This window comes from Tamandua tetradactyla, chromosome 12 (assembly GCF_023851605.1).
Source record: "Tamandua tetradactyla isolate mTamTet1 chromosome 12, mTamTet1.pri, whole genome shotgun sequence".
NCBI lineage: Eukaryota > Metazoa > Chordata > Mammalia > Pilosa > Myrmecophagidae > Tamandua > Tamandua tetradactyla.
In genome coordinates, this window is record NC_135338.1 from 33,411,739 (window position 1) to 33,664,172 (window position 252,434).

The 252,434-nt window shown below is 46.1% G+C and overlaps 4 protein-coding genes and 1 non-coding gene across 7 annotated transcripts; 3 read left to right on the top strand and 2 right to left on the bottom strand.

Annotated features, from left to right (window-relative positions):
• Positions 1–42,289: 42,289 nt before the first annotated feature.
• NPC2 (NPC intracellular cholesterol transporter 2) lies at positions 42,290–58,378 on the bottom strand. The gene is made up of 4 exons (XM_077123050.1): positions 58,143–58,378; positions 50,682–50,789; positions 45,380–45,552; positions 42,290–43,070 (listed from the first exon to the last, which is right to left on the bottom strand). Exons 1-4 carry the CDS (start codon positions 58,222–58,224, stop codon positions 42,984–42,986), a joined length of 450 nt encoding a protein of 149 aa, XP_076979165.1. The 5' UTR covers positions 58,225–58,378; the 3' UTR covers positions 42,290–42,983.
• A 20-nt stretch (positions 58,379–58,398) lies between these two features.
• On the top strand, positions 58,399–72,417 carry ISCA2 (iron-sulfur cluster assembly 2). 2 transcript variants are annotated; one of them, XM_077123049.1, is made up of 5 exons: positions 58,399–58,773; positions 58,937–59,039; positions 59,170–59,285; positions 59,719–59,942; positions 61,027–72,417. In XM_077123049.1, the coding sequence occupies exons 1-4, from the start codon at positions 58,703–58,705 to the stop codon at positions 59,891–59,893; spliced, it is 465 nt and encodes a 154-aa protein (XP_076979164.1). In that variant the 5' UTR covers positions 58,399–58,702; the 3' UTR covers positions 59,894–59,942; positions 61,027–72,417. The 2 variants fall into 2 exon arrangements, with proteins under 2 accessions (XP_076979164.1, XP_076979163.1); XM_077123048.1 differs by having other exon boundaries at positions 59,719–72,417.
• On the bottom strand, positions 63,536–171,737 carry LTBP2 (latent transforming growth factor beta binding protein 2). 2 transcript variants are annotated; one of them, XM_077123047.1, is made up of 36 exons: positions 171,019–171,737; positions 164,518–164,588; positions 148,431–148,695; positions 119,870–120,060; positions 117,620–117,790; positions 116,905–117,102; positions 115,723–116,009; positions 114,619–114,721; positions 100,467–100,541; positions 97,637–97,759; positions 94,564–94,728; positions 94,125–94,340; positions 92,956–92,978; positions 91,694–91,733; positions 90,003–90,116; positions 87,622–87,750; positions 86,788–86,916; positions 82,526–82,645; positions 77,069–77,188; positions 75,906–76,028; positions 75,575–75,700; positions 74,958–75,083; positions 74,002–74,124; positions 73,787–73,912; positions 73,275–73,397; positions 72,451–72,582; positions 71,990–72,115; positions 71,277–71,420; positions 70,226–70,417; positions 70,024–70,107; positions 69,219–69,347; positions 68,762–68,896; positions 68,511–68,678; positions 67,908–68,189; positions 66,815–66,964; positions 63,536–66,384 (listed from the first exon to the last, which is right to left on the bottom strand). In XM_077123047.1, exons 1-36 carry the CDS (start codon positions 171,504–171,506, stop codon positions 66,239–66,241), a joined length of 5,463 nt encoding a protein of 1,820 aa, XP_076979162.1. In that variant the 5' UTR covers positions 171,507–171,737; the 3' UTR covers positions 63,536–66,238. The 2 variants fall into 2 exon arrangements, with proteins under 2 accessions (XP_076979162.1, XP_076979161.1); XM_077123046.1 differs by lacking the exons at positions 148,431–148,695; positions 164,518–164,588; positions 171,019–171,737 and adding an exon at positions 122,268–122,330 and having other exon boundaries at positions 63,538–66,384.
• A 17,661-nt stretch (positions 171,738–189,398) lies between these two features.
• On the top strand, positions 189,399–193,739 carry LOC143651297 (nuclear pore-associated protein 1-like). The gene is made up of 2 exons (XM_077122271.1): positions 189,399–191,975; positions 192,096–193,739. Exon 1 carries the CDS (start codon positions 189,521–189,523, stop codon positions 191,657–191,659), a length of 2,139 nt encoding a protein of 712 aa, XP_076978386.1. The 5' UTR covers positions 189,399–189,520; the 3' UTR covers positions 191,660–191,975; positions 192,096–193,739.
• Positions 193,740–242,175: 48,436 nt separating this feature from the next.
• LOC143652916 (U6 spliceosomal RNA) lies at positions 242,176–242,282 on the top strand. Its single transcript, XR_013160962.1, has one exon. It is a non-coding gene; the product is annotated as a U6 spliceosomal RNA (small nuclear RNA).
• The last annotated feature ends 10,152 nt before the right edge of the window (positions 242,283–252,434 follow it).

A 252,434-nucleotide genomic window follows, 5' to 3' on the forward strand; every position in this document is an offset into this window, starting at 1 on the left:
ATTCTACCACTGAACTATCCTCGCACCCCACCCTGCTGCTTTTTATTATTAGAGTAATTGAGTTTACAAAGTAATCATGCATAAAATACAAGATTCCATGCATCCTCCCCGCCCCCAACATCTTGCATTGGTGTGGAAACTTTGTTACTATTGACGATGACACTTTTTAAATAATTGTATTATTTTTAAACAGTAATTAACTTTGTTACAATTATTGAAAGATTATTAAAATAGTTCTATCATCCGTTATTTACAATAAGTATACCCCAGCTTTCTTGCTTTAATAATATATTGTACTCATCTTTTCATATCAGCACATACAGTATACCTCATTTTTTGTTTTTATTAAACTAGTTTTTTAATGAAAGTGATAAACATACTGGCAAACAGCGGTGAAAGGAATAAATTTCCAATTAATACATTAAGATATGTATATATGGCTTTTTTTTTGATGCAGCATAGCATAATGGTTAATTTTCTAGAGCTAGAGCATTTGGATTTAAGTCCCTACTCTGTCCCCCATAAACTGCAACCTTGAGAAAGTTACTCAATCTTTCTAAGTCTCAGTTTCTTTATCTGTAAAGTGGGCCTTATTATCGTACTTCCCTCTTGGAAGTGCATAAACTAGAACAGATCATTCAGTTAAAGGGTTTAGCACAGTTATGGGGGCAGAGTAAGTTATTTCAGTTCACATGTGAAGCAGCCACACTCTTACTGCTAATGCAGATGTACAGAGGATCTTCCTAAATTTCTTTATAGGATAGTCTTTAATTGATACCATTAAGTTCTTTTATCTTGGAATGTTAGAATAGGTGAGTCCAGGCATCTCGTGTTTCCTGAACCCATCACTAAATGACCATGGTCAAAAAAATTTGGAGGCTACTGCTCTCGGTAGATTGGACCTTGGAATTTGGAAAAAAGCTTCTGCCCTGGGAGAAGAGGCAGGGTGCATATATAGCATTCAGGATTTAAACTGCTGAGTTTGACCTTAGAAGTTCTAAGCCTAAATCTGCTCCACCCCAATGTTGTATGACGTTGGAGAATTTCTAAATCCCATCCAGCTCTAGGAGTCTAAGATTCTAGGATTCAGTTCTGATTTCTAGGGTTCTGCTTTTGATTTCCAAGACTATGCAAATGTGGCTGCAGGGAAGCTGTTGACTTTAGAAGGCTGCTGGTTAGTCTGGTTTTAGTATCTGATCTGCTTGGGAAATAGAGTGCTGGTTAAGTATTGCAGGCTCTGTAGCCAGAAAGGCAGTTTCAGATTTCTTCTCAGCCACTTCTTAGCTGGGTACATGACTTAACTTCTTTGATCCTTGATTTCCTTATTATTTAACATGGGGTAAATAATAGTACCTATCTTAAACATAGTGCCTATTTCTACTGTCTTTACCTATTATACAGATCTTGTTGGAGTCATTCATTCTACAAATATTTACAGAGTGCTCACTATGAGCCAGACATTCTGCTAGGAACTGGGATACAATTATGAGAAAAACCCAAGTGGAATTTTTAATCCAGTGTGGAAAATGGGCAATAATTGAATAATCATGTCAAATAAATGTAAAATCGCAATGGAGACCAGTGCTACTAAGAATGGCAACCTACTTCAGAGAGATCCAGGATGTTAAAGGATTTCAGGGAAGGATTTCCCAGGAAGGTGATGCTTGCTTTAAGCAGAGAAGACTGAATTAACTAGATAAGAGGGGAAACAGGATGTGCAAATGCCCTGTGGTGGCAGATAAGAAAGAAGGTTTAGTGAGGCTGCAGGGAAAAGAATAAAAGGGAACATGGGCAGAGTGAGGGTAGAAAGATAAGCAGAATCTAAGCTACATATTTTTCTTTCTCCTAAAATCAGTGGGAATCCTTTGAGGGTTTAAGCAGGAGGCTGATATGATCAGATTTGCTTTTAGAGAAGATCGCTAGTTGAGAATAGATCTGGGGGGAAGTAGTAAAATGATTGTAGGCATACCAGCCAGGAATTCACAACTGTTGTCTGGGTGAAAATAAGATGGTATCTTAGAATGCGTGGGGCGAGAAGAAGTTAGAAAGAAATGAAAAGATTAAAGAGCTATTTAAGAAGTTAAATTTCATAGGACTTGGTGATAGATTGGATGGGGCCAGCTGGGAGGATAATGAGGGAGAGGAATTTATCATGAAGGAGACGCATGTTTCTGGTTGGAGCAATTGGATGGCTGATGGTGACTTTGCTAGGAGAGGGATTTCAGAAGAGCAGCAGGGACGGGGGAAAGAGCCTGAATGGTCGAGGACCGATCAACTCGCGTTGCCCTTGAGACATTCAAGTTGAGCTTCTCAGCAGGCAGTTTGATATGTGGGTCTGAAGCTCAGAGCAGAACTCTGACCTGGAAGTACAGATTTGGGGAAAATTAGCAGGCACAGCAATTGAAGCTGTACATATGAATGAGATGCCCTAGCTATCAAATAGAGTGTAAGGAGAGAAGAGGGCTTGGATCTCAACCATAAGGAAATGCAATAATTAATGGTTGGGTGAGAATAATGGACTGGAAAAGGAGACAGTGAGGAGGGGGAAACTAAGCCAAGGGTGTTTTGTGAAAGAGGAAATGTTCAGCTATGTGGAAAAGGTCTTGTAAAATGAGGACTGAAAGTTGCTCGTTGCCTTTTCCAATGCAGAGATCATTTGTGACCTTAATGCCAGCCTTGGATATGGAATGATGGAGTGGAAACCAGGGTTGCAGTGAGTGGAAAGTGAGGGCATGATCGCTGTGAAGAGGGTGAGAGACTAGGAAGCTGCCTGAGATTCTTGGGAGTTTTAAGTAATGTGATACATATAAAATGCTTAAAGCAGTGTTTTCCCCCAAGTAAAGTGGGACTGGGAGTATTTGCTATAGAGAAAAATATATGAATTGTTTGAAAGACTCAGGTATATGACTTTAGTGCTTCTACATGACGGTGAAGCATACATCCTAGGGCTACAAAATGTACCAAATCTCTTGAAGGGAGGCCAGAAGATAGCTGGGAAGGGAAGAGGTTGAGGTTATTTTCTTCAGGAATCACATGGTCCTGGGGTAGGAAGGGCAGCAGAGGCAATAACCGTGTTGGGGAGAAGGGTGGGGAAAGGTGATTTTTCTCTGAAGATCCAAACCTCCAGAGACTCTTTGTGCTTATCTCAGTCACTTCATGAAGCTTTGATCAACTACTTCATCTTACTGACTTCTTTCAACTCTCATAGCACTTAAAGCCTTATGTAACTTAGCAATTGATTATATGATAAATTCATTTATTTGCTAAATGAAACAGATAAAGTGGTATTTATTGGAAGGAATTCATAAGTATATTTCTCAATATTTATTTATTATAAGATCAGTAAATGAGAGAAGCGAAGCTGTCCTGATGAAGTAAAACAATGCAAAGCAGTAGTTCTATTGGCCTTAGCATCCAACTTATTTCTTTATTTTGCTTTGATTGTTAAAAAAAAAAAAATCCCCACATCTTGATTCCTTCAGGTCAGTCATTGCAAATAGTAGCAGTTTTATCTTGCACTCTCAGGATGTTCTTTAATCAGAGATAGTAGAAGGACATTTATTCTAAATTCTGCACAGAAATGAGCTAGTCCAAAGCACAAGCTATCATAAACATGCTAAAATGTGACACATATTTAAGTGTGCATATTGTCTCTTTACACAGACCTGTGTGTGTATATATGCATATAAACATATTTGATTTGAACTATTAAATATCGTGTAGCTGCTTTATTTCATTTACCCCTCAAAACAACTCTTGAGGAAGTTGTAATTATACTCCTCATTTAATGTACAAGAAAACTGAGGCTCAGAAAAATTAGGTATACTTACATTTCAGGAATTGTGAAAGTCTAGATACACTAAACAACCCTTGCACTAAAGATGACTAAAAGTGCTGGATAAAATATATATTTTTAATGCATCAGTGATCTGGCAAGAAAATAAGAAATCTACAAAGTGAATATATGAACTTAGAGTATTGAGCAGACCACTAAAGCTGGCTTTCACTCTGAGGATGTCTACTCAACATTGGTCAATTTAAGCTTGAGTATATTACAGACTCCCAGGGCTTCGGAGACAAAGCTTACGCATTCTAAGATCGTGGTAACATTAGGGAAGAGGGTTAAAATATTATTAGTTTTAGATTTAAGTAATTTAAATATGTAATTTAAAATTTTCTCAGATAATCATCAAATGGAAAACCATAGAGAACATATCCTCCAAACCAGAAACAAATTGAGTGAAAAAAAATCAATTAACACAAGAGAAGACAATAAAGGAGAAGAAAAGAAAGCACAGAAATGATAAGACAACTGAAATGTACAAAGTACAATGTAGAAATGATTGTTTATCAAGTTACAATAAACGTAAATGGATTAAATCCTCCAACAAAAGCTTCTTGAACTAAATTGAAAAGCAAAACCCAGATACATGTTGTTTAAAAGAAACACATCTGGGGCGGGCCATGGTGGCTTAGCAGCAAGAATGCTTGCCTGCCATGCCAGAGGACCCAGGTTTGATTCCCGGTGCCTGCCCAGGTAAATAAAAAAAAAAAAGAGACACATCTGGCATCTCTCGCTAAACCAACTCGACAGATGAACTCACTGCCCTCCCCCTTTCCATGGGACATGACTCCCAGGGGGTATAAATCTCCTTGGCTACATGGGACAGGACTCCTGGGATGAGCCTGGGTCCAGTATCATGGAATTGAGAAAGCCTTATTAACCAAGAGGGGGAAGAGAGAAATGAGACAAAACAAAGTTTCAGTGGCTAAGAGATTTCAAACAGAGTCAAGAGGTTATCCTGGAGATTATCTTTATGCATTATATACATATCCCTTTTTAATTTATGGTGCGTTGGAGTGGCTAGAGGGAAGTCCTGAAGCTGTTGATCTGTGGAGCAGTAGCCTTGATTCTTGAAGAAGATCATGTAACTTTATAGCTTTTACTGTGTGATCGTGTGATTGTGAAAACCTTGTGTCTGATGTTCATTTTATTCAGGATGGGCAGATGAGTAAAAAAAGGAAAAATAAATAAATAATAAGGCAGGATAAAGGGTAAAATAAATTGGGTAGATTGAAATACTAGTGGTCATGAGAGGTAAGGGTAAGGGGTATGGGATGTATGAGTTTTTTTCTTTCTTGTTTTTATTTCTTTTTTGGAGTGACGCAAATATTCTAAAAATGATCATGGTGAAGAACACACAACTATGTTACGATTTTGTGAGCCATTGATTGTATTTTGTATGTGTGTGAAGATTTCTCAATAAAAGTATGAAAAAAGAGACACAGCTAAGACATAAAAATACGAAAAAGAATGGGAAATAATATACTCAACAAAAACTAACAAAAAAGCTCCTGTAACTATATTAATAACAGACAAAGTAAACTTTAAGGCAAAAGGGAAAACATAGCATAATCCAAGATAAAAATAGTCACTGAATATTGATAAAAAGTTTAATCCTCTAGTCAAAAAATAAGAGCAACAATTCCTGACTTTTATGTTTCCAATAGCATGGCTTCAAAAAGAAGAAAAACAATGAAAAAATTACAAGGAATAATTAGACAAATCTACTATCATAGTTGGAGATTTTAGCATTGTCTCAAAAATCGATAAATAAATCAGATTAAAAGGTCAGGAGAAGTATAGAGGATTTGAAAAACACAAATAACAAGCTTGGCTTACAGGAAAATGCAGAATAGTACACCCCAAAGTGGAGAATACAAACATGATACACTGTATCCTGTGGTTTATAACATATGAATAAATGAAATGTATGACCAAAATCGCATAAAGGCGAGAGGTGGGGAAATAGAAGTACACTATCATAAGGTTCTTACACTCTATTGAAGACAGTATAATATCACTTAAACATTGACTGGTAAGTTTAATGCTTATGCTATTAACCATAAAACAAGGACTGAAATAATAAAATAAAACTATAACTAATAAGCCAACAAAGAAGACAAAATGAAATCATAAAAAATATTCAATTAATCCAAAAGGAGGCAGAGAAGCAGGAAAATAGAACACTGGGACAAATAGAAAATAAATACTAAGATGATAGGTTAAACTATCATTAAATGTAAATGGTCCGTGCTGGTTTGAATCTGTGGAATACCCCAAAAAAGCCATGTCCTTTAATCCACATTCAATATTGCTGGGTGGGAGCTCTTTGATTATCCATGGGGATGTGACCCACTCAATTGTGGGTGGTAACTTTTGATTAGATGGTTTCCATGGAGATGCGTCTCCACCCATTCAAGGTGGGGTTACTTACTGGAGCCATTTAAGAGGGAACCATTTTGGAAAGAGCCACGAGAGCCTATGCAGCCAGAGAACTTTGGAAATGAAAGAAAATGCTCCTGGGAGAGCTTCGTGAAACAAGAAGCCTGAAGAGAAAGCTAGCAGAGGTCACCATGTTCTCCATGTGCTTTTCCAGTTGAGAGAGAAACCCTGAATGTCATCGGCTTCTTGAACCAAGGTATCCTTCCCTTGATTCCTCAGATTGGACATTTCTATAGGCTTGCTTTAATTTGGACATTTTCACAGCCTTGGAACTGTAAACATGCAACTTAATAAATTCCCCCCCTTTTTTTTTTTTAACTTTTTTTATTAATTAAAAAAATTAACAAACAAAACATTTAGATATCATTCCATTCTACATATACAATCAGTAATTCTTAATATCATCACATAGTTGCATACTCATCATTTCTTAATACATTTGCATCGATTTAGAAAAAGAAATAAAAAGACAACAGAAAAAGAAATAAAATGATAATAGAGAAAAAAAAACTGTACGTACCATACCCCTTATGCCTCGCTTTCATTTACCACTATATCAAACTGAAATAAATTCCCCTTTTTAAAAGCCGTTCCGTTTCTGGTATATCACATTTCGGCAGCTTGCAAACTAGAACATGGTCTAACACTCTAATTAAAAAGCAGAGGTTGTCAGATTGGATAAAAAAGCAAGGCCTGATTATATATTGCTTACAAGAAATGTATTTTTTTTTAATTGAGAGCTATCCACACACATACAGTCCAACCATGTTATACAATCAGTGGCTCACAATATCATCACATAGTTGTGTATTCTTCACCATGATCATTTTAGGACATTTGCCTTAGTCTAGAAAAGGAAATAAAAAGAGAAAAGAAAAAGCTTATACATCCCATATCCTTTACCCCTCCTTCCCATTGACCCACAGTTATTTAAATCTATTAATTTTTTTACCCTTTATCTCCCCCTATTATTTTCTTTCCATATACATATATGGACATACATATATATATATATATATATATAACTCATCTGCCCATACTCTGGATAAAAGGAGCACCAGGCAGAAGGTTTTCGCAATCACGCAGTCATATTGTAAAAGCTATAGGAATAAACAGTTGTCCTCAAGAATCAAGGCCACTGGAACACAATTCAACAGTTTCAGGTACCACCCTCTAGCCACTCCAATACACTATGAATTTAAGAGGGATATCTATATAATGCATAAGAATAACTTTCAGGATAGCCTCTTAACTCTGTTTGAAATCTCTCAGCCACTGAGACTTTATTTTGTCTCGTTCTGTTTTCTCCCTTTTAGTCAATAAAACTTTCTCAATTCCATGATGCGGGGTCCAAGCTCATCCTCAGAAGTCAGGTCCCATGTTACCAGGGAGGTTTACACCCTTGGGAGTCATGTCCCATGTAGAAGGAAGGGCAGTGAGTTCACCTGTCAAATTGGTTTAGAGAGAGAGGCCACATATGAGCAACAAAAGGGACCCTCCAGGGCTGACTCTTAGGCATAATTATCAGTAGGTTTAGCCTCTACTTTGCAGGAATAAACTTTGTAGGGGCAAGCCTGATTGAGGGCTCAGCCTTTTGTATTTGTTGTCCCCACTGCTTGTGAGAATTTCAGGAATTCCCCAGTTAAGGAAGTTGAATATATCCTCCTTTCTCCCCCATCTCCCAAGGGGACTGTGAAAATACCTTTTTATTCTCTGCCCAAATTACTTTGGGATATACTGGGATATACTAGTTAATCCATATGAGTGAGGCATGATAATATTTGTGTTTTTGTTTCTGACATTTAATTCAGCATATGTCCTTAAGGTTCACACATCTAGTTGCATGCCTCAGAACTTCATTTCTTCTTGCAGCCACTCAGTAGTCAGATCTATGTAAACACCACAGTTTTCCCTTCCATTCCTATTCTGTGTACCCTTAGGCCACCTCCATCCATTGTGAATCACAAACACTGACGCCATAAACACCAGTGTGCAAATGTCCATTCGTGTCTTCACTCTCAGTTCCTCCAGGTATATGCCTACCAACGGGTTTCAGGATCATATGGCAGCCCCACCCCTAGCCTCCTGTGGAACCACCACACTGCCCTCCAAGGGGCTGCATCTCCTACCAACAGTGAATAGCTACATCTCTTTCTGCACATTTTCTCTAGCACCTATTGCTCTCTGTTCATTCTTAAACAACTTTATACGCACGTCACATGATCCAACCTAAGTGAATAGACATGCCTTCACCACCGTAATCTATATAAAGACATTTCCTTTCCTTCTGCATAGAATCCACACCCCTCCCCCATGCCCCCCCACTTGCTGACATTTAGTTTTGGCATAAAGCCTTTGTTACCTTCAGTGGAAGCATATTACAATGCTACTGCTGACTATAGACCCTAGCTTGCATTGATTGCACTTTTTCCTCCATACCATCCATTTTCAACCCCTTGCAGTGTTGACATTCATTTGTTCTTCCTTGTGCAAAAACATTTTTATATTTGTACATCCTTGTCTACTCTAGGCATTCCTAAGTTATACCATCTTGGTCTTTATCCTTTATTAAGAAATGCATTTTAAATACAAAGATACACATAGTTTAAAAGCAAAAGTATGGAAAAAGATGTACCATGCTAACATTAATCAATAAAGCTGAAATGGCTATATTAAAGTAGATTTCAGAGCAAAGAATATACCACTAATAATAAAGGTTATTTCATAATGATAAACAGGTCAATTAATCAAGAAGAAATAACAATTCTAAAAATTATATACTAATAGAGCTTCAAAAACCATGAAGCAAAAACTGATAGAACTGCAAGGAGAAATAGACAAATTCACAACTATAGTTGGAAATGTTAATACACCCCCATACACATTCTTTTCAAATACACACAGAACATCCACCAAAATAGACCATATTCTGGGCCATAGAACAGTCTCAATCAATGTAAAAGGATTCAAGTCATACAAAGAATGTTCCCTATCTATAACGGAATTAAATTAGAAATTGACAATAGAGTGCTATCTAGAAAACCACCAAATATTTAAAGACTAAACAACAGACTTCTAAAAAAAATCTCTGGATCAAAGAAGTAAAAAGAGACATTAAAAAGTATTTTGAACTGAATGAAAGTGACAGTGCAACATTTCAAAATTTGTGGAATGTCATTAAAGCAGTATATAGAAGCAAATTTTTAGCACTTAACATATATATTAGAAAACAGAAGAAGAAAAAAACAAATGAAACCAAACGTTGGTTGTTTGAGAACATCAACAATATTGATAAACTTCTAGTCACACTGATCAGAAAAAAGGAGGGAAGACACAAATCACCAATATCAGGAATGGGAGAGGTGACAGCACTACAGATCCTATAGATATTAAAAGGATAAGGGACTAAAAGGAACAACTTGATGCCAACGATTTTGACAATTTAGGTGAACAGACAATTTCCCAAAAGGCAACAATTACCAAAGCTTGTGTGAGAAAAACAATAGATAGCATGAATATCCCTATATCTGCTGAGGAAACTGAATTTGTAGCTTAAAACCTTTTCACAAAGAAAAGCCCAGGCCCAGATATTGTCACTAATGTATTTTATCAAACATATAAAGAAGAAATGGCACTAGAGTTATATAAACTTTTCCTGAAAATGGAAAAGGAAAGAACATGTCCTTATACATTTTATGAGTCAGCATTACCTTAATATCAAATTCAAAGACATTACAAGAAAAGAAAAGTACATACCAATATCCCACACGAATACAGGTGAAAGAATCCTAAATATAATTTTTGCAAATCAAATCCAACAATATATAATACATTACAACAAAGTGGAGTTTATCTTAGGAATGCTAAGTTGATTTAGCTTTTGAAAATAAGTCAATGTAATTGATCATAGTAATAACCTGAAAAAGAAAAGCCATAAGATCAGCTTAATAGAGGAAGAAAAAAAAATTGACAAAAGCCAATACCCATACCAGATTTTTAAAATCTTAGCAAACTAGGAATGGAAAGGAACTTCTTCAATCCAATGAACAGCATCTATGAAAAATCTACAGCAACATACATTTAATAGGGAAAAGACCAAATGTTTTTCTCTAAGATCAGGAATGAGACAAGAATGTCTGCTCTTACCACTTCTATTCAGTGTTGTACTAGTTGGTGCAAGAAGACAAGAAAAAGAAATAAAAGGCATTTAAATTGGAAAGGAAGAAGTGAAACTTTATTTGCAAACAACATAACTGTAAGTGTAAAAATCTACTGGAATCTTTAAAAAGGCATTAGAATAAATTATTTTAGCAAGGTTGCAGGATATAAGATCAATATGCAAAAAAATCAATTGTATTTCTATATATACCAGCAAAAATTCAGAAATTTAAATTATAAAAAATAGCATTTACACAATAGGCCAAGCCCTTGCTCTGGAGGTGTGGCCTTGTAAAGCTTATATACCTAGCAGAGAAGCTTAGCCTACCTCTAGAGAGAGGCTCAGAATTGGCCTCTCTCTAAGACCAGCTCTGCAAGTGAAATCATTGCCCTCCTCCCTATATGGAACATGACACTCAGGGGTGGAAGTCTCCCGGCAGTGTGGGAGATGACTCCCAGGGATGAGTCTGGCTCTGGCGTTGTGGACTCTCAACAATGCCATCCTGACCAAAAGGGGGAAAAGAAGTGTAACAAATAAGGTATCAGTGGCTGAGAGAGTTCAAATAGAGTTGAGAGGCTACTCTGGAGGTCACTCTGATGCAAGCTTCAGTCAGACATTGCCACCTATCAAAGCTTGCCAAACCCCAACCAAAACCATTCCAGCCAATCCTAAAGAACACCTAAGGCAATATATAAGATTCTATGAAGGTCCCATGAACTTGGCTAACTTTAGAGAAAACTACAACCTCCAGATGAGTCTCTGGACCAGATAAGTCCTGAAATGAAAAGGGGCCAGCCTTTCCAGAACATCAACTAGTTCCATCCCTCTATCTCATATTATCGACAGCCCCTTCCAACCTGAAAAAGTTAGAATGGGCACAGCCCAAATATCAATAAAGAGTGGGAGAAAGATCAAAGGTGATGTCGGAGTTATACAGGGAGGTAGGGTTTAATAAATGAGTGTAATCGCTGAATTGTTACATTGATATTTCTTTTAATCTCCAGTGTCTGGGAGCAGCTAGTAGTAAAAACTTAAAAATGTGAAATTATAACCATAGCAAACTCTGAAATCTGTTCTACAACTAATTATTGAGGTGTGCTTTGAAATTTACTGCTTTTTGTACATGTTATTTTTCACAAAAAAGGGGTAAAAGTCGATTGTAATGATAAATGCACAGTTATATCATGAAAAAATAGCATTTACAAAAGCGTAAAAAAATAAATTTCGTATGGGTAAATCCGACAAAAGATGTGCAAGACCTATACACCAAAAACTATAAAATGTTACTGAGAGAAAAGGAAAAGTAAAGTATCCCTTATTTGTGGGCCAGAAGATGTCAATTTTCCCCAAATTTGATTATTGATTTACTGGGATTTCAATAAAAAGCCCAGCAGGCTTTTTTTTGCAAGTAAAAATTGACAAACTGATTTTAAAATTCATATGGAAATACAAAAGGTTTGAAATGGCCTAAATTATTTTGAAAAAGAAGAACAAGATTGGAGGGCTAACATGACCTGAATTCAAGACTGAGAAAGCTATAGTAACCAAGACAGTGTGGTATTAGCATCAAGTTAGAAAAATCGAGAATGGAACAGAATTGAGAGTCCTGAAGGATTTCCACATGTATATGGTCGACTGATTTTTGGCAAAGGCCAAAATAAAAAAAAATACAAAAGTGATTCAGTAAAGAAAGTTGGCACTGGAAAAATCTAACATCCATACATTAAAAATAAATAAATAAATAAATAAAATTTTCAATCCATAGCTTGCCTCATATACAAAAATTAACTCAATGTGGATCATGGATCTAATTATCAAACCTGTAACTATAAAAGTTCTGGAAGAAAATGTCAGAGAAAAAACTTTTTTAGTGATAGTAGGCTAGGCAAAGATTTCTTAGATTCAACTTCAAAAGCACCATCCCTAGGAAAAAAATGATAAATTCACTTACTTAAAATTGAAACTTCAGCTCTTTGAAAGGCATTGTTAGAGATTGAAAAAACAAGCCTCAGACTAGGAGAACAAATTTGCAAGTTATATATATTGGATAAACTACTTGTATATAGAATATAAAGAACTCCTGTAACACAATAAGAAAACAAACAACTCATTTTTAAAAATGGACAAAAGATTTGAATAGACACTTCACCAAAAAAGATACAGAAATAATCTGTTCTACAACTAATTGTTGCAATGTATGTGTGTGTGTGTGTGTGTATTATATATATATATACAGTTGCTTTTATGTATATATGTTATTTAAAAAGAAGGAGGAGTATAACAGAGAAGATAGGATTTAACAGATGAGTATGACTGCTGAATCATTATATTGATATATGTTGGCCTCTGGTGTCTTGGAGCAGCTAGAAGGAAAAAACAAAAAATCATGGAACTGTAACCCATACCAAATTAAAAACCTGTTCTATAACTATAACTACAGGCTAAAATGTACTTGGATATTTATTACTTTTTTGTATATATGTTATATTTCACAATAAAAAAGATACAGAAATAGCAAGCAAGCATTAAAAAGATGTTCTACATGATTAGTCTTTAGGGAAATACAAACTAAAACCACAATGAAATACCACTGTACTCCCACTGGAATGGCTAAAATTAGAAAGACTGAACATACCAATTGCTGCTGAGGATGTCGATGAAGTGGAACTTCCCACACTTGTTGGTGAGATCATAAAATGGCCCAAGCATTTTGGAAAACAGTTTGGCAATTTCTTAAAAATGTTAAATATTTTAGTCTCCAATGTCTTGGAGCAGCTAGAAGGAAAAACCTAAAAGTGCAGAATTGTAACCCATAGCAAACTCTGAAATCTGTTCTATAACTGCTTGTTACAATGTACTTTGAAATTTATTGCTTTTTTAAAAATATATGTTAGATTTCACAATAAAAAATGTTAAAAAAAATAAAGTAACATAATCATCACCAATCTCATTAGAATGGATTTATCTTGATGCTATGGATTGAATCATGCCTGCCCAAAAGCCATCTCCATGTCCTAACTCCCGGCCCTGTGGATGTGAACCTACTGTAAATAAGATCTTTGAAGATCCTACCAAAAGGAGGCTAAAAGGCAGTGCCACGGTGGCTCAGTGGCAGAGTACTCGCCTGCCATGCTGGAGACCGGGGTTCGATTCCCCGAGCCTGCCCATGCCAAGAAAAAAAAAAAGAAAGGAAAAAAAAGGAGGCGAAACTGAATCAGGGGAGACCATAATCCAATGTGACAGGGTCCTCATAAGCAGAGGGAATATGGACACAGGGGTAGGAGTGATTAGGAGGCATGGAGAGACAGATGGCTATGAGGCAGAAGCAGAGATTGAGTTATGGCTTGTTGGCAACCCGCCACCAAGAATGCCCCAGTCTTCAGAGAAAGCATGGTCTCCTGACACCTTAATTTTGGGCTTCTTGCCTCCAAATCTGTAAGACAATAAATTCCTGTTGTTTAAGTAAAAAAAAAAAAAAAAGCTAAATACATCTACCATATGATAAGAGAAAAGAAAGTCTAAGTCTATGCAAATATTTGTACATGAATGTTTAAAGGAGCTTTAGTTGCAGTAGCTCTACAGTGGAAACAATCCAAATGTCTATCAATTGATAAATGGATGAATAAATGTAACCTATCCATATCATGGAAAACTGCCCAGCAATAAAAAAAATGAAATATTGTTACAAACAATACATGGATGAATTTCAAAATAAATATGCTAAGTGAAAGAGCCAGACAAAAACAGTGCATACTGTTTTACTCCATTTATATAAAACTCTAGAGAATGCGAACAAAATCTATAGCAGCTGAAAGTAGATTAGTTGTTGCCTGGTCAGGAGGGTTACAAAGGGGCACTAGGAGACTTGAGAGCGATGGGTATATTTGGCATTTTGATTATAGGGATGGTTTCATGACTGTATATATATATATATTTTAAAACTTATCAAATAGTACAATTTAAAGGTATGCAGTTTATTGTATGCCAGTTATACCTCAATGAAGCTGTCAAAAAAAAAAGAAAGTTTGAAAAAGAACCACTGAATAAAAACACAAAGAAAGAAGGAAATAACAAAGAGCAGAAGTTAATGAAATACATTAAATAACTTGCCAAGGTCACATAGAGAATGGCAGAAGGGTCCAAATTCAGATTTGTCTGTGTCCTGTGTCCCTCACATGAGTTGAAATCATCACTGTCTTCCAGATTTCAGTCATGAGATAACATCTTCATGAGTTTTGTCCTATTGAGTACAACCTGTACTCTTGTTTACTTAATTATTTTTCTTTAAATGGACTCACTCTTAAAACTTAACCTCATCCGAGGCAATAATATTTGTGAAATAAATGGTTTGACAACTTACAATTTTCCTAATACACATTGCAATGAGTACATATCAATTAGATATTTTTTTTGCATGGGCAGGCACGGAAATCGAACCTGGGTCTCTGGCATGGCAGGCAAGAACTCTGCCTGCTGAACCACTGTGGCCCGCCCCTATTTTTTTTTAGATTTTTTTTTTGTACATATCAATTAAAAGAAAAAACATTCACCCATGTATTACCCATTTCTGCCACTTTTCTTCTTAAAGAGTGATAAGAAGGAAGTGAGCGTTGGGAGGGGAGTGAGAGATGGCAGGCTCAGTGGACCAAAGAAGACCCCACCTCTGTGATAGCAGGAATGGAAATGCCCTGCAGTAATGCAGGCAAGCTGCCACCTCCTTAGGACTAAGCTAACCATTGGGAGGGGTGGAGACCAGAAAGTAAAGCAAAGTAGCCCCCAGGAGGTTGATCATTTCTGAAGCCACAGTCCCAAGAACGGCTCCAGGGCTTTTGGCGATCTTCCCCTCTTTACAGATGATTCTAGAAGCAATGAACACACTCGCCCAAGGACCCAGCGCAAGGGAGGGACAGAGCCACTGCATTTCCAGGCTAGCTGTGAATTTTCTTCGCTAGTTGAGGACCCTGGATCTGTCCACAGTGAGTCCCAGCTCAGACTGTGGGCCCTCCGGATGACCACCCCAGGAAACGAGAGGGCACAGAGGACCCAGCTGCCTCGCCCATCTTCCCTGAGCCTGGCAGCATGTTAGAACCTCCTGGAATGCTTTAAAAAATGTCCAATATCTGAGGCTTACCCCAGACTAACTGCATCAGTACCTTTAGGATGCAGTATTTTAAATGTTATTTTATTTAAACATACCCCCAGATGATTCCAACGTGCAGCTGAGAACCACGGTCTAGACAGAGCACGGGATCACCTAACGGTTACATTTCACTTCACACCTTCACTTCATGCAACCCCTTCCCTGGGACTGCCCATGCTCACCACTCTTTGTGCTCTCCCTAGAAGGGGATGAAAGAACGGGGGAGGAGGCCGGCCTGGCTGAGAACCCCCGCCTCCCCTGCACTGCCCTGGAATCTGGCAACCTCCACCATCCCGCTGGAGTGCAGCAGAAAATTCCAGCACCTTCCCTCTTCCCAGTCTGACCTTAAGAGAACAATCACGCGCGAAAACAGAATTCCCACCCCCCACCCCACCGCTAACACCATGCACTGGTATGGAACATTTGCTACAATTGATGACAGTGTATTTTAATCATCGCACTATTAATTAAAGCCCTCGGTTTAACTTCACTGTTTCTCTTCCCGCTTTCTTTCCAGATTCCCCTCTTCTCCCCTCCTGACTCCCGACTCCCCTTCCTTTCTCATCCCCCTTTTCTTCAAGTTCTGAGCCTCCTTCTTAGTGCCCTTTCCTGGCCATGTGCTTTATTCCCCCGGTCAGTGCCCTCTTAGGGTGCCTTTCTTCAGGACTAGGGAGGTGACTTCTTTCAGTCTATTTCCCTGTCCGCTTCCCACCCCATGACCTGTGGGGAATGGCTCCCTATGTGCCCGTCTCCTGCAGTTGCTGCAGGCGTCACGGACTTTAGACTGCAAGCAGGGGGCCAAGGAGACTCAGGTACTCTACAGCCTGTGTCCCCTCTTTCTCCCTCTCTGCTGCACCAGCCTGAGAAAATTCCTACCAAGAAAGCTGTGGCAACAGCCACAGTGACAGAGGATATGCTTTGTGGTGGGTTTCCCCAGCATTTCAGAATGTTCTAGTAAAAATCTGAGTGCTGTGATCACAAAGATGAATAAAGCCCAGCCCTTTCCCTCGAAGAATGTGCAATCCACTTAAAGGTACAATTTCTCATGGAAAAGAAGAGAAAGGAGTGCGAGAGGGCAGAGGGACATGGCTATGATTAGCACCTATTAAGTACCAGGCAAGGGGCCATCTTCTCACATAATGATCACAAAATCCCCGTGGGAGGTACTATTTTCCCCCATTGCATAAAAGGAGAAACTGAGGCAGGGGTCAAATAACTTACCAAAGGTTATATAGCTAGTAAGGTGCAAAATTGGAAATTGGACCCAGGCTTCAGACTCAGTCCCGGACTCTTTCTTGGGATTGAGTAGTTATCCCAGAGCTGACCCAGCCTTCCCCACCAGACAGAGCCACAGACAAATAAAAGACCCTCAGAGGTAGAGTCTTGGCTTCTTCTCCTGAATTGGTGGCCAGCTAGCTGTGTGACACTGGACAGTCACAAGCCCTCTCTGGGCCTTCGTTTTCTTATAGATAAAATGGCGAAGGGGGGGTAGACTAGGCCATTTTAATGATCCTTTCCACTCTATGATTTTTTTCGATTTCATTTCTTTTTCCCAGTCAGTTATAAATTTATTTGGTTTCCATCTTAAAAGAAGGGTCACTGGAGCTCAGAGGGGGTCACTCAGCCAATTTCCTGTGAGCTGGAGCGGCTGGCACCCACAGTCCAACAGCCTGATACGCTGCAGCATCCATCAGTCAGGGCTGAGCGAGTTCAGTAGGACTTTCTGGGGAGGCTGCTGTGAATTCTGGCAGCGGGATTCCAGGAGCCACGGCCATGCCCCTGCCTGAGCCTCAGAGGGAAGCCGCTTAGTCCATGGAGTCAGCCAGACGGGGGCTAGGACAGCCTGCGAGACCCCAGATCCAGTCTCGGGGAAGCCTGCCCAGGCGTTTCACGCTTTCACAAATGGCCCTGAGAGAGATGCTATCAGGAAGCATATTTAATGGGTTTTGGAAATTGGCTAATTTTGTCTCAGCAGTCTGGGTGTCGTTCAATGCATGCCAAGCATCTGGGAACAGCGAGGGCTCGCCAGTGGGACCGCAGTGCCCAAGGCCTTCAGAGAGATGTGAAGGGGTGGGGAGGGCAGGGCAGGGTTGCTAGACGATTCTAGTCACCCGACAGACCCCAGGTGACCCCCGGTCACCAGGCCTGGACCAAGGCCCTTTTCCAACCTGCAAAGTCACCCCCACCCACCTTTCAAATCGGCCCTCCCCTCTGCCTTCGCCGGTCTGCCCAGGCGTCCCTCTGCACCCTTTGCTCACAGTTTGCCCTCCAGTTCCCCTCAGCCAGCCCTGAGCACAGCTCCTGCCGCGGTCACCCTTCTCCCAGATTGGGTCAATAAGCTATTGCTATCCTGCCCTGAGAAAGAACACACAGCTCCTTTCATGCCTGATTCACCAAGAACCACTCTCCCAGCCCCTCCCGGGCCCCCTCGCATGCTCTCTCTGTCCCCTGGGCCCTGCCTTTTCTCCTGCAGAGACACAGCCGTCCATCAGCTCTCTGCCTCGCTAGTTGCATTTGCTTTCTCTGGCTGTCTGCAGCTTGGTTGTTTATTTTCTTCCTTTCCCCTCTTCCTACTCCCTTTCCCCACTTATTCCTGGACTTGGGTTTTCCATAGATTACTTACCAGGCTTGTGCTGCAGAATGGGGCATAAAAGAGGCACATGCCCTATGACCTGGCAATACCAATACTCGGTGTATACCCAGAAGAGCTGAAGGTAGTAACACAAACAGACATCTGCACACTGATGTTCATAGCAGCACTATTCACAATTGCTAAAAGATGGAAACAGTCCAAGTGCCCATCAACAGATGAGTGGATAAACAAAATGTGGTATATACATAAGATGGAATATTATGTAACAATAAGACAAAGTGAGGTCCAGAGGCATAGGACAACATGGATGAAACTTGAGGATGTAATGCTGAGTGAAATGAGCCAGACACAAAAAAGATAGATACTGTATGATTTTGCTATTATGACCTTGGCAAAGGTAAACTCAGAGGGTTATAATGCAGAATATAGGGGACCTAGAGATACATGGAAGCTAGAGATGGATGAATGGTTACGCTAATATGCCAGTTTGAAAGGACTTTGTACCCTAGGAAAGTCATATTTTAATCCTGATCCCATCTTGTGGAGGCAGCCTTTTCTTTTTCTTTTTATTTTGTGTATGTGTGCTGAATGGCAGGGTCATATTTCATTCTTTTTCCATGTGAGTAGCCTGTTATTGCAGCACCTTTTGTTGAATTCTGTTTGTTTTTGTTGGTTTCTTTGTTTTGTTTTTCAGAAGTGCAGGGGCTGGGAATCGAACTCGGGTCTCCTGCATGGCAGGTGAGAATTCTACCACTGAACTACCCTTGCACCCCGCCCCCCCCAGCCTTTTCTTTTAATCTCTATTCAACACTATAAATTGGAAACTTGATTAGATTATCTCCACGGAGGTGTGACTCAGCCAATTGTGGGTACTAACCTTTGATTAGAGGGAGATGTGTTTCTACCCATTCTAGGTGGGTCTTGATTAGTTTACTGGAATCCTTTAAAAGAGGAAAGATTTTGGAAAATGCTAGGGAGCCACGAGAGAGCGGGGAGAACCATGAGAGCCACACAGCCAGAGACCTTTGGAAATGAAGAAGGAAAACGCCCCTGAGGGAGCTTCATAAAACAAGAAGCCTGGAGAGAAAGGGAGCAGATGTTGTCATGTTCACCATGTGCCTTTCCAGTTAAGAGAGTGTGTTAGTTAGATTCAGTTGTCAGCTTGGCCAGGTGAGCATACCTAGTCTTGTTGCTGCGGACATAAGCCAATGGTACGTGAACCTCATCTGTTGCTAATTACATCTGCAGTCAGCTAGGAGGTGTGTCTGCTGCAATGAGTGACGTTTGACTTAATTGGCTGGTGCTTAAATGAGAGAAAGCAATGTAGCACAGCCTAAGCAGTTCGGCATTCCTCATCTCAGCACTTGCAGCTCAGCCCAGGCCTTTGGAGATGCAGAAAGAATTCACCCTGGGGAAAGTTGTTGGAACCCAGGGGCCTGGAGAGAAGACCAGCAGAGACCATCCTGTACCTTCCACGTAAGAAAGAACCTCAGTGGAAAGTTAGCTGCCTTTCCTCTGAAGAACCAACAAAATATATCCCCTTTTATTAAAAGCCAATCCGTCTCTGGTGTGTTGCATTCCGGCAGCTAGCAAACTAGGACAGAGAGGAACCCTGAACTTCATTGGCCTTTCTTGAGTGAAGGTAGTTGGTGTCTTGTTGGTGCCTTAATTTGGGCATTATTATAGACTTGCTTTAATTGGGACATTTTCATGGCTTTAGAACTGTAAACTTGCAACTTATTAAATCCCCCGTTTTAAAAGCTGTTCCATTTCTGGTATATTGCATTCTGGCAGCTAGCAAACTAGAACAGCTAATGAGGTTGAACTTGAATGTAAGGGAATAGATAGAAGTGAAGGCAATTCACTCGTGGGTCTCTAAGTCATATTGCCATATTGAAGGTGAACATGATTAAAAGGGGTTGTATAGAGCCATGTATCCCACTGATTAACACTACAAATATAAATGAGTTCTTGCATGAACTACTGCAAAGGTATGAATCTTGTACAAAGAGTTTATAATATTGGGATATGGGGGGAAACTACTATTATATGCTATGGTCTATATTTAATAGGAAGACATCAAGAGCACCACAGCAATACCAGGGGTAAATAAGTGTGTGTGTGTGTGTGTGTGTGTGACAAGAGTTAAGGGAAGGTTTGGACTTTCTATTTGGTGAGGGTACGTTTATTGGTTATTTTTCTCTTTGGAGCAATGAAAAATGTCTAAAATTGAGAGTGTTGATGATTGTACAACTAAAGTGAGGATAATGCAAGACATGGATTGTTGATTTTGGACATTATGCATGATGCTCAAAGGCTGGAGGTGGCTGAAGGACACACTGACTGAGAAGTAGAATGGCGAGCTGTGGTGGACACGTGATTGAGTACTGTGCTGCTACAGAAAGGAACGAAGTGTGAGGCATGCCACGATGTGAATGAACTTGTGGGATGTTATGGAATGCGAAACGAGCCAGAAACAAGAGAACAATTATTGTATGGTTTCTTTTAGAAAATACCTATAAGAGAATTGGGGCCTAGATTGAAAGCTCTTATAGCAGTCACATTTAGACCAAAGTGGTAAATGTTATTTCTAGACTTTGAGACGCTGTGTTATATATGTATAACCTGGTATTTTCCTGGAACTTTGGCTGCTTGTGTGATACGTAAGACTCAGAGTAGGAGCTCCACAGCTCTAAAAGTCAGCATTGCAACATATAACAACCGTTAAGAAACTGAAAAAGATATCAGTCTTCAATTAGAGATAAATAAAGCTGATCTGGTTGGGACTAAGGTAAATCCGAATACAGGGTAAAGGATGACATTGTCTCTTATAACTTCACCAACTGTATGAGACCAAAAGAAGAGAGGTTTATTCTGTCCACAATCTAAAGTTTCTGTAGCACATAATCTAACTCAACCTGTTTGGATAGCTCAATTAAACAAGCCAAACACATGGAGTTCAGAATGGGAATGAGAGTTTGTAACTCTCTATAGCTTAAGGTAGTACCTGGAGACATCCCAGAGTATGTTGGGCAGTTAATTAAAAAGTACTGGAGAGCAGGCCACAGTGAATCAGCAGGCAGAGTTCTCGCCTGCCATGCCGGAGACCCGGGTTTGATTCCCGGTGCCTGTCCATGCAAAAATAAATAAATAAACAAATAAGGTATTGGCAAAGTTCCTTGAGGGATGGGAGAAAAAAAATATGGAACTATTAAGCTTTACCACCAGAGAACCCCCTGATTTGTCTCAAATATTAGGAACTCCCAAGTCAGTAGGCCAAGCCCTTGATCTTAATGCTTGCTCTTATGAAGCTTATGTATGTAGCAGAGAAGCTTAGCCTACCTATAGTTATGCCTAAGAATTACTTCTAGAAAACCTCCTTTGTTTCCTAGATGTGGCCTCTCTTTCTCTAAGCCCAACTCTGCAAGAAAATCATTACCCTCCCCATTACATGGGACATGACATCCAGGGGTGAAAGTCTCTTTGGCAATGTGGGACATGACTCCCAGAGATGAGTCTGGCCCTGGCATTATGGGATTGACAATGCCTTCCTGACCAAAAACGGGAAAGTAAATGTAACAGAATAAGGTATCACTATGTGCTGGTTTGAAAGGATGTATGTACCCTAGAAAAGCCATGCTTTAATCCTAACCCCATTTTGTAAAGGCAGCCATTTCTTCTAATCCCTATTCGGTACTGTGTGTTTGAAACTGTAATGAGATCATCTCCCTGGAGATGTGACTCAGTCAAGAGTGGTTGTTAAGCTGGATTAGGTGGAGATGTGTCTCCACCCATTCTAGGTGGGTCTTGATTAGTTTACTGGAATCCCATAAAAGAGAACATATTTTGGAGAAAGGAGATTCTGAGAGAACAGAATGACGCAGCCACGAGAAGCAGAGAGGCCACCAGCCAGCAGCCTTTGGAGATGAAGAAGGAAAATGCCTCCTGGGGAGCTTCATGAAACAGGAAGCCAGGAGAGAAAGCTAGCAGATGATGCTGTGTTTGCCATGTGTCCTTCCAGATGAGAGAGAAACCCTGACTGTGTTCGCCATGTGCCCTCTCACTTGAGAGAAAAATCCTTCATCGGCCTTCTTGAACCAAGGTATCTTTCCTCGGATGACTTAGATTGGACATTTCTATAGGCTTGTTTTAAATGGGACATTTTCTCATCCTTAGAACTGTAAACTAGCAACTTATTAAATTCCCGTTTTTAAAAGCCACTTCGTTTCTGATATATTGCATTCCGGCAGCTAGCAAACTAGAACACACCGGCTGATGAAAATGTCACATATCTTGACAGAGGTGCAAGTTAAATGGGCACATAAAATTGTCAAAACTCATCAGTTGTATACTTGAGATCTGTGTACCTCATTGGATGTGAATTTTACCTAAGTAAAGAAAAAATACAAAATTTGTGACAAAAAAGGTATCAGTGGCTAAGAAAGTTCAAATAGAGTCAAGAGCTATTCTGGAGGCTACTTTTATGCAAGCTTCAGCTAGATATTGCTAATTACCATGGTTTGCCAAAATCTAACTAACACCATTCCTGCTAAACCTAAAGAACACCTAGGGTTCTAGCTGACATTCTACAAAAGTTTCACATACTAAGATTACTTTCAGAAACCTACAACCTCCATGTGGGTTCTTAGGTGAGATAAGTTCTGAATCCTAGAGGGGCCAGACTTTTCAGAACATCAACTAGTTCCATCCCCCTACCCCATATTATCAACAGTCCCTTCCAACATAAAAAAGTTAGAATGGGCATAGCCCAAATACCCTTAAAGGTTGGAGAACGATCAAAGATGATGGTGCAGTTACTCAGAAAAGGTTGGCTTTAACAAATGAGTATGACTGCCGAATCATTATATTGATATTTCTTTCAGTCTCCAGTGTCTTGGAGCAGCTTGAAGGAAAACACTAAAATTGTGGAACAGTAATCCATACCAAACTCTGAAATCTGTCCTATAACTACTTGTAACAATGTACTTTGAAATGTATTGCTTTTTTGCACGTGTCATATTTCATAAGAAAAAATGTTGTTGTTTTTTTTTTTTAAAAAGAGGCACAAGCACTCTGTTTTGCCTGCCCAGGTAACTCTTCTCTCTAAAGTTTAGGAACATTGAGGAAAGAGAGGTACAGTTTCCAACAGGAGCACATGATGCAATTTAAAGGGCCAAATGTATGGAATCAGAAGGCTTCAGTTGCAGAATTAATTCTGAGAGAATCTTGGGCAAGACTATTAACTCTCTGAGGCTCAATTTTCTCATTTATAAAATACGGTTGTGAGTACTAAGTGAGAAAATGCAGCTATCATTGATTGAGTCTATTTTGTAAGCCAGGGTCCACACTAGGCATTTTCAAATATGACTTCACTTAAGAATGGCTGTGAAAGCATTCTGTAATTTAGTTAGTGCGTACATTCTGTAATTTAGTTATTGCCCACTGCTGCATCACATGGTCTTCCTTTGTGCCCAGAAAATAATTAAGTGGACACTTTGAATTTTTTTTTGATAAAAAATTTCATGCATGTATCATCTCATTTAATTTTTACTTAGCTGCTCCGAAGTGGGAAAGGCAAATATGATTAGCTCCTTCTATGGATAAGGAGACTGAGACCTAGAAAATTGGGTCTGGGAAACTCTGGAGCACAGGGGCTGTTTCTCCACTTTCCCCTGCACCCTCCTTTCCTGCCGGCCCCCCACCCATCTACAGTGGGCTAGGAAGTGTACCTGCACCATGCACCCAAGCGGGGTGGCCAAAGCAGCCCTGTCTCGGGAGGGAAGGGTACCCGGTGGGGTCAGAGTGTGGGCAAGCTGGCAGCTGGCCAGAGAACAGCAGGAAATGGGGACGTGTAAGGAGAGGCGTAGCGTGTCTCATGACTGAACTTCTGTGTATGGGGCTCTCAGACAAAGATCTTAGCAAAGACTTATTCTTACTTTTCGCTGACCTTAGGCCATATCAATCACCTCTCAAACCATGCTTGGTGCCCATGTCTCCAGGACACAAGGCCAGACCCTAGCCCGGGCCCAGGAGCCTGTGCATGAACGTCCGGGCCTCGTATAACCTTTGTCAGCAGGCCAACCCCACCCCCACTGCCCAGGCCACCAGAGGCCATTGCTAATTCCTGTGCAGGAACTCGTGGCACCAGCCTGTGCACACGGACCAGGACCCCCTAAGAAGTATGAAGAATAACTGCAACTGCTGCTGAGCCCTTGAGAGAAGCTCCATGTGCTGGTTTGAAAAGGTGTATGTCCCCTAGAAAAGCCATGTTTCGATCTAAATCCCATTTCATAAAGGCAGAATAATCCCTATTCAATACTGTATGTTTGAAACTGTAATTAGATAATCTCCCTGGAGATGTGGTTTAATCAAGAGTGGTTGTTAAACTGGATTAGGTGACAACATGTCTCCACCCATTTGGGTGGGTCTTGATAAGTTTCTGGAGTCCTATAAAAGAGGAAACATTTGGGAGAATAAAGAGATTCAGAGAGAGCAGAGCAGAACAACATAGCCACAAGAAGCAGAGTCTGCCAGCCAGCGACGCTGGGAGATGAAGAAGGAAAATGTCTCCCGGGGAGCTTCATGAAACAGGAAGCCAGGAGAAGAAGCTAGCAGATGATGCCGTGTTCACCATGTGCCCTTCCAGATGAGAGAGGAACCCTGAACATGTTCACCATGTGCCTTTCCAGATGAGAGAGAAGTCCTGACTGTGTTCACCATGTGTCTTCTCACTTGAGAGAGAGACCCTGAACTTCATCTGTCTTCTTGAACCAAGATATCTTTCCCTGGATGCCTTAGATTGGACATTTCTATAGACTAGTTTAACTGGGACATTGGAAGATGGAGTGAAATGCCAAGTGGAAAAGTTATCCGGAACGGCCACAGTGGAGCTCTGTCTGAGTCAGGCAGAGTGCCCCCAGCAGGCCGGGGTGGCAAAAGCAGCCCTGTCTCAGGAGGGAACAGTACCTGGTGGGGTCAGAGTGTGGGCAAGCTGGCAGCTGGCCAGAGAACAGCAGGAAATGGGGATGTGTAAGGAGAGGTGTAGTGTGAAACTTAGAACTGTAAACTAGCAAATTATTAAATTCCCCTTTTAAAAGTCATTCCGTTTCTGGTATGTTGCATTCCAGCAGCTAGCAAACTAGAACACTCCAGTTCTTCCTAGCCCCAATATCTCACTGCCCATATGGATTCCTTTAAAGTCTGCAGCCAGCTAAAGCCACTGTGCCCCACGATGCAGCTCCTTCTGCCAGCCAGGCTCTCCAGAGCTATCATTCCCACACTCCTCTGGGCTTCCTCTTTCTCCCCTTCCCTCCCATCCTTCCCTCCCTTTGCGGTCAGTTCTGCCCTCCCCTCACCTCTGTAGCCTGATGGACTGTGGCTCGCCTCTGAGGACACTACTTCCCTTCCAGCCCTTCCGGCCTTCTCAGCTGGTACTGCGCCTTCTCTCGTAACCCTCAGAGTCTTGAGAGGTGGGATGCATCGCACCTTGGACTCAACAAACCATTACACCAGCCCCCGCTATGAAAACTTGGCTTGGTAGGTCTCCTGCCGCCTGCTTCCCATCCTGCTCTTCCTTGGCACTGGCCTGGGTCAGCCTTGTTCATGGAAGACATCGCCTTCCAGTCCCCAGGAAAACCACAGCAGCTGTGAGTGCAGCCGTCATCTGGGGCATTGCATCTAAGCGTACTGCGGACCTGACAGCTCGGTCTCTCAGGCCCTTGACCCCCATATCTTCACTGCAGCCCCCCTCCATGACCAACCCCTAAGTCTAGTCATCTCAGGAACCCGCCCACTTCTGGAATGTTACATCCAAACTTCCCACGGGGAGGCCACATCTCACACCCATTGTGCTCTCCCTCAGCCTTTCCTACAAGGGTCCTGTGACTTCATTGGTCCTCTGCTTCCTTGGCCTTTTTTTTTTGCATGGGCAGGCACCAGGAAATGAACCCGGGTCTCTGGCATGGAGGGCGAGAACTCTGCCTGCTAAGCCACCGTGGCCCTTCCTTGGCCTTTTATTTTCTCCCTTTATCCGCCCCTCCTGTTTTCCCTTGTTATCTTGGACCAGCCTGGGGCTCGTATTCCATTTCTTCCAATTCCTCTTCTACTAATAGCTTCAGTCCCACTGCCCTCTTATCTTTTGGCAACACCTTCTTCGCAAAGCATTAACCCAAAGTTAATTCAATTACCCAGCTCCTCTGCACCTAGCTAAACCGGTGATGCCAGGTGCTGTTGGAGAAAAATCATGCAACTCCCAAAACCGAGGGAGCTACACCCTCAGGGCTCTTTCACCAGCAGGCTTTCAAAGTGGCCTGAGTTTTCTTCTCTCTAGAGCTCACTGTCAGCTCTTTCAGACCTTTTCCACTCCCACAAGTCACCACCTCCCTGACATCTCCCTCCACATTCTCAGTAGATAATTTCAAGAGAAAATGAGAGTCGTTGGGTAGAATTCCTCTGACATCGTTGACAGACCTCTATTTTCCTTTCTAGCCACAATGGAAGGCATAGGGGACCAGGCGAGCCTAAGAATTTAGGCTAATTCCTTCATGTGCTTTGGACCTCTCCCTCTCCTTGGAAATCTCATTCAATCGATTTTCTATCCACTTCTCTCTTATCTTCCACTTCTTCCTCTCTACTGGTTTCTTCTCAGTAGCATTTAAATATATTTGAGATTGACCCTTTAAAAATAAAACAAAATAAAATCTGGTGCCTTCTCCCTGCACCCCTTCTGGTTTCTACTTTATCTCCCTCCTCCTCTATTTATTATCCATTGCTTATGTAACAAGTTACCCCCCAAATCTAGCAGTTTAGAACAACACACATAAAACTACAAACAGTGTTATCTCGTACACTTTCTGAGGATCAGGAATTCAGGAGCAGCTAAGTGAGGTGACTCAGGGTCTCTCCTGAAGTTGCAGCCAAGAGGGCTGCAGTGAGCTGAAGGTCTGAGCAGGGCTGGAGGGTTTGCTTCCACCGCGGCTCACTCATGTAGCTGCTGGTGGGATGCCTCCAATCTTCGCCCTATGGGCTTCACGATGTGGCAGCTGGCTTCTTCCAGGATGATCCAAGAGAGAGCAGCTAAACGGAAGCTGCAATGTCTTCGAATCTGTATTCTGTTGGTCCCACAGATCCACTCTGGGACAGTGTGGGAGGGATTGAGAAGGCCAGGAGGTGGGGATCATCAGGGGCCCCCTTGGAAGCTGGTTATCACATCCCCCTTCACAGCTAGACTTCTTGAAAGAGTTGTGCACACCGACTGGGGATGGGTTGAAAAGTGCTCATCCAAAATTCACATCCACCCAGAACCCCAGAACGTGACCTTATTCTGAAATCGGGTCTTGGCAGATGTAATTAGTTAAATTAAGATGATATCATAATGGATCAGGATACGCCCTGATTCAATCACCTTAAAAGAAAAGACACAGACAGAGGAAACCATCATAGGAAGGCCAAGACAGAGATTGGGGTGATGGGTCTACAAGTCAAGGAAAGCCCAGAGTTGCCAGCAACCACTCGGAAGCAGGAGAGAGGCATGGAGCAGATTCTCCCCTAGAATCTCCAGAGGAGCCAACCCTGCCACCACCTTGATTTGGGACACCTGGCCTTCATAACTGTGAGTGAACAAATTTCTGTTGTTTTAAGCCATCCAGTTTGTGGTAATTTGTTATGACAACCCCAGGAGACAAATATAGGCTGTCTCCACATTTTGCTCTGAACCCTTCATTTTTGCTCTCACTAAGTCCTTAAGACTTCCTCCTTTTTCACTCAGCACTTTCTTCCTTGGCGCCTGTGACATTCCAGGGTACTGGTTTTCTTTTACCTTTTTTCCCCCTCCTCAGTTGTGTTCACAAGCTTCTCTTCACCTGACTGTGCATTCTTTAAGGGTTGGAGCCCCTCAGGGTCTTGTAGCGACTCCCTTCTTTGAACATGGAGGACAAGACCCGGCATCAGCTGGACTTTGCCAACCTTGTCTCCTGACACTCCTCATCCTACATCCTTACACTCTACATCCCAACCCTACAGAATATCCCATGGCTCCTACCCTCACACCACTGTTATCATTTCAGATTAGCACTTTGGGGTTATTCTTTGTCCAGTCTTAGATTCCTAGACCAAAGGGGAAGGAGGAGAAGCCCTAAGAGTAAGTTAGAATAAGGCCCAAAAATACTTGAGAGAAGTAACTGAGCTCTATCAACCTCAGAGGGAAAAAGCCAAGGGGTGATTTGATAAGGTTTTCAATTTTAAGGAGGCCCCTTGCTTTGAGAAATCTTCTGAAGACCAGATAGGGACCAGATAGGGAAAAGTGACATATCTAGGTTAGAGGCTGAGAGAACCATTAAATGGCAGAAATTAGAGCAAAAAGTGGGATCTGATAGCAGATATTCTAAAGTAGGTTAGGGTTTTGTGTGTCAAAGATGATTCCTGGGCAGACTGAACGAAGGATAGGTCGGTGGATTGGGTAATCTGCCACACCCCAAGATCCTTGCTTTCTATTTTGCATGAACATCGAGTTAGAGCAAAGCTGGGCTCAGAACCATCTCTTGTCCATTTTTAACAGTGGAGTCAGGTGGATTGGGTAATCTGCCACACCCCAGGATCCTTGCTTTCCATTTCGCATGAGCTTTGAGTTAGAGGAAAGCTGGGCTCAGAACCATCTCTTGTCCATTTTCAACAGTGGAGTCTGATTTTGGCAAACCCTGGGCTGCAGGATAGGTTCACTCTGGTCCTGCAGGGTCTGAACAGTCTAGCTACTGTGTTTGGTTGTGCCAATCTTGAAAGAGGCCCGTGGCTGGGGTTATGATGAGGGAGGAGTGGAGAGAGGAACGGTATAGGTTGGCCAGTTAGAAGAGGAGGACCATCAGGGAGAAAATAATCTTGGCGGAGAAATTGGCTGATGTGTCACCTCCTTCAGGAAGCCCTCTCTGATGATACCAGGCTAGTTTAGACTTCCTCTCTTGTGCTACTTTGGTCTTTAGATGAATGCTGTGGTATTGAGATGGTCTCTTTAAGAGTGTGTCTTTCTCCCCACCGAACTATGAGCCTGGCGAGGGAAGAATTGTGTTTGTTGTTGACTGTCTTTGGGATCTGGCTCAGGCCCTAGATCGTGGGAAGCACAGGGTAAAGAGGTCTTGACTAATTAATCTAGGGAACAAACACACCACCTTGGGGTGACTTTTGTACTGCATTGTCCTCAGACGTAGCTTCAAAATGGTCCAGCAGACAGCCCTGGCTTTCTGGAACCATATTTCAATAGGACAACTGAAGAGAAGACTGGAAATCTGGGTTCCGGTCTCTGCTCAGCCACTTACCTGCAGTGTGATTTCATTAGCACATGCTAATCCCCTCCCCGTGCCTCGGTTTCTTCATCCATCAAATGGGGATAATGATCCCCCAGATTCACAGGGTTGTCTTGAAAACCAAATGAGATAATGGGTGTGCAGGCGGTGGAAACATTTTGAGAAAGGTCTTTCAGATTTATACAGAGGTAAGAAGTTATTAATAGCCTCATTATTATTCTTACCCAGAATGCCCAGGGAAAAGCAGCATGTGGCAGCCCCAGCCCCCGCACCCCACCCTTCCATACTATTTCTGTACCTGGAAAGCAGGTTCTTGGAGTGGTAGTCCCTGTTTTGCACTGTGGGGAAGAGAGGGGGAAGATGGTGAATGTAAGGCAGACCTGCCTCCCCTGGCCCTCCAGCCGCCCCTTCTTAGGGGTTCTTGCCAAACTCCTTGACTTAGGAACCCGCCAGTGTCTGGAGGGTTGCAAGTGGCATCTTGTCTCTGAGTCACTTCATTGGATGCTGTGGTCGTGCTGGCAGGGTCCTGGTGGTGCTGAGGTGACCTCCCAGGGAGATCAGGATGCGTCTCAGAATTTGGGCTAAATCATGGCAACCTGCCTCCCTGAGAATCTCTGCTCCATCTCCCTCAGATCCACCTGACTCAGAGCTCCTTTAGGCCCAGGTACAAAGGGAAGCTGCTTTGATTCCTCTTCGGCATTTCTGAGCTGGAGCGGCTCGTCCTGTCTTTCTTCCTCCTTTCCTTCCCACGATCCCAGAAGCCACCATGCCTGGACAGTGGGGATAGATCCAGGTCTTCCTCCCCCCTCCCCAACACCTCTCACTTTCCTGGCAGCAATTTATGATGCCTGGGACATCAGCCGGCTCATTACCAGGGCGCAGCAAAGTGAGGCAAGTAGCCCCAAAGTAGGAAAAGGAGATCCAGATAGGTGGGGTCTGGTGGTGATCCGTCCTTTGTGAAGTTCTGAAGGGGGCATCCAGACTCTACCAGCCAGCAGAGTCTCTAAGGGTTGGAAGCACTGTGGGTCCCCAGCCGAGGGCCCAACCTCCCCAACCCTGGACCCCCTCTTTCAGCCTCCCCTACCAAAACCCTAATCTGTGAATGTCAGCATGAGGGCTGAACATATCTGTGCACATGGGGCTCTTACTGGTTTCGGGAATAATCAAAGCCCCAGGAGCATCGAAGCAGTGGGCACAGAAGAGAAAGATCCAGAAGAAACCTTTCTGGGACCTAGGGGAGGCTGGAATCTGGGGTGAGGGGTCAGACTGAGGTGCCACCAGAGCTGTCGTTCCAGGGCTCTGTCTATAGAAAGAGAAAGAACAGTAGGTAGCAGTTATTGCCAGGCTCGCGGGAATGGTCCAGTGTCAGGGCAATGCAGTCCCACTGCTTTGCAGATACCTCGCCACTCGGCCAGCCAGGTCTGCTTGCTGCTGACTTAAAATGCTGCCCTCAATTCTATCTTTAGCTCTGGCTGCTGGGAGCCTGAGTGACAGGTAGGGTGGGGGCTTGTGCCGGGGTGGTAAAAACCTTGTGGTAAAAACCTACCAGGTTTGCATTGACTGTGAGAAACAGAACCCATGTCATGTTCATTGCTGCATTCCGCGGTCAGTGCGGTGGCGGGCACAGAGCTCTGCGGACACGGGTTGAATGTGATTGGGTGGATGGGTGGATGGGTGGATGGGTGGAAGGATGCATGATGCTTGGATGGAGCAGAGGCCCCTAGAGGAGAGGATGAGGGTAGAGTCTTCCTGGTCCAAAGACCAAGTCATGGACTGTGTGTGACCATGAGCAGTGACTGCCCCTCCCGGCCTCAGTGTCTTCATTTGCAAAAGGAGACTAAACAAATAGTTTTCAGGTTACCTCCATGGACTGCTGCCACCTCCTTTTCCCATTCCTCCCCCACAAACCTGCTGCAGTTGAGCTGGAAGGAAGGGGAGTGATGAACTGACAAGGCTCTCCTACCCTTTCCATCAGGGCTGAGTCATTTTTTCTCAATTCTGGATATTAAGCTTCCGGAGAGAATTCTTTGAGACAAAGGGTCCTGTGGCAAAAGAGTCTCACCACCACTAGGCTCGACAATCGTAAAGATTTCCTCCCGCTTCTAGAATCCCTTGGAAGTTGTGGCTCAATCACAGATTAGAAACGTTTTTAACCCTCTTTGAATGACTGTAGCCGGCTCCTAAGGTGACTCCAGAATTAGCACAAGTTCTACTGGAGATGGGGACAGTGACCAACCCTGGGTCATACCTCTCTCTCGTCTGCCCCAGCAATGCCTCACCGTCCACAGGGGAGAGTCCTTTGGGCCACATCACCTGTAGCATAGCTTCAGATTTACTGGCTTTGGGTTTAGTAGTTTGGTGGGAGCTGGGTAAGCACAATCAACGCTTTTCCTCCTTAATGAGTCACCTTCCTGCTATTTCCTTTCAGAAGCTTGAGAGTCTCTCACCCCGTCCTCTCCAGGATAAGAGTCAGTTTCTAAAATGAGGGCTGAGGAGGGCCAGGCTTCCAGTGCACCTCGCTTCCGCCCCCCTCGCTTAGGTCAGTGCCTTTTCAGCCCCAGGTGAGGGGCGGGTGGTTCAGCTTCTGAAGCCAGCAATTCTACCATCTCCTTCTCCCCCAACAGTGCATCTCGGTTCCCTGAGCACTTACAGCCAAATGAAATTGCCTCCTGCAGCTGAGGGGCAGCTGCCGCTCATGAGGACTGATATGAAAATTCCTTATTTGAGCAATAAAACACTGGCCAACTCCCATCCAGCCATTTTTTCCCAATAAGAGAAAGTGAAGGATGAGAAAGGGCAGAGGGGAGGCCCTTGAAGGGGAGCAGGAGGGTGGACTGGAAGGGGCTGCCCTGGGGGTGATCCAAACCCGCAGCCGGATGTGTGGGTCCCCAGGGGCTCTACTGGCCCAGTGTCCCAGGGACCCGGAGGCCCGCTTGGAGGGGCTGACGCACCCTGGGAACGAGGGGCTCCTGTGGGGGAAGGGAAGCCCCCCCCCCGCCCCCCCCCCATCAAACTCCTCCTCCTCCTGCTGAGCCTGCCATGGGGAGGGAATGGGACGCCAAGGGGAGGGGATGGGGCACAGAGGGGAGGGAATGGGACACCGAGGGGAGGGAATGGGATGCTGTGGGACCTCGGCAAGTTACCTTAACCCCTCTGCGGGCCTTGTAATCTGGCGTTAGCACTGCTTCCTGCCTATATCAAAGAGATATTCGGAGCAAATGAGCTTTCACACATGAAGGTTTTTTTGTTTGTTTGTTTTGGTACTTTAAAAAAGTATATTAGAAGAACTAGCAACACAACAGAAAAAGATACAGAATGTTAATATAGAGAAAAAAATAAAAGTAACAATAATAGTAAAAAAAAAAAGTATATTAAAACTGCTTCACAGGAAACAAACAAGCAAACAAAAAACTGTTTCACAGGGTTTTGTTCAATGGCCGGAGGGCCGGGGTCTGGCTGGCAGGTCCCTCCTTCTCGGCTCTTCTTCCTCCTGCCCCTCTAAGCCTGTGCCAGTGAGGCCAGTGAGCCCGGGGCTACCTCCCCCCTCTGAGCTTCCCGTTCCTTCCTTCTCAGAGGCTTCCGCCTCCCGACCACCTTCCTCTCTCCGGCCCTCCCCCGGGTCCAGGCCTGTGGCGCTGGGCTCCCGGTAAGGTGCAGTTCCTGTTGGGAGCCCCAGGTCCGCCCCCCAGCTCCAGCTCTGCCCCTTCACTATGACCCGAGCAGGCTTTCCGGGTGCGCAGCCCTCCCAGACCTGACCGCCCTGGCCACCAACCCCTGACGCACGCGCCCCTCTGCGGACATTCCGCCTTCTGCGTCATCCTGCCCCAAACCATCCCTGGCCCCACTTGAAATGCTCTCCCCCTTCTCTCTGCTAAATCAAAGTAAATGGCCTTCCAATAATCCATTAAACATCTCCTCCCCTCCAGGAGATCCTCCTTGAAGTCCTTCCATCACTCTCACGCTTTCTAGAATATGGCGGGTTTGGCATCTTTGTAGTGTGTGCCTAGGTAAGGTGTGTGTCTATGTGTCTGGGTAAGTCCTTTAAAGAGCCAAAGGGACCAGACCCGGGGGCTCCCCCACGGTGAGATCGGGCCGGGCTGCTGAAGGACTGAGGACTCATTACACAGGGAGATGATCAGGGCAGGTTTTCTGTCTAAGAAGATGGAACCTTAATGACAGTGAGGCTTCCCAGAGCCTTCTCATTAAATCACGGACACATGGTGGCCCAATCTAACCTCACTCTGCAGCCATCATCACTTGCAAAGTGTCAGGGATTGTTCCAAGATGAGGCGCAGGCATGGCCACCATCATCTGAATGACAGCGTGCTGTGTTTTGGGTACCTGCCTACTGCTAAGGGATGAAGGTTTAGGGGCTGCTCTGTGTACACAAATTCAGCTCACCACAAAGTCTTGGCCTACTTTTTTTTTTTTTCCTGCATGGGCAGGCACCAGGAATCAAACCCAGGTCTCCGGCATGGCAGGTGAGAGCTCTGCCACTGAGCCACCATTGCCTGCCCAGTCTTGGCCTACTTCTGTGGTTTAAAATTCAGAGATGCCAAGAACAGCGTGTATCTGCTGCTTGGTCTGGCAACTTAGCTCAGAGTAACCTTTAGGTGCTTTCCAACCGGGCAATTTATTTTTATTGTTCAGGTTGGGAAATGAAAAGCTCCCTGTGCCAGCAATTAATTTACCAAAATAAACAAGAATTCTGCTTTTCGTGACAAAGACAGTCTTTGTCTTTTGTGACAAAGAATGCCAATCTTGGGGCTGCCAGATTGCAGCTTGCAAGTGGGTGCAGCCAGCACAGTGGTTCCACCTTGCAGGTAATTAATTACAAGGGTTATGAAGAAAGGAGAAAAGGCAGTCGAGAGAGAGTGGAGAACCAGTGTCTGTAGGAGTTGTCCTCAGCTTTAACTTCTCTGGGGCTCAGGGGATAAGTCTCTGTGCCTTTTGGCTCTGTACCTTCCCTTTCTTATTGCAGATGATTCTGGTTTTCTGCGCTGCTCTTTTTGGCTTATTTCCATCCCTTTCCTGACATGGGTACAGCTTGGCCCACTGCTTACAAACAGCATTCCTGCCTGCTGGCACCTCCCAAACATTTGGCATCCAGGACACTTGGCTTGCCACATTTTGCCTGTCTGGACTCTGGATAGGGCTCATCCCTCATCTAAGAGCTGCTTCCAAGGTGTTGATTTGATACAATCTAGAAATACTATCCAGACTGCTGGCATGCATCCTCACTTGTCTCCTTAACCTGCATGGATGAATGGAGAGACACACAACGTATTGGAAAGGGAAGGGGCAAGAGTGGATCTGAGATGCAGAGTTGCTGAGAAGCTGGGAAGAATTTGCTCAGGTGGGCAAAGTGAAGGGTCTGGGGGTGGCAGCTCTGACTGGCACCAGCAAGGGACTATTAGATTATGTTGGGGTTGTTAAAAGCAGTGATTAAGTCTGAGAACTTTGCCTCCTTCATTTCAGCACCTGCTGAGAATCAATCCCTGTAATCACCACTCCTATCACCTCTGCTGCTTCCCAAGGCTCAGCTCACCAGGTTCTTAGGTAAATTAGGGAAGAGGAGAAAGGACACACCAGTCTTCCTTAGACACCTGCTCTTCCAATTTCCTGCTTCCTAGGACTGCCTCTTGAGAACGGTTGCTGTTTATGACTTCGCAATTTGGATGGTATCTTTCCCACGATTTTATCTGCTCTGATCCCAGGGATTCCCAGAGTCCATCAGTGAGCAAGTATTTGTTGTAGATGGTTTCAAGGTACCAGGTGTCAAAAAGAGACAAAGCCCTGTCTTCAAGGAGCCCACAGTTTCTCCTGCAGTCAAGGTAAACATGGGTAACAATGGAAAAACATACAAAGAAACTAGAGAGCAGTTTTCTTAGAGGCAGTGGCAGGAAGTTAAATTCTTTTCTTACTTTTGGCCTTCATCTCATTTGTGGGCTCCCCACTGTCTCCCCACAGTTTCCTAGGGCTAGCTCCCCTGTCCTGGAATAGTCTGGACACAATACTCCATGGACCTCCTTCTCCAGATCTCCTCCAGACAGACAATTAAGTGGCTCCAACTGTCTCTGGAGAAGTGGCTAGGCAGAAGAATCTTGATAAAATCCAGTGAACAATTTACAGACCACACTAAGGGTGAGTTGTTTGCCACGGATTCAGTTCTGTATTTAATGGCAGCTGCTGAGCAGTGAGCTGGCTCTCAGCAGGAGTGGGGCGGGGGGGGCGCTGCAAAATGAGCAAGAAAAGTTATGCCTCTAAAGCATTATGTCCTCCATCCGTCTCTAACGTTTGATTTATAGAACTTCAACTAATCAGAATCCTTTGGAGTATAGTACTTTGAGGTATCAATGCTTCTCGGGCTCCTTCACCAAACTGCCTCTGAAGTTATAGCATTAAATATTTTCAAGATTTCGTGAGCTTTATAATCGAATGCAAGTTGTATTCTACTCTGTATCAGTATTAGTTTTAATATAAAAGGGACTCCACTCCCCTAATTCTGCATACACACACACACACACACACACACACACACACCCCAAAGCCTTGTTAAAACACTGAAGCGCCAGGGAAAAGGAGCTGCATTTATCCTGTTGTTTTGTGCCCCTGGAACACTTGATCCTTAGGGACCCAAGTACCTCCCTGAGAATAAGGGTTCTAGATAGAGATTTATTTATTTCAAACTCAGAAAGCTACAGATGACAGGGCTTTGGAATTCTCCCTCCCTCAGACCACCTCCTAGATCTGAGCTCTCTTTTCAGGGGGCTCCAGTCTCTCTGCTCCTCCCCATCCCCCGGATCTTCCATGCCTTTAAGCTGCTGGTTTGGGGCCTCCATGCCCCTCGCTCATCTTCTTTCTGTGCCTTTCTTATGGGGAGGCTCCCTGTTCAGTTCGGGTCCTTGTTTTTGTGTTTGATATTATTTTTGTTTGGGGACACAAAATCCTTAGGCCCGAGGCAAACAGTGGCCAAAAAAAAGGCCTTCATAACTGTACCATAAAGGGAGAGAGTAGGATGCTAAGAGGACATTTAACAATGACCTGGATGTGGTGGTGGGGGGAAGGTGGTCAGGGAAGGCTTCTCAGAGGAAGAGGTATTTCCGTAGAACTCTGGAGGATGAGTAGCAGTTAACGAAATGAAAGGGGTGGAGTGAAGAAAAGCATTCGAGTTAAAGGGAATGGCATGAGTAACAGTCCCATGGCTGGTGGGAGGGAACACAGCCAGTTTGAGGAACTGAGAGGAGACTGATGTGGACACGCAACTGTCAAGGCATCGTCCAACTGCCTTGCAGTGATAGTTTGCTGCTGGCCTCTCCCACCAGATGCTGGGTTCCTCAGAGGCGGGGGCCAAGCTTTACTCAATTTTTTGCATCCGCAGCACCCAGCGCAGTGTTTGGAAATGAAGTTGCTCAATAGGTGTGGGTGAAAGGAATTCACACTGCCCTGTCTGTGTGAATTCAACCAGCCCGTATGATGGTCAGGATGACAGATGTGGCTGGGGTCCTAAGCCTTCCACGTCTCCAGGACTAAAAGCAGACATTTCAGGACAGCCAGCTACATTCGAGGTCTGTTTTGTGGCCAAAGACAGGCATTTATTGCATCAGCCTTAACCTTGCTCTTACGGTGACCAAGTCCAGGACTTTGTATAGTTTTTTTTGTTGCTGTTGTTTTGTGGGGCCTGCAACTCATTGAGTCACTAGGATTTAGGCAGTAAGGGCCAAAGGTTTAATTCCCTGCCCTAGCCTAGGATATTAAATATTCTGGGTATGAATAGCCTTTCTGTTTCCAAGCGACATGCACACACCCCTCTTTTTGTTTTCCATACAACACCCCTAGGAGTTATTTAACTAAAAGGGGATATATGATTCATCCAAGGTCACACAGCAAATCAGTCAGGCCTAGAGGCTCTCTCTCCTACGCTTCAGTGCCTTCCTCCTCACCCCCACTGCTTTCCTGGTACCCACCTCGACAGGAGATGTTTCTCAGCAGCCACAGTCTGGGACATGCTCCATATAGCTCTTTGGGCCTTGTTTCGGCTGAGCCAAGCATCGGCAAGCTCTGGCGGGAAGCCAAGGAGGGTCTGCCGGGGGCTGCAGAGATTCAGCGTACCAGAGAGGGGTGAGGGTTGGCTAGGCCAGATCTGCTTTCTCTCACCCTCTCTCTGAGGCGACCTGGGGCAACAGCACTAGAGCCCTCACCAGGACCCAGGCAGGCACAGCCAGGAACAGTCGGGAAGCTTGCTGAGCCAGACAGGCAGCAAGCCAGGAGGGGAAGGGCAGCCCTCTCCTCTGGAGCCCAGGGCCAGGGCGCCTTCAGGCTGGAAGCAAGCCAGCCTGGTCCCCGAGTCCAAGGTGCAGATGACAGCTGGCCGGTAGAAGATGTGAGCCCATGTCCCGGGGGTAGCCCACCCAGGAGAAGGTGGTACCGTGCCCTTTTCCAGGACGATGAAATCAAGTCAACTGTCACTATTCCCTCCCCTTTGTAAATAAAGTCTGCCAGAGGGTTAAATAGTCAGATGCAAAACCCCAAGAACCGTGGGTTTTTTCCATATTTAAAAAAATCATTAAATAATTGCTGGGCTATAGGCCTTTATTTAAAGATGTTTAAATGTTGACAGACTAGTAGGAAGATAAGGCCTCACACAAAAAGTTACATGTGAAAAAAAAATGTTGGCTGAGCATTGTAAGGAGAGGATTGGTATCTGGCTTAATGAAAGCAAACCGCAGGGAGGGACATCAGAGAGGCTGTCAGCCTGAAAAGGCTCCTGGAATTAAATTTGGAAGATACATTCGTGGCAAATGCTATGATTCTAGGCCCCTGAGTGGTTTCCAGGGGGTGGAAAATCATGGCTGTAACCTTCCTTCCTAGGATAATAATAATGGTCTCACTCACGGGCTTATTATGCGCCAGGCACTGCAGGGTACAATTTACATATTTGTCATCATTACAAACACCCCGAGGTGGGTGCTCTTATCATCCCTATTTTACAGCTGAGGAAATTGAGGCTTTAAGGGATGAAGTAATTTATCCTAATTAATTAGCTGGAAAGAGTTGGAGGTGGGAGATACACCCAGATTTGGTATTTAAAAATTTAAATATTATTGAGCTCTGAACAACTGCTGCGATCCTGAACTGGAAACCTCCCCACAGATCCTGGGGAAATGCTTAGATTTGGAGCATCCAAATTCTGGGTGGCGTCTCTCTCTCTCCCTGAAGCCTGCCTCCTAGACTCTGAAGCCTCCTGGAAGGGACTGAGACCTACAACCCCAGGCAGGGCGATGCAAGGTACGGAGAGAACATCAAAACCACACATCTCTGGATTCTGGACAATCAGGTTGAAAGTCCTCTGGGCCGGACATATCTGATGCTTTCATCTCAGTCCTAAACTCATCTGGATTCCAGGGATTCTCCTCGCCCTCACGGGAAGGAATAAGTGGAAACAAATTAGTTGGTTTCATCCTGCCTGTGGGTGCTCGAATTCCTTTTCAACGTCTCCATGTATCATGAGCTGTTGGTTCTGAAAGGGACATCAGAGATCACCTAGTCCAATTCCTTCAACTAATACATTACGTACACATCAACAGGAATTAATGCAAGAGCCACTAAGAGGGTTTTTCTCTGTTTCAGTAAAAGGCCCTCTTACCACCAAACACCGAGATAGGCGCTTTTACCTTCATTGCAAAACCCAGAAAAGAATCTTACAATCATTGTACGAATACACTGAGAATCTCTGTCAAACCTTTAATATTTTGATCCACTGGCAGCAACCCCCTTCTTTGGCACAGACACTTGGGGTGGGTAGGGGCTGTCGAGAGCAGAGTAATATATTTCTCTTAACACTGAGGACAGAGACCGCTGCTGCTGGCCTGCCCTTCCGCTTTCCGATCTGGAACCCCCAGCACCATTGCCGTGCTGGTAGCCAGCAGCCACCCATTTTGTGTGCTGGCTCCTTATCAGCCTCACCCATTGGCAGGCAGAGCGAGGCGGATCCTTTCACCTGCCGGCTGCTTATCTGGGACACATGATTTGTGGACAACCTGCCGCAGTTGAGCCAAGATGTTCCCTCTCAGAGATCCCTCGGATGAGGGCCCAGCACCGACGTGCTGGATCTATGCCCCCAAGTCTCATGCCCTTGCTCTCCATTTGGGATAGCAAACCCCTGTGCTTCGTGGCTACCACCAGGCAACAAACAGAACAGGCAGGGAATGCCTGGAGAGAGTGGAAAGAGAGGTCCCTGCTCTTTCTGCAAGGAGTAGGCCACCCAGCCTACCCACACTGCCACAGCCCACTGCTCACCCTCTTCTAGGCCCCCCAGGCTACACCTATGCAGCCCATCTCTGGGGCTCCACCCTCCCCTTTACCCTTTTTTTTTAGGAACCAAACCCCTGGTGTGGAAAACATGGTAAGTTCCCATAGCAATGGGCCTTTTAGCCGTTTCCATGGCAACCAACACCCAGACCATTTAGTTGCTAGTCAACTGACAGCTATAAGTGAAAGGGATTTGGTTCAGAATCTAAGGGATAGGCCAGGGGATTCTCTTCTTAGGAAATGATATGACCATCCCAAACAATTTGACTCCTCTAAAGACCTTTAGGGCAACATCTGTGGAAAACACTTGTTTGGGGAATTGTCACTCTAGCAACCCTGGCAAATAATTCTCACACGTAACTCTTTCCTTACGCCAAGGTACTTCCTCTGTACCATGATTCTGTCCTCATCCCAACCCAGTCATTTAAGCATTACTTGCTTCTGTGGATGATCTGACAATGGCTAATCCCAGATCATCTTCCCTTAGCTTGGATCTCACACATTTCAACCCATCCTTCCTACAACTGGGGGATGTCCTCAGGGGATAATGGACTGTTTTACCAACAACGCATAATGACAATCCATCTTCCTTAAGAAACAAAACTAAGAGTTCAAAACCAAATTATAGAAGATATGAAATTACTTCGTGTATATTGCTTTTCACAAGCATGAAGATGATTTGCCTAAATACCAGGCCTCATGCTCAACACTCTCCCAAACTGGGGATACTAGTGCTGGGTTCCCTTTATTGCTTCAACAGTGGTGTCCTTTTTGATAACTGGAGCCTTGAATTTATTTGCCCTGGAATTCATGAGAGTTGTACCCAAACCTCCATGGCTTGCTCAGTGGACTAGAAAAGCATGAGACTGTTGCTGGAAAGAGCATGACCTTTTAAATATAAATAGCCTGAGAAATGGTGCTTTTCAATGTTTTAATGACTTGGGGCGGGAGGGGGGGCTCCTGTGAACTATCTGTACAGAAGACGACCTTTCAAACTAATCCCCCCTCAGGGAGCCCCCAACTACCTCACCGCTGCAGGCTCAAATCGCCTCACAATGGCTGGGAAATAGACACAAGCTGCTGCCTTACTCTTCTGCTCTCTATTGACTACTTTTCTTCTGCTTTCTTTAAACATGTGAGGGTAGAAGAGGATGAAATGCAGGTTAGGTCGCTGTTAGCCTCAAAGGAGTTAAATGCCATGACCCTTCTGGGAATAGGGAGCTAACACAAGAGAGCTGAACTCTCCTTGTTCCTTGCATAAAGGACAGCCTCGTTTTTATCATTTCTTATGTGATGTGTCCTTATCATCAGGCGTCAGACTGAACATTCTGATTTTCCTACTGTTTCTAGAAGAGGACAGTGTGTCCCAGGATAATGCTAACATTTACTGAGTGTGCACATGCTGCAGTCCAAATAGGCGTTTTACATGGATCCTCTCACTTCAACCACCCTCCTGTTGTTATCCCTATTTAATAGATAAGGAAACTGAAGTAGAGAGCTGAGGTGATTTAAAGAGCACATCATTAGTTTTATTCCTCGGTGGAACCATGTGCCAGGGACCTACCATGCTCCTACGGTAGGAATGCACACAATTCTGACATGCATAGGCATAGGGAGTCAGGCATAGGGAGACGGGGTGGGTTCTTCCTCTGGAAGCAATGTGATAAGATACGCAGATCTTAGCTAGTTAGGATGTGATGGAATGGCGCCCGGAATTAACAAGTAAATCTCGGCAGTTAAGTACTGTATTCCTGATGTATTGCTGTCCCCTGGTGGTTTTCCTAGGGAACTCTCAGGACAAAGAAATCTGAGCGTCTGGTGTACTTACAGCATTAAAAGAACTGGATCAAATGAGTTGCCTGACAGGCACTCTGTATGAACTCAACTGAAAAATTAGTTCCTTCTTTTTCTCAACCTAACGACCTTCCAAGGTCCACATTACTCATTTGTGAATTGGGTTCTACTCCCTTTTCCAAATAAAAGCCAGCTGATAGTATATTGGTTCAATTCAGACAAAAAATATTTGTCCCATTATATTTGTAATTCAAAAGAGTAGAAAACTCCAAAGTTTGATTAATTTGGCCAGTACCTGGATACAGTATTTCATTTTTTCATTGGCCTTATGGCATCTAACTTCTTGGCTTTCTTCGTCATGGGAGGGGGTTCCCAAAAGATCCCCAACCCCAAGTTACTCCCAATTCAGTTCCCTTGACCCGTCAGGTGTTTATTATTCAATTAGGTAATATCTGCTTTCACGACTTCTTTCAAGTGTGCTTGGTGGCTCCAGCAACAAAAATATAAGTTACAAGTTCACACAAAATAAAACAAAACAAGAAATCCACTTTATATGAAGTAGACAGTTAAGGTCTAACTGGGTCGATAAGGCAGTTTCTGAGAATCACGTCTCCAGTGCCCTAAGGGACCAAGCACCAGCTCCATTCAGGACTTCCACAGGGAACTGGCTGCTCACCTTCCATGGACCTGGAGAAATGCACTGGCAAACACATGACTGACAAGTTTTTATTTAACGGCACATCTCTAGGAACATAAGGAGGCCACAAGTTAATGTTGTTAAAAAATCGAACATCTGCTAAACAGATGTTGCATTTAATAAAGCCATCTAAGACTGAAAAAGAGACATGAGACTACCACAGAGAACTGGCCATCCAGAGCTGAATTTCGCCTTCAATGAAACACTGGCTACTACAGGAGAGGAAGTCTCTACCGTCAAAGCAAAGGGGCTGGAGGTGCTCAGCGGTCAGGAGACTCGTTGACCAGATGCAGCGAACTCAGTGAGGCACTTGAGAGCTTGTGGTTTGGGAATGCCACCTCTACTGTGAGGATGGGTGAGTTATCCGATAGCTCTACGCAACTTCCCTTAGGTCCTATCTAGTTGGGCCCTCCATATTCCAACTGCAAAAAAAAAAAACACTGAAGATGACAAGTCCATGCCTAGCCCTACAGTCTTGCTCTCTCTTCCTTCCTTCAACCTTTCATAAACAGTACACCAAGGGAAACAGTTCTCAGCTCTCAGGAAACAGGGTCTTAGATGCTTTTGGAGGTTGAGGCACAAAATAGCAATGGAAATTCCTTTCATCTTGTGGCACTGATTTAGCTTCAGTCTTGATTTCTCTTCCACTTCCTCTTCTTCCCCCAATTCATACCACCCCCCCCCACAGATATATTGGCACACAACAGTTCTAGGTGACGATCTCTATTGGGATTTTCCAGCAGAAGAGACTCCGTTTTTTGTCATCCTTAAGTTCCCATTTCACCACCACTTTAACCTGGAGAAAAAGGAAAAATAAAAGTGTGGCCTGATCTTAATCCATCATTGGTAACCAAGTATCCCAGCTACAGATGATAAGAGATCGCCTACTTCCTCATCCTTCTCTTTTTAAGTCATGTCATCATGAAGACTGCTTAGGATTTGAGACTGTGGCCTTCAAACTCAGAAGGGTGAACCAAGTTATGCCCAACATTGGTTTTAGCAGCATCACATACTAACCTAACTGATTGGCCAAATACAATCATGAAGGACTCTTCTCACTCTCAGAGCAGTGGGACATAAGTGAACCTTGCATAAAAAATAATTTACATTTTAACAATTTCTCATGTATTTGGCAATCTGATCCAGCCTTTTCCAACTAGAACCATGAAGATCAGAGAACAGAAAGGTTAGAGTCTTAAGCAGATTCTTGGAGACAGAAAGAGTAGAGGTTACCACAACCAATGGGAAGAAGTTACTGCTTAATGGATAGAGTTTCTATTTGGGGTGATGAAATAAAGTTAGATTCTAAAGTATAAGGAAACTTTGTTAGCTGGAAATAGAAATGGAAATGCCAAAGCACAAAGGATGTTTCAAAGAAACTTACGGCTATATGAATCATTTCAGTGACAACAACCCTAAGTTGTGATACAATTAGAATTAACTTTCTGATAATATATCTTATTACAGAGCAATCTTGCCTTGTTACATTCATACAGTTGGGTGTCCCCTCTAATTCTTAATAATTCACTGACATTTTGCAGGTCGTTTCTTATGTAGCTATCAGCTTGTCATTAGTTATTACTTTCTCTTTTGTACTCAAGTGCTTCTTCATTATGCAACAAGAGTTACAATGATACCCAGCTTCTTGAAACTTTTGTGAGTTTTTCAAGATCGTTACACATCAATTACTGCTTCACATGGTTCTTTAACATAGTTTGAGTTGTTTTTCAAATTAAATGTAATTCACTTAAAAAACTACCCTATATTAGGTACCTATTCTGTACCAGGCCCTGAGTTGACATTCTCATACTTAACTGAGGTTCAGAAATGTCCACAATTATGTGGCTACTCCACAAATTAACCTACAAATCTGTCCCTGATCTGTATAGTCTCTGGCATCCCTTAAGCACAGGGTCCCTATCAGGGTCTCTTTAGAATGTCCTTTAATCACTTGCCTTTTCTAGAAAATAAATGGCCAGACCTGCCTGGGTTCTACTTTACTTCTTCTCAAGAAATGCAGCTATTCTTTTTCATGGGAAAAAAGCAACTCCTTTACTTCTTCCATTCTTATCAAGATTCCTGCCTTTAATACAAGACCCACTCAAACAGGATATAATCTCACAAGTGCTTAGTAGAAAAAGAAGTACGTAGAGCAGGGTGGGTCAGAGGTGGAGGTGGTGTGGGGTAGAGAAAGAAAAGTGGAAAAAGCTATCTCTCTGCTGTGAAGCTAACAAATGATTGCTATTTTGTGACGAGATTAACAGAGAAACCAGATTTTTCCGATTACAATACTAAAACAACTGGATCTTGGGCTATTTGGTATCTAGTTTAAAATCTCTTAACATTGCACTGTCTTGAGAGTCACAAGACCCAGACCTAAATCTAGGCTGTAATGTTTATCAGCAGAGCAGACTCTGTCCATAACTTCTGAGGCTCAAATTTCTTCATCTGTAAACTAGGGTGGACATGAGAATAGGAAATAGTGTATAAAAATACTATATATGGTATATAAAATTGGCATCACTGGGTATAGGCTAACCATTAGGTCACAGTCCAAGAACAAAGGGGTATATTGAAAACCATCTGCCCTACCCCATGATTGCTGGGATGGTTAGGTTCAGGTGTCAACCTGACCAGGTGATGGCGCTCAGTTGTCTGGTCAAGCAAGCACTGGCCTGTTACTGCAAGGACTTGCCTCATTAGTAATTGATCGTACCTTTGGCTGATTATATCTATAATCCACTGAGGAGATTGCCATCAGCAGTCAGAAGAGAGAATTTTCAGCCAGCTTCTCCTGGGGAATTCACTGAAAACCTTCATCGGAGTTCCCAGCTCACAGCCTGCCCTGTGGAGTTAGGATTTGTGCATCCCCAGTTGCATGAGACACTTTTATTAAAATCTCATATTTACAGTGTCTCCTGTTGGTTCTTGTTTCCCTAGAGAACCATGACTAAGACGATTGCTGTCCTCAGGCTTTGGCTTCCTCACCAAACAGATGAGGAATCCTTGGACTTCTTAGCCCCAATCTTTGCTTCCTGCTTCCTCCCCTCAGATTTCTAATCCAGTCACAAGGCCTCCAGAGTCCTCACCCACAATGTCACTTACACAGGGGTATTCACTTTTCACTGGTAGTTTATTCAGGTAGGTATAGGTCTGGTCTTTTACGATGGGACACTTAATTCCACTCTTACAACCATCAGGTTCAGGAATCATAAAGGGAACTTCAACGCCAAACAGAATGCCATGCACCAAGGCTGTGCTGTTTTGAGACTGAATTTCTACAGAGAAAATAAAGAGAATCAGATGGTGAAGAAACAGTCCATTTCAAAACTCTCCATACAAAATTTAGACATATTCTCAAGCACTGGCATTTCTATGACAGCAAATCAGAAGTCTGTACCTTTTAATTCCCAGAGTCTATTTCTTCTTTTATGCCTAGTTTCTAGGATGAAGCAAGCATTCACTATCAAATTTGAAAAAAAAATGACTGAATCATGCAAAATGAAGCAATCAACAGTGTCCTTTTCTCTAACCCTGCTTGGCTCTTCACTGGCTTTCAGTTTCTCAAGATAATCTGAGTTATCTGGATAACCTTCCCCAACGAGGTAGCTGATCTTTGGCAGTAAACTAATCAGAGTGTAATGTATGTCTTAACATTTTAGAAGACTGTTCTCTGAATTCCCATCTGTTCTATACCTGCCCAGAGGATTCCACTATAAATTAAAAATACAAAGGAAGGCAAAATGGAAAGAGGGATAAAGGAGTCTCCAGAGAAATGCCATGGGCTGTAACAATGGTGAAAGAGGTAACCTTTTAGAATCTGTTTAAAATCATAAGATTAGGAGGAGAGACAATCATTTCCTGTCAGCCTCCATCCTTCATGTCACAAGACAGCAGAGACCCTTGGCAGGAGGAATAAAAGCATTACAAAATTAGGGCAGCTAGAGTTATGGGCTATTAGGGTATTCTGGAGAGTCAATATATTGGCTCTATTTCTTTTTCTCATTTGGGACGACTTTTTTTTTTAAAGAAGTTGTGGGTTTACAGAACAACCACACATAAAACACAGGATTTCCATATACCACTCCACCACCGCTGTGCCTTGGTACGGGACATTTGCTTCACTTGATGACAGCACTTTTTAAAAATTGCACCTTTTTACAGAAACAGTAGTTAACCTTTGGTACAACTGATGAAAGATGATTAAAATAGTCCCATTAACTACCATTCATAGTTTCATAAGGTGTATTTTTTCCCATACACTACCCTATTATTAACACTTTGTACTAGTTAGTGTACATTTGTTATAGAACATTGCTTTACTAATATATATCTCAGAGTAGGATTCTGTTTGGAGTGTGTTGTGCTTCATGGACATGTATATTTATGTCTTTTAGTAGAGTTTGAAAATTTTCAGCCATTATTTCCTCAAATATTCTCTCTGCCCCTTTTCTATTCTTTCCGGGACACCCATGACGTGTATGTTTCTGCATTTCATGCTGCACAAAAATCCCTGAGATATGCTCAAGTTTTTCAATTCTTTGCTCTATCTGTTCTTCTGACCGTCTTATTTTGATTGCCCCGTACTCTAGCTCGCTGATTCTTCTACCTGTTCAAATCTGCTGTTGTATTATCTCTAGTGTTGTTTCTTTGATACTTTCAAGTTCTTTTTCATGTTCACACATTGTCTCCTTAGTGCCCTTTCTCTCTTTATGCATATTTTTCTGCATCTCTTTGAACTGATTTAGGAGATTTGTTTGAACATCTATGACTAGTTCTTCCAAATTCCGTGTCTAAATTCTGTGTTTTAAATTTGTTTCCTTGAATGAGCCATATCTTCCAGTTTCTTAGTATGGCTTATAATTTTTTGCTGATGTCTAGGCATTTGATTATCTTGGTAAGTTAACTCTGAAGATCAGCCTCTTCCTCTTGTCTAAGGTTTTATTATTATTATTTTTACTCATTTGTCCATGCCCTGAATAAAGGGAGCATCAGCCACAAGGTTTTCACAATCACATGGTCACACTGTAAAAGTTATATTGTTATATAATTGTCTTCAAGAACGAAGGCTCCTGAAACACAGCTCAAAAGTTTCAGCTATTTCCCTCTAGCAACTCCAATACACCATGAACTAAAAAGGGATATCTATATAACGCATAAGAATAACCTATCAACTCTGAAATCTCTCAGCCGCTCAGACTTTACTTTGCCTCCTTTCTCTCTTCCTGTTTGGTCAAGAAGGCTTTCTCAATCCCATGACGCGGCTCCTGGCTCATCCCTGGGAGTCATGTCTCATGTTACCAATGAGATATACACCCGTGGCAGTCATGTCCCCTGTGGTGGGGAGGGCAGTGAGTCCATCTGCTGAGCTGGCTTAGTGAGGCCACATATGAGCTACAAAAGAGGTTCTCTGGTGGGGGGGGGGGCTCTTAAGCAGAATTAGAAGTAGGGGTAGCGTCTCCTTTGCAGAAATAAGTTTCATAGGGCAAGCCCCAAGACCAAGGGCTCAGCCTATTGAATTGGTTGTCCCCACCGCTTGTGAGAATATCAGGAATTCCCCAGATGGGGAGTTTAATACCTGCTCCTTTCCCCTAGTCTCTCAGGTGGACTTTTGCAAATACTTTTTTATTCTCTGCCCAAATTACTCTGGGATATACTGGGACATTAACCTGTATAAACCAACAAGACCTCACTCTCTCTCTCAAGATTCCATGCAATTACAGTGTTCACATAAACTGACCATACAAATTAGATGATGTGCTACCAAAAATATAAATTTTGCACAAAATAAACATCTCTTCCTTTGGTCTAACACAGAAGTTGAAGTTTTTAATATAGACCATATCATCCTTTACCCTATATTCTGATTTACCTTAGTTCTATCCAGATCAACTTCACTCATATCTCTAGTCAAAGTCTGATCACTTTTTCCACTTTTTAAACAGTTCCTGTATGGAGTACTGCTGACTTTCATAGCTTCAGTGCTCTAACTCTGAGTCTCAGGTGTCACACAAATAGCTCAGTATCTCAGAATTTAGAAAGAGTAGTTACAAGTCCAGAATAGATATGACTGCTATAAGAGTTTATAATCTAGGAACCTTTACAATAGGCCCCAGCCTGATAACCCATGCTCTCAACCTCGATTCTGAGTTTGTATATTATAGTTAGTCCATATGAGGCATAATAATATTTGTCTAGGGAGTTTATAATCTAGGAACCTTTACAATAGGCCCCAGCCTGATAACCCATGCTCTCAACCTCAATTCTGAGTTTGTATATTATAGTTAGTCCACATGAAGCATGATATTTGTCTTTTTGTTTCTGACATTTCATTCAACATACTGTCCTCATGGTTCAGTCACCTGGTTGCATGCCTCACATAAGGTTTCATTGATTGGTTTTGTGTTAAGGATTCTCTTTGACATGTAGTCCAACTTATTCTGGACCCCTACAACAGCCCAAGTTGAGGAGATTTTCTCAGCTCTTCTTCATCTGATTCTAGCCTTGGATATGCAGTACAACTTTTAAATCTGCAGTTTTTGTGTAATTGTTTCATCTCCAAGAGAAAACTTTCTTTCCTCTGTTCCTTCTCTGGGAATCTTGATCTGATCTGTTTTTGCGCAGATTTTTCTCTCCAGCTCCTATGATTTGTTTAAATTCGCTCCCTCACTCAGTACCATTTTCTTTACACTTTTCAGTTCTAGGACCCTCCAGTCTTACAGCAGTTCAGTTTTAAACAACCAACTAAGCAAACAAACAAAAGAAACTCCTTTAAATTGTTTTTTCTCTGTGACGCTTCTCTGCCTTCAGTTTCCTCCTGGTTAAGGTATACTGCCCAGGAAGCCAGATGGGATCACTCCAGAAAAGTCCACTCTGCATTTAGGAAGTCCAACAAACAAGTCCCTCTGGCTCGAGGGAGTCCAGCACTTGGCTGCTATTCTGCCAATGGTTTCTCTGCCCATGCCCCACCTATCCCCCCACCCATGGGACCCTTTTATCTGCAGCTCTCCTCTCCAGCAAGTGCTCTGTCTTCTTGGGGTCTCTGTACCTGGATATGTGTGGGCTTCTAACTCACTGCTGTGAATTACTCTATGGTTTGTGTCCCTAGTGGGAGGGACCCAAGGTGCTACCCCTGGAGAACTCCAAGATGCATGGGTCCTAGTGATGGGGAGAGAAGAGAACAGGCCTTTTCAGGCTGGAAGCTTCCTACCTAATATTTGTTTCTTTCTCTGATTCAGCACTTGTGGAGTCCTCCTCCAGTCTCTACCATTCTCCAGAGTTCAAAGCAAGTGGAATTTGTCCTTATATTTGCTGAATCCCTGGGGAGATTTTTCAGGGGATATCCTGTGTTGCCATAGTGATGATGTCCCAGAAACTTTTTTTTTTTTAATTTCATTTATTTATTTATTTTGCATGGACAGGCACTGGGAATCAAACCAGGGTCTCCGGCATGGCAGGCGAGAACTCTGCCTGCTGAGCCACAGTGGCCTGCCCCCAGAAACTTTTTTGGGGGATGATTTTTGTTTAGAAGGTATTTTTGCTTCTGAACTTTAGGGGTGGGGTGGGGGAGGGTATCAGGGTATAGCCCAGGTAAACAACCAGGGAGCTAGTACTTGAAGCTATCTTTAGACTTAAGATCAAGAGATGACAGGAACTTTTTTATTTTTTAATTAGATTTTCTAATCTAGTGTTATGAGATAGGAAATAAGAAAGGAGTCAAAGCAGATGCTCTGCCCAGAAATAAATGTTTTATATTTGTCTAGATTCTTGGGAATCTGAAGAGGATAAATGTGGTACAAGGAACAAATCCCAACAATATTTTTTTAAACTGAAGAAGAACACTCAGATTTCTTGATTGTTTCTTGGGTTCCTGGTGGGTTTCCTAAACATTACAAAGGCTGTTAAATCCATTAATTACACCTTTATTTTCAGGCAAGACTCAACAGCTGAAAGGTATTCTGCTTAAAATAACATCATGGAGGCATTACGAAGTCTACAGGATTGGGGCCCTTACTAATACTCTGAAGAGTCTGTATCTAAATAGAGTTGACACTCCCATTAAAACCTGTTGTGACATATGGGCCAAGATAGGACCCAGAAAAGCTAAGCTGTGCTTTCTAACCTGTGAACACATTGCTTTTCAAGGGGTTGTACAACAGTGAGAACACCAGGAAATCTCTTCGTTAGTCTCATGGAAGTAGTGACCACGGCTGTGGGAAAAGGGCACATGGGAACCCAGTATGAGAAGGGTGTCTGCAGTCATGGTGGGTCTCACCTTTGCATGATTTGGAAGGGAAGACACAAAATCTTGCTTGACTCCTCTCACCCCATGCCACGCTTACTCAAATATGTGAGATTTATGTAATACTTTAGGATGAATTTGAGGGAAACAGACACTTTTACTCACTGCTGCTGAAGGTCACATTGACACTGTAAGACTGTCCTTTGTGCAGCTGGCAGGGCTGAGTGGGGCACGGGCTCACATTTAGTTCCTTTACAACACCAACCTCAGAACCTGCAGAAGAAAAATTAATCAGAATAGGAGGGAACCACCTAAGCAACCCCTCCCCAATGGGAAGGTGCTTCGTTCTCCTAATTAGACTGAGCTCATTCTCTCCTGACTGCCTTCTTGAGGATGAAATCTTTAAGATAATGTCCAATTAAAAACCAGTATCTTGGCTCAGCAGAGTATAGTTCTCGTCTGCTGTGCTGGAGACCTGGGTTTGATTCCCAGTGCCTGCCCATGCAAAAGAAAAAACAAAACAAAACAAAACAAAAAACCAGTATCTTGATTCATCTTACTGCTAAAATCATAGCCTGTAAATGAGATGAAAAGAGGGGCTAGCTGGTTTCCTGGCCATAAGAAATTCATTATTTTTCAAACTCAATAACAGTCAGGGACCATGTCCACAAAACGTTATTGCAAGCTCAGAGAGACAGAGATTGGAGTACAGGTTGCTGGGGCAGGGAGAATGGGGAACTACAGCGTAATGGAGATATGGTTTCTGTTTGGGAAGAAGGGAATGTTTTAGTAACGGAAGGTGGTGAGGATTCCACAACACTGTGAACGAGATTAATCCCACTGAATGGTATGCTTGGGAGTATCTGAGATGGAAAAGTTACATTTATGCTACCACAATTTTAAAAAGAGCAACTGCAGAGACAACGACAATGAAAGGCAATACATGATCTTGGATAGGATCTAACAAGGGAGGTCAAGGAGACTTAAAAGGAGATAATTAAGACATACGAAAAAATTGGAAAAAAAATGTAAGCTCTACATTCATGTTAAATTTCTTAAACTTGATAATTGCACTTAAAGTGGTTACATAAATGAGTATTTTTGCTCTTAGGGAATGTACATGTCCGTATTAAGTGTTTAAGGAGCATGACATATACAATCCACATTCACTCAAGTATTCTGGGGTCTGGGGGCGGGTAAAGGTAAGGCGTTCTCTATGGGGTATGTATCATTTCTATGACTGTCTTGTACATTGGAAAGGACTTCAAAAGAAAAAGTTCACAACCTTTTCAAATTTCTTGACATCAGTACCACCTCCTTATCCCTCACCACTATTCTCTTTCTATCCTAGAGGTTCAATTCCCATATCCGTTGTGATTTTCAGTAATGGAGAGTTATCTTCTGTTCAGATTTTATATCCCTTCCCCAAATCCTGGCAAATCCTTTGCCCAGCACTGTATCTTTTTGAAATCTCTTCCTTCTTTAGCCCCAACTTGGCTTCCTAGAGAAATAAGCAGAACTATTAAAGGTATAGGGGGAAAAATGAAAAGTATCAGAACATTCTGCCTTGGCTTTTGAAATCAGGCTGATTCTAGAAGTCCACACACTTCTGAGTAAGTGGACTAACAAATTTAAGAGGAATTATCATTTTAACTCTTAAAGTGGAGTGCCTACCATTTCTGTTCTGGGAACTGCACTGACTTCATCCTCCACTCTGTACTTCTGAGTGTTCTTCAGGTATTCAGTCATTTCTTTGAGGGAAGAAATCTTAAAAGTCCACTTACGCGTCATGAAATATTTGGACTGGAAAAATAACAGGCAGTACCTTGAATCTTGACCAAGTCATTAGGACCTTGAATTTTTTCCAAGGATCAGAGGGTTGAACTCTTAAAGAGGACTGAGATCAAGGTCTTTATAGTTCCAACAGAAGTTTACGGCCCTAATAAAACTCAAATCCAAATAGGGCAGAGTCATATAGCAAAGATGGCAGAGGTACCAGATGCACTAAAGAATACCGCCTCTGACTCTAGGTTTCTTTCCCTATGGAAATACCTACTTTGCCTGTATCTATAGAGCTGTTGGAAATAACACATTTGCAAATACTGCAAATGCTTAAAAAAACAAGGGCCACCTACAGGGAAGCAGTAGGAAAAGAGAACTAGGATTAATCCGACTTGCCAGTATTGTTTCTGAGAAGTCTCAAAAACTGATCTATAACTCACAAACTCAGGCTTAGCTCAGGAGCCATCTAATAGAAGACACACTGAGGAATAACACCAGACGTTTGCTATAAATCTTTTCCATCTGTGAATTAATACTTTCTTTTAAAATTTCATATTTGATGGCTGACAGGGGGTTTAGCAAATTCGCCAGCGCCCCTGCTCCACATCCTGGGCAACCTATAGAAAAATCAACATTCCCATTTCGCACAAGCAATGGCTCAAGCCCTAGCTCTGCCATTTCCATTTGGAATCTCAAGACTAGCTATTCCCAAACTGTTCCCACTTCTCCCCTAATCTTTCAATCACACCCTAATGTTTCTTTCTCCCCATTGGCTGCCCAAACTTTGACGGCATGCTCCTACCAGTGAGATTAATTTTAAGCATGCATCTGCAACATACAAATATTCTACTTTGGAAACCTGTGTTCTTCAAAACAGGTGGCTTTGGGGGCAAGGACTAAGTCTTAAAAAAATCTCAGTCTAAACAAACATAAAAATGCTGCCTGTACAAAATAAATGCCTGACCAAGAAAAGTTAAGTACAGGTCTTTAAAAATCTTGTTTCCTTACCCAGTTTCCTGAAAATGACAGCCAAAAGGGAGCAAATGCAAGTGCCCTGCCTAGTAAGAGAGTCTGTGACAGAGTTAAGCTCATCCAGTCGCCATCGGGGAGAGGCAGACTCTGGGGCCTGATACCTTAGGTTAAAATCTGAGTTACTGTAATATTTACTGTATAAAGTCAAGGCAAGATACTTAACCTTTCTGGGAATAATAAGAGCACCTACCTCAGACGGCAGGTGAACTAATGTATGTACAGCTGCTCTTAAGTTAGTGGAATATAGTAGAGCTACGTAAGTTTTCACTATTGTCATTATCAGATTCAGTCAATGAATTTAATCTAGAATAGCTGCTCCTGGATGGTTTAGCAAGCTCCCTTTTGATTCAAATGCCAGACCTCTCACTTCAAATATACTTTGTGGATAGAAATTACTGGTCTAGTAAATAGGACAGATTCTGTCTCAAAAGTAGAATGAATGCATGAAGACACACAGCAAACTGCAGGTAGAGAGATTATGTTTCCCGCCCCCCCCTAAGGTGACAAACTTTTATTGATTTCCCAGTACATACTCAGCTGGGTTCCAGCTTGGGGAGGGAAGGTCACAATAGCTGCTCTGTTGGTGGAGGTGCATGCCTCCTCCCACTGGGGTCTTGGAGCACCAGAGAAAAAAGGGAGTGGGAGAGGGGAGCTCGGCATGGCAATGGCACCCTGAGCCCAGGGCTCCTTTCCAGAGGTGTACTCGTAGCAGGAAGGGGAACAAGGGGCAGCAAGGGAAGGAAACCTCCAACCTGGCCTGCAACTCCTCCTTCCGCCCCCCCCCCCCCCCCCAGGGGCCAGGAGGGTAGGGTAAGAGGGAAGGCACCAAGCCTTGAGTCTGTCGGCCCTTCCCACCAGGCACTAGGCTTAAGGCCTCCAGGTGAGGCCAAGCCATTACGTGTGAGGTTTCTCCAGGAGCTCAGCAGCAGGAGAGGCCAGACAAAGGCAGATGGGCTGTGCCACAGGGTGGGCAAGGGCCAGGCTCAGCCCCAGGCATTAATCTCTGGGAGGTCTACCTCGTTTGCCCAAGTAGAGGAAATGGCTCTCTGGCTCAGGTCGTGTTCAGCTCTGCTTTTTTCCTATAGAGACAACTTCAGGGAGGTGGGGGTCAGAGGTGATGGAGCCTCCTGAGGCCCCTGGAAAAGGGGTTAGGAGCCCCAAGCCCATGAATGTGGGGTGGGGAGCAATCTGGGTACCCCTAGTTGTTCTGTCCAGGCAATTAAATATGTATTAAGGCAGTGTAGAGGTGTTGGACTGGGAAGGGCCTAGTCACCATTTGGTAGCCCACTGCAAACTGGTAGGTGAGCATGGGGATAGAGACTTGGGCAGAGAGAAAACCTGCCTTTGCAACCTGGAGAAGGGCAGGACCCAGTCTCCAGTGGAGCACCCAGTTGGGGTGGCCAGAGGGGATAGGGAAAGTAACAGAGGAAAGGCCTAGAGAGCAGTCCTGGTCACTGGAGAGGAGGTAAGAAAGGGTGATTACGTACTGATTCTGCCTTTTGGCTTTCAGGCCTCGCCCTCATCCAGGGACATGAGAGAAAATTCACCTCTGATGGAATCATTGAGTTAACTCAATGTATACCATTTCTTAACACAGGCTCTCAGATGAGAGAGGGAGAAAAGATGGAGCCAGGCCTTTCTCCTTGGTGTCGCAAGCCTAGACCCTATCAGAGACATATCTGCCAACTTGGTTTCTGGGGCCCCAGAGGCTGCTAACTCTGCAAGATTTTTCGAATTTCTGCCTATAACAAATTTTAAAAGATAGCGATCACCTATACTAGCTACTTGTCCCTTTTCCCTCCTGTGTTCTGTATCAGCCAAATGACTCCTGAACGCAGTGTATCTTCTCGGCCAGCAGGCTTTGGAGCCTAGGTTTGTTTCATTACAGAGGGTGAAGACAGTATGTGTGGGTGTATGTGTGAATGATAAAGAAGTAACCCTGCATTCTAATAAAATGTCTGACTTGGGTTAACCAGAAGCTTGTCTACACCTTCAGTATTCAATGGACAGTCATGGGACCGTTACGACTTTATCCTGAGAATTAATTAAAACTTCCTTTTGAAGTCAAGAAATGGTCTAGAAGGGTCCTCTTCATCTGGGACCTCTTGGTATTACTTTGGTCCTTCTTTCAGAAACACCTTTGACAACTGGCTCATGTACATCTTTCTGGCAGAAAGCCTTGGCAAGTTGGAAGAGTACAAAAACAATCCAAAATCTCACTTTTGGGCCAGGTTCAGACTGAAGCACAGTAGACAAAAGGTTTGTATACACGAAGGAAGAACCAACGTAGAAAGATGTCCAATTACTTGCACTAGCAGAGGCAGGGCAAGGGTCCCCAACAGATCTAAGGTAGTAGCTACTGAGTGAGTCTCCTCATCATTAGTCCTGTGGCACAACATCTTGAGTGGTTCCTATAGCTAGCCTGGATCATTTTCATGGGAGAATTATATCTGATTGGGAGCTGGTGTCCTGTGCTCTCATCCCAGGCAGCCTCTGGGCCAGGCCGGCTCTCCCTGACTCTTCCCTGGCCTGGCAAAGTTGGTGGCTGAGATTGTTTTGCAATTAACAGATTAGCTTAGCGCTTAAAAGACAAAATAGTGGGTCACGGTGGCTCAGTGGCAGAGTTCTTGCCTGCCATGCCAGAGACACAGGTTCAGTTCCTGGTGCCTGACCATGAAAAAAAAAAGAAAAGATAAAATAGATATATTTTGTTTTCTCAGTTTGTGTCTACCCTTGATGGAAGAGCTTTTTAAACTATCAACATATTGACCAACACTGCTCCAGCTAAGTCTATAAATAATACCTTTAAGTTCCTTATGCTCAGTTTGCTTCTTCCTCATGGCAAAATTCTCAAATTGTATATACAAGGATCTGGTTTTTAGGTATCAGAAACAGTTTGAGAAGCACTTTCTTATACTCCACCCAATCTTCTATTGGAGAGGGGAAAAATGCAAAAACAACTGAAAATCAGTGCTTGTACTAAAGCTTCCAATGTCCAAGCTCCTGCTTGCTTTGGGTCACATGATTTAGTAGGAACCAGCAAAGGGTAGTACTAGTCACTACTTCATCTAGTTTCTCGGTTGTAGAAAAGATTCTTAGACTTCCAATGTCAATGAAATAAACTCTTTCAGCCTCAACCTGCAAACATTGCGAAACTAAAATTTGCTTGGCCCCATCTCTTGCTTGAGGAAATCCCATCTCCCCAGGAAGTGTAGAGTGGCACTCAAAGCTCTTTTGCTGTGTGCCTAAGTTTTCACATTGTATTTCCCAATTTGAATGTAAATTGAAACCCTCCTTCCTGTAAGAGGTTCTTCTCCTAGGTGTTGTCTGCTTTTTTTCAATTGAGTAGAGCCATTTCCAAGTTTATTTCACCTAAACTACTCTTATTTTAAAATGTTATTGAGGGTGGCTCAGCAGGCAAGAATGCTTGCCTGCCATGCTGGAGGACCCGGATTCGATTCCCAGTGCCTGCCCATGTTTAAAAAAAAAAAATGTTATTGAAACCCAAAGAGGCTCATAAATAACACTCAATTTTCTACTGCTTACTAGCTGGAACCTTGGGCAAGTTACTCTATGTGCTTCAGTTTCCTCACAATCTGTAAAGAGATCATAAGTATGGAATAAGTTAATAAAGTCAACATAGTGTCTTCATCCAAATAGTAGCCACTAAGTTTAATGAGGGGAAAGGTCATAACTTGGCCATTCATAGGACTATTTCAAGTGGGGATAGAGACTTGGACAGAGAGAAAACCTGCCTTTGCAACCTGGAGAAGGGCAGGACCCAGTCTCCAGTGGAGTACCCAGTTGGGGTGGCCAGAGGGGATAGGGAAAGTAACAGAGGAAAGGCCTGGAGAGCAGTCCTGGTCACTGGAGAGGAGGTACGAAAGGGTGATTACGTACTGATTCTGCCTTTTGGCTTTCAGGCCTCGCCCTCATCCAGGGACATGAGAGAAAATCCACCTAAACTAAACTGAGTATCTTAGCTCAGTGGGACAAGTGTTGATAGACCAGCAGTCTTCATTCCTTGATCCATTCTGTGTCCTAGCTCCCATACCTACCCATTCTTCTGTGTGACTCTGGGTAAGCTACCCAACATCTCTGAAATTCCACAACTGACTATATGATCTCCAGGTTTCCTTCCAGCTCAAAAACTTGGAAAATCAGTTTCATAACTCTTTCATCAATCACTGTACCTCTCCACCCTAGCAGAGTTCTGCTAGAACAATCAATTCCGTACACGTGACTGAACTCACTCAGGATTTCTATTCCCGGTTGTATTTTCCCGCAAAGATTCCAACCACAGCGGCCACACTTACGTGTCACAAGGTGGGACTAGAAACACGAGTTTTATAGAAGGAAAAACTGATTAATTCAGAATCAGAAAATTCCAACGGGAAAAATCAAGAAAAGAGGATTTGACTTTTAACTTGTCAGCAGAAAGAAAAGGAAACGGAAGGGGGTGGTGGCGGTGACGGTAGGTGGTTATCAAGATACAAGGCAAAAATAAAACGAAGTTGGGCGCTCCTTCCCTCACCCTCAGCTCTGGCTGACCGCCCTACAAACTTCAGGAAACTTCAGCAGAACGCCCACCACCCCAGGGAGCGTTCAAGGACTCCCCCCACCCCCACCCCCGCCAAATACTCGCATTTCATGCAGAGACAAGTTGTGAGCGACTGGGTTTCATCGAGGCAAGCCCCCTGTCCCACACGTCAGCCATGGACTCCCGCGGGTTCCTCCCAGCCCAGCCTGCGGGGCTCAGCACGAGGCCGGTCCGCAGAGGGCGCGGGAACCTCGCGCTGCCCCGGAGCTCACCGCAGTCCTTGAAGTACACCGGCTCGGCCAGGGCAGCGGCGCTGAGCGCCAGGAGCAGGAGCGCAGGGGCCAGGAAACGCATCGCAGCTAAGGAAGGTCCCAGCGCGAGCAAGGAAGAAAAGGCCACCGCGGTCACGAGATAAACCTGCCCAGTGGGGGCCGAGGAGGGGGCCAGTCAGGCGACCAGTCATCACCAACAGGGCCGAGGCCTGCCCGAGCCCCGCCCCCAGATCCAGAGAGCCAGGCCCGGCTCGGCCCGGCCCGGCCCGGCCCCGACGCCCGCCCATCTCGGTCCATCTCCGCCCATCTTCGCCACTCTGCAGCGCTCGGTCCTATATCCGCCCCACCCCGCTTCGGTCTTCAGCGCGCAGTCGGGGCTTTGTTGGGGGCATTTCTGGAACATTTCTAGCCAATCAAGCCCCTCCTCCTCTAATATTATCCAATAGTTCCGCCGGGGGCGTGGTCCCCTGAGACCCCGCCCCCCGCACATTCTCCCCGCCTCCCCGGGCCAAGGCGGAGGAGGGGCTGGGACGACGCAAGGGGTGGGCTTGCGGAGGAAGATGGCGGCCGCCTGGTGGTTATCTGTGACGTCCGCGGCGCTGAGAGCGGTCACTCCTTGGCCGAAGAGCAGGTACCAAGCCGGAAGGGCTCCTAGGAAGAGTGTTAGGTTCTGCGGCGCCAGAACAAATGGGAAACTAAGGCCTGCAGGGGAGGTGGGGGTTTCGCGCGAGGCTGTCGAGGCCGGGGTCGCCGGGTGCCCCTTCAGGGGCTCATCGTCCTCCCTCGCGCGGCAGGCTCACCGCGGCTTCTCCCCGGCCTCAGGCTCGTCGGGAAGCGTCGTCCTCCAATCCCGAGGCAGGCGAAGGACAAATCCGCCTCACTGATACCTGCGTCCAGGTAGGAGGCCGGGTGCGGGGTGGCGGTGCCCAGGAGAGTCCCCGAAGTGCTGAGATCTCCCCTTCGCCCACCTTTCTCCGTCCCCTGCCCTCCCCTCCCCTGTGTTTTTGATCCCCTTCCTGCATTTCAGAGGCTGCTGGAAATCACCGAAGGGTCAGAATTCCTTAGACTGCAGGTGGAGGGAGGTGGATGCTCCGGATTCCAATATAAATTTTCACTGGATACAGTTATCAACCCCGACGACAGGCAAGGAGGAGGAAGGGGTGGGTCCTCAGAGGATGTTCGGGAAGGATAAAAGTGTCTCCTGTTTAAGGTGCACTATTATTCCAAAATTTAAAAGTTTACTAAGGATGGCTAACACCGTTGGTACAATGGGGATGCAGTGAAGATTTGTCGTCATGGCTTATAACAGCTGTAAATTATAGGAAGAAGATTGGCCTGCCCAAGTTCATAGGGTAGTAGGTAGACTCAACTAGCTTCCAAGCCTACACCCTTAAACATTTCCCAGTATTTGTTTCATTTAATATTTTTGTTTCAAAGAAAAGAAACACTTGTTAGAAGTAATAAGGAATGCTCCCTCTGTACTTTGGAGAATAGAGGGTATACATCTGTGAGCTGAGAGGGTGTCAAGTTTTGGGTGTTTATGACATTAATTAATGCCCTCTTCCTGTCTTTTCAGGGTATTTGAACAGGGTGGGGCAAGAGTGGTGGTTGACTCTGATAGCTTGGCCTTCGTGAAAGGGGCCCAGGTGGACTTCAGCCAAGAACTAATCCGAAGCTCATTTCAAGTATTGAACAATCCTCAAGCGCAGCAAGGCTGCTCATGTGGGTCATCTTTCTCTATCAAACTTTGACAAGTGACCCAGAGATTGACACCAGTCCTACCACTTTGAGAAGCCTGGGGTTAGTAGAATTCTAGAGGTTTCCTTCTAATCATGGTCCTCTCTCAGTTTTATTTCCTTCAACTTAGGAGTGTTATGTTTTGTCACTATTATTTTCAGAATGTGAATCTTTTGCTCTTGGCTTAATCCTCCCTTCACAGTTCTGAGGCCAAGACCCCAGATGCTATTACTTCAGGTTTAATCACTGGTTGAAACCCAGTGTAATCTGTAGAGCCTCCAAAGCTCTGACCTTTAGAGCTGTTTGTATATATGTGTATAGCTATGTATAAAGGCTTAATTTTAAAAGAAAATCCTTATTAACTTAAGCTTTGGATCAGGGTAACAGATGCACTAGCTTAAACAATGGCTACTAGACCCGAGGACATGAGAAAGGCAAATGAAATGTTCTTTTTCATCTCACCTTTTGTGAATGTGACACTTGATACCTGACTTATCCTTATTTTGCATGCATCCTGCTCTCCGTTACCCGTTTGTTAGGGCAAATACATTCTACACTCCTACTCATGGATCTGCTAGATGCATAAAACGAAGAGCTTGTCACCCAGACAATTTGGATTTCACAAATCCCCATTGATATCTGAATCATTTGAAAAATAGCCTCTCTACTCACACTGACACTTCAAGTTTCTGTGATCATTTAATGACTGAATCTTTTCAGGATATATTATTTCATCCACTTTATGGTGTGAAATGTCTCTGGTCTTAAGCATGAGCAGGAAACAAACCCTTTGTTGATGTGGACAATAAATACTTAGGAACCTTTTTATAGAGAGAATTACCTGATAAATATAGGATGCCCAGTTGAATTTGTATTTCAGATAAACAAGGAATGATATTTTAGTGTAGGCATGTCCCAAATATTGCATAAGGCATATTTATACTAAAAAATAATTGCTGCTTATCTAAAATTCAAATTTAACTGGGCAGCCTGTATTTTTATTCAGTAAGTCTGGCAGCGCTTCTTTTATGTCACTGAATAAAAACCTTTATAAGCCACAAAATTCAATGAGTTTTGAAGTACCTGTTTGAGTATGGCACTTAAATCAGGTACAGAGTTTTAAATAATCATTGTCTCTGTGTGACAGGGTAGGGGGAGCCAGAACCGTGTGGACAGTGTATCAGTGAGGGTTCTCCAGAGAAGCAGAACCAACAGGACATATATTTCTATATAAAGAGATTTTTCATAAAGATTTGACTTACATCAGATTTGAACGACAGGTTGGAGATTGGAAATTCTGGTGAGAGTGATGTTGAATTCTTGAGTCTGAATTCCTAAGGCTGGAAACTCAGGAAGAAGAGGGGGTGGTCTTAATTCCTTCTACTCTCTGGAACCATCAGTTCTTGCTAGTGAGACCTGCAACTGATTGAATGAGGCCACCCTCATTATGGAGGATAATCTCCTTTATTTAGGTTCCATTGATTGTAGATTTATGAAATACCTCCACAGTAACAACTCGGCTAGTGTTTGACCAAGAACTGGACCCCATAACCCAGTCAGATTGCACATAAAATTAATCATCACAGGCAGCTAAAAGAAAATCCATAATGGCAACAACGACAAAATGATTTATTACTGCTAATTTTGAACAAACTACAACCAAGTTGGTTCTGGAAGAGATGTTGGTTAAATCTTGGCTCAGGAGCCTAAAAGCTCATTATAGCAAAAACTTGTTGAAATTTCCTGACTTGACTGGAATTAAGGTCGTTCTATAAAACAATTTACCAAAAAAAAAAAAAAATGGAAATAAACAATTTAGAGACAGAAACTCAATATTTAATATCCAATGTGGGGAAACCTAGGTCTTAGAGAAAACAAACCTATCATATTATTATGGGAAAGACGGGGACACTCAGAAACCAAAGGTAGAAAGCAGGGTACTGTGGAAGCATCTGCATGTGAAGTTACTAATACATAGAAGGAACCGCCAGTGCTTGGGTATAATAAAGATTTTCAGCTCAAAACGGTTTCTTTCATCCTCTTTGTAAAGAGACTTTCCTGTATTTTATTTTTTTTGTTTATAAATATATATATGTTTATTTATCCATTCTGTCACTCTGTGTCTTTTGAACTGAGGAGTTTAATCCATTAGCTTTATTCCTTTTTTTTTTTTGCATGAAAGGGACCAGGAATCGAACCTGGGTCTCTGGCCTGGCAGAGAACTCTGCCTGTGGAGCCACTGTGGCCTGCCCTGCTATATTTTAAATGTTTGAACTAATTCTTCTAGGATATTTATGTGACTTATTTATTGATTTGGTGATTTTACAACTCCTACTGAGCACATTCAGAATATTTTTAGTTCAATAAATAAGCCATTACATTGTAGTGATCAGCTGGGCAGAAACGGTCCCTTACAATGAAAAGGCCTAAGTGCAGATACCTCCTATTAATAGGAGAATTGGAATGTTTTCATATAAAGGGTAGATTTGGGAGAAGTGACTTCATCACACTGCAAAAGCTTCATGGGGAAACCTGAAGTAGTAACAAGAAGTTTCTGTTGGAGGGTGAACAGATGATGAAGATATTTTAAGGACATAGGTCATAGAATGATAGTACCAGTATTGGGCAGTTTGCTTGGGATAAACAGTAATTGGTAAAATGGGTTTAGCATCATTTGCAGGCCCTTTCTGACCATATACCTTTTCCTGGCAGGCCATAAAAGACAGTGGATTTTTCACAAATTTTATTCACTGTAAACATTCAATTAGGAAAACTCTATGCTTTTCCAGTAGCAATGGGAATACATGCTTCCCATTATTTTTGAGCAGAGGTTTTCAAGGCCCATTTGTTGCAGAATTCAGACTTTATATGCAAGCCAGCGTCTGTAACAACGTGCCACACCTTTGCTTTAGCAAAATGTAATAGTGTAAGAACCAAGGCGTGGGGCCCTGAATCAACTTAATGTTGTGAATCAGAGGGGCCTCAAATAGAGGGCTTCTTAGTCATTGTCATATCACACTCTTGATATGGTGATAGTAGTGGTCTGTGAGCTGTATGTGTCCCACCCCCTCCCCCTTGGTTTCCCATACCACCCACTACCGCATGTCTTTTTGTGTGGGGATATTGACTAATTAAAAAGAATTAGGATAAAACTGTTTCAGAAGTAAGTAAGGGATTAGGAAGGACTGTTAGGAAGATACACTTTTTTTTCCCCCTCAGACTTTCTTATTGAGAATTGAACCCTTTCTTTTGGTCTTTTATTATGAAGTGTCAGAATGGAGGGCAGGCAGTAGCAGGACCATCCTGGTACAGTGAAGTGGACAGCACTGATGGTGACTGATCCTTCTGGATATATAGCCCTCCTTTCACCTCTGGCCCCAAGCTGATGTGATACAGCTGCATTGGACAGGGCCTAAAGTTGTCCACTGCACTATTGCCATCATTTTGCATGTTTGTCTTAGAGGCAAGGACCTCCTTTTCTAGGTACCTAGCATTGATGTTTGTGATTGCTCTTGTGAAAATCCCTGTTCGCCTTTCATTCTTCACAAAAATGCTTAGAGCTGTTTTAAAAAAGTTTGCTTTAAGAGATTTTGAAATAATTTATCACCTGGCTTTAATTGTAAAATATAGTCAGGTAAATACATAAAGAGAGGGAGCATCTAAGCAGTTTGTGGCCAGCACCTATATTTAAAAATATTTTATTTTATTTTTTTAATAGGTATACATATATTACAAAATTCAAAAAGATATAGGAGGGAATACAGTGAAGTTCCCCAATCCTGTCCCCATCCACCCACTCACCCTTCCCACAACTACTGTTTCTAAGAATTTATCCCACATAAATAATCTCACACATATAATGTAAAATAATTTATGCATACGAATACTCATTATGGCATAATTTGTGATAGCAAAAGGTGCAAAACAGTGGAAATATCCATCATTAGGGGGTTGATTAAATTGTAGTTTATCCATTCAGTGAACAGCACAAATATAAAGTGAAAAAAGCAAAATCCAGAACAGTATGCATTTTTTATCATTTATATTTTATATTTGCTGTAATTTGTGTTTTTAATAAAAGAAGATAATGTGTGTATGCATGCAGTACCTCTGGAAGGGTGGGCAGGAAGGTGGGGGCTGAGATTGAGCAGTGCAAACAGCATTTTGGAAGGCACAGTGCCCAGAAAGGGAAGGATGTATATCTATAAGATGGAGTAGCAAGGATGGGGTGAACAGATACCCGCTTCTCTTTTTCCTTTCTTTAGGCATATAGCACATCACAATCTTATATTACCTTCTGTTTTTCAGTCTATTTTGGATTTCTTTCCTATTAAGATATTTAGATTAGCTTTTTGTTTTTTAGGGCTCCACAGCAATTTATTGTTTCTAATCCTTTGCTATTACAAATAATGCTGTAATAAATAACCTCTTACATGCGTCATTTCACACTTAGTGATAAGATATCTGAAGGTTAAATTCCTGAAAGTGTAATTATTGTATCAAAGAATAAGTGCTTTTGTAATTCTGAAAGATAACTGCCCTCTTCAAAGGTGGTACCAATTTATACTCCCATCAACTAGCTATGTATTTTAAGAGCATCTGTTTCCCTAGATGCTTGCCAACTAGGATCAAACTTTTTTATTTTTGCTGATCTTAGAATTAAAAAGCAGCATCTCAGTATGGCTTCAATTTTTATTATGAATGAAGGTCAATATTTTATGAGCCATTTGTTTTTGACTGCTGAAAGCATCTCAGCTAATATAGTGACCATCTTTCTGGGTCTCAGTTTCCTCATCTATAAATTGGGAATAAGAATAGTAAGTAGCTTGTTGGATGATTAAATGAAGTTTATGTACAGCACTCAACACAGTGCCTGACACATAGCAAGCATTCAATAAATTATTACATGATGGCTGACAATCAGCAGCTGGTAGCACAATACAGATTAGGTTAAGAATATGTTCATCTCCATGTCTCTAGTCACATGGAGCCTTGTTCATTTACATTGCCATCCATCAGAGAAATGCCAAGTCAGAGCTTTCCTTGATCGTGGAATAGTAAAGAATCCTTTTCCATGGAACTTAATCCATAGGGTATCAGTGGAGCTGGTGAGGGGATAGGCACAGCCTTATCCCCAATATTTAAACTTAGCCAACATGGTAAATTGGTTTAATATGAAATAAAAACAAGATTAGAAAAAAAACAGATGTACATCTCTTTATTCCACCAAGGTTCTCAAGCCCCGGCTTTCCTGGGTTGAAGCTGGGTCTCTACTTATAAACTCAGAGGGATGCCAACCAGCCATTCCATGAAGGGGAAGAGGGAAAGAGCCTCTAAGTGGAGGGGAAAAACAGCTTTAGAAATCTGGCTTCCCCTGAACAAGACCACACTGTATTTTACAAACTAGGAAAATCACCTTTTTGTTTTTAGCACATCAAACTGGTTTCCCAACAGGGAGCACAGGCGAGAGCGATGTGTATTAAATAAAGATGTTTGGAGGCAGGCCCCCTGTCTTGTGACAGCCCTTGTTCCTGGCACACAGGGGCTATCACCAGGTAGATTCCTAATGATTTTTACCTGGAGCTGCTGAATATGTTAATACTGTATATAGCCCCAGCTCCCCCTTTCCTGTTGACTCCCATGCTTCTTATATTGCCCTCTTGCTGCTTACTGTTTATTTGCTCCTCTTCATTTGTGGCTCTGACACTTAGCAAGCTAGTATCAGTCTTGCTTCTGTGAGTTGAGGGGATCTGCCCCACCCTAGGCTGCAGAACTGGTTAAAGGATGGAGATGTGGCAAGTGATCAGATCAGAGTGGCTGCGTGGCAACAATGGTTCTTGGGAGGAGATACTGGGGTTACTCCTCAGACTGCCCCTCCACCCCTTTCTTCCTCCACAGATGCTGAAGGACCATTTCAGTGCAGATGTAGCCTCTGTCCCAGCTGTGGAATCCTTGGGATGATATGTGGATCATGGCTGGAAAGGGGTGCCTGCAGTGTAAGGCTGAAGGGCCTTGCAAATTTACACAGTTGGAGGGGTGGAGGTGAGGGCCATCCTTTGTTAAGTATTCCATAGCAAGGCCAGGACAGGTGGTAGACTGGGCCTCTTGGCCAGTGGCTGAAGCATTAAAGCATTTGGTCTTGCTTGAGCCAAGCAAGGGAATGGTGGTATAGAGGTGATGCCAGAAGCTCACAGCCAGAGCCTGAGCTGTGAGAGGTGAAAGGTGGGCAAGGCTGGCTGGGAGCTGATCTTGAGTGCCTCTTGCCTGGTGACATCATGGTGTCTTCCCAGCTAGGAAAGCATCCTCAAAGCCCTGCCTCTGGCTGGGGCCATTTCTGTGTAGCTGCCCACACCTCACTGCTACTCCTTGGCGGCACAGTGTGGAGGGCCAGCCTCGGCCACATAACCTGGGGAACAGTGGCAGCGGTAGGAGCCCTCTGTGTTCTCACAGTGGCCGTGGGCGCAGAGTGCAGCAGGCCCATTCAAGTCATCACATTCATTCACATCTAAGAACAGGGAAAGAGGACAATTGTGGGGAGCCCAAGTGCCTCTGGCCTCTTGCCTCTGCCCCCCTGGTAACAGCCCTGACCCCTACCCTGGAGTGGAATTCTAGGTGTGGCAGCTAAAGGCTGAAATTTCTTCCAGAGAACACAAGGCAGGTGGTAGTGGGCTCATGCCATGCCCAGAAGAGTGACCATGCTCTCTTGTCCCTGCCTTTCGTTGTCTAGGAATCTGCACGGAAAGAACTTTCTAAACACAGCATTAGTCACGTTCCCTTGGAGGCTTCTCCGAAGAGAAGTGGGGCATGATGCTGGGCTGCCCCACTAGGGGGCAGCAGTGGATTTTCACACTATCATAAGTTCATTAGTAAATGTGCATATGAGCAGGCCACCAGCCTGACCTCCACCTGATGCCATCAGGGCACTGCAGACTTACCCACACAGGCCATTTGGGCCATGTCCAGCTGGAAGCCTTCAAAGCAGTCACAAGTGTAGCCCTCCTGCACACGCACACAGCGGCCATTCTCACAGCCATTCAGGATGCCGCACTCCTCTGCCTGAAGCCCTTCGAATCCTGCTTGGTGCTCTGGTAGGAGGGAGTCAGAGAGGAAGCTGACACCTTATACCTAGACTCTTGTCTCTCCAACCCTAGGACCTGCCCTCTGGGACAAAGGGTTGTCCTGATGGACTCAGGGTGAGGATGGGGAGGTCATACGATTCTCATGGGAAGGATGCTAAAACAAAAGGCAATACTCTTAAAAAATAAGTATGTGCTATTTTAGTTGGGAGGGAAGTGTTAAGCTCCAGGTAAAGCTTTAGGAAGGTCGGGATTCACTGCTTTCACAATACCAGGGCTCCTGCACAATACAGTTTTTGGTTTCATTGTATGTGTGTGGGGGGGGATTGTTTTGTTTAAATGTTCACCTAGTGCTTTTTGGGGGTGGCAGTTTGGCAGAAAAGGAATTTGGCTTTTCTATCTCTTAGCATTCTCCCCACCTCCTGAAAACTGCATCCTCCTTTGATAGCGGTCTTATCTGTCTGATCTGGTGGCCACACCTGTGGCACGTACAGTGTCTATTGCACAGGTGATAGGCCTGACCTCATTAGAATCCAAATTCACCATTTACATGGTGAATACCATTTACAGAACAAGCTGTCACAAGGGGCCTTTAAGGTGGTTAGAAATCCAATTCACATTAGGTCACAAGTTTAAATGCTGGATTTCCTTAAAGCAGGTTATTCTGCATGCTCTAAGTGGTGAGAAAGTTAACTGGTTAAGCAAGTGAGAAAAATAGACCCAGAGTGTACCCAGGTCTCTTGCTTTCTCAATTCCCACCTGGAAGCTTTTTGGGCTAGGTGGTGTCTGTACCTCTTTGTGCCTGCTGTGCCAGTTCATCACAGGAAGTCATTAGGGTCTGACCCCACATTTGGAATTGTTCCTGAGTAGCATTATGATCAGCAGGTGCAGGGGATGGAAGTGAAACTGCTTTAGTGCCCGCCATATCCCCATTTTTTGCAGCAAAACAGACCTGGGTGACTGGCCACATAGTGGAACGGGGGTTCTGAAGGCTGCAAGGGAGACTCAAGGATAGGTGTGCGGTTCCCTGGATGGATGGCTGTATTGGTATAGGGCGGCTCGGGGACGGTGTCCTCAGGGCCCAGGTAGTTGTAGAAAGGTGCCCCATCTGGGCCATAGAGGCTGTAGTGCAGGTCGTCAGGCCCGGGGCCATACTCATAGCCTGGCCGGAAGTGGACCCCGGCCTCCCGTTCTGCCTCTATCCGGGCCACGTTGCACAGCTGAGCATAGACCTCTGGAAGGGAGGAAGGAGAGGAGGCTGGGCTTCAATTCCTAGTAGCTAAAGCCTGTTTGACTATTTCCCAGGCTCATCTCCCCTGGGGAATGAGGGAGCAGGCTGGGACTAGCACCATCTGGGAGTTCCTGCAATGTCCCCCATTTTCCCCGCTTTGTCCCCAAACAACAGGGATGAAAATAGGGCCCATTACTATGATTGCCTTATCCTTTCTTTCTAAATCTCCACCTTCTCAGGTGCAGGCAGACCCCTAGCTAGAGCCCTGCCTAGCTCTGTGGGTGTCACCTCTTCCTCATGTCAGGCACAGGCCGCTCTTCTCACCAGAGCTCCTTGGGGGGCACAGAGCACACTGCTGGCTCCAGGCCTCGCCATCCTGGCAACAGCATTCTGTATAGGTGGTACGTCGCCCATGCAGGGGTTGGCTGCACACGTAATTGGTGACTTTTTCCCAGCAGATGTCCATGTGGATGTCGTGGTCAGGAAGGTCCTCTGGTAGCCCAGGGCAGAGAGACACATGAGCCTCCGAGCCCAGCTCCTGTCTCCCTTCTGCTCTGCCAGCCCGGCCCACTCACCTGTACTGGTGCTATTCACACAGCGCTGCCAGCTGAGGTCTAGGAGGAGGGGGGGGCTGCAGAAGCAGTGGAAAGAGCCTTCTGTGTTCACACACTCACCATTCTCACAGGCCATGTCCTGGCACTCATCATGATCTGTGGTGGCAGGAAGAAGAAAGAAAAGTGGGGCGGCAGCACCAGGGCAGCTCATCCACTTTTGACCTTCATGGAGGGGGAGGTTTCCTGTAACTGGTGATGGAAAAGGTCGCACCCTCCATTCTCCCCACCTCCCCCTGGCCCAGCCTTACCAACAGGTCCCCAAGTGTATCCCTGACAGCTCTCCTTACCTGAGACCTGCCTGCTGCAGTGGGCATCTAACTAAGAAGGGAAACTTCCAGCAAAATAGTGATGAATGGCAGGGGATGGGAGAGCATTCTGCTGTGGGCCCAGGGATGGGAGGGGTGGTGTGTGTTCTCACCCTCACACTTCTTCTGGGAGGCGTCGTAGTGGTACCCAGTATCGCACAGGCAGATGTAGCCAGGCACGGTGTTGAGGCACCGGCCATTCAGGCAGAGATCAGGCCCGAAAAGCACACACTCGTCAGCATCTGTGAGAGGGCGGAGCCGATGGCAGGGGAGGCTGAGATGCCAGTAAGGCAGAACTTAAAACTGGGGACTCCAAAGTCAGACTCTGGGTTCAAATCCTGGCTCTGACATGTACTAATTGGCTGTCTGTGGGCAAGTTGCTTAAGTTTTCCTTGCTTCAGTTTCCTATCCACATTGTACAAAATGTGGATAATAATACTTACCTCTCACAGTTATGAGGATTAGATGATTTTATATATGTAAGGTGCTTAAAATAGTGTGTATGGCACATAGCCACCACCCCAGAAAAGTTATTTCTGTTTCTGTTATTTCCACGGAGGGACCACCTGAGTGTGGGTTCCTCAAAGTTCCTGGCTTCATAAATGGGGCCAGAGAGATAAGCAGATGCTGCTAGCCTCTGTAAAGCTGTCCATCCCGCTCTGTCCCTTTGCCCACACATGGCTGGGGGTGAGTGCCAGTCATGCAAGGCATCATAGCTTGTTCTTGGAGGTGCAGCCTTAGGGAAGCAGCATGCACCAGAAGAAATTCAGGTCAGAACTTCCCTGAAAATCTGCAGGGAGTCAGGCAGAAAGGATGGATGCAACCTGAGAGGCTGGAGCTGGATGCAGAGCTTTTGCAGGCCCTCTTGGGGGATGAGCTGGGGCCCACTCAGGGAGGAGTGGTGTGCAGGGAGGTTACCTGTGTACGTGGTCTGTCCAAACATCCAGGCTCCTTCCACAGGGATGTAGCCTTTCCCACTAGGGCAAATCTCGCTGAATTCCACTGTGCAGGGAGGCATCCGAACTCAGAGAGTGAAGGAAGTACCCTGTCCCCTTCCCCTCTCCCCCTTTTTCAGTGGAGAGCTGACACTGGCAGGACCTGGGACCCTCGGGGGCCTTACCTGAGCCCTCAGATGGGCAGAGATCACAGGTGTCTCCCCAGCCGGTGCCCTGGGTGCAGCAGCACTCAGCCTGCGTGGTGTTCCGGCCCAGGATGCCAGAGCAGGGTGGCTGCCCGTTTTGCCCAGAGTAGCACTCCCTGCGGACGGGGCCAGAGGCCTGGTCCCCTGTCGGGCCCTCAGCGACACTTTGACCTGTATATGGGTTTTGTCTGTTTATGGCCCTCTGAAGCACCCCAGGCCTTGAATTTAATCTTCAAACTTAACATTTATGTAGCCCTTTACAGTGTCCAAAATGCTTTATGTGTATCATGTCATGTGATGCGCGTGTTATTTTCATCTCCCTTTTCCAGGTGAGGAAATTGGAGCTTAGAGAAGCTAAGTGACTTGGCACAGCCCCAGAGCTATTAAGTGGTATAGCAGGGATTTGAACCCAGTCCTTCTGGTACCAAAGCCCCTGCTCTTTCTAGCAGACCAGAGTGCTGTTCTCCCCTACATGAGATGCCCCTGACCCTTTGCTCCATTCTTCTACTTCATGATGGATCCCAGTCCCTCCCACTTACCACCCTTCCTTGTTCTGTGTCCCCTTTCTCCTATGACTGAGCTGTGTGTGTTCTGTCATTATAATGACTGTGTGGCTTTCTTTTCCCCACGTCAGTGAAGGCCAGAGGAGTCTTAGTCCAGCTGGGGGTGAGAAGCTGAACCCAGTGGCTAGGGTAGAGTAGGATGAGAAGAGCCCAGCTGAGCACAGCTTCAAGTCCTCCCCTACTGGGAGGACTCCCTGGGGTCTGATGGATTCAGGGGCCCTTCAAGGCTCAATCTGAGGTCCCTGGAACCCTGAGTCAGCCCCAGATCCCATGCTTGTTTTGCCATTTGCCTCACTCTCAGGCCCCTTTGCCCTGTAGGTTCCTAAGCTGTGCCCCAGATCTAGTCTCCTTCATGCCTGCCTAGCCAGCCTCCAAGGGTGAGGATGAGGCTGCGAGAGTCAAAGGAGGGCTTTGTAAGCTGCAGATTCGTCACCGACGATGGCAGAGGTGGTGGTGGGGGTCCTCACCTCCAGCCACCCGTGGGCGGCAGCGGCCCTCCTGAGCGTGGTACTCCTCCAGGTCGCTGGCGCACAGGCACAGGAAGGAGCCCTCCACGTTCTCACAGAGCGCAGCCCCACACACCGCCAGCATGAGCTCACACTCGTTCACATCTGCCAGGTGGGAGGTGAGGACCAACCCATGGGCGGAGAAGAGGCAGGCCCTGCCTCCTGCTCCCTGCCCCTGGTTCCAGCCCAGCCATGCAGGTGCTCATCTCATTCCCCCAAAACAAATGGCTAGGTTTTGGGGGAAAAAGCAAAAGTGGGTGTGAGTTAGCAGGAAGGAGGAACGGAGAGTATGGGAAGGGTGAGAGAAGGTGGCAGCGAAAGGTTACCAAAGCGGACAAAGAGGAAGAGATACTCCTCCTGAACACATTCTCCAAAGGCTGTGTCTCTGGAGACCCTGGGGTCTCTGCATTAATGCACTTGGTCCCCCTGCTAGTGGGATGTGGCTAGGCTTCCCCTGCCAGCCTTACCAAGGTGCCGCTGAGGGTGGAAGGGAAAGCTCCCTCTTCCAGGAAGCTTTCTTTGCCCACTCTGTGGGGACCTATTATGGGTTAACCTGACCACCTACATTTCAGGAGGGGGGACTTAGGGTTTGATCCAGGAAGGCCAAAGTCTGTGGAGATGGGAGGGAGGGCCCAAGGGCCTTCACTTCCCTGAGTATTCCTCAGGCATCTCACCAACACAGTCCCAGCCCGAGGGTGAGCTCTCGAAGCCCTGGTCACAGAGGCAGCGGAAGGAGCCGTCGGTGTTGTCGCAGTAGCCGTGGGTCCCGCACATGGTGTCATTGGCACACTCGTCTATGTCTGTGGGACAGTGGAGACCAGTGAAGTGGAGTCCAGAGTGTAGGGTCTTCTCTCTTGCTCTTTCTCTCACTCTTTTTCTGAGAATATTTACTTATTTATCTGGTCTATTAACACCAAGATTTGCACACAAACAAAAAAACAAACCCCTAAATACAGAATAAGAAAATGCAAATATTAGCTTTCCTCTTTTTGTGTAAGCTCTGCAGTACAGAAAATATACAAACTTCCAACAGTTGCAAAAACAATGTCTTTGGGAGAAAATAGAGTTTCCACATTGATACAAGACAAATAAGTGTCCTCAGCCCACCCACCTTCGACCTCCCCTTGCAACTCACCAATGCAATCTCCAGTTGGGGTCATGTGGAAGCCAGGCTGACAGCCCAGGACACAGCGGTAGGAGCCAGGGCTGTTCTCACACCTCCAGGCCCCGCACACCGAGTTCCCGTAGTCCTCACACTCGTCAATGTCTGCCCCCAGAGCCACGAGAGGGGCAGAGATGCAGGCAGAGGTGGCCTGGTCACTGGTGTGGCTGACCCTCAGTCATTCTAAGGTCATGTCCCACAACCACCGGGGTCCTTGATAGGTTCCGAATTACTGTCCTCATCTCAACCCAGCATATCAAGTTCAAGATCATTTCCCCTGACCCAGCAAGGGCATCTAGGAAGAGCACTGTGTGCTCTCAAGGAAAGCACTGAGCTCCTAGCCTTCTGTGACACCCTTTTCCCTCCACCCCACTCTCTCCATCAGCAGACACTTTATACTTCTTTTTACACAAACCTTCATGATAGTGTATTACAGAGAGTTGTCCTCCTGTCTGCCTCTCTTGTCCAATTTTCTGATGATCCATAACTGTCTTATTTGTCCTAGCAAAAGACCTTGAACCTAGCAGGCGTTCAATTCATTCTATCGAATCAGTTTGGCTTTTAAAACTAGATGGTGTGCTCTGCCAGCACAAAGTTTATGACTGTCTCTATTTGGTGCTCAGACAGTTCCTGAGCCAGCAGAGGCCCAGTCAATGCGTTACCCATCAGATAATCAAGCTGTGGAAGGTGCCTGCTGCCTGGGAAACTACAGTCTGGGGGCCAGGAGTGGAGGACCAGGCAGTAGCGGAGTGGGGCAGATGGGGACCAGCCCCTGGCCACTTCCCCAGCGTCCTTACCCACACAGTCCCCACCCTCTGGGGAGGGCTGGAAGCCAGGCTCGCACAGACAGTTGAAGGAGCCCTCGGTGTTGATACAGGGCACTCCCAGACACGGGTCTGCAGCTGCACACTCGTCCACATCTAGGAGAGAAGGCTGTCGGGAGACCGTGCCATGCGGCCTTTCCCTGTTAGGGCTCTGTGAGCTTTCCTAGGAGCTCCGGGGCATGGCTCAGGGCAGGAGAGGGCTGCAAGATGAGTGGGAGGACCCAGAGTCCAATTTGTGGGGAGGGACTCTGTCAAGGGGAGAGGGGGTGGGACACTAAAGAGTTCAGAGAGGACACACACAGATGCCCTGGTGGAGGACTCTGAGTCCCTCCCTGTGGCGTTCTCTCATTTGTCCCAGCTTCCCATCCCTGGGTGGGGCCCTGAGCATTTTACTTCAGTACTGGTATTAAAAAGGCCTCTGTTCTGACGTAGCCTCTAACGCCCCCTGCCGCTGGCTGGTGGACATGGCCAGGCTGGCTCCTCACCCTGGCAGCTGGTGCCTCCCTCTGCACTGGTAAAGCCGGGTGCGCAGAGACAGAAGAAGGACCCGTGGCTGTTGAGGCATTCGCCGTGGGGTGCGCAGTACTGCTCCCCCATGCACTCGTTCACGTCTGCAGAGAGAAGGTGGGCAGGGGGTGTCTCCTGGGGATGGGGATGTCTCTCCCCCACTCCCACCCAGTGGGGAGGCTGGGCCACTCACCCTCACACACGGTGCCATTGGCCAGCTGGAATCCCTGGGGACAGAGGCACTGGTAGGAGCCAGCCAGATTCCTGCACTCGCCTCCCAGACAGCTGCTCTGGGGATCTTCACACTCATCCACATCTGCAGAGGCACACAGGGAAAGGAAGGCCACCAATGGCAGCACCTTCCAAAGCAGGAACCCAGGGGTGGGGGGTCCAGAGAACCCATCACCAGCCGAAGTCAGCTGGATCCTTATAAACAGCGCAGCTGAGAGAAGCGTGGGAGGGAGCTTTGGGAGCTGGGGTGCTAGGATGACACTACAGCTCTCCCTGCCTCTTCCCCAACCCTAGCAGGTGCTCCCGTCTCTGGCCAGGCTTCCGCAGCTGACCTCATATTGCCCACCTTGGGGAGACTCAGTCCTTCCCAGCAACCCTGGCCTGGAGTGGTCAGACTCCAGTATCCTTATCAGTACTGAGATGGCTTAGATTTCACCAAGAAGCAACAAGAAACAGAAATAAACCAAAGAAATAGATACAGAAAAACTTAGAAGGTAGCTGGGCTACAGATTGCTTGGTACACAGGTGACTATTTCTTGAAATACAGTCCTAGTGTTCTTGAAATACAGTCTAGTACCCACAGCCTAGGAATTTGGGGAAGGTTGTTAGGAAACAGATTCCAAGGCTTCCCTCCAAGTCAAAACTTGAAGACCCCAGAAGCTGCCTATCTAACAAACCTCTCAGGGAGGCTTCTATGCTCTGAAGTTCATAAACCAGAGACTTACTGTCCCACGAGGCTCAGACCTGCAGGGAAGGGGGAGAATAGGTGTCCCCAGCTAGCCCACTGTCCTAGAGAGACAGAGGCACCCCTGGCCTGAAAACAGTCCCTGCTGTGCTCTGGCCCTCCCTTCATGAAGGCTGACAGGTTAGTCTCCTGCATCCCCATCTGCGCTCTCCTCCCCCACTGAGGTCTCTTACCTTCACAGGTGTGGCCTCGGGCACTGGGCTGGTAGCCCTCATCACAGTCCTCACAGGAGAAGGAGCCGACAGTGTTGGTGCAGATTCCCGAGGGGCAGACTCCCGGGAAGGCACACTCATCTAAGTCTGGGGCAGTCAGACAGCCTGTCACCCAGGGAGCTGGGAGGCGCCCCCTCCACCTGATGCAGGACCCTCACCATGCCTCTGGCCTCCCTCTCTGAGCGTGGAGGACACCCTCTGGGACCCCGGGGAAGGGCAGGCCCTACCTGTGGGCTTTCTAAAAGGCAACCCCTGCACCCTCCCCAGGATGCTGCAGGGACAGCCTTTGCCCTCAGTTTCCCTCTTATCTCTGTGACTCCCTTTTCCTTCTGTCCTTCCCCTAGGAGGTTCCCATTCTGAACCTGGGAATTCTAACAATGGCAGATGGCCTTGGGACCAAGTCCATTTGTAGTGTCCTCTAGCCCTACCTCCATATCAGGGATGGCCCATCCTCTGGGGGCGGGGAGGGGGGGCTTTAATCCAGGGCCAGCTCAAAGCTGCAGACACATGTAGTGTTCTCTGGGGGAAATGAAGGCCTGTGTTCTCGCCCAGCCCCCACCCACTGCTCCCAGAACTACCTTCACACGCAGTGCCATCTTCATTCACCCAGTACCCGCTGTCGCAGGCCGAGCAGGTGAAGGAACCCTCAGTGTTGAGGCAGAGGCCGGTAGGACACGAGGCCCGGCTGGCACACTCATCGACATCTGAAACGGGCCATCGGGTTTTGTGTGGGGCCCTTTCCGCACAGCCACACTGACAGGCAGGCAGGTCTCGGCAGGGATGGGCTGGGCGGCACAGTTAGCGATGTGGGACTTGGTGTGGATTGGGGAGGCGTGCACAGAGGGGAAGGAACCATGGGCTGGGCTTGTCCGGCTCTGCATGGGGAAGGGTGCTCCAGCCTCTTTGTACCTTGGCAGCCCTTCTCGTCCGGGGTGACCTCATAGCCCTGTTCACAAGAGCACCTAAAAGAGCCTTCCAGGTTGATGCATCTTCCGTGGGCACAGACCCCTGTGGTCAGACACTCATTCACATCTGTGGGAGAGAAGTTCCAGAAGGCAGGTGAGCTGCCTCTCCGTCATGCAGCCCTTAAGGGTAGACTTTGAATGTCTCAGTAGTGAGAGCAGGGAGCTGGCCTTGAGAGGAGCTGTGGGCTTCACTGGGAAGACCATAAAGCCATGATTCCTTATTCTTGCTCCCGCCCTTCCACCCTGGGCTCACTTCATCCCTTTCTAGGGCTGCACATAGCCTAGAAAAGGAGGCCCCAACCCTGGAGCTGCTTTGGCCTATCCCAGGACACCTAGGGTGAAGTGCCCAAGACCCTTGGCTCATCCTACAGAGAGTCTGAACTTCTCTGGCCTCCTACCTGCCCACCACACTGATGTGCTCCTATGTTCCCAGCCAAATAGCCAGCTTCAACAGGTGGGTGGGCAGTGGGGAGAGCAGTCAGGCTGCAGCTGGGTGGCTGAGAGGCAGTCTCGAGGGCCTGGGAAAGGTCTGCCCTCTCCAGAGCCTCAAAGCATCCATTCAAAACACAGCTCTTCCTGGCATTCTGAACCCGGGGCCCCTCTTCCTGCGGGCACCGGGGGGGAAAATCACCCCTCCTATCGCTGACATGCAGCCCACTCTGGAGGGAGAAGAGCAACCAGTGTTTAGTAAGGCACTGCTGTTCAGATGCAAGAGAACAGAAGACTCCTCCCGGGAACCGCAGAAGAGCCTGGCTGCTGGCTCGCACCACCCAAGTCAGCCTCTTCCTAAGATGCCTGGCACCTCATCTCACCCAGCAGGATCCAGCCACAGAAGCTCCCGGGACCTTGGGTTTTATAGCTCCTGGATGGGTATGGCCAAGGAGCAGAAGAGGCCTCCGCCCCAGCCAACTCAGACGGCAGCACACCAGTAACTGAAGCACACACCCATCACAGGCCCAGCGTCAGCTGGGAACCCAGCTGGATCACAGAGGACAATAGCCTCCAAGCTGCATCCCCCTGCCCACCTCTTTCCCTCCCTGTGGGTGGGCTCCACTGGGGGTCTCAAGGCCAAACAACCCCCTCAGAGCCTTGGCAAGCTGCTCTCACCTACGCAGCTCCCACTCTGGCCCCTGTAGCCCTCTTCACAGGGCAGGCAAGTGTAGGAGCCAGGGGAGTTGATGCATCTTCCATCAGGGCAGGTGCCAGGATGACGGCATTCGTTGATATCTGCAAAATAACAGCCCCTCCCTCGGTCACCCCTGGGAACTACATATCCTTGACCCTGCCTTTGGTTGGAGAGAGGGATGTCAGTTTCTCCACAGATTGAAACTAGGAAAGATTGAGAGTTGTCCTGTTCCCAGCCGCTGGACATCAACTCCAACTCCCACCCACTGTCCTGGACAAAAGACAGAGATGGAAGAATTTTAAAATTAGAAAGGAAGACTCCCTGGGTGGGTGCAATAGGTTGTAGTTACCATTAGCTCTGGGAGGATCAAAGAGCTGGAGCATTTGGGATGAGCCTCCATATCTCCATTAGTGAACGCCTGTTCCTTTACAAGTGGTGACCATTACTGGGATTGAACATGTCTGGCCCAGCCAGCGAAGGCAATATGAGCTTCTTTGCACTAGGAAATGAGGACTGAGGAAGAGTCTGTATCTTGCATATGGCCAATATTGGCCCTGAGCCAAGTACAAACTTAGGATGGGGGCTGGCAAGTCTTCTCTGCTGGAGAGCTGTCAGACCTTTCTTCTAGCTAAGAACCCAGTCAGGGTCATGGAACCCACTCTGGTGAGACCCCAGGAAAGTCAGCCAGAAAGGCTGAACTGAACACCAACAGGACAGAGAGAAAAAGAGGAGGGTGAGGAGCAGCCAGTCCTGGAAGACTAAGAAGGAGGAGGAGGAGGGAGATCTTATCTCTAAGAGCTGCAGGGCAGGGTTCTTCCTGGTAAGACCTGGCATACTGGAAAGTCCATCATAAGCAAACATCCCAAGGCACCCAGGGCACTGGGTCTGAGTTAGAGAGGGCACAGGACTTGTCCTCCAGGCCAGAATTGCAAAAGGGCCTTGCATTCTTCCAGCTCAACCCCAATAGTAACTTCTGGTCACTATTCATGACCAATAGATTGGCTGAGCTCCAGAAGCAGCACAAGATCTAAACCTCCTAAACAGGTAATTATTCTCCTGGAGGAAGTCAGTAAGCTTGTACAGAGTGAGACCCCCTGCTGCCTGGGAGGAAGACCTACTCAGCACCTATGGATGTAAAAGAAGGGCACATTTCTGGAATGCAAGAGACAGGGCATACGGTCAGAAAACTGGTCTTCTGCAAAGGGACAAAGCCCAGTAGTTGTTGCAAAGGGTCAGAGACCCTAAAGTGGAGGTGAAAATGAGTTCCCCTGAGGTTCAATTTGCAGATGAAGTCAGAACTGGGGTTCTCTCAATCCCAAATTTTCTTCCTGATAAGAGTGGGTCTTGCCACTCTCCCAGTGTGCAAAGAGGATCCAGAATAGGAACAAACCCATAGAGCATGTAGTCATTCACAGAGCTCTGCTAGGAGACACCTAGTACTCTCCGTGACAGATGAAGGCAATATAGGGGACATTGAGATAAGGCTCTTCTCTGGAAAGAGGGCAGCCAAGAGTCCCACACTGGGTTGTGGTGACACCAGGCTAAACTGTTCTACTCTAAATTTTCTGTAAAGGCAGAGATGGAGCATTAAGACAGGAAAAGTGAAGGATCTAGAACCACCAACTTTGGCCACCTAGGAGGGAGCAACCAGCACCAAGCCTAGTGGGCCTAAACGGAGTACTTGGAGGAGGCTGGGAAGAGCCATTGGGAAAGATGAGCATTCTCAATGCTAATCTCTGCTTCAGGAATGCAATACCTTAGGGAAAAGAGAAAGAAATTGAGGACAGGATCCTCTTTTGAGACTGTGGCGTGAAGAAAGGAAGTCTTTGAGTTTCTTCCCCAGGAATTAGGTAACATAGGAAGGAGATTAGGTCCATCACAGTCAAGAATCCAAAGTCTGTCCCTCCACAGCACAATTTCTGGAGGTGGTGCATGAAGGGTCTTTTGTTGGGCATTTAGGAGATATGTGGTTCGCACTGATGCAGTTTACTAAATATTTCCAGCTTCTGACTTTATGGCCTGTGCTTCCTGGCCCCGTGTGGTTGTGTGGGGCCATGGGACTAGCTGGCCAATGGGCTGTGACTGGATATGATGTGAGTAATTTATGGACGAAAGCATTTAATTGTGTGTTAACTCTCAGGGTGTTGGGTGCTCTTTCTTTCTTCCATGGAGACTGGAAAGGAGACATTTGAGATGTGGCTGCTCCTTTAGTTTGGTTCTAGAGTGAGGAAACGTGGCCCCCAGCTAATCCCTGATGGACAGGTAGCATGGGTGGGAGATAAACCTTTGCTGTTCTAAGTCAGTAAGGTTGGGGGTTACTTATTAATCCAGCATATTGGTCCATCCAGGCACATCACTGCTGGCTTCTTCCCCAAACCAGAACTCCAGCCAGTGATTATGAAATGTGAGAAGTTCTGTCGGCAAGAGGGGGAGAGAAGGCAGAAGATCAAAGCAACCTCTCAGCCTCCACCTGAGCCAGAGAAGAGCTCTCCTGAGTGGGAATGGAGATAACAGAGCCATTAGTCAAGCCAATCAAAAGGAGCCAGATAAAGATTCTGAATCTAGTGAAGCCTGTCACCCCATAACCTGAGGCAGCTCCACCAGCCTCTTAGTGCTTGGATTGGGAGCAGTGACAGGTGCAGATTTTTCTGCCTAGTCTGGCGTCTGAATTTTATCTAAAATTATGGTATGCTCTGATAGGTTAGAATACTCCTGCTATTGGGGGCAGGGGCTAGCTATCTCATTTATTGTTGATCTGGGGCTCAACAAATGTTTGCTGACCAAAAAACATGGATCTAAAACTTCACCCACTACCCTCTTGGTATAAGGCTGCTGTGGAGACCCAAGAATACCTATGGGAACAGGGACCAACTTGCAAGATCTGCTGTCTGTGCTCTGTGAGGATCCTGGAGCTTCTCTAACCAGGTCTTCAATCTTTACATTAAGAAATATAAGGGTACCCACTTGTTGAGAGAGTACATTGAGGGGGGGTGCTCAGACAGGGACCAGAAGTTCAGGTGACCTTGGATGGGTAGAGTGTGGGGGCAGCAAATGCCACTGAGACTGTTGGGTGGGTCTCTCTCCAGATAGGCCAGTCCTGTAACAAGACTTTGAGTTTTAAGTACAGAGAGTGGTTTCTTAGTTGGAGAAAGTAGAGGGAAAGGAAATTGACTGGGCTTCTGGGGACATGGGCCAGGTCTGTGGTTACCGATGGAAACCTGGAGAAGCACAAGGGCTACATCATTCTTTCAGCAGACTCAGAGTGTCTTTCCTGGGCCAAGAACTCAGCCTGACCTCTCGGCTGAGGCATGTGTCTAGACCTTTCCTCTGGAAGGGAAGGGGACAAGCCAGAGGACTGGATTAGGGTGTGTGTGGGGTGTATATATGATAAAGAACAAGGCCTTGGGATAGCAATATTACCCACTATTTACTGAAGGCCCCTATGTGCTAGAGACCCATGCCAAGCACTTTGTATCTATTAATTTGATCCTCACAAGCACCTCTGGGATGAACACTATGGTTCCCCAAGCTTCAGATGTGGAGATTAAAGAGTCAAACCCAGGCCTGTCTCCACCAGAGCCTGTGCCCTTAACACAGCCTAGTTAGTTTGTACTTCAGAAGTCAGACGTTTTCAGTGTTCTGGTATTTTGTATTTTCTTGGTTCATTTCCTTTAGTTTGCCTTTTCTTTTCTTAGTAAATTCTAACATTAAGTTCCTGAGGCTGTTGTGATGCTTAAATGAGGTAATTTAACCAGTACCTGGCACAGTGCCCGACATATATTAGGATCCATCAAACTACCTCCTTTCACTCTCCATTCTCTGGAAAAATGTCAGACTGTCTCATCTCCATCTTGCTAAGGCTTACAAGGGGAATGTGTTCTGGCTTTGGTTGTGGTGGTGGTGGTTTGAAGCTCTATGTACCCCAGAAAAACATGTTCTTAAATCTAATCCATTCCTATGGGTGTGAACCATGTAAATAGGACCTATTGATGAGGTTACTTCAGTTAGGGTGTGGTCCACTTTATTTAGGATGGGTCCTAATCCTTTTGCTGGAGTCCTTTAAAAACAGAATGAACACACAGAGAGAGAGGAGAAAGCCACAGAAGAAGCTGAAAGCAGTGAAACCCGGAAGAGGAGGGAGAGGCCAGTAGATGCAGCCATGCACCTTGCCATGTGACAGAAGAGTCAAGGATCACCAGCATATGGTCTTTGGTTATTGCCTCAATGATGCCTTGATTTGGACATTTTCTCAGCCTAAAAACTGTAAACTAATAAATTCCCATTTTTCAAGCCGAATCATTTCATGGTATTTGCTTTAAGCAGACTAGGAAACGGAAACAGTCATGTTTAGGCCGGAGTGTTAAAGGGAGGTACGAAGAGGGAGACGTTGAGAGGGCTCCAGGAGAGAGTGAGATGCCAAGGGTGTGGGGTATGGGTGGGGTACAGACAGAGAGTTGGCTGTCTGGAACCCACACCTCTCTCCTTTTCAAAGACCTTTGAGAGTCTGAATTTCCCTTCCATGGGAATGACAGTAAGGGGTGGGGGATGCTCCCTTCACAATGTACACAAGTTCATCCCTCACCTCCAGGACCCTCTGAAACCAAGCAAATCCTGGCTGGGGGAAATCTGAGAGCTAGGATGAGTCTGGTTTAAGCTTGAACCCAGGGCAAGTTTCTTTCCAGAGAAAGCTTTGATTTATCCTCACTTATTCCTGTCTTAGCCAGACTTAACAGCACATAGTCTAGGTCTCCTTCAAGCATTTGATGCCTCAGTGTGGCAGGTAGGGGATAGTGGCAGAGCTGCCAGGAGGGCTTCAGAGCTGGGATGACAGTGACAGGCTTGAGCTAATCCGTGAGGAGACCTGAGCTTGGTAACATGGCAACCACTCTTTTGCTGAGCCAGGAAAGTGGGGGAGGGATCTGGGTTCTCATTAATTCATTCAACAAGTATTTAGATCCATCCATGCATGGGTTGTCTAAGGACATGATCCAGCCCAAGTTGCTCACAGTCTAACAAGCTTTAGCAAGACGGCCAAGGTCAAGGTCTTAGCTGACTCCCAGATAGACACTTACCCTCTGCCACACAAGGGAAGTGACATTTTTCAAGACAAAGGGGCAGAGATATCCCAGGGCAGGCCTGGACATGGAGGAAGATATAGCAGAGGCAGTTGGTATATTCTCAGGTTTTCCTGTAGATGAAGTTATCTGTACTCCCCTGCTGCAAGGGGGTACATAGGAGGCCACCATATCACTGAGGGGATGGAAAGGCTCAAGAGTTCCCACACATATCTCTGCCCATAGGGATGGGGTCAGCATCAAAGGGCCTAGCTGGGAATAAGCTAGAATGGGGGTTAGTGGTGGGAATAAGTGGGGGAGGGACTGGGAGATGGGGCAGGGCAGGAGGTTGTCAGGCTTCCCTCCCTTATTCCCCTTTCTTACCTTGGCAGTGTCCCTTCCTGACCATGATGTAGCCCTGGTCACACTCGCAGTGGTATGAACCCTCGGTGTTGGTGCACTGCCCCCCTGTGCACACCCCTGGCTGCTCACACTCGTCTATATCTGTGAACACAGAGAAAAGTCCAGAGTTGGGTTCTGGAGCATCTCTTCCAGAGGCCAAGGCCAAGGCTATTTGTGCTGAGGTCCAGGTGGGGAAGGCATACTTGCTGATGGCATGATTAACAGGAGAGGCTCCTAGGCTAGGGTTGAAAAAGATCCTAGATCTTTAGACCCCTGCTAAACCCCTGAGCTCCTTCCTTCCAGGGAATGCTATTCTTTGGAGCTCATCTGGGCCATCATAGCTGTCTCCTCACCCTTGCACCAGGGCTGGGCTTCGGTGAGGTGGCAAGCCACATGGCGTGACCCGAGGAGGCCAACAAAGTCTCCGGCCTTGTCCCCTGGCCCCAGTACATCCCCAGGGGTGTTCTCCTAGAACTCTTCTTAAAGACCTTCTTACAGGTTAGCAACCAGTGTGAGACAGCACCTTAGGCAGCCTTGGATCTGCAGGGCATGGTTTATTTCACTCTCCAACCACATAGGTGCCCCATGATGGCTCTAAAGCCCAACCCTGGCATGCCACCCCCTGCTCAAACCTCTAAGAGGGTACCCTATTGCCTCCAATCCTGCTTTCTGCCTGGCTCACAAGCCCCTTTGCCACTACCTGGCCCCAGCCTGACTCTAGCCTCTTATTCCCATGTGCCCCTTGGTAATAACCGAGACTATCCCACATTCCCACTGGTCTAGCCTCCAAGCCTTTGTTTATGCAAAATCCTCTGTTTGAGGTATCTTCTTTCACCTTGGTTATCAGCAAGTTCCTACTGCCATTTCAAGGACTGGTTCAATTTACCAACTTGCAATTGCTCTGCTCAACCCCCACCCCAACCCTTATCCCCCATCAAATTAACACACTGCTTCAACCAGTGTTAAACCACTTCTTGGAATCATTAAATTAAATGAGATAATCCAGTGCTGGCGCAAGGGAAGCAATGAAGAAATGTTGTTGGTGGTGGTTGTTATTCTAGCGTTAAAGCTACCCTGTAAAATCTAAGCTCCTCAGCCTACTATGTGAAATCTTTCATGATCTGTCCCTGCCTGCTTCTGGCTTGTCTCCTGCCTCCCACACACATCTTAGGCTCAGCAACACAGGGCTGTTTCTGAGCTTTCTGTGCATACTGTTCCCTTGTTGGGGTGGCCTTCCCCACCCACCCGCTTGGCTATCTCCTGCCACCCCTCAGGAGCCAGTCCTTATAGCTACTGTTTATTCACTTGCCTGCCTCTCTGCCTTACTGTGTGAGCATTCCCTGTGCCCAGCACAGAACCTGGTGTGTACTGTGCCCAGTAAGTGCTTAGCGAGTGAATCAAATAATGATTTGTTTATGGAGAGTGCTTTCACCTAAGAAGTACTTTGGAAGACTTTAGAAAGTGGCCGAGTTACTGCCAGAATGTATGGAAATGCACATTCCCAGGTCCACATCCAGAAATTCTGACCCAGCAGTACTGGGCAGACACAGGAACCTACATTTTTAAACCAGTCCAGGCAATTCTGAGATCATTGGTCCTCGCTTTGAGAAACCCTAACCCCAATGGAAAGAGCAGGAAACTGAGAGACAGAGCCTCAAGTCTCAGTGGAAACTTGATAAAGAACCCACAAATCAAACTGCCCTTGGCATTGCCTAATAGCAGGTGCTGGGGAAACAGAATCACTCTCTGGAGAAAAATAAAACTGGGCTCTTCACACCCAAACAAAAGTGACCTCAAGTGGATTGAAGCATAACCACAGAAGTTAGAAGTATAACTTCAGTTAAAGGTGGGGAAAGACTTTTTAAGTCAAGTTTCAAAAGCATAAAGAATAAGAGAAAAAGGTAAATTTCAATACATCATAATTAAGGATTTTTGTTGAAAGAAGTACATATGGATAAGATTAATGGGCCAAAGAGTGAATGGGAGAGTTGCAATATCTAAACCTAGCAAAGAATCTAGAGTACATAAGGGAATGCCTAAAGAGCAGCAAGGAAAATAGCAGCAAGCATTGGAAAAATGAGCAAAAGAAATGAACAAGAATTTACAGATAAAGAAACTAAAAAAGCTAATGTTGGAAGAGATGCTCGCACTTATTAGCAACAATTAAGATGATGAAAACCTTTATGAGATAATTAAAATAATGGGATAACACTTTGTAAAGAAAAATTGGGAAAGTCAGTAGTATCTTGGACAAGACCTCGTCAAGCACAGCCCTGGAGAAGCACTTAGAGCTGCCCTCAGACCCTGGTCTTCCACTGGGCAGAGGCCCCCAGACACCTGGGCTAGCACAGAACCCCTCCTCGGGGCTTACCTTCTCTGCAGCAGCTACTGCACCTTCCAGGCCAGCTCCTCTTGCAGAGAGCAGAGCTGCCGACCCACAACCCCCACTGAGGCGAGAGGCAGCCAAGGCACTGAGAAGCCCCTTGCCCAAGCCTCTCCCCTTGCCCCTCCGGCCTGTTCTTAGCACCGTAGCCTGAGTCAATTCCCTGCAAGCCAGCTGACTCCTTGCCACCCTTCTGCTTTCAAACCTCTCATGGCTGCCCACTGCCCATGGGACAGAATCCAAGCACTTCAGCCTGACACTCAAGACACTTCACAAACTGGCTTCAACTCCTGCCACTTCCTGTCACACTGAATTTATCCTTGTTCCCAGAGTGTGCCAAGCCCATTCACTACTTTGCCTTCTGCAGAAATGGTTCCCTTTACCTGGAACACCCTCTGCACCCTCCATTCCTATTTGTGCCCCATGGAAGTGTCCAATGCCCTGCCTGGGATGGAGGGTGTCGGGGGAAGCCAAGCATGCTGTGGAATGGGAATGGCTTTCCTTCTCTTTCCATGTCTCCCACAGCTAGGTGTGAGATCCTTGGGCTTTTTATTTCCCTCTCTGAGCCTCAGTTTCCTAAACTGTAAAATGGGGATATTGATGTTACTGTAGGGGGCTGAGATGCTGAACAATTGTACGGTCGTGTGAGGGCCTGCAGATGGCAAAGCTCATCACACAGCAGCTCAAACACCCCTGGGGAAACCTTCCCTAATTCTGCCATCTGGAGCCAGCTCCCTCCTCCTCTGGATCCCACAGACTCATCATTCACATCTTACCCTTCTCAGTCTCTCCAGAGCCTTGAATAAGCTTGGAACATAGCAGGTGCTCAGAGCTCAGGTGGGGAATGAATGAGTGAATAAATGCAACCAATTCTCCCACCTTTTGATTAAGTTAGGTCGTTTGTCTCTTCTACTTTCTCCTTTCCTCTACAATCAAGTGAGAGGATCTGGATGGCTTGGTCTCTGAGGGCAGATCCTTGGGCAGACATGGATGGGGGTTGGAAGCCTAAGGGACTCTGGCAATGGGATTATGTGCCCCCTTCCTTGAGGGCTCTGTGCGTCCTCTGGGTTACTCCGGCCAGAGCCAATGGTGTGAGCCCCAAGAATGGAGGGGCCATTCTCTGGGTGGAGGATTCCAACTGGGTTATGACTCTAAGGCACTGCTTGGGAAGTCTGACATTATATATTCTTTGAGAACTCATTCATAAAAATATATGTAGAGTGTTTTGTGTAACAGCATAAATACTGCATATTAAAAGGTTTTGCTTTGGTGGCAGTCTTTACCTAGGGTCTCCAAGCAGTGGACCAGGCCTTCCCAGGGGAGCTTGAAGTCTTGCAGGCATCTCCAAGCTGCTGGGGACCCGTGTTCCTCTCAAAGGTACTCCCTGCTCTCCAGTCTGCTGGGATTCCCAGCTCTGCATTCTCATGGGCCGTCTTCCACCCCCAACATCTCCAGACCAGTTCCCTGACCCCCTCACACTCTGCTCCAGCCACACTTGCTTGAGGCTTTGTGTTGCTCTTCCTTCCAGTCTCAGCCTAAAGGATTTGCTTCCTCCCAGGTATGGTTCAGATCCCTTTCTGTCCTTGGCTCCCGCACTCCCCACCTTGCAGCACGGTGGCTGGGCTCTGGAACCACCGGGTTCCACCTCCTCCCAGCACTGGAAGCAGAATGCCCCATGCCAGCCTGGCACCCCACGCCTGGCGTGGAGCAGCCCCCATGAACAATGGCCGAGCCGATGGAGGAAGGAACAAACAAAAGTTTCCTGGGGAAGCCAAGTGATATAGCAGGCAGGCTCGTCGCCTCCCTGTGGGGCCACACAGTGAGGAGGGTTTGTCCTGGGGTAAAGGTGAGCTCCACTTACCTTGGCACTCCTGCGTGGCTCCTGATGTGGCCAGCATGTAGCCGGGGTAGCAGAAGCAGGAGTAGGAGCCCACGCGGTTGACACAGCGCCCTCTTCCTGCGCAGGGATCCCTGAGACACTCGTTATCATCTGAGCCAGAGGAAGGGGGGAGGGAGGTCAGGGGGCCCAGCAGCACCTTTCTTTGGGCACACTAGGGGACTGAGCAAGGGATGGTGCTGTGGGGCAAGGACAGGGTGAGGGAACAGAGGAGGCGGAGGAGATGAAAACTTTCCAGGGCTGGGAGCCCTGCCACTGGCCCACCAGGCCCACTCAGGCAGCTTCCCAGGATCTCTTCCCTGCTGCATGCCCCTCTCCCCCAGGGGCTGGCAATCACCTCCTTTCTCCATCAAGGCCACATCCAGTGCTCATTTTAATCAGATCTCCCTTGCATAAAAATATTGGTAGTGAGGGGAAGGTTGGGTCCATACTCAACAATTTGCCTTGGCCTCAACAATTGACAACAAGGGCAGGCCTTGGTCTGCTCTGCAGGCAGCAGGATGACCAGTCTCAGGGGCAGGCTGATTTCAGAGCTGAGGGCCACCAGGGAATTGTTGAGGTGCGTGGGTGTGGACTCCCTCTTTCCCAGAGTCCTGAGACTCAGCAGATGATGCTCATGGTGACTGGTCTTTCCCCAAAGGTCAAGGTTAGCTTTGTCCATGGGGACTGCACTCCTCCTAACTCCATCAACCACGCAGCACTGCTTCATCTCCCACTGTCTGGACTTTTGACTCCGTCCACTGCCCTTGCTCCTATCTACCCAGCCACTAAGCGAGCCCAGGATGCTGCAGCGAATACCCATGCAGTAGGCCTGGCTTGGGTGCAGCCGGTAGCCAGGACTGCAGATGCATTTGTATCCATCTGGGAGGTTCACGCAGGTGCCAGGGCCACAGATGTTAGTGGCCTCCACGGCACATCGATCAATGCCTGTGGGAGAAAGAGCAAGGCAAAGGTCATGGCGGGTTAGGGGATGGGCAAAGGCAGTGGGAAGTAGTGGGGAGAGTATGTGGGCAGGGCGAGGGGCCTCAGAGGACCAACAGAAGTCTTTCTCCACCCTTAGCCAGGCCCTCCCACATCCACACAAAGCATGGCCTCATCTAAGACCCTGCTGGGACCTCTACCCAGGGCCCTGAGCCATACTCAGGGTGGAGCTCACAACAGTTCATCCCCCTGACCAAGATGCAGTGGGTTCTAGAAACTCATGCCTCCTAGTGGGGGCCTCCCCTACTGAGGCCTCCTGCCTGACCACACCCTGTCCACGGTGCTCAGGGCTGCCTCTCCTGGCAACTCCTGCCCAGGCTCCTCTAGGCAGACAGATCTGGTGAGCAGGGCACATAAGGTCAGTGGAGAAGGGTCTTGAATCCCCACTGAGAATGGCCTGTAAACATAGGGGGTAATGGAAGGGAGGAGTGTGATCAGAGTTGCTCAGAAAGGTCACTCAGGTAGCAAGATGGTAATGGACTGGGCTGGGAAACACCGGGAGCCTCAAGGAACCAGGTGAAATGATTTAAAACCAGGATTGCCTTGGGTGTTAGTAATGGAGTGAAAGTGGGGAAACACGCTGACTTGAGATACATTCTGAACACAAATGCACTCAGGGCTGAGACTATATAGAAGGCAGAGCAATTAGCTTTTTTTGAATTGTATCCCCAATACTAAAAAAGTACTTGGCACTTAGAAGAAGCTGAATGAATGAATAAATGAATATACAAATGATGCTCTCAGTTTCAGTGTCCACCCTAAGGTCTTAGCTCAAAGCCTACATAACAAGACTTCCCCCTCTGCCCCCATAGCCCTAGATAACCTGGGAGGGAGTAGTTCAGGAAGGGGCCAGGGTTGGCCACAGAGGGGCTCAACACTATTTGCTAAACTGAGCTGAATTGAATGTGCAACTGGTCCACTTGCAAGAAAACCCTGTACTCTGGCCTGGCTCCAAATTTGCATCAGCCTGGGAGCTCGTGGGGACCCCCTAGCCAAGCTCTAAATGCGTCCTCAGAGGAGTGAGGTTGGGTGGCGGCTGGGGAGAGGTGGGATCAGGCAAATGGCCACGGCAGGTGGTGTGGGTGGGATAGGGAGAGGAGATTCCCACCTCACTGAGAGCTGCTGCTGCTGCTGCACTGAGCCCCTCCACCTGCCCCCTGCCCCTGCCTCCAGGCCCATTTACTTTGCCTGAACCTCAACATTCCCCAGCAGAGCCCTCAGCCTGGCACAACTTGCTTGCTGAGCAGAGGAAGGAAGAGGATGCTCCCTGGAGCAGTGTTCTAAGTCAGGAGGAGAGAGGTCCTGGGAGAGGGCAGCGGGGCCACCCTGGCTCAGGCTCGGTAAGCCCAGACCTACCCCCATCCCACGCTCTCTGGATGGTACCTTCCAGCAGCAGGGTCTCTCCCTTTGCTGGAGGGGATACAGAAGCACCCTTCTGGGCTGGCTGGCACCCTGGGACCCAGCCCGTGAGGTTAACGAGCAGCTGGAGCCTAGAGAGGGCACGTGGAGCGTGCACACGTGCACACACGTGAGCGCAAACGTGCACAGGAAGCGGCAGCGACAACACCAGCCTTGCTTCTTTTGAACCAAGTCCCCACACAATGAGCCTTTGAGGAGGCACATTCCAGAGCAAGGTGCATTTGCCAGGGCTCTCCCCCACTCTGCCCTCCCCCACCCTATCATTGTAGCTGGCCAGAGGGAGGGGAACGCAGGCTCTCAGGCAGCTAAACAACCTTGAAAAATAGAACTGTTTTTCTTCCCAAAAATTGGCCCTCCCATGGGTAGCTGCCTGCTGCCCGGGTGCTCAGCCGACTTGGGGGAAACAGCCTGGAAGAGCCAGGCTCCTAGAGGCCCAGCTCTACATGCCCTCCTCTTCCAGAGGGCTGCCTGGATTCTCCTGGAAGACCCCCACTTTCCCTGGGGGCTCCTGAGTAGGACCCTCCCCAAAGCACCCCTTCTTTCCCCTCCTCGGCTTGAGCGGCGCTGCAGATGGGACTCCCGTGCCTGCTGGGGTACTCTATGTTCTTTGTCAATGAGGCCGGGGATCTTGAGCCTGGGTGGGAGTTTGCTGGAGACCTCATCTCGTTGGAGAGGCAGAGGAGGAATTCTGCTCACACATCTGCCCTGGAGTTGACTCTGGACAGCCAGGCCTCACCGGGTCGGTGGCCAAAAACACTCAAAGGGCTGGCTGCAGGTACCTGGGGGGCCCAGGGTCACCAGCACTTCAGTGGCCAGGGTCACTTGCTCTTCCTCCTGGGTTTCTGGAACCACCTGTCCAGGCAGTGGTGGAGTTGGTCTTCCCATGGTATCTCCTGCGAAGGGGAGAGGGGAGCCGTTGGGGCCTCACAGCCCCACCTCTTCCCATCATTGAACAGGTGGTCCTCCCCGAGATGCCGGCCACAGCCTTTCCCTCCTCCCTGCTGTTCAGATGCCCAAGAAGCAGGGACGAAGCCTAGGGCTCCTAGTTGCTGAAACCTGCCCTGGCCCCAGAGAGAGTCAGAGCCACTGAGAGCTCTAAGGGGCCTAGAGCACAACCAGTCTCCCCCTCCGTTTCCCTGGCAAGGAGACAGGTTCATAGGAATGGTCCCATGTCCAAGGCCAGACAGCTTGTTTGAGGCAGGGCTGAAGCCCAGGTCTCTTGACTCCCACGTCAGCATTCTTTTCCTTCTGCTTGCAAAGCACTTGACAGTTTAAAGAGCCTGCCGCATGATCAATACCTTATTTGTACTGAGGGGCAGCAGGACAGGCATCAGTGGCCCATTTTCTAGGTAGAGGAAGCCGAAGCTCTACCTTCTGATTGCTAGTCTAGTGTCCTGGTCCCAACACCAGTGACTGTCACGCTGGGTTCTGCAGAGCCCCAAGAGTTTCAAGGAGATAAGAAAAGGGCCACTGGGGAAAAGAGCTCTAGGGTCCCAGTCTACCTCCTGCTTTAGCTATTGCCTCCTCTTTTTTGTTGTTTAATTTTATTTTTTTTAAGTTGTGGTTATATCTATATATATCATCGTATTTGCCCTTTTTAAGTGTTCAATTCAGTGGGATTAAATACATTTCCAATGTTGTGCTACCACTTCCACTGTCTATTACCAAAACTTTTCCATCATTACAAACAGCAACTGTACCCATTAAGCAATAACTTACCCTTCCTCTCCTCCCCAGCTCCAGGTAACCTCTACTGTACTTTTTTGTCCCTCTGAATTTGCTTATTCTAGATATTTCCTATAAGTGGAATCAGACAGTATTTGTCCTTTTGTGTCTGGCTTATTCTGCTTAGCATAATGTTTTCAAGGCCACCCATATAGTGGCATGTGTCAGCACTACATTCCTTTTTATAGCTGAATCATATTCTATTTCACATATATTCTGCATTTTGTTTATCCATTCATCTGCCAATGGCTCTTTGGGTTGTTTTCATCTTTTGACTATCATAAATAATATTACTATTGTGTAAATATTGGGTTGAGTCCCTGCTTTCAATTCTTTTGGGTATATACCTAGAAGTGGGATTGCCAGGTCATATGGTAATTCTATACCTAACTTCCTGAGCGGCTGCCAAACTGTCTTCCACAGCAGCTGCACCATTTTACATTCCCATCATCCTGGTTCCTCATTGGTCTGAGACACGTGCTGAGCAGCAACATGAAATCCAGACAGAGTTCTGTGGCTAGGAAAATATTTGCAAAGCCTCACAGTGCCTCTCACTGACCTCACAGCACCTTACGTGAATAAAGCTCCCAGAATGAGCATTCACATATGTTATGTCATGCATGAGCTCACCGATTCGAGCCCCACGGATTAGCTGGTGAATAGTAAGTAACTCCATGATCATATATGGGGCTCTTCCTTTCCTCCCTTCTCTTTTCCCTGGGAATCTCCAGGAAGTGGGACTCACCTGGGACCCAGGCGGGTACGTGGGGGGCAATGGCCGAGACCTGCACAGAAATGGGAGGAGGTCAGTCTGGGCTCCTCTGTCATCCACCATGGTGTGTGTCCTCCCACCACTTGTACCCCAGCCTCTGGGCTTCCTGCCCAACTCACTCATTCACTCTTTCATTCATTCCAGTTATTGATGAGTTCTTACTATGTGCCAGGGGTTCTGCTTGGCACTTTACATCCACAGTCTTATTTAATCTTCCCAAGTATCCTATGAGCTAGGTGGTATGACAGTAACCCTCCCGGGTGGTTGTAATGATTAAATGAGCTCAGGGTCTTGAACATGGTGGAAAATCAGCAAGTAGTGGTATGGATGCTCTAGCCACATCTCAGATAAAGAAAAAGGAAGTGCTAGAGGTTACTTAGCCTACCTCAGGTCACAGAGCCAGGGGGGTGAAGCCAGGACCAAGGCCACATCTGGGGCCCCTTCCCACAGCCCAGGGACAGAGGCAGAGAGCTGAAGTGGGGAAACAGGAGGAGAAGGACGGGCAGAAGAAGAAAGAGGAACTGGAGCACTGCTGGGATCTATGAGAACACAGAGTTAGAGCTTTGAGCTGAGAGAAAAGGGGAGGAAATTCTGGGGCGGGGATGGGTGTGGGCTGGGAGGCATGCAGGTTGCTCCCAGGAGAGAATGGTCCCTTGGACAAGCAGTATTTGGGGACGGTCAGGTAGGCATTCGGAAGGGTGGTTTTCTTTTTACAGGGGAATCCTGAGTAGGGAAGGGGGTGGGATCCACTTTCTCAGTGAAGTAGTTCGAAGCTATTCACAGCAATGCCTCTACTTCCTTGTTAGCCACTCACATAGGAGACCTGGAGGCTTAAGCAAAACAAGCTCAGAAAGTGCTGAATCCAGAAAAAATCTGGAACCAGCTTGGGACCTTGTCCATTGTGCTTAAAGCTCATGCCAGCCAGGACTAACAGGCCATGTTCCTTCTTCCTTTCTGAAGGGGCCCCAGACAATCTCAATGGAGAGGATGCTCGCACATGTCTGGCTCAGAGGAGCTGCTTGACGAATGGGAGAGGTTGTCATTACTCCTTTTAGGGTAACGCTGGGTCTTTGCAGCACCCTCCCACTTCATCATCTCTCCAAATAAATTCCTACATGAACCTGTCTTTCTCCCCCCCCTCTTTCTCACAGGATACAGCCTTGGGCCCTCAGTGGCTATCAGGTCTCTGGTCTCTGCCCTCCTTGCCCAGCTCCCCTGGGGGAGGCCTCACTCACCTGGTCAGCTGCCTGAGAGTCACCTGGGGAGGGAAAGGTGAGAGTATGACCTGAAGAAGAACAGTCTGCTGCCTTCTCCCCTCCTGCCATGGTCTAGGCTGGCTTGGAGTCTGCACCCTCCTCACCCTGTCCCTGGCAGGGTCAGCAGCAGAGAGAGTTCGGATTCTTCTTATCTGCCTCCCACACTTCCAAACCCCCTGCTGGGCCTAGCCACCATTGAGTCTCAGTTCCCAAGCCTTGAAGGGTCTTAAGAGATGGCTCAGCTCAGCCTCTCCTCTGGTGAGAGGAAACCTCCTGCTCCCCTTTAATGCCTCCTAGAGATAAGGATCTCACCCCTTCCTCTGCCAGCCTACCCCACTGGTCCCAGCTGAACTCACCTCCTGGAACTGCCACCTCCTCCCTCCAAGCCTCTCAGTTACACATAGTCCCCTCAGTCCCCTGCCCTGGGCTACATGCCAGGGGAACCAGTTCTAGGAAGGAGAGGAGTTGCTCTAGTGTTCAGTTCTCATGGCAGGGCACCATCCTGCCTTCCCTCTCTGTCTGCTCCTGATACCTGGAGCACATTTTAGTGATTCCATGGTTTATCTGGTTGTAATTTGTTCCTGACCTCCTGAACTGAGGGCTACCGGTAACCTGGGCATGCTTTCTCCATGATTTTCCAGGGCATCTGCCAGGAGCACCTCAAACCCAGTCTCTTTCCAACCCCATGCTTCCTGGGCCCACGGCGGTTGAGCTGGAGTTAGCACTCTGACTCTCAGGCCAGGGGAGGAAGACTAAAGCACCCTGACTTCCTAGGGTCCACTTGCCAGCCCTCCAGGTCTTACAGCAAGCATCAGCCCCAGAAGATGCATGGCTGACAGCAGGGGGAGGAAGAGGCCTGACTAGCTGGGGTGGGGCCTGCTGCTGACCTCTCCTACCTCCATAAGCAACTCCCTGGGACATGGGTACCTCTTGAGCCCAAGTGGAAGGAAGGGAGCAGAGCCTCTCCTGTCCTGCCAGGCCACAAGAGAGGGTTCCCAAGGCTAGGTGCTGCTGCTCCAAGCTCCCTTTCCTAAGGCCTTGGATATGGGGTCCCCAAGGACCTAGGATAGATATTCAGTGGCTCTTTGGTCTGCTGCAAACATAGGTGAAAGGGGAATCCCTGGGGCACCCTGCCCCAACCCAGGTACCCTTGTCAGGGACGGTACCAGCCTCCAGCCAGGTACCAGTGGCCGCCCGGAATGGTTGTCTTTCAGCTGACCCAGGGACAGTTCCATTGCTCATCTGCCCTTGCTCCTGGGAAGGCCTGGCCAGTTCCTCTTCCTCGGCTTTCCTCATGGACAAGCGGATGTCTGAGCTTGAGTAGGTGTAGCCATGGCCAGCAGGGCAGATTTCCCCAAAGGACTCTGCAAGGTCAACAGCCAGAGGAGAAGATGAGAGATACTGTCCCTGAAAGAAATGAGGGCCCTCCTTCCCCTCCCTTTGGGGGACACAGCAGTTGTGGCAAGGAGGGAGACCCAGGTGGGGTTGAAGGGTTGAGCAGGGTAAGAAGAATGAGGGTCTTCTAGTATGAAGGGGAAATAGGATACTAGCTTGGTGACCAATGCTGGTATGGGGGCAAAGGGTTACCTGTGCCAGGCAGGGGGCATTTCTCACACTTGGTGCCCCAAGCTTTGCCCACGCGGCTGCAGCAGCAGATCTGCTTGGTGATCCGCTGGGCCAAAGGCAGGGTGCAGGCACTGGGCCCCAGCGACCGATAGCACAGTCCCTGCTGCATGGAGATGGCCTTGTCCGCTGCAAAAGACACAGCGTGTGGAGATGGGCAGGGGGCCAGCAGGAGGGGCACAGCGTAGGCAAGAAAGACAGGGGCAGGTGTGACCTGTGCACTCAGGGAAGGGTGGGACCTTGAAAATGCCCATAGGACTTTAGAAAGGATAGCTGCAGTGGGACCCTTTGGTGACTCATCATGTTAACTGTTTGATGAGACACTTTCATCAAGGGAAGGAACCTGAGAGCAGGAAACGAGGATGGAGCTGCTTGTGCTGAGTTCTCCAAGTATTTATCCAAAGCCTATGTGTGCTGGGGGTTGGGTGGGGAGCAGTGTGCTCAGAAGGCTGCCATCTCTCCCTGGGGAGATGAGACGAGGTGACAGCCACAGGCCTGAAGGGACTGGGAGGACAGGGACCCTGCCTTGGTCATCTTTGCCACCCAGGAAACTTCCAGTGTCCAGTGCATATGGATGCTCAGTAAATGCATGTTGAATAAATGGTTGGACAGCTCAATCAATGACAATGAAAAATTGAGTCAGTGAATCAGTATACTGTGGACCCCAGTGAATTTAAGCAATGCTGGATTTAGATAAGAATAACACCACCACCATAGCCCTTTTCTTGTGCTTTGATAATAAATATTAAATAAATTATTTTGCTAATTATCTCAATGGAAGATGAGGAGGCCTTTACCAGGTGGGAAGAGACTGAAATCTTAAAGTGTTGGATGGACTCTAAGGGGACAAGAGCCAGGGAACCGAGGACCCTGGGGAAGCCCCTGTCAGGGTGCTGCTCCACCATGAACCGCATGACTTCCTGGTCTTCAGCTTCTTTTGGTGTATAATAAGGATGTTCATGAGAATTCCATGAGCAGTGGACAACTGTGTTCCTGCTTGCCCAACATCCATGCCCCCATATCCTGGGAACCACATCCCAGTTTTCCATGTGATTGGAGCAGAGGCTGACCCCACTTTCTGGCTCCAGAAGTGGCATGGGACCACACTACCCATTAGTATAGTCCATTCCCCTGGTCAGAGCAATTGGGTCAGGGATGGGCATATGGCCAAGTTGACCCAATGATAATCTCAATCTTTGGGACTTCCTGGACTATTAGAAGAGAGGGGCTCTTTTTTGATTGATATTGCAGAGCTGGTAGAACATAAGCTTGGAGCATCTTGTGGCCACCTTTGGAGGAACTATGAAACCAATATAGAAGAAATAGGTACAGAAACAGAAGAAATAGTATCTCAAGAGATAACCTAAAGACACTGTGGGTGCCTGGATCCGGCCAAGCCTGAGGCCACATCTACCCCTGAATTTCTTAGTTGTGTAGACCAATTCACCTTTTTTTTTTTTTTTGCTGAAAGCAGTTTGGGTTGGATTGTCTATTACTTGCCACCCAAGGATTCCTGACAAATAAACCTTCACAGCATTGTCACAGAAATGAAATAAAGTGACGTACGGGAAAGCATCTTGTACAGGGTGATGTGATACGCACAGGTAAATTATTCAGTCTATGAGTCCTGGATCTTCAGATGCAATCTCTGCCTCCAGCAGCCAGCTCCCTTGGGAGACCTTTGAGCCCCGGGGTGGAGATGACCAGAGGACTCAGGAGGGTGGAACAGCGCCTAGGGGCCCCGGGACACTGTGCTACTGGCCCTGGCCAGGTGGCAGAGAGGGAGAGCAAAGCCCGGCAATGAAGGGAAGAGAAACTTCGTGACTACCCCTGCCCACCCTCAGGGAGATGAGTCATCAGAGGCTGGAGGGACTAACCCTGGGGGGGGCCATCTCTGCTTCCCTGCATTAGCTGAAACGTGGTCTCTTGCTGGGACTAATAAACAAAAGTTACCTCAGGCATTAAACACTCCTGCCTTATAAAGGAAAGGAAAGTGAGGTGATGAGAAGGGAGACATGCCTCTCAGGGCCTTCAGATGTGCATCTCCCTCCCAGAGGCTCCTGAGCGCAGCCTGACGTGCTCATCCCTCTCTGGGCCCCCCACTTCTGGGAAGCGGCCCCCCACCCCCCCGCCGCCTTGGGCTCTTAACGGTCTCCTCTCGCTGGAGACACTGGGTCCAGACTCATCCCCGCTTCCCAGGGAGTGCTCCCCATGGGCCGTGCCGGAGTCTTATTTATCTCTCTGGCCTTCCCAGACCCAGTTCCAGGCAGTTTGCATTCTGAGGGCTTGGCCAGCCATTGGGAACTATGCCAAGCTGTTGGCCAATCTGACCCGGCCCTGGGCTGTTGCTTTGCAGAGGCCAGTCAGGACTGGTTTCATTCAGTTCTGGTCTGGCCTCCACGGCCAAGGAAAGCCCCATCTGGGCCCTGGCGTCAGCTCTGCCACGTGGGGGGAGGGGCGGAGGGCGTGCCATCCTGCAGCCTGGGCCTCTCCCAGCTGCAAAACACAGAGCTGAGGGTCCAGGCATGCACACACACGGACTCGTGACACGTACATGTTTATGGACACAGATACAGTTTCAGAGGCACGAGAGACCACAGGATTATGGAAAGGCCCTGGGGCCAGGCAGAAGCACCGGGCAGGCCCTGTGTCTCACCACGGCCCCTTAAGAAAGGTCTGCAGCCTTAGATCAGACTGCTAAGCTCAGGAGTGGGAAGAGGCAGCAGTGGCTCATCCAGACATTGCAGCACGGGCAACCCAGACACCCCCAAAATAAAAGAGACAGCAAAGAGGATGGAAATGATTAGAGAAGCAAACAGAAGAAATAGAAAATACGAATCCCAAACTGCAAAGCCCCAAGAGAAATGACTCAAGTAGAAACTGAAGGTGTAACCGTCTCTAGCAGGAGGGGCAGATCAGGTTTTGAATGTTGGGCCCCTCGGCAGGTTGAGTAGCATCTGCCCTAGGCAGGGGGTGATGGGACATGGCCCGTAGACCCCAAGGCACCCCCCCAGCCCCAGACCCGGGCAGCACTCACACACGCAGCGGCTCCGTGACGGGTCCAGCATGAGGCCGGGTCTGCACGTGCAGAGGTAGCTGCCCCGGGTGTTCACGCACTCCGAGTCCTTGCACAGGCCCAGGGTCAGGCACTCGTTGATATCTGCGGGGTTGGAAGAGATGACCAAGCGCCCGCCCCACCAAGGCCTGATGGAGGAGGGGCCGGAGCAGTGCTCTTGAAATACTTTCTCCAAGGAAAAGAGCAACATCAACAAGAAAATAGCTGCTATTTATTGAGTGTCAGTCACCCCAGTCTCTGTGCTTCAGTTTCCTCGTTTGTAAAATGGGGATAAGGAGAGTACTTACCAGGTAGGGATGCCACGAGGACAAGACAAGAGAAAACTGACAAATCGCTTGGCCCAATAACTGGAATCAGATTGTAATGTTACAAGCTAACATTTATTGAGTGCCTATTGTATGCAAGTCTCATGCCGGGTGCTTTACATATGATACCCCATTTAATTCTCACAGACAATTCCATGTCATAGTTTTATAGGTGAAGAAAATGAGGCTCTGCGAGTACCTAGCCCGGAGTCACTCAGCTAGCAGGCGGCATGCTGGGAGGCAAACAGAGAAGGAGGTAAAAGGGGACAGGTTGGGGGGAGGGCCAGCTGAAGTCTTCCTATCCAGCTTTCCCTGAGAGGTCCCGGAAGCATCTGTGTAGGGCCCAGGACTCTGGGGAGCACACCTGCAGTGAGCTTGGGAGGAAGGAGGGATCTTGCAAGGAGGAGGCACCGAAGAGGCTAGGGAAGGGAGGGGTGGGGACCAGAGCCAGGGTGGGCATGGGGCAAAGGAGTAGGAGGCCACGATCTCAGGTCCTCTGGACACCCGTGCCTCAGGCAGGCTGCACTGCCCCCACCCCCAAGTCCAGTGGATGTCCATCTTGTACTTCAAACAAGGGAGGTATCTTAGCTTCCTTTGCGATCCCACAAACTGTTAACACTGGGAACTTCTTCCTGCCAAGGGAAATCCTAACCCTCACACTCTGGGCTCCAAGAAGTCGGGGCCTCCTTGGTGATGGGGCCTCTGTTGATGACTAGGGCAGCAGTGAAGATGATAAGTGTGAAAGGTCCAGGGGGACATAGAGAGGAGGTTGTGCTCCCTTCTGACCTCAGGGGGTCAGGCCACCTCTTGAATGAGATAATACGCTGTTAATGCAAAGCAGCCTCTGTCATCAGAGCCAGTTGCTCAACCACAAGCTTTGGAGAAACTGGCACGGAACACAGGACCAAAGGGGCTGAAAAATGATGCGACAGGGGCACCAAGGGGAGCTACTTGTTGGCCAGATGGCCTGTTGGGAGGGAGGTGCCTGGGAAGATGCGGCTGGGATTTGGGAAGGGGAACCTCTCTATATGGCCCCCAGGCTGTGGCCAGAGCAGTTCCTCTAAATACAAATCTGACCTGCCTCCCCTCTGCTTGAGAAGCTTCTGGGCTCCCCATCATTTCCTAGAGTGAGCTCCCAATCTTTAACATGGCTTTTGCCATTTGGCCCCGCTTCCCCTCCACCCCATTTCCCTCCAGGCTCTGCACACTCTGTGCTGTTGCATGTCCACTCTACAAGCTCCAACTGTTCCTTTGCTTATGCTGCTCCCTCTGCATGTGATACCCTTTAGCTGGCCAATTTGTACTCATTTTTAAACTCTTGGCTCAGGTATCACCTCTTCCAGGAAGGCTTCCAGGATCTTTCCAGTCTGGAAGTCCCCACCGTGGTATCCACGGCATCCTGGGAGCACTTTTCTCACTGTAATTGTTTAGGTGTCGGTCCGTGTCTTACCTATCACCATGTACTCAGCACCCAGCACAATGTGGCTCATGGTAAAAACCCTAAGCAGTTCTCTGACGATGTAGGAGGAAAGGGTGGGGGGATGGAGAAAGAGAGGAGGGATGGTACATGTGGGCACAGAGGGGAGATGGGTCCTTTCCCAGAACCATGGCCACAGACATAGGATGGGGGAGATCTCAGGGGCAGGGTTGCCTGGGGGAGGACCCCTTGGTATCTTGGGGCTCAGTTGAAGTTGGGGGGAGCAGAGAGCTTATTTGAGTCCTTGGGAATAATCCTAAACCCCAGGACTAGGAAACTTGCTGAAACTGGGGACAGTTTCAGATGTGGACACCTCTGTGGCAAAAGTAAAAAGGGTTCCTCACTGCTACTCTCCCCTCAGCCCTTGGCTATCTCTGAGGCCCACCCACCCCTCTGTCCCAAGGAATCTCTGGGCCTTGTTCTGTGTGGTCTCTTCAATGCAGAGACCTTACAGAGTGTACCCGCCAACCCTGCCCCTTTTAACCCCACCCCTCTGTACCCTTACCACCCCTGGCTGGAGTTTGTGGCAGGTAGGAGAGAGGCCTGAGCAGCTGAAGGTGCTTTCTTGGGAAAAGCCCACAGAGATCCCCCACCAGCTCAGGCTCACTTGATCTCTGAAGCTGGAGTCAACAGTCATCCCAGTCCAGGGAGACCAGCCCAGGCGCTGAGTGGATGCGCAGGCGACAACAGGGTAGCACCCTTCAGACACCACACAGCGCTGGGAGCCACCCAGCCCGCGTTCAGGGTGGGGGTGGGTGGAGATGGGGAGGAGGGGCCAGGCTCAGCGCCCCGGCCCTTTGTGGCTCCTCTATCACTCTCCAACAAGTCCCCTGACTTCCTTCAACCCCTCAAACCTGCCCTCCCCCACACTGGAGCTCAGAAGTGCCCAGAGGACATGCCTCAGCAGCGACAGATGCCCCTCGGGCCTGGGAGTGGGGCTTGGTGCCCTGCATCGTCCGGCCTCCATTCCCACCCTCCGCAAGCCCAGCCCTGACCCCGCCGGCCTTACCTTGGCAGTGAGTCAGGTTCAGTCTCTTGTACCCCTGGGGACACTCCACCTGGCCATTTTCAATCACCGGGGAGGCTGAGGAGTGAAGGTAAGGGTCTCACTGGAGGGCCCACAGGCTCCTCTGTTACCTTTGCTGTGAAATCGGGGGCAGCCTAGATGTGCAGCCCACTCGGCAGCTGCGGGCCCCTTCCAGACCACCCCCCAGGCGGCTGGGCCTCTCCCGCTACAGTCCCTCCCTCTGCTCTCACTTTGTCCCACCTGCTTCCTTTTACTAAAAACTATTACCAGTTACATATGTGATATATAGTGATAATATTACGTATATATTATACCACATTCATGTTATACTATAAAGCATGTGACTGAACTTTTGTTTTCACTTTTTATTTTGAAATAATTATTATTCCACAGGAAGCCGTAAAAATAGTACAGAAATACAATTATGCTAAAACACTGAATGAAGCTGAATGTGAGAATGATAGAGGGAGGAGGGCTGGGGGCACAAATGAAATCAGAAAGAAAGATAGACGATGAAGATTGAGACGGTATAATCTAGGAATGCCTAGAGTGTATAATGATAGTGACCAAATGTACAAATTTTAAAAATGCTTTTGCATGAGGAAGAACAAAGGAATGTCATTACTGCAGGGTGCTGAAAATAGACGGTAATTAATATTTTAAAATTTCAACTTATGTGTGAGACTAAAGCAAAAAATGTTTATTTGGTACAAAATTTGTATTTTGACTAGTGCATTTCCTAATATAATTTATGTAGACAGCTTAATTGAACACTATAAGTATATGGAACCTTGAGTAGGACATGAGATTTTGTTGGTTTGTCCACAGCGATGCCCCGATAAATCCCAGAGTGAGTTGAACAGTGAATAAAAAAGTATTTGCAAAGTCCCCTTCAGGGAATGGTGAGAACGGGGGAAAATTCAACTTTCCCAAGTTGAAATCTTGATATTCTCACAAGCAGTGTGGACAACCAAAGCTATAGGCTGAGCCCCCAGTCTTGGGGTTTGTTCATATGAAACTTAACCCCACAAAGAATAGGTCAAGCCTACTTAAAATTAGGCCTAAGAGTCACCCCCAAGAGAACTTCTTTAGTTGCTCAGATGTGGTCTCTCTCTCCAGCCAACACAACAAACAATCTCACTACCCTCCCCCTGTCTACATGGGACATGACTCCCAGGGGTATGGACCTTCCTGGCAGCATGGGACAAAAATCCTAGAATGAACTGAGACTCAGCATCAAGGGATTGAGAAAAACCCTAGAATAAGCTGAGACTCAGCATCAAGGGATTGAGAAAACCTTCTCGACCAAAAGAGAGAAGAGTGAAATGAGACAAAGTGTCAATGGCTGAGAGATTCCAAACAGAGTCGAGAGGTTATCCTGGAGGTTATTCTTATGCATTAAATAGATATCACCGCGTTAGTCAAGATGTAATGGAGAGGCTGAAGGAAACTGCCTGAAAATGTAGAGCTGTGTTCCAGTAGCCATGTTTCTTGAAGATGATTGAATAATGATATAGCTTTCACAATGTGACTGTATGAATGTGAAAACCTTGTGTCTGATGCTCCTTTTATCTGCCTTGTCAACAGACGAGTAGAACATATGGAATAAAAATAAATAATAGGGGGAACAAATAAAAAAAAATAGTACAGAGAGGTCTCATGTATCCATCATTTAATTTCTAAGTTTGGTTCTAAATTTCTTTTGATTCTTGGTTTGGATGATTGTCATAGCTGACAAAGTATCCTAGATCAAGATGAAGAGCTTCACCGGTGATTGCACTTATAAAATCAGGTTATTTATTATCAATCACATCTACCAACTGGGCAATGTTTTTGTTAAAATTTGGCTAGTCAGGGGCAGGCCACAGTGGTTTAGCAGGCAGAGTTCTTGCCTGCCATGCCAGAGACCTGGGTTCGATTCCCAATGCCTACCCATCCTAAAAAAAATTGGCTAGTCAGTTACCATTTTACCTGAGATTGGTTAGTTGCTCTTAAAAATTCATCAGTTTCATTTTTATCTATTTTTTAACAACTGGCTTCAAATCCACAAAAGTGCAGTATTTGGACGATTTTTCTAAGTAAGAAAATTCCATTTTTCAAGTGTGCACATGAATTATAGCAACAGAATCACATAATGATGGAATTGTTATCAAACATCCATTTTCAAAAGGCTCTTTCCATTGCACGAGTCTCTTGAAAAGCAAACCTGCTTGAAGTTCATAGCAGATAAAACGGGGAAGATGTCTGATTGCAGACTGCCAATGAGGAAATGATTCTCATGATTTTGGTATGGATACATGTCCTGGTTTGATTTCACACATTCCCCCATACTTTATAGAAAAGATAGAAGTAATTTTTTTTGTTTTAACAATTGACATTGACCAAAAACAGGGAAAACATCTCTTTTATATTGGAGAGACACAGTAGTGTGTCAGGCTTCTTGAGAAGCTCTAAGGGGGCATCCTATCAACAATCACTTGTCATCACAGAAAAAGGCTGCAAATTTGGAACGCTTGTCTTTTTGTTAGAAGAAAAGAACAAAAATTGTAACTCTTTTTTCAGTTTGAAGATTCCTTTGCCAGAAGATAGCCATTAGTTCTCAAGGGGTATTAGGGATTTTCACAGACACGCTTTATTCCAATGCAAAGTTCCATAAAGTTACCATTATACTCTTAAGGACTTGTTTTATAAAGTTAACTGCAGGTTGACATCCAGTAGTAATTTCTCTTCTTCTGGCTTCGACTTCTTTGTGCCAATAGCTTGCCCATGAAGAGTGCAGTGAAGGAATTTTACACATAGCCCTCCCTTTTTCAATCACCTTACCCCAATTCCTTTTTTATTGCAGTTGTAGCACCAGTGTCTATAGAGTTGCTTGGTAAAATTTACATTTCTTCAAGACATCATTTGCTGTTGAGAATATATGTCCTCTCATGCCTGTTTCCTCAATTGGCTCACAAAAAAAGATAATTCTTCACTTTTCTTGTCATTGAAACAGAATCTTGCAAATACCAAAAGACCTGTTGGAAATGTTTATACTTTCATCTAGTGATACAGCAAAGTTTTAGCCTCTTGATGCTTTTTTTTTTTTTTTTTTGGGTATGCTGTATGATGGGGGTCACATTTCATTCTTTTTCCGTGTGAGTATCCCGTTATCGCAGTACCATTTGTTGACATTTTTTTTCTTGTTTTGCGAAGTTCTCAGGCTGGGAACTGAACCCGGGTCTCCTGCCTAGCAGGTAAGAATTCTTTCACTGAACTACCCGTGCACCACCCCTCTCAATGCTTTTAGATGTTTTTTCTAATCAAGATAATTTCTATGCTATTGTTAGTTGCTATCCCCAGATACAATATGCACTTAGGGTGAAGTTTGTGATGACTGATCATGGATTTAAAAACCCACATTTCATACAGTCTTTTTTTTTTACATAGGCAGGCACCGGGAATCAAACCCGGGTCCTCTGGCATGGCAGGGAAGCATTCTTGCCTGCTGAGCCACCGTGGCCCATCCCATATAGTCTTTTTGAGAATTTTGAATCCTGGGTTACTTTTGGGTCACATATGATTATATCATCATATTATCCTTGCCCCTTGGCATGGCTGATTACATTTAATGGCCATATGAGAAGTATCAGCATCTCATTTTTCCAAAACATTTTACTGTGCTAACATACATACCACCCCAAATTCCCTTTTTAAACCACTCTCATGTGTACGCTTAGTGATATCAGTTATATTCACAATATCATGCCACCGAAACCACCATCTATTACCAAAAATTTTCAGCACCTCAAACAGAGACTCTGTATCCATCAAGCATTAACTTCCCATTGCCCATTCCCCCAACCCCTGGTCATCTATAATCTACTTTCTGGCTCTTTGAGTTTCCTTATTCAAGATATTTCATGCACATGAAATAAAACTTGTCCTTTTGTGTCTGGCTTATTTCACATACCATGTCTTCAAGTTCATCCATGTTGTCACATGTATCAGAACTTTATTTCCATTTACAGTCGAATAATATTCCATTGTGTATATATGTATATCACACTTGGTTTATCCATTCATCGCTAATGTACATTTGGGGTGCTTCCACCTTTTGGCGATTGTGAACAATGCTGCTATGATTGCTGATATACAAATAACTGTTCAAGTCCCTGCTTTCAATGGGCATATACTGAAGAGTGGATTGCCAGGTCATTTGGCAATTCTATGCTTAACTTCCTGAGGAGAGCCTTGCATTCTTCTACATTTGTTTGTGATGATATTATTCATGTTATTTTGAATCCTCAGGGTCTTTGCAGAAATATTTAAGAATCATTCATTAATTTGGTGAGGATTGTGTAGTAAAACTAGATGACATAATTGAAAAATCCAGTGAACTTGAGCTCCCTGAACTACACTATGCTGTACTATGTCAAAGACAAATATGAAGAGGCCCCACGTGTTCTTGGAACCCCCATTCTTCCCTGAGGATATCTTTGGTGCCACATATGACATATGAAAGTCTGACAGGTAGACAGACCAAGTGAGGATATAAACTAGTAAAGTTTAATTTTTCTTGTTATTTTGAGATAAAATGTAAATCAAAGTTCTAATATATATTTTTCCTGCTGTGGACTGTCTTCCTTGGGGTCTGCATGTTCCACCGGGGGGACCAGGCTTTATAGAAAAAAGGCGGCTCTTATGGAGATAAAGGTGGATTCTGAAGATGCTGACATTGAGACAGAGGATGGGAATGAGTCCAGGAAAGTAAGCATCCCTGGCGTTGGACCTGGTGGTATGAATGGAGGACAGAAGAAGAGAAGAGAGGAAGTGGTCTGGGTAAACTCAGAAAGCAGGCTGATTATTTGTAGCCCGCAAACATTATGAGGAGCAAAAGGAAGGAAAGAATAATCCAAGGCTGTTGCCAGATGGCCAAGGAATAATAAATTCATGTTTGTATGAAGCTTTGGAGTTGCAAAGACAGTGGTGCGTATTGTCCTGCCCATTTCTCATAGCCATAACCCTATACGACAAGGAACAATAGCTCTGTTTTGTGGATAAGAAAATCAAAGCTCAGGGAGGTTCAGGAACTTGCCCAGAGAGGGAGCTAAAGGCCAGGACCAGGTCAGGTCTTGAACCCAGGCTTCTGGCTGTAAAGGCAAGGTCCCTCCCACTCTACCCACTGCCCTTCTCTGAAAGAAAGAGAGGTTGAGTTTTCCATCCTCCCTATGCCTCAGTTTACTCCTCTGTAAAATGGGGATAATATTTAGTCAGGGGATTGGGGTGTGCCAGGAGGCCAGGACAGCAATACCTCTTCTGATGTGAAGAAAGAGAAGTCAAGCAGAAGGACTTAAGCTTCTTTAGTGGTCTGGAGAGGAGCGGCAGAGAGTTTGGATCAGAGCAGGGAGCAAGGCTGGGGCCAGCTGCAGACACCTGCAGGAAACCCTGAGAACTTGAGGAATGTGTTAAGCTGAGAAGAGTTGGATTCATTCATTCGTCTGAATACGTGTGTTTTTCCTATAAAGTGATTTCCTCCCTCAGAAAAGAGACTCTGACTTCTCGCTGGTCTGAAGAGAGCATGTTGGATGGGCAACCCTATGTGAAGGCAGGCTTCCAGAGAAAAATAAATGTCAAAGCCACGGTGTCTGGGGAAACTCCTATTTTTGCCAATAGCCAAGAGCAAGCGGCTGCCTCCCCACCCCCTGGATCCTTAGCACCTTCTCTCCCCCCCCACAGAGGCACTCTACAAAGAGCTAGTTCCCAGCCTCTGTAAGACTACGTGCAGCATCCAATTCAAAAATCTGCTTAAATCTCCTTGGAGAAAAGAACACAGAAGTTTCAGATGGCCATGTGGGGAAGGAGAAACCTGGCTCAGACTGGGACTTCAGCAGCAGCAAGCTGTGTGATGCACTCACACCAGATGCTGGTCCTAAGTGCTCCCGACACACACAAGCCTTCCCTGATCAGAACACTTTTCCTGCTGCGTGACTGCCACCCGCGCCAAGTGCTGACCTGTGTCCTCCACCAAAGTGCAAGCTCCATGAGGACAGGGACCCTGCCTTCTTAGTCACTGCCATATCTGGGGTGCCAGATATAGCCTGTGTTAGGGTTTCAATAAAAATTGGAATGAATAATAACAGCAACCCCCAAAACAGCGCTTACTGTGGGCCAGGTCCTACTATAAAGGTTTTTTTACAGGTATTAACTCATTTAATCCTCACAATTACTAATAATATCCCCATTTTACAGATGAGCAAATTGAGGCAGTTGGAGGTTAGGAAATTTGCCCAAGGTCACCCAACTGATAGGTAAGTGGTGGAGCTGGGATTATGAATCCAGACAGCCTGGTCCCAGAAGCTTCTGAACTGGTCCTCTCCACTGCCTCCAAACAAATAAATGAATTAATTAACAATAAGACTAAGGAGTTGTCAAGAACAAGAACTCTAGGGTCCAGAGGCCACAGGGAGATGTCTGTCAACAAGAAACCTAATGCCCTTCCTAGGAATCCCATTGTTTCCAAGGGTTCAGAAGAGCGAATGGAGGAAAGAAAAGGACAGGGATACTCAGAGGGAGGTGAGAAGAACTGATCAGATGTTTGATATATTCTCCTAAATGCATGTAACAGCCTGGGTCTTCTTCCTACTTCAGGGTCAACAGCTAAGGCAGAGTTCAGATACCAAAGTACCATTTGGAAATGACAATGGACATGGTTGAGGATCTGTCCTACCCATCACAGAACCTCAGCCAGATCAAGGGCAGAGGTCAGAGAGAGGAAAGAAAAGAATTTGTGAGGAGCTCTTGAGAGAGACTGTGGCTAATGACTCCCTGCAGCTAAGACTCATAGGCCTGAGAAAGCCAAGTTGCTGCTGAATTGAACTCCAAGGAGTTTGAATGCCCCCAAATGCCTTTGGAACATGTAGGGCACATGTGGGTAACTTTCTTGATAAGGAAACTGGTGCCAAGTGAGCCTAGAGCTCAGGTCTGACCCCTGACCCCGGCCCTATCTACCCACTGCTGCACCTTGACCTAGGAGAGAAGCAGGGGATCTTCTTGGCTGCAGCCTGTCTCTGCCCTGCTAATTCTCCCCCGTTGGCTGCTGGGACTCCCAGGGAGGCCTCAACAAAGGCAATCCAATGGCTCGAGACAGTTTTGGATGTGACTACACCAACGGAGGCCGGAGAGGAGAGGCTGGAGATCTGTGTCTGGCCACAGGGCAGTTTATAAGCCACAAAGATCTCGGCCTGTGATAACAGGGACCTGCTTCAGAGAGCTGAGGATGGTACCCACTGCCTACCCTCTCTACTCCAGAGAACAGAAACATATGTGTGCATGCACGAGGCTGAGCCTGGATGCTGAGGAGTACATGGGCAGACTGGAGGTGGACTTCCAATTGGCAAACCTCCAGCTGATAAAATGAAGAGAAACTTTACTCCCTCCAGGGCAGCAGGGTGGTGGTGGTGGTGGTGGTGTAGAGATTGTGGGTACTGGGACAGCCAGACCACATCTAATTTCTGGCTCCACTCCGACTAGCAGTGTGAGCATGTTCCAGGGCACATTTTTTACCTCTTTCGTAGTAATTTTCTCATCTGTAGACGTGGAGACTGAAACTGTTAGTGTGTGGGGTTGTTACAAGGGTTAACTTAACTGAAGCAATGGATGCTGGCTACACTTAGTACAATGCTTGGCACAGCCCCCCGGAAGCTCTAGACAAGAGGTATTTCCCTCTTTCCTTCTTTCCATCTGCACAGGCTCAGGGACAGAGCGCTGATATTATGCCCCTCACTAGCGGAATGGACTTGGGTAAGTCACTCAACCTCTCTAAGCCTCCGTTTCCTTATCAGTAAGATGTGGATGCGAATACTTAACATAGGGGGTTATAGTGAACACTAAGTAAGAGGGAAGACTCTTAGTATAACAACTGTCACATTAGTTATTATCTTAATGTCCATTTCTTCAGATTCTCCTCCTTGAACAAGTACCAATGGATGCTCCCAATGATGACGGAAATTCCCCCAGGATGGGGCAGCGCTACATGCCAAAGTGGGCATCTTGGTCACCACAAACAGAGGCACAAAGGGGTCTGGTGAGACCCCTGGTTCAGGCAGGTACTCCTCCAGCATGCCCCACCCCTACCCAGTATTCTGCATGTCAGCGTTGCCCAGCATTGCTGGGGTAGGAATGCTGCAAAGTCAGGTCAGGGGCACAATTCCCAGGAGGCTTCAAGTCTCTTGGAAGGAGATTCCAGAACATTCCTGAGCCAAAGAGGCTCTGCTTTGTCAGTGTCAACAACTAGAATTCTAAAAATCCTGTTTTCTTTAGGACAGGGGACTCAGAGTCCCAGAGAATGAGCACCCCACCCCAAAACAGCTGTTCCTCAAGCTGGGGTCCTCTAGTTTAGCAAATGCCTGAGCCAAGTGCATAAGAAGCATCAAGAGAAGGCAAATTCAGAGTGGTGAGAAGCAGTTATTTATTTATTTATCTATTTATTTTTACATGGGCAGGCACCGGGAATCAAACCCAGGTTCTCTGGCATGGCAAGCATTCTTGCCTGCTGAGCCACCGTGGCCCGCCCATGAGAAGCAGTTTTGAGTCAGATAGACTTGGGGCTCAGGCCCAATTTCCTCATCTTTAAAGTGAAGGCAATAGCATCCAACTCCCAGAGATATTGTTAGGAAGCAAAGAAAGGAGGGAGTGCTCAGCATGGTACCTGGCACTTAATCACGATGATGGTGATGATGATAATGTTACTGCTGTAACTTGGTACTTGCCCTAAGGTTCTCTGCCTTAACTTGCCCTTATGCCTACGTCACTTACACACACACACACACACACACACACACACACACACACACACACAGAGGCTGCCACTCCAGAGCCACACCTGTGACACTCCTCATGGACAAGGATTATGAAAAAGCAAAACCAAACCAAACCTTGCTTTCTATTGAGGGTTTCAAATAAATGTTCAAATATATATATATAAATACCATTCCCTCCAAAATCAATTTCCTCCCCCAACTCCATCTGCTAAACTGTTGCCAGGAGATGCACTCATGATGGGAGCTCAGAACTCCTAGGCAAACCCATTTTATTTTTGAATGGCAGCAGCTTCTGGTAAATAGTTGCTTGTGTCGTTTTGAACTGAATTCTGCCCCTCAGAGACGTCCCCATATTGGCCTTTGCCCTCCAGAAACACACGGAACAAGCTGATCCCTTCTCCCTGGGATAATTCTTTCAGGACATCTCTGCAAACTCAGGCCTGGGCTAGGGGGTAACTACCCACCTGTCTGTTCAACCAAAGTCTTCTTGAGGGACATTATTCTTTATGGACAAGTAACTCTTGAAGTACGAGCCTGGGGTGCATCTTCAGGCTTGAGGATGTGAAATTCTAGTTTAGTACCTGATTTTCATGACCTTGGGCCTCCTCAGAATGACTGCCTGACTGTCAAAATCATGTGGTCTGAATTGCAGCTCCACCTGTCCTAGCTTTGTGACCTTGGACACATTCCTTCGCCCTCTCTGAGCTTAATTTTCCCATCTGTCCAATGGAGATAAACATCCTTAGCTTGCAGGTGGTTGTGAAAATTAAATGAGATAATGCAGGTAAAGGGCTCCTTATAGAGTAAAAGTTCAATAAGGGGCTACTCTTGCCTTTAAGAGGGAAAAATGCAGAATTCTTTGAAGGGGGTACGGCAAAAGAATCAGCACTCCCTGGAGGTTCTGAAGTGAACTCAGCCAGCACCAGGCAGAGGGAAAGACAAAGGCGAGACAAACAACTGGAGTCCACCAGCATGGGACATGAGCCATATGCCAGCCTTGGCTGCTCCCGCAAAGGACCTTGGGGTTGACTCAGCCAGTGTCAAGCCAGATGAGGGAGCAGCCAACTTTCTAGTTGACCCAGATGTCTTTCTCAGATGAAAACTAAAAAATATGGCCCCAATCAAAGTGGCTTTTGAGCACCATGTACTCTCCAGACCCTGGCAGGGGGACCACAGAGCCTCTGAGCTGGGACCTTGGGTAAATACCAAGTGGCCAGGAAGATGTGGCTAAGGCTGAGTCCTGTAAGGTCAGCTGGGCACATGCTGCGCCTGTCAATCAGAATGACAGGGAGAAGGGAGGGCCCAAAGTGCTGCCTGGATGATTCCTTGAGCCACCTCCCCGAGGAAGGGGAATTTTTTGGAAGAAAAGGGATTTGTCTGTGCCATGTAACCACCACTTTAAGACAATCATTTTCCATGTCAGAAATAGCAGCATTCTGCAGGGACCTTTTTCAACAGCCTGGGGACTCAAAGCCAGAAGGTGATTGAGTGGATGGAGGCCAGGAAGTTCATTCCTCCCAGGTTCTGGCTTTATTATTCTCATCAGGATCTGACTCTGCTGCATCACCTCGCTGGGCAGGACAAAGCCCTTCCTATGTGACACAGCCCTGTTTGATCAGAGAAGAAATAGAGGCTCAGGAAGGCAAGTCACCAGGGCTAAAGATGTTCTAGAACCCCAAAGTCTTGCCTGTTTTGCCACCCATGCCCCAAACCAATGCCTGCAGCTTCTTCTTTACTTCTGTTCTTTGCACAGTAGCTTGTTTGCCATGCCTGCTTCAAGAAACATCCCTTACCCCAGTCCCAGGCTCAGGCATGGAGTTAGGTATCTGGCAGCCTGCCAACACAAACAAGGTTCCCCAACGTCTTGCCCCTTTTCTGTACAATGCCCAGCTGCACTTAAATGTGTTTTAAATGTTTACGTTGCCCTGGTCTTTGTTATTTCTTGCTTGGTGTACTGGAATGCTGACATTCCAGGGTTTGCTCCCTGATGGCGCTGAACTCAGTGGAGGGGGTTGGTGGGGAAGCCCCCACCTGGGGCGGGAGCAGAGATGGGTCAGGGCTGAGCCCTGTGTGGGGGGTGGCGGCGGAGGGGTGGCAGTCAGTGTTCTGCACCCACGTGTCCATGTACAGCATCTGACCCAAGTCACAGAGTTCTGCTCCCTCGCCCACCAGCGGTGGACACCAGGCCCTGCCTGAACAGAGCTGGCAGCCCCACTGGTAGTCGGGGAGCAGAGCAGGGTCCTTGGGCATCAGATGGGCTGAGATCATGAGGCTGGCACACAGCTGCGACTAGGAGTGGGCTGCTGGGCAGTGAGGCAGCCTCTGAAATGCAGACTCTGGGCTTCTATCCCATTCTCCAGCCTCCCAGTGAGGGCCATGGGTTCCCTACTCCTATCCCTAACTAAAAAGCCCTGCCAGGGGGAACAGGCCAGGACCCAGCCCAAAGGCAGCCATCCCTGTATAGCCTGTATCCCTATATCCCTGCATCCCGGCATCTCTGCCACCCAGTGGGCCCCCACATCCTGGATAGGATGTGCTCCTGTTCTTTGTTTAAATGCTATAGATGGGGGTTGGGCCATTTGCATGAAGAATCGATGGTGGCTTCTGTTTTCATTCCCACTAATGTCACTTGACAAGGCTTTACCCACTAATGTCATTTTTCAAGTTGGCCTAGTGAGTTGGAAGGGAGATACTGGCCCTAAAGACCCTGTAAGACCCTGATTGCTATTGCCTCACCCACAAGGCAGCATCTCGATGGCTCAACATTGTACTTGGTGGCCCAACCTTGGACTCCTCAGTGCCTGACACTCACCCAGAGAAAGATTTTGAGAGGAAGGAGGCCTCAGCTATGAGGAAGGCAGGGCATGAAACCAGCAGTGAAACAGTGTGCTGGGGAGGTGGGGAGATGGAGACCCTCCCAGGATGCTGGTTCTCAGCTGCGCTGCTCTGCTCCATTCCTCTACCACCCACACAGCCCCTGGCAGTTGAAGCCACTTCTCCCTCTATTACCTCTCAGACTGCAGGGGGCAATGTCGTGACAGTTTCTGGGCCCTGGGACAAGTAGGAGGAACTTCTGGCTCCTGAATTGCCACTTGGATGATTCTTCGTTGCCCCCTTCCAGCGGGGCCAACTCCCTCCCAGGCCAGCTCTGCCTGATCACGTGGTCCCTGAGCAGGTCAGCACCTCGGTCAGCAGCAGGTACTGGCTGCACCTCGGGGGGTTGATGGGGAATGGGGAAACTCCACCCAGCTGTCTGAATGAGCCAGCCCCTGGGAATCAGAACCTACCCAGAATCTTGGGAGCCCTGACCCAACCTGGCCCTTCTGACATGCCTGCCTTCCCACAGAAGAGGCAGGGCGGGCTAGGGGCCAGCAGAGGACGTGCTGGGCTCCAGGGAATGTAGTTTACTCTCTTGGTCTCACCTCTTGAGTCATTAAGCACTTTCCATCTCTTTGACTGGCCTACCTTAATCATTCTTCAGGTCTCATCCTGAACAAATAGCTCCTCTAATATGTTCTCCTTGACCCTACAGCTTGGGCCCCACGGCATACGGATGTGCAGGCTATAGAACTGCACAAAAGTACCACATCTAAAGGAATCATTGGCATCCCAGACGTGTATATTTATGAGGACTGTTCTGAACAAATGGCTGCATATCTTTTTCTAAAAAGTGTGCACAGGGCCAAGCAGTGACCCAAGTGGCCCGGTCTATTTTCCCACAGCACTCAACACTTAGCCAGTTACTACATGATCATCATTTCAATAGCAGCCCCCACTAGACTGTAAGCTTGGGGCAGGCAGGGTTGCCTCTATCTTATTCTCCACTGTCTCTTGGGGCCTGTACACCATGCTCACTTCAAATTGGTGCTTGGTCATTGTAAATATTTGACTGAGTGAGATGTAGTTTGTGAACATCTCAAGGGTCAGCTTGGCAGGAAGCAGGAAGGAAAACAAGGAAAGAAGAAAAGTAGCAGAAACATCTCTGGCCTACAGAAGGAGAAGTTGACCAGTTTAACATACTCTTCCCCGAGGGGGCAATGGGTCAGTTCCCTTTTCTCTTTCTAGAGGGCTATTTTCTAATAATGATAATATTCAGAATAGTGCTACCACTTGTTGACTAAGGAGCATTGCTGAACACATGCATCATCTCATCTAATCTCCATAGTAGCCCTGTGAGGCTGGCACTACTGTCCCCATTTCACAGACATGGAGACTAAGGCAGAGAGAGCTCAGTGGGAAGAGCTGAGACTAGTACCTGTTATGTGTTTGATGCTTCAAGTCCAGGAGCTTAATACTACCCTTTGCTATCTCATCAACAATTCTGCTGCATTGTGAAACCAGCTACCCTTAGTTTTAGCTTGGAAAATATGGTCACTGCTTTCCAGCTGAGCCTGATGCTGGGAACAGCCCTGTTTCTCCCACCTCTGGGCTCCGGTCCAGGATCCCCTCAAAACAAGTTCCAGGTAACCTCTTTGACTCACCAAGTTGGCTGCTGACAGGCAAAAGAAATACGTGCTAGGCCCAGGCACAGGAAAGGGGCCTGGAGAGGAACATGGGCTGAGCGGACAGAGGTATACCCAGGCACAGGGCATCTCTGCATCCTCCTCTCACTGTAAGATTAAAGCCTGGGAGGGCAGGACAAACAGACATTTTGCTCACCCCTGCATACCTAGTTCTTGGCACATGCAAGATACTCAGTGAGAACTGGATGGATGGATGGTTGGATGGATAGGTAGATGGGTTGATGAATACATGTCAGGTCCTTCCCACCACCCAGAAGAGGGCATACTGGCTTTCCTGTGCCCCAAGGCTGAGGACAGTCTGGAACAGGCACTCAACTGAATCAATGTTGGGAGACAGGAAGTAAGAGGAACAGAGGGGCTGCCCTATGGTGGGGAGAGGCCCAGAGACCCTCCAGGGAGGGATGAGTTTGCTCTGACACTGAGTCACCAAATCAACATCCCTGGGCCCTGGTGCTTAGGCAGGGGTGTATTGGGGTGGAGGGCTGAGAGGTGGGAGGGAACTCAGCAGAGGATAGGACCCCTGAAATCTAAGCAAAAACAACTGACAAGAAGGGTTGTTCCTCACAGGTAATCAGACACAACAGGTAGGCCAGGTTGCCCCCAGCAGAGATGCTGAGCTGTCTGTCCAGTCAGAGGGCTTGGCCACATCCAAGAGCACCTTTAAGTAGGATCTAGAAAGCCTTTGAAGTTTACCAGCCTGTTTTACTGCCTGGGGATCGAGGGGTTGCCTTGCAGCACAGGGGGTGAGCAGGCCAGGCCCCAGGGAGAGCCTCCCCCACAATCCTCAACAACTTGGCACCAAGCACTCACCTGGTCTTAGTGGGCATGGGGCACACGAGGTCACCCCCCAGAAGGCTCCCACACTGCCACAGCAGTCCTCTTGGGAAGTCAGCTCCAGCAGGGGGTTGGTACACTGGAAAAAGGCCATGGGCACCCATGATCCTTCCTTCTCTCGTCCTGTGCATGGAACTCCCAGGAAAGCCTGGGACACAGAGCTCACTCCCCACACTCTGCTAGAGGATGTTCCCCCCTCCCCCCCATCCAAGGGAGGATAGAGGGGAGCGGCCTGTGTTCCAAAGCAAAGCAGAGAAACCTTGGGTTCACCCCACCAGACCCCAAAGACCCTGCTAGCACAACCCAAAAGCAAGACCTGCTCTGGGCAGCTCTGTAAATTGCCATGTTCCATGTTCCTGGGGAACTTCAGTGTCACCTACTGTGGGCCCACCCCATGAGCAGGGGTCCAGCTCAGGGACAGCATAAGCTGAGAGGGCAGGGAGGATTTGGGGGCTCAGGGTCTTTACCCCTTGGCGACCCTCCCTCTCTTCCCATTCCCTAACCTCAGGAGGGTTTTCTGGAGATACCAATTCTCCACCCCCAGAAAAACCATCCTTGGTCTGGCCTTGCCCCTGGTCTTAGTTGGACTCAGAAAAGCTCCCCTGACCTCCCAGCACTGACTATGGATGCCCCCAGGATGGGGAGGGGTGTCTCTCATCTTTGCAACCCCAGGGCTTTGGGGTTTAACTTGCATGGGCTGATTCCACATCTCTGTGACCTCAATCTCACCTGGACACCAGACTCCTTCTCCCCACATCCTAACAGCCCCATAGCCTATGTGTGAATGGTCCTCGGCTCAGCTTTCAGAGAGCCCAGGATTTAGGACCAGACTCTAGGCTACCTTTGCCTAAGGATGTTGGCAACAGTTCCTCTAGAGGGGAACCTGAGAGGACCAGTAGGAGGCCAGCCTCTCCATGCTCAGGCAGTGTTGTGCCTGTGGTTTTCCCATCTGGAAAATGGGAGACTGCAGACACTCATGTTCTGTAAGAACGAATGTGGAGGAGAGAGAGAAGAAAGGTAGAATGAAAGTAATCTCTATTCTGGATGCCTCCACGGCAGAAGCAGGAGCTGCTGTCTCACCTGCCCGTTCACAGCGCTCAGGTAGCACCGCCCCAGCAGGCCCTGAGTCCTGGGTGCCAGAGGGGGTGGTGGCCGGGGGGGCTCTGCAGACCTAGCGGGGAGGCTGTTGCTGTCCCAGTGGCTGTGGCCGGGGCTGGCGGGGAGCCGGCGCGCAGGTCGCATCTCCACGCTGTTCACCTCCCGGGCGGCCTCGGCTTCGCCCCGGACCCGAGCCACCTGGTGGATCTGCACAGAGGCCTCGGGCGGGTGGCGAATGTGCACCTTCACCAAGGAGGGGTTCACGGAGGCTGGGCAGAGGGGCTGGGTCAGAGTCGGGGAAACAGGGCCCCACCCTCACTTTCCGCCAGTCCTGGATCAGGTGGGGCAGGGGCTCTGTGCCTCCCCCAAACTCTCCTTTTCCTTCACTTCCTAATCAGAACCCTGGAAAATTTTCCCAGCAAGGACAGGATGAAACATAAGCCGTCACTCCCCACACTTCATTATCAAGCCCCAAATGCCCTTCCTGATTTCACCTCCCCCCTGTGGCCCTGGGCTGCCCCTGAGCTCCCCAGACGGACCCCCTGCACGGCTCACCAGCCACACCCTTGCTCCTGCCAGCCCTTCGGCCAGGGGGACCCCATCCTCGTGCCTCCTGCCCATCTGTCTCAACTTGTGGGGTTGTGGAAAGATGTGAATGGGCTTTACCAAATGCTACCAAATACTCAGCTAAATGCTACCCATCGGTTCAGGCCTAACTGAAGTCCATCTCCTCCAGGCAGCCTCCCCTGACCTCTCCAGGCTGTTGGCACCTGACAGCTTAGAGAATTTTGAGCACCTAGAGAATTATGTATTTTCTGTACCCTTTCTTTGGCATCTCATAACGGAAAGCAGGGAAAAGGAAATTATTTTGGTTGATATTCTATTTCCCATCCATTCTTGTTCTATTGTCCAAGACCATGGACAATAGAGTACACGATCCTGGCCTTGTACTGGTTTGTTTTCCCCACAGTTCCTAGCATGCGTAAGGACAAAAAAAAAAAAAAAATAGATGAACTCAGATGGAAGGGAAAAAAGAGGTTTGGTAAATGATACTGAGCCCTGAGGGTGGAGGAGAAGGAGGGAGGTTTGGAGATGGCTTCCCTACCCACCCCCCAGCGGGATGTGGCATTTGTCCTCTCCCGGCCCCTCTGAGCTGGCACTCACCGAGCTGGTTGGAGAGAGGCAGTGTGTAGGTGGACTGCTTCAGAGGGCCTTCCAGCAGAGCCCCGTGGTGCTCCGAAGGCTTCCTGTCCAGCTGTGGGGCCGGCAGGTGGCAGAACTTGCCAGTGGCATTGGCAGGACACCAGCATTCATCTCTGCCGATGCAGCGGCCTCCGTTCAGGCAGGGGATCTGGCAGAAATCTGCAACATCAACCCCAAGGTGACCGGGGATGGATGAACAGAGCAGCACCTGCCAAGTGGCTGGTGTGAGAAGCAGAGGGAGCAGGACCCAAAATCTGACGGAGTGGGAAGCCCAGGACCCCTGAAATGCAGGAACTTTTGAAGAGACCAGGAATAGAGAAGTGAAGAGAAAAACCAGCCCTTGCCTTTCTCGAAAGCCCTTTCAAATCTTTTCTCTAGCCCACAACAAGTTAGGAGACCATGGGGTGGTAGCATTATAATTAGCTCTCCCACTTCTCTGTTGAGGAAATTTGGGCTCTGAGAGGTCACATGACTTGGTCAGGGTCATACAGAGAGGCCACGGCAGAGCTGGGTGAGGACTGAGGTCCCTGTGAGATCTGGGGGCAAGTTGGGGGGTCCAGGATGAGAGAAATGGGTTTCCTTCCTACGCAAGAGCTGGGCTCCAGCCCAAGGTGCGCCTGTCCTTCTGGGCATGGCCCAGGACCAACTGAGCCATCTGAGAGGGGCAGGGACTCACAGATGCGGAAGCCAGACTTGGGGTCATGCCCGTGGCCACCCTGGCTGTACAGGGTGGTGGTGTCGCCGCGCTCACAGCTGTTGGCACAGTGCCCACGGGCACAGGTCTGCTTGCAGATGGTGGGAGTGAAGATGATCTTGATCTTCTTGATTTTCTCCGTGAGGTTCAACCCTGCAGAGAGAGGGCTTGGGTCCAGGGGGCAGGGCTGAGAGGCGCAGCTGCGACCTCTGGAGCCTGGTTAGAAAGGCCCGTGGGACGGAGGGGAGCAAACCCATCCCAAAGACGATGGCTCAGTCCCCTGCTGCCGGGGAGGTCCCCTCGGGGTGGGGTGGGGGTACTTAATACTTTTGAGAAGCTCACAGTTCGACATTTATTGAAGGCAGCCTGTGTGCCAGCCACTAAGCTCATGCTTTACCCATAATGTGAGGTTAAGTCTCAATCTCCTTGAGTGGGTATTATTTCAGGTTGAACTACTAGAAATTGTCATTTTTGTAAGTCAAATCTGGTTGAATATCGGCAATTTTTACATGTTCAATCTAATATGTGCATTTTACAGTTAAGAAAACTGAAGATCAGAGAAGTTCCATGGCTAGTTCCGAGTCCCACCGCCAGTGAGTGCTACAGCTGGGCTTGGACTTGGGGGCAGGAAACAGAACGTAGTTTGGGCTTGCCAGAGTGAAGACTTTTCTAAGAGACATTGAGAAATATATGGTCTCAAATAATTATTAGAATCAGGCTTTGGGGGTCCCTAACTGCCAGAACAAAGATGAGATATTTGATTTGGTTGGTAGTAGGGAAGACTTGGAAAATTTTTCAGCAAGAGATCAAAGAGGAGTGTAGAAGATTCATTTCCACCCTGGCTGCGAAGTGAATGGTGGGCCAGAAGGTAGGGTGACCAGTCAGGAGGTCATGACAGCAGGAGGTGCTGAGGGTATTTTGTTTAGTGGGGGATGGGGGGTGGGCAGACCGGCAGTGGAGATACAGAGGAGGGGGAGGTGGGCAGGGATGCCAGCAGGTTGAGGGTTGAAGAGGGAATGGGGGATGATGAGGCTAAGTAAGCACTCATAGACTACGTGTTCAAGATGCTTGACTGTGAAGGAAGGAAAGAGAGAGGGAGTAAGAGGGAAGTGGAGAAGTAACTTTCTGCGCATGTATTTGGGTGTGTATGTATGTGCATTTTAAGAGAAAGGGACAGGTCACAGATGCAGAAGGGAGAGCACAAGTGAAGGCCAAGAGTTTCTAGGGTATAAGGACAAAAAATAAATAAATAATGGTGGGGGTAGATAAGGGGTATGGGATGTTTGGGGTATTCTTTTTCATTTTTATTTTTATTCTTACATATATATTTTTTTTGGAGTAATGAAAATGGTCAAAAATTTATTGTGGTGATTGAATGCACAACTATATGATGATATAGTGAACCAGTGATTGTACACTTCGGATGATTATATGGTATGTGAATATAGCTCAATAAAATTGCATTAAAAAAAAAGAGTTCTCAGGGAAACAGAAGGTTGGAGGGATGTGCTCCAGGCAAGAAAGGGGCCCCTCCCTTTCAAGACTGCAAGGAAGGAGGTCAACTGGGCACAGGTTTAGGTAAGAGCATGGCATGGAGGGGGGCAGGGCAGATCAGCAGGAAGTTGAAGAGCTCCCTGGGTAGTGAAAGGGTGAAGGAGAAGGCAATAGAATGGGGATCTGGGCAAGTGGTGGAAGCTTAGAATAGCTGCTCTGAGGAATGGGAGTGGGAACGTGTCCAGGCACACAGGGAAGGATTGTCAAGAGACAAAAATGGTATAGATATGGCAAGGAGATCAAGAATCTCCCACGGCATGCAGTCACATAGCTGCATAGTTTTCTCCTCTAGAAAGCAGAGGCCTGGATATAGGTGCCAAGAAAGCAATTGGTTGGGTTGATCCAGGAGGGCTGGGGTTTGCAGGACAGAAGAGATAGAAAGACTAGGACCAAAGAGCTGAGGATCAAGGTTGAATGTGAAGGAAGCAAAGGCAGGAGGGAAGACAGATTCGGCAGAAATGGAGCAGTCAAGTGTTAACAGCTAGAGAGGGCAAAGTCCAGGGTGGGGGTCAGATTCCCCAAAGCCTGGCACAAAGCTGATGCTCAACAAATGTTGACTGGCTGAAAGAATGAAAGCCAAGGTGACAGTTTAGCCCTTCCTTGAGAGTGAAGGAGGAAGCACAGGTGGGGAGAGGAGAGGTCAGAGCCTTCTAAGACCACATGACAGGGCATCCTTACCCCAGGTGGATGAGAGATTGTCTAGATATGCTGTTTGCTGAGGGCTATCTCTTTGCTCAGGGACTGGTCCCCCAGGCAGGGCATTGGAGGTCAGCTGGCCACTGGCAGCAGCAGCCGGGTAGCGTCGCACGGTCCGGGATGGCCCCACGTGCTGCCGGGAAGGGAGGGTCTGGCTGAGGCCACTCAGGGTCCTGTGGAGACAATTGTGGCACAAGATTTGCACCTGTGAGCAGCCCCCCACCTGCCTGCCTTTGCATTTGAATGGTGCCCTCTGCTCTAACTGTCTCTGTCCCAGTGTGCACCCGACATGAAGGTGCCTGTAGGCAGGGGTACTGATCTCAGGCCAGCTAACCCAGTAGGACAGCAGATCATTTAGTGGCATAGCCAGACTTTTGCTGGGCTGTTCTGGGCAAATCACTTAGCCTCTCTGGGCCTCAGGTCCCTCAACTGTAAAATACAGCTCCCATCTAGCTCTGATGTTCTAAGAGTCTTCGAAAGCTTGTGTACGGACCAACCACAACCTTAAAACCAAGTCCTCTGCTTCCTTCTATGAGATTATAGTCTTCTTGGGCAAAAACTCACCCTCTGCCACTTCTGGATACAACCCTTAAGGCAATTATCTCTGCAGTAGGTTCCCCAACAAATACATGCTCATGGACTGAGACAGAGGTAGAACCTAGAATCTCCCTCTCATTTATTTTTTATCTTCTTATTCTTTTTTTTCCCTCCTCTCGTTTATTTTTATTTTAAAAATAATGCAGCAACAATATTCAAGGAGCAAGAAAAAAACCCAATTCATCATCCTGCCACCTCAACACAGCAAATATTTTTGCCTATTTCCTTTCGACTTTTCTCGTTTACATGTTTTTACACTGTCATCAACTACACATACAAGTTAAATTCTAATTTTCACTGAACATTAGATCATACTTTATACAATTCCACATTTTTAATATTTATCATTTTAATTGCTGCATAATAGTCTATATGAAGATGAATTACAACTTATTCAGATATTCTCCTGTCATATGTTTAAATTGTTTCCAATTTTTACCATGGACCTCCTCTTCCATATGGCTTTTCTTCTTCTGTTAAAGTCTTCTCTTAGGGTAGGGAAATTCATTATACTATTCTAATTTTTTTCCTGTGTGTTCGAAAGTTTTCATAATACAAATTTAAAAAAAGGATTATTACTTTAGGATTGATTTCTTGGAATAGAATGACTATCAAAGATGACAAACTTTTGTGATTCCTGATACACGCTGGTATATTGCACTAAAGTGTATAAATGTACCACTTAGAGCACAATCTTGCCAGCATGCAGCACTGTTAATTTTTTAATACTTTGCCAATCGAATAAGAATGATATGGTACTTCAGTTTTCCCTTTCTTTGATTATTTCTGAGCTTGCCCAGTACTACCCCTCACATTTTCGAATTTGATCCTGGCAAAGAGCTCTTCAGTCTGGCCAAGATGAAAACTCAAAAGGTTCTTTCTTGGTGGTTTGTTGTCATTTTTGTTGTTATTGGAGATGCTAATTTCTCTTATTGGAACTCAATGTAATGGCACCAAGATTCCTCAGTTCTAATCCCATAAAGGGCAGTGATTAGGTGTGTAGAGAAGAAAAAAAATCCTGCATTAGTTTGTTGTAGAGAGGACCTAGCCATAGCAGAGGAGAGAGGCTGGATTTGGGCTAGGCCGATGTTAGCTCTGTCCTACTAGTGGTAACGTCTTCAGCAAGTCAGTTAGCTTTCTTAGCCTCAGAGTCCTCATCAGTAAAGTGGAAACAATAATCCCTACCTCACTGGGCTGTTCCGAGGGCCAAGAGAAACAGTGAGACCATGTAACAGGAAGCCTAAACACCAAAATGCCATGCATTTCGGAGAGATTATTTTACAGATACAAGTAAATGGTCATTAGTTAAAAAGTGTGCCAGAATTTTTTTTTTTAAATCACATGCATAAAGAAAAATAAAGTATTAGACACAGTTTGGACAAAATACCTTTCCCGAAGCCAAATAAGAAAATGTGGCTGGGTCACTAAAAATTCTTCATCTAAGTAAAAGACTCCAAAAAAAAAATGGTATTACTACTACTGTCCAAGTATCTTTATATATAAAGGGCCAACACCTTTTTTACAACCAGAGCTCACTATGCCCCAACCATGGTCACCTGCTACTAGATGGGGATTTCTAGATTAAATGACAGGAATAAAAAAGCACTGCCTCTTGAGAGGTTCACAGCTGAGTAAGAAGGAAGCCTGTGAGATCCAAACTCATACACCAAAAGCACCCCTACAAGAAAACAGCTATCTCTCTTCAGAAACTCCAGCCTAGTCCTCAGCGGTGGGCAGGGAGGGAGTGGCTCCATGTGTGGAGGGCTGCGCATTCTCAGCTCACCTCTGCTCACTCCCCACACCAGGTGGTCTCCGGCTGGTTGCTTCTGCCATCACCACCTGGAAGGTAGCTAGGAGGGGTAGAGGTGGTGAGCTGTGGAGTGTGTAAGCCCAATTTTCTGGCCGCCTATTCTCTTGTTTATCTTTAGCCAAGTACTAGTTGCATGTCCTAGTCTCAGACACACTGCAGGGTTTCAAAAGAAGGGGCATCAAGAGAGTGTCCCAAACAGAACAGTCTCTTCAATAAATGGTGCCTAGAGAACTGGATATCCATATGCAAAAGAATGAAAGAGGACCCGTATCTCACACCCTATACAAAAGTTAACTCAAAATGGATCAAAGATCTAAACATTAGGTCTAAGACCATAAAACAGTTAGAGGAAAATATAGGGAGATATCTTATGAATCTTACAATTGGAGGCGGTTTTATGGACCTTAAACCTAAAGCAAGAGCACTGAAGAAAGAAAGAAAGAAATGGGAGCTCCTCAAAATTAAACATTTTTGTGCATCAAAGAACTTCATCAAGAAAGTAGAAAGACAGCCTACACAATGGGAGACAATATTTGGAAACAACATATCAGATAAAGGTCTAGTATCCAGAATTTATAAAGAGATTGTTCATCTCAACAACAAAAAGACAGCCAACCCAATTACAAAATGGGAAAAAGACTTGAACAGACACCTCTCAGAAGAGGAAATACAAATGGCCAAAAGGCACATGAAGAGATGCTCAATGTCCCTGGCCATTAGAGAAATGCAAATCAAAACCACAATGAGATATCATCTCACACCCACCAGAATGGCCATTATCAACAAAACAGAAAATGACAAGTGCTGGAGAGGATGCAGAGAAAGAGGCACACTTATCCACTGTTGGTGGGAATGTCAAATGGTGCAACCACTGTGGAAGGCAGTTTGGCGGTTCCTCAAAAAGCTGAATATAGAATTGCCATACGACCCAGCAATACCACTGCTAGGTATCTACTCAGAGGACTTAAGGGCAAAGACACAAATGGACATTTGCACACCAATGTTTATAGCAGCATTATTTACAATTGCAAAGAGATGGAAACAGCCAAAATGTCCATCAACAGACGAGTGGCTAAACAAACTGTGGCATATACATACGATGGAATATTATGCAGCTTTAAGACAGAATAAACTTATGAAGCATGTAATAACATGGATGGACCTAGAGAACATTATGCTGAGTGAGACTAGCCAAAAACTAAAGGACAAGTACTGTATGGTCCCACTGATGTGAACCGACATTAGAGAATAAACTTGGAATATGTCATTGGTAACAGAGACCATCAGGAGTTAGAAATAGGGTAAGATAATGGGTAATTGGAGCTGAAGGGATACAGACTGTGCAACAGGACTGGATACAAAAACTCAAAAATGGACAGCACAATACTACCTAATTGTAATGTAATTATGTTAAAACACTGAATGAAGCTGCATCTGAGTTATAGTTTTTTTTTATATATTTTTTTTATTTTTTATTTTTATTTTTTTCTCTATATTATCATTTTATTTCTTTTTCTGTTGTCTTGCTATTTCTTTTTCTAAATCGATGCAAATGTACTAAGAAATGATGATCATACATCTATGTGATGATATCAAGAATTACTGATTGCATATGTAGAATGGAATGATTTCTAAATGTTGTGTTAGTTAATTTTTTTTTAATTAATAAAACACACACACACACACACACACACACACACACACACACACACACAAAAGAGAGTGTCCCAAAGGAGCAGTGCCCCCTGAAGGACAGTAGAGGGGTGGCACCAGAGGCAGGCAAGAACATCAATTAAAAGGTGACTTTCATGAACAACATCCCCTGTGGTGAGGCTCTGTCCACTACTACTAGCCTTAGAGGAGCTGCTGAAAATTCATCAAAGGACAGAATTCTCCAAACTAGCCCAGCATAAGAAAAGAACTTGCTATCTCTCTGGGATTGTTTCAGGCTCGTCCTGGCAAAGCTGCCAAGATGGAACAGAACAGCAGTCTCTGGACTGTTGGATTTCATGAGTCAGTAAAATTTTGAAACAAAATATACACATGACTACCAACTATTCTCATCATAATTTCATGAAAGAAAAGACATTGCAATGCCCCAAAGAAAAACATTTGAACAAGCTCAACTTTATGGAAATCTTACCACACTGGCTTAATTTTCCTCATGTCTTCATGGACCAATGCAAATTCCATTCCATGCAAAGGTTGGGGTTTGGGAGCCACTGGTTCACGTGATCCTTCAAGACTCTGGGGCTCTTTCAACCAGCTTGGGGAGAAAAAAATCCCATCCCAGCTGACTGAGAACTTCAGAGTCAGGTGTAAACAGCCTGCAGAACGCGTGTCCTAATGATGGCACTCGGTTAAATGTGCATGGTGCACCACAACCTGCCCAGTGCTTTGGTTTTCAAACAGTGGTGGGTAGATAAGTGGGTGAGAGGATCTAGGTCCACACCCTATCCGCTTTCACCCTAGCCTGGCAGCCCCACTTTAATTTATAAATTAGGCTTCCAAATGTTATTTTGTTTAAAAGGGGTTCTGCTGCTAACAGAAAGTTTAAAAACATCATTACATGGTGCACAGAATAGTTAGAGCTCCATTTACTGAGCACTGAACTGGGGGCTTTAAATACATCATCTTGTCCATGTCATTTTGTTGAGTAAATAAAGAAAGTTGCAGAAATAAATAGTGCAATTCTAGTGTTGTGTTTTAAGGAAAACTTCTCTCTCTCTTTCTCCCTGTATGTTTATACAGACATAGGAAAGGTCTGGAAAGATCTATAAACAGTGGCTAACCCTTAGGAATGAGTGCCTGTGTGTGTATAACTACTCTTTTAAACATTATATACTAAACATATATTGTGGGAGATTGACTCATACACCCCAAAAGTTATGTTTTAAATCTTAATCCATGGTCAATGGGTCTGAACCCATTTGAAAGCAGAACCCTTTGAAGATGTATTATCAGATAAGGTATGGACACATTTGTGAACGGGATCTTCTAAAATCCTATTTAGGTGTGGCCAAATTAAATCAGGGTGGAGCTTACTCTCTATTAATGGAGGCTTTATAGAGAGAAGGCTGAAGACAGCAGCAATTAAGAGAACAGACAAATGGAGAAAAAGCTCACCATGTGATGGGAAGCAGAGATGTAAGCAAAGGAACCCCGAGGATTGTGTCAAGCCAACACCAGAATGCTACAGAAAAAGTATGGCCTTAATTTGGGACTTCAAGCCTCTGAAACCATGAAACAACAAATTCCTGTTGTTTAGCCAACGAGCATGAGGTAATTGTCATAGCAGCCCTGGAAAACTAAGACACGTCTTATTTGGTAATAAAAAAATCTTTGTTTTTCACAGCAACTCTATTTTATACACAGGGAAACTAGGGCTCAGAAAAAGCATGGTAAATGTGTGCAAATAGCTGGAACTCAAGCTGGACTGTGGTGGCCAGTGGAGGTAGAGAAGTTCACTTGTAAGAAAGACCATATTGCCGGCCACAGTGGCTCAGCAGGCAGAGTTCTTGCCTGCCATGCCGGACACCCGGGTTCGATTCCCAGTGCCTGTCCATACCAAAGGAAAAAAAAAAAAAAAAAGAAGAAGAAGAAAGACCATATCTAGGAGAAGGACCCTAGAAAATCTTTAGTGATATTTGAATTAGTGGTTAAGGGACAAGTAGGATTTTAATAATCCAAAATGAGAAAGAAGAGATTCCAGGTAGAAAAACTAACATAAGAAAATGCACAGAGGTGGTAAACATGAGCCATGTTTAAGGAAGCACAGAATGGAAGTGGGGCCGGGGGAGGAATTAGCACCCAATTCAGTGCCTACCAGGAGGCAGTATCCCCTTAGGTGTTTTACAAACCAATCATTTTGTAAATGACTTATCTAAATAACCCTTTGATTAAAAAAATCTCTGTTTGGTTAGAACTATCTTAATATAAAAAGACATATGACAAAATGAGAAAATATTTGCAACTCATATCACAGACAAGGACCAATCTCCTAATATATAAAGAGCTCCTAGAAATGGAAAAGACAGAAACCAATAGCCCTAACAGAAAAATCAGCAAAGGATCTGAAGAAATAGATCACAGAAAAAAAAAAGAAAGAAAGAAATACACGTTTCTTAAACACATGAAAATATGCTCAACTTTTTTCATTATGAGATCTGCAAATGAAGACTACTCTGAGATAGCATTTTTTTTACCCATTACATTAGCAAAGCCCCCCAAATTCAATAAAATGCTTGTTGAGAGAGATGGTACAGAAATAGGGGTCACTCCTATGCTGTTAGAGGAATATAAATTGATACAACACTTCTGGAGAACAACTTGGCAACATCCATGTAATTCCAATACAGCTACACTTGAACCTAGCAGTTCCACCTCCAAGGCTGTCCTGCAGGTAAACTTGCTGTGGTCGCTGGTGCTGTTGCCTCACCCACATCCCAGCACCACCCAGCTGCTGCAAGTCTGGTGGCTAAAGGCCACTTTGACTTCTGAGATCTGTCCTTAGTCATGGGAACTAACCTGGCCCCATAGCCTCAAAAAGAGGCAACTCTGCAATGGGGTTAAGCTCCACTCCCAGTTAGGCTAAGGCATGGTATACCCGAGATCACATCATGGCTTGGTCCCATTTACTTCCCCATTCTGTTTCCCTCCTTTCCTTTCAAATTTCTCCTAAGAGCACTTGCCCAGTAAATCTCACATACACCTAAATCCTTGTCTCTGCTTCCACCTCTGGGGTACTTGACTTTAGATACTTGTCAATGCCCAAAATGACGTATAAACGAGATTATTCATAGCAGCACTACTTTGCATAAGCAAAATATTTTGTAAAGATTGCAAACCACCTAAATATCCCCCAGTGGAGGGTTGGTTAAACAAACGAGGAAACATTCACAAAATAGAGTAAAATGCCCTCAAAACAGAATGAAGCATCTCTTTATACACAGATAGGGAAAGATCCCCCAAATATATTGTAAAGTGAAAAATAACAACAGAAAAAAAACAGCCCCAATCCAGCCTGCTGCTACATCTTTTGGTGCAGCCTGTGAGCTATGAATGGTTTTTACATTTTTAAATGGTCGGGAAAAAATCAAAGGGATAATATCTCGTGACACAAGATAATGATATGAAATTCAAATTTCAGTTTCCATAAATAAAGTTGAACTGGAACACAGCCACACTCATTGTCTCTGGCTGCTTTCACCCTGCAATGTCAAAGTTGAGTAGTTGTAACAGAGACCACATGGCCCGCAAAGCCTAAAATATTTACTATCTGGCCTTTGATGGGAAAAGTTAGTCAACTCTTTTGTAGGGCATGTAACCTTTTGTGTAAAAATAGGAACAATAAGGAGAACGTGTGGCATTTATTTGCACATTCATAATGCAACCCCGGAAGGGTACGCTACAAATTAATAAAGTGGTCAGGGAGTGGGAAGTGGATGGATGGGCAATAAACTGATACTACAATTCTATGAATGTTTATACCATGCCAGGCCCCTTGCCAAGAATGCATGACACACACACGACACACACTAGCGTATTATCTCCATAACAAGTGTTAGATACTTGCTATCCCTATTTTATAATTGAGAGCATGGAGGTGTAAGCATGTTATGTATTTATCTTGCTGAAGTGGAGAAGCCAAGTTACAAAAACAGGCAACTTCATCTCGAAGCTACCCCATGACTTGTCATTTCTTTATCGCCACTTTACAGAAGAGAACATTGAGGATATGAGGGATTAAAGAAGAATACATACAGACCCATATGGTGGAGGGGCTGAAATATCAGGGGGAGGCATCTAGGCTTTATCGAATGGGTAAAGAGGAGTCCCTAGAGATTTAGGGAAATGACACGCTCCAACGATCAACCCATCTGCCACTCATTTAAGAAAAGCCTGCCACACACCAGGCACTGGGGCTCAAAGATGGCAAAGACCCTCTCTACCCTGAATGAGTTCAGATGGAAGCTGGACAAAAGTGCTCTAGCAGAGGCGTTGGGATTCCAAGGAAGCATGGATTAGACTTGAGACACCTGTGGTCTTTAGGTGGGTCTGGGATATGATGGGATGGGCATTTAAAAATGATTATTCTGATGAAAGATTAGCTGGTGGCAGATGCACAAGAGAGGGGAAGGCTGGAGGCCAGCTGGAAGGTTTTGGCTGTGGTCTAGGCAAGCAGTGGTCAATGCCCCATCCAAGGATGGAACCAAGAAGAGGGTATGGATTCAAGAGACATTTAAGAGCTAGAGGCATAGATAATACCCAGCTATGGCTTGAACAACTGGATGGAGGGAGTTCTGGGAGCCCAGATTTCAATATCAGAGACCCAAAAAGTAGATGACAGGCTCCGTTTTGGACATGTTGAGTGTGATATGCCTGTGGGGCCTCAAGACAGAAACACCTTGGAGGCAGATGGGTGTATGAGTCCAGAACTCAGAATAGAGATAGGGCTGCAGACGCAGTCAGGGGACTCTTAGGTGTAGGGGTGGTGGTTACAGAATTAAGGGGGTGGGTAATATCTCTCCAGAAGAGTCTGCAGAACAAACTATGGTTCAGGGTTCAGGCTGGACTGAGGCATTAACTCTGCTAAGCACTTCCCAATTTAAAGAGGGAAAAATGTGTTAATGAATAGAAATGTTTCAGTTTGAAGGTTTGCTTCCATAAATTGTCCTCCAACCTCTGGCGCCAGCTACCACTTGCCTGCTAGCATATGATAAAACAAACGAACAAGCAGTAATTGAATATTAACAGAAAAATGTGGCAACAGCCCACTGTGTGCTGTCCCACAGCTTGTTCTTTTCATGGATACATGCATGCGACTGTGGCTGGGTTTTTAATTTGCGCACACAGATGACTGCCATAGTTTCTGCTAATAAAGTTATTCCCAGCTCTAATCAGGGAATTGACTATAATGATAGTTTGTGGTATTTCTTATGACTGCCAAGTGTTCTGACACCTAAACACTTTAAGAAATAGAGTAGTAAAGAGACTAAAGAATAGCTGAGGATAGGCTCTGGGGAACTCCAACCCTTAAGGGGAAGGTGGAGGAAAAGTCTACGAAGGCATCTGAAAAATAGCAACCAGAGAGGTAGGTGGAAAATAAGGAAAAAAGCACCAAGAGAGGAGAGCATTTCCAGGACTCTCTCTCTGTTCCTGTTCAAAAGGCACAGAGTCTACTTCTTCCAATTCCTGCTAGTTATCTCTTCCTCTAGCAGGCCTAGCTCGGGCAAGGTCTGCACCCCTTGGCACCTCCCAAGTGGCTCAGTTCCTCCTGAAGATCTGGGTTCTGGCAAGGTCAGGGGAAGCCCAAGGTCAGTGGGGAGCAAGGAGGCACCCAGCCCTGGAGGGTAAGGATAAGGGGACACTGTGCCCTCAGCACAGGGCCAGAGGGCAGCTGATGCCAGGTGATGATAGCTTGGGGGATGACTGGGGGCTGAGCAGGTGAGACCCAGGCAACCCCTGTATCTGGGCTAAGACTGAGTGGCTGTCACTCTCAGATCTGCCAGTTTGGTGGGTCCCCTGGTGTCACTGTGAGGAAGGGCTCTTCAGCCCTGCCTCATCTGTGCTAGACAATAATAAACATCTAATGGAACACTAATTCTAAGCTAAGAACTGGGTGTTAACTGCTATATTTGCATTATGTCATTCCATCTTTGCAACAACTTTTGGGGCTAGGTACAAAGGCACAGAGAAATCAAATAAGGTCATTCAATTAAAATTATGCTGTCCAGTAGAACGTTATGTGATGATGGAAATGCTGGCTTTTGAGCACTTGGAAGTGAGGATGGTGTGGACAAGGGACTGAATTTTACGCTAAATTAAATGCAAATAGCCACATGTAGCTAGCGGCTACCATATTGGACAGCCCAGATATAGAGCATGGGGGAGCTGGGATATGAGCCCAGAAAGTCTACCTTGGCCTCTAACTGTGATTAGAAGGTTCCCTTGCCTACTCACACTGCATTGGCTTTTCCCTTGAAGGCTTCCCAGACTGTCTTGGTGGGTGGGGGGGTGGAAATCAGGCAACATCCTAAGTCTTGTAGCCTTGACCCCAAATCGCCTTATCTGTCATCAGATGTTAGCAGGGCTGTGGTATAGGAAGAAGACTGGCTTTCTAAAGGACAGCGGCAGGAGTCACAGGGGAGCAGGTCTCAGTACAGTCCAAGGAAGGATTTCTGAAGAACCAGAGCTGACGAGTAGTGTGGTGACCCCTGGCAAGACAAGGAAGCTCCCTGTCACTGGAATCTCTCAGGTTGTATTCCTGCAAGTCAGGGATGAAGCAGAGGCGTTCCTGCTCAGGGAGGCTTTGTTTTGTTTTGTTTTGTGCTGGGCTCATGACTTCTGAGAGACAAGGGAGGAAGGAGTGGCATACACCACTGCGCCCGGTTGGAACCGGGCACCACCTGCCGCCAGGCACACTGACGAGGCATTGTCAGTGCTCCCACCCTCCCTGCAGGGGCTGAGAGCGAGCCCTCCCCAGATCTCAAGACCAGTCCTGCTTCTGCTCCACTGGTTCTCGCCCCTTCCCCACCCCCCACCGACCCTCACTGGTCAGCCTGAGGCGGCCCCACCCCGCAGCCTGTGAGTCACATCCCCTGCCCTGCTCAGTAGCTCTGCGCCTCTAGCTCTTTTCGTGGCCACACCCAGGTTTGCGAAAGCTGGAAAAAGACCCCAGGGGATGCCTCTGCCAGGCTGGAGGGTGGGGAGGGGGCAGGATCCTGGGGAAGTCTCTCCTGCCCAGAACTGCCATTGGCGCTGCTTTCCCAGCCAGCTAGGGAGGGAACACAGAGTTCCTGTTTCCTTGCAGGTGATTAATTAAGAAGCATTGGGAGGCTCTGGGTGTCCGGGCAGGTCTGCAGTGCACCCAACTCTGGCCTGAGGCCTGATCCCCACATCAGGAAGTGAGCCCTGAAGTGCGTCCCGCCTCAGTCCCAGGAGGGTCTGGAAGCTCCTCTGGGCCCCATCCGTCTCCACCCTCCAGCCCCCTCATGCCTTGGCTGCTGCGTACACTTTTCCACTGGACGGCCTGCCCAGCGTTCAGCTGCCAAGCCCTTGCTCCTCGCATTGCCTCTCTTCTCTCCTGGCTGGGCCAGAAAGCAGGGCAGGAGAGCCAGCACAGGCTGCCCAGGCACCAGCATCACACCTGGGGCCCCCCAGGGGACAGAGGCAGAGGAGAACATAGCACTGAGGGGTTCATTTTCTACCTAGCCTGCCCAAGGGCTGCACTGCTGGGGCAAGAGCTCTCTCCCTTCTGCCAGTAAAAAGAGCCTCCACCCACCCACCCAAGAGCACCTCCACCTCCTTCTGGGCTGGGCAGGACCATCCCAAGTCTGCAGCTCCTCCAGGTTCACAGACCCCCAGGGGGACAGGTGCAGGGGCTCCCCCTCTTTATATCCTCCATGGAATCGTCCCAGGGCTGGGCATACAACTGCTGCCCCTCAAATATTTACCCCATTGAATCTGGAACTTCTCCATGGCAGAGCCCAGCTCTCCCACCTCACTGGAGCCATTTCCCCAACTGGGGCTGGGCCCCACCCCACAACCTACCACTGCCTGTGGGCTGTCTGAAGCCTTAGGTTCCAAGTTCCCTCAAGAAGATTTGCCAGTTGGTGGGGAACCCGGATTTCATTAATCCATCATTCAATCACTTCCAAGGCGCCCTAATGAGCGCCTGTTAGGCACAAGATCCCACGTAGGCACTGTGAGAAAGGCTTTACAGCTGAGAACTCACAATCCCAAGGATGAGTTAGGGGCTGGAGGAAGGCCTGGCAGATCTGGTGCTTTCATGGGAGTTAGAATAGGGGCCCCTCTTGGCAGCTCATTTACAAAAGTTACCCCACCTCCTTCAGGCTGCTGTAGCATGGACTCAGTGAGCAGAGCGCAGGCTAGATTCTTGCCCAATTCATTCCCCAGCTGGCACCCTGGTGCAGTGCACAGCATGTGCACCCATGCACGGTGGCCCTGGGACAAGACCCTGCATGGGAACGTTTCATAACAATCCAAGAGCGGGAAAGCAGGAGAGGAGCAGGTGCCAGGTGTAGGGGCCAGGTGAGCTGTCCAGCCAAGATGAGTCAAGCCTCCCTAGGCAGGCATGGCCCTGGGGCTGGATGCTTGGGAAAAGCTTCCCAGATACTGTGTGATGTGAGCTGGAGGAAGGGGTGGGGCGCAGAGAACCTCAGGCACAGAGGGCCCTGGGTGCAAAGGCACAGACAAACCTGAGTACAAAGGGACAAACACAGGCATGTGTTGGCGGTGGGGTAACGGGGCCTGTCTGGTTAAACAGAAAATGGGAAGAGCCCATAATAATAATAATAATAGCAAATATTAGCATAGGGCTTATCATCTGCCAGGCACTGTTCTCAATACTTTACATATATTAAGTCATTTAATCAACACAATAACCTCGGAGGTAGGTATTATTATTGCTCCCATTTTACAGGCGGGGCACAGAGAAGCTGGGTAACTTGTCCAAGGTTACAGAGCCAATGACGAGCATATCTGGGAATCAAGCACAGATCTCCTGCAGCTATTCTGGCTCCAGGGTCTGCACTCCAAATCTCTCCACTATATTGTGGCTTGAGAACTATACTTGGTGGCTGTGCCGTAAAAGGCCTCCCTGACCAAGAGCCTAAAAGGGAGTGCTTGAAAGGAGGTATTTTTACCAGTAATTAACAAGGTAAAAAATAGGAATATTTTAGAAAGGTGCTCTGGGAACAGCATGAGGCTAGACTAGAAGGGAGACATCACAGAGAACTCCTCCCTGGAGGCTCCCTGCCTGTCCTCACCACCCTCACCACCCCGGCCAGGAATGCTCTTGCTACCAAGCACATGCCTGGACCACTCACAGAGTCTTCCCCTGGGCTGGGTGTGCTTCAGCTACTTTGGATGGCTGATCACTGCAGCTGGAGTCATGTTCTCAGAGGCAAGTCCTGGCTCTGAGTCATCTAATGCTCTCTGCACTTGGCCCCATGCTCTGTAGGTAACACAGTCTTGTTGAAGGAAAAAAGAAGGAAAGAAGGAAGGAAGGTGGGCTTCATGGCTGAGCCTGAACTAGAGCCTCATTGGATACCTGACTCAGAGATAACCCCTCTCATGAGCATCCTTTCTTCTAACTGGACTGAAAATCCACATAGGACACACTGAGTGAACAGCAGAGGAGGGAATAGGAAGTGTGAGCATCACATAATGAGAAGGTTATTATACCTGGTTTATTCCTTGGAATGTGTCTTGGGGGAAGGATGCTAAGGGAGCTAATTGGAGGGGATCCCCTCCCAGCATCGGTTCCTGTGGGGGTAAACACTCGGGGAGGTTCAGGGAACACGCTGCTGGAGACCAGATCAAGTCTGGGTCTCCCATCGCTATGGGATCTGGACATGTCTGCTTGTGCTGAAGAGGGCTGCTCCTGCCCAAGTCCAAGGACAGGAAGCCAGCTGAGATGAGGGGCGGAGATCAGCCCATGGGGAGACTTGTCCAGCTGTGTCTCTTCCTTTGGGTCTCTGTGGTCGCAAAGGGGTAGCAGCGTGGGTGAGGCAGTGGAGTTTCTGGAACCACAGTGCTGCCCACACAGCCCACTTACTGAGCACAGCCTAAGCATCATATACACTTTCCCCAACAACCTGAGAGGTAGGGTTTGCTGTGTCAGCATTCCCATAGCTGGTGCAAGCTCACGTCTCATGAGCAGCAAAACTCAGAATTCAACCCCAGGTCTGTTGGACTCTAAACTCATCACATATCTTTCACCACTGGCACACTCTCACCCCAGCAGCTAAGGTGGCACTGTATGAGTTTTAATGAAATGTATTAAAAAAAGAAGTGGGTGGAGAGGCAAAGCCATTAAAAGGGAATGAAGATACAAGTCAGGGCCTTTGGCACCTGGCAAGCATTACAGAAGCTCAGGAGAAGGAATAGGAAGGGGGAGTAGGGAAGGGGGAGAAGTAAGAAGGGGAGGAGGGAGAGCAGAGGACTTGAGGCTGAGGGGATTGAGTGAGGACCAATTCCCAAAGCCATGGAGAGCCTGGTATATGGGGCATCTCACTACCACCAACTTGGCCACACTCCCATCTCCTGAACCCCTGAGCCCCCAGCTTGTAGTCTCTGGCACTCCTGCCCATAATACATCCCCCTAGGCGCACATGCACACCCCCACCCCCCTTGCCCCCCTCCCCGCCCCGAGCTTAGCAGGCCTGCTTTATCCACTGCAAACACAGATTTCTGACTCCAGATGAGCTCACTCCACTCTTAAGACCTGTCCAGACAAGCCCATGTAGACAATGCAGCCCCCCCAGGGCTGGACGTAGTTCCAGTAGCCTGCAGTGGGTCTGGTCTTCCTCCAGGCTGGAAATCTACCCTCGGATCATAAACAAAAGGAGACTCCTATGGGAACTAGAACTCCAATCAGGGAAGTCTTCATTCATCAATGATCAACCTATTATGAGCCAGACATCTGCTATAGACACTTCATATATTTTTTTTTGTCAGGCTCTTCACATTTGTTACCTTACTTGGTTACTGCAACTATCATAACGATAGAGTAGTTATCAGACCCCATTTCACAGAAGCACAGGGAAGCTGTCAACCTGTCTGGGTTCACACGTGCACATCCCCACCCGCTCCACCCTCTGTGAGATGAGTGGGGGCCGTTTTCAAGGCCTAAAGTCTGTCTGCCTTTGGAGGGTGCCATTCCCCACCGGGCTGCTCACCCTTGGCAGAAAACCTCACAAGAGCCAGAAAAGCCTTCAAGCGGTCAGGGCAAACTGCTGTGCTTTTCTGATTCAAACAAAAGGCTCAGCTAACCCTAGAGTCAAGAAATAAACGACAGTGGGTTAGCCCTTCCTAGAAGACCTAAAAGGGGCCGGGTGCTTCCACAGGTGTCAGTAAATCCTCCTGGCAATTCTGTAAGATAGGGATCTCATTCCCATCCTACAGATGAGAAAACTGAGGCTCAGTGAGCTTACATGACTTTCTCTAGGCAGCTGTGAAGGGGAAGAGCTGAGATTCAAACCTATCTGACTATAAGACTTAAATTATTTCACAATTCCTCCCTCTGGCACTACTGCCTCCTGTAGGTGCTCTGACCTGGACACAAAAGCATCAAAAAAAGAAAGAATTATGAAATCAATTTCTCCCCCAAAGAAGGGACCCTGGGGGTGGGGGGATCTCAACAGGATCTCACTTCCCTGCAGTACCGTGTGGGTGGCCAAGGGTCCGGGAGGGAGAGGCGTGTCAGCTCTGATTGGAAGCAGACATGTAGTAGCTCCAGAGCTTTTGATTTGTAACCTTTGTCTCGCAAGGGAGGGGGATTTTTCTTTTCAGAAAGCACTCAGCTTCCTTGAGTTTTAGACCTTTCACAAATATTTTTTTAGGAGAAATAAGAAGGAAAAAACCCACAAAATGCCTGTCATAGCTACTCACTTCCACAATGAATCACGAACACAAAACCACAGCTATGTGGCTAACAAAAGAACTATGTGTTTTCACATTTCATTATTGGAAATCATTTGGCAATCTTAACCATGTCATAGGCAGGCAGACAGACAGATGGATGAACACACGCACGCACACACGCCCCTCTGGGGTCCTAAGCAGCCTATCTTATAACCAAGGTCATCAGACAACTTCACATTTATCCCACCTTCCCTTCCTAATCCTTTTCTAGGAAATTATCCTTCAAAGTTCCAATCTTCCCTCTTAGCACCTCTGCAGAGATGGGGTGTGCACAAGTGTGCATGTGCATGGATAAGGAGGATGCAGAGACATTGGTTTGGGGCCACAAGTGGGAAAAACTGTTAGCTTCAGTGTCACTTTCTAATTACTGTTATCATAGCAGCACTTCACTTTGGTAAAGTAATTTTCACCTGGGCAGCTCACTGCCTTTTCTGACAGGGGCAAATTAGCTGGTGGCAGATTTAAAGATTGCATAACTGGAAAAACAACTGGACTCATAAATCAGAAACTTCCTCTACATCCTGACAAGGAATGAAATCTAATCTATTTTTGAAAACCTTGAGCTCAAAAAGAGAATTCACGGGGCCTGAAAAATCTCCATTATATTTTTTGAGGCATGCTCGGCATAGCCTTGTACCCACGCCCCATCTCACACACGCACACACACACACACACACACACACACATGCACACACACACTGCACAGAGTGACTTTCATTGAGTAGCCAGAGCTCTGTACAAAGCAGCCGGATGGGCAGGGCTTTCCCTGGGGCATCTGAAAAAGAGCTTTGACTGCCTTTCCATTTCTTTCTTGTTTCATCAGTTCAACAGAAATCTTAGAGAATTTAGATCAGTTATATGCTATGAGTAGTATAACTACAAGCTTAAAATGTTTGTTGTTGCTGATCTTTTTTTCTTCTTCTAAGCCAGATGCTGGAAACTGCATACATTAACATTTTAACAAGCCCACCCAGCTCCCCCCACTTCCAACCCGAGGCTGCAGGGAACATGGACTCTGGGTTTTTCTGGAAAGACACTAGATGCCTTGCCTGACCTGGTCCTGAGCAGCAACCAAGCCAAAGCCTGCCCCTTCCTGTGCTTGCTATGCTCACCTGCTCTCATCGCTGGCTAGCAAAATGGTTGAGAGCACAGGCTCTGGGGGGTGAGCAGCGTTGGGCTGGGCTCGCCCTTACTCTCAGTTTCCTCATTGTGAAGCAGGGGAAATGGGGTAGTCTTGTAGTAGGGTCATCGTGAGAGATCTGCCTCTTGGCCCTGCAAACCCTTTTCCACCCCACTCTGAGTCCCAGGAGCTGACCAGCATGGACAGCATCAATGGGCTCCCAAACCCTGGGCCTTCCAGTCCCCATGGGGGCCCCAGCAGGAGGTCAGAGGGCAGGAAGAGAGTGAGTCAGGTACCAAGCCTCTCGGTCCCTCCCAATGGGTCCCTGCGGGTGGCAGTCGTTGAGTTCCTCTACTTAGAGGCCACAGCTGTCCCCTGCAGCAGTACTGCTCTCTAGGTTCCAGTAACCACTGGCTCTTGACCCTTTAGGTCGTGGGGGTTAAGGGCCTTCCTGCGTTGCTGCTTCTGGGATATTCCATCATCCTTTGTTGTTTTCCTCCTACCCCACCCATATATTTGTAAATAGGCCTTTTATTAAACTGCCGCCCCTGAAAATGACACGTTTCCTCCTGGAACTCTGATACAGATAAGACATATTAGTTTTTGAGTATTGAGCATTTAACTATGTGCCTCAGCACTTCATCCACTTTCTTTTATTTTGTTCTGCACAACCCCATGCAGGCAGTATTACTATTGTCACTTTACCGTGAGATTCCTGGCGGTAAAGAAACTCCCACAATGTCAAACAGCTGGTGAGCGACGGAATCAGATGAAACGGAGGTCTGCCTGACTCATGGCTCATGCGCCTTACCACTATGCCAATTTGTCCCCCCAACCAAATTAGGTGGGGCCTGTGGAGTGCTTTGCACAGTTAGGCCTGCTTACCCAACAGAGGCCAGTGAAAACGACAACTGCACCACATTCCAAAAAAACCCACTGTCCTAAATTCTACTCTAGCATAACTTTAATTCAGGCCTGACCACAACCCTAAGGTTAAAACCTCACCCTGTTGCCACATTAAAGTTAAACCTCTCATTTTACCGTAACCACCACTCTATGTTTAACCACAACCCTAGTTCTGCCCAGTCCTGACCCCGACATCCACCTCTCTAACGCTAACTCCACGCACACCATTCGGGCTAGGACCAGGTCTGTGATTAGCCCTGGGGGTCTCCCTGCCTCTCTGTCTCCATCCCCACAGCAGGGGCAGCCTGGCCACTCCACTGCTAGTGGCTGTTGACACAAGGACTCAACATGACTGGAAAAATGACGTCTGTGCAACACCCCCTTCCCATCTGTCCCCTTTTGGGGAGGACAAGGAGGCAAAGGAGCAGGTTAGAGCATCTAGTACAGCTGAAACACAGCAGGGGAGCAGTCAGGTCTGTGGACGATGATGATGATGAAGGAGGAGAAGAGGACAAAGAAGAAAAGGAAAAAGAAGATGACAGCCTCCACCACCACTGAGCTGAGGGCTGTGGACAGATAGGAAGCAAACAGCTCACATTTCTGAGAGCTGTGGAAGGCTGGGGCTGGGCTGCGAGGGAATCCCCCTGTGGAAGCAGCTTTGAGAGGACCCTGATTATTCACAGCTTTGGGAGAATCGTAGAACAGGGAGCCCCTCAGCCTGTATCAGAACTTTCAGGGAGCCTCAGGCCAGATGTCTACTTTCAAGCTTAAACAGGAAAGGGAGGAAAGTGAGAGGAAGTGTGCAGGAAGCAGATACCCACGGTATCTGTACCCCCTGAGTTAGTCTATGTGGGGAGCAGAAGTAGTAGAAGGCCCCGGGATCCCATTCTCTTCTGAGCACCACAGACCTGAGCTCAGCCTCCACACTGACCCAGATGTGTCTGCACTGGGCCGACGGAGCATGGCAGAAGGAGGAGGCTTGCAGGCTGTGCTGCACGGGAGAAGGCACGCTGCCCCCTCCCCCTTCCTCATGACCACTGGGCTCAGGGTCACAATACAGGTAGGCCCTGAGCTCTGTGGGTCTTGGGTATTTGTGTAGGTTGAGGAGGTATACATTAACCCTCTGCTACCCTTTCAGAGAAACCAAGACTGGACCTCAGCAGCCAGTCCCAGCTGGAGAGGATTAACTTTTTCTTCTATCTTGCAGTGGCATGCTTTGTGGGAGAAATGGGATACATCTCCCTTCTGGAAAGAAGCCAGGCCCAGGGTCACCACATACAGCTGCACAGGTTGTGCACTGCACCACTCTCAGGGCACCAGTTGCTGAGAATATGATGTGAAGAGCATTGCCTCAGGTTTTGTCCAGCAGCTGAAAGGTCCAGCCACAGAACAGCCTCAGCCTGCCTCCTCCATCAGGCTAGAAAGGAAGGCTTCAGATGCGGTTAGTCATTCCAAGTGGTCTCTTCTTGGGCAGGGATGTGCCTGCTGACAGGGGCTTATTGTAGAGTGACCCTCTACAAACTTTCACATGGCCTGTCTACATTGCCAGAACTTTCCGCAGATAGCAGGAGGGGAATTCTGAGCTGAGATACAGGTTTTTTTCTCCCCTCTTACTCTCCTCAAAAATCATCAGCAGGGCTTCTGCAACTTCAGACTTAGGAAAATGAAACCCTGTTCATTTAGTCTGGCTGGAGGCCTACGAATGTTCCCCTCTGACTGCTCCGCCCTGAGCCTTTCCTTTTCCAAACCCACATTCCCAAAGGTTCATGGGGGGCTTTTCCAAGGCCTGAGAGAAGGAACTGGGAGGAGACTCCTTTACAGCCGCTGCAGCCTCCTTACCAAACACTTGGAATTCTTAAAGGGCTGCCAAGCCCTGCTCTGCCTACCCTCTTGCCACCCTCAGGAGAGAGGCCTTGACCTTCAGCTTGCCCTGGTTCAGCCCTCCAAGGACAAGAAGTACAGGGTGGGCACAGGCACCCCTATGGGCAGGGTTGGAAGAACCCCTTCCTGATCAATGACACACCAGGGGATGGACTGAGTGTCAGCTCAGAAGGGAATGGACTAGAGCCCATGCTTCTCTGCTGTGGGCTGTGACAGAACACTCATTCAGCGGGTATTTATTGAGTTCTGACTCTACGCCAGGCACTGTTCTAGCAGCTCAGGATCTATCAATGAACAAACAAGTTAGTTGACCTTGAGGAGCTCACATTGTATCTGGGGGAAAACAGACAATAAACAGACAGTAAACACAACAAATGAGAAAGTTATATTCTATTTTAGAAAGCAATAAGTGAACCAGATGAGGGGATTGAGCTGTGGGCTTACAGTATTAACGAAGCTGGTCAGGGAGTGCCTCACTGAAGGGCCATTTCGTGAAAGCAACCCCTGCACACACATACACAACACACAAGCCAACACCTAAGTAACAATGACAGCTCCCACAATGTAAGTAGGACAGCTAAGTAACAATGACATGCTTTTGCAAGGCACATTACAGTTTACAGAGTACTATTTTACACACATCATCTTAGTTAATCCTTACAACATCAGGTGATTATTACCCTGCCTATTTTACAGGTGGGGACATTAAGTTTTAGAGAAGTTAAGGGACTTTCCAAGGTCACAAATCTAGTTAGTGGCAGAACTTAGAAGCAAAATCGGGTCTCCTGATTCTAAGTCTATGCCAAATAATTCTTCATTTGGGGGAGGGGGGAAGGGTTGTGCATGGACCTGAATTGAACCCAGGTCTCCTTCATGGTAGGTGAGCATTCCTCTACTGAACTACCCCAAATAATCTTTTTTAAGGTTCCAAGGATTGGGGAATTTCCAAAACCCCCAGGGAGCAGGCTTGGGACTCAGAATTGTAAAATCAAGTTCAAAAAACCACTAAAGCCATGAGAGAGAGAAAGGCACTTATCTCCTGGGTACCCCAGAGAGCTTGACTCAGCTAGGATTGTAAGGGTGAGTCAACCCAGCAAGGAGGCACCACTCAACAGCCGTAAGAAAGGGGGTGACAAAGCATGAAAGATGCAGGCTGCTTAATCCCTGCAGCCTCGCCAAAGAGGCTGGACTGTCAGGGACAGCTAAAGCCTGCCCTGATGAAAGGCATCATATGTCCTTGTCATGACCTTGGGACAAATGGCCAAGCTGGAGGCCAGAATCTGGAACCATTAGCTTTTAACCTTAGAGATGTTCCTCTCCACCCCTCCAATTTACAAAGTGAGGAAACCGAGTCTCCGAAAGGGTAAGGGACTTCTCCAAGGTCTCCTAACAGGAGTTGGTTTCTTGGCATGTCCTGGGTGAACCAGGAGTTGCCTTGGTCCTGAGGGGCTTGAATAAGGAGGAGCGAGGACAACTAGAGGGTCGTGTTAGCCCAAGGAGTGAGCAGAAGGCACACAGCAGCATGGAGAAGCCCAGAGTGAGGAAAGGAGTGGGTGGGTGGGAGGTAGCTGGAGCAGGGGCTGGCCTCAGAGGGCCCGGGCAAGTCTTTGGACTGGCCCAGAGTCAGGATCTCTCAGGTACCTAGGATTCCTCAGAATTACCTGTCAATCTGTAGCCAGCTGCCTCCCTTCATCCTGCCTCAGTTTCCCCATCTATAAACCCAGGCAGTGGAGTGCAGAAAAACCCATTTTGGCAAATAGGGGTAACCCTGACTGATCTGACACAGGCATGGGGAGCAGACAGGTAGAGAAAGAGTTATTGCACCTACTGTGTGCCAGACAGCCCACCTACCACTTTGCATACATGATTTCAATTAATTCTCCCAATCACCCTATGAAACAAGCATTCACTTTCCCATTTTAGAACATAAGACCAAGTTCCAGTGAGGTGAAGAGACTTGCATAACTAGTTCGTGAGGGCACCAGGATTTAATTCTGCTAATACCAAAAACCCAACATCACCCCCCTCCCCAACACACACACTAGAGCTGCCTCCTGGCATAACCCTCTCATCGTCGCTTCCTCCACTGGGCAGGGCGCCCAGCACTGCCCCGAGCCAGGAAGCAGTCTGCACTCTCCCCATACCAACACCGCAGGGCCTCCCTCCTGCCAGCCAAGCCTGAACCTAGGTTCATAATCTCGGGAATCTTGTCCACAGCAGCCCTGCAAGAAGTCTTGTCTCATATTCTCCCTGCTCCCCCATCCCCAGACTCCTGGTTGCTGGTGTTGGGAGATTTCCAAGTTACCAAACTGGATTCACCACGCAGGCCGTCGATTCCCTGCTGCCCTCTCCTCTGGTACCTAGCTTCTGATTTTGCATCACCATTCTGAGAACATTTATCACCATTCTGGGCTGCCTTCCCCATACAACTTTGCTCCCCGGGAAGGGATGCCTGGGTTCTTCCCAGTAGTAGCTCCTGCAGCAGCAATCAGCTAAGAGATTTGTAGAAACCACCCACCCAGAGGCAGAGGCCCCACAGCCTCGCAGGAGGAGGCGGGGAGGCAGCATTCCCATGGGAAGCCTGTGGGCTCACTCTCCGCAAGGGCAGGTTAAAGGTCTCACGTAAGGAAGGGCCAAGTGGGCCCAGGTGGAGACACAGGGCCTGCAGAACGCTTGGTGGGAACAAGGCTGGGGTCCTGCATCAGGCGCTGGGAAGGAGCTGCTCTGAGGTAGAGGGTTCAAATACAGGTTTCCCTGGCACTCATCGCTCAAGATGGGACCTTGGGCAAGAGCTACACCAGTGCCAAGAGCAAAGGTGCAGAGTGGCTGATGGCCCAGGCTCTCAAGTCTGGGCTGGGCTGTGGGAGTGGGGACAGGCTACCTCACCTCTCATCAATAGAACAGAACACTCGGGAACCTGCTGCCAAGAGCTGTGAGAAGTCAAGGAGAACAAATGGGTAGAGAGGGCTGTGCAAGTCTGAAACTTTTATGTACCCCAAAAAGCCATGGTCTTCTAATCCAGCTTGCAGGTACAGACCTGTTGTGGGCAGGGCCTTTTGGTTAGTTTGTTTCCATGGAGATGTGACCCAGCCCATTCAAGATGGCTCTTAATTCTCTTTACTGGAGTCCTTTGTGAGAGGATAAAGAGACAGTAAAAGCTGAGAGAGCTCAGAGACCTTCAGAGAGAGAAAGGAAACACCCAGAGATTTATTTTATTTTTATTTTTTTGCATGGGCAGGCACCGGGAATCGAACCCAGATCTCCAGCATGGCAGGTGAGACCTCTGCCTGCTGAGCCACTGTGGCCCGCCCCAGAGACATTTTTGGAGAGAGCTGGTACCAAGCCTGAGAGAGAGAGAGAGAGAGAGAGAGATGCCCTGGAGGCATTAAGAGTAGACTTGCAGGACAGAGACCTCAGAGAGGTGTCCCTGGAGGAGCAAGTAAGGTTCTACAGATGCTCAGAGAGAAAGCCCTGGAATCAGAAGCTGAAAGCAACACAACCTGGGAGTGAAGGACCAGCAGATGTCACCATGTGCCTTCCCATGTGACAGAGGAACCCCGGATGTCATCGGCCTTTCTTCAGTAAAGGTATCCTCTTGCTGATCCCTTAATTTGGGCATTCCCATGATCTTAGAACTGTACATTTGTAACATGATAAATCCTCTTTGTAAAAGCCAAATGGTATATTGCATTCTGGCAACCTTGGCAAACCAAAACTAGAGTCAAGCCCATTGATTCAGCTCATATTCACTCAAGACCTTGGGCTGAGTCGTGTTTGAGGGACAGAAGATGTATCAATGAAGAAAATGGACAAAAATCCTGGTCTTCCTGGATCTGACATTTTACTGGGCTAAGAAAAACAAAAAAAATCAAATAATCAGGTAAAATATAGAAGAAAGTGCTATGGAGAAAAATAGCTGGGTAGTGGACTAGGGCTGTTTGGAGGTGGCTACAGCTTTAAATCAGCTAAACTCGGAAGACTTTTCTGAGAAAGAGAGGCCTGAAGTAAGTCATATGAATATCTGGGGAGGCATATGCCAGTGAAGTCAGGGGTGGGGTGGGGGAAGCAATTGCAAATGCCCTGAGGTAGGAGCATCCCTGGCATGTTTGAGGAAAGCAGTTGCCCAGTGTGGCAGGAGTGGGGTGAATGGGGCAGCAAGTGATGACAGTTGACTTTCAAGATGTCAGAAAGAATTGGGGGACCAGATTATGTAAGACTTCCCTTGTGGCAAGCCCTTGATTATGGGGAGCCATTACATTTCAGAAAGAGGATCCCAGTTGGGAAGGGCTGCAGTGGGCAGGTGCAATTGGTACCTGTGACCTTAAGCTCCTGGTGTTACACCTTGGAACATGTTACATGACATGGCAAAAGGGAATCAGTGTGGATGGCGTTAAGGTTGCTAATGAGGTAGCTGCCCTTCAATAGGGAGATTATCCTGGATTATCACAGCAGGCCCAATGTAATCACAAGGGCCCTTAGAAGTGGAAGGGAAGCAGAATCGCCAGGGAGAGGGGCGCCACAGAAGAGCAAGGCAACAAAGAAATTCATGGAGTGAGGATTCCACCTGCCATTACTGGCTTGGAAGAGGGAGGAGGGGGCCACAAGCCAAGGGACAGCACGTGGGTGATGGACAGCATGTGGGTGATAGCCAGCAAAGGGAACCTCAGTCCCACCGCTGCAAGGAACAGAATCCAGCCAACGACCTGAGAATGAATAAGAAGAGAGTCTTCTCTGGAACCTCCAAAGAGGAACACAGCCTCTGACATCCTGATTTTAGTCCAGTGAGGGCCATGTCAGATTTCAGACCTACAGAAATGTAAGATAATACATGTGTGTTATTTTGAGCTGCCAAGTTTGTGATAATTTGCTATGGCAGGATTAGAAAATGAATACAGTGGGTAAAAAGGTGTGGGGGGGTGCAGTGTGCAGAGAGGAGGATCCAGAAGAAGAGGCAGAGACCAGGCTGGTGAAAGGAAAGCAGATCCATTACCTCAGCTGGTGGGGGGAAGTAGAGGGAAGTTTCCCCCCACTTGAGCTGCCCTTGGGTTGGGGGGAGTGGTGTTGATAAGGCATGCTAGTACACATGCAACCCCTCCCCACAGCTGAGGCTTAAGGGAGAGGTCTGCTGCGAGCTTCCTAGATACCTCCCTGCCTAGCACTGTCCTCCAGGCCCCTCGATACCCAAGTATTGACCAAACCTGCTTAGGATGTTCCCAGAGCTCAGCCTTCAGGATCTTAGGTCTGGTTAAGGAGCAAATCCAATATAGGTGCCAAGATACCTCCCTGACTACTTTTCCCTAGGGCTGATGAGAATTCTCCTGGTGGATTTCCCTAAGCCTGTCAAAGTCACTGCTGGTGCGGGATCTGCTATTCACATCTCTCCTAAGGCCAGATCCCGGGCTCCAACTTCTCCCCAGAGCTGATCTGCACATACATTTACCCATACACAAGCACTCTGATTTTCTCTGCCCATGTCCTCGTGGCAAAGAGAAACAGCTCATAATGGATAATATTTATTGAGCACTTACTAATGTCAGGCTCCATACGAAGTATTCTACTCAGGTGATCTCATTTACAATCCTATCAGGTGGAGACTGTTGGCTCAGAGAGGTTAGACTGCGTGTCTGAAGTCACACAGCTGGTAAGAGGGAAATCCAGAATTGGAAATCAGGATTGTCTGAATCCAAAGCCCAGACTCACTATTCAGGGTGTGGTCTGTGGACCAACAGCATCAGCATCACCCGGGAGCATGTTAAAGATGCAGAATCTCAGCCTGACCCCAGAACTACCTAATATGCATGTTCACAAGATCCCAGGTGATTCACATGCCCACTGACATTTGCAACATGCTGGTTTATTCCACTGTTTCCAAAGCCTCTAGTCTTAGGTTCTTGAAACCCTCCCACTCACCCTATCTCTCAAGGCCTTTCCCCAGCTGCTTGGCACTTGCTCCCCAGGTGGGACAGGCCCTCTGCCCAGCTTTGGGAAAGAAGCCTGGGCCTGAGGCTCAGGGGCAGTCTCCAGGCTGTAGCTGGAAAAGATCAAACCACATCTTGCTGTCTGGAGGGCGTCCTGTTTGGTGCCCAGGGCTCTCCTGGCCTCTTTCTCTTACCTTCCTCCTTGCACCCACATCTCTTAGTGTGTCTAGTGCGCTACTAGAAGGGGGCGTCTGGCCATCACCAATCCCTGCAGTGCCTCCCCTCCCCAGACATTTTGCACCCCCCATTCCCACTCTGAGATTGCCCTCTGTGTCATGTCACTCCCTCTATCTGGACGCAAAGGGCCTTTCCAAGCTGCTATCAGGAGAGAGGCCAGAAGCTGCTTGGGAAACCTGGCCAAGCCTACAGGAAATGTCTGACACCACCAGGCAAGTGGGATTTGGCCTCTCAAAGCAAAACACAGCTGGGCCGACAGCAGGACTGCTTGACTTTCCCAGATTTCATGGCATTGAGGCCCCAGGACAGAGAGGGACTGAGCTGGCCTGAAGGCTGCAGATCATTAAGAATATCACAGTAGCCCCTGGCCAGGGAGCCTGAGAAACTCAAAGATGATGGCCCTGCTGTGGGCCCAAGACATTGCCCAGGACCTGCGCCCTCCACTAACTCTTGCACTGCATGAAACCTTCACATCTCTCTCTTCCATCCTTCCCTCACAGCTTCCTCTTCTGAGCATCTAGTCTTGTTTATTATTCATTTAACATATGTTGATTGAGCACCTACTATGGGCTGGGCTTTGTGTTAGGTACCAGGGATAGATTAATTTACAGGAAGGACACAGTTCTAGGGATGCATGGAACACCATGGGACTTGGCAGGGAGGCCTCACCTCCTGGGACAGCGTGGGGACACAATGCCAAGGGGTCCCTTTTTCTAGACTAACTCTTCAGTTTGGACTAAGAGTCACACAGCAAATACACACTGAGCACTTTCTATAAGGGCGGTACTGTGGGAGGAGTTGCAGGGAAATTCAGAATACAAGAGAGTGTCCCTGTCTGCAAAGGTGCAGGCCACACAGAGTGTGATTGCAGATGTAGGACACAGGCCCACACGGCTGAGCGCTAAGTGTGCGCTGTAGGCAGTAAGGGCCGCAGGGGTCAGATAACTGGGGCAAAGCAATCGGGGAAGGCTTTTGGGAGGTGGGATTGGGCCTTGAAGAATGGGGAGGAATTAGATGGGCTGAGAAGATGGGGTAGGGGGTTTCAAATATCTCAGATTCAAGGGTGGAAAGGGTAGAGCGAATTATCCAGCAACCAGCCCCAACACACATAAACACACACACACAAGATCAATCCTTTAAAAATGAATGGATCTCATAAGCCAAAAGAGAGCTTGCAGCGGGAAAGCCCTGCTGGAAGGACCCTACACCCACCCTGCTCCTGGCTGGACCTTGAGCTGGTCCCCTGATGCTCCTCTAGGTGCCTTCTCCCCAGGTAGAGCTACTCAGACCTGCAGCCCGGCCCACTCAGAGAAAGACTGAGGTCCTGTCCATATGCTCACAGCCAGTTCTGACCTCTGCCCTAACCCCTGTGTTGTCCACTGAGCTCCTGATCCCTTGGCTCTGCCCCTGGTTTCTACCTCAGCATGCTGGGCCTTGGTCACAGGGTTTGGGTCTTCTGGTTTTGACCAGAAGAGCTCCCTAGACTTCTACTTGAGTCTATTCTTCAGCTCTTCTGACTCCCAGCTGCCCTCAGAAAGGGCCCAAACTGACCCAGACCCTGTTCAGCCTGGTCCCACCCCCTTTCGGAGGAGTAGACAACCTCAGTCTCCTTCTCTTTATCTACCCCCAATGCAGCCAGACTTTCCTTAGCTTTTCTTCTGGGGATCTGACCTCCAGATCTTCCCTCCTCTCCCTGGTTCTCCAGACCTCCAAGAAGGCAAATCCTTTTCCCCTTAGTTCAGCAAGTCAAGATTGCAAGATTCCATAAAGAACTTAAGTAGGAAACGAATGGAAAAACCAAATTGAAAAACCAAAAGGAGAAAAAAAAAAAAAAAACCAAAAGGAAAACACAGCCCCCCTAGAAATGGACCCATTTACAAAGTTCAGATTTCCTGTTCTGAGCTAGCAAAAGTCTAGCCAGATTGGCTGTAAGCAGGCCAGGGCAGGCTGCCCATGAATACTCCCCTCACCCACTTTTTCTTCTACGCCTTCCCCCACACCTGCCTTTTCCTCCCCTCCAAGGAGAGAGGTTGCAGCTGGGTGGTGAGTGAACTGAAGGGGCTTTGTCTGGCAGAGGAAGGCTTCCTACATCACAGGGAACCACAGGCTAATAATAATGATGATAAGTGACTTTTATAAAGAGCTTACTATGCACCAGGCACTGTTCTAAGCACTTTCCTTTTATTGTCTAATCTAAACCCACGAGGTAGGTGTTATTACCGTCCCACCTTATTGATGAGGGATTAGAGGCATAGAGAGGTAAGTAATTTGCCCGAAGTCACCCACTTAGGTAGTGGCAAAGCCAGGGCTTGAAACAAGAGGCACCGGTCCAGAGACACACCCTCCTCAGCCTTTTTCCATGCATTCAGGGGTCAAGACTTCACCTTCCAATCAGCCTGGCCAAGCCTGTGTCAACCTCAATACCTGCTCTCCTGTTCACTCCTCTGGCAGGGGCAGGGACAGGAGAGGAGGGCAGAGGAGAGGGAAGGAAGGGGAGCTCCAGCCAGCTCCAGTAAGATCCTCCCCAAACACCAGAGGGATTCATGGCCCTAAGGAAGAAGCCCCTGCAGAGAGGGAGGGACAACACTCCCAGGACCTGCAGATTCTACCGAGGAGGGGTCTTACCTGGGCAGTGGCAGCTGTGTGGCCTGTGGCAGCTGCGGGGCCAGTGGCCGTGTTCCAGCCACGCCGCTTTCTCTGGGTGCACTGCTCCTGCGCAGGTGGGCTGAACCTTGGGCCGAGCGTCGGGGCACCAGCCTGGAGTTCTGGGGATCAAATTCCTCCTCGGGGATGATCTCCTCGCAGCGGGCTCCGCGGAAGCCGGAGCGGCAGACGCAGAGCTGGGGCCGGCTGCAGGAGCCCCTGTTCTGGCACGGGGGCTGGCACACGGCTGTGGAGACAGGGAGGGGCTTGAGGGTGTGGGCTGACCTGATACCCCCCTCTCAGGGTCCATGGAGAGGGCTGAGTGCGGCTTGGCCTCCCCACTCAAGCAGGAAGCCAAACTCCTGGCCTCAGAAGGCTCCCATGGCCCGTTTCTCTCTCTCCTCCACCCTAGACCACCAGGATGAGGGTTGCCTTTGATCATTGGATAGCCAAAGACCAAATGACCAGAGTCGTGAAGTGGGCTCCCACCCGCACTCCGGCAAAACCCCCTGAGGGCGAAGTTCCCTGCCTGATGATGTATCATATACTTAGATGTTCTGTGGTTTGATATCTGACTCTCCTCCCAGACTGGGAGCTCCACGAGGGCAGATGCTTTGTTTTGTTCCCTTCTATAGCCACAGAACTTAGAACAGAGACTGTCACTATTTTTTTTTCACACAGTGTATTTTGAATCAATAATGAATGAGGGAGTGAAGGAAGGAATGAAGCAGTCTATTTTATGGGAAAGGCTCAGCACTGGCCTGACAGCCAGGGGGTTTGAGATATTGTTCTTTTTGCTGTCACTCATAATCTGTGTGATCTCGACCAACCCATTTGGCCTCCCTAGTGAATCATGTGAGGAGTGGCTGAGGGTACTGGGGGAGCTCAAGGGGTCTCTGGAAGGCATCTTCAGCATGAGAGTCTCTCCTCTCCTGTCCTGAGTCAGAGAAAGCATCTGCTCTCAGCCTCCCACCCCCTGAGCAAGTGGTGGAACCCCTGATCAGGGCCCTCCCCCACCCTGGGTTCGGCCTGCAACTTGGCCCCTTCCCCCAAGCCAGCTCTGTGCAGCAGATGCCAGCCTCAAGGTCGTGACTTCTCCCTTCACTGCCCTTCATCATCTTGCAAAGTCTGGGGTTACATCCAATCATTAATAGCCAAGCTAAAGTCACATGCAGAGACCTATACTGGGGTGCGGGATCCTTCCCCATCCTTCTCTGTGACCAGGAGAGACTGGTTTGACTCATACCGGACCATCTGAACCCAAATGTCTCATCCGTCTATCACGCATTGATTCAACAAATATTTGTTGAGCTACTGCCGTATGCTGGGCATTGGGGGCGAAGCCCTTGCCCACATGAAGCTTAAAATTGAGTCAGGGAGACTGACAAGAAACAAGCAAACAATAGCATAATGTAGTTCCAGGCAGTATCAAGGGTTGTGAAGACAATTGAACTAGAGGACGCAGTGCATCGTGTCAAGAGGGAGGTCAGGGCATCCTCTCAGAAGGGTGAGATGTGCGTGCAAAGGAAGTAGAGGGCCAACAAAGAGGCAAAGTCTTCCAGGTATAGGGAAAGGCAAGTGCAAAGCTCTGGACCCCACTTTGCATGTTCAAGGAAGCCCAAGAAACCCAGGAAGTTTGGGGGCTGGGGAGGGACAGGGAGTGTAGTTCGTGCATAGCAAGAGAAGTCAAAAGCAGGATACACAGACCTTCATAGCCTCAGTGATGAGTCAGGAGTCTATTCTAAGTGCAATGATGAACTAACAACCAGGGGCCTGGGATTTGTGAGCTGAGTTTTCCTTTCTGAGAACAAGTTTAGAATCCAAACCTAGGGACCAGCCTGGAAAAGTATCCCTAAAATCCCACCTGGTCCATGTCCTTCCCTCTCAGAAGCCTTCAGTGGCTCCCAGTGCTTCAGAATTCAAGTCCGTGGATCAGCAATGCAGATCCTCCCCAGTCTGATCCCTCTCTAACAATTCCTCCAAGAATTCTGGTCCACCCACTGGCCTCCTGTTGATGGCTACCAAGGAGCCTCTGTTTTCTTTTCTCTCTGCCTCTGCTTGTACTGTGCCCCTCCCTAGAACTCTGTCTGCACTCCTCTCCACTTATTTAAGTCCTTCTGTTCCCTAGAGGCTCACCTCCCCCTCCCTCCTGACCCACCTCTCAGTGACTTCTCCCTCCTGTGAATGACTGGAAATAGTGGTTACCGTAGATACCACCTACCGGGCCTGCCCTGGGTGCCCCCTTCAATGCGATGGGCTTTTAATGTACATCTCAACTCTCCAACTATTATGATCAGCCCCACCAAGTGTAGTAATTGTCCCTTACACTTCCTGCTGTGATGCCTAATCATAATATAAGAATAATTATCATTATGGCAGCTGCTATTTATTGAGTACTTACAACTTGCCAGGCACTGTGCTTTGCATACACTATCTCATTCAATCCTCATAACAGTTCTAGGCAGCAGGTGTGATGATCACTCCCACTTTATGAATAATGTCTCTGAAGCTCAGAGAGGTTAACAGACTTGCTTGAGGCCATCCAGCTAGTCAATAGTGGGGCAAGGATTCAAACATAGGTCCAGTAGACTAAAAAGCCCAGCTTTCTCTACCCTGCCAACTCTCCAGGGTCTGGGCACAGGCCAGGACGATATGTCCCCTCCTTACTGTCTCTGAGCCTTGGCCTGGAGTCGATGATGAAACAAAAGGGACTTGCAGCTTCAAGTCAGCCACCAAACAGCCCTTGATATCCCTGACCCGGGGAAGCTGCACACCCAGGTTGGCCCTACGGTAAAGACCTCAGGACCCCATCCTTCTTCAAAGTCCTCATAGTGATTTGTTGATGATCATGGAGGATATTTACCAGCTCATATATTTATTCAATTAACTAATTGTGAGGTTCGCAAAAAAGAGGGTCCCTCTTTTAAGGGGCAACTATCTGACACAGAAACACGCACACATAAGGGCTATAGTAAGCACTGAGTTGGCAGAAGCCCCTAACGCGGCAGAAGCAGGGAGTAGGGAGAATCATGGAAGGCTTCCAGGAGGAGGTGATGCTGAGTAGATTGGGGATTGTGCCCACCACAGGCACCCAAGGCCAGCCTGCCTTAACAGGGGTGGGGAGTAAGGAGAGTAGGGAAATGATGAGCCTTCCTCCAGGATCCCAGCCACTAGCTGGATCCCAACAACAGTATTTTCCTCAGTGCCTCCGGATCCCTGCCTGACTGGCACTCCATGTACCCAAGCCAACTTAGGCCCCACCAGACCACCCATAGGACTCTGTCACTACAGGAAATGTGGCCGCACAGCCAAATCATGGTCAGAGAACACAGTGGGAAGCAGATGTCTCCAGGATAGGTCTTGGCCAGAGTTTGGTGGGGTTTTTTTTGAGGCAGAAGTGGGAGTAGAAAGGGAAGGCCTGAGTGGTTTCCAAGTAGCTTGTGAATGCTGCATCACTACTGGGTTCTCAAACCCAAGCCTGGTGTGAGTGAGAGGACAGATCCTACAGCAATCTCGCTTCCACAGGTGAGAGGGTGGTCCTTGCCCAGAAGATGGCCTTTGGAAAACAGTTTAGCATCAATTCCTCCACGCTAAGCCTCAAGGATGGCCCATCCTTGACTTCAACACTAAAATCTTTTCCTCTCTGGAAACCCAAGATTCCAAATCCAGCTCCCACATGCCGAGCCCCCTTGTCTCATCCTGAGTTACCTTGACTCCGGTTGTGTCTTGTTTGCTAATACGTTCCACAAACATTTCTTGAGCACCTTCTCTTGGTGCTTGGACTGGATGTTGGAGTACAAAAGCAAGCACCAGGTCCTGCACGGAGGAAGCTCTGCCCAGCGCCATGTTCTCACAGCCATGGAAGCCCCTTGGCGAGCAGGGGACTGGATCCTCAATGAGGGCCCCGGTTGGCACACTTTGGTCGGTATGATTAATGATTCTTGGAGAATGGGCAGTTGTGGGAAAACTATTAAAATAGTTTTAAAACATTAAAATAGCATTTTAAATATGTCTATAATATCAGGGTAAATAAAAGCTCTAAATTTCATCTACTTCCAAACCAACTAGATTTGTTGGTCGGGAAAAAAAAAATCCTCGGGATGATAACCTTTCAGGATCTATCACTAAGAAATCTTTGCACAGAGGGCTGATCTGTTGAGGCAGATCCTCCGGCAAGTTTCATGTTTTCAAAGATTTAGAACCAGCCTTCACCAGCTCGCTGTTTGAATGCCTTTTTTCACTTGCATCCTCCCTGGTGTCATTTGCACAAGTCTTGGCAAGCTGCTGGTGACTACCTGATTTCCTTGCAAAAATGTTTGTTTATATCATTTTGTTCTGGGTCTAGCCTCTGGCCATATACATTATGTGAACAGAGTAAATACTTCCCAAAATAGATCCTCAAATGGTCCGCGATGGTGGTTCCAAGTGCCTGTCTGTGAAAGGCGACGTTTTTACGATGCTTTAAACTAGTCTGCCATAAAATGAGGAAAAGAAATACACTTTCCTGAAATTTTTTTGTGAATTTATTTTTCTTCCCCATTCAAAGGATGGTTTTATTCTAAGATTACGTCTTTCCCGTGTTTTGGGTGTTAAAATGTCCTTTTTGAATTAAAACCGATGGCAAATGATAGCTGTATTTTTGTCGTCATTTTTTTCCCCCTAACATCCTCAGTTGGCATACTGAAAAACTCTATACTGATACCTAAGGAGATTTTTAGATATTTTATTGATGCAGGAAGTCCAAAAGTTTGGGATCCTGTTGGAAGGTGTAGAGGAGACAAAAGAAACATTCCCATGTCCAGTGAACCAGATTTCAAAACTGAAGTATCAAAAAGAAGTCAGCTGTCTCGGAATTGCGGGTGGCAGGGCCTCATTGCATAGAGCAAAGAAGGAAATGCTGAGGGCCTGGGAGAGGCAGGTCCATGCAGTGCTGTGGGTGTTTTAGGAGAGAAAACCCCTACTATGGCAGCCAGCAGGTCTTCCTGTTTTGCAAAACCTTGCCCCCATCGTCCCATTTTTCCTCAAGAGCAGAGATCACACCTTGTACTGGAGAAATCAGCCCGCTGTGGGGTATGTGGATTGAATGGATCTTGGCTGATTGATTTACTGGTGGAGGGTTTTCAAGCACGGTGCTGCAATGTCCGTGTTCAGCCATCAGCGGTTACACTTCCCTGGAGAATAGACCCCAGCCCTCCCTGGGGAGGACGGACCCTTGGACAATTGAAAGGCTATGTTATCTGGTGGCCTCCCTGTGTCAGATTAAGCCCATGTTTTGGACTCTTTCTGAACCCTTTATTTTCGGCCACTTCCAGGGCCCTCTCTCCTTCATTGAGAATTGGACATGTGGAATGTTTCAGCTTTGGGAGGTCAGCACTGTGGAGTTAGTAAGATGGCAAAAGCGGGGGGCGGGGGGAATTAAAAAGAAAACTCCTGAAATTGCTTCGAAAGAAAAAAAAAAGCAAATGTAAGCCCTCGTTCCCCCCCGCCCCCCACCTTCCTGTCTTTTCCCCTTTGCCTTTACTTTGCTCCAAAGCAGTCACTCGGAAGTTTGCTCAGATATCCTACACAAAACCCCTACTTTTTTGGGAGGAGAACAGACTCGGAATGGGCAGGCCTGGGGGTGGATTCTGGAAACAGCTCCCAGATGGGGGCTGCTCCCACCACCAACTCAGAGTCTCTGGGGGTCAGCTACTTGGTAGCTGAAAGAATATGGGGTCGGGGCTCAGAAAGATTTAGTTCGATCCCCGCTCAGCTGCATCCCAGCTGTGTGACCCTGGGCATGCCTCATCTTACTGAGATAGTGCCTCAGTTGACCCATCCATAAAATGGACCCGATAATTCCTGCTTGGAGAGTTGTTGTCTCAGTGGAGCTCATGATTGCAAAAATACCTTGTACTCTCTAAAGCTACAACACAGTAGCCAGGAGCCGCATGTGGCTATTTACATCTCAATTTCTTCAAATTAAGTAAAATGAAAATTCAGCACCTTAGTTGCATTAGCCATATGTCAAGTGTTCAATAGTCACATGTGGCTGGTGGCTGCTTTATTGGGCAGGGCAGATATAGAACATGGCTGCCACTGCAGAAAATTCTGCTGGCCAGTGCCGCAGAGCTCTGTAAAAACACCATGCCCTCAACAGCATAGGTAAGATGGCTCTTGAACTTCTTGGCCTTGACCATTTTCCCAGGAAAGGGAGTGTTGTTGCAGGCCATGGTTAGAGATTAAATATAGCCCGACCCCCTCCTCAGGCAGGGCATTTCATATCAGCTCTCTCATCTGGGCCCCAGAGATACTTTCTCCCTCCATATACGACCCATTAGATGAGGTCCCAAATTCAGGGTGGGCCACTTAAGCCTCCCCACTCCTTGCCGAGGCTTTCAGCACCACATCCTGCTATCTGGGAGATGAACCTCAACTCCCGACCAGACTCTGGGCCCAGCCCCACACCTGAAGCTCAGCTGCTTCCCAAATTAAACTTCCAACTTTCCGAAAATCCATGTCGGTGGAACACTGCAAACCTATCCACTGAGTTCCCAATTCCTTCCCCTGCTGGGGCCACGTGCCCTTCCGAGCACAAATGCCTTTGCATTTGGGACAGTTTCCTCCCACCCCAGCCCCACAATATTTACCTCAACCCTTTTCCCCTTAGACCTCCCGGAGGCCTCAGTTTCCCCCATGAGTTAGGTCACTGGGGGGTGCACCTGTGGCCCTGTGCTGTTTCTTCACAGCCTTGACCTTTGGTTTCCACAGAAAGGAGCTCCTGGGGCTCACATACACTCCAGCATCCTTCCTGGAACTCAACCTCTCCACACCTAAGTCCTGAACGGGGGCCGTATCCCCCAGGCCCGACTTCGGGTGCCGAGCCCCAGGCTGTGGGAGAAGCCAAGCCCTCAGGGACTCACCCAATTCCCACCACAGCTGTGTCGGGGCTGCAGCTTGGGACGGCTGGAAACGGCACTTGGCTCAGGGGCCGGGCCAAGCGCCTAGCTCCAAAATAGCAGTTGTGTTCACATAAAAGCCTCTAATGAGAGAAAGATGCCGTTCTTGGCCCTTGGCACACTCTCTGCAGACGCCGTCTGGAAGGCCAAGCGGCCCTCTACCGTTTGGCGGCCGAAGGGGAGGAAGGGGAGGAAGGGGAGGTGTGAGTCAGACTTTGGCCCCAGCCCCTCAGAGTGGACTGCCCTGCTAATTGCATTAACAAATGCTGCAATGCCGCAGGCCAGCTGGGGGCCAGGGTCTGGGGCGAAGAGCAGTCCTGATTTCCCACCAGTTGCAGCAGACATGAGGAAGGAGACCTCTGGGTGCAGCTCTTGGCCCAGGGCTAAGGCCTAGTTTTGTCTCCAGCTCCTGCCCCAAAGCAGAAGAGTCACCCATCCATCCCCACAGCTCGACGACCTTCTCCTGGAGGAGGCAGGGCTTAGGAGACTCGGTGCCAAAGGTACCTCTGGAGATGAGAGAAAGATGGGATGGGGTCCTGGGACTTCTGCCATCAGGGACAAGCCTGGGGACTTGTCCTTTCAGGGGAGTGGCCCCAAAGGCATGGAAGATGGCACCATGGTTGACATGAACCATGCAACCCCTTCAGCAGCACCAGCTCCATGACCAGGACCTGGAAGGGTCAGGAGGGAAGGGGCACACCATTCCCACTTACAACTCAGCCAAGGCCAGGGTGCAACATGGAGAAGTATGTGGCCTGGAAGGCAATGAGACCTGCATTTGAACTCTGTGTGACCTTGGACAAGTTTCTTAACCTCCCTGAGCATCCGTGTCCTTAGCTAGAAAATGGTCATGTATTCAATATCAACTAATTGCCTAGGATGGTAAATTATACAGACACAGTCTCTTTCCTTATGGAGCTTCCTAATGAGTCAGAGAGAGCATCACAAAACCAGTAAACAAACAAACAGAGGAACAGAAATTGGGATACAAGCTACAAAGGAGGGAGGTGCAAGGGTAGATCAGTGGTAGAATTCTCACCTGCCATGAGGGAGACCCAGCTTCGATTCCCGGCCCACGCACTTCCCAAAAAACAAACAAACAAGTAAAAACAAACAAATGAAAAACCAAACCAAAAGAGAAAAATTCAACAAACGGTGCTGCAATAAGGGGATACTCACATGAAAGAAGAAGGAAATGTGACCCCCCCATCCCCATTCCATAGAGCATACAGAAAAAAAAAAAAAGCTACAAAGGAAAAAGAATCAAGGGGCTGAGAGCTAGAATAACAAGGCTAGTGGGGGACAGCTTAGGGGCAGCTCTTCTGAGGTGGGGAAGCTGAAATGGAAATTGGAAAGATGACAAGGAGCCAGCCACTTTAAGAGAGGAGGAAAAACAAACAGAGAGAGTAGTATGTGCAACAGCCCAGGGGCAGCACATTCCAGGAACTAAGGCTGAGTTCAATGAGCCAGGGGTGAGAGCTGGGAGCCAGATGTGTTCTTCAGCAGCAGCAGAAGGGTTTCAGGTGGGGAAGTGTCAGGATCTAATGTATAGAAAAGGAACCAGACATCAGGGTGGCACAGGGAGAGTCAGAGGGCTGTTATAGTCACCCCAGAGCGCCAGGACTGTACTCCGGACTGGAGAGGTAGCTGGGGAAGCAGAAAGTAGCAAACAGGCTCACAAGAGGTGTAGGAAGTACAACAAAGAGGGCTTGGTGATGGTGTGGACATAAAGCTGAGCCAGGTGAGTGGCTCTAGAAATCAGATGGCGGTGCCATGTAACAGGGTGGGTAAGACCTGGATAGGAGAGTTGGCTTAGAGGGAGTGAGATCATGAGTTTTGTTTAGTAAGCTGGGCTTGGGATGTCTGGGAGGCATCAAGTGTGGATGTCAAGTAGGCAGTGGGATACATGAGTCTGGAGGTCGGAGAAGTCTGGCTGAAGTTGTACATTTATATAAATCTGGGCATCATCAGCTAGAGACGATGTTTACATCCATGGGAATGCATTAGCTCATTCCAGGAGCGGTGAGCTGAAAAAAGAAGAGGGTCCAGGACTAATTTCTTGGAAACCCGACATTCAGTTGTTGAGTAGAGGAGAAGCAGCAGTCAGGAACCCAGGAGGGAACTAAGACAGAGATTAACATGATGTCCAACTCATAGGGTTGAAGAAGGATGAGAGGATTTATCGCAGTCCTGGCACAGAGAAAGCATTGGCCATTATTATTATTATTGCATGTTAATTGTCTGGCACAGTTCTACTGGTGCTCAATAAATAAATGGTGGCAAGTACTGCTTGGCTTGGTTCCCATGGACCCCCTCCTTGGGGTGGGGGATTTGGAAGATCTGAGAAAAGTCCCAGAGAAGTCCAACATTCAGATGTTGAGTAGAGAAAGAGAAGCCACAAAGGAGAAGAGGCAGTTCTGGGAGGGAAGGAAGCAAGGCCACCCATGATCATTCACCCATTCAGTCCTTTAACAAACATGTGCCAAATGGGCACTCTTCTGGGTGTGAAAAAGACCCAGCTTTCGGCAAGGACATCTCCTAAACACCTCTCTGAGCAAAAAGCTTCAGATGGACACACACCTGCTCACTAGGAAAATCTAAAGAGCCTACCGCATAGTGAGGGTAGGTAGGGATGGGCAGTGCCCCTTTCTGGGACCGCGCAGTTCCTATTAGCTGGGTCTCCACTGAGGTAATTTGATTATCCCCCTTGGCCACCTTGCACCTTCATCTCCATCACTTCCTGCCAACTCCTGAGTCCCATAGGGTAGTTCACCCAGAGATGAGTCACCCAAAAACTCCTGGCAGCTCCTAACCAGTTAACAGAGAACATGAAAATCCCACTGCTGCCCTGGCCTTTTTTCCTAACACGTGTTAAGCACTTACCTTTACAGCAGGACTGACTGCTTTACATGTATCACCTCCCTTCATTCTCATTACTATTATACATACTAGTCTCAATCCCAATGGTGCAGGGGGATACTGAGGTTTGGAGAGGACAAGCAACTTGTCTGAGATCACTGTGAGAGTAAGTAATGGAGCAAGGATTTGAACCCAAGGGGATCTGGCTCCAAAGCTGGACTCTTATTGACCTTGACAAACTCTTCCCCTTTGGGATGGGGGTCACTTCAGGGCTAGGATGGGTGGGGCCAGATAAACTCCCACAGGGGAGAAGGAGGAAGCCACAAGGGAAAGGATGGGGTCCTCATAGGATGGAGATGTGAACCAGAAGGAATGCTCAGCAAGGAGTTCCAATGCTCACCAAGCAGTCAGGGGCCCTGGAGCAACAAGGCAGGAACAGAGGCCCAGGCTGGCCGGAGCGTCTCTATCCCCAGATCCCCCTGAGTGCCATGGGGTGCTTTCTGGAAGGGTGATAGAACTTAGAGCAGTGGAAGGGGTCCTCTCTGGGCAGGCCTGGGAGGGACCCCGTATTATTCAGTACATATTTACTGAGCCTTTACCATATGCCCAATGGACACACACTTGGCACTGTGCCGCATGCTGGGGACAGGAAGCTGCGGCCCCTGCCCTCAGTAACAGATCCCATAGGACCTTTCAAGTCTGAACTAAAAATTTGACCTCAGTTCTCTCATTTTTTCCTTACAACTCTGTGAGGTAGGGACTAATATTTGCCACATTTTACAGAAGAGGAAACTGAGATACAGAGAGCTTAAGCAACTTGCCCACAGTCACACAGCCACTAAGTGGCAGAGCTTGCATTTAAACCCAAGCACTCCAACACAGTCTCCTGGATCTAGCAGTAAAAGTAAAAGCAAAATTTGCCATGTGCCAGGCTCACTACACACATTCGCTCATTTAGCAGGGAGCCAAGTGTTAAGCTCTTACACTCTGGAGCCAGGCTACCCAGATGCAAATCCAAGCGCTGCTGATTCCCAGCTGCACAACCTTGGACAAACAGCTAACCTCATCTGTGAATGAGGATAAGAATCAAATCTAGCTCATAGGGTTGCTGTGAAGATTAAAAATTGATAACAAAGTGCCTAGAATAGTACCTGGCTCAAAGCGAGAACTAGAGTGTTGTTGTCATCAATCTTAAAGCACAACTCTGTAGAGATTACACCCATCCTACAAATAAGGCTCTATGGCTAGGAGAGGACCAGTCACTGGCCTGAGGACACAGAGCTGGGATTCAAACCAATTCTTCTTGGACTTGGTGCCAGGATCCAAAGCACACACATTTAACCCTGAGCCTCTCTACTTCAGGGCCAAAGGTGGGGTGGGGGGACATAATCCATCTAGAGCCTTCCTTAATAGGTGCAAGGACTCTCTTCTGCCCCCTCCCCTCCCCCAGCATGCCCAGCCCCCATGCATCTAGGCTGACAGTTCAGGAAATTCTCCAAATCCCCCTTCCCCAGCATTAGCCTTTGAAGGCCCCCAAACTCTGGGTGTGTTTGTTGGGGTGGCCACGGGGTAAGCCTGTCTGGGAAGACAGGCCAGTCTTCCAAAAGCAGCAACTCTAAACAGGACGCTGTCACCCCACACCCTCCAGTCCTTCCCCTCAGCTGAGCTGAACAGACAGGCCCCAGAGTCAGATGCCTGCACAAATAACAAACACATAAATCACTCGGGAGAGTTGGCAAAGCCTCAGAGGGAAAGGCAGATACTGAAATCTGAAGAAGAAAAGACAGTCCAGCTCACGAGACCACACCAAGGTGGAGGGACAAGCAGGTCTCCAGTAATAGGCACCTGCAGACTTGGGGGCTCCCTGAGGTCTGGTGACTGAGCAGGGATGCAGGAGAGATGATGTCAGGGAGAAGGAGAGAGGGAGGGTAGGGCTGGTGTGTCACAGCGATCAAGGATCATGTGGGAGGAGGCAAGGGGGCTGGGAAAGGGCCACCATGCTCTTGTCACAGGCAGTGGGCTGCTCCCCGCAGGTATCTGGGAGAAACCACACGGCTCTGGGACTACACTTCATTTGGGGAAGGCGGTGGGGGGATGTCACACATCCTTACTTGTCAGCCCCCCTCTCTTGCCGGCCTGGGGAGGCACCCCATATGTGTGAAACTGCTAAAATGGAATCATGAGCGGTCCTCGGCATCAGAGGTCTCAAGTGCAGCCAGAAGGGCAGCTGTGGGGAGGGAAGAGGGAAACACAAACCACAGGGGGAAGCAAGGGAGCCAGCTGACAGGGTGTGGAGCCAAGAGCTCCATGTTCTAAAGAGCTCTTAACCCAGCCATCCAGGGCCAACACCCCACCGCCCACGTGATTCTCCTTAGGTTCATTAGCAGCAAAATAGCAAGAAGCAAACAGTATTGGGGACCAGCTAATTAGCATTCAGCCCTTCAGTGGACAAGCCCTTTCCTTTATGCCCTTTCCCTTGTGCGAAAGGCTGATGCCCACTGGCAATTTGCTCCAGGAGAGCTGCCAGCCTGAATGCCCAGGTCAGGGGTGGGGCGACCAGGGGTTCAGCAGGATGAGGGGGCCAGGGAGAGAGCCAACAGGGGTGAGTACCCCAGGGTGGAGGGGCTGAGTCTAGAGCAGGTATTGGCAGCCTCTGGAGCAGCACCTGGCTCAAGCTCGAGGATGCACACACTGTGTGGTACTGTGACAATCTGGAAACTCATCCAACCCCTAGTTTCCAGTGTCGAAACTCCATTTTGGCAGAGCCCGACGCTGGAAAGTCACAAGCAAGTTAGGAAACTGAGAAACTCCAGGGCTGATTCCTAGATCCCTCAGGCAGCTGGTGAGAAATCAGCTCCTCACCTCCAGAGCCACCCTGCTCCAGCTTCAACTCAAGACTCAACAACACTCTCTAAAGCCAGTGCTGCCTCCTGGCAAAGGCCAAGCTCTCTAGACATACCAACCCTCCTCTCACCTCCCACCCAAATCTTTTCCAGGTCTCCAAAGTCCCTGCAACTCAAAGTGTGGTCCTTGGACCAGCAGCATCAGCCTCTCCTGGGGGATTGTTAGAAACACAGGATCCCCAGCTCCTCCCCAGACCTGCTGAAACAAATTCTGCACTATAGTAAAATTCAGAGGATTGGTGAGAATACTCAGGTTTGAGTTGGGCCCCAATGCAGATCTTCCTATGATTCATCCCAAACTCTGCCATGTGGTTTTTGGTCCTGGCTAGAATCATCAAGGAGCTTTAAAAAAATGCCCGTGTCCAGGTTCCAACCCAGAGATTCTGCTTTGCATAAAACCACCGAGTTATCCAGATGCCTGGCCCCTCTGCCTTGGAAAGTCACTCAGAGTTTACTTTGAACCTCAGATCCTCCTCTAATGAGCCTTGGGACCTTGGGCAAGTTACCAGCTCTTCAAGGACCCCTTTAAAATTATGAGGGACAAGTCTCCCTACGTGGGACATGAATCCCAGGGCCATAAATCTCCCTGGCAACATGGGACATGACTCCCAGGGATAAGCCTGGCTCTGGCATCACAGGATTGAGAAAGCCTTCTTGACTAGAAGGGGGGGGGGGGGGGAAACAAATGGAACAAAATAAAGTTTCAGCAACTACAAGATTTCAAATTGAGTCGAGAAGTCATTCTGGAGGTTGCAAGCTTTAGCTGGATATTTTAGATGAACATGGTATGCCATGCCCCAACCAACAGAATTCCTGAAAACCCTAGGGAGTGTCTGGGTTCTATCTAAGTCTCTATAAAAGTTTTTCTTAGTAAATTTACTTTTTCAGAAAGTTCAGGCCTCCAGATTGATCCTAGGCCAGATAAATCCTAAAAACCAGAGGTTCCAGCCTCTCCAAGAACATCAACCAATTTCCTCCTGTACCCCATAGGGTCAACAAGCATGAAGAAGTTAAAATGGTCATTGCCTAGATAGCTCTGAAGATTGAGAGAATGAACAAATGAGAGGGAGGAGGTATAACTGAGAATTAGGATTTAACAAATGACTGTGACTACTGACTCACTATATAGATATTTCTTTTTAGTGTCCAGTGTTTTAGAATAGCCAGACGGAATTACCTAAAGTAATCAGTAATCCAGTAGCTCTGATCTTTGATAATAACTGTATAACTACATTGCTAAAAACAAACAAACAAAAAAAAAACAGAATCAGTTGCCAGTGTACTGGATGTTTTGTTTTCCACTGATATATATATATGTCAATACTATACTGTTAACCTACTTCTATTGTAAGTCTTAAAATTGGGTAGACTTCAATACTAATGGTGAATAAGAAAGAGGAGAAAGAGGTACGGGATTTTTTTTTTCTTTTTTCTTTTTATTTCACTTTCTGGAGTAATGCAAATGCTCTAAAAATGATCATGGTGATGAATGCTATGTAATGATATCAACCATGTAAGGATACTGTGAGCCATCAGTTGCCTACTTTGGATGCATTGTATGGTGTATGAACATATCTCAATAAAATTACATTAAAAAAAATTGAGGGATAAGTGTCCCTTCCCCAACCCCTAGCCACAAGAGGGTCCTGTCCTCTGAGAGCCCCCACTAATCCAGGTTCCTTGGAAAGGAAAGGGCTTTCAGGAAGAAGTTCTGTTTTGTTCTTTGGTTTGGGATTTCGGTTTCTCTGTCTGGAAGTTCTTAGACAGACCCAAGATTCTGCCTAAACTGCATCTTCAGACTGGGAAAGGATCAGGGACATGGGGCCTGAGGTAGAACCCAAGAGCATAGTGAACCAGCATCCCCATCCCTACCTCCAGAGGCATCCAGAGAACCAGTGATGAGCACATTTAATCAGTACTGGAAACTCCATAAATTCTGTCATTATGCTGAGAAGGGCCTGGGCACAGTCAGGAAAGGTGCTAGCAAGACTGAGGATTTGCAGCCAGGCTTTGGGCCTGGTGGAGGTTAGTGGCAGCCATAGGAGGGACGAATGGGCAGAGGTCCCCTGGAGCTGCCACAAAGATCTGGAGAGCTGAGGTGCAAAGGAGAACGATGCAAGGACCTCCCTCAAAACCCCACCCCTGCTAGCACCTGTGGGGACCCCAAACTCCAGAATGCCCCAGCTGCACTGGGGTTGGGGAGGAATAAAGCCCAATGGATAAGGGTATTGGGCTCTGGGGTCAGAGTCCCTGGATCCACTCCAGCTCCCGTACTCTAGTAGGGTGTCCTTAGTCATGTTTCCCAACCAAACTGGGCCTCAGTTTCCTCAAATGTAAGTAGGAGTGATAGCTAAATGCCGACTGTGTAGGATTACTGAGGGTTTTAACTAGATAATGTATGTGAAGAGCTTATGCAGCGTTGGATGCACAGCAAGTACTCAGCTGGTGGTAGGAGTAGCAGAAACAGGAGAAGTGGTAGTAGTAGTATATTGTCATCAGTTCACAGATGTAGAAAATGAGGTCCAGAAAGATAACGTAAGCTATCTGGCAGCAGAATGCAATGATTAAGAAGCGCAACGGGGTCAGGTTACCTGGATTCAAATCCAAGCTGTGCCATTTCTGGCTATGTGACCTGAGTAAGTGGCCTAACTGTTGTGCCTCAGTTTCTTCATCTGCCAATAGATAGTGGTAACATCTGCCTCACAGGATATATGAAGTGCACCTTGCACAAAGTGAATGCTGCGTAGGCATGGACTCTTTTCATTGTCGTTGCTGTGACTGCCTCAGGCACCATCAGTGAAAGTTTTGTGCGTAGAGGCCCTGGCTCTTCCTAGCTCTCGACCCTTTGGGTGCACCTAGCTCTTTTCTCTCATCTGGCCAGCCTGCCAGGCTCAGAGAAATCCAAGGGAAGACTGCCCCAGATTCGGAGGCAGAGCCTCATCTGATCACCTGGGGAGGGTACCTGACAGAGGCCAGGGTGGTTGGGGATGAGGACCTTGGGGTAGCAGTGGGTTTCCATGGCACACGACATGAATTGGTGCCTTGGAAATGTGCATAAGAGGCAGCCCTGGGGCGAGTGTGTTCTATAGCTCACAAAGGTATGTAGCACCAAAGGGGCCCTGGGACCAAGGCAAATGGGGCCTTTCTGCAGAAGGGAAATGCAGAAGGCTTTAAGAATACGAGAGGGAATTTTATTTGAGAAGCTGTTTTCAGCTGGAAGCATTTTTGGCTCCCCTCCCTCCTGTTACTCATTGTTTCCACTTTGGGAAGGGATGGCATCCTCAGAAGGCAGAGTGGGGAAAAAGGGTCTGAAGCTCCCCAGGCTGGCCCACCTCTGTGGGAGAAAGGGGGATGGAGTGGGGCACTCACGTTTGATACAGTGGTTGGTGCTGTTCGCCGTTGTCCATCCTGGGCAGCACTTTCCCCCGCAGACATTCCTCCTGTGGGGTCACCAAAACCCGTCAGCCCAAGGATGCTCAGAGCCCCTTTGCTGGTCCTGCCCTTTACAGGCAGGGCCTCAGGTAACACAGTGAGGCCGAGAAGACTGTCCCTATTGTAGATGAAAGCCACACAGCCCCAGGGGATTGGGGAATCATACAAATCTAAGACGGAATCCTCTGCCATTCCCTATGTGCCATCGGGAAAGTAAAGTAACCTCTCAACCTCACTTTCTTCATCTTCAAAGTGGTGATAATAATGCCTGCTTAAATGAGTTGTTGTGATGATCACTGCGACAGGGCTCTCCAAGGGGGGGCGGTAATGACAGTGATCATGAAGATGACAGGTTCAGAGAGCTCCAGTAGCTTGCTAAGGCTACCCAGACTGGGTTGGCCCAACTCTAAGGCTGGGCTCTAATTCTGCAGTGCCTCTCACCAAAAGCTAAACACCAGGGTCCTTGCCCTGTCACTGCTGACAATCCAAGAGAAGCTGGAAGACAGACATAAAACAGACTCAAGGACGGACATGTGCATTACCTACTGATAAGTGCATACAAGAAGGAGCCTCAGTCCTCAAGCAGGCTGGGGCATGGTAAGAAAGTCAGGGAGCTGTGAGGGGGGCTTACGAATAGGGACTCTAGGATTTCTATTTAAGATGGGGTGGTATGCTGGGAGGAAAATGGGACTTGGGTTAAGCTGTCTCTGCAAGGTGAGCATGCTTTTTATTTAGGGAGGCTAATTGGAATTTGTGGAGGCAAGGGTCCCTTCCCCAGCTGCTCTTTGGTGCTGGTGCTGAGGGAATGCACACAAGACACTGACCTTCGGTAACAACTTGCCCCAACTTTTCCTCCAGCATTCACCTGGTATCTGGGGAGTCCCCCAGAGCCCGGGTCAATGCCTGCAGATCTTCCCAGGGAGACTGACACCAACAGCAGTTTTCACCAGCCTGGACTCTTCAGCCAAAGCCCCAAATGCCTACACCAGGGTGACTCCCCCAGAAAGGCTCTTCCCAAAGAATCTCTGGGGGATGACTGTGTGACCCACATCGGGCCTGGCCCAGTCTTTATGGATCTCATCGTCATCACCATCATCATCAGAAACTGTTTACGAGCAGGCACCTAAACCAGAGAGAAGCCCTTGGCCCGAGAGTCGGGGTGAAGGCCCATGCAGAGTGGCCATTCCTGTGAACTCTATGGCCAGCATGGCGAGCATCTGGTCCCGTTTAGGAGTCTGTTTGACATTGGAGTGGACCCCAAAGCTTGTGTGGTTTTTGGAGCCGTACAAAGAATTCAAAATAAATTCCTGCAGCTTGAAAAAGTGGAGGCTCAGTCCTGGCCCATTGGCCCTAAGTTGTGAGGAGCTCGCCTCTCAGGGAGCAACCAGAACACTCCCCCTCCCCGGCCAAGAGCTGAGACCTACTCTGGCCACCTTGAAGCCTCTCTAGACCACTGCCTTTAGCAGCTTCTGGCTCCAGGAAGCCCTCCTCCCTATCAGGGTCCAAGCCACCAGGCTCTAGGGAAGGGGCTGGTCCCCACAGCTGGAGTTTCTGACCATGTATCCTGATGGAAAACAGAAACAGCCAACCCCTTATGGTGGTGACAAGGTCTCTTAGAGCACTAGGAGAGGAAACAGCCTGCCTTCCCTGGAAATTTTCTAAAAGCTAGGGTCAGTGGAAGTCCAAATAGCATGGACTGAGGGTCCACCTAGTCAGGGAGGTCATGGTGTGGAGCCATGCCCTGGGGAGGCAGTGGAGTCAGTTGTCATCCCAGGTACCTTCAAGATGGTGAAGCAGCTGCCTTCAGGAAGCAACAGTCAGGCCTGCTCTGCCTGCTCTGCCTGCTGATGAGGGACGGCAGGGTCACAGAGAGGACTGATTAGAGTGAAAGTTGGCCAGGCTTAAGAGGCAAGTTGGGGCTGGGAGGGCATTTAAGAACCCAAGGGGAGCCTTTGAGCTTTCCTTCTGGGCCAAGAGTACAGCTTCAGATACAGGCCAGAGAGGTGACCAGCTGGAAAACAACCATTCAACGTTACTGGCTAGGGGGAGAGATCAAATGGGCCTGAGTACCTGAGGCATCCAGCACAGCAGCTCTAACTTGCTGGAAGATAGGTACCCTTCAGAGCTCATAATGAGCCCAATCTTCCAGGTGACACCACTCAGCAAGCATTAACCAATCATCTAGCACTACTGCCCAGCCCTTGGGGACACATCTGGCTAAGAAAAGAACTAACAGCTGGGGACAGCTGCTGTTCCACCTGGGACAAATCCAATTATACTGGTCCTTTGTTAACCTCCTATGGCTTGCCCACCACCGTTCCCTTGTCTCCACCACCATCCAAAACCAAGGCTGTAGCCCTCCAGGGATACAAAGTTTGTGACTCCCCAACTGTGCCATATATGATCACACGTTCATGCCTTTGCTTAAGGTACTCTTTCTGCCTAGAATGCTGTCCTTCTTTTCTTTGCTGATTGAAATCTTTTACATACGCCAAGACTTCCAAATCAATTGCTGCCTTCTTTGGGTAAAACACCCCCTGCATAGTCTATCCAGTCTTCCCCATTCCCTGTCTGCTGTGAGCACTTAGTACTGATTTGTTTACAGATGTTGGTTGTGTCTACCTCCACCTTGGAGGTCTTGAAGATTCTTTCTTATTCTTTGTGCTTCTAGGATCTAACACAGTGCCTGACACATGGTGTACATTACATAATCTTTGTGTCACTTAATCCAGTGAGTCCCAGTAAGTGAGATGGGCAGCACCGAGGGTAGGAAAAGAGGGTTTTAGTTTTACACAATCATAGCACTCAACAATGCTGAATCACACGGTGACAAAGTGATTCCCTTTTCAGTGATCTTTCAAGCCTAATTAGGTCAGTGGAAAAGACTACATTTGGGGCCGAATCCTCATTGCAGAGCCTTTTCCAACACTTGCCAGTCTCCCCTTTCCACAGGGAGAACAGCCACAAAGTTGAGCTTCCCAAGATAATGGTTTCTGAATAGAGTTTTAGAACATTCTGTTTTCATCTCAACTTTTCCTACAATTACCTTCTCGTGATGTCAAGTGGTACTATTTTCAGCTTGTGATAGTGATACAAAATTTCCCTGTAAAATAAATTTATTTATGTAGAAAAATGAGTCATCTGATCTGTAGTAGCAAGCCAAACAAAAAACACCTACCTGTCTAAAAACAGGAGGATGGTTAAATAAACTGTGGTAGGCTTAGACAATAGAAGAGTCAGACAATATACAACAGTTAAAATGAATAAACATGGACTAATTATATTAACATGGCTAAATCTCAAAAGTCAAGTGAAGAGAAAGAATTAGTTATAGAAGGGCAATACACTATGGTACCACTTTTGTAAGTTTAAGATACATAAGACCCAACGTAGTATATTTTTATGGATCCATGCATCTTTAGAAATAGTATGAAAAAAATACATGGAAATTTAAGTAAATTCAGGGTAGTTATTAACTGAGAAGAGTGGAAGGCACATTTATAAAGTAAATCAACTAAAAAAGTTGAAGCAAAATATGACAAAATATTAAGGCTTGATAAAGCTGGATTGTGAGTTCTATTATTTCTAATAGCTTTTTGTATGTTTGCAACACTTCATAATATAAAATATTTAAAAATACACAAGACACAAAATCCTGTAACTTAAATGTACATAAATTTAAAGAAATATACTAATAATAGAACGAACAAGAGGGAGAAGGAGGAAAAAATGTGAATAAGGATGTTAAGAGGCTGGTTCGAGAATCACTGAAGTTCTGGAAACACTGGCTTAACAAGTTCCCTGTAGACCGTAAGTTTCATGAATGCAGGAACTGTGCCTGCTCTGGTTGTTGCTATATCCCAGACACCTAGCACAGTGCCTGGCAAATGCTTAATAAATCTTTGTTGTGTGCATAAATGTCTACTACATTGCACATTCCATAAGAACAGGGACTCTCTGTCTTGGGCAATGCTGTATCCCCAGGGTCCAGCACAGAGCCTGGCATATAGGAAGCCTTCTACAAAATATTGGTTGAATAAATAAATGACTCTCCAGCAGTAGAGAGGCAGTTCCAAGCTTCACCGCCAGATGGCACTTGGTCCATGATCAGCATGCAAGGCAATGGCCATAGTGGACGGTCTGGCCAGAAGCAACGAACCAGAATGGACCTCGTGGAGGAAGGCAATGAACACGATTGCCACTCAGTGCCTCCCAGGCTGACTTGCAATGACCAGCTGGAGTGCCAGAGAACCCACTCTTTACTAAAACTGCAGAAGATGATCTAGGGAAGAAGCCAAGCTCAACACAAGATATGGGTGCACCTGTGTACAGCAGGTGCCTGTGGGTGGGTCCCAGCCTATGCCCTTACACACATGTGCACACCCAACAGCCTTATGCTGGTGAGAATCTGATTTGTTTACCATCACTCCACTTCATGACCTATAATAGCCCATCTTCCAACCCCTACCCTCTGTTACCCACCCCCTCCCCACCTTCCTCCACCTACAGTATAAAGTCCCCCGTGATCTGGTCCAACCTACCCCTCTGGCCTCAGCCCTCATAGCTCCTCTACTGCCTCGGGCAAGTACCAGAAATGGCCCTGGTCCTACTCCTGCCACCTTCCCTTTCTCCTCTGCACCCCCCCCCCCCGCCTCTGCCCATTTCAAGCTAGGGGCAGGGGACTCTCGCTCACAGGGTCTTGTCCTCTGAGCTCCTCAGCCACATTCATCCCATTACTTTGCACTTAACATGAAGCTTCCAGCACTAGAAGGGACATTTACTAGTACATATCTGTTCATTTCCCTAACTCAATTCGAAGTAACCTGCTCTCCTGACAGAGACAATGCCTTTGTCTCTGGGTCCCCGTCCCCTAATTCATGCTCTTTGCATACATGCTGTTAGAAAGCATGTGCTCATTTGCTCAGGTCAAAAAAAGAAACAAAACACAAAAAACTGGAACATGGTAAGAGATTCAGCAGTGCATAGCTGTACTCTCTACGTGTTTTAAGGTGGTTTTTCTGGGCCTTCCAAGGGCACCTGGGAGTCCCTTCACTCAATCAACAGGTACTTAATGAACTTAATGGGCCAGGCACTGTTCTAAGTAATGGGGGTGAAACAGCAATAAACAAATCAAAATTCCTCCTTTCATGGAATTTACATCAGTGTGGGCTTGGAGGCCAGACCATAAACACATAAATAAATATAAGATAAGCCAGATGGAGATGAGTGCCGTGAAGACACAGAAAGCAGTGAAGGGAGAGATGGAGCAGGAGTAGTCAGAGAAGGCTCCTCTGAGCAGAGCACTGAATGAAGAGAGGAAATAAATCGTACTGAAATATAGCAGAAGAATGTTCCAGCCAAGGAAAACAGCCCGAGCAAAGGCCCTGAGGTGGGAACTTCCTCTGGAGTAGAACTGGGGATAAAAACCTCAGGCTGTGCAGTAGATTAAACTCAGTTAATAGATAGCACCCAGCCCAAGACAGATGGAGAACGTGGCCAGGGCCCTTGCCAGCCTCCTGGATCTCGCCCCTACCCAGCCCTCCACTCTGGAGACATTTGCCATGCTCAGGCAATACGGAGAGCCCTGTAACCAGGATGATCTCCCACGGGGCAAGGGCCAGTGTGGTGCTGGGGAACCTCTCCATGCTTGCAGCGCAGGCGGGCAGTGGGTGGTGCCCCGAGGAATCACATAGAGTAAATCACTTGACTCGGGGGGAGGTTTAGCCTGGCAAAGAGAGTCGCTGACACTTAGATGCGCAGGTGCACACACACATCCAATTCCCCACATCTCTACCATGCTGCAATCACATCGAGGGCAGCCTTCCAGCCCAACGTGCCCCCCAGCCCGCTCCCATCCCCAATCCCACGGCCAACCCTCAGCATGCCCAAGCCGTCCAGCGCGCCAGCCCACAAACTTATTCGGGCACGTTTAACGTCGCTGTCATCTCCTTCCAGATGATGCGTCTGCCTTCCCGCCCTGGCACCCTGAACGCCCTCCACCTGCTCGTGCGCTGCGCCCAAAAAGCCTGCGCTAGGTCTCTGGTACCCCGGGTTAAGATGGAGTGCCCACTCCGCTGCCCCCACCCCGCTCGCTCTCGGATCCCAGCAGCGCCGCTGCTCTGCTGGCGCCGGATAGCTAGGGGCAGGAAGAGCGCGGGCGAACAAAGAGGCGCCTTGGGGAAGAAGTTCACATCGGAGCTCCAGGAGAGTTGGTGCTGAAGGGTCTTTTTTCTCAGGTCCTCAACAATGCGTCAGATCTCCGAGCCCCAGCTTCGGGATCTGGGTGCTGTATTCCCGCAGTACTGAGGCCAGGAAGACAAAGGGCACGAGCCCGGCACTCTCTCCTTTCCCTGTCCACCCTTCCACGACTGCGTACACAAGAGCCCCGGCGCCCGCTCCTCACCCCCCACGCCCGTTGCTCCCCTCTCTAGTGCTCACCCGGTGAGCCGCCCTCGAGGCGGGGTTGGGGATGCAGCCCCGAGCCGCTGCGGGGTCCTGAGGCGCGGCCGGGCCGTGGCGGTCCGGGCTCGGGATGTGAGCAGTTGCTGGCCCAGGGGACTGCCTCTCCACATCTGTGCAGGTGGCTGGAACCGGCGTGGCTGCTGCACGCGGGGCGGCCTCCTGGTCCCCACCTCGGTCGGTCTCCTGGGGTTCCCCCTGCCCGGCTGGGTCCCCTCCGTGGGCGGCAAGCCCGGGACCGGCGCGTCCTGCTCCCGGAACAGACTGTACACCTTGGCCGCCACGGGATAGCTGCCCCCGGGGTGCCGCAGCCGGTTCGCGTCCCTACCAGCGGGCTCGTATCTCCCCACCGGGTCCCTCTGGGCATGACCCATGCCCATGAAGAGAACCAGGGAGAGAGGCAGGAAACCCCTCCAGGGGTTCCGCAGGACGCAATCTCGGCGGCGCGCGGCTGGCGGCGGCCTCATGGCGCCGGGGGTGGCGGGGCAGCGGTGCACGCGGGGAACCACGCCGGGGCTTGCAGTCTGCGCTCGCGAGCTGCCCGCGGGCTGCGCTCCGGACTCCGCGGGGCGGACGGCTTCTCCTGCTCTAGAGGGGCCCCGAATCAGCCAAAGGGAGGCCCGGCTCGCCCCTGAGCGAGGGCTGCGCGATCTAAGATTCCCGGTCTGCGCCTCGCGTCGGCTCTGGGTCTCCAACTGGGCGCGCACAGCCGCTGCACCTTCGCACCTCCTCCCTGTCACTGTAGTCTTTTGAAGGGGAACCGAAGGGTTTTATTTTTGGAAACTTCCCCCTGTTATTTCGTCTCTTTTATCCACACTATGCCCCCTCCTCAGAGGGACAGCTCAGCCCCCTCATTACGGGAGAGAGAGAGAGGAATTCCAGCAACACCCACTTTGGCACCGGGAAGCAAGCGGGCGGCGAGCGGGATTAACTCCTGAGGAGCTGAGGGAGGCGCAGGGCTGACCCGAGGGCTGTCTGGGTAGACGACGGCGGCCGGGGCGGCGGGACCTGAGGCGCTCCTCTCCCGCGGTGGGCAAGCTCGAGCTGCGAGCTGTCACGAGTTTATGTCTCGCTCGACCTCTGGAACAAACTCCCGCTTTGAAGCCTTCAAGGTCGAAAGGAGGCCGGGAAAGGTACCGAGATGTGCGTGACCTGAATGAAGTCGGAGGGACTGGCGCTGGGCGCCTTGGTTTCCCGACCCGGCCGCTGGAGACGCCGGGTACCCGTCGGCGTTGGGGTAACCGGAGGAGCGAGAGACTCGCCTCCCTCTGCCCTGGCGGGACGCGGGGGCGCGGGAAGGTCGCCGAGAGGCGCGCGCCCCCTAGTGGGGTTGGCCGCGTCCTTGGCTGTCCTGGGGCGAGACCAGGGGGAGACTGGCGGTCGCCTAGCTGTGTGGGACAGGAAGCTCCCAAGTGACCCTCGCCGTGGGCCAAAATCCCCTTCATGCTAGGCCCTTTACTTGTCTTTTTTATCTTAATCCCTTTCCTGTTGCGTCAGGGGCGTACCTGGGTCTGGGCTGGTGATGGCTGGTGCTGGAAGAGGTTCCTCTTTTCCCAGGAAGAGACGTGGAGCCTCTTGAATAACACCACTTAAGGAGACGAGTTGTCCAAGCAGGGAATGCAATCCAGCCTCCTGTCTCTGGCTGGGGGCGCCGTCTGGACTCGCCCACCTTAGCCCCTCACTCTCTCAGAAATTTCCCCAAGGCAGGTTTCATGGGCCTTTCATTGATCAAGCCCAGATGAGAGGTGTGAACTCACATCCTCTTGTGTTGGCTGTCAGGGGGCAGGGGTGCAATGCCAACTGCCATCCCTCTGTGGACCCCCGACAGTCAGCTCATCATTCACACTCATGGTCCCTGCCCTAAATTCATTTCAATAATGAGGACCAATTTTGAGACACTGAAAGGTCTGGTCTTTTCCAAACGAAAACTTCAGTGTCACATTCAGTTTAAAATTCCTGCCCTCCTCCCACAGGCAGGTCTCCTGGCTCCACAACCTGTAGAGGGGGGCGTGGAATTGCCGTCTGCTTTTCTGATCTTCCTTTTCTGTTGTGGGCCCTCCATGTCAGGGGTGGGGCAGACAGGTTAGAGGAAAAGTGGTGACATCTCCTGTAGCTGGTGCCACCGAACATTTGTGGGCTTCTGGGAGGTTTCCCGCAGACCTCTACACTGCATTGCTGTGGCAAAGCACTCTCTGGTCAGCATCGTGCTGGCCCCTGTAGCCCCTGCCACCCATGGGACTTCCACGTCCAAGCAGGGCAAACCCCTGGTGAGCTGGCTGGCTCCTCACCCTGACATAGAGGCCCCTTCAGGGAGGTTTTACGGTCAGAATTCTCCAGACAGGAAGTACATCCTAGTCTATTTATGTACGATCCTCAATTTCTAGAGACATACATTGGGTTCTCCCAAGAACTTTCTTGCTGTGTTTGGTGCACTGAGGTGGCCCTCAGGTTCCAGCAATTTAGCCAGCTCCAGTGGAGAGAAAATAATGAGGAGTCATGCCCGGATCCTCATCTTGTAAGCCCAATATCTATGATTGTTTCTCTTGGGGACCCCCTTTGCTTGGTTTGCATTATGATTGCATTTCTTCAGTCCTTTTCATTTGTAGACTGAGAGCGAGGGATGGGGTTTGACTGTTGTTGAGTCTGTTCTGCCCTTGAGAAGGTATGGAGGCCCTATCCCATATGTACTTCTTCATATGTAAGGATATTTAGCTTTATATCCTTACGTAAATGTTCTAGGCTTTAAAGTCTCAGCAGAAATTCTAAGCCACAGGAAAAGTCCTGTTCAACATCCTACAAATTTGCTTATTGACTGACTTCCCAAACCAAAATGTGAGCTCTGAAGGAACCCTCACCACTGTACTGTTTCCCCTAGAACAGTGCTTGATTCTAAAAGACAGACAAGAAATATGCATCGAACGGATGGCTAGCTGAATGAATCACAGAACAATCCCACTGAGTAGTAGGGCTGGTATTGTCAGACCCATTTTAAGAGAGAAAAACTGAGGTTCTGGGCGATAATTACTGGTCCAAATTCACATGCCTGCAGCCTTTAGGTCTAGTCTTAAAGAGCCCTTTGAATGCCACACCTTGCTTTGTGGGATGAATGCCATCTCAAGTCCCAGAACGCTCAGTTCTCTCACTGAGACACGGCTCCTTCACGGCTATAGGAAAGCCTCAGCTCCACACCGCTCTCTCCTTGCCCAGACATCTGCCTGACTCTCTAGTTGCAGGCCCCTCTCCTCTCCCCACAACTTGCCCAATTCTTGCAGGAGCTCTCCTCCTCGCCCCTCAGCACTCACCTCAGATCCCCATGAGCCTCCCAAGACCAGAAACTTTGGCGTACTCTTTGTCCCTGAGCTATTTTTTCCTCCCGTGTGTCCAAATCATTATTACTGCTCTGTCTCCTCCGTCTGCACTTCTGGAAATATGCCGCCCATTCAGTCTCCCTGTTTAGCCTCAGCCAAAAGCTCACACAGACATATTTCCCTCACCACCAGGCGCTCCTCCCACTCCCTGGTGAGTAAGTGGCCCTTGGAAATTCCCACTCAGTCCTCCTGGGGACCCACAGCCTGGCTAATCAGCTCCAAATATGGGCATCTCCCACCCCCACCCCCTGCCCAGCCCCAACCTCTCACCATCACTGTTGGAATCTTTTGATGCAGCTCTTCAGAATCACCTATCCCATAAACACTTTGAGTTGTATCTTTTTTTTTTTAAGCTGCCCAAACTTATGGAACCTACATCACCCGAGCAAGCACCGTTACTAAGCATGCTACATCCATTGGCCCATTTGGTCAAACAGACGAAGGCATTACCACTTCCATATTATGCAAAGGAGAAAACAGGTTGGGAAAGGTTACAGGCTTGCCCAAGATCACAAAGCTGAAGACTGACAGGATTCAAACATCCGTTGTTTCCCAACTGAGCCCAAGCTTTTAAGACTGTGCCATCTCGCCTCAAGGCTGGGCTTATGAACCAGTGGTACTTCCTCACAAGTACTACCTCCCCAGCCATGCCCACCGCTGCCACCACCAAAGCTCCTCCACTGGTATTCACAAATGCCTTTTCCTTTATCCATATTTCAATTCCCTGGAGACCCAGAGATATCAGCATTTTCTGCTCCCCTCTACCCTTCCTGCCTAGTTAAAGAAGGGGGCTAACTGTTTCCAGAATGTCCCTGACTCACCATGTGTCACTTCTCTACCCCTGACCCCAGCTTCCTCGCTGCTGGGGGATGAGGATTTTGCTGAGCCTACTCACCCATCAGAGATCTTGATGGGTCTGGGGAAGGAGATCATCTCTGGGAAGCCCTGCAGTGAGACTCCTCCGAAGGAGTCGATAAAGAGATTCCAGCAGGCAAAAGTCTGCTGGGACCCACGCATCACCAGAGGGGATGATAGTCTGCTGGATACCCGGTGCAACCTAATTGCTTTCCCATGTCTTGCTGGAATACTGCTGGCAGCCAGAGAACTACCAGAACCTTAACTAATTTGGTAAATAAAGACCAAAAGCAAAGATGGCTTTTCTGCTCCCTTTGCTCAGACCCAGACTCCCAACAGAATTCCAAGGATTTTTCTTCCTTGGAAGTGACTGGACCTCCAGCCCTGAATTCCTCTCCCCAGGAGAGCTTGTTCCCCTGCTCAAAACAAATAACACATATCCTGATTAATCAGTGGGCAGAACAGCCCCAAAGAAGTTAATTGAGCTCCCAGCCTTCCAGATGGGGACTGTTCATGGGCTCTGCTGTCCTTCTCCAGACACTGGCCAGCTGGGGCCCTTGCATTGTGCAGCTGCAGCCCCCAGTTTGGAAGGCGGAGGCGGTGTGGAGAGGCCCCGGCTCCCTTCTGCATGAGGCCTTCAACGCCCACAGAGGCTGCCAGGACCACTCCGTCTCAGACACCATGGCTGGCTTCCCCTAGAACCCACAACCACCCTGCCCAGGTCTGCCATGGCCGTCTCCTCCAAGTGTGCATGATGTTCTGGTTGGGTGGCAGCAGCCACAGTACAGAACGTTCTCTGATAAAACTCCCACTGTGCAGATTCCCATCTTCTGTGAAAGGCGCTGAGTTCTGAGCTACTCTTGGTCTCCATTTCCTCATCTGAAAATGGAGATAACGAAGCAGTTCTTGCTAATCCACCTGCAGGGCAAATTAGACACCAGCCTGATTTACCCTGTCATGGGAGGAGATCAATGACTATTTCTCCATTTGCCAGCTGGTATTTCTTGAATGCTTAAAATGAACCAGGCGCTGTGCTGAGTGTTTGTGCTGAGTCCTCACACTAATCTTATGAAGCAAGTACTCTCATGTGGCAGATGAGGAAATTAAGGCTCAGAGAGGTGAAGTGGCTTGCTCATCATCACACAGCTAGTTAAGTGGTTGCATTAGGATTCACTCCTGGTTTGTCTGGTCCCAGACAGTCAACCCAATCAATGCCAGCTTCCAGGGGATGGGGGCACTTTCAGCTATATTTCTCTGGGAGCCAGGAGCATTCACAGCAATTTGTGATATGGTGGGGGGTGCTGATGACTACACAGAATTGCTGTCACAAGTTAGCAGCCCTGTTCCCCTCCCCAACCCCACCCGTGCCAAGCACATCCCACTCCCCTCAGGCCTATTTATCAGCTTAAGGTTCATTTTGGGTCAGAGGAGGACAAAACCCACCATGCTGGGTTTCAGTGGATCTGATTCCCACCCACCAAGGAGAAGGAAGGGAATTGTGCTTGCCTGATATCAAGTAGTCTGCACATTGCTAAATAAGTCTCACTCCTCAGCTTTTCACTTTGGAAAAGAGAAGTGACATTATAGAGCATCTATGCAGCCCTGTATGGTAGGCATTGGAATTCCCATTTTACAAACCCAAAAGGGTGAAGTTTCTTGTTCAAGATCACACAGCTAGGAGTCAACTAAAGAGTCTGAATAGTTCCAAAGCCCATGCTGACTCCACTACAGCACTCTTGATTGTCCTATAATAATGTGAAATGGGCAGCTCTTTAAAATAACCAATTTCACTCTCTTTTCCTTCATGTTCAGACTCTGGTACAAGGTGGGCTGATCAAAAAGCCTATGTATTTAGCTGCAAGCTCAGAAAACATTTCCTATTTACCTGAATAAATTCCTTTCGCCCTTAACTGGAGCAGAAACCTCTAGTACTCCTAGTGCATGAAGCATAACGTCTCCCCAGGCAGAGTCTCTGAAGACCTGAGCAGGGGAGCAGTGTGAGCAGTTAGGAAAACCACTTCCATTTTATTTCCTTCCTGTATGACTACAGGGACCTTGTGTGCTCTACTGGGGCGGGGGAAGATTTCTTTGGATGGGGAAGAATCACACACTGTTTTCTCCTTTCCAAATCCCAGGGAGAAATCCCTGTGGGCTGGGGGATTGTACAGTCCTCTCCAGGATTCTGGAAAAGATGTGCAGAGATTTGAGGACAAGAGGCTCGGAAAGCAACTGCCCTCGGTTCCCATTAGGGACTCCCCGCCTCTCCCCACTTTGGCTGGCCTGCTGGGACATAGTGGCATCCCTTATACTCCAAAGAATAGGGATTATGGGGCAGAAAGGGGGTATGCTAGAGGGTCTTTCCTGCCCCCCCTTTATCGTCAAGTCAAAACAGACAGTGACACCTTCTGCCGTCATCTCCTAAAATCCGTCTAACTGTATCATATGTTGAGAATGAAGGAATTCAATGGCGTTTACTCTGGTGCCCCCAAACACTCTCTAGGACCCCAAGCCCCTAGGGGATAAGGAAATGGGTAGAGATCCTGTGAACCCTCAGAAAAGGGCACCAGCACTAGGCTGAGGAGGGATAGGGAAGGCGTGAAGTACAGCCAGATCCCAGGGGGGTGGCCCAGCCAGTTTGCATGATTCATTCCTCATTTCTGTCCACTCTAGTCTGAGTGCCTTGGCCCAGGAGACTCGGGGAGGTTGTAATGCAGGCTGGCCCCTTGCCCATTAGGGCTCAGCAGACAAAAATTAAAGATCTCACTCCTCAGGAACTCACACAGACAGCAGAGGCATGCTCTGTACTCTGCCTCTCCACACCAGACTGCAGGCCAGGGGAGGCCGTTGGCCAAGGGAGGAAGGAAAGGCATCTCTAGCTCCAGTCCCTCCTTTTCACCCCCCACATCCAGTCTGTCCTGAAGCCCTGGCCACTGCCCTCTCTCCTCCCCCTCTCAGGTTCTCCATGAAAGGAGATGGTGACTACCAGCATCTCTCCAGCTCCACTCCATTCCTTCTGCCTGTTTCATCTTCCTTCATTCACCTGTTCACACAGAGCACCTACTATGTGCTAGGCCCTGTGGGAGGGTCTATGAAGGCAATAGTGTCAGAAAAACAGGCTTATAAACAACTAACGATACTTTTTCTGGGAGCACAGTTCTGATCAGGTCACTCACCTGCTCAAGAACTTTTAATGGCTCCCAACTACCTCACAAATCAAAGTACTGAGCCAGCATATGATTTTGTCTCCTACTCCACCCCATCCATGTATACTGATACTCAGCCCTGTCTCATTCACTCAAAACCCCTCTAGTTTTTCTCTCACATTCCCTCACCCCATTACCTTGCCTCACACCAATTCCTTCTCCTGGAATGTTCTTCACCTGTCCCTCTGTTACAAACCTGTACCATCTCAAGGCCACCTCCTCCAAGAAGACCTCCAAGACCCCCCAATCTGGAAAGTTCACTCCCTCCACTGAACACCTGTAGCACCCAGCCTCACCTCACTCAATCCTACAAGACTAGTCACAGCTGCCCACCCTGGAGTCGTGGGAAGGGCATATGGCTTTGGAGTTCTAACCTCTGCACTATCATTTTCCAGCTGTGTGGCCACAGCTAAGGGACTTGAATTCTTTGAGCCTCAATTTCCTCTGCAATGAAACAGAGATTGTCAAAGTCATCTTGCTACCCTTGGTACCTACAAAAAGCAGTTGCATTTACTAATGACCCCACACTACATTCCAGATCACAACTGATTGGACAAGGGCTGATCCAAGGGCAGCCATTTCCATGGCTGGTCAGTGACCTAAATCTGTGCTCATCACTAGTCTTCACTGGTTGCTGGGAAAATCAGATTCTCTCTTGACAATGGGAACTAAGTAACTTTACTTTGATAGCCAGGCCCTGGGAAAAGCCAAGAACAGGCAACTCCCTGTCCTGTGGTGCTCACAGTCCAATGGGAGCTCATATAACCACAGAACAATAAAGTCAGAGAGGTGAAGTGACTTGCTCAGGGTCACACAGCCTGTCAGTAACATAGAAAATATAGTGTATAGGTCTCTGGACAAGCTCAAAGAGGATGTGCCCTGAGCTGATTGCCTAAAGAAGACTGAGAAGTCACAACGCATCAAGCTATACTTGGCGTGTGGGCAATTCTGGAGCAAAGGGCTCCTCCATTCAAAGCAGTCACTAAAGGTCAAGGTCAGATCATGGCAGGGAGCACAGACCCTTGTTCTAGCCGTGAGTCTACCTTCAGCGTGTCTGTTGATCATGCCACTTCCCCTCTCTGGGCCTCAGTTTCTAATCTGTACAAAGAAAGAAGGGATTTTACTGAATGAACTCAAAGTCCCCTGTCAACATGAGAATTTTTATTCAAGGAGCAGACAGGCAAGGAGTGGATGTGGGCCTAAGAATCCCAGTACCCACCAAATGTGAAAGCTGGTGGGGGCTACTTTAAGAGACCAGCTAACTCATTCCCTTTGATTTGTGGTTGAGGATTCTGAGGCCCCAAGGTCACATGGCTGGTTATTGGCAGCACCAGCACTTGGGGTCTCCTGACTCTCAGTCCTTTCAACTCTTTCTCTTTCAACTCCCCCAAGAAGCTGGGAGCTATTTGGCCGTTTTGGCCAGGGAAGCCAAGAATCGCCGGGTATGTCAGCATCAGAGCCTCCAAGCCTGGGAACATCTCCGATGTAAAAGTACACATGCCAAAGCCACTGATGGGAGGAATGGGGTTGGGGTTGGAGGCCAGGCAGGCCATATTGAAGATAAGCTGTCAGCATCTCTCCTCTTCCTACTGGCAATGAGAAACAAAGAATGGTCCCGCATTTCTGATTGAACCATGGCTCCACTAAAGACTCTCTCTCCTCCCCCCCACCTCTCTCACACACACACACACACACACACACTGTTGGCCCCTGCCTAGCTGGCTGCTGAAACTTGCCACCTGCAGCCTCAGTCTCAAGAAATCTGTTAGTATCTTTGCTGGGCCCTGTAATTCCTTTCACTGCCTGAGATGACTCTAAGCACCTGCCCAACTTCTAATGCTTAGGTTAAGTGCCTGTGCACTCATACCACAGCATTTTTTGAGCACTAAGGTATGCCAAGCATTGTACTAGGTACTGGGGACCCAGGGGAGATGGGAAATCCTCACTGTCCATGTGATGCTAAATGCTTCAATAGGGGATCAACAGTCTTTCAGGTTTAGCGAAAAACTGCTAACCATGCAAGGTGCGGGCTAGACTAGGGAGTGGTTCTCAGAGAAGATGACCTTTGACTTGAATCTTGAGGCTAAGGAGGAGTTTACCACTTAGAGGAAGGGGCAGTGAGGAAGGTATACCAAAGAGAAGGCACCGCATGAGCAAAGGTATAGGGTTAAGACAAAGCCTGGGCTAGTTAGGTGGATTGCATGTAGCTTGTGTGGAAGGGGATGAGGCTGGAGGGGTTACACTGGGGCTAATTATTGAGAACTTAGCTCTAATCAGCTTCTTCTCTCAACATCATGGACCTGTTTCCCGCATTCAAGCCACCAGCTAGCCCTGGAATAGACAGGCTGTTCATCTGGAATTCTGAAACTGATATCTTTTGATCAACAGCAGACTCAAGGGGTCACTTGCATGGGGGGGAGGGGATATTCCTAATCTCCATTAACCTACTCAAAGGCACCCCAAATAAACATGAACTAACATAACACAAGCACACTTGCCATGCTTAAGTCAATCTCCCAGTTCCACTTCCAACTAATCTTCCCCTCCGCATGGCCCTTCTCTTATAGAGATTATGGTGCTACCGATGCAGCAGTTCTGGCCTGTCCCCAGTTCCTGCTGCCACAATCCGCCAACTAAGCTGTGTTCCTTCCTTCTGGCGCTTTCCCCAAGTATCTCCACTTTCCTGAACCCTGTCTGAACTCCCTACTCCACTTGGACCCCCGGCTTCCTTTGGGGACTCAACCTCCCCAGTCAGGCTCCTCTTCTCTGTTTCATTTGGTTCCAAGTTAACCCCAATCCCACAAGCTCATGTAGTGGAGGCTATGCTATGCTTGGGTGCCAAATCTCCAACACCACCTGCTCTGCAGCCTTCTCATAGCTTTCCCCCACAGATAGAAAAACCATACGTGCTTGACGGCAAAAAGATAGCACCTAGGATTTCAGCCATCCCATCATTTATGAAGCATTCTCTTTGTGTCAGGTATTAGGGTTGCTAAGAAGAATGAATCTTAATTCCCATTCTTAAGAAGTGGGAAAGACAGACAATATATGTGCTATGATTGATATAAGCTCAGAGTACAAAGCAAATACAAGGAACAGGCACCCAATCAAGGCTGAGAGAATGGAATGATTGGTAAGGGAAGGTCCTAAAGAAGGTACCATCTGAGCTGGATCTGGATGCTTGGCAAGCCTCAGCCTGGAGAAGGTGCAAGGAATGGGGAAAAGGAAGCAAAGCAGTGATTACTGGAGCCAGGTTTTAAAAATTTGAGCCATAACAGGATCTACTCCATTTCCTTTTACAATGGGATTCCTGATCAGAGAAAACTTGCCATGTTTTTGAAAAAGTTTCAAATTGTATTCAATGTGAATAGGCTGGAAAAATGTGGACCACATGGTAGTGCTCTTAGATGGATGTGCAGATGTTTAAACAGCCATTCCCCACATCGGTAAATGGATGGAGGTCATTGAGAGCTATAGTAGTACGTGTGACAGGGCCCTGACCTATGAAAGACTTATGCTTACAATCTGGATGAAGTCAGAAAAGGGATTCTTATCTAAATTTCACATGACACAGAACTGGAAGAATAAATGATAAAATTGGATGACAGAAGTAGGATATAAACTGATCTAGATAAGTTGAGATTTAATAGAGATAAGTAAAAAAGTCTTGCATCTCAGTCCAAAAGCTATCAATAATGTAAGTTAAGGATGAGGGAGATTTGCTTTGATAACAGTTCATGTGAAATGACCTGATTTGGCGTGGCAGAAGGAGCCTGCTGAGAGCCTAGTTAGTTACTGGTTCAAAAAATAAAAAACTAATGTTGCAATGTTCTGAAATCTAGTACCATCTTGGATAGAATCCAGGGCTCACAACAGGGAGGGTAAAAATGTCCTGCAAGCTGTTCGGGCACCATGGAAGTTTTGTGTTTAATTCTGATGCTCTGTTTTAAATGACATTATATTTCTGGAGCATGCCCAGGAGAAGGTGACCTGAATAAATATAAAATAAATACAACTGCCAGAGACCAAAGGGAGAGATGTTTGTTCAGTGCAAAATTTATATTTTGGGTAGCGCATTACCTCATTTAACTTGTATGGTCAGTTTAGTTGAACACCATGTTCTTTAAGAACACCATGTTCTTTAAGAACATTTAAAAAATTTTTATGAAACAAAAAAAATTACAAGAAACACAAACATTCTTAACATTTGCTCATTCCGTTCTACATATATAATCAGTAATTCACAATATCATCACATAATTGCATATTCATCATCATGATCATTTCTTAGAATATTTACCTCAATTCAGAAACAGAAATAAAAAGACAACAGAAAAATAAAATGAAAACAGAAAAAAAATTATACATACCATACCCCTTACCCCTCCCTTTCATTGATCATTAGCATTTCAAGCTAAATTAATTTTAACATTTATTCCCCCTATTATTTATTTTTATTCCATATGTTCTATTCGTCTGTTGACAAGGTAGATAAAAGGAGCATCAGACACAAGGTTTTCACAATCACACAGTCACATTGTGAAAGCTATACCACTATACAATCATCATCAAGAAACATGGCTACTGGAACACAGCTCTACATTTTCAGGCAGTTCCCTCCAGCCTCGCCATTGCATCTTGGATAACAAGGTGATATCTACTTAATGTGTAAGAATAACCTCCAGGATAACCTCTCGACTCTGTTTGGAATCTCTCAGCCATTGACACTTTGTCTCATTTTACTCTTTCCCCTTTTGGTCGAGAAGATTTTCTCAACCCCTTGATGCTGGGTCTCAGCTCATTCTAGAGTTTTTCTCAATCCCTTGATGCTGAGTCTCAGCTCATTCTAGGATTTCTGTCATACATTGCCAGGAAGGTCCACCCCTGGGAGTCATGTCCTACATAGACACGGGGAGAGTGGTGAGTTTGCTTGTTGTGTTGGAGAGAGAGATATGGCTGGAGAAAGAGGCCATATCTGAGCAACAAAAGAGGTTCTCTTGGGGGGTGACTCTTAGGCCTAATTTTAAGTAGGCTTGACCTATCCTTTGTGGGGTTAAGTTTCATATGAATAAACCCCAAGACTGGGGGCTCAGCCTATAGCTTTGGTTGTCCACACTGCTTGTGAGAATATCAAGAATCCAAGTTGGGTAGGTTGAATTTTCCCCCATTCTCACCATTTCCCGAAGGGGACTTTGCAAATATTTTTCTACTCTCTGATCAAATCACTCTGGGATTCATCAGGGCATCACTTTGGACAAACCAACAAACTCTCAAGTACATGGAATTTTGAATAGGGTGTGAGATCTTGTTGGTTTGTACAAGTTAGTGTGATGCCCCAATATATCCCAGAGTAATTTGGGCAGACAGTAAAAATGTTTTTGTTAACTTTCCTTGGAGGACTAGGGAGAAAGGAGTAAAATTTTAAACTTCCCCATCTGGAGAATTCCTGATATTCTCACAAGCAGTGGGAAAAACATATTCCATAGGCTGAGCCCTCGATCTTGGGGTTCACCCCATGAAACTTATTCTTGCAAAGGAGAAGCTAAACCTGCTTCTAATTATACCTTAGAGTCACCCCCAGAGAACATCTTTGTGGCTGAGATGTGACCTCTCTCTCTAAACCAACTCGGCAGATGAACTCACTGTCCTCCCCCTCTCTACATGGGACATGACTTCCAGGGTGTAAATATCCCCGATAACGTGTGACAGGACTTCCAGGATGAGCCAGGACCCAGCATCATGAGATTGAGAAAGACTTCTTGACTGAATGAGGGAGGAGAGAAATGAGACAAAATAGTTTCAGTGGCTGAGAGATTTCAAACAGAATCGAGAGGTTATCCTGGAGGTTATTCTTATGCATTGTTTAGATATCCCTTTTCTTTTGTTTTACCGAACTGCCTTCCAGAGCAGTCTCTGGCCACTTTTTTTTTTTTAACTTTTTTTTCAGTAATTCTTAATATCATCACATAGTTGCATATTCATCATTTCTTAGAACATTTGCATCGATTTAGAAAAAGAAATAAAATGATAATAGAGAGAAAAAAGATTATACATACCATACCCCTTACCCCTTGCTTTCATTTACCACTAGCATTTCAAACTGAATTTATTTTAACATTTGTTCCCCCTATTATTTATTTTTATTCCATATGTTCTACTCTTCTGTTGATATAGTAGCTAAAAGGAGCATCAGACACAAGGTTTTCACATTTACAGAGTCTCTTTGTGAAAGCTATATCATTGTTCAATCATCATCAAGAAACATGACTACTGGAACACAGCTCTACATTTTCAGGCAGTTCCCTCCAGCCTCTCTGCTACATCTTGAACGACAAGGTGATATCTACTTAATACATAAGAATAACCTCCAGGATAACCTCTCAACTCTAGAATCTCTCAACCATTGACACTTAGTCTCATTTCACTCTTCCCCCTTTGGTCGAGAAGGTTCTCTCAATCCCTTGATGTTAATTCTCAGCTCATTCTAGGGTTTTTCTCAGTCCTTTGATGCTGAGTCTCAGCTCATTCCAAGATCTCTGTCCCACATTGCCAGGAAGGTCCACACCCCTGGCAGTCATGTCCCACGCAGAGAGGGGGAAGGTGGTGAGTTTGCTTGTTGTGTTGGCTAGAGAGAGAGGTCACATTTGAGCAACAAAAGAGGGTCTCTTGGGGGTGACTCTTAGGCCTAAATTTTAAGTAGACTTGACCTATCCTTTGTGGGGTTAAGTTTCATATGAACAAACCCCAAGCCTGGGGACTCAGCCTATAGCTTTGGTTGTCCACATTGCTTGTGAGAATATCAAAAATTCAACTTGGGGAAGTTGAATTTCTCCCCGCTCTCACCATTCCCCGAAGGGGGCTTGCAAATACTTTTCCAGTCACTGATCAACTCATTCTGGGATTCATCAGGAATCCATCTGGACAAACCAACAAAATCTCATGTGCTACCTGAGATTCCAAGTACTTATGACATTCAATCAAACTATCTACATGAGTTATATTAGGAAATGCTCTAGTCAAAATCTAAATTTTGTAAAAAATAAACATTTTTTGCTTTAGTCTCACACGTAAGGTGACATTTCAAAGTATTAATTATCATCTATTTTCAGCAGCCTGCAATAATGACATTGCTTTGTTCTTCCTCATGCAAAAACATTTTTAAAACTTGTACATTGTACATTTCACTACTATATTACACTCTAGGCATTCCTAGATTGTACCATCTCGATCTTTACCATCTATCTTTCTTTCTGATTTCATTTATGTCCCCAGCCCTCCTCCCTCTATCATTCTCACATGCAGCTTCATTCAGTGTTTTAATATAATTACATTACAGTTAGGTAGTATTGTGCTGTCCATTTTTGGACCATTTTGGATTGGGTGGAGTCACATATCCATCTAATCAAAAGGTCGCACCCACAACTGGACATGTCACAATTCTGTGGAGATAATCTAATCAACAGGTTCTAACCTACAGTCTTGAATTAGGATTAAAAGAAATGGCTCCCTCCACAAGATTGAATCAGGATTAAAACATGGTTTTTCTGGAGTACATAATATTTTCAAACTGGCATATCCCTTATCCCACCCCCACCCCCGGTGTTATTTATTTATTTTTATCCTTATTTTTTTACTCATCTGTCCATATTCTGGATAAAAACAGAATCGGACACAAAGTTTTCATATCACACAGATACATTGTAAGAGCTGTATCATTATACAATCATCTTAAAGAATCAAGGCTACTCAACAGTTTCAGGTACTTCCCTTCAGCCTCTCCAATATATCATAAACAAAAAAGGGATATCTGGAAAATCAAAAAACGAATTCCATTTACAATTGCAACTAAAAGAATAAAATACTTAGGAATAAATTTAACTAAAGAGACAAAAGACCTATACAAAGAAAACTGCAAAAAAAACTGTTAAAAGAAATCACAGAAGACCTAAATAGATGGAAGGGCATACCGTGTTCATGGATTGGAAGACTAAATATAGTTAAGATGTCAATCCTACCTAAATTGATTTACAGATTCAATGCAATACCAATCAAAATTCCAACAACTTATTTTTTGGAAATAGAAAAACCAATAAGCAAATTTATCTGGAAGGGCAGGGTGCCCCGAATTGCTAAAAACATCTTGAGGAAAAAAAACGAAGCTGGCGGTCTCACACTGCCTGACTTTAAGGCATATTATGAAGCCACAGTGGTCAAAACAGCATGGTATTGGCATAAAGATAGATATATCGACCAATGGAATCGAATAGAGTGCTCAGACATAGACCCTCTCATCTATGGACATTTGATCTTTGATAAGGCAGTCAAGCCAACTCACCTGGGACAGAACAGTCTCTTCAATAAATGGTGCCTAAAGAACTGGATATCCATATGCAAAAGAATGAAAGAAGACCCATATCTCACACCCTATACAAAAGTTAACTCAAAATGGATCAAAGATCTAAACATTAGGTCTAAGACCATAAAACAGTTAGAGGAAAATGTAGGGAGATATCTTATGAAACTTACAATTGGAGGTGGTTTTATGGACCTTAAACCTAAAGCAAGAGCACTGAAGAAGGAAATAAATAAATGGGAGCTCCTCAAAATTAAACACTTTTGTGCATCAAAGAACTTCATCAAGAAAGTAGAAAGACAGCCTACACAATGGGAGACAATATTTGGAAACGACATATCAGATAAAGGTCTAGTATCCAGAATTTATAAAGAGATTGTTCAACTCAACAACAAAAAGACAGCCAACCCAATTATAAAATGGGAAAAAGACTTGAACAGACACCTACCAGAAGAGGAAATACAAATGGCCAAAAGGCACATGAAGAGATGCTCAATGTCCCTGGCCATTAGAGAAATGCAAATCAAAACCACAATGAGATATCATCTCACACCCACCAGAATGGCCATTATCAACAAAACAGAAAATGACAAGAGCTGGAGAGGATGCAGAGAAAGAGGCACACTTATCCACTGTTGGTGGGAATGTCAAATGGTGCAACCACTGTGGAAGGCAGTTTGGCGGTTCCTCAAAAAGCTGAATATAGAATTGCCATACGACCTAGCAATACCATTGCTGGGTATCTACTCAAAGGACTTAAGGGCAAAGACACAAATGGACATTTGCACACCAATGTTTATAGCAGCATTATTTACAATTGCGAAGAGATGGAAACAGCCAAAATGTCCATCAACAGAAGAATGGCTAAACAAACTGTGGTATATACATACGATGGAATATTGTGCAGCTTTAAGACAGGATAAACTTATGAAGCATGTAATAACATGGATGGACCTAGAGAACATTATGCTGAGTGAGTCCAGCCAAAAACTAAAGGACAAATACTGTATGGTCCCACTGATGTGAACGGACATTCGAGAATAAACTTGGAATATGTCATTGTTAACAGAGTCCAGCAGGAGTTAGAAACAGGGTAAGATAATGGGTAATTGGAGCTGAAGGGATACAGACTGTGCAACAGGACTAGATACAAAAACTGAAAAATGGACAGCACAATAATACCTAATTGTAAAGTAATCATGTTAAAACACTGAATGAAGCTGCATCTGAGCTATAGGTTTTTGTTTTGTTTTTACTATTACTTTTATTTCTTTTCTCTATATTAACATTCTATATCTTTTTCTGTTGTGTTGCTAGTTCTTCTAAACCGATACAAAGGTACTAAGAAACGATGATCATGCATCTATGTGATGATGTTAAGAATTACTGATTGCATATGTAGAATGGTATGATTTCTAAATGTTGGGTTAATTTCTTTTTTTCCGTTAATTAATAATAAAAAGAAAAAAACATGTTTGAAAAAAAAGAATTACTGATTGCATATGTAGAATGGAATGATTTCTAAATGTTGTGTTAGTTAATTTTTTTAATTAATAAAAAATGCTCAATAAAAAAATTAAACAAATGCAAAAAAAAAAAAAAAAACTTGTGAAAGCAGATTCTACCACACACCTCAAAGGAAGGATGCTGACCTCTATTCTTCAAGTATTTCTTGCCAAGCGTACCGCCAACTTTCTTAATATTTCAGCTACGTATGCCCTATGGCAAAGTCATGCGTGCTTTCCTGATGTGAAAGTGGAATGTATCTATGGGAATAAGGGAAAGCGTGAGAAGCCATGTATCAAACTTTCGAAAATGACTCTATTGAGGTCAATCTCTGCTACCACTTATTACAGGTGAACCTTGGTCAACAGCATGAATGCACTTTCTCTTCTGTATCTGGAAGGGGATCAGAAATCAGACCAGTTCCAAACTGTGCAGCCAGGCTCGATTGAAAGAGAAATCCAATGCCCAATGGTGCTCTGTTGGCAAGTGAGCGTTTCCGCTCCACATCGTCTGAGGAGACTGGAGCAGACCATTGTGCACCAAGTTGGGCTCATGAGTTGAGCCAAAGAATTGCACCTAGTAAGGTAGTGCATGTGCTCTTTAGAGGCGTGTCATGGTGCACAATACTGCGTGTATTATTATGTCAAATGCCTACATGATGAGAAGGTAGTACAGTCTCTTCGTTAAAGGAATGAGCTCAGGGATCCTAGAGCCTGGCTGAGCTCCTCTTTTGGGCACTGCCACTTGTGTGACCCAAGAAGAGGTGTTGTTTTCACCGAAGGGGTCCAAGGAAGTGAAGAAATCCGTCTGTACCTGGAAAAGATGCTGTGTGCAATGCAGGATCTGGGCAGGTCAAGGGACGGCATGTCCTCCCCAGAACCTTTCGCAGCCCCATTGGGCCTTAACTGCTGCCCTTTGGCATCTTTTCTCCCACACCTTCTCTCGCACCTGTCCCTGTCCATCACGCACCCTCCCGCTGTCAAATGCCCTCCCCCTGCCAGGCGTCCCCCCCCCCCCCCCACGTCACCTGCCCTGCCTATGTCACGTGCACCTCCCATTGTTACGTGTCCCGGTGATGCTGCTGTCACACGGCTCTGGCTGAACGGTGCCATTTGGGTCTTTGCCTCGGAGGAGTTGGACGCTAGGCAACCGCTCTCGTGGTTCATACTCCACTCCCTCGATCGAAATTGCCCTTCATGGGGAATACACTGACCAAGCTACTACACTCCCTGGCGCGCAGCTGCTGCCCTGGGCCCAGCGGTTGCCCACCTGTTCATCCCTCCCGTTGTGTTGCGCTGGTGGTAGGTCGGGAGCATCCTGCTGCCCCTGCGCCTCTCTCCAGCCCTGTGCGCAGGCTCTTCAACCAGGGTCGCCGGAACTCACAGTCTGGGTTTGACAACGCCCCGAAGAGGAACTATCCCATCCAGCTGAGCCAATGCTTTTCTCTAGGGGTACGTCCATCTGTGTTCAGAGAGAATCCTTGGAAGAAGCTGCGCTTGTCTCCTCAAAATTCCAAGATGTTCGGCCCCTATTCTGGGACAGTGAGGATTCCTCATCCAGGGCACAGATGGACTCTCGTGTGTTTGCCACCTGCACAGGCTGACGTCCCCTGTAGGCCAGTGCCATCCGGCCACCTCCTGCATCCCTGCCTAAAGGAGGACAAACTGAGGAGCCCAGGAGACAGCAGCGAAGGGTTGGCCATAGAGGAGGAGGATCACACAGAAACCAGAGAGCAAGAAGGTCGGAGAAGGGCACCCCAGAGCGGTGAGGATATACCCTCCACATCCACGCCCCTGGAGACGGAGAGAGTGGTCCCTTCCTTCCAGTGCAGCTCTGATCCTCTTAAGGAAAGGTCTCTCGGAAGATGTGATCCAGGTGCAGCAGGGCTCCCTGGCCCAGTCTCACCCCGTCCCCTGCTTCCAAAGGGGCTGCACCATCAGCTGGATGAAGGCCATCAGCTCAGGTCTCCAGGTTCACAGCCAGGGAAGGAGACATCGGCAGAAAATCCTGCAGCTATTTCATCAAGCAACACTCCTCCTCTTCCCACACCTGCCAGATGCAGACGCTCTAAAAGGAAGCTAGTGATGCCACTGCCACTGCCACTGCCACTGTTGTGGGGTGGAGGTGAACTGCCCCCACCTCAGAAGCTTCCTCGGGTAGCCAGCCCCGAAGATACAGACGTGGAGAAGAAGACTGAGCCAAAACAGGACAATACCATCTTGGAGGAGGATGAAATTGAGGGCACGACAGAGGGCAGTGTCGCTGAGCCTGCCCCTTCTTTCTCTCTGCCTGCTGCGCAGAATGCAGGGGCCTTGACTCAAGCCACGGTCACCCTGCCGATTCCAGCCAGTTCCTCCACAGCAGTAGCTGATTTGAGTGACCCCCATGCCAGGTCCCCAACCCTGTCTAGCCCCGTACCTCCCCCTACACCAACTAGTCCTGACCAAATACCACTTCCTACCTCGCCTCTGGCTGCTCCCACACAATCCTTGTCTCCCTTTAGATTCAATCCCCTCCCTCAGGTTCCCCTTCCTGAGAACAGTGGCCCTCCACCCTCACTTGCAGTTCCGACAAGTTTGACGTCTCACCTCCCTACACCTCCTAGCCCCTTAACCCTGTTCTCCAATCATACCACCCTCAGAAATCAGTCACCCACCCCTATGTGTGTAGACCCCATGCCTTTAATCTTACCGGCCCCACCCATAATCCCTGGCACCAGCACCTCTGGCTTTACCAGCCAGCCCATCCTTGCTCCCATGGCCTCTTCCACCACCACCACAGCCAGCCCATTTCCACACCGGGCCTCCCAGCCTGCCTCAGATTCTGGGGAAACGGCTATGGACACCAGTCCCCCTTCCCTGGCTGTCATTTTCAGGTCTCCCCCAGGCCCCATTGAGAATTCGTTCCAATTTCCCCATGCCCATCAGAGTATGAACTGGACCCCCTCTGCAAAGGTGCCTGGCTCCATCGGCCCACATGCATCTAAGGGCAGTGCACCCACCTCAATCTTCACCCCTCCTTTTGGCTCAGGAATCACGCCTCAGCCCATCTTTGGGGCCCCTCCAGGACAGCCGCTAAGAGCCACTTTTGGCGGTCCTCCTGTCTTCGCTGGCTTCCCCATCACTGAATCTCTGGCCACCTTCCGTCCAACCGGCAGCATTTTGGCACACCCAGCGTCCAAGGCTGCATCTGATCCTGAGCCTATGGACACCACACCCCCTTCGCAGGCTGTCATCCATCACCAGTCTCCTCCTGTCTCCTGGAAGAACATCTTGCCACTTCTCAATGCCCTTCCTACTTCTACAAACACGCGGCGGAATGTCAGCACTGCCTGAAGCCAAGTCTGCACTGGCTTGACATCACAGCCAGCCAGGACCCCAGCTGCAACTTACACCTTACCGTTTGCACCAGGAGCTGCTCCTCAGCCCACGTTTGGGGTCTCCATCGGGCAGCAGCTGGGAGCCACCAGCTTTGGCCCCATTTACTCTCTGGCAAACTTGGCAGCACCACCACAAGCTGCAGGCGTAAGCTCTCCTGCTGCCCAGCCACCCAGTGGCAGCATAACAGAACCAATGTTTTCAGGACTCACACCCCCACATTTCACCTTTGGGATCCCTGTCGGCACCAAGAGGGCCTATGGAAACAACACAGGTGCTGCCGCCAATGACACAAACCTGACTCCTGGCTTTGCTACTGCCACGGGGATGCCCAGCACTGGGGATAGCAGCTCACTGGGTGCAAAGACTGATAGAGGACCACTTGTCTTTACAGGACCTGCAGCCCTGAAGGGAATTACAGGCTGTGGGGTCAGTGTGCCCGCCCCACGACCCAGTTCCATGTCTGGAGCTCTGAACTTTGGGGAAGGGCCAAGCGGTAGAAACAGCATCACTTCTGTTCCACAGACACCAACCATCCAGGGTATGCCTAGTGCAAGAGCAGTGGGAGGTGAGAGCACACAACATGGGCATGGGGACCCTTTAGTTCCCTCTTTAGACCAAGGGAACTGGAGTCCACCTGGCCGAAATTCAGGTGGTTCAGTGGGAGGAGATGGCAGCACTGCTAGGCTAGGAGGCCCTTTAGTTCCCTCTGCCCATCAAGGGACCCAGGGCTCACCTGCCCAAAACACAGGTGGTTCACTGGGAGGACACAGCAGCACAGCTGTGCATGGGGGCGCTTTAGTTCCCTCCGCCCATCAAGGGTCTTGGGGCCCACCTGGCCAAAAGACAGATGGGTCAGAGGGCGGACACAGCAGGACAGCTGTGCTAGGGGGCCCTTCTGTTCCCTCTGTCCACCAAGGGACCTCGGGGACACCTGCCCAAACTACAGGTGGGTCGGTGGGAGGAGACAGCAGCACAGCTGTGCCAGGGGGCCCTTTTGCTGCTGGCTTTGGTGGAAACGACTGACCTTTGCATGGGCAAGTGAGGAAGCAGCCTCGCCTTGGTGAACAAAAAAAAAAAAAAAAAAAAAGATCATGGTAATGAAGACACAGCTGTGTGGTGATATTGTGAGCCATTGATTATATACTACAGATAGACTGCATGTGTGTGAAGATTACTCAGTAGAAATATTTTTAATAAATAAACATAACCAAGGAGCAATTGAGACACTGGAGAAGAGAAATCTCGGTGGGGGAAATCTGGGCAGTCTTCAAATTATTGAAAGTTTATTGGATCAGAGATAGATTCTGTTTGTTCTGTGACTTATCACGGCAAGTTACCTGCCATAACAAACAACCTATGTTATTTTTGCTCACTTCAAGCAGGAAGATGGTCGTCTGGCTATTCGAGGACCCATGTTCCTTCCTTCATATAGCACCCAATATCTTACAGAGACACTTCACCCTTGCATTCAGCCGAGATAGAGAAAAGGAGTGTGGAGGATTGCACAGAAAATCTGTTGAGAGCAAATGCCAGGGAGAGGCAATATCGCTTCTGCCTACATTCCATTCACTAGAATTTAGTTATGCGGCCACACCTGACAATAACGGATCTGGGAAGTGTAGTATGTATTCCCAGAAGAAAAAGTAAATGAGGTTTGTTTTGGGGCCTTACAGTTGTGGAAGTCATGGCTGTGGGTTTGGGGGAGATGGCCTAGAGAGAGAATTAGGAGTCACATTAAGGGTTTGACATGTTCACCAAAGACTTCCACAAAAATGTTCTCTGCAACATTACTCATAATAGCCCCAAATTGTAAACAACCTAAATGCCCATCAACTGGTAAATGAAGAGACAAAGTCTGGTATGTCCATAAAAGGCAATAAAAATGGAACAAAGTACAAATACTACGATGTGGAAGGACCTCAAAAACATGCTCAGTGAAAAAAGCCAATTACAAAATTCCATGCATTATATGATTCCATTTATATGAAATATCTAGAAAAGGCAAAGCTATTAAGAGAGAAAGTAGATTGGAGGTTATCTGGGATAGGGATGGGAGCTGGGGGATGGGGATTAACAGTAAGTGGGAAAGAGAGATCTTATTGGGGTGATAAAAATGTTCTTTAACTGATTTATGGTAACAGTTGCACAATTTGGTACATTCAGTAAACCATCGTGGAATTTTTTCCATGACTGAAAGAAGTGAATTAATGAAATGCAAAATATGCCTCAATGAACATTATTTAAAGAAAAAAAAGGGTTAAGTGTTGACTACTTGGAGGTTGGGGATAGGAGAAGAAAACTGCGAAGGAGGCTATAAAGGAATATCTAGAGTGGAAGGAGGAAATGGCACAAAATTAAAGGAAAGAGAAGATTTCAGAAGGAAAGCACAGATAACTCTAGTCAACGTTACTGAGGTATCACATAAAATGGGATGTTGTCCATTGTCTCTGCTACAGTGGGGTTCACAGTGTTATTTCAGACCCAGGGTTGGGAATGAGAAAAAAACATTGAGAGAAACTTGCACTTACAGTATATACAACATTTGGAGCTGTCCAACAGCAGGGTAGCTCTATTGCTGAATAATGAGCTCTCTGACACTGGAAGTATTCAAAGAGAAGCTGGAGATGGTACTATAGAAAGGATTTCTACATGGAAAGGAAAGCATCTGAGATAACCTCTAGGAGTGTCTGATTCTATTAAAGACCCAGGGTTTTCCTAAGATTGCCTTACCTCTCTTTGCCCTAGGTCTCCTCTCCACACTTGACCTTGGGCTCTTCGCCTAAGATACTGAGAGTTGACTTTGTGGGAAGGCAGAGTGGCCCTGCCTCCTGAGGCCCCAGGGTCCTCACTGCTTTGGGCCAGGAATCCTTCAACAACTGCAGATTCCCTTGAGCGATGAACTCAGCTGTCAGCAGTCACATGACCGGGTTTCAACAAAGTCAATGAGAAGTAAGCAATCCTGAGAAGGGCCAGAGAGATGGCACAAGGGATTCACTTTTTTTTTAATAACATTTTTTATTGTGAATATAACATATATGCAAAAGAGCAATACATTTCAAAGTATATTTTAACACATAGTTTTAGAACAAATTTCAAAGTATGGTGTGGGTTACAAAACACTGGCTTCTAAAAAGAAATATCAATATAATGATTCAGTAGTCACACTCATTTGTGAAATCCTATCTTTTCTGATACAACTCCTCCTTCTCCTTTGATCCTTCTCCCAGTCTTTAGGGATATTTGGACAATGGCCATTTTAACTTCATGTTGAAAAGGGGTGCCGACATTATGGGGTAGGGAGATGCAACTGGTTGATGCTCTTGGAGAGTCTGGCACCTCTGGGTTTCAGGACTTATCTGGCCTAGGAACCTTCTGGAGGTTATAGTTTTCTGAAAAATAAACTTAGTGAGTGAAACTTTTATAGAGTCTCAGATAAAGCCCTGGGTATTCTTTAGAGTTTATAGGAAAACTGTTGGTTGGGGTTTGGCATACCATGGCAATTAAAAATATGTAGCTGAAGCTTGCATAAGAGTAACCTCTAGAATAGCCTCTTGACTATTTGAAGTGCCTTAACCGCTGATACTTATTTTGTTACATTTCTTTTGGTCAGATAGACATTGTCAATCCCAAGGTGCCAGAGCCAGGTTCATCCCTGGGAGTCATGTCCCACATTACCAGGTAGACTTCCAACCCGGGATGTCATGTCTTATATAGGGAATAGGGTAATGATTTTACTTGCAGAGTTGAGTTTAGAGAGAGCGAGGCCACATCTGAGCAACAAAAGAGGTCCTCTGGAAGTAACTCTCAGGCATAATCATAGGTAGGCTTAGCTTCTCCATTACAGGAGAATCACTTTTAAATATGTGCCTAAAAGCCAATCCCATAACTGCCTTTGTGTCTTTGCCTCATGTTTGTCCAACATTTTACCAGGATAAGATAAGAAAGGAGAGTATGCAAATGAAGTTCATGATAACCAGGAGGTCTCCTGAAATAAGAAGCAGACAAGTTTTATGACCTTTTGGTGACTGGGCCAGTCTCTTCTTTATCTGTACACCTCTTGAGAAGCAAGATACCCACTGGGAATGGCCACTGTGGTGTAGATATAAAAGCCAACATTGGAGTTTCTTAAAGAAAGAAAGATCTTGTTTTCAAGGACCTGGAAATCTGTGTGGAGCTTCGGCACTGTCTGAATTGCCAATGGTCATGACCACAGCTGCCTTTCTTGCTCCAGCAGTGAACCCTGATTCCCACAGCAGAGAGGAAGGAATCCTTTTTAACAAACCCAAGAGTGGACCTGAGGAACTAGGGTGCTGCCTGGTCACCAAAGCAGATACTCAAAAAATGATTTATTTAAAACATGAAATGTCTAAGACAGTGAATTGTGATGGACAACATTTATGCTTAACTGTATAAATATTTTAACAGTTCTTTCATGAACTAGAACAAATGTATGACACTATTACAAGGAGTTAATTATAAAAAAGTATATGGGGAAAATGTACCTTTTGTAAACTGTATGTAACAGCAATATTTAAAAACTCTTTCATCAACAGTAATAAGTGTATTACACCAATACTATGGGTGAATAATGGGCTGGGATAAGGGTTATGGGAGGATTTGGATTTTATTTTTAATTTTTATTTCTTTTCCAGAGTAATTAAAATGTTCTAAAATGAATCATGGGGATGTATGAACAACCATGTTATACTATTGTAAGCCAGTGATTATATACTTTGGTTTATACGGTGTGCAAATGTCTCAATAAAACTGCATCAAAAAATAAAAGAAATGGGAAATTCCTGATAATGTCTCAAACATTAGGGACTTCCAAGTCAATGGGCCAACTCTTTGATCTTGAGGCTTGCTCTTGTGAAGCTTATTTATGTAGCAGAGAAGCTAACCTATAGTTATGCCTAAGAATTACTTCTGGAAGACCTCTTTTGTTACTCAGATGTGGCCTCTCTCTCTAAGACCAACTCTGCAAGTGAAATCATTACCCACCTCCACTACATGGGACATGATATCCAGGTGTGAAAGTTTCCCTGGCAAATCCCTGGGATGAGCCTGGCCCTGGAACCATGGGGTTGACAATGCCTGCTTGACTCAAAAGGGGAAAATAAATGTAACAAAATAAGGTATCAGTGGCTGAGAGAGTTCAAATAGAGTCGAGAGGCTATTCTGGAGGCTACACATATGCAAGCTTCAATAGATATTGCTATTTAGCATGATTTACCAAACCCCCCAAAAATCATTTGCAATTCCAGATGGGTTCTGAGGCCAGATAAGTCCTAAAACCCAGAGGGGCCAGAGTCTCCAGAACATTAACTAGTTCCATCCCAATATCACATATTATCGACAGCCCTTTCCAACATGAAAAAGTGAGAAGGGGCATAGTCCAAATTCCCCTAAAGATTGGGAGAAGGATCAAAGAAGAAAGAGGGGTTATAACAGAGAAGACAGGATTTAACAAATGAGTATGACCGCTGAAGTCCCCTTCGGGGAATGGTGAGAACAGGGGAAAATTCAACTTCCCCAAGTTGAAATCTTGATATTCTCACAAGCAGTGTGGACAACCAAAGCTATAGGTTGAGCCCCCAGTCTCGGGGTTTGTTCATATGAAACTTAACCGCACAAAGGATAGGTCAAGCTTACTTAAAATTAGGCCTAAGAGTCACCCCCAAGAGAACCTCTTTTGTTGCTCAGATGTGGCCTCTCTCTCTAGCCAACACAACAAGCAAACTCACCACTCTCCCCTTGTCTGTGTGGGACATGACTCCCAGGGGTGGACCTTCCTGGCAATGTGGGACAGAAACCCTAGAATGAGCTGAGACTCAGCATCAAGGGATTGAGAAAAACCCTAGAATGAGCTGAGACTCAGCATCAAGGGATTGAGAAAACCTTCTCCACCAAAAGGGAGAAGAGTGAAATGAGACAAAGTGTCAATGGCTGAGAGATTCCAGAGTCGAGAGGTTATCCTGGAGGTTATTCTTACGCATTGAATAGATATCACCTTGTTAGTCAAGACGTAATGGAGAGGCCCGCCCTCCTCTGCCCTCTTTGTCCGCCGGCCCGCCGCGCGGCACCCACGCCCCGCAGCAGCCGACCCGCCCGCCCTCCTCTGCTCTTCCGCCTTCACCGGCTCCTCCGCCACCGGCCTCGACAGCCTTGCCACCCTCACCTTTCCTCCTCCAGAACAGCTACTGGGGGAGTGGAGACAATACAGAGCAGCTCCCGGAGCCACGATGGAGATCAAAGGGACGGCGTACCCCATCCTGGAATGGCTGACTGTCTGGGAGAACCAGCTCCGGTGAGATCGCCGAGGGGCGCGGGCTTTCCTGGGTGGGACGGCAAGCGGCCGGAGTCCCTCCCTTCCTCCTTCCCAGGCCAGCTGGCAGAATTGGACAGGCGGTCCCCTTGGGCTGCGGCAGCTGGCGCCCCCACCACGCGAGGCCCCCCGGACCAACTGAGAGAGTTCGGTCGGAAATCCCCAGACTGCGGAGAACAGTGACCGGGGGGTCCCTTCCAAACACGTGACTCCCCGGTCCGGCTGGGAACGTGCACTCTCCCGGGCTGCAACAGCTGGCACCCTCCCGCCACGCTTGGCGCCCCGGGCCGACTAGGTAATTCGGCCGGACGCTCTCCCGTGCTGCAGCGGCCGGCGACCCTCCCCGCGTTCAGAGCCCCGGGCCAGCTGGTACTCTTCCAAGATGCTTCAGCTGTCGAACCTCCCCTACGGCGAGAATTTTCCAGAGTTAAAGGACCCACAGCAATTTTCACTGGTGGAACCCGTAGACAAACGTGTGCCACGAGCGCCACCTACTGGGCAGGATAAGAAAAACAGAACCCAGAGATTTCACAGAAAAATCTTTCAACCTGTGGGGTCCAACACCCAGGGAAATCTGACTAAATGCCCAGACGCCAGCAGAAGATAATGGATCACGCTCAGAAAATTGAAAATATGGCCCAGTCAAAGGAACAAACCAATAGTTCAAATGAGATACAGGAGCTGAAACAACTAATGCTGAATATACGAACAGAAATGGAAAACCTCTTCAAAAACAAATCGATAAATTGAGGGAGGACATGAAGAAGACATGGGCTGATCAAAAAGAAGAAATAGAAAAACTGAAAAAACAAATCACAGAGCTTATGGAAGTGAAGGTTAAAGTAGAAAAGATGGAAAAAACAATGGATACCTACAATGACAGATTTAAAAACACAGAAGATAGAATTAGTGATTTGGAGGATGGAACATCTGAATTCCAAAAAGAAACAGAAACTATCCGGAAAAGAATGGAAAAATTTGAACAGGGTATCAGGGAACTCAAGGACAATGTGAACCGCACAAATATACGTGTTGTGGGTGTTCCAGAAGGAGAAGAGAAGGGAAAAGGAGGAGAAAAACTAATGGAAGAAATTTTCACTGAAAATTTCCCAACTCTTATGAAAGACCTAAAGTTACAGATCCAAGAAGTGCAGCGCACCCCAAAGAGATTAGACCCAAATAGGCGTTCCCCAAGACACTTACTAGTTAGAATGTCAGAGGTCAAAGAGAAAGAGAGGATCTTGAAAGCAGCAAGAGAAAAACAATCCATCACATACAAGGGAAACCCAATAAGACTATGTGTAGATTTCTCAGCAGAAACCATGGAAGCTAGAAGACAGTGGGATGATATATTTAAGTTACTAAAAGAGAAAAACTGCCAACCAAGACTCCTATATCCAGCAAAATTGTCCTTCAAAAACGAGGGAGAAATTAAAACATTCTCAGACAAAAAGTCACTGAGAGAATTTGTGACCAAGAGACCAGCTCTGCAAGAAATACTAAAGGGAGCACTAGAGTCAGATACAAAAAGACAGAAGAGAGAGGCATGGAGAAGAGTGTAGAAAGAAGGAAAGTCAGATATGATATATATAATACAAAAGGCAAAATGTTAGAGGAAAATATTATCCAAACAGTAATAACTCTAAATGTTAATGGACTGAATTCCCCAATCAAAAGACATAGACTGGCAGAATGGATTAAAAAACAGGATCCTTCTATATGCTGTCTACAGGAAACACATCTTAGACCCAAAGATAAATATAGGTTGAAAGTGAAAGGTTGGGAAAAGATATTTCATGCAAATAACAACCAGAAAAGAGCAGGAGTGGCTATACTAATATCCAACAAATTAGACTTCAAATGTAAAACAGTTAAAAGAGACAAAGAAGGACACTATATACTAATAAAAGGAACAATTAAACAAGAAGACATAACAATCATAAATATTTACGCACCGAACCAGAATGCCCCAAAATACATGAGGAATACACTGCAAACACTGAAAAGGGAAATAGACACATATACCATAATAGTTGGAGACTTCAATTCCCCACTCTCATCAATGGACAGAACATCTAGACAGAGGATCAATAAAGAAATAGAGAATCTGAATATTACTATAAATGAGCTTGACTTAACAGACATTTATAGGACATTACATCCCACAACAGCAGGATACACCTTTTTTTCAAGTGCTCATGGATCATTCTCAAAGATAGACCATATGCTGGGTCACAAAGCAAGTCTTAACAAATTTTAAAAGATTGAAATCATACACAACACTTTCTCGGATCATAAAGGAATGAAGTTGGAAATCAATAATAGGCGGAGTGCCAGAAAATTCACAAATACATGGAGGCTCAACAACACACTCTTAAACAACAAGTGGGTCAAAGAAGAAATTGCAAGAGAAATTAGTAAATACCTAAAGTCGAATGAAAATGAAGACACAACATATCAAAACTTATGGGATGCAGCAAAGGCAGTGCTAAGAGGGAAATTTATTGCCCTAAATGCCTATATCAGAAAAGAAGAAAAGGCAAAAATGCAGGAATTAACTGTCCACTTGGAAGAACTGGAGAAAGAACAGCAAACTAATCCCAAAGCAAGCAAAAGGAAAGAAATAACAAAGATTAGAGCAGAAATAAATGAAATTGAAAACATGAAAACAATAGAGAAAATCAATAAGACCAGAAGTTGGTTCTATGAGAAAATCAATAAGATTGATGGGCCCTTAGCAAGATTGACAAAAAGAAGAAGAGAGAGGACGCAAATAAATAAGATCAGAAATGGAAGAGGAGACATAACCACTGACCTCACAGAAATAAAGGAGGTAATAACAGGATACTATGAACAACTTTACGCTAATAAATACAACAATTTAGATGAAATGGACGGGTTCCTGGAAAGACATGAACAACCAACTTTGACTCAAGAAGAAATAGATGACCTCAACAAACCAATCACAAGTAAAGAGATTGAATTAGTCATTCAAAAGCTCCCTAAAAAGAAAAGTCCAGGACCAGACGACTTCACATGTGAATTCTATCAAACATTCCAGAAAGAATTAGTACCAACTCTCCTCAAACTCTTCAACATAATCTAAGTGGAGGGAAAACTACCTAATTCATTCTATGAAGCCAACATCACCCTCATACCAAAACCAGGCAAAGATATTACAAAAAAAGAAAACTACAGACCAATCTCTCTAATGAATACAGATGCAAAAATCCTCAATAAAATTCTAGCAAATCGTATCCAACAACACATTAAAAGAATTATACATCATGACCAAGTGGGATTCATCCCAGGTATGCAAGGATGGTTCAACATAAGAAAATCAATTAATGTAATACACCACATCAACAAATCAAAGCAGAAAAATCACATGATCATCTCAATTGATGCAGAGAAGGCATTTGACAAGATTCAACATCCTTTCCTGTTGAAAACATTTCAAAAGATAGGAATACAAGGGAACTTCCTTAAAATGATAGAGGGAATATATGAAAAACCCACAGCTAATATCATCCTCAATGGGGAAAAATTGAAGACTTTCCCCCTAAGATCAGGAACAAGACAAGGATGTCCACTATCACCACTATTATTCAACATTGTGTTGGAGGTTCTAGCCAGAGCAATTAGACAAGAAAAAGAAATACAAGGCATCAAAATTGGAAAGGAAGAAGTAAAACTATCACTGTTTGCAGACGATATGATACTATACGTAGAAAACCCAGAAAAATCCACAACAAAATTACTAGAGCTAATAAATGAGTACAGCAAAGTAGCAGGCTACAAGATCAACATTCAAAAATCTGTAGCTTTTCTATACACTAGTAATGAACAAGCTGAGGGGGAAATCAAGAAATGAATCCCATTTACAATCGCAACTAAAAGAATAAAATACCTAGGAATAAATTTAACCAAAGAGACAAAAAACCTATATAAAGAAAACTACAAAAAACTGCTAAAAGAAATCACAGAAGACCTAAACAGATGGAAGGGCATACCGTGTTCATGGATTGAAAGACTGAATATAATTAAGATGTCAATCCTACCTAAACTGATCTACAGATTCAATGCAATACCAATCAAAGTCCCAACAACTTATTTTTCAGAATTAGAAAAACCAATAAGCAAATTTATCTGGAAGGGCAGGGTGCCCCGAATTGCTAAAAACATCTTGAGGAAAAAAAACGAAGCTGGAGGTCTAGCGATGCCGGACTTTAAGGCATATTATGAAGCCACAGTGGTCAAAACAGCATGGTATTGGCATAAAGATAGATATATCGACCAATGGAATCGAATAGAGTGCTCAGATATAGACCCTCTCATCTATGGACATTTGATCTTTGGTAAGGCAGTCAAGCCAACTCACCTGGGACAGAACAGTCTCTTCAATAAATGGTGCCTAGAGAACTGGATATCCATATGTAAAAGAATGAAAGAAGACCCGTATCTCACACCTTATACAAAACTTAACTCAAAATGGATCAAAGATCTAAACATTAGGTCTAAGACCATAAAACAGTTAGAGGAAAATGTAGGGAGATATCTTATGAATCTTACAACTGGAGGCGGTTTTATGGACCTTAAACCTAAAGCAAGAGCACTGAAGAAAGAAATAAATAAATGGGAGCTCCTCAAAATTAAACACTTTTGTGCATCGAAGAACTTCATCAAGAAAGTAGAAAGACAGCCTACACAATGGGAGATAATATTTGGAAATGACATATCAGATAAAGGTCTAGTATCCAGAATTTATAAAGAGATTGTTCAACTCAACAACAAAAAGACAGCCAACCCAATTACAAAATGGGAAAAAGACTTGAACAGACACCTACCAGAAGAGGAAATACGGATGGCCAAGAGGCACATGAAGAGATGCTCAATGTCCCTGGCCATTAGAGAAATGCAAATCAAAACCACAATGAGATATCATCTCACACCCACCAGAATGGCCATTATCAACAAAACAGAAAATGATAAGTGCTGGAGAGGATGCGGGGAAAGAGGCACACTTATCCACTGTTGGTGGGAATGTCAAATGCTGCAACCACTGTGGAAGGCAGTTTGGCGGTTCCTCAAAAAGCTGAATATAGAATTGCCATATGACCCAGCAATACCATTGCTGGGTATCTACTCAAAGGACTTAAGGGCAAAGACACAAACGGGCATTTGCACACCAATGTTTATAGCAGCGTTATTTACAATTGCAAAGAGATGGAAACAGCCAAAATGTCCATCAACAGAAGAATGGCTAAACAAACTGTGGTATATACATACGATGGAATATTATGCAGCTTTAAGACAAGATAAACTTATGAAACATGTAATAACATGGATAGACCTAGAGAATATTATGCTGAGTGAGTCCAGCCAAAAACTAAAGGACAAATACTGTATGGTCCCACTGATGTGAATGGACATTCAAGAATAAACTTGGAATATGTCACTGGTAACAGAGTCCAGCAGGAGTTAGAAACAGGGTAAGACAATGGGTAATTGAAGCTGAAGGGACACAGACTGTGCAGCAGGACTAGATACAAAAACTCAAAAATGGACAGCACAATAATACCTAATTGTAAAGTAATCATGTTAAAACACTGAATGAAACTGCATCTGAGCTATAGGTTTTTTTTTGTTTGTTTGTTTGTTTTTACTATTATTACTACTTTTATTTCTTTTCTCTATATTAACATTTTATATCTTTTTCTGTTGTGTTGCTAGTTCCTCTAAACCTATGCAAATGTACTAAGAAACGATGATCATACATCTATGTGATGATGTTAAGAATTACTGAGTGCATATGTAGAATGGTATGATTTCTAAATGTTGTGTTAATTTCTTTTTTTTTCTTTCCGTTAATAAAAAAAAATAAAAAATATAGTACACATTAAAAAAAAAAAAGACGTAATGGAGAGGCTGGAGGGAACTGTCTGAAAATGTAGAGCTGTGTTCCAGTAGCCATGTTTCTTGATGATGATTGTATAATGATATAGCTTTCACAATGTGACTGTGTGATTCTGAAAACCTTGTGTCTGATGCTCCTTTTATCTACCTTGTCAACGGATGAGTAGAACATATGGAATAAAAATAAATAATAGGGGGAACGAATGTTAAAATAAATTTAGTTTGAAATACTAGTGATCAATGAAAGGTAGGGGTAAAGAGGTATGGTATGTATAAATTTTTTTTTTGTTTTCTTTTTATTACTTTTTCTGAATAGATGCAAATGTTCTAAGAAGTGATCATGATGATGAATATGCAACTATGTGATGTTATTGTGAATTACTGATTATATATGTAGAACGGAATGATCAAAATAGGAGTGTTTGTGTTTGTTTGGTGTTTTTTGGTATTTAAAATAAAATAGAATAAATTAAAAAATGAGTATGACTTTTGAATCATTATATTGATATTTCTTTTTGGTCTCCAGTGCCTTGGAGCAGCTAGAAGGAAAAACATAAAATTGTGAACAGTAACCCATACCAAACTCTGAAATCTGTTTTATAACTACTTGTTACAATGCAATTTGAAATTTATTGCCTTTTTTGTATATATATTATATTTTGCAATTTAAAAAGTGTTAAAAAGTTATTCATTCTTTCAGCAAACATTTCTTGGGTACTTTCTATGTGTCAGCCCCCTCACAGAGCATTCAGTCTTAGGTATGAGGGAAACTGCTCCAAAATTCCAGGGAATATGCCAACTGGGGAGGGTAACGGGATGGGGGAAGAAGAGCTAAGTTTGCACTTCTGCCTTGCCTCATGGGGTAGAACTAAATGCTCTTCCTTGTTTCTGGATAAGATCCACAGCTTGAGGAGTGAGTATACTCTCCCCATTTCACAGATGGCAATGCTGACACAAGATCACTGCATGCCCCACCACAGGGGTGTCCTGTGGGACGAGCAACCAGAGCTATGGCTCCTAGTACCAATCAGTCAGAGCAAGGGACATGGGGCCACTCTGCCAGCCTGTGGGAGGAGTCTTGGGTTGGAGCCTGTGTGGACTGAACTGTGTACCCCAATTTAGACATGTTCTTGGTCTTAGTCTACACCCTGGTAGGTATGGACCCATGTAAATAAGATCTCTTCAAGATGTTACTTCAGTTCCCGGGTGGCCCCACTGTAACAAGTTGGGTTTTAACCTGAATTACTGGTTAAACAGAGTTAAGGTTAGAGAGAGAGAGAGAAAAGTCCCGGGGAGTAGCCAGAGCTGTAAGTCAACGGAACCTGGAAGAGAAAGAAGACACTGCTAGGGGCACTGCCATGTGACAGAAAAGCCAAGGACAAAGGATCCCTGGCAGCCGGTGACAGAACACCAGAGTCTGCAGAGAGAAAGCATTGCCTTGCTGATACCTTGATTGTGGACTTCTCCTAGTCTCAAAACCATGGGCCAATAATTCCCATTGTTTAAACCAACTCATTGTATGCTGTTTGTTTTAGTAGCAAGGAAACTAAAACATCACTTCAGCAGAATCTTATAGAGTCAAAAGGGACCTCAGGGGTCAGGTAGCCTCCAGCCCATCCACTTCCCCAGCAACCATCTAACATCAACCCCAAGGATCCCATTAGACAGCAAACTCCAGGTTTCACCTTCTCTGGTCTTTCTTCCCACGTGTCCTGAACACAAGGGAGACCTCGCGCCCACCAAGCTCACAGATGACAGTGCCCCCCTCCCACACCAAATGGCACCAGCAGCACGGGTCAGCTGGGAACTGTGGCTTTCAAACGTTTTCACCACAAACCTACAGTAAGAAGTACATTTTACAATACCACTCAATAGATGTGGAACTATATTTATAACTGAAACAACTCACCCTTGTCATGTGTGAGCCTCACTCTCATTCTTTCTATTTTCTCTCTTCTACTTCATTGTTTTTTAAATGATGGTCATGACTCACTAAGTTAATTTCACCACCCACTAGCATGTCAACGCTCACCTAGGCTAGTGGTGTAGGCTCAGCCTCTGGTGTCCTGGACAGAGGTCGGGATAGTTCAGGGCCCATCAAGAGGTCACATCATAACTGTTGAACTGGAGTTCAATACTCCTGATTCTTGAAGATGATTGTATAACTATATAGCTTTTACAGTGTGACTGTGATTGTGAAAACTTTATGTCTGATGCTCCTTTTATCCAGGATATGGACAGATGAGTAAAAAAAAAATAAGGACAAAATAAATAAGTAATAGGGGGAGGATACAGGGTGAAAAAAATTGGGGTAGATTGAAATATGAGTGGTCAATGAGAGAGAGGGGTAAAGGGCACGGGATGTTTTTTCTTTTCATTTCTTTTTCTGGACTGATGCAAATGGTCTTAAAAATACACAACTATGCGATGATATCACGAGCCATTGAGTGCATATTTTGGACAGACTGTATGTATCTGAACATATCTCAATAAAAATATTTTTTTTTTAAAAATGAGGTCACATCATGAAGAAGCAAAAGTGAGGTCAACTTACATGCCAGAAGAAACCCTTTCAGCCTGGAGAAAGAGGAGGCAAGGGGAAGCTCCCCTCAGGTCTTCATATATATTAAGGCATTTGCTTTGTTTGCTTATTTAATGTTGAAGAAAGTGGCCAGGACTCTTTATTCTTGCTGAGAACAGTGAAAACGGCAGTTGACTAAAAGTGCAATGGAAACTATGGTGATTTGACACAGGATTTGTGGGTATGTGCGAGGAGCAAGGGCGGCAAGAGATTTTACAAATCAAGACAGTTTCATGTGATATTTCCTTCTGCAAGAGAGTAACACAGCTGTTTTTAAAAACTGGTTAAATTCTTGTCAGTCTGGGATGGCTTAATGCTTTTGTTGAAGACAGGGGAAGGGCTTGATGGTTTGAGGAAATCCTGGGCAGCCCTAGGGGTTCATCACCTCTTCAGCTCGCATCAAGAAAACCTGCTGATGGACTTTCACCCTGTCCTGGTGTTGGCTAAAGAAGGTTTGACTAAAGCCATAAGATCCCTAAGCAGAAAGGCTTCCCCACTTCCAGAATCTTGAAAGAGGGCCAGGCGGGGGAATGCCTTCCAAAGAGACACAGAAGGGACTTGTGCAGGGAGGGGTTGGAGAGGCAACAGGCTGGATGCTGAGTGCCAAATGCGCTAGACTGGGTGGGAAGCAGGCGGGCTGGGGCAGGGTGGCGGGAGGGGTCTGCTGGAGTGGGAGCTGTGAGCTCAGTGTTGGGCAGGAGGCAGGTCTGGCTCCTATCGTACCTGCGCTAATGAGCTGGAAGCTGGCGGCAACAGCCCAGCATGTGAGGGCCAGCGAAGGGGAGGCCCTCCCCATGCCAGCTGGAGCAGAGAGCACTAAGAGCGATGGAAACAGGGCCTGACCCCTCTGAATTCTCAGGCTGGAACTTCCAGGAGAAGGGACTGGGACGTGAGGAGAAAGGGGATTAAAATGATGCAAAAGGACTGTGGTAATGGGGGATAGAGGGCAGAGGGACTACAGAGGCACCCTGCCAGCCCCGGGGAGGGAAAAGCCCTCGGGGGCTTGTCAGTGGCAGCCGCAGGCCTCTGAGGAGAGAAGGCTGGACAGTCGGCTGATTTTGAATACGGGCAGGCAGAGGCCCTGTTAGAGGGCCCCGAAATGGCCATGAGTATTTGCACATTGTAAACACCAAGAGGGACAAGGTTTGCCTGGGTCTTCAGGGATCTGGCCAGGCCTGGCAAGGCAGGGGATAGAGGGAGGCCTGAATATGGCATTCTCTGCAGTAGAATCTCCTGAGCCTTTGGGGTGGGGTCACTTTGGGGGCCCCGGGGACAGCCCCAGTCAGCCCCAGAACACCTCTCTTTGGGGAGAAATTATCACCTTGCTGATGCCTCAAGTTTGGACTTCTCCTAGCCTCAAAACTGTGAGAGAGCCATGAAGCTGGGACAGCTCCACAGAGATATTAGATCACTTCGGCAGGTGTTTTTTACTCTTTGGGGTCTGGAATCCAGGGACTCTAGGCTGACATTTGTGTTTGGACCTCGGGCATGGTGCTAGAAGTACAGGGGAGCCGACACTGCTTCCCAGCACCAGAGGGGGCCTGCAAAGTTGGGCGCATATTTCTGGGGCATCCTCATGACCCTTTCGCATTCAGGCTCCTAGGGCCCCTCCCAATGGTTTCCATATAGCCCCCACCCTCACCCCATTTCTGGTATGGAAAATTTCTTCCAGAAGCAGCAGCCTGTGGATCTGCTCTGACCTTCTGTGCTCTTCTATGTACTCCACCGGCTGAGAGGCCTTCAGGCAGACCGCGTGTTAGGACTGAGGCTGTGACCAGGGACAAGTCACCTCCCTCCTGGGGCCTCAGTTGATCCATCGGCAGCATGAGGGGGCTGTTTTAGTTTCCAAAGTAAATACCATACAATCAATTGGCATAAAGAGTGGGAGGTTATTAGCTCATGGTTCTGAGGCCAGGGAAAATGTTCAAATTGAGGTATCGACAAGGTAGTGCTTTTCTTTCTGGAGGCTGGCATTCTGGAGCTGACTGCTGGTGATCCTTGGTCCTGGACTTCTGTGTCACACGGCGATGCACATGGCAGCCTCTCCTGGCCTCTTGCTTCTCTTCTGGGTTCTGCTGAGATTCAGCTTCTGGCCGTTCCTTCTGTGGCTTTCTCTCTCTGTGTGTGAATTTCACCCTACTAATAAAGGACTCCAGTAATGGGATTCAGGCCCATCCTGAATTGCTTGGACCACACCTTAGCTGAAGTAACCTCACCAAAAGGTCCTACTTACAATGGGTTCACTCACACTTACAGGAATTGGTTAAGGTTGAGAACATGTTTTTCTGGGGGTATAAAGCTCCAATCTACCACAGAGACCAAGTCTGCTCTTTACCCAGCAATTTCAACTGGGGACTGGCTCTAGCTCAGTCTGGTTTCTATGGGAACAACTCAAGTCAAGTTATACCCAGCAGGTAGAAGTGTTAGCCTCCCAGCCTGTGGACTACAGTGGGCTTTGTCTTTTTGTCTGCTAAGCATCCTTCCTTTCTTCTTTATTCTGGTAACCTGGAAATCTTCCTTTAGGGAATCATCTTTCCCTTTTCTAGGTGGGTCTGGTGGGGCAGCCAATTGCCATACCTGCCACAGGCACATGACCTAAGCTGGCCAGTCAGATTCTCTTTCCCATGATTTGATATTAAAGCAGATAACAAAGTTATAATTAAGCCATCTAATGGCAGCACCCCAGAAAAACATTATTCAAGGAGTTCTGTGATTGCCTAGATTCTTTGACTTCTCAATACCTAGCTGTTCAGATGTTATTTCTGTTTACTCCCAGGATCTTTCTAGTAACCCCCTGTTGGGGAATGAATCATGCCCCCAACAAAAAGCATGTAAATTTCCCAACCCTTGGTCTTGTGGGTGTGAACCCATTTTTAAAAAATTTATTTATTAATTAAAAAATAAAGAAATAAAATAAAAGAACATACATAATCAGTAATTCACAATATCATCACTTAGTTGCATATTCATCACTTCTCAGAACATTTGCATTAATTCAGAAAAAGAAATAAAAAGACTATAGAAAAAGAAATAAAACGAACACAGTAAAGAAGGAAAAAAAAGATTATACCTACCATACCCCTTACCCCTCGCTTTCATTGATCACTAGCATTTCAAACTAAACTTATTTTAGCATTTGTTCCTCCTATTATTTATTTTTATTCCATATGTTCTACTCCTTTGTTGACAAGGTAGGTAAAAGGAGCATCAGACACAAGTTTTTCACAATCACACAGTCACATTGTGAAAGCTGTATCATTATTCAATCACCCTCAAGAAACATGGATACTGGAACACAGCTCTACATTTTCAGGCAGTTCCCTCCAGCCTCTCCATTACATCTTGGATAGCAAGGTGATAGCTACTTAATGCATAAAAATAACCTCCAGGATAACCTCTCGACTCTGTTTGGAATCTCTCTGCCATTGACACTTCATCTCATTTCACTCTTCCCCCTTTTGGTGGAGAAGGTTTTCTCAATCCCTTGATGCTAAGTCTCAGCTCATTTGGGTGTGAACCCATTTGTAAACAGAGATCTTTGGAGATGTTATTATTCAAAGTGTGCCCAAACCGAATGAGGGTGGGCCTTGACCCAATATGACTGAAGTCTTCAGAAGCAAAAAAAAAAAAAATGGATACAGAAGGAGAAGCCACAAGAGCAGCTAGAAGCTGAAAGTCAATGGACTCAGAAGAGAAAAGTGAAGACACTGTCATGTGCATTGTCATGTAACAGAGAAGCCAAGGACCAAGGATTACCAGCAGCCAGTCCCAGAACACCAGTCTTTGGGGAGAAATTATCACCTTGCTGATGCCTCAGGTTTGGACTTCTCCTAGCCTCAAAACCGTGAGCCAATAAATTCCTGTTGTTTAAGCCAACCCATTGTATGGTATTTGCTTTAGTAGCTGGAAAACTAAATCACCCCACTCCTTTTTTTAATGTACAAATTAGTCAAAATCCTTGTTGTTTCTTGCAACCCTAGAATCCTAATTTATATAGAAACCAAGAAAGAGAAATCAGGTGGATTAGATGTTGGGCCCTTCCTCTCTGTAGCCCTCCTTCCTTTGTGGTCCAAGGGAAAATGACTCGGTGCTTCCAGAGCACTCAACTCATGCAGGAGATCTGGTGGGGTAGGGTCCATTTGCTCAAGACTGTGAACATCGACAAGTCATGCACATTTGTGTCCAGATAAGGACCTTTCGTACTGTAAATGCTGAAATGCATTGAATCAAGTTCTTATAGACTCAAACAGGTAACTCCAGTAGAGAAAAAAAAAACATAATGAATATCAGAGGATAATATATGGAAGACGGACATAAATAAACACTTACTGAATAGACCCGCCAGTGCTGGGACAAAGCAATTCCCATTGCACACAAATGATTAATGAGTATAGGGAAGAAGTGTTCAGGGATCATTTTGGGGGTGTATTGGGAAGCTCACTCTGTCTCCTGAAGTATCTCTTCCATCTCTTCCCAAGTATTTCTAATTCCTGAAAAAACATGCAAAGGGCACTCAGCCAACACTTAGAAATAAGGCTGGACATGCACCTGCCCTTTGGAGAGTGAACACAATGTTTTCATTCAGTCTGAAGTGTAAATGATGGGTGTAAACCATTTCCTGAGAGTAGATCTTGACAGGAGAAAAAGGATAGGAGGCATAAAGGTTTTCAAGGGCATGGAAAGTAAAGGGGTTTGCAGGTAGAATGTGAGAAAGAGAGGGGCCTGAAAAGAGGCTGGGTTACAAGCAAATGGGAAATGTATCAGCTTTGGTTGCAAGTTACAGAAGCTGACTTTGGCAGAGTTAAGTTGGGAAAAAGAATTTATTGGAAAGATACAGGACTCTTAAGGAGGAATTCAGCAACCAGCACCAGGAAGCCAAGGACCTGTGCAGCTCCAGGGGTCAAGGTAGCAAGACTCTCAGATGTACCTTGGCAGAACCTTTGGATGAGTCTAAGCCACGTGCCTTCTGTTGACAGTGTGTGACTCCACTATAGATTACAATTCCCCAGGAGAGAGTTTGATGGACATACCTTTGGTCCTGTGCCCACCCTTTGCGGGTAAAGGGGTGAAGAGGGTCCCCATGGTTGGCAGCCCTACCAGGAACACGTAGAACAGGGAAGGGGGGGGTCCCCAAAGGAAAATTGAGTTTCTGTTACCTGAGGAAGGGGAAGGAGTGCTGGGCATATGAACAGAACAAATTTTCATGACACATGGGATGTCCATTTAGAGAGTGGCGTGGAGTAAGGGAATTTCCAGGATACTCCAGAATCTGCCATGGGGCCAAGGCTCTTCTCGCTCCAGTCCTGGATTCCATCTCCCTTTCCCCCTATAAAAGCAAGCTCAGGGAAAGAATGCTGTTTCTGTTCTTGACATCTCGATAGAATTGTCTCCATAGCTTCCAGTCATACTCAGCTCCTGCTAGAGTAATTACCACCCACCTGTTCTCCATGCAAGAATTCACAGCCAGTGGACACACATCTGGCCTGTAAAAGACATGCTTGGAAGTCTCCCAGGCTGCTTGGAACAGACTGGGGACAGCGCAGGGTCAGCCACTGATTCAAAGGCGAGGAAACAGCTGGCCTTGAGAGTCATGGTCACTGTGGCTGGAGAAGCTTCCCACCCTGCCTCTACCAAGGAACTTGACAGATGTGGGACAGGTGGGTTATGGGACACACAAAACCTCTGGAACCCAGAAAGGAGAGGGGTCTGACGACTGGGTCCTGGCCTCTTCCTCCAGCAGGGCCATGGTCTCTGGCCCCGCCCACTTCTCCAGTGGGGTGGGAGGGAGGATTGTCCTGCCTTTCTTGGGATTTCTTTATTTTCCTTCCCATTCTTGCCCACATCACCCCATTCTGAGGACTCTAGAAGTTAAGAAAGGGCCAGGAAAGTTTTTGTTTGTTTGTTGTTAAAGCAGTTTTATCACGATAGATTCACATGCCATACAATTCATCCGATGTGTACAATCAATGGTTTTTAATATATTCCAGAGATATGCATTCATCACCACAGTCAACTTTAGAACATTTTCATTACTCTAAAGAGAAAAACCCCATCCACCTTAGCCGTCACCTCTCAATCCCTCTATCCATCCCCAGCCCTACAGAACCACTAATCTATTTCTGTCTCTATAGATTTTTTAATATTTACGTTTTATATAAATGTAATCATACACTATATGGCGCTTTGTGTCTGGTTTCTTTCACTTAGCATAATGTGTTTTTTAAATTATTATTATTTTTTCATTAGAGAAGTTGTAGGTTTTATAGAAAAGTCATGTAAAAACTACAATGTTCCCATATACCCCCTACTGTTGACATTTTGCATTAGTGTGGTACCTTTGTTACAGTTGATGAAAGAATATTAAAATAGTACTATTAACTATAGTCCATAGTTTACATTAGGTTAATTTTTTCCCATACACCATACAATTATTAGCACCTTGTATTAGTGTCGTACATTTGTTATAATTCATAAAAGAGCATTCTTATACTTGTATTATTAATCCCAGTCCATCATCCACAGCAGGGTTCACTGTGTTATACAGTCCCATGTTTTATGTTTTTCATTCTAGTAACATACATGACCCAAAACTCCACCTTTCAACCACATTCGCATGCATAATTCAGCACTGTTAATTACACTCACAATAATGTGCTGCCATCACCACCATCCATTTCCTAACCTTTACAATCAACTCAAATAGAAATTCGGCACAAAATAAGCATCAGCTCCTCATTCTCTACCCCCAGTCTATCCCCTGATAATCTGTGTTCTAGATTCTAATTCTATGCGTTTGCTTATTATGATTAGTTCATAACAGTGACACCAGACAATATTTGTCCTTTTGTTCCTGGCTTATTTCACTTGGCCTCATGTCTGCAAGGTCCGTCTATATTGTCACATGCATCACGACTTCATTCCTTCTTACAGAATAATATTCCATATGGATTTGCCACATTTTGTTTATCCGTTTATCAGTTGATGGACACTTGTAGTGCTTCCATTTTTTGGCAATTGTGAATAATGTAGCTATAAACAAATATCTGTTTGAGTGCCTGCTTCCAGGACAGGTTTTCATGGGGAGAGCCAGTAATACTTTGGTGGCAAAAATAACTACATCCAAGTTTTAAGAATTTGAATGCAGAATTGGAAGGTCCTGAGAGAGTCTCTAAGTCAGAGAAAAAATGAAAACTTAAATTTTTTTCCCCAAGCAGCATAAACCTTTGTGCTTGGGCAGTCTTTCAGCATTCAACAAACATTTATTGAGTACCTACTATGTGCCAAATTCTGTGCTAGGAGACATGACAGCATATGATACAGACCTGATTTCTACCCTCATGAGTTTTCAGCTCAGTGGGAGAAACAGACAGTGAACAAATAACTAGATACATAGATTAACAATGAATTACAATTGAAATAGAGCTGTGCATGAGATGCATATGGCTAGGTCACCTAATACAAACTACAGGTGTTGGGGAAGCCATCTCCAAAGAAGTGACATTTGAGCTGAGATCTGATGGGTGCAAAGAGATTGGAAGATGAATGGTCCTGGTAGGCTTTATTAGAAGACAAAGCCCTGAGGAAGGAAAATGCCTGTGTTCGAGGAAGTTCCTGGAGGCCACTGTGATGAGGCAAGGTGAGCCAGGAGGCAGGAGATGAAGCTGAATGAAGGATGCGGGGAGCAGACCCCCAGGATGTTACAGGCCTGATTCAAAGATGAAAACTAGCAACTGGGGAGCTGCTCTGGCTGAAGAGGGGCAAAGTTTAGGATCCATTCCCTGCACACAGCCATCATTTCTCCCCCATACACACAGATGCCTTGAAGTCTCTGAGGCATCTCAGAGGAACCCGGGGCTTATTAGAACACAGTTTGAAAACCACTAATCTTGCCCCATGAGAAGGCTGAGACTTGACAGTCGCCCACTTCTCTCTGTTAACTCTGGGCACCTAATCCAGCCTCCGTGGAGAGAAGGCTGGCCTGGGGGTGCTCTATGAACTAGCTTCCCAGGACATTGCCCATCTTAACATTTTGAGGAGGAGGAGGGCAGCCTCAAGGGCCAGCCTAGGGCCCTGGCATGAGGGTCAGGCCCCCAGCGATGAGACTTTGTCCCTCGCCTGCCCTAGTGCCCTGAGTCTCCCCTGACCCCACCGTGCTGAAAGGATCTGAGCCCCTCAGCCCCTCCCCGGCACTCACCCTGAGGACCAGGCGGGCTGCCGGCCAGGGCAGCAGATCCCACTCCAGCTCCAGCCTCAACATTCCTCTCCACCCAGGGGTCAGGGTCAGGAGTGGGGCATTTTCCCAAGCCCTGGGGAATGGCGGCGCCTCCTGACATCCACAGCTACTAACCCCCGCTGAAAGGGCAGCTACCAGGGAAGATAGGATGGAGAGAAAAGCACTTGGCTGGCCCTCAAAGCAGGGCTGCCAGGGAACGGGTCCGGGGAGGAAGTGCCTGAAATATATCAGCAGCTTCAGCCCAGGAAGTGGAAGTAGAGAGCTGGTGGTGGGAAAGCAGGGTGAATGGGGAGAGTCTGAGCTGAGGGTTTGTCTGCCCTGCAGAGGAAGCTGGGCTTTTCCTTCCCCAAAATGTGCTGGATCTCATCTAACTAACCCTGGGGATCTGTCCTCTCCGGAGACCCATCCTGGCCTGGCAGCAGCTCCTGGAGCAGAAGGTAAAGGCAGCCACCAGCCTGGAGACAGCGGCCGGACCAAAAGCCACCCAGATGGGAGCCGGCAATGCAGGCACTGCAGGTCGCTTTGAGGCCCTGTGAGGGGTCAAAGGCCAAGGAGGTTCTGTGGGTGGGAAGGTTCTGAAGATGCAGGAGGAGGTAGAGGCAGTCAACTTTGGCTAGGATAAGGAGCAGCAACAGAGAGAGAGAAGTCCCCCAGGACCTGGAAGATGGTTTCATCAGCCAAGGCTCACTAGAGACAAAATTGAGTAACAGCCTTCTTTCCCTCCACTCTCCTTCCTGCCCCTCCTCTGGGCACATAGCTCTGTGAGCATCGTGCACCTGCCACTGTCCCCCAGGGTATGTGCAGGTGTAAAGGAACAAGAGTTCAGGAAGGCCTGAATTCAAGCCCTAGCTGCTCCCCATTCTAGCTGTGTGATCTCAAGCAAAGATCTTAACTTCTGTGAGACCCTGCTTCCTACCTGGTAAAAATTAGATGAATAAGAGAGACCTACTTCATAGGACTGTAGAAATGATTGAATGAGAAAATGAAGGTAAAGATCTTAGCTTTTATTTAATTAGTCATGGATACTCCTAATGGATTAGGGTGAGAGAAGCGGGAAAAGGGGGAGTATTGGGGGAACTTTGGATTTTCAAACGAGGGTGCTTGGTGGGTGGGGTAGCTTCCAAAAGTTTCAAACCCCATTTCCAAGCTAGAGACTGGACTGGATAGTGGGTGGCAAGGACCAAGAGTAGGGAAAGTTATTCTTATTCTCCAGTAATAAGAAAGTTGGAAGGGGGAAGTCAGATCTCACAACATGCACCCACCCAGGGCCTGGCAGACAGTCTCCTTCAGGAATGGGCTGGTATCCCCTGCGCTCTGCTGCACTCGGGCAGCCGCTCAGCTCCTGTTTTCCTCATTAAGCATGACTGTAACTTGGCCCTCTTTACACTCCTGATACAATGTCCAGAAAAAATTCAGAGAACCCAAACAGACCATCAACTGCTTTCAACATCAGCTCCCGACTGAATTACCAAGGTAGAGCTGAATTTAGGGTGGCCTACAGGGAGTCAGAGCACAGAACACAGTTTTCCAGGGGTGGAATGCAGGATTCAGGGAGCCTCCCCATATGGCCAGCAATGCTAAGAATCACAGACACTATAACAGAGTAAAGGCTAATGCTTGTTGAGCACAAACTGTTTGCCAGGATTTGCATTAAATGAGGCAAATTTAATCCCCGTATCAACCCTGTGAGGCTGATACCATTATTTTTTCTATTTAAGATAAGGAAACTGAGGCAAAGAGAGATTAAGAATCTTAACCTTGGGGCTTATAATTTGTTGGGCAAGCAGGACCTAGGTTAATATCCCGTATAAGAAGAGAACAAAATCTGAACTGTTCACCGTCACCAGTAGCCCACTTCTCAACTTTGCTTCACCATCTATCTCAGTTTCCCCAGATTACCAACTACGTGCATTGTAGCTGTGCTCAAGGGCAGACCTCACTCACTGTTCTAGGTATGGACATACTCATTTTCTCAAAACATGGTCAGAATCTTTTAAAACTGCTTATGGAAACATAGAAGAAAGCAGAACAAAGTAAAAAAGTTAAAAAGTGAAGAATGTGGCAAGGGAGGTGTTTACAAAGCAATTTTTATTTCTTTATCATAAGATAAGGAAAGTAATAAAAGCTATTTTTATGCCAAGTATCAGACACTATACTATACACTTTTTTTCTTCAGCAGATTTATTGAGATATATTCACATACCATATAATCCATCCAAAGTGTACAGTCAATGGTTTTTTTATATTCACAGAGGTGTGCATTCATCAGCACACTCAATTTTAGAAGATTTTCATTGCTTCAAAAAGAAAACCCTGTTCACCTTAGCAATCACCACTCAATCTCTTATTCTTCCCCAGCCCTACATAACCAATAATCTAATTCTGCCTATAGATTTATTTATATTTACGTGTTATAAAAATGGAACCTTAACATACATAGTACTGTGTATATTGTTTCTTTCACTAAATATACTGTTGTTTTAAATTATTGCTACATATATATTTTTGAATTAGAGAAGCTGTAGGTTTACATAAAAGTTGTGAAAAATACAGCACTCCCATATACCCCTGTCCTAGTTTGCAAGCTGCTAGAATGCAATATACCAGAAATGGAATGGCTTTTAAAGGGGGGAATTTATTAGGTTGCAATTTTACAGTTCTAAGGCTGAGAAAATGTCCCAATTAAAGCAAGTCTATAAAAATGTCCAAATTAAGGCACCAACAAGAGGTTACCCTCACTGAAGAAAGGCTGGTGAAGTTTAGGGTTTCTCTCTCAACTGGAAAAGCACATGGCGAACATGGAGATAATTGCTAGCTTTCTCTCGAGGTTCCTAGTTTCATGAAGCTCCCCTGAGGGCGTATTCCTTCTTCATCTCCAAAGGTCTCCAACTGTGTGGGCTCTCATAGTTCACGTGACTCTAAAAAGCACTCTCTCCAAATGTTTCCTCTCTTAAAGGAATCCCATAAACTAATCAAGACCCACCTGGAATGGATGGAGCCACATCTCCCGCTAATCTAAGGTTAATACCCACAATTGGGTGTGTCACATCTCCATGGAGATAATCTAATCAAAAATCCCAACATAGAGTGCTGAATAAATTCCAACATAAGTACTGAATTAAAAGAAATGGCTGCCTCCACAAGATTGCATTAGGAGTAAAACATGGCTTTTCTAGGGTACATAGTCCTTTCAAACTGGCACAACCCCCCATTGACACTTAGCATTAGTGTGGTATCTTTGTTACAATTGATGGAAGAAGAGTAAAATATTACTAACTACAGTCCATAGTTTGCATTAGACATATTTTCCCATAAACCGCCCCATTATTAATGCTTGTAAGAATGATGTACATTTGTTATAATTTATGACAGTTTTTTTATATTTGTACTATTGACCACAATCATTGTCCACAACAGGGTTCAATGTTATAGAGTCCCATGGTTTATCCTCTAACTTTCCTTCTAGTAACATACATGACCCAAAACTTCCCCTTTCAACCACATTCACTAAGATAATCAGTGCTGTTAATTATACTCAATACTGTGCTTCTGTCACCACTATCCATTTACAAACATTTAAAATCACCCCAATAGAAATCAGGTACAAATTAAGCACAGCTCCCCATTCTCCATCCTGCCCCTTGCCCCCCATCCTGTCTCCTGGTAACTTATATTCTAGATTCTAACTCTATGAGTTTGCTTATTACAATTAGTTCATATCATTGAGATTGTACAATATTTGTCCTTTTATGTCTGGCTTATTTCACTCAACTTAATGTCCTCAAGGCCCATCCATGTTGTCACATACATCGAAATTCATTCATTCTTACAACTAAATAATAGCCCATTGTCTGTATATATCACATTTTATTTATCCATTCATCAGTTGATAGACACTTGGGTGTCTTCCATCTTTTGGCAATTGTGGATAATGTTGCTGTGAACATTGGTGTGCAAATGTCTGCTGAGTCTCTGTTTTCAGTTCTTCTGAGTATTTTGTAATTTTCTATTTTTTTTCCCATAGTGGCTATTCTATTAAGTGTGAAAAGATATCTTATTGCGGTATTGATTTGCATTTCTCCAATAGCTTGTGATGTTAAGTGTTTGTTCATGAGCCATTTGTATTTCCTCCTTGGAAAACATGTATGCAAGCCTTTTGCCCATTTTTAAATTGGGTTGTTTGTCTTCCTGTTGTTAAGTTGTAGGTGTCCTTTATATTTTTTGCATATTAAACTCCTAAGAGCTATGGTTTCCATATATTCTCTCCCATTCTGTAAACCATCTCTTCACTTTCTTGATAGTGTCCACTCATGTAAAAGAACTTATTTTTTTTTAACTTTGATGAAGTGTAGCTTATCTATTTTTTTCTTTTGTTGCATGTCCTTTTGGTGGCATATCTAAGAATCTGTTGCCTAATACAACATCCTGAAGATTTTCCCTTATATTTTCGGCTAAGAGTTTTATGGTTTTAGCTCTTAAATTTAGGTCATTGATCCATTGTGAATTCACTTTTGCATGTGCTACATGAATTTTAAAGGGTAAAAATCCTTAAGCATTTGACATATAATATCAGACTCTTTGGGGCTAAGGACCATGTGTTATTCCCATTTTGTATATAATATAGGTCACAGCTTCTCCCACTTAATGTGCAGGTGAATTATATGTGGATCTTGTTAATATGTAGCTTTTTTTGACATTTGTTCCCCCTATTATTAGTCTTTATTCCATATGTTTTACTCCTCTGTTGATAAGGTAGATAAAAGGAGCATCAGACACACGGTTTTCACAATCACACAGTCACCTTGTGAAAGCTATATCATTATACAATTATCTTCAAGAAACATGGTTACTAGAACACAGCTCTACATTTTCAGGCAGTTCCCTCCAGGCTCTCCATTACATCTTGACTAACACGGTGTTATCATTTAATGCATAAGAATAACCTCCAGGATAACCTCTCGACTCTGTTTGGAATCTCTCAGCCATTGACACTTTATTTTGTCTCATTTCCCTCTTCCCCCTTTTGGTGGAGAAGGTTTTCTCAATCCCCTGATGCTGAGTTTCAGCTCATTTTAGGGTTTTTCTCAATCCCTTGATGCTGAGTCTCAGCTCATTCTAGGATTTCTATCCCATGTTGCCAGGAAGGTCCACATCCCTGGAAATCATGTCCCATGCAGACAGGGGGAGGGTGGTGTGTTTGCTTGTTGTGTTAGCTGGAGAGAGAGGCCACATTTGAGCAACAGAAGATGTTCTCCTGGGAGTGACTCTTAGGCCTAATTTTAAGTAGACTTGACCTATCTTTTGTGGGGTTAAGTTTCATATGAACAACCCCCAAGATTGGGGCCTCAACCTATAGCTTTGGTTGTCCACACTGCTTGTGAGAATATCAAGAATTCACCTTGGGGAAGTTGGATTTTCCCCTGTTCTCACCATTCCCCAAAGGAGACTTTGCAAATACTTTTTTATTCACTGTTCAAATCACTCTGGGGTTTATCGGGGCATCACTCTGGACAAACCAACAAAATCTCATGTCCTACTCAAGGTTTCATGTACTTATGGTGTTCAATTAAGCTGTCTACATAAGTTATAATATGTAGTTTTTGTTGCACTTTCTATGGCGTGGAACCCAGATTTCTGCAAAGCTCCCAGGGGATGGACTTGCTGCTTTCAAAGAAAAACATGGACAGTGGTTAAAGTGATGTTACTGGACAAAGGCAGTGGATTCTCTTGTTTGATGTGTTCTAATGACCAATTCCTGGGAGAAGGATGGCTCAAAGCAACAACCACAGGGTGGTCATTTAAGGGTAGACATTTAAGGGTTGACACACCAGAGCCCGCTAGAAGGAGAATTTCAGTCCAGACAGTCAGAGAGAAATGGTTCCTGGCTGTCTTGCCAACATATGCTACAATTTCAGTTTTCTACATGCTTGTCTGTGCTGTAAGAAAAAATTCAGAGGCATAGCACAGATAGAGCAAGTAGGTAAGAAATTTATTACATACACATGCTGAGAAAGGAGATGCAGTTACTCTCGCAAGTAAAGAAAGATGGCGAGTGAGAGGCCTATACTATACATTCTTGAGACAGGTTATTTTGTTTGATCCTCAAAGGGAACCTGTGAGACCAGTATTATTATCCTCATTTCACAAATAAGGAAACAGAGGCTCAGAGAGGTTAAGCAACTGGTGGAGCTCCTAAGGAGTGGAGCCAGGAGTCAAACCAGGCTTTGTCCTTAAGCGCCTAAGTAAAGGAGACAAGCATGGTCAGCACAGCCCTCCAGAAAGACAGGCCTCTTGATTCCACTCCTCATTTAGGTCTGTTGGAGAGATTTGACTGAGTATCCAGATCCTAAACTGCAAGGGCTTCAGGTTGACCCAACAGCTCCATCTGGTAAGTTTTCAGCCTTTTCTCAGAAAAGAATCAGAACACCCTTCGTCTTAGACAACTGCAACAACCTTGGTAAATCTTTATCTTCTAGATCTGGATCTTGTAGTCCCCACTATGGCAGCCAAAATAAAGCAAACAAAGAAACAAAACAATAAATTAAAAACCATTATAGCTGCACCTTCGGATTGCCCTCAGACCATGTTTTAATCTCCATGATATTCCATGGGTGAGACGTTGGGCTGCTGGTTCCTGAAGCCCAGAGGTAATGCCAGTGAGGCCTTTAACCAGCTTCTGACACATCACTGGGACTCCACATACTGTAGTTGTTGCAATTATCATGATTGAGATACCTCAATACCATTGTTATCCTTGACTCCTATGCTGGTTTGAAAGTGTTGTGCACCCCAGAAAAAGCCATGTCCTTTAATCCTGATTCAACATTGTAAAGTGGAAACTTTGATTGGACTATTTCTATGAAGACGTGACACTCCCAATTGTGGGTGTGATCTTTTGATTTAAATGGAGACGTGACTCCTCCCTTTCCAGGTGGGTCTTGATGAGTGTACTGGAGTCCTTTAAAGGGAAAACATTTTGGAGTTGCTTCAGAGCTGATGCACAGACATATGGAGATGCAGAAAGAAAACGCCCCCAAGGATGCAGTTTGAAACCAGAAGCTAAAGGACCAGCAGATGCCAGCCACATGTCTTCTCAACTGTCAGAGGTGTTCCAGACACTATCAGCCTTTCTTTTCTTTTTCATTTTTTTCTTTTGGCTTTTAACAAGGGAATTCATTAAGTTGCAAGTTTATAGTTCTAAGGCCAAGTAAATGTCCAAATTAAGGCATCCAGAAACAGATACCTTAACTCCAAAGAAGGGACTGATGAAGCTTAGGGTTTCTCTCTCAGTTGGGAGGGCACATAGAGATGTCTACTAGCTTTCTTTCCTCATTTCATAAGGCTTCCCCACGGATGTTTTCCTCCTACATCTCCAAAGGTCTCTGGCTATGTGGGCGTTGTTGGCACTAAAGCTTTTCCCAAAATGGTTACTATATTAGTCAGGGTTCTCTAGAGAAACAAAATCAACAGGAAATATTCATAAATATAAAATTTATAAAAGTGTCTCACATCACTATGGGAACGTAGAGTCCAAAATCTCAGGGCAGGCTGTGAAGCTGATGATTCGAATGGAGGGTCTGGACGAACTCCACAGGAGAGGCTTGCCGGCCAAAGCAGGAAGAGAGCCTATCTCTTCTGAATCCTTCCAGTGATTAGATTAAGCATCACTCATTAAAGAAGACACTCCCCTTGGCTGATTACAAAATAGAATCAGCTGTGGATATATCCGATGTGATCATGATTTAATTCTATGAAATGGCCTCATAGCAACAGACAGGCCAGCACTTGCCCAACCAGACAAACAGGTACCACCACCAGGCCAAGTTGACACATGAACCTGACCATGACAGTTACCTCTTTTTTTTTTTTTAATGTCTAGAATGAATTTTTTAAAAATATTTTTATTGACAAATTTTCACACACAGTCACTATATGATATAAATTATTGGCTCACAATATCACCACATAGTTGTGTATTCATCACCACAATTATTTTTAGAACATTTACATCACTCCAGAAAAAGAAATAAAAAGAAAAAAGAAAAAAACTCATACATACCATACCCCTTTATCCTTTCCTCTCATTGATCACTGTGTTTCAATCTACTCCATTTATTTTACCCCTTATCCCCCCTATTCTGTATTTATTTTTTATCCTTTTTTTTTTTTTTTACTCATCGGTCCATATCCTGAATAAAAGGAGGATCAGACCCAAGGTTTTCACAATCACACAGTCGCATTGTAAAAGCTGTATCATTATATAATCATCTCCAAGAATCAAGGCTACTGGAACAAAGCTCAACAGTTTCAGGCATTTCCTTCCAACCACTACAAGACACCATAAACTAAAACGGGATATCTATATAATGCATAAGAATAACCTCAAGGATAACCTCTTGACTCTGTTTGAAATCTCTTAACCACTGAAACTATTTTGCCTCATTTCTCTCTTCCCTCTTTTGATTAAGAAGGCTTTCTCAATCCCTTGATGCTAGGTCCTGGCTTATCCCAGGACTTCTGTCCCAAGTTGCCAGGGAGATTTACACCCCTGGGAATCATGTCTTATGGAGGGGGGAGGGCAGTGAGTTCACCTTCTGAGTTGGCTTAGAGAGAGAGAGGCCATCAGCCTTTCTTGAATCAAGATATCTTTCTCTGGATGCCTGAGTTTGGACATTTTTATGGCCTTAGAACTGTAAACTTGCAGCATAATAAATCCCTTTCATAAACGTCAACCCATTTCTGCAGCTTTTAGCAAACCAAAACAACATCCTTGGTATAAACTACTATAAAACTGAGTGCTAAATTGAGTAGATATCAATAGCTGTTGATAGGTAATACATATTGAGACCTGGTTTTGTGCCAGGTTTTGTCATACGTATTGAGAACTGGTTTTATGCCAGGTTTTGTCCTATGTTGCTTACATACATTTTCTCATTCAATTTTCTTAACAACTCAATGAGTTAGGGATTATTTATTATCTTCTCTTTACAGATGATGAAACTGAAGCCTGGAAATATTAAATAACTTGCTCAAGGTCACACAACCACCAAATGGCAGAATTGGTATTTGAAACTAGACAGCTGAGTCTAGAACCCATGCTTGTGACCTCTACTCTCTACTACCTCCTGCAGCAATAAGTCCAACAATAAGATTTTAGGGGGTCAACAAAAGAAGATGTCATTGTGTACTGGGGTAGTCTGAGTAAGCTTTCTGGAGGGGGTGGGCACTATTGGCCCCTGCAGGAGGACAAGATGGTAGAGAAAAAGAGAGATGGGTTTTAAGATGAAATATGATCCCCAAAGTCTCATAGAACCCAAAAATGGGACATCAGAAAGTCTCCCATCCTTGGGACACAAGGGATTCCACCCTCTCTGAAGCAGTGTAATTAGGCCAACTTGACTGTCCAGGAAAATTCTCAGATCTTTAATAGAAACCAATAAGTTCTGCCTTGGGTCTCTAGCATCAGAACGGAGAGGGAGAAAAGCAACAGATCCCCTGGGAGGCCCTAGGCATGGGTCAACCAGAGTCAGAATGACCTCCCTGTCGGGTCCACATAGACCACAGAATTTGCTTTGGGGAAGTTGTGCATGGTTGCCGTGATTGTGGCTGTGGTGCCCCACCAGGTATGGGTACAGAGGAGTATAGGGACTGCAAGAGTGTAGGAAACCACAGAAGTCTTAGAGAGAGTTTGAACTTCATTCAAGCCATAAACTTTGGTGGGAAGTGGGGGTGACTTAAGTGTGGTAGGGAGGAAGGGTCATGGTGAAGGGGGTGGGGAGAGGTAATTCATAGTTTCCTAGGGCTCCTGTAACAAAGAACCACAAACCGGGTGGCTTAAAACATCAGAAATTTATTGTCTCCCCATTCTGGAGGCTAGAAGTTCGATATCAAGGGGTCAGCAGGGCCATGCTGCCTCTGAAGTCCTAGGGGAGAATCCTTCCTTTCTTCTTTCTAGTTTTGATGGTTTACTTGCAAGCCTTGGTATTCCTTGGCTTGCAGCTGCAGCCCTTCAATATTTGCCTCAGTCATCACACGGCATTCTCTCCTGCATCTGATTGTGTCCCTTCTCTCCTTATAAAGACAGCAGTCATATTAGTTGAAGGGCCCACCTTATTCAAGTATGACTTCATTGTGACTTAACTAATTCTGTCTTCAAAGCCCCTATTTCCAAATCAGGTCACATTTACAAGTCTCAGGGGTCAGGACCCCATAACAGTGGGGCAGGGGAATTTCACCCAGTATTGAAGGGTGCTAACAGCACTGTTAGAGTCATCCCCTCCCCACCTCCCACCAAAGGCACTGCCAGAAGGGTCCAGTGAGATAAGACTGGGCTGTGGCAAGTGCTTCTTAAAGCTATCGTAACAGTTCAGTCAATCTTCTCCAGGCTCCATCTTGGAAATGTACTTGCTTACTTGTGGATTCCAAATTCACCAGTCTGATTCCCAGTTGCTTTCGGTTTATAAGCATACACAGCTCCCTTCACTGTCCCCTTATGTGAGTGTGTGTTACAAACCTTTCCACATAGCAGAGGTGAACTAAATGGGAATATCCTGCCCACTAAGATCCTGGTGGCCTGAAGTGTAGCCAGACAGGACTTAAAGCCTGCAGTGACCTTGTATGGACTGTGATGCTGTAAAGGGTGGGGTGTGCTTTGAAAACTTGCAGAGCTGAAGATTGGTTAGGGAGGGACTGCCATAGGCACACTTATTAGGACTGAAAATAAGAACAAAAAGGCCTCACTACACAGAATGTGGCTTACACTAGTACCTGGGGGCTCAGCATCATTCAACAGTTTTTGTGAGCATATTTGTGCAAATATATAGGTTTATCTACATAAATAATATATATTTATGCTTCTGGGATGTCTGGCTCTGTGTCTGCACATTCTCTGATCCCAGAAAGCCTTAGGAAGAAATGAGTTATTTCAGAAGAACTTCCTTGCCTGGGAGCTGGGCAGAGGGAGAGCTCTTGGGGAAGATGGGCCAGTGTTGGTCTGCTGAAGTCTGAATGGGAACATATGTGCAGCCCCAGGCCCAGGCCTGGTTCTCATGGGCACTGGTGGACTTTCTGAGTATGTCAGTAACTCTACACCTATCCTTTTTCACTTAGCTCCAGCCTGGCCTGGCCCACCAAGATTGCAGCCAGAGGCAGCCTGGAAAGAACTGGTCGACACTTCTGAGAACTAGGCTGAGGCAAGAAGGAACTCGAAGCCCTACAAATCCTTTTCTGCTCAGTACCCCATGTGGCTCCTGTCAAGTGCAATCACTGCCTCTTGGAGCATGGTTTACTTTCTGACACTTACTGCGGGCAAGGGTGTGCATGCTTTGCTATCCTACTTTATTTCGAACCATTGTCACTTAAAGAGTGGTCCACAGACCAGTTGCCTTAGCATTCCAAGAGCTTATTTGAAATGCAGAATCTCAGGCCCCACTTCAGACATATTGGATCAGAATCTGTATTTTAACAAGATCCTAGGTGATTGAACATACATTACAATTTGAGAAGCACTGCTTCTTGAAAGCAGGATCCTTTCCTGAGTCATCTTTCTACAAATAAGCTTTTTTATCCCACATGCTCAGCAATCAGTAAATGCTTAATAAACAAACAATTTAGCTTTTTATTTTGAAATAATTTTAAACTTACAGAAAAGTTGCAAAAATAGTAGAGTATTCACACATGCCCTCCACCCAGCTTCCCCTAACATTAATAGCTTACATAACCAGAGAACAATTATCAAATTAACATAGGCACAAGACCATCAAGTAAACCCCAGCCCTTTTTCAAATTTCATGTTTTCCTCCTGCTCTCCTTTTCCTGTTCCAGGATCCCTCATGGCATTTAGTTATCGAGTCTCTTTAGTCTCCTCCATGCTGTGACAGTTCCTCAGTTCTCTTCATCTGTCATAACCTTGACACTTTTGATGAGTACTCATCAGTTATTTTGTAGATTGTTTCTCAATTTGGGTTTACCTGATGTTTTCTCATGGTTAGATTGAGGCTATGCATAATGGTCATGCATGTTTTGTAAGAATACCTCAGAAGTGATGTTACACACTTCTCAGGGGGTACATGATGTTAACATGTCTTGTTACTAGTGATGTTGACCTTGATCACCTGGTGAAGATTGTCTGCTGCGTTTCTCCATTGTGAAATTGCTGTCATTCTCTTTGTAATTCATGCACATCTTGGGGGAGACATTTTGAGAGAATGCAAATGTCCTCATTCTCCTCAAACATTCTCTCACTGATTTGAGCATCCAACCCTGGAAGATCTTGCCTACAACAATTATTACTGTTGTGTTTGCCTAATGGTGATTTTTATATTTTCCTCATGCCTTCTACTTTACTAAATTTAAATTCTTCCAAAAAGGGGACTGAAACGTCTTCCCATTTGTTTCTTTATTAAATTATTTCTTTATATCAATAGGGACTCTGGGTATTTATTTTATTCTGTGAGTTATAACCCAATATTATCACTATTTTATTTAGTTACTCAAATTGTGTCAGCTATTAGGAGCTCCTTCAAGTTGGCTCTTATCCTTCACGCATACCTTACCCTTTCCCAAGAACTTCCTTATTTTCTGGTACCCCAAATATTCCAAGCTAGTCTTATTCAATAAATATTTTTGATTGAATGAATGGTAGAATGAAAGAGAGGCACATGTATATAAACTCAGCCTTTATGTGAACATAGCTAGGAGGCTATGTTCATTTGTCAATGGAGAAGAGGAACAGAAGATGTTCTAATACACCATAGAATCCTTCACCTCCATTCCCTTAAGGAGATCAAGGAAAGCTGGAGAAACTTTAACCTGAAGACAGAATCTGCGGACACTGTAGTTTAGAAAGTTCGCCTGCCCTGAAAGTCCCACTCATAGACTTTTCACATCTAACAAGCAGTATGGCATCATGATTAAGAGTATATGTGCTCTCGAGAGTATGGGTTATTAGGGTGGGGCCTATTGTAAAGGGTGCTAAATTGTAAGGTCTTACAGCAGTCACATATATTCAGGAGTTTTAAGTGTTACTTCTAAATTCTGAGATAGCTGTTTGTGTATAACCTGGTCATTCCCAGAAAGTTTGGTGCTTATGTGACACCTGAGACTCAGAGTTAGAGCTCTGAAGCTATGAAAGTCAGTGGTACCCATACAGGAACTGTTTAAAAAGTTGAAAAAGAGATCAGACTTTGACTAGAGATATGAATGAAGTTGATCTGGATAGAACTAAGGTAAATCAGAATACAGGGTAAAGGATGATATTGTCCATATTTTAAAACTTCAATTTCTATGTGAGACCAAAGGCAGAGATGTTTATTTTGAGTAGCACATTACCTAATTTAACTTGTATGGCCAGTTTAGTTGAACACCATAAGTACATGGAATGTTGAATAGGGTGTGAGATCTTGTTGGTTTGCCCAGGTTGATGTGATGCCTTGATATATCCCAGAGTAATTTGGGCAGTGAATAAAAAAAGTATTTGCAGTTCCTCTTGGGGGACTGGGGAGAAGGAGGAAATATTTAACTTCCCCATTTGGAGAATTTTCAATAGTCTCACAAGCAGGGGGGACAACCAAATCAATAGGCGAGCCTGTGATCTTGGGGTTTACGCCTATGAAACTCATTCCTGCAAAGGATAGGCTAAGCCTACTTAATACACCATAATTAGGCCTAAGAGTCACCCCCAGACAAGATCTTTTGTGGCTCAGATGTGGCCTCGCTCTCTAAGCCAACTTGGCAGTTGAGCTCACTGCCCTACCCTCTACATGGAACATGATTCCCAGGGGTGCAAATATCCCTGGCAATGTGGGACAGAATCCCAGGATGAGCCAGGACCTAGCATCAAGGAATTGAGAAAGCCTTCTTGACCAAAAAGGGGAAGAAAGAAATGAAACAAAATAAAGTGTCCGTGGCTGAGAGATTTCAAACAGAGTTGAGAGGTTATCCTGGAGGTTATTATATAGATATCCCTTTTTAGTTTAGGGCTTATTGGAGTGGCTGGAGAGAAGTACCTGAAGCTGTTTAGCTGTGCTCCAGTAGCCTTGATTCTTTTTTTTTTTTTTTTATTAATTAAAAAAAAGAATTAACAAAACAATTAGAAATCATTCCAATCTACATGTACAATCAGTAATTCTTAATAACATCACATAGTTGCATATTCATCATTTCTTAGTACATTTGCATCGGTAGCCTTGATTCTTGAAGACAATTGTATCAAGACATAACTTTTATAACGTGACTGTATGATTATGAAAACCTTGTATCTGATCCTCCTTTTATCCAGGATATGGACAGGTGAATAAAAAAATAAATAAATAATAGGGGGGATAAGGGGTAAATTAAATTGGGTAGATGGAAATATTAGTGGTCAATGAGAGGGAGTGGTAAGGGATATCGGGTATATGTTTTTTTTTTCCTTTTATTTCTTTTGGAGTGATGCAAATGTTCTAAAACATGATCTTGGTGATGAATACACACTATGTAATGATATTGTGAGCCACTGATTGCACACCATGCATGGACTATATGTGTGTGAAGATCTGTCAATAAAAAATATATATTTTTTAAAAAGTATACATGTTCATAGAGAGGTGGGGCAAGAATGGCAGTGTAAGGAGGTGTGGAATTTAGTTTGTCCTCTGGAGCAACTAGTAAATAGCCAGGAACTGTCTAGAACAACTGTTTGGGGAATATCTGTGACCAGACACACATCGTACACCAGTCTGGAACAGGTGGAAGGGTGAAGATCACACCACAGAACTTGAGTTAGGCCCCCAAAAGCCAGAGGCTGGCACCCCTCCCCCAGTGGCAGGGCAGGCTTAGTTACAAACACTTCCCTGTGGGAAAAAAGGAGAGGCCTCTTCTGAGAGTAAGGGAGGGCAACAAACCAAGTTTCAATTGCAATTTTAATGAACACATTTGGTCTGCTGAATGCAAGTTCCAAACACAGATAAATTGAGAGCAAGCAGGTAAGGAGTCCTGAGACATGAGGGCTGACAGGAAAAAAACAAAACAAAAAATCCTGGGACTTTTAGAGTTGTCCCAGTTCAGAATACAGGGAAAGGGCTGTACCCCAAGGCACATAGAGTAGGTACCAACTCTTGACAGAGGAACCTTGGGGGCTAGGGACCTTCTCTGAAAAGGCATTTAAAAAAAACAAAACTGTTTTAAGTAGCTCATTAGAGTAAGCCTCAGGCATTTTTCTTATTTTTTTTTAAACTTTTTTTTATTAATTAAAAAAATTAACAAACAAAACATTTAGGTATCATTCCATTCTACATATGCAATCAGTAATTCTTAATATCATTGCATAGTTGCATATTCATCATTTCTTAGTACATTTGCATCAATTTAGAAAAAGAAATAAAAAGACAACAGAAAAAGAAATAAAATGATAATAGAGAAAAAAAAAGACTATACATACCATACCCCTTACCCCTCGCTTTCATTTATCACTAGCATTTCAAACTGAATTTATTTTAACATTTGTTCCCCCTATTATTTATTTTTATTCCATATGTTCTACTCTTCTGTTGATATAGTAGCTAAAAGGAGCATCAGACATAAGGTTTTCACATTCACAGTTTCATTGTGAAAGCTATATCATTGTTTAATCATCATCAAGAAACATGGCTACTGGAACACAGCTCTACATTTTCAGGCAATTCCCTCCAGCCTCTCCACTACATCTTGAACAACAAGGTGATATCTACTTAATGCGTAAGAATAACCTCCAGGATAACCTCTCGACTCTGTTTGGAATCTCTCAGCCATTGTCACTTTGTCTCATTTTACTCTTCCCCCTTTTGGTCGAGAAGTTTCTCTCAATCCCTTGATGTTAATTCTCAGCTCGTTCTAGGGTTTTTCTCAGTCCCTTGATGCTGAGTCTCAGCTCATTCCAGGATCTCTGCCCCACGTTGCCAGGAAGGTCCACACCCCCTGGGAGTCATGTCCCATGCAGAGAGGGGGAGGGTGGTGAGACTGCTCGTCATGTTGGCTGGAGAGAGGGGCCACATCTGAGCAACAAAAGAGGCTCTCTTGGGGGTGACTCTTAGGCCTAAATTTTAAGTAGACTTGACCTATCCTTTGTGGGGTTAAGTTTCATGTGAACAAACCACAAGCCTGGGGGCTCAGCCTATAGCTTTGGTTGTCCACACTGCTTGTGAGAATATCAAGAATTCAACTTGGGGAAGTTGAATTTTTCCCCTGTTCTCACCATTCCCTGAAGGGGACTTGCAAATACTCTTCCAGTCACTGATCAAATCATTCTGGGATTCATCGGGGGATCACTCTGGACAAACCAACAAAATCTCATGTGCTACCTGAGATTCCAAGTACTTATGACATTCAATCAAACTATCTACATGAGTTATACTAGGAAATGCTCTAGTCAAAGTCTAAATTTTGTAACAAATAAACATTTTTTGCTTTAGTCTCACATGTAAGGTGACATTTTAAAGTATTAATTATCATCTATTTCAACACCTTGCAATAATGACATTCCTTTGTTCTTCCTCATGCCAAAACATTTTTAAAATTTGTACATTGTACATTTCACTATTATTATACACTCTAGGCATTCCTAGATTATACCATCTCAATCTTTAACATCTATCTTTCTTTCTGATTTCATTTATGTCCCCAGCCCTCCTCCCTCTATCATTCTCACATGCAGCTTCATTCAGTGTTTTAACATAATTACATTACAGTTGGGTAGTATTGTGCTGTCCATTTCTGAGTTTTTGTATCCAGTCCTATTGCACAGTCTGTACCTCAGACATTTTTCAATTGTCAGCCTGATCCAGGCAAGGACAGAGTTAAAATGGGTCTGAGAGTTAAAGTAACAAGTCAAATGAAGTAATTAATTCCCTAAAGAGCTTGCCTTCCCCAGGAAAAGGGGGGTGGGGTGGGGTCAAGTTTGAGTGGCAATCCTTAATCAGAGAATTCAGACCCCAGGGACTAAACCCTAAATCTTTCTATATCAGCCTCTGTCTCAGCCATGCCCCTGGCAGCTACAGGGTCAGTTTAGAATTAAAGGCACCACATCACTTTACCCAAGTGAAGAGTTGCAGACTGAAAAACACCACCTGCTGGGAAGAATAGGAAAAGCACAGTCTAGAGGCTTCACAGGAATCTCCAACAACCTGCTGAGTCACATCCCTAGGGAATCTTAACACCGATTATGCCATCCTCCTGAGACCTGGGTCTGTCTTGTTTATGAAAATCTGACTGGGGTCGATGATAACTGGGGAGACCATCTAAAAAGAAAAAAAAGTTTCATTTAGGGAGGGCAAGAACCAGGAAAACAAGAGCTGAGAAATTCTGAACAGTTAAATAGAAGCTATGCTAGAGGTCTAGAATAAGTTGAACTGAACATCAAAAAACAGATATAGAACAAAGCCAATCAATAAGAAAACCCTAGGTAATAGAGTGAAAATGAATAAACTAGTCAAGGAATCAGATGCTGAGACACTAACAACAAATTACAAGTCAGACTAAGAAAAACAAAGATATGGCCCAGCCAAAGGAACAGACTAACAATGAAAATGAGATACAGGAGTTGAAACAACTAATTAATGTTCACTCAAACATGCTAAATCAAGTCAAAAATCAAATCAGTGAGTTGAGGGAAGATATGGCAAAAAAGAAGAAGGATATAAAGAACACACTGGGCAACCATAAAGAACTCAAAAGTTTGAAAAAACAAATGTCAGAACTTATGGGAATGAAAGGCACAATAGAAGAGATGAAAACCAGAATGGAGACTTGCAACAGCAGATTTGAAGAGGCAGAAGAAAGGATTAGTGAACTAAAGGACAGGTCATCTGAAATCCTGCACACAAAAGAACATATAGGAAAGAGAATGGTAAAATATGAGCAGGGTCTCGGGGGATTAAATGACAACATGAAGTGCACAAATATTCCTGTTATAGGTGTTCCAGAAAGAGAAGAGAAGGGAAAGGGCCCAGAAAGAATAATGGAGGAAATTATCACTGAAAATTTCCTGTCTCTTATGAAAAAGATAAAATTACAGCTCCAAAAAGTACAGCGTACCCCAAACAGAATAGATCCAAATAGATTTACTCCAAGGCACTTACTAATCAGACTGTCAACTGTCAAAGACAAAGAGAGAATTCTGAAAGCAGTGAGAGAAAAGCAATCCATCATATACAAGGGACCCTCAGTAAGATTATGTGTGAATTTTCTCAACAGAAACCATGGAGGCAAGAAGGCAGTGGTATGATATATTTAAGATTCTAAAAGAGAAAAAACACCAGCCAAGAATTCTATACCCAGCAAAACTGTCCTTCAAAAAATGAGGGAGAAGCCAGGACCCAGCAAAATTGGATTCAGAAATCCTTCTTGACCAAAAAAGGGAAGAGAGAAATGAGACAAAATAAAGTTTCAGTAGCAGAAAGATTTCAAACAAAGTTTAGAGATTAACCTGGAGGCTATTCTTATGCATTATATAGATATCCCTTTTTAAGTTATGGTGTATCGGAGTGGTTAGGGGAACCACCAAACTGCCTTCCAAAGTGGTTACACCATTCTGTATTTCCATCAACAGTGAATAAGTGTGTTTCTTTTTCCTAAATCCTCTCCAGCATTGTTGTTTTCTGCTTGTTTGTTTTATAATGGCCATTCTAGTAGGTATGAAATGATATCTCATTATGGTTTTGATTTGTGTTTCCCTAATAGCCAGTGAGGTTGAGCATCTTTTCATATGTTTTTGAGCCATTTGTATTTCCTCTTCTGAAAAATGTCTGTTCATATCTTTTGCCCATTTTCTAATTGGTTTTTTGTTGTTGAGTTGAAGAATCTCTTTCTATATCCTGGATATTAAACCCTTTCTGATATGTGGTTTACAAACATTGTTCCTATTACATAAGCTGCCTTTTTACTTTCCTGAAAAAGTTCTTGAAGCACAAAAGTTTTAATTTTGAGGAGATCCCATTTATCCATTTCTTTTTTTGTTGTTTGTGCTTTGCATGTAATGTCAAGGAAACCACTTCTATCACAAGATTTATAAGATATTTCCCTACATTTTTTTCTACAAATTTCATGGTCTTAGCTCTAATGTTTAGGTCTTTGGTCCATTTTGACTTAATTTTTGTATTGAGTGTGAGCTATAGGTCCTCTTTCATTCTTTTGCATATGGATATCCATCCAGTTCTCTAAACACCATTTATTGACGAGGATGCTCCATCCCAGTTAGGTTGGCTTGACGGCCTTATCAAAGATCAATAGTCCATAAATGAGAGGGTTTATTTCTGAACAGTCAATTCAATTCCATTGGTCAGTGTATGTCTCTATGACAATACCATGCTGTTTTGACCATTGTAGCTTTGTAACATGCCTTAAAGTCAGATGCTGTGAGACCTACCATTTCATTCCTCTTTCTCAAGATATTTTTAGCTATTTGGGGCACTCTGCCCTTCCATATAAATTTGGTTATTGGTTTTTCTATTTCTGCAAAGTAAATTGTTGGGATTTTAATTGGTATTACGTTAGATCTATAAATCAATTTGGGTAGAATTGGTATCTTTACTATATTTAGTTTTCTAACACATGAACACTGTATGTCCTTCCATTTATTTAGGTCTTCTCTGATTTCTTTTAGCAACTCTTGTAATTTTCTTTGTATAGGTCTTTTGTGCCCTTAGTTAAATGTATTCCCAAATATTTTATTCTTTTAGTTGCTATTGTAAATGGAATTTTTTTCTTGATTCCCCCTTAGGTTGCTCATTACTAGTGTATAGAAACACTACAGATTTAGGGGTGTTGATTTTGTACCCTGCCACTTTGCTGTACTCAGTTTATTAGCTCTAGTAGCTTTGCTGTAGAATTTTCAACATATAGTATCATGTCATTTCAAACAGTGAAAGTTTTCCTCCTTTCTTCCAATATGGATGCCTCTTTTTGTTATTGTCTAATTGCTCTAGCTAGTACTTTCAGCACAATAAGTAACAAATTGTTTTGTTCCTGATTTCAGAGGGAAGGGTTTCAGTCTTTCCCCACTGAGGTAGCCCTGATTCTTGAAGATGACTGTGAAACTATATGGCATTTATAATGTGACTGTGTGATTGTGAAAACCTTGTTTCTGATGCTCCCTTTATTCAGGGTATGGATAGATGGGCAAAAAAAAAAAAAAAAAAGGACAAAAAATAAATAAATAATAGGGGGGATAAGAGGTAAAAAAAAAATTGGGTAAATTACCAGGTAACTTTTTCTTTTTCATTTTGAATTAAGACAATTATTGAGAATGTTATGAACTTTCAAATGTCGAATAGAAAGGAAGCTGCAGAGTAGTGTCCCCTCATTCGGAAGGGCATCTTCCTGTGCCCGTGATGATCTGGGCTTTAGACATTGTCTCCATATTCCACGCAGACGTCTGTAAGCAGCCAATTGAGTGTGAAAATTCCTCCTCTTTCCTTAACACTCCTCTCCTTTCTTCTCTCCATTAAAAAAAAAAGGCTCACTTTTTCTTTTCCTGAAAAAGGGAAGCCCTTTCCTTAAAAGTCATCAAATGAACCTTACCTGAAATTTAGTATCTAATATTTTACATGAAAAAAAAACTTTAACATACGTTTTATAGTATTTATTAGATAGTTGTAACTGCAAAACCACCTACCTAGTAGACAGAGTTTCTAGTTAAATGTGGGGACATGTACAGGCAATCAAAAATATTACTTTAAATATTATTTACCTATTTTAAAGCCATGTTTTAGCATTTTTTAGGCCAGGTAAAATCTGTTAAGTTCTACTTTTTATCAACTGTACTTTCACAAACTTAGCAGCTGAAACTTAATACAAGGCAGGAGAGATATTATTTAATTCTTGAATTTTTCTGAGAGGAAAAAATCTCTTTAACAAATGGCTGCTACTGATTATTTGTTTTCTTATCCTCAGAAGGGTGATAATAAAGCTTTTTCTCAGCTGATTAAATCCACTTAGCTGATAAACTAAAATTTATTCTTTAAAAAAATTAAGCTTGTGTGAAATATGAACAAGATTATGTTTCTCTCAGAAAAAAAGGTTTAACCATAAATGGTTTTGCTTGTCAAAAAATGTGACCACTTTTGAGAAAAGGTTATGACGGATTTTTTCTTTCTTTTTTTTTATTGCAAGACCCTCCAGGTCTTGTTTAATTTATATAACCATGTGATGATATTTGTATGTGTTCAAAAACATAGAAGACTCTCTCCATATTTTTAATGCAAATTTCCTTATAAGCTGCTATGCAAATTCCCTGAAAGCCCTCCTTGCTTAAACACTGAGATATTTTGAAGCATTCAGGGACTATCTGTAGATGTAAACGCTTTCTCTACTTTTTTTGGATCTTATGTTGGACACTTATGCTGAATTATAGTCTTGTTATTTTCACTGTTTATAAACTTTTAATTGTACATAATATTTAAACTATCCAAATGTCCAGCATACATTTCTATGACACTGCCATTATTGATCGATGCCACAACTGAAATGACTGTTTAGATAGCCAAAGGTCTTCTTTTCTTCAATTCCTAAGAAAAAATAAAATGCAAGATTTCTTTGGTCCCAAAGCAGATTGCTTGGGTAAGATCTGAATATCTATGAAATAATAAAAGACTTATTTAAATTTGGGATTCTGCTTAAACTTTTTTTTAACTTTTTTTTTTTGTTGTTTGTTTGTTTGTTTGCATGGGCAGGCACTGGGAGTCAAACCTGGGTCTCCTGGCATGGTGGGCAGGAACTCTGCCTGCTGAGCCACTGTGGCCCGCCCTCTGCTTAAACATTTAAGTTGAATTTGACAATAGTCATATTGATTCCTTTTATACCTCTCTATCAGATATGATATGTTATAGGTGATATTATATACTACCTTGAGTTTGGAAATCTCTTTCAGTTAAATTTGAATTGTTATTGTGGGTTTGTTTTTTTTCCCTCCTGAAGATCATAGTAGAGGAAACTGTCATCTTTTACCATTCTCTCCTTGTGGCTCTATTTTAATACCTGGTAATAGAAAATTATTCCCACTTTTCACATACTGTCTTTAAAAAATAACAGCAGCAGTCCTACTTTTGAAAGCTCCCCCCCACCGCCACTTTGTGCTGTTAGACAGTTCTAAAATAATTATGCTGTATAACAGGATTATGTATTTCTGAGCAATATAGGAATTCCTATGCTGTAATAATATTATGTGAAATTTATTCTACACCCTGTACAGTGGCTGATTTGAAATCCTTTCTTTAAAAAAGAAAAACAAAACAACTGGTAGATACAAGTTTGTTCTCTTAAAGGGCAGAGTTTCAAATTATGATAAGGTACAATAGACAGGCATGTAAGACACATCTGCTTTCTTGTCTCTTGACACTAGCTAAACTGCCAACTGGAAGAATGGTTGTTTTACATAGTAAGTTGGAAAATATTTTAATGAGTTACCTTCTTTGGTTTCAAAATTTATAAACTTGAACTTAATCTTGTGCCACCTCTTATTTTTACCTTTCCCCTTTGGATGACTGAACCAAAGCATATTCTAGTTTTAAAAGTAAATTTACATTTGACATAATGTGTAAATATGTATTCTGCAGATGAGTGCTTCCTCTCCAATGAACATTTGATTACATTTAACAAAATATCTACCATAAGAACTATACTCTTTGAATTGCCCCAAAACAGACTGGTTAAAACTAGAGACATGGTATTTCATATATTATAAAATAAGGTATCCTTGTAGAGTTTTAATTTCTGAGTCCTCTAAGGACCTTTCTTAGTTTTGCAATAATCTTGACTTCCATGCTATTGATACACATGCTTTTTAGTTTTTGAGTTCCTCTTGATCCTAATCACATGTATACCCCTGGAATCTGATTGTTCTGTCACCACATTTCCAAAGTGATAAAAATCACTTATGAATAGACAAAGTGTTCTTTGGGGACTCAGGGAAATTTTGAAACTGCAAGGCAATTAATTCATGTACTATTATTATTCTTTTTTTTTCTGTATGCTGTACAGCGGGGGTCACATTTCATTCTTTTTTCCAAGTGAGTATTCCGTTATTGTAGCACCATGTATTGACTTTTTGTTTTGTTTCTTCATTCTTTGTTTCCTTATTTGCTTGTTTTGGGAAGTGCATGGGCTGGGAAGTGAACCTGGGTCTCCTGCATGGCAGGCAAGAATTCTACCACTGAACTACCCTCGCACTCCCATGTATTCTTTTATTTAATAAGCATTAATTAATGATCAATTCTGCACCAATTCACAGGCGCTGTGAAGTGTCCAAAAGAAAGTTCCTGCACTAAAGTAGAATATAATCCATTATTTCTCAATCACACCATGCCATCTATTTATCAAACAGTGGTTTGGTATTTTTACCAAAGTACATTTGCAGTTCTACTCATCTGGATCTGACAAACCAGAAAATGTTTAAAGGGATGCTTGGGCTTTGATCTATGCACATTTAAGTAGGTCAGTCTTTTCATAATGCATGATTTTTTTAAGTACAAAATGGACTTTAAAATGGTTTTTACGCTGTAACCACGTGATTGTGAAAACCTTGTGACTGACACTCCCTTTATCCATGGTATGGACAAACGAGTGAAAAAATAAGGACAAAAATAAATAATAGGGGGGATAAGGTTATGGGATATTTGGGGTGTTCTTTTCATTTTTATTTTTATTCTTATTTTTATTTCTTGGAGTAATGAAAATGTTCAAAAATTGATTGTGATAATGTACAACTATATGGTGATATTGTAAGCCACTGATTGTACACTTTGGATGATTGTATAGTATATGAATATATCCTAATAAAATCACATTTAGAAAGGGTATATATGCTGCTGCTGGTGGGAGTGTAAAATGGTACAGCCACTGTGGAAGACAGTTTGGTGATTCATTAGTAAGCTAAATGTTGAGTTGCCCTATGACCCAGCAATTCTGCTACTCAGAATATACTCAGAAGATCTGAAAGCAGGGACATGAACAGACATTTACATACTGATGTTCATAGTGGCATTATTCACAGTTACCAAAAGATGGAAACAATCCAAGTGTCCATCAACAAATGAGTGGATAAACAAAACATGATATATGCATGCAATGGAATATTATGCATCAGTAAGAAGAAATGAAGTTCTGATGCGTGTGACAACATGGGTGAACCTTGAGGAATACTGCTGAGTGAAATAAACCAGACACGAAAGAACAGATATTGTATGAGTTCCCTAATATGAACTAACAAGAATGTGTAAACTCAGAGTCTTAAAATGTAGAATATAGGGCTACTAGAGATAGACAGATGCTAGAATGGGGGGAGTGGTTACCTAATATGTACAGATTGGTTAACGAGGCTGAACTTAAATGTTTGGGAATGGATAGAGGTGATGGTAGCTCGTTATCAGTATTATAATAGTGCCATACTGTAAGAGAATTTGATTGAAAGGGGTTGTCTACAGTCATGTATGTAACTGAGTGGCACTACAAATATGTTCTTGCATGAACTCTTGCAAATGTACAACACTTGTACGAAGAGTTAATAAAAGCGTCGTATATAGGAAAAATTACCCATTGCAAGCTACAGACTGTATTTAGCAGTAATACCTTAATATTCTTTCATAAACAGTAACAGGTGTACCATACCAATACTAGGGGTCAATAATGGGGAAGGAGTGATAAGGCATACGGAGTGTTTTGGTTTTCCTTTTTGTGTGCCTGTGGTTTTTCTCTTTGGAGCAATGCAGATTGTTTAAAATTGAGTGTGATGATGATGATTGTGTTAGTTAGATTCAGTTGTCAACTTGGCCAGGTGAGCATACCTAGTCTTGTTGCTGCGGACATAAGCCAATGGTACGTGAACCTCATTTGTTGCTAATTGCATCTGCAGTCGGCTAGGAGGTGTGTCTGCTGCAATGAGTGACGTTTGACTTAATTGGCTGGTGCTTAAATGAGAGAGGGCAACGTAGCACAGCTAAGCAGCTCAGCATTCCTCATCTCAGCACTAGTAGCTCAGCCCAGGCCTTTGGAGATGCAGAAAGAAGTCACCCCAGGGAAAGTTGTTGGAACCCAGGGGCCTGGAGAGAAGACCAGCAGAGACCATCCTGTGCCTTCCACGTAAGAAAGAACCTCAGTGGAAAGTTAGCTGCCTTTCCTCTGAAGAACCAACAAAATAAATCCCCTTTTATTAAAAGCCGATCCGTCTCTGGTGTGTTGCATTCTGGCAGCTAGCAAACTAGAACAATGACATACTGTGAGACACTGAGTGTACACTTTGGATGGATATTGGTATGTGAATATAGCTCAATAAAATCTGCAGATTCAAAAAGAAAGAAAGAAAGGAAAAAAAAGAAAGAAAAGAAAAAAAGATTTAAAAAAAATCTACCACAGAAAAAAACAGGGGAATGGCCAAAGTGAAAAAAAAAAAAAGAGTATAGGTGCCAGAGCCAGATGCCTGGGTCTGAATCCTAATTCTGCCACTTGCTGTGTAACCTTCCTGTGCCTCAGTTCCCCAACTGTAGAACGCAGGCGGTAGTTACGGTACTTGCATTGGAATTGTGTAATGACTGAGTTAAGATGTGTAAAGTGCTTAGAACAGTCCCTGGCACACAGTAAACATTCAATAATCATTAACCAGGAATCTGGCCTTTTCAGCAATTAGTTCAGCCTGGTGAATTCATTCAGTAATTATGCACTGAGTATATATACTGCAGCAGGCACACACTAAAGTGCTGGAGTGAACCAAGAGATGAAAAATAGGGACTGCTCTCCTGGAGCTTACATTCTCTTGTAATAAAAATAATCCAGCAGGACAAAAGACTAATGGTTTTTAAAGATGGTATTCGAGGTGGAGGGATAGGGGGGCGTTTTTGCCACCAGCCTTTATTCCCCATTTCTATTTCCCTGTAAGAGTATGACTTTTCCACTGGAGACCTACCCTCTGGCATCATGTGATTCAGGCGTTGACCAACCAAAGCATTGTTTTGCCCTGGCCACAGTGATTGGTTCAGACAAGAACACATGACCCAGAACAGTGAGACTTATGCAGTGACTGTTGGGATAGTGTTCACCCCTCCTCCCTACCTCATTGGTTGCTAATGATAAGAACAATATGAGGTGATGCTGCACGTTGGTGAGAACTGAACATAAACCTATACCACCCAAGGTCGGGCCAAGAGTGGAGGGAAAATGAGTTGGGATGACGTTGTTCAAACCTCTAAATCAAGACTAGCCTGAAATACATCCGATTCTGAGTTTTTCTGTTACACAAACCAATACATTCCCTTTTACTGCTTGTTTCTGAGACAGCCCTGAACTTAATCGAATCCTTCAAGCTGACACCTATGCAGGAAGCAGGACCCTGGATTCCGAGCCCCTGCTTTTGCTCTAAGCGTTTAGTAGCTTCGTGCCTAGCCTCAAAGTGTAGTCCATTCCTCTAAGCCCCAGCACCATCACGGCATTTCACCCCTCTTCCAACTTCCTGGCCCACCTACCCCTGACTCCTTCCCCAAGGAAAGCCCTCCCAAGGACAGGAATCAGCCTCCCCTCCTTGTCTTCCACAGACCTGGAGCCCCTCCCTCCTGCCTACCTTGCTTCCCTCACAAACACTTCTTTCCAAGTCTCTGTTCTTCTGAGGTAACCCTACCTCCTCTCCAGCCCAACCGAGGGGCTGTTGCCTAGTCCCAAATGACTAACCTCTGACCTCAGGAACTATACTGACGCTCACACGGCAGAAGGACCAGCTTTCGTCATCTAATCTGTCCCTGTTGTCTTCTTGAAACCCTAGGCTTGAATAGCTTCAAGGATGCCTCAAGGATGTTCCAGCTCCCCCACCTCCATATCTTGTTAGAAAGCCAAGTCTAAGAGTAGACCTGGGGAAACCAAAATCCCACTTCCTTTGGGAAGATTTCCATCTCCTCGCTCCAAAAATTGTAGGGAATTTACAGTTTACACCACTGAGTCATATGTTATATGGCATTCCTTGTGTTTTTCTCTACTCCTCTCATGTTCACTTTCACTCTGTATTAGACTCACCTCTTTGACTGGACTGTAAGCCTAGCTTGGTGCTCAATGAAGACTGAAAGAAGAAATGAATGCTTGGACAAATGAATAATTGGGGATGAATAGCAGAATGAGTAAGTGAATAAATGAATTGATGGACAGGTAGACAAATGAGAAGAAGTAATAGAACTGGGGTGGAATAGCAAAAGGATTAAAAAGCACTGAGATGGTAGCACCTGGGCAGGCAGGAGGAAAGCCAGAGGGGAGAAGCGGAGCAGAGGCAAGGAGACAAGCGGGTGGATGGGACAGCTACCATAGCTGGATGGCAGGTGGTGCAGGACAAAGAAGAAGCCACCAGATCTCTCAACCTTGTGTTTAGATTAAAAAATGGGCTCGGGCCTAGGCTCTTTTACAGATTCATTTATGAGCTTTTAAAAACCTTTTCTGTGCTTGCTTCGGCAGCACATATACTAAAATTGGAACGATACAGAGAAGATTAGCATGGTCCCTGTGCAAGGATGACACGCAAATTCGTGAAGCATTCCATATTTAGAAAACAAAAGAGAACAAAAAAAAAAACCTTTTCTTATTTTTTACACAAGTGCCATTTGTCAAGGGCACTGTTCATCTTGCTTTGACTTGGTCTGTCTTGGCAGCCAAAGGCTCTGCTTTGGTGTGTCCTGCTTCCAAGATCTCAGAAGGACAAACCAGCCACTTGGCCAGTGCACCAGGTGCAGCCCCTGGGGAAGGACCCAGGAGCCCAGCGGACTTGACCTACAGCAAGGACTGCAAGTCCTCCCCAGGTTATAGCCAGGGGCTGCTGTCTCCCCTTTCCAAGGCTCCTCTTTTCTCTTTACTCTGCCACTACCCCTCTCCATCTCTGGTTCTGCTCTGGCACTGCCTGGAGCCCTGCAGGGCCCCAGGCAACCCGGGAGAGCTGCAGATGTCTGTGTGGATTTGCAGATTCAAATGAAAAGCCACGGTTTGTTTTGAATGGATTGTGGCGCTGGAGAGAAAGCCTGGAGATGCAAATCAGCCATGAGTGGGATACAGATGGGAAGCAGATGTGGGGAGGTTTAGAGTCCCTCCTCCAGCATTTTAAGGCCCACCTTCGAGAGCACATCCCTTTCCCTGCAGAAGGGTACTGGGCACACTAAGAGCCTGGTCTGCTCAGCATCACCCTCTCCTCACCCTCCCTGTTGCCCTAGAAGCCACTCTTTCTCTTGCATCCTTTTTTTCTTTTTCTTTTTTAATGGCTTTGCATCTTTTCTCTTGCATTCTTATAGGATACATAGTTCTGTTCTCTCTGCCTCTCCTGTTTCAATCTCTCTCCCTCTCACTCCCAGTCTCCCTGTTTCTTTCACTCTGTCTCTTCATCTTCCTCTCTGCCTGTCTCTCTCTCAGAGTTCTCTCTGACTCCATGTCTGTCCCCCATCTCTGGCTCTCACTCCCTCCCTCTTCCTGGCCGCTTCCCAAGGCCAGTGCCCCTACCTTCCATGCTTGGATAAGTCTGCCAATCAGCTTGAGTCCCTGGGGTGAGGAACAGGAAGAACAGGCCAAGGGCAGACAGCAGCCCCGGTTCTGTGAGGGAAAGAGATTTTAAGCCAGAGAGGCCTGGGCAGGCTGAGGCCAAGAATTTCTCACTTACCAGCAGGGCTGGATATTTAGTCTGAGTTGGGGAGGGCAAGTGGCAAGCAGCCTGGAGCGCCCAAGCTTGCAAAAGCAGCTCTGCCCCAACCCTCCCCAACTTCCAGTCCCGCTCCGCATGACGGCTCACTCCCTGGCCTAGGCTTGGGCCCGGCCACTCCAGTACCAGGGCAAAGCAGCACAGCTGGGTGTCACAGTCTCCATTTCCCCCAAGAACACAGGCCCAGGCTAAGGGCAGGCAGGATAGGATGGAGTTTTGAACACTCCACTGCTCTCCTTAGAGCTGGAGCAGCCCAGCCCTCTCAACCACTGCAGGGCCCCACGCAGCCTCCAAAGGCAAATGTGCTTTTTCTTTGGCTTGTATACAGTCTAAATACTTTACCCAATTGACACGGGCTCCACATCCAGTTGTCTTATTTTGCTTTATGGGTCTGTCTACAGCCCTATGGGCTCTCAGGCAGGACCCTGGGGTCATTTTTGGCACATTCCAGAGGCCACTAGTGATCTCACAAATCAATTTTAAACTCACCCACAAGTTGTGAATGCTACACAACTTCTGGAAGAATTTGGGAGACGCATTGAAAATCATCCCAAAATAGGATATTGCCATTCCCAGGAGACTGGAATTGTTGAGGACAATTTGTACCAGGAAAACATGTTTAACAAATGCTTCTAGGGATGTGAAGGAGGATGCTGTCAGAATTCAGCTGGGGCCTATCTCCCTGGCATCCTCCAAGCCTCTGCTCTGGGGTTCTCTTCTTCCCCCAGCATTAATTTGAGGATTCATGGGCGCACTCTAGTCTCTAGCACTGGGCATTGTAAGGTGTGGTCCCAGGAAGCATGCATTTAGTGAGATGGTCAAGTCCTGGGTTCTGGAATCCTTCATGCACTGAGCATCAATTACCTGCCCAACACTGTTCTAGGCTGTGGGTGTGAGTGGGGAGCAAACCAGACAGGGTCCCTCTGTGTATAAGGGAAACAAAAAGGATGGTGAGACCTCAAAAGATGTCAGGGAAGACGCATGAGATACATTTCAGCTGAGGGAGACCTTGGGCAGGTCACAGCAGCTGTTCTGTGCCTGCATAAGAGGGTCATTAGGAGGATTCAATGAGATGATACACATAATGCATGTCATTCCAAGCTTGGCACCCGATACTCATACACGGTGACACCCCATGAATAAGAATGATGCAGTTGAAGCAGTCAGCAGTCAGCAGTCAGCAGGGCATGGGAATAGCAGAGGCTGTCATCACTGTGCCCAAATGCCTTTGGATCTCAGTATCATTTCTGGACAAATGGTTCACTTTGTTTTTACTCCCAATAGCCAGTACCTACTGCATCTCTTTCAGTAGGCTGCCCCTAGACTGCTGGAACTTGCTTTGGCTGCCTGCATGGAGGTAAAAGTGCCTGAGAAGTTACTTCCCTTGGTCCCCAAGGGCAGCCATTGATACCCTGGGCATGGAAATATAAATATCAACTTAGACTGAGCCACTAACCCTGCATGGCCTTTTGATTGACGTCGCATTCTTGCTTGGCCTCTTTCTCTTCTCAGTCCTTCTCTCCCACACCTGGGAAGATTCCCAAGAAATCACCTTTACACTAAGCTTTGTTGCAGGGTCTGCTTCTGGAGAACACAACTTATAACACTAGGAAATGCCAAGTAAACATTACGAGGTCTCCTAAGCTATGTGACCTTGTCTCTCTGCAGTTACCCTTGACCAAGGCATGGCCTCTCAAGCCTCTAAGGCATCAGGCACAACAACCTTGAAGGTTGAGGACATCTATGCTTCTTCTTTGATCATAGCAAAGGCAAATGCAATGGGAGAACTGACAGGATGGCCCCTAGCTTGTGGCTCTCAGCCTTCAGTTCAGGAAACAGCCTGAGTAGCAGCTTGTGACTCACTGTTTCCTTCCTACAGGGACCTCCATGGGGTGCCAAAAGTGGCATACTTTCATATTTAATTGATGCCTTCTTTTTGTGTTCTTAGGAATTTGAAATGGTTACCTGAAGTAAATCCTCTATTGCCCCACTTGACATTCTCACCAAGGGGACCTATAAGGGGCAGAGACACATAAGCAGCTGGCAAAGACATCCAGAAGCTGGTCTGGATGATTTTTCTGGATTTTGTGATGTTTGTGGATTTGTGTTTTACAATTTGCAATTTTTGTGATTTTTTTCTTACTCCAAATAAAGATTCTCCTTTGCACCTTTGTATTCTTTTTCTTAAGGAGGGTACCCTAAATTATATAAACTTTAAGACACAAAAAATCAGTATGCTCTGAACATCTGATGATTAGAAGAATTTTTTTATAGACCATCTTCTGGCTCCATACATTTTGACCTTTGTTTCTCCTCTCCCACCCTCATACTTCCTGTGCCAGATGTGATACGACCTCTGACCCTGCACCTGTCACTCACTCAAGTGAGTGAGCCTAGAGTGCAGTGGGAATATTCCTGGAAGCCATGTCTAACCAAAAAATAATAACTAACAAATATATTATACAACTTAAGTATATTACTGTCAACCACAATTAATCATTACACTAGACCCAATTGAATAATGCATTCCCAACTCGGATTTCTTGGCTACATCCCCAAATGCCCACAGCCACTCCATAACTACCTGATAAGTGGGGACGTTTAACAGAGGGAAAACCAGTGCAGAAACTGTGGTTTTTAACCTACTACTGCTAAAAAATTTAAAAAAAAAACATATTTTAGTAAATATTATAAAAATATATGACCTTGGAAGGGGCTTGTGTATTGAGGGGACTTCAGCATAAGTTTTGTTACCTTCTCAGGAAGTTGGCTTCTGATTGCTGGATTTGCTCTGTGGGATGGACATATAACATGTTAAGGTCTGTGGGTTTTAACCATTTCCTGTGTATGTGTAAGGAAGGCAGTGGCTCAGTATTATCCTGGGTTCTTTTATTCCTTGGTACCCCTCTCCCCAAAATCCAAGCCAGGAAGGGCCATGCAGCACCACCTGGCAAGGCTGGGGAGGGACAGGAAATGCAGGGCTGTGGTCATGGATGAAATGCATTATCATGACCCTCATGATTGGACTTCACAGCAAGAGATATCAGTATTCCATAAGCACAATTGTTCCTCTCCTCCTGCATTTCCTTGGTTTGACTTACTACTTCAGTTTTCAAACCAAATTTCCTTCTGAAAAAATTTCAGATTCATCTTTGCTGATTGGAAAGGCAAGGACTTAGCTACCCCCAGGCCACGCAAGTTACAGAGATCAGGTCTCCCCAGGTTACAAAGCATGTTTATGGCAGGAAGTTTGCCAATGCCAGAGCCCAACATTAACCACAAGTGGGAAAGGCAATGCCAGCATTTATAAAATGTTTAATGACTCTCAAAACACTGTTCACGTCCATTACCTCATTTGATCTTCGCATTTTTTCTGCAGGGTGTGCTGTGTAAATGTTAGGATGAACATTTTCTAGTTAAACTTAAAAGAGATTAAGCAATTTATCCAAGTGTATTTAAGTAAGAAGTGGCAAGGCTGAAATTCGAACCCACATCTTCCAAATTCAAATCCACAATATAGCCAAAGATAGCTGTGGATGTTGATTTACCATTGCTAATAGTAATAACATCTACCTTTTGGAAGCTTGATGTGTCAGAACACTGTACTAGGCACTTTTCTTGAATTCTTTCATTTAATCCTCACATTACAATAGGAATTCCTCACATTCCTCATAATAGGAATGATCAGAGGAGGGAGGACATGAGCTAGGTTTGAAGGATAGGGAGGCTGGATGGCCAGAGATGGGCAGCATTCCTCACAGAGTGCACAACAAAAGCAGAGGCTCAAAGACAGGAAGGAATTGAGCTCATTCAGACCACAGGCCCTAAGAGCCCACCATGCTTGAAGAACCAGTCCATGCCTCCAGCCCAGTCAGGTAGACTTCCTAGGACCTCTTGTCAACACACTCCTTTTTGTGGAAAAGGGCCACCCTCACATAACATGGGCTCTGGGACACCCTGGAAACAGCATCAGCCTGTCACTACCCATCAGTGGCCTCTGCAAGACAGAGGTCTGCCAGGGTGAGCTAGTATGTCATCGAGGCTAACTTCCTGGCCAAATGATGGACTTGGCTCCCACCCCTCAACTTTGGAGTATAATGGGGCTCCTGGCAGCCCATGGGTCTTGGCCAGCTCCTACCCCTTGGTTTCTCTTCCATTTTCCTTTAGGGTCCCAGAGCCTGGGCAGCTCCATCTTGTTTAGGTCTGATGATAGGGATGGGGACTCTTAATCTGGAGGAGGAGGTGAAAACTGAAAGTTCTGCCCTGAGAGGGCAGAAGCTGCCTCAGAAGCGCCCGCCAGACCTGGTACCCTGTGGTCGCAGAAGCCAGAGACCCACACAATCTGGTTTCGAGGCCGAACAGGACATTAGCAACTCTCTCACCAGGGTTCTCTGAATTTGAATGTATTGTCCCCTGTACCAGTTTGAAACTGCTGTGTACCCAAGAAAAGCCATGTTCTTTAATCTTGATTCAATATTGCTGGGTGGGATCTTTTTTATTAAGTTGTTAATGGAGATGTGACCCACTCAATTGTTAAGTGAAACCTTTTGATTAGTTGGTTTCTAGGGAGAGATGTCTCCACCTATTCAAGGTGGGGTTGCTTTCTGGAGTTCTTTAAGAGGGAACCATTTTGGAAAAGGCTTCAGAGCCAAAAGAGACCCAGACATTTGGAGACTCATAAACAAACAAACAAACAAACGACCCTGGGGAAGCCATTAGAAATGAGAAGCCAGGAGAGAAAGCTAACAGACACTACTATGTGCCCTCCAGTTAACAGAGGTATTCCGGAACCATCAGCCTTTCTTGCATCAAGGTTTCTTTCCCTCAATGACTTAGTTTGGACATTGTTATGACCTTAGAACTGTAAACTTGTATCATAATAAATTCCCTTTTTAAAAGCCATTCCAGGGCGGGCCACAGTAGCTCAGCAGGCACAGTTCTTGCCTGCCATGCAAGAGATGCGGGTTTGAGTCCCAGTTGCCTGCCCATGCGAAAAAAAAAAAAAGCCATTCCATTTCTGGTGTATAGCATTCTGGCAGCTTTAGCAAATCAAAACACCCCCAGACTCCATCTCCATTTAGCTGGTGTGAGATAAGGTCTTAGGGCTAACCTGACTGCCTACAATGACTCCTATTTTGGCTCCATTAGTCACAGGACTTAAAACCTTGGATGGGTTACTTCTCTGTGCCTCAGCTTTCTCATCTGTAAAATGGGAATAATAATTGTCCCCACCTTGTAGAATTCATGTGAAGATTAAATGTGTTAATACGGCAAAGTGCTTAGAACAGAGCCTGGCACAGAGTGCATCTTAGTACATCTTAGACGTTGGTTATTATTAATACAAGAGATTACTCCCTTAGGCGTCTCAGGATTTTTCCTTGGAGTGCTTATGCATTTTAAAATGGATTGAAATGTCAGGGTAAGTGCTACAGGAACTCTCTCATTTCTTCTGAGGCTGTTGTTACAAACTACTAGCTATCTTGTTTCCCCTCCCTGCCCACCTCCAGTTACATACAAATTTCACCATTCTTGTGAATGATGTCTGCTTCAGCTTACATGCAGCTGCGAGCCAGAGACGAGGTGTTTAATACCTCATTAGCACCTCCCCACAGCTCCTTGTGGGCACTAATCACTTCAGTTTATTCCCTCTGGATGGACTCTGAGCTGCCTTTGAAAAGCAGGCCATATTATGGCCCTGAGACTTCCCCAGCTGGCTCCAATTCTCTGCTTGGGTTGCTCCCTTTACTAAGAAAGTGAAACTACTGGTTTGGTTTTGATGATACAAACACATACACACACACACTTTCAGGTAAGTCAGATCTTATTCTTTCTACACCATCACCTGAAAATCTTCAAGCAGCTTTTCCCAGAGCCTTCCTCCTCCTCTTCTTCCCCATCCCACACCTGTGGACCTGCCCCTTCTCACTTGCCACCCGCGATTTGGTTCAGGAATCAGGCAAAGGCAAGGCCCCAAATCTGAAGCAGATGTTCGTGACAATGAGCAAGGTTGGGTGGAGACAATAGGAAGGATGTGGACCCTCCTAGAACGGCTTGTTGCTCTAACCTATTGCCAAGCCTGAGAAAAATAGAGTGAATGTTCCTGGTTAAATACCCAGCTTTTACTCGAGCCAAGCTTTCCTGGGCCTCAATCCCATTTCTGGCTCTGCTTCCAAAGTTCTCCATATCCTTGTGCCAACCACTATCTTGGCCCCCTTTTCCCATCACGCCAAGCCTATAAGCCCTGTCTTACCCTCAAAAGTCAGGACTGGAGTTTTGCTATTCTTTTTCCCCTGTAGCTAATCCATAATCACATCTTTGGAACTCAAACTCAAGATAAGGTTGGACAACAGTTCTGTGCTACTTCCGGTCTGAGAGGCTGTCTGGAAAACATAGCTCGGACGCCAGAACAAGAGAAAACTCAAGGTATAGAGGGCTAACAGTTCAGACCTATGGGAAGAATGTAGATGCCTGGCTGTTGCACCAACACCCCACCTCCAGACATTCCCAGAGCTGCAACCCCAAGTCTGACAAGATGTGACCGCAACGCTTTTTCCTCCCCTGACCGGGACATTAAATGTTAGATCTACAGAACACCACCAAAGTTGAATTCAGTTGCTCTGACTTTGACACAAACTGTTATCATCATCAAGGTTTCTGAGAAGAAATCTTGGGGAAGGAAGCCTGAAGAAAGAACTGGCTTTCCTAAAAATAGCCTGAATCCATGGCTCATTTTATTACAATCCAGTTCAAAAAGTTGGGGGATCAACTTCAAGACCTGGCCACACCCCAGAGAAAAATAGGCCTCTGTTACAGCCCACTGCAAGGAGATGACCAGGGATTCTAAATTGCCTGGACTTGATTAACATCAAGGGAAATTGGAGTGTAGCTGTGTTTCCACCCATAGTGGTCACAATCAAGCAACTTCATTGCTGCTCATCATGCTGGTTTGCCTTTTCATGCCTCTGGGTTCACTGGAAATAGCATTAGTTTGTCTTTCCTCTACCACTCCCTGGTTTTTCTGACCACAGTAAAACCCTTTCTGATTTCAGTGTTAGTGCTGGAGACACCTCTCCCCCCCATCTACTTAGGATCTTAATTTAATTCACCAAGCTGCAGGCTACTGACCAGGCAACTGCCAAAATCAACACCTCAGGTCTGCTGTGTCTGGGAGAGCCAGCTTTAAGGGTGATCACTAACTTCCCTTTTCCCAGCCTTTTCCAGAATCTGCTCCGGTGATGACCTATCTGCTACACAATGGGTGCAAGGGTCTCGGTTCCTGGGTCTTTTGGTTTGGATTCTCTTTGCAAGGGTTCTTGCGTCTCTGAAAATCAACAAGTAGGATAATTTCCCTTCCTTTGTGTATGTGGAAGACGCTACACAAATTTCACTTGCAGCTGTTACTTTATACCATGGAAAGTCTCCAAATGCATAAACAGAAATGAAAACTATGGGGGCGGGTGGTGATGGGCTTGGGTGCCCACACCTTGGGAAAGGAAATTCTCTAAGGAATGGACTGTTTATATGCCTGCCCTTCCCCACAACACTGAGTTGCTCAGTGGTAGGGATCATATCCTATTTTATGTGTCCCAAGCTCTCAGCATAGTGCCTGATACAGAGGAAATGCTCGCTGAAATGAGGAGACATACAGAACACAAGGAAAAAGGGAGGTCACAAGCCCAGTGATGGAACAGAAACAATGGATTTTTTTTTTTGGTGGTGTGGGTAGGGAAGGAGCATTTATAGGAATGACAACTTGGAGTAAGATTAGACCAAGGACTTTTGAGAATCAGCATAAGATGATGACGTGCTCACAATCCTCCTTACACAATAACACATTTTGTCTTCAGTACAACAAAAAAAGCCATCAAAGTCTCTCCAGCTGGCTTGTAAATACTCTGATATCGATATCCCTGACTCTGCTAATGGGCAAACAGAGGAATGCCTTGGCAATTCCATCGAGTGGGAGTTCTGAAGAGAGAGGGAACGCTGTTCATCTGTACAAAGAGGGTGGGAAGATTCAGAGCCATAATGCAGGTGAACTGGGGTTTGTAGAAATAGTGACCTCATCCTAGAGAGCTACAGGAATCCTTCACCCTGGAGAAGATACTGTACCTGTACTTTCATTAACATCAGTCTTGTTTGGAAGAGAGGGTGTCTCCCTTTAATGCAGAACCCTGCTGTTTTTAGAAATGTTTGCGTCCTCAGTGAGAGATACACCAGGAATTTGCCCTTTGCCAAATGGTGCTGTATTTCATGTAAGAAGTTTAGAGACAAAAAGATTTATTTAAATGAATCTTTTTCAGCAGACCTAGTTACAAGAGATAAACATCAGAGTATTGTGTAGCATGTCTGACCTCATTCTAATTACTTCATTTGCATGTGACCTATGGATTTTCCACCCAAGGGGGAATATCACAATTTCAGGAATTTTTTCCCTGTTATATCCTCAAGGGTGTCTTATATTCTTTATGCAGAATCCTTTTCATTTAAACTTGGAAATCACTTCACTCAAGTCATTAGTTGGTATTTTAAGAAACTCTATATGCAAAAGTTTGTAAAGCCACTGCTAATAGCTATAGCTCTTAAAATTCCTTGCTGGTGGATAACTAGGGACTTCTCCACATAAATCCTAAATCTCCAAGTGACTGATATGCAAACTCAGGTACAAAATGTTCACCTGTTACACACAGGGTCACCAAGCAAAAGTATGGCAGTCAGGGAGCAGTGGTGGCCCAGTGCCTGGGCTATTTCTTAGTCTAAGCCAATCTGCTAGAAACAAACCAGAAACGTGGAAAGTTTTGGTTTTGACATAAAGCAGACAGACCCACGTTCAAATACAACTCTGCCACTGACTAGTTAAGAACCTCAGCAGTTACTTATCCTTTCCAAGCCTCAATTTTATCTTGTGTAAAATGGAGAAAACACGACCTACCCTGCAGGGTTACTGTGAATATGAAACAATATGTATAAAGCTCCTGACACGTGGTAAAAGCCCGTAAAATGGCAGCAATTACTGTG

Bases quoted from the DNA above. Each gene is read 5' to 3' on its own strand.
- LOC143651297 (XM_077122271.1), top strand. From the start codon at position 189,521: ATGGGGAATACACTGACCAAGCTACTACACTCCCTGGCGCGCAGCTGC.
- ISCA2 (XM_077123048.1), top strand. From the start codon at position 58,703: ATGGCGGCCGCCTGGTGGTTATCTGTGACGTCCGCGGCGCTGAGAGCG. The intron at 59,040-59,169 runs GTAGGAGGCCGG...CCTGCATTTCAG, and splicing joins TCACTGATACCTGCGTCCAG to AGGCTGCTGGAAATCACCGA. The intron at 59,286-59,718 runs GCAAGGAGGAGG...CTGTCTTTTCAG, and splicing joins GTTATCAACCCCGACGACAG to GGTATTTGAACAGGGTGGGG.
- LTBP2 (XM_077123047.1), bottom strand. From the start codon at position 171,506: ATGAGGCCGCCGCCAGCCGCGCGCCGCCGAGATTGCGTCCTGCGGAAC. The intron at 75,084-75,574 runs GTAGTTCTGGGA...TGACTGCCCCAG, and splicing joins AGATGGCACTGCGTGTGAAG to ACTTAGATGAGTGTGCCTTC. The intron at 72,583-73,274 runs GTAAGGACGCTG...CTCTGGGGGCAG, and splicing joins AGAGGGTGGGGACTGTGTGG to ACATTGACGAGTGTGAGGAC.
- NPC2 (XM_077123050.1), bottom strand. From the start codon at position 58,224: ATGCGTTTCCTGGCCCCTGCGCTCCTGCTCCTGGCGCTCAGCGCCGCT. The intron at 50,790-58,142 runs GTGAGCTCCGGG...TTTCTTCTGCAG, and splicing joins GGTGTACTTCAAGGACTGCG to GTTCTGAGGTTGGTGTTGTA. The intron at 45,553-50,681 runs GTGAGTAAAAGT...TTTTCTCTGTAG, and splicing joins CAATGTGACCTTCAGCAGCA to AAATTCAGTCTCAAAACAGC.